The 205,000-nt window shown below is 58.5% G+C and overlaps 1 protein-coding gene across 1 annotated transcript; it reads right to left on the bottom strand.

The window, feature by feature from the left end:
- Positions 1 to 4,429: 4,429 nt before the first annotated feature.
- MCTP2 (multiple C2 and transmembrane domain containing 2) lies at positions 4,430 to 167,590 on the bottom strand. The gene is made up of 21 exons (XM_048482131.1): positions 167,460 to 167,590; positions 131,806 to 132,340; positions 128,890 to 128,952; positions 102,545 to 102,653; positions 87,771 to 87,913; positions 85,869 to 85,945; positions 83,510 to 83,621; positions 82,317 to 82,352; positions 67,574 to 67,738; positions 65,415 to 65,545; positions 53,708 to 53,894; positions 51,823 to 51,916; positions 47,885 to 47,987; positions 45,336 to 45,438; positions 31,049 to 31,150; positions 29,013 to 29,087; positions 27,529 to 27,648; positions 22,478 to 22,587; positions 15,042 to 15,151; positions 12,799 to 12,896; positions 4,430 to 6,233 (listed from the first exon to the last, which is right to left on the bottom strand). Exons 2-21 carry the CDS (start codon positions 132,280 to 132,282, stop codon positions 6,165 to 6,167), a joined length of 2,484 nt encoding a protein of 827 aa, XP_048338088.1. The 5' UTR covers positions 132,283 to 132,340; positions 167,460 to 167,590; the 3' UTR covers positions 4,430 to 6,164.
- Between the last annotated feature and the right edge of the window lie 37,410 nt (positions 167,591 to 205,000).

Here is a 205,000-nt window from a genome sequence, read left to right on the forward strand (position 1 = left end):
TGACTTCCACTGAGCCTCTTTTTCATATCTCTCTGCACCCAGCCGCATTATCTCCCCAGGACTTCCTGCTAGGCTTCAGTCTGCCCCCCAGAGCAATCTCTGCCCCTTCCCAAAGGTATGTATGAGGCAGTGGCGTAGTGTCCAGGGGACAGGGTGGGGCATCTTGTCCCAGGCACGTGCCAGTGTGGGGGCATGGAGGGGGCAACATGGGGGGCGTGGTGTGGCCATTTCGGGGCATTCCAGGCGGGGGTGTGGCAAGAGCACAGTTCCCTTTGCTCAGCCCCTGGTATGACGAGCTCATCTGAGCAGGATGGATTGGGTCTTTCCTAGAACTGGGAAGTGATTCAGGATCCATGAGAATATTCATAAATATTCCATGCCGTTATACCAGCTTAACATCAGAAGCTTCACAGTTACCGCTACAAAACAACAGAGGTAGGTTTTGGAAATCTTTGGTACATCTCAGATGTTTGAGTTATAAAGACCTGCACTCAAATACACACACTGGGATAAAGCTGGTGGTGAAGGAAGAAAAAGAAGAAGAAGAAGAAGAAGAAGAAGAAGAGGAAGAGGAAGAAGAAGAAGAAGAAGAAGAAGAAGAAGAAGAAGAGGAGGAGGAGGAGGAGGAGGAGGAGGAGAGTTTGGATTGATATTCCCCTTTCTCTCCTGCAGGAGACTCAAAGGGGCTTACAATCTCCTTGCCCTTCCCCCCTCACAACAAACACCCTGTGAGGTAGGTGGGGCTGAGAGAGCTCCGAGAAGCTGTGACTAGCCCAAGGTCACCCAGCTGGCATGTGGGGGGAGTGTACAAGCTAATCTGAATTCCCCAGATAAGCCTCCACAGCTCAGGCGGCAGAGCTGGGAATCAAACCCGGTTCCTCCAGATTAGATACACGAGGTCTTAACCTCCTATGCCACTGCTGCTCCAACTGCAAAGACAACTGCAAACAAGATACAGAAGGGTACCTACAAGGACTTTTGGGCAGCCTATCATTTCATCCTTCCCCACTTTCTCCTCCTCCTTTTCCCTTAAAGTACCCGTAGCCTCTCCCCTTACCTGCTTTCTTCCTTCCATCCCACTGAATAGCCGACCTTCCTTTATATGTCCCTTGTCTTCAGCTTTCTTTCCCATCCCTGGTAGTCTCTACTTAGGAGGGCTGCGGCCCAGTTGTGTGGTGCTAGCCACTGGGCCAGAGCCATTTACATGGTAGGGAATCCTCAAGGACTTGAGTGCAGTGCCTCACTTTCCACCGAATCGCCCTCTCCACATTATTTCCTCTTTCCTTCTGGAAACTTCCCTATCCTCTCTCCTGCTTCATTCTCTCCTTCTCAGCCATTCCCCAGTCTATCTTGGATCCGTCTTGCACCGTCTGCTTTGCATTATTGAAGGCAGGCGAAACATTAGGAGCTAAAACTACCAGACCATGGCCACACAACCTGGAAAACCCATAATCTTCTGCAATATTTATAATTTATTTAGTTCGCTGAACCCACTTTTCCTCACAGTTGGGACCAAAGTAGCATGCAGTACTCTCCTCTCCTACTTCTTATCATCACAACAACCCTGTGAAATGCGTTGGGCTAAAAGTGTATGACTGGCACAACATTGCCTGGTGAGCTTCTATGGCCAATGGTGCTTTGAACCGGGGTCTCTCGGGCCCCCTACTTGGAAGCTCTAACCACTACACCACATTAGCTTTCATATGGTGGTTACTGCTTAACAGTAGCAAGAAACCAGGCCTAGGTGAGTCACACACATTGCAAAGTATCAATTCACCTAGTTGTGTATTTATTTACTATTGGATTTGCTGCCCGGCCTGTTCCTCAAAGTCAAAACGGCCCCGGAAAAGGCCCTGCTCACTCCCCCAATGTTACTGACAGGCACCAAACTGCTTGTGGTTGCTTTGTAACAGCCACGAAGGGTCCCAATCCCTGGGTTTAGATATCTGCAGATGGTGGCCACACTTGGCTGTTAGATATATAGATGATTATTTGTCCTAATAGAATTACTCTGCTCAAGTATGTGTGGCCAGCTCCAGGGGTATAACACATGATGATGGTGATGATGATGATGATGTAGAAGAGTTGGATTTATATCCCCACTTTCTCTCCTGTAAGGAGACTCAAAATGACTTACAAACTCCTTTTGCTTCCTTCCCCCGACAACACCCTGTGAGGTAGGTGGGGCTGAGAAAGCTCCGAAGAACTGTGACTAGCCCAAGGTCGCCCCGCTGCCATGTGTTGGAGTGCACAGGCTAATCTAGTTCCCCAGATAAGCCTCCACAGCTCAAGGTGCAGAGCGGGGAATCAAACCCTCCAGATAAGAGAACACCTGCTCTTAACCACTACGCCACTGCTGCATGCCTCTGATCCAGAAGCCTGTGCAAATTGTGTTACTCTACTGGCTGGCTTTTCCATTCACTTCTTTCTAGGGAGAACGCCTGGCGCCTAGAGAGCTAACTGCACACATATACAGTGATATTTTTGTACCCATAAAGAACCACAGGATCACAGACCATATGCATATATAAATCTAGGTAAAGTTTTGGGGGCAGGCAGAAACGAACCGCACACAGTGAACATTGTCAACTTTTCTTTACAATAAAATACATTCCATCTTTATTGAGTCATCAAAACGTTCTCTTTATAAAATTCAGCCTCCCATAAAACCACATCTACGAGTCACGGTTATGGGTAATACATCTGACAGAAAGCACACAGATTTAAAAATGAGGAATTTAGTTAGAGATTCCTGCTGACTTTTCATGGAAATGGATTATGCTCACAGGTAGCCAAAGAAGTCCAGCAAAATATAGAGGACTGAGATACACCTCGGAGGTGGCAAATGTATTCTTAAGGTATTTAAGGGGCTTGTTGGTTAAGGCAGGGGTCCTTTTTGAGCCTATGGGCACTTTTGAGAATTTTGACACAGCGTGGTGTGAGCAGCCACAAAATGGCGGCTATAGACGGCATAGCTGGCCACAAAATGGCGGGTGCAGGTTCCTTTCAGACAGACAGTCAAACTTCTTGTGCTGTTGCGGCAGCCGCTGCCAAAATCTTGTTTTTAAAACTCCACACAACCAAACACATTTTCCAGTGGCCAATCAGAAGCCTTGCCGGGTGAAAGCCCCACCCATTTCCTAGAACCATTTGGTAGCCACCAAGAAAGCTGTCAATGGGTAATGTGAAATGATGTGTACTATTTGAAGGGATGTCATGTTGGTGAGGGAGCAAGCTTCTTTTCTGCTGCTCCGGAGACTAGGACCAGGAGTCATGGGTTCAAGGTGAAGGAAAAGAGATCCCGCCTAAACATCAGGAAAAACTTCCTGACAGTCAGGGCTGTTCGGCGGTGGAATGCACTACCTCGGAGTATGGTGGAGTCTCCTTCTTTGGAAGTTTTTAAGCAGAGTCTGGATGGCCATCTGTCAAGAGTGCTTTGATTGTTTGTTCCTGTATTGCAGGGGGTTGGACTTGATGGCCCTTGGGGGTATCTTCCAACTCTATGATTCTACCACATTGGGAACCCCTGTTTTAAGACATGCTCTTCCTTCAGTGTACCCAACTCCACTGTTGTTTGTGGGGACAGATATATGGAACTGCAGTGACATTCATCCAACAGATTTCCAAGGTCATCTTTCTTTTTATTTTTTTTTAATGAAAAACAACTCCAGGAGGCAGCTTAATGGGAGTTACACACCTTTGTTTTGAAGGATGAGACTTCTGCCACTTTCAAACTTCCCTTATACTCCGTTTCAGCAGATTTTTTTAATCTATTCAGATAAAACCGCCTGTGTCCCACTGGCAAGCCGGAGTTCAGTCAATTTTTTGTGAAAATGTCTCTCTCCAGTTTTCAGTTTTTTCCTTGTGCTTCTGAATTGCCACAGTGTGATCTTTAAAATATCTGGAGTGCTGTTGGAAGGAATGCTTTTTTCCCTCCTGCTCTTTCGTGTGGCATGTTCGTTTTCGGCTTTATTTAAAAAAACGTTCTGAGATTGGTGCTACAGCACTGCAACATCCATGCCGTTTCAGTGCTGGTGATATAGCAATTCAGTGCTATGTGGCCAACATTTGGAAGTGTGGGATTGCAATTTTACTATACTGCTATAGCACAAGTCTCAGGAAGTTTTAAATAAAGTCAAATAACAACGCACCAAGGGGAAAGAGGCACTGTTTGAAACAGCCAGAGTGTTTCAGAATGCTTTAGAGATGGCTCGTAGATGGATTGAAATAAGAAGAAGAAGAAGAAGAGTTTGGATTTATATCCCCCTTTCTCTCCTGCAGGAGACTCAAAGGGGCTGACAATCTCCTTGCCCTTCCCCCCTCACAACAAACACCCTGTGAGGTAGGTGGGGCTGAGAGAGCTCCGAGAAGCTGTGACTAGCCCAAGGTCACCCAGCTGGCGCGTGTGGGAGTGCCCAGGCTAATTTGAATTCCCCAGATAAGCCTCCACAGCTCGGGCGGCAGAGCTGGGAATCAAACCCGGTTCCTCCAGATTAGATACACGAGCTCTTAACCTCCTACGCCACTGCTGCTCATAAGCTGTATGAAACACATCTCTTGGTATCACTTTACTAGAAATGGGCCCACAATGAATGACATCCATTTTAGAACAGTAATCTGAAAGGATTCTGAGATCCAGTCCAGTATGCTGTTTCTGAGAGAGGCTCATCAGAGACATCAGGAAGCTCACAGCTGGTTGGCTCCTCCTGTCCGGATTGTTATAAAATGTATAACCCCCTTGACAATGTGTCTGGGAACTGAATAGGGAGACTGCTTGCGCACGCAGGAACTATGCCTGCAGTCCAAGTAATGGGGTTTCAACAGGATTTAACACTGGGGAGATTTTTACTCGCAACTGTAGAGCCAACCTCCAAACAGTGTTCAGCCAACCACTAGCAGGAATAAATGTTTAAGACACTGCGGGGAAATAGTAGAATGGGACCTGCCCAGGAATTGCACGAATCACATTTTTTTTTTATAAAAAGCTATTCCAACAGATGAATATTAAAAGATAAGCTGTGCTGGTTCAGATCAATAGTCAGTGTAGTCCAGCATCCTGCTTCCTGCAGTGGCCAACCAGACAACCAAAATGGCTCACTAGAAGGGCCAAAGTCTCCCTCCCACACAAACACACAGTTGCCCAACCCATTTCCCTCTGAACAAAGAGGCTCCATTTAACCATTACAGCTCACAGAGGACCTGCCTTCCGTTGGTGGACCCGCCTTCCATGAATTTCTCTAATTCCCTTTGAAAGCTAGCAGCCATCGCTATGTCCTGTGGCAGTGAGTTCCACTGGATAATTTCACACTGCTTGAAGACATATAAAAATCAGCCGTAATTTTTTTTTCTTGACAGTTTTTTAAAAATCATATCCTTTAACCATTGCAGGTCTGGCCCAAAGATTATAAAAAATATTTTGCATATGTTGCGTTAGCGTTTCTTTGGATCATCAGAAAAAGAAAAAGTTTAGTAAGAGTCTGACAAGAAGGAAGCCTAGAAGGCAAATCAGAACTGGAGTGTCCACAGGATCACTAGAAGACATTTTACTCTTGTATCCCATGAAGTGGCACCTTAGAAGATGTCCGTCGCCTGCAACGAACTTCTAATTAAGATTAGAAAAATCAGGATTTGAACCATTAATAGCTGTTTGCCATGGATAACTCAGCAGCGATCGCAGGATGAAAAAGGTGAGAATGTTTGAGCCTGCAAGCGATCCCTTGCAGTTACGATAAAACGACATTTAAAACTTTTAAAGCCTCCAAGTAGGCATCAAAGATTTTAAAAGCCGGACTTTAAAAAAAATCAATCCAGTGACACTCAGTAGCTCGGCTAAGTAAAGACACATTCCTGTCTCTTAATGAGGTTCTCTTGGGCATTTTGTAAAAAGCAGAGAATATCACGGTTCTGTTGGAAAAAACCGCTTTTGCGTCATACAAACCAAAAAAGTCTAGCGTTGCCAAATTCCTCACTGGAAGTCATTGGACCTTGTGCTGTTTCGACTCCATATGTACAAAAGTTTGTTTGGAGGAAGAAGAAAGGCTGGTTCCTTATTAAAAAAAATTTTTTCATGTATACATCTACACCTTGGTCAAAACATTGCTCGGATCCAAAGCGGGTCTGGGGGGAGCCGTGTGTGTGACGGTGTCCAGGCAGAGGGGATGCCCCTACACAGTGCTCCGTTTCTTCCTGAAGGGGCTGGACCCGCTGTATGGTTTCAATTCAGCCTGCTGCACCTGTAAAAACAGACAGACATCACGTTCGCAAGGAGGTAACCCAAGCTCATGCCGGCTGGGCTGTTAATAGCTCCCCAAGGAACAAGACGGGGAAAAAAACCAAGGAAGGTTCAAAAGTAATGAATCATTTTCTAAACACAGTAACATTGGGGGGGGTGGGATTAATTGCAGGAAGGATTTGAGAAGTCATGCATCATTTCTTGAAAACTAAAATATTAAAACCAGACTTTGTCCTAATGAGATATTTGGGAGGGGGGGGGGGAGAGAGAGAGAGAGAGAGAGAGAGAGAGAGAGAGAGAGAGAGAGAGAGAGAGAGAGAGAGAGAGAGAGAGAGAGAAGAGAGGGAACTTCTACCTGATCCAGACATTTGTGAAGAAAGGATTTAATTCACAGCTGCCTCCCGCACCGCACGGGGTGCTTCTCCCATAAAGACTGACACTCTTGTGCAAAAGATGATAAAGGTAGAAGTCTTCCCATTATGAGGTTATGTTTAGTATTTTGCTAGGCCCACATTGGAACGGACCTCCCTGCCTCTCTACAGGCCGGCTCCTGCTGTCCCCAGGGGCTGGGGAGGGCAAAAGCCAGTCTGCATGGAGGCTGGAGGCGGGGCTCAGTGGTGGTGTGTAGCCCAGGCAGGTGCTGTGGCCGCTGCCAAGCCCCACCCCCTCGCCTCCCTGCAGGGAAGTGGGGGTTGGTGGCTTGCGGCTGGGGCACACACCATTTTGTCACGTGGGGGGCACTGGGTGACCTCATGTCTCTATAGGCCCGTGGTGGCGAACCTTTGGCACTCCAGATGTTATGGACTACAATTCTCATCAGCCCCTGCCAGCAGGGCCAATTGGTCATGCTGGCAGGGACTGATGGGGATTGTAGTCCGTAACATCTGGAGTGCCAAAGGTTCGCCACCACGGGCCTATAGGCTGTACATCTCTGGCTGTACATCCCTGGTTAGTGATTGGATGGGAGACCTCCAAGAAACACAAGGGCATATGGTGGGGACACAAGCAATGGCAAACCACCTCCAAATGTTTCTTGCCTTGAAAACCCCACCATTGGGTCTCTAAAAGTCAAATGTAACTTAATGACACACACACACACACACACAGAGAGAGAAAGAGAGAGAGAGAGAGAGAGAGAGACAGACAGACAGACAGACAGACAGACAGACAGACAGACAGACCCTCTAAGACAGCGGTTCTCAACCTTCCTAATGCCGCAACCCTTTAATACAGTTCCTCAAGTTGTGGTGACCCCCAACCCTAACATTTATCCATTTTACAGATGGAGAACACTGATGCAGAGAGTCTTAGGCGACCCCTGTGAAAGGGTCATTCGACCCCCAAAGGGGTCGCGACCACCAGGTTGAGAACCACTGCTCTAAGAGCCAGCATGGTATAGTGCAGGGGTAGGGAACCTGCGGCTCTCCAGATGTACAGGAACTACAATTCCCATCAGCCCCTACCAGCATGGCCAATTGGCCATGCTGACAGAGGCTGATGGGAATTGTAGTTCCTGAACATCTGGAGAGCTGCAGGTTCCCTACCCCTGGTATAGTGGTTAATAGTGGTGGACTCTAATCTGGAAAGGTGGGTTTGATCCCCCGCTCCTCCACATGAGCAGTGACCTGTTATCTGGTGAACTGGATTTGTTTCCCTGCTCCTCCAGATGAAGCCTGCTAGGCGACCTTGGGCCAGTCACAGTTCTCTCTGAACTCTCTCAGCCCCTCCCAAACAAAATCTCTATTGTGGGGAGAGGAAGGGAAGGAGTTTGTAAGCTGCTTTGAGACTCCTTACAGGAGGGAAAGGTGGGGTATAAATCCAAACTCTTCTTCTATTTAAGATTGCTTTTCACAGTCCAGAGTTTCTCCAACTAACACATACAAGCTCACAATCGCCAACACCCATCTCTTGTCCCCCACCACCTTGGAAACCCACAAAGTCACTGGGGATCAGACAATCATTCAGTCACATTTCATAAATGCAAATCTTCAAATACAACATCAACAGACAAGCAGCTTATTTTTGCCAATAAATATTTATGCATGACCATCAAATCCTGGATTCTCCAGAGGTAGGAGAAACGCATCTGATCTTAATGACTTCATAGATTGGGATTAGCTAGACTAAGGACTGCTCTGTAGAACTCCCTAATAACCTCAGGCCCAAGGGCAAAAAGAAAAAAAATGAGTTCATAAACATTTTTAAAACATCACCAAAAGATGAGTAATCTTTGAAATTTTTAAGGGTTACATCTGAAACATTTGAAGTTTGTGTAAGTGACTTCATTCTCTCATTTCACATGTAGGAACCAAGGGCCCTTCCACACGTGCAGAATAATGTCCTTTCAAATCCACTTTCACAATTGTTTGAAAGTGGATTTTGCTATTCCAGTAACAGTAAAAAATCCAGCTGCAAAGTGCATGGAAAGTGGATTGAAAGTGTATTATTTTGCATGTGCGGAAGGGGACGAACTGCCACACCTGGCCTTAAATCACCTGAGTCCACACTAACCCATGATGGTGGCACAGAGCTGCCTCCATGTGTATCAGGAAGAAGAAGAAAAATCTGTGTTGAGGTTAAATTATTTCCATCAGCAATTAATGGGAACACATGAGCGGCTGTTGCATTCCAGAGAAACATACGTACATTAAGACTTTGTGTCTAGGCATCAGCGTTTTCGTTTGTGGTTGAAGGAAGTTCATGCAGCAGGAAGAGGACTTTCTTGGCCAAGCAAGCGTGCTAATCCTTCTTGGGGTTACCACCTAATTTGACATTTTTACTGGCAAATACTGGTGAAACTTATGAAATAGAGGATAACTGGCTTTCTATTTATTTGTCTTTTATTTGTTGGTTATCACCTACATACAGTAGATATAAGGCATACGTGCAGTGGTGTGGTGCCAACAGGGGGTGTGATACCTGGGCGCATGCCGGTGCGGGGGCATGGCAGGGGTGTTAGGGGGGCATCACCGCAGCAGGGGCACAGGGTGCATGCGTGCCCTGGGTGCAATTCCCCCTCGCTCCGCCCCGGCATATAGGTAAGACAAATGTCTGCCAGTTGTTTATATACAGTTCAAGTAGGAATTATACCATATTTTTGCTAATGTTAGCGCCATATAGATTAATTGTTCTGTTTTCTATACTCTTTGAAAGCATATTTTGCTGATATAAAACCACGTAAGCATTCATTACTGATGAAAATAATTTAGCCTCAATACAGATTTTTTTTGGTAATTCTTATATATTGAATCTGGACAGTCATAGCTCGTGTGAAGTAGTTTTAGTCTTATCAGAGTAGCGCTGATGTGTTAATATATTGCTGAACATACTGCCTTAAATGTATTGATTTATTGTAAGGGTATTGACTGTCTGTATATTGATTTTTCACATGCTAATAGATTGTGATTGTGATTGTATTATTGTTTCTATATTGGTTTATCAGTGTATTGCTCTGATAGGGATTCTATATTGATGTATTGTTCTAGTGCTGCTGTTGGTGTTGTTAAGTCGCCATCTGAGTATTTTGATTCTTAATTCTAGTTCTTAATGTATTTATTGTTGCTATTATTGTTTATTCTATTATAATGTTTATTATTTTATTATGTTGTCAGCAGCTCTGAGCCCTTCGGGGATAGGGCGGAGTATGAATTAAAACTGAAATGAAATGGAGTCAGACCCTTAGTCTATCAAGTTCGGAGTTGTCTGCTCTGACTGGCAGTCTCAGCAACAGATATTTCACATCATCCACCAGCTGATCTTTTTAGCTGGAGGTGCCAGTGATTGAATGGGGGGGGGGGGCGCTTCTGAATGCCAATTAGATGCTTGATGAGTAATGGATCTTCCATCAAGGTCAATATTGTCCCCTCAGGCAGGAAGTGGCTCTTCAGGGCACAGGTCTTTCACATGACCTATGCCCTGGTCCTTTCAAGAAGAAGAAAATAAAGAGTTTGGATTTATACCCCGCTTTTCTCAACCGCAAGTAACCTCCAAGCAGTTTACAAATACTTTCCCTTCCTCTCCCCACAACAGGCACCTTGTGAGGCAGGTTGGGCTGAGAGAGTTCGGGGAGATCTTAAGGTCACCCAGCAGGAATAGAGGAGTGGGGAAACAAATCCAGTTCACCAGATAAGTGTAAGGACTGCAACTCCCAGCATGCACTGGTTCCTGCCTTTTTGGGAAAAGAGCGGGAAAACAAACTGAGAAGCTACATCCCACCAGAGCTTCAGAACCAATGGGAGACCAGGAGCTGGGAGGAGGGGAAAAGCTGATTGGTTGCTATCTGTTTTTTTGTAAATAGTTTAAATACTGGAACAGAGGAAACGAATCCTCAGTTCCAGCACCCTGTACCTAGGGCCGTGGTGGCGAACCTTTGGCACTCCAGATGTTATGGACTACAATTCCCATCAGCCCCTGCCAATTGGCCATGCTGGCAGGGGCTGATGGGAATTGTAGTCCATAACATCTGGAGTGCCAAAGGTTCGCCACCACGGCCCTAGGTACAACACGGCCCTAGGTTCGCCACCACTGACCTAGGGCAACCTAAGTCAATAAAGTTCTTCTTTTTTAAGTGTTTGAGCGTGTTCAGCCATGCAATAAGAGTCCACCACTCATGCGGAGGAGTGGGGAATCAAACCCGGTACTCCAGATTAGAGTCCCCTGCTCTTCTCCACCACCCCACGCTGGCTTTCTACCCAACAAAACTGCCATTTATTTCAGAAGAACTGTTCTCTGTAGTCTGGAGATCAGTTGTCATGTCAGGAAATCTGGCAACTATTGGGGGGTACAAGAAAAAAATCAGTAAAATTTTGATTTGGGTCCAATGGACCTGATTTTTTTTAAAAAAAAATAAACCCAGTTATTTCTGAACCCCCATATGAGGGATATCTGGATAAAACAATGGAGTCTACTAGAACCAAATTTTAACACACACACACACACACACCCCTCTTCAACTATTCATCTTGACCCCAGGGCTTAAGTGTCTGGCTCTGAGTTTTGTGCAGAGTCCAGAAGTGGTGGCAGGCACAGAGCTGCCTCCAAACCCCACATGGAGCCTGCCAGTGGTAGCAGCTTGTGTAACCCCCGTGCTCAGAATGGGTTGATCCAGTAAGGGGTGGAGACTCAAAGCAGCAAGAGGCTGCAGACCTCATATAGTTTGGAGGAGACAAGGCTACCAGACTTGGACCTTGGTTTGTATAAGCCCTTAACACCTTGTTAAGGTCACTGCAATGTTGTTGGGAACTACTGGGAAGGTAGTTGTTGATTTTTGCTATGTTGTAAATGTTGGAGTTTATTGTTTCAGGGTTTCTTTTTGTGGTTGTAATGGGTGAGAGTTCTCCTGGAAACCTTCCTCATGTTGAATCCTGTTCACCAAGCCCTTGGAGTCTTCAGGAGCCAACCCACTTGCAAAGAAGAATTGGACTTGGCAGTATCAGTAGACTGTAACTAGAAGGACTTGAAAATGGAACCTGAACAGGACCTTGAAGTCTGATGTTAAATGTTGATGTTATATGTTATATGTTAAGAAAGTAAACCATTTTGTTTTTTAAAAATTTGTCGTTGCAAACTCATTCCAAGTATTGCCCCACAGAACCCACAAGCTGAGGTTACACTTGCATAGAGCTACATATCGGGCTCAGCTTTCTGCTGCCCACTGTCTCCAAGCCTGGAGACAGCAGCGATGGAATTTTGGCTAGCAGGTAAGCATGGGAAAGGTGTTGGAGCCTTTTTAAAATTAAGACAGTGGGGCCGAAGCACACTAACCCCCCCCCCCCCCCCCGTGGTGGGATCCAAAAATTTTAGTAACAGGTTCCCATGGTGGTGGGATTCAAACAGTGGCGTAGCGCCAATGGGGCTGGGGGGGGCACGACGGGGGTGGGGCATTAATAATTTCTCTGTTACTGTAAAAAACTCTTACTGTAAAAAAGAAGTTCCTAATTTCCAGCTGGGATCTTTCTGTCCATAATTTAAACTCATTATAGCAAGTCCTATCGTCTACTGCCAACAGAAACAACTACTTCTCCTCTAATTGACTGCCTATCAAATACTTAATACTTTCAAATACTTAATTTTGTTTCTAGAAATCAAAAGAAGGATACTTTCCTTAAACCAGGAATTTTACCATATTACTAAAACATGTTTTTAAAACAGCCCAACAGGGAGAACTATCCCGTTTTCTACCTTCGCTAACCAGCCACATAGGAAACAACAGGACTTTATGATTTTTGGACGTAATGGGATTTCGAACGGAAAAGCAGACCCAATTAGTAACCCCCTCTCGGCACACGCAAATAATTAGTAACCTACTCTCGGGAACTGGTGAGAACCTGCTGGATCCCACCTCTGCCCCACCCCCCCCCCCCCCCCCCCCGGCATGATTCAGAATCTGCTTTTCGGCTCCTTTTAAATTGCCGCTATTTTTTCAGGACGAAAAAAACCTCTGAAAAATGACTTTTTTGGTGAGGGTTTTTTTTTCGGTTCGGCTTTGCCGAATACAGACTCCCACTGGCAACCCTATTTTCAGGACTGGCCTGTTTCTTTGCAGGAGGTCTCCATTCATTACTTACCCTTTGAACATCCGACGGCACCCTGGAGAGGAAATCCAGTAACTCATTATTCTCAATGGCGTAGGGGTTTCTCAGCTTCTTTGTAAATTTATTTATGCCTGACAGAGGGAACAATAACACACAAGGAATTGTTAACACAGACACACACACACAAGCACAGGACTACGCTTCCTTCGGCAAGAATGGGGCAGAGGGAAGAGAGAGTTGTACAAGACCAAAAAAAAAGTATAACAATAAGGACAAGCCAGACGACGTGTCGGTGTCATGCGGAATCATCCACACACATCTTTCCTCGAAGGGAATAGTGGGAGGTTTGTTGCAAAGCGACTGGGTTTGCCTTAGCAGTGAAAAATCCAATTATTCTAAACCAACACAGAAACCAGAATCGTCACTCGGCAAAACTCAGGGTGGTTTTTCAAGGTCTTATGTTGTTATTGGAAACGGATAAATCCCCCGGCCCCGAAGCATGCATGTCTGAAGGCAGCCACCTCTGCGCATTCTCAAAAGGGGGAAGCTGCCCTTCACAATGGACATGTGAGGCGGGTTCAGTACTTGGCTAGTGGTGGCCAAGCAAAAGAAAGCCAAGAGGGCATTGTGGTTAGAGGGTTGGACTAGGAGCCAGGGCAGTTGGGTGGGAATCCCCACTGGGCCATGGAAACTTGTTGGGCGATTTGTAACGTGTCACAATCTCTCAGCTTAACCTGCCTCACAAGCAGTGGCGTAGCACCAAGGGGACAGGGGGATGCACGATGCACCGGGTACATGCCTGTGTGGGGTGTGGTAGGGGGATGACGTTCCAGGGTGGGTGAGGGCGTGGCAGGGGGCCGGGCATACGCATGCCCTCGGCGCAGTTCCCCCTCTCTCCAGCCCTGCTCACAAGGTTGTTGTTGTGAGGATCAAGTGAATGAGGGTCCCCCCAAATGAGTAAAGTGGAATATAAACAATAGAATGGAGTGAACGAAAGCCACCCCTAGGCTACTTAATTTAGCAAGTTACATTCAATATTTTAGCACATTTCTGTTCTGGCTTTTTGAAATGTTGCTGCTTGCCGTAATCTTACACAGATTTTCTTTCCTAGCCCTGCAATGACCGATATTGAGCTCAGGAAGGGGCATAGTTTAGAGCATAGGTGTCAAACTCGCAGCCCTCCAGATGTTATGGACTACAGGTCCCATCATCCCCTGCCAGCATGATGCTGGCAGGGGATGATGGGAACCACAGTCCATAACATCTGGAGGGCCGCGAGTTTGACACCTGTGGTTTAGAGGAATGCAGAAGGGCCCCGGTTCAATTCCCAGCATCTCAAATTGAAAGATCTCAGGGTAGCAGGAGATGGGAAAAAGACCTTGCTTGAGCTACTGTCTGCCCTAGTAGCTTATACTGCAGTATGGCAACCGATTTTAGGTTTGCTGGCTTTGTTGACCCTGCAGCCCCCCTGAGTGGCAGGAGAAGAAAGATAAAATGAAGAAGAAGAAGAAGAAGAAGAAGAAGAAGAAGAAGAAGAAGAAGAAGAAGAAGAAGAAGAAGAAGAAGAAGAAGAAGAAGAAGAAGAAGAAGAAGAAGAAGAAGAAGAAGAAGAAGAAGAAGAAGAAGAAGAAGAAGAAGAAGAAGAAGAAGAAGAAGAAGAAGAAGAAGAGGAGGAGGAGGAGGAGGAGGAGGAGGAGGAGGAGGAGGAGGAGGAGGAGGAGGAGGAGGAGGAGTTTGGATTGGGGAATCAAACGTGGTTCTCCAGATTAGAGTCCACCTGCTCTTGACCACTATATTACTGACCTGAAAGAGGCATAGGGTGGTTCTCTGAATTGCCAGAAACTCTATGGTTTTATCATAGAGTTTCCAATGTTTCCTAGAGCTACCCTTTGTTACGTCCAGGTTTTTCCCAGAAGTGACATAGCAATGCCATCGATATCACATGTACCCACCACGTCCTTGCCCCTGGGCCTCCCATCAATTGCTGGTCTTTGCTGAGCAACCCTTACCAATGGTCTGAGTATGTCAGCTGCATATGACCCTTCTATTGGCATGCAGTGTTCTCTATCTTTATATATTCATTTATTACATCCATGTCCCACTTCAAAGAATCCCACAAGGCAGCCTATGACAAATACCATTTCTATCCACAACAAGCAGTTAAAAAAACAAAAACAAAAACAGAAAGAAACGAATAGAATGAAAATCTTCAAGGCACTTTTGCAACAGATGAAAATCCACAAACAAATGATGCAGAGGCGACAGCACAAACTTACCCCAGAGTAAAATGATGTACCGAAGCGGTATGTAATACAGCACAATTGTTGCCACTGCAAAGACCACACACGCGAGGACAGACAGGAAAGGGACTGTCCAGTTGAACGTACTGCGGGCCAGTAAGGAAACGGGAGAGAAGAGAGAATTTTTTAGGCATTTGCTCAGATTTCTCATCTTATCCTTCCACCAAGGACCTCAGGGTGGTAAACGCAGCCCCCTTCCACCATTTTATCTTTTAAAAAACACTTCTCATTATACAACACACATTTAGAAAATATACAAAATAAAGATAACAGTGGCACACAATGGTGGGCTGCAGTTGAAGGTCTGCTCACGACCTGAGTTCAATCCCGACGGAAGTCTGTTTCAGGAGGCCGGCTCAAGGTTGACTCAGCCCTACATCCTTCCCAGGTCGATGAAATGAGTGCCCAGGGTGCTTGGAGGAGAGCGTGGAAAACTTGGGGAGGCCATGACAAACCACCTCCTAAACAGAGTCTGCTTCCAAATGTCAGGATGTGATGTCACCGGGGGCATATCTGCCTGGGGACATGGGGTAACCCATGTGCCCCGGCGCAACTAATCAGATCATGTGGGGGTGCAAAATCAGCCCCCCATTTGACCAGATGACTTCCCCTCATCTGACTTGGGTGTCCCTTGGCCCCGCTCACTTTGTTGTGACAATGTCGTCCAGCTGCCTGGTCTGATTTGCACCTCCCTCAACTCCACCCAAGTCGTGATGATGTGGGTGGGTGGCGGGGCGGTACAGGGGTGGGGCTCCACAACCCATGGGGGGGGCGCCCAGAGAAGGTTTTGTCCCCAGGTGCCATTCCCCCCCATATGCCTCTGACATCACCCCATGGGTCAGTAATGACCCTGTGCTTGCATTGAGGATGACCTTCACCTTTTGGTAAGAATGTCTTTGACCTGGATAGCTCCTGATCTCATCAGATCTCAGAAGCTAAGCAAGGTCAGCCCTGGTGAGAATTTGGATGGGTGACCCTTAAGGACTACCAGGGTTATGAAATGAAGGAGGGCAACGGCAAACCGTGTCCACATGCCTCTTGCCTGGAAAATCTTATGGGACAGTCATACTTCAGCTATTACCTGATGGCACACACTCAAGCACAATAAGAGTTAGGAAAATATCAAATACGTGTATACTCAAATTCCAGATCTAAATCCATATGGATGTAAGATTTATATACAATGCTCGCCAGGCGTAATGTTATGCCCTCTGCCTTGTTACATGGTAGATTTAACAATCAAGAACAGTCAAATAGATTGGGGTGCTGTGTGGTTTCCGGGTTGTATGGCCGTGTTCTAGCAGCATTCTCTCCTGACGTTTCACGTGCATCTGTGGCTGGCATCTTCAGAGGATCCTCTGAAGATGCCGGCCACAGATGCAGGCGAAACGTCAGGAGAGAATGCTGCTAGAACATGGCCATACAACCCGGAAAACCCAGAACACCCCAGTGATTCCGGCCGTGAAAGCCTTTGACAATACAGTCAAATAGATTGTTGCCCGTGTAGTGCTGGCTTAGTCAAATCTTTGGCCCGCCAATTATTGTATTGTTCCAGATCCGAGGAAATCAGATCCAAGTAGGTGAGTCTCACTCCTTTATTTTTAACTGATCTCCCTGACTTATTTAGATCACATTACTTGCTGGATAATCCAGATCCTTCCTTTCGTGTGATGGTGGCAGATTTTTTCCCCCGGAAATTATCAAAAGACAGCAGCATTTTTTCACTTAACATTTTATTCTCTGCTTTGTGTATCGATGGTGTTATCTGTCTTTCTCTTGCTGTATGTTTTTTTTACTGTTTATTTTGCCAATAAAGGCTTGATTGATAAGATTTATATACCCAAACAGCCTTCAGCTTGTATCTGGATTACACTGAAGGTACAACCTTAGCCTGAACTTATTCCAATACCTGAGAAACATGGATCATTTCTCTATCTCTATCTGTCAAAGGTATTATTAGCAAAGGCCTTAGATTCCACCTAAACATTAGGAAGAACTAACGGTGGAATTCACTGCCTTGGAGAGTGGTGGAGTCTCCTTTTTTGGAAGTTTTGAAACAGAGGCTAGATGAACATATGTCGGGAGTGCTTTGATTCTGTTCTCCTGCATTGCAGAAGGTTGGACTTGATGGCCCTTGGGGTCTCTTCCAACTCTATGACTTTTCACTACAGGTCAATTTTTATCCTTAAATCAGCTTCCCGTATTTACACGGGGAACCGATCCACCCTCATAATTTTTATGTTATTTATTTAAAATTTGGGTGCTGTGTGGTTTCCGGGCTGTCTGGCCGTGTTCTAGCAGCATTCTCTCCTGACGTTTCGCCTGCATCTGTGGCTGGCATCTTCAGAGGATCTGATGTTGGAAAAGCAAGTGGAGTATATATCTGTCCAGGGTGTGTGGGGAGTGTCCAGGGTGGGTGGGGAAACCTTGTCTATGAGTAACAAAGGCGGCAACCAGGTCAATAGTTGAGGGCATCTGAATAGAAGTATGAGTAACAATGAAGACTATAGCCTGGGAGTAACCCTGTAGATAGCAAGGTCACTGGTGGGAGCATCTGAACATTTATTTAAAATGTTTTTATGTTGCCTTTCCACTTGATCAGGGTTTACATGGCGGCAAACATTTTTTAAAAAACTTTGGAGCAATTAAAAATACAGTTAAAATGGTAGAACAGGAGTCTAATGAAGAATGAGAATTATACTTTACGTAATATGTTGAACCGTCTATTTTACAATATGCAGATGAAGAACACAAAACTAATCAGGTAGGCTTAAAACGTAACTGAGTAATTAAAAAATAAAAGGTAGAAAATAGTAATAGACAATGGTAGATTTAAATTCAATTATATAAATGTTAAATAAATTTGTTGTGGTAAGAATAGATTTGTTTTGGCCTATTGCTAAAATATAAGATTGATGAGAAGATCATTATATATTATGACAAATGAATAATTGTTTGTAAGGCTCTCTTATACTGTAGATTCTTCAGTAACCATTAAGATCCTTTTCTGGTTTGTTTGTTTCTTATTTTGTTATGTGGTATAATTTTTTCCCTAAATTTTGTTCATGTTTCCTTTGCATGTTATAAATGTAGAAATGACAAAAAATATTATTAAAAATGCAATTAAAATGGCAAATAATTCATTTAAAACACATAAACAACACTAGCAGGAATGCCAGTACCTGTTACTGGGGGGGGGGGAATGCCGGAAGAAACCTGCTGGCGAAAGATGACACTAGAGCAGGGGTGGGCAATTATTTTTTCCATGGGGCCGCATAAGAAACAGAAAATATTGTGGAGGGCCGGGCCAAAAGGCAGGGGGCGAGGAGCTTTTGAAAGCCCCGCAGAAGCCGGCAGCCAAGGCAACCGGCTTCTGCGGGGCTTTCAAAGGCGCCTCGCTCCCCAGCACGGCAGGGGGGCCAGTCAGGGTCATCCGGCGGGCCGGATGTGGCCCGCGGGCCGTATAATGCCCAGGTCTGCACTAGAGGGAGGCAGACAGATTTTCCTGCGGAGGGAGTTCCAAAGTTTGGGTACCATGACTGAGAAGGCCTTTTCTAGCATTCCCACCCATCTAGCTTTAGGTAGCAAGAGCATCCAAAGCAGGGCTTCCAAGTCTGACAGGCATGAACAGGTAGGTTCATATAGAAGGAGGAAATATACTGGTCCTGTTCTGTACAGGGCTTGAAAGGTCAATTCCAGCACCTTTACTTGAGCCTGGAAATCAACTAGAAGCCAACACAGATGGAATAAGACTGTAGTGATATGGCCCCCGTGACCCACTCGGTTCAACACCCTGGCCATGGCATGTTGTGCCAACTGTAGCTTCAAGACAGTCAAAAAAAGTAGGTTTGAGTCACAAAATAAAATTACGTTACACATTTTAGCTGGCTAGAGGTTCCCGGGGAAACCACAAAACGAAGAGTTGGGATTTATACCCTGTCTTTCTCTCCTTTAAGGAGCCTCAAAGCGGTTTACAAACTCCTTCCCCTTCCTCTACCAGCAATGGTAGATGGTGCTGAGAGAGTTCGGAGGGAACTGTGACTCTGCCAAAATCACCCAGTAGGAATTAGCCGTGGGAAACAAATCTGGCTCACCAGATAAGAGTCCACCACTCATGTGGGGAATCAAACCTGGTTCTCCAGATTAAAGTCCACCACAACACCACGCTGGCTACACCTCAAGGATTGTGACCATTGGACAACCCGGTCTATGGCAGGTTTAAGCAGGGGCCAACCATGTGTGAACTAGACTACAGAAGTGGAAAGGGGAAGGAAACTCTTAGAGTTTGGTTCCGCACCTGAATCTGGGCACAGAGAAGCATTATACTTTTGAAAGGCATCGGTTATTGGATGTTTACTGGATATACCCAATATACGATGCTGGCGCAAGAGAAAGGCCTCAACCAAAGGGTATCAGACGGAGTTATGAAAAACACTTTGTCTTATTTGATGAATAAAAAGCTGGCCAGGGAAGATAATGCAGCCCTTCAGAGGAAGGCATGACACATTTTAAAATTAAAGCCAGGGTGACAAATTGACCCATAAACAGATGGAAACTATGTTTAACGCCACCCAACCTCCAAGCTGAGCTGGGCGAGTAAAAAAAGAGTCCCTTTGAAATGCAGGGTTATACCCATGGCAGCACTTATCTAAACCATCGTGTCATTTGTTAAAACCACTTCGGTGGACTCTCCCTGCCCTCTCCCCTGTTCATAGCAACGGGGCTGTTGAGTTACAATAGGATTCCTGGGGGATTAGGCAGAGCAGTCGTCCGAGTGTCCTCTCGGGTTCTGAAAGACCTTTGTCGTCCAAGCAAATGCCAGAATCAAGAGTCACCGGTTTCCCGAGCCTTCCTGCCACACAGCTGCACGCAGAACAGTGCTCCGTTCACAGGCTTGCCCATTTTCCGCACAGCTGGGACAGATGTTGCAAAATCGCAACACATGGAGCTTGTTGTATTTTTAGACCCCACACGTCTCTTATTAAAAGAACGGAACTGTCGAAAAGCTTGCAAAAATGGAACGGGGTCACACAGCTACTCCGAGCGGGCGAGAGAGAAAAGCAGATGGCCACCTCTGCTCGTCCGGCTGGGAGGGATCCGCTGAGCCAGAGAATGGTCTGGAAATGTATGACACAGGGCCTACAGATGAAACTGAGCAGTCCTACCTTCACAGAAACTTCTTGGTCGACCAGTGGGGACCCTACATAAGCCTCAGAGAAATTGTGGGGTATAAATAATCATTTAGGTATCTCTTTCTTGCCCTTTCTCCAAGGAGCTTGGAAACAATTTATTTAACTATTGAATCAAAAAAACATTTGTTAGTCATCTGCCTTCTTGTGAAGCTGAGGGCAGTATACGACATAGACAAAAATGTACAAAAAAACATAAAAATTTACAACCACAATTGAGGACTGTTAGTCAACTCATCCAAAGGTGGTCCTAAATAAAATGGTCTTCGTTTGGATTCATATCCCCCCTTTCTCTCCTGCAGGAGACTCAAAGGGGCTGACAATCTCCTTGCCCTTCCCCCCTCACAACAAACACCCTGTGAGGTGGGTGGGGCTGAGAGAGCTCCGAGAAGCTGTGACTAGCCCAAGGTCACCCAGCTGGCGTGTGTGGGAGTGCACAGGCTAATCTGAATTCCCCAGATAAGCCTCCACAGCTCAGGCGGCAGAGCTGGGAATCAAACCCGGTTCCTCCAGATTAGATACACGAGCTCTTAACTTCCTATGCCACTGCGGCTCCCTCCTGCCTCCTAAAGATCGAAAGCGAGGGGGCCAGCCACACTTCCCTAGGGAGGTTACTGCATAATTGCGGGGCTGCCACCGAAAAGACCCTCTCCTCTATACCCACAAAATAAGCTTCTTTGATTGGTGGGGCAGTCAGGAAGGCTGTGATCTGAATTCTTGGGCAAGAACATGAGGGACAGCATGGTCCTTCAGACACCCTGGCTCCAAGCCATGTAGGGTTCCTCCTATCTGAAAGACTTCCTTTCTGTCAAAAGGAGACATCGTATCTTCAACTTAGCGTAACTTTGACAGTTTAAGGAAGTAACAATTCCGCACACGAGGGAAGGCCAAAGAGGAATGACAGTTGCATATGCCAAGAGCCTAGAAAATTTGGCTCACCTGTAAGGTGCTTTTTCAAATGCCCAAAATACCATTTCAGATACCCAACATAACAACTTTTGACTCCGTTTGAAAACCTAGTCAAACACTTAAAGGGACTTAAGGCAACCTCTGAAACAGCTTATCAAAATGTTAGCAGCGAAAGGACCTTCAAAGCTTTCCCAGATAATATCTTCCATGGCTCCTGAGACACACTCTAGACCAGCAGTTCCCAGACTGTCAGGAGGCCTGTTATGTTGGGTTTTGCTTTTGCTGCTTTCAAATGCACAGGGGGGTGGAGGAATGGGTTAAATGCATTTTCTAACTGTCTTTCCACTGTTTCTGTAGGATGTTATGCAATCCCAGGTGGTGCCCAAGGTCACTGCCTGACCATCTCATGTTATCTCTCTTATGGTAACTTTTAGGCGCGCTTTCCCAGGCTGGGAGGTGCAAGTTGTTTTAACTATTGGGTTTCGCGCGGGCAATTCCCAGTTCTGGCTTTGACCAGGGAAGATCCAACACCATTAAAAACTACTGATCTTCAACAAGAGTCTGCGTGTGTTTTTGGGATTCTGACACAGACTTTAGCAAGCTGGGGAGGCCCATCTGAATCTACTGTTTTTCAAGAGCCCACAAGCCTTCTCTTCCTCCCTCACTGGGAGCTGCCACGGGAACTCCCTGGGAGAAGCTACACTGGGCTCCTCTGTCTGGGGACAGAGATCAACAGAGGAATTTCTCCAGTACTCAAAAGTACCCCAGAGAGCAATAAGAGAGCAACCGAGCAATGAGCATTCGCTCATAATTAAAATACAGAAAACGAAAAACAGGATATAGTTAATTTTGTCATCACCACTGAACTGAAGACAGAGACAGAAATTACTTCTAGGCTACTTTCGATCAGTGGTGTACTACTAATGGGGACATGGGGAATCCCGTGTCCCCGGGTGCATGCTGCCAAGCCCTGCCTCTCTGGCCTCCCTGCAGGCCAGCTTTTGCCCTCCCCAAGCCCTGGGGACAGCAGGAGCTAGCCTGCAGGGAGGCTGGGGGGCAGGGCTTGGTGGTGTGTGGCCCAGGAGCCGGCCTACTGCCACTGTGTCAGTCCAAGCCCCGCCCCATGAGCCCTGCCCACCATCTTCTCTGCTAACTCCCTGGCTTCCATAAGTGAGGGGGGGGGCAGGAAGGCAGTCATGCCCCCGTGCGCAGTTTAACCCCAGTACGGCACTGCTTCCAATCAACACTTTAGCCAACTGCTCTCCACATGGTGGTCAGGAAACCCTTCCCCCGGATTCCAAAACCTCCACTTACTTTTTGATCCGTTCTGCAAAAGAGGCGAGATCTTCCAAGAGGTTCTGAACTGTTATAACAATGTCCTGAACCATGTAAATCCTTTCTCTTATGCCCTTTTTTTCAGATTCCTAGAAAGATTGAACAAAAGGTAGGGGAGAAGTGGAGAAATACAAAAAAGAAAGAAAGAACCATATGAGTTCCTTATATCTGAAACCGTCCCGAATCCAAACACAAGGCTCATCAGAGTATGTTAAGAGCATTTGACATTGCAATGTTAAAAATCCAAACACCCGCTACAGGTCTGGATTCAGGCTGGAGGTCTTGAAAGGTTTCTCACACAACTATTCAAGACACATTTTCAAATACAACAGGTGCTAATCTTTTGGCACTGGTATGCCGTGGAATGTTCTTCATGTCATCAAAAGCCAAAGAAATGTAAGTACTGCAGGACAAGGGACAAGGATTTCAATGCCTCTGCCAGATCTTCAAAAAGTTGGGTTACCGAAAAAAAAGGTAGCCTCATTATTCCTCTTACTATAGAAGATGAGGAAAACTACAACCATCTACCCTCCTTGGAAGGCATGAAATCAGTTGCAGAAGAACTAGATTGAAATACAGAAGCGCCTTAGAGACCAACAAGAACAAAAGAACTCGCAAGGCTGCATAGGGACACAGGGCTCTTATCTCAGTAAAGATGCTAATTTTCTGCCACAATTTCTCCCCTGCTTTAACCGAGGCAACTCATTTTGCATTGTCCCTCTGCATCCTGATTCTTCTCTGTGCATGGTAGCTCCCACCTTCAGACTGGGATAGAACATCTTACTACTATCTGTTCCTGCCTGTATCTGACGAAAGGAGCTATGATTCTCAAAATCTATGTTACCCTCCTAGGGAGGAGTCCGGCCGTTCCCCCCTTTTGGGGAGGCTTTTTAATCAATTGGGTTATGGGACGCCTGTTATTATTGTATTGATTGCTGTTTTAATGAATTTGAGTAAATGTAATAATTGTTGATGTGGTCACTTATTGTGATCTCTTGTTATAAATTGTATATGCGTTGACTTTGTTGTGCACCGCCCAGAGCCCCTTGGGGATGGGGCGGTATACAAATCTAAACAATAAATAAATAAATAAATAAATAACTTAATTAATTAATTAATTAATTTTAAACAGCTTATACCCCAAAAAAATCTTGTTGGTCCTTGTCCCACTAAGTCCCCTGAAGAGGATTGTGCTCAGTAAACTAACAATCTGCTGGTGAACTTTGGCCTAAAAGATGGCTGGCTGACCTCAATCTGGTTCAGGGCTTTTTCAGCTCCAACTTGGTGGAATGGCTTCCAGTAGAATTCCGGGTCACTTTCAAGGTGTTGGTATTAACCTTCAAGGCCCTTCGCGGCTTGGGACCCTCATACCTTCGTGACCGTCTCACCCCATATGTCCCAAGTAGGCCTCTGCAGTCGGCAGAGGCCAATTTACTGGTGGTCGCTGGCCCCTCCATCATGCAACTGGCCTCTACCCGGGCCAGGGCTTTCACGGCCCTGGCCCCTGCCTGGTGGAACGCCCTTCCACCAGACGTGCGGGCCCTGCGGGACCTTGGAGAATTCCGCAGGGCCTGTAAAACGGTTTTGTTCCACCGGGCTTTTGGTGAGGCCGGCCGCGGATGCCCCCATGCTACATGCCATTATACCATCAGCACCATCAGCACGTCCAATATAAAATCTGACCGACGCTGCTACCCCCGCCCGGCCTTGGGATCGGGCGCCACACACACTTTTATAATCTTGCTGTTATGTATATTGTATTGATGCTGCTAGTTTTATGAATTTTTGTATATTGTTTTAACTTGTTTTAATTTATTTTATTTGGTGTATGTTGTTTTGGCCATTGTATGTTTGGCCCAGTGTACACCGCCCAGAGCCCTTCAGGGGTGGGCGGTTTATAAATTTGATATATAAAAATAAATAAATAAATAAATAAATAAATAAATAAATAAATAAATAAATAAATAAATAAATAAATAAATAAATAAATAAATGAGACACGGGGCCCTGGGGGACCTGTTACAGATTCACGGGGCCTGTAAGACAGAGCTGTTTCACCAGGCATACACTTGAGGCAGCAACAATTTCCTATCCAAATGGCCTCCCTCCTTTTCCCCAGAGGGATTTTTCCATCCATGAAAACCAGAAGCTCACACATCACATTTTTAATTAATTAATTAATTTCATAAGACCATAGAATCATACAGTTGGAAGAGACCCCCAAGGGCCCCAAGGGCCATCAAGTCCAACCCCCTGCAATGCAGGAACACACAATCAGAGCATTCCTCGCATATGGCCATCAAGCCCCTCTTTAAAAACCTCCAAAGAAGGAGACTCCCCAACACTCCGAGATAGTGCCTTCCACCATTGAACACCCCTTACCATCAGGAAGTTCTTCCTGATGTTTAGGTCACCTTGAACCCATCACTCCTGGTCCTGGTTTCTGGAGCTGCAGAAAACAAACTTGCTCCCTCACCAACATGACATCCCTTCAGATATCTAAACGTGGCTATAGTGTCACTTCTTCAACTTCTCTTCACCAAACTAAACATCCCCAGCTCCCTAAGTCTCTCCTTGTAGGGCATGGATTCCAGACCTTTGACCATTTTGGTTCCCCTCCTCTGGACCCATTTTTTTGCATCTGTTTCCTGCCCTTCACCACAATAAAAAAAACATACAAAATCCAACCATGTTAAAATCACAATAAACCCCCATCTGAAAAGCCCTAAAACAATCTAAAATCCCATCCACCCACCCCAGACCAAAAGGGAGGGGTGTACGGACACCTCAGGGGATCCTCTTCTGAGTGAAGAGGATGGTCTTCACCAGGCGCCGCAACTCCTAGAGAGTAGGCACCTGGTGAGCCTCTGGACAAAGGGCATTTCACAGTTTACTGTACGCAGTTGCATAGCTACCATGGGGCAGGGAGGGGGGGGGGGGGGGTCGATTAAGAAAAGATTGATCAACCAAGGACGTTATATACCATTGCTACTTTTAAATTTCCTTTTCAAATCTCCCCCTGTCCCCCGAAAAAAGTATGGACATGGGAATAGTGAAAACGTTGGCTGGGATCCATAGAGGCACTTTAGACACACTTACTGGGGCTCTTTGACTTTCAAAGATTTGAATACCAGACCCCTAAGCCATATAGCAAGCTTTTTATGGATCTTCCTGATGAGTGGAAACTTTTTTTTACATCAGTGGAATTTGGAAATACCCTCTGACTGCATTTAATTTCTTTCCCTTGGCACAACATTGAAAATAGTACTTCGTCATATCTGCAGCATCATGCAGCATCATTTATTTATTTTATTTTGTTTATACCCCACCTTTTCTCCCTAATGGGAAACCCAAAGCAGTCTCCCTCTCCGTTGTATCCTCTTAGGTTTTAGGCTTGGTCAATACCCTAGAAATTTGGTAAAATTCGCATTTGGATTTATTTGGGCATAAAATTATCTGTATGCCCGAATAAGACAAATAACATATTTGGATATACCCGAATATTCGGATATACCTGAAAAATTCTGGTCCGTCTGATTTTTTTTTTTTGTATTTTTTGGTGGTTTTTTGCATTTGTGCTTTCAGGGGGCACACTTTTAAAGCTAGCTACACCAAAATTTCAGGATATCATCCAAAGGTTCTCCAGATGATACCAACCAGCAGTTTTGAGGGCATACAGAATTGCTGAACACAGATTCCATCCAGTTTTATTTATTTATTGTTTCAATTTCTATACCGCCCGATCCCCGAAGGGCTCCATCTGACCTAATGCTGCCTGTCCATTAATTAAGTTATTCATAACAAAATGTTGCCAACTACAAATGAACGTATAACCATGCCATAGAACCTACGACAAATAAACCATCATGGTTCAAAAGGATTTCAGTATCACTTTGAGGCTAGGGGGCCAAAATGTGAGCCCCAAGATCTCCTAGGAAGTGTAGCTCCCAGCAGGTTGCAGAAGAGAGGAACTAAGGGGCTTTTTCAGCCAGCTGCTCTTTGCCCCCCCCACGTGACCCCAATGGTGCACACCCAGGGTGGAGTGTCCCCCCCATCCCATTGGTGCTATGTGACTTGTTGGAGGTTCTATAAAAATAGAAAGGTTCCAACAACACTCCCTTTCTATCAGTTACATTCTCAACAGTCCAAGATTCTGTCATACTTGGATATCATCCCAAGAATCAGGACACAGAAGATGGATATGCAAATGAAGAGCAATCATTGGGGGGGGGGTTTAATGGGGGGTAATCTTTGCTGCTTTGCATACATGAAGAAGAGAATTGCAGCAAGAACTTTTGAGGCACTGAAGCATCAATTCAACATAGAACTCCAAAAAAAGGAGGGGGGGAATCACATAACGGTGGTCAGGAATTGTTTTGAGGGGGTGAGTTCAGGAATTCATTGTGGTAAAGAGGGGGACTGAAAACATTTTCCAAATGTTTTTGGTGATTTGAGCAGAAAGGACCACTGGGGGCCAATAACAAAATGGCCGCCACAAAATGGCTGCCACGGGAGGCGGAGCCAGCCACAATCTCCTTGCTACAGCTTAGCTTCAGTAACGCAGTGTAGATCCTTGAGCTGTGGTGGCAGCTGCTATCAAAACAATATTTATGTGTTTTAATGGTTTTGTGAATTTTAAACTATTTTTAAAATAAAATTTTAAACAGGTTTTACTGTTCCATGTTATAATTGTTTTTAGATTGCATTGGATTTTGATTCCTATGTTGTAACCCACCCTGAGAACTTCGAGTATAAGACAGGATAAAAATACATACATACAAACAAATAATAAATACATTTCTAAGAATTTGCACAGCCAACCAAATCTCCAACAGTCACTCAGAAGAGCCTTGCTGGCCCTCTAGGATCATACCAACATTTGACAGGAAGCAGAAAAGGTGTTGGTGGGTGGATACCATAGGTAGGGACTGCTGCTCATTACATACACTGCAGACATCAAGTCGTACTTACTCGTTCTTACTCAAACCCTTTAAAAACATATTGAATTATGTGCAAAGGCATTTACTCACCACAAATGCAAACAGGCTTCTGACCGGAGACTCCCACAGAAAGCAATTTCGGAGAAACTGAATCGTGTTCCATAAGGACATAGTGATTCTTTTCACACGTTCCACATTTCTTGCCAAGATCTGGACACAAGACGTAGGTGGGGGGGGGGGAGGAAGGAGTGATAAAATAAAATGAGACCAAAACTCACATCCCTAAGAAACAAGGCCATGGGGAGGGGCGGGGGGTGGTGTGCGTGCGTGCGTGCGTGCGTGCGTGTGTGTCTTTTCCATTTGGAATCTCTCAGCAGTTTGCCCTGATCTACCCACACCATTCCGGAGGACAAGAAGAGGACCAAGTTTAATAGAAGCATCGACTGATAAGGATTTCTATTTGGTCCAATCCTAGGTGGCAACGCAGAACCTCTTCTTGCTTATCTTTTTATGTCATCGCTTTTCTCTTGCACAGTGCATTTGGAAGGTGGTTACCACAGCTGTCAAGTACAGGAAGCTATAGTAAGTCACTAGATCTTTTGCTGTCCCATTTCCCCTCTCCCTATCTTCTGCTTAACAGTGAATTCTGATGTTTACATGGGGACAGGAGGGCGTTGATCCTCGGTAGGAGGAAGAGGAGTTTTTATATGTATCCTGCTTTTCTCAACTGCAAGAAGTCTCAGAAGTGGCTTACAAACTCCTTCCCTTCCTCTTCCAACAAAGGATAAAAGATGACACATAAAAAAGCCCATATATTAATTAGAAGTAATTTACTAATGAATAACCCAGTGCACAAATAACAGAGCAAAACAAAGTTTCCTGCTCTGAAACAAATGACAGTTTGAGGGGTGGGATCAGATAATCATCTAACCTCATTGACCTTTGAAAGACCAGATAAAAACTGTGGCTTGGTTGTGACCAACACAAGCTTGGCTTTCCCTCTCCACCCTTGTGCAGAGCAAAGACTGAAGACTTCCTGGTTTGAAATGAATCACAGATTTTCCAGAAATCCAGATCTCAGCGTTTTAACAAACTGCCACTTGTTTCGGGTCCATGAACCAGGATTCTAGATTCTTTCATAGTTTCCGTTTTTCTTCTATCGGCGAAGGACACGGAGGGGACCCACGAGCCCAAGGAAACACCAGACACATTCTTACCAAGTGCCAACCAGTCTGTTGATAACTGTGGTGTAGAGCCAGTGGGACTGAGGGAGGCGCAACGCCCTGGGCGCATGCCAGTGTGGGGGCATGGCCTGGGCATAGCGGGGGCATTCTGAGGTGTTCCGGGGGTGGGCAACGCTGCAGCAAGGGTGCAGGGCATGCATGTGTCCTGGGCACAGTTCCCCCTCGCTCTGCCCCTGGTCAACAATGTCAGAATGTAAACAAATCATTTCTTTCTCAGCTCGCTTTCCCACCCTTTATCAGCATTCAGGCTGAGCCACTCTACTCTATTTCATGAGAGCCACCCCTTGCATACAGAAAGGCAAGGCGTGCCATTCCTAGAGATCAGCATACCTTCTTTGAAAACTTGCGGTTGTCTTCCAGAAGCCGCCGCTCGCGTGGCAGAAAGGTTCTCAGACAGGCTTTTACCTAAAACAGAAAAGACAACACAGCACCCGATGTTAGCATCCACACTAAGAAAGTCGGCATTCAAAGTCCTAGCAAAGGCAGTTTCTGCATTCTGCGCTGACCAAACCCCCCTGGGACCGTTCGCACGAACGGTCCCAACAACTTCTTTCGAACACTGAGCGGTAGCGTGAACACCGTCGCCCGGCCGACCCCAGCGATGTCCCTGGCCCCTCCGGCTTTGCATCGCCGAGGCCTGGAGACACGCCCCCCCGGCCCTGCATGCCTGCTTTAGCATCCCAGGGCAGGCGTCTCAGACTTCGGCGACGCCGGAGAACTTCCGGAAGAATAAGGTAAGTAAAGGGTGGGAGTGGGGGGGAGGGCGCCTTGGAGCCGCTGCCGTTCGCACGGCAGCGGCTCCAAGCCGGTGTTTCCAGTAAACCTTGCTCCCCGAGCAAGGTTTGGAAACGCCGGCTTCACGCCGGTCGGGCGGCGCGAGGGCGGCGCGGCGGCACAGCAGCTGCACCCCCTGTGCAAATGGCTCCCTGGGGATGGCGTTTTTGCCGTCCCCAGGCCGCCATAAAACGCCCGTGCAGAAAGGGCCTAAGAGAAACAATGGTGTTCCACAACTGGTCACACCATTTGGCCCATGTGGAAGTGTGGCCCAGTAGTGGTGGGGAAGGGCAGCTCTATTCCCCTGCAGGGTTTTAAAAAGCTGAGAGGGGCCTTTCTGGATCAGCAAGACTGTATCAGAAAACTAAGCTTCACCAAACTGAAACCCCATTCTCATGGTCGCTTCTTAAAGCCAAATACTGTGTTAAGATCTGGTCACACAGGACTTCCATTCGGCATTCCCCCAATGACAGCCCCACCTACCTCACAAGGTGTCTGTTGTGGGGAGAGGGAGGGAAAGGAGTTTGTGAGACACCTGAGTCTCCTTACAGGACAGAAAGACGGGGTATAAATCCAGACTCTTATTATTATTATTATAATTGCCAGCTTCTAGGTGCTTGGTGGAGATCTCCCATCGTTACAACTGATCTCCACACAACAGAGATCAGGTCTCCTGGAGAAAATGGCGGTTTTGGAAGGTGGCATGGCTCACCATTGACGCCCCTCCTTTCCAGAGGTGGGATCCAGCAGGTTCTCACAGGTTCCCGAGAGTAGGTTACTAATTATTTGTGTGTGCTGAGAGGGGGTTACTAATGGGTGATTTTGCCATGTGATTTTTGCCTTAGTTACGCCCCTCCTCTCAGCAGTAGCGCGCAGAACTTGAAGCAGTCTAGCAGGAGGTGCACCAGCATGCGTGGCAGCCTGCGCCTGCGTGCATTCGTTTCCCACCCAAGGACCTGCGCAGCGGCTGCATCCTTACCACAGTCCCGCCCAGGAATGCCCCGCCCCCGGAATGCCCGGCCACGCCCCCATCGTGCCCCACCCAGCCCCATTGGCGCTACACCACAGTTTGAATCTCACCACCATGGGAACCTGTTACTTAAATTTTTGGATCCCACCACTGCTCCTTTCCCAAACCCCAGCCTCCTCAGACACCACCCTCAAAGTGTCCAGGTATTTTCCAATCCAGAATTGGAAACCCTGTCTTATTGTACTAAATATATTTTCTGGAATCCACCAGAATCCCAAACAGCCAGACTTTCCTGGAAGGGCACATGCCTTAAGTTAGAACTCAAATTGACTTCTCTGTGAAAGACACACAGCCACATCCAGGGATGGCGGTGTGTGTGTGTGTGTGAATCCACTTCTGGGAGTGGTGCAGGGCCATGCTGGTGGATTTGCCCTTCCCGGGGCACTTTCCCAGTAGGGGGGGGGGGCAAATTCACCAGCGGGTGCCTTCTACAGCAGTGGGATGCGGCGCTGAACGCCTCACAAGGATCCCTGCACATAGCGAGTGAATCACTAAATACTTTTAAAACTTGCAAGGGAAGAGAGATGAGAAAGTACAAGCCCTCAACCCTCTCAAGACTTACGGGATTAAATAAGACATCCAGCTCCAAATGGACCGTTCCTTTCGAAGGAAGCTCCAGGTCTTTATTCTTCAAAACGTAGCAGCTTGGCTGTCCATTTCTTATCTGAAATGGAACACGAAATGAAAACGCAGCTCAGTAAAAGACACCGTTTGCTTCCGTTTACACAGGTCGGATTTCTTAACAAATAGAACAACGCTCCACTAATAGGGATGGGTAACTTCATTTAACAAAGCGATTGTCTGAACTATTTTTTTAAAAAACCTTAAAAATTAAAAAGCGCCTACGGATGCCCAGTTGAAATCAATAGGATTTACTTCTGAGTAAGCATGCTCTTTTTACATTGAGGACACCAACCAGACATGAAGCTAGTCTTGGGTTGTTTGCTAAGCCCTCGCAACCAGTAGAAAACTGGGGAGGAGGAATTGTTATTATTGTTAGTGCAACATTTGAATTTACTATTTTGTTGCTACTATTCCACAGACCAACAGCAGGAGGCACGGGAAATCAAGAAGAAGAAGAAGAAGAGTTTGGATTTATATCCCCCTTTCCTCTCCTGCAGGAGACTCAAAGGGGCTTACAATCTCCTTGCCCTTCCCCCCTCACAACAAACACCCTGTGAGGTAGGTGGGGCTGAGAGAGCTCCGAGAAGCTGTGACTAGCCCAAGGTCACCCAGCTGGCATGTGTGGGAGTGTACAGGGTAATCTGAATTCCCCAGATAAGCCTCCACAGCTCAGGCGGCAGAGCTGGGAATCAAACCCGGTTCCTCCAGATTAGATACACGAGCTCTTAACCTCCTACACCATTGCTTGGTGGAGATCTCCCACCAAGGAGCAGACCTGGAACCCCAGAACAAGTCAGCCCTGAGTATTTAATGCTGTGTAGATCCAGACCTCAGAGACAACGTGGTGTAGTGGTTAAGGTGTTGGATTAGGATTTATGAAAACCAGCTTCAAATCCCCACTCCTGCCATGGTAGCTCGCTGAGTGCCCTCAGGCCAGACACACACTCCAAGCCCTGACCCTGAATAGAATTTGGACGGGAGAGCTCCCAGGAATATCAGGGAGTGTGATACGGAGGCCAGCAATGGATAACCAAGTCTGAACATCTCCTGCCTTGAAAATCCTATGGGGTGACATGATGGGGAAGGAAGGAAGGAAGGAAGGAAGGAAGGAAGGAAGGAAGGAAGGAAGGAAGGAAGGAAGGAAGGAAGGAAGGAAGGAAGGAAGGAAGGAAGGAAGGAAGGAAGGAAGAAGAAGAGGAAAGGAAGGAAGGAAAAGGAGAGGAAGGAAAGGAAGAGAGGAAGAAAGGGAGGAAGGAAGGAAGAAAGGAGAAAAAGGAAAAGGAAAAGGAAAAGGAAAAGGAAAAGGAAAGGAAAGGAAAAGGAAAGGAAAAGGAAAGGAAAGGAAAGGGAAAAGGAAGGAAAGGAAAAAGAAAGGAAGGAAGAGGATAGGAAAGGAAGGAAGGAAGGAAGGAAGGAAGGAAGGAAGGAAGGAAGGAAGGAAGGAAGGAAGGAAAAGAAAGAAAGAGGAAGGAAGGAAGGAAGGAAGGAGGGAGGGAGGGAAGGAAGGGAGAAAAGGAGAGAAAGGAGGAAAAGAGGAGAAAGGAGAGGAGAAAGGAGAAAAGGAGGAGAAGAAGGGAAAAGGAAGGGAAGGAGCAGGGGGAAAAGAAGAAAGGAAAGGATAGGAAAGGAAAGGAAGGAAGGAAGGAAGGAAGGAAGGAAGGAAGGAAGGAAGGAAGGAAGGAAGGAAGGAAGGAAGGAAGGAAGGAAGGAAGGAAGGAAGGAAGGAAGGAAGGAAGAAGCGTTTGGATTTATATCCCCCCTTTCTCTCCTGTAGGAGATTCAAAGGGGCTTACAAACTCCTTCCCCTTCCCTCCCTCACAACAAACACCCTGTGAAGTAGGTGAGGCTGAGAGAGCTCCGAAGAACTGTGACTAGCCTAAGCTCCCCAGATAAGCCGCCACAGCTCCAGAGGCAGAGCGGGGAATCAAACCCAGTTCCTCCAGATTAGAGGGCACCTGCTCTTAACCACTACGCCACTGCTGCTCCTAACTTTAGGTATGTATGACTTCCATCCAGAAAAGCTGCTCAGATGCCACAGAATGTGAAAGGACTGTACCACCTGACAGGTATAGTTTATCCTGCTATGTCTAAGCCTCCCACCAGCAAGTCCACCACCATTCCCAGCCATGGCTGGGGGTGGGGGGAGAGAAGAGGACAACAAATATAGAATAAAGGAATTCCTAGAGTGTCTCATAGCTATTTATCAATTCCTAGAGCGTCTCATAGCTATTTACAAGTTCCACCCAGAAGCGATTTGGCTACATTGCTAACACCAAAACCTCACGTCAATAATGCTCAGCCTTCCCTGCACCCTGGCTTAGTCGAAATATTTCAAATCATCTTGTTCTGTTTGGAAAATTGGCCTCAACCTGCATTGTGTGGAATTTGAGAGATATTAGTTAGCTAGAGCCCGAAATGACACGGTTATTGGCCGGGGGTGGGTAAAAACTTTAATTTCAAAAAGTCGCCAAGACTTATCCTGACACTTTAGTTGCTATTATGCATTGCACAAAACCTGACACACGACCAACAGCCAGCCGGCAAAATCTGCCCTGGAATCTAGACAGTCGACATAAAATCATTAGTGCCTGCTATTTATGGTGGTAAACAGCTCTTCCCTTGCCAAATAGAGAAGGTATTTGAGGGCGGAGGGAACCAAATATCTCATAAAGCAAAATTACAACCCCAAGTCATGTTAGAAATGGGCCAATTTCCCCCCACCCCCGGCCCCACTTTCCCCGATTGACTACATAAATAAAGTCGACATGGGATTTGAATAATCCTAATTTGGAAAATAAAAATATACAGAAGTGGGTTTTTTTTTTTTTTTTGGAAACGAGGACACAACTTCATTCCCTCAAACTGCTTTGAATACAGAATGTCAGATGTGCTTTTTAATTTGTCAGCTCACCCTTGTGCGGTTAAACGTCTATGCAAAAAGAGAGAGAGAGAGAGAGAGAGAGAGAGAGAGAGAGAGTCGTTTCCCAACTAATTTGCAGGCCATTTGGCTGCTGGCTAAGGTGTCCTTCGTTTTTTAAAAAAGTGACAGGGAAAAAAATGCACGTATTATACACGGTAGGCTAAGTATTGATTAAACATTTGGCTTTATCTTTCTTTCTTTAGGCAGAAAACCAGCTAATTCTGAACAGAAGCGACAATAAAAGCCGTCACCAAAAAGCTTCATTTGGGGGATGGAAACGTTCAGAGATTTAAAAGGCAACAGAGGAGATTTGAGGGCAGGAAATTGGAGTCGTATTTTTAAAAGCAGGATGAAATTGAGTACAACCTACAGGTGGGGAGAAATCAAGAGGTGGGGAAGACATTTGCTTCTGATGGTCACCCCATTTCTTCTGTACTAAAATGTTTCTGCACATGCAGAATCAGTGGCGTAGCACCAAGGGGACAGGGGGTGCGCAATTCACTGGGCGTCGGTGTGGGGGCATTCCAGGGGGCGCCGGTGTGGGGGAATTCCAGGGCATTCCGGGGGCGAGCAGGGGTGTAGCAGGGGCACATGGTGCATGCGTGCCCTGGGTGTAGTTCAGTTCCCCTCACTCCAGCCCTGTGCATAATAATGCACTTTCAATCCACTTTCACAATTGTTTGCAAGTGGATTTTGATATTCCGCACAGTAAAATACAGCTGCAAAGTACATTGAAAGTGGATTGAAAGTGCTTTATTCTGCATGTGCAGAAGGGGCCAGTGTGAGGGTTAGAATATTGGACTGAGACCAGCAAGACCCAGGTTCAAATCTCCACTTCCCATAAAACTCACTGGTTGAGGCCAGTCGCACACTCTCAGTCTAACCTACATCACAGGGTTGTTTTGGAAATAAAATGGAAAATGGGAAACAACCATATGTGCCACTAGGAGCCCACTGGGGAACATAGACATGTACTAAATAAGCAACAGCGTGTGTCAGAAATCTTCATTTTAGAGCTCTCTTCAATGGCCTTAAGGAAGAGAATAAATCTCAACTCAACTCTCCAATTTGTGATCATAATAACCAAGTTGTTCTAAAGCTCGCCAACGCGACAAGACTTTTAAACATATGAGACATTAAATCTTATCGGCATGGCAATTTCCAAGCTGGAGAAACCAGCCCGTCTGCATCTCTACGGGATGTCAACTCTTACCTAACCGCATGCCATTTTTCTCCAGGATTAATGGATCTATCAGCTCGGCAGAACAAAACACATCCCAGGAAAAAGGGATGCGCGGGAGTGCAGACGCTCCTTTGTCCAGCCAATGCTAAATGTATTAAGCAGCGACCTTACTGACTGCTTGAGGATTTTAACAAAATGGGAAGAGCTGGAGATTGATACAGTGCAGGATGCCAAAGAGACAGAGGCCGGCTCCCCTTGCTCGCGTCTCAAATGGCCTATGGATTTCTCCCCCACTCCTGCCATTAACTTCACGTCAGAAAGTTCCAGACGCAAGTCAGACTCGACACAAAACAGCGAAGATCCAATGCCGCTGTTTAATCTCCTGGAAACCAGGAGGAGGAGGAGGAGGAGGAGGAGGAGGAGGAGGAGGAGGAGGAGGAGGAGGAGGAAGAAGAAGAAGAAGAAGAAGAAGAAGAAGAAGAAGAAGAAACAGAAGAAGAAACAGAAGAAGAAACAGAAGAAGAAACAGAAGAAGAAACAGAAGCAGAAGAAGCAGAAGAAGAAGCAGAAGAAACAGAAGAAGCAGAAGCAGAAGCAGAAGCAGAAGCAGAAGCAGAAGCAGAAGAAGAAGAAGAAGAAGAAGAAGAAGAAGAAGAGTTGGATTTATATCCCCCTCTTTCTCTCCTGCAAGGAGACTCAAAGGGGCTTACAAACTCCTTTCCCTTCCCCCCTCACAACAAACACCCTGTGAGGTGGGTGGGGCTGAGAGAGCTCCGAAGAACTGTGACTAGCCCAAGGTCACCCTGTGTTGGAGTGCACAGCCTAATCTGAATTCCCCAGATGCCACAGCTCAAGCAGCAGAGCAGGGAATCCAACCCGGTTCCTCCAGATTAGAGTACGCCTGCTCTTAACCACCACACCACTGCTGCAATGGAAGTTGCACTGAATCCTCTTCCATTGTTGGCTATTTGGGGTACAGTGGGATGGACATTAGGGGCACCAACTCCAGGTTAAAAAATGCTTGGAGATTTGAGAGCAGAGGCTGGGGAAGCAGCGTTTCCAGAGGGGATGGACCACACGAAGCAGCCATTTTCTCCAGGGGAATCTGATCTCTGGAGGTTGGGGATCTCTGCAGTCTGGGAGATGCCAGATACCACCTGGAGGCCAGAAACCCCAGTGGAAACTGCTCCAAACCAGCGTAGTATGTGGTTAAAAACGGTACACTCTAATCTGGAAAACTGGGTTTGATCCCTCACTTTTCCTCATGACGCATGCTGGGTGACCCTGGGCCATTCACGGTTCTCTCAGAACTCTCTCAGTCTCTTTCAAAATATCCCGATAATAATAACAAAAAAAAATTTGATTCATGGAAACAAGACTTAAGCAAATTTCTGTGGGCTAATAAAAAGCCACGGATAAGATATACAGCATTAATTGAAACAAAAGAAAAAGGAGGTTGGACGTTGCCAGATATGAAGCTCTACCACGACTCTTGTGCACTTATGTGGATACAAGAATGGGTAAAGCTAGATAATAGACGCTTACTCACACTGGAAGGCCACGACAATTTAAAAGGATGGCATGGCTATCTATGGCCGAGCAATAAAAAACCAACTAAAACCTTTAATGATCATATAATAAGGTGGGCACTTATAACTATTTGGAACAAATATAAATACAAATTATATGAGAAACTCCCGGTGTGGGTATCAAGATTGGAAACCTTGCAAAACCATCAATGCAAAGCGGAAGCTATATGGCCCAAGTATAGAGAACTGATTAACTGGGATGACATCCAACCGAACCTAAAACTAAGGAGTGAAATTAAAATAGGGAAATCGGACTGCCATTGGTTCTCCTTTTTTCAACTGAGAGAGGAATTTGAAAATGACATTAAAGTATGGGGAATAGAAAGAAAAGAAAATGAGTTTGATAAGATAGTAGGAATATCAAAAAAGAAAATGATAAGCCGAATTTACCAGTTCTTATTGACACTAGAACTAGATCAAGAGAATGTGACAGAAACAATGATAAAATGGGCACAAGACCTGGGGAAAAATATTGAATATGATAATTGGGAGAAATCAAGAAAAATTCAATATCAATATACATTAAGCGCAGACTTGAAAGAAAATTATTTAAAGGTATACCATAGATGGTATATAACCCCAGTAATATTGAATAAGATGGACAAAAAACACCCAAAGCATTGCTGGAGATGTAAAAGAGAATTAGGAAGTTACTTTCACATGTGGTGGGCCTGCCCAATGACTAGGAAATATTGGGAAAAAACACACAAAGTAGTACAAAATATATTGGGGCATAAATTTAGACTGTTACCAGAGTCCTACTTATTAGGAATATTCCAGGATAATGTCCCACCAAAAAATATTAATTTATTTCTGTATATCTCTGCGGCGGCAAGGATACAGCTAGCGAAGAGCTGGAAGAACTGTAGAACCCCAAAATGCAAAGACTGGATCAACTCTCTAAGAGACTATAAAAACATTGACAAACTATCGGCTCGTCTGAAGGACATCCCTTTGAAGAAGTACAAATCAACATGGGAAACGTTTGAAGAATTTTGGAAAAAACGTAAAACCATTAAGTTTAAATAATGTGTTCTGATTCACTGTTAGAAATATAATGTACATATATAGATAAGGTTAAGATGAAAGTTGGATACTAAGGCTCTCATCGAGAGTTACATGTACTAGTATTAGGTTTAATGGTACGCTCTGAGAAGTATTACGAAAATGTCTATGACAAATAATAGATATTTCTATAGGGCTCAGAGATGGAGCCATATTAGATTATGATTTATGAAAATTTAAATATGAAATGAGACTTAAAGATACTTTAATCTATGACAATCTGACTAGAGATTAATTAGTAGGAAATACACAATTAAATAAGTTACAATAGAGATAGATTTAAAAACTGAGGACGTTAATGAAGTGTTCTCGCATAAAGTTTGCGGAAGCCAGGCTATTTCTGTTTTGAATTAAGAAACACAAAAGTGTAGAAATATAGTAATAGAACGTTATTCCCTAGGGTTTCGTATATTACACCCATGGTTCTATTACTTTTTTGTTGTTGTTGTCTGTTTGATTGCTTGTTAGGTTTACCTACTTTTAGTAGTAAAATGTGTGTTTTGTGTACTTGAAAGTCAATGACAAAGACATTGGAAACTGTAATGACTTTTATAATTTTTAATAAAATTTTAAAAAAAAAAGAACTCTCCAGTCCCACCTGCCTCACAAGGTGTCTGTTGTGGGGAGAGAAGGGAAAGGAGTTTATAAGCTGCTATGAGACTCCTTACAGGAGAGAAAGGCGGGGCATAAATCCAAACTCATCCTCTTCTTTCTTTGCACAAAGGAAAGCTGGCTTGACCTTGCAGGAGCGATACTGTCGGAAGAGAAGAGTGTTGAGGGACAGGTGACCTTCTTGAAAAACCCCACTCAAGGCAGCCTGGATCTTCAGTATTTACAAAAATGCCTACTAAAATACACAACACCTTCTACCCTAAAATACACAGCCCTAAAATACACAGGTGGCCTATAGCATGAAACATTGGCCCCTAACACACAACAAATGTGAGATCTAAATCCATCTTCGCAGGCACTGAGCACCACATGAGAAATCACAGAATCATAGAGTTGGAAGAGACCCCAAGGGCCATCAAGTCCAACCCCCTGCCATGCAGGAACATACAATCAAAGCACTCCCGACATATGTTCATTCAACCTCTGTTTAAAAACCTCCAAAGTAGGAGACTCCACCACTCTCCGAGGCAGTGAATTCAGAGGTGGGATCCAGCAGGTTCTCACCAGTTCCTGAGAGTGGGTTACTAATTATTTGTGTGTGCCGAGAGGGGTTTACTAATTGGGTCTGCTTTTCCGTTAGAAATTCCATTAGGTCCAAAAATCATAAAGTCCTGCTGTTTCCTATGTGGCTGGTTAGTGAAGGTAGAAAACGGGATCATTCTCCCTGTTGGGCTGTTTTAAAAACATGTTTTAGAAATATGGTAAAGTTCCTTGTTTAAGGAAAGTCTCCTTCTTTTGATTGCTAGAAACAAAATTAAGTATTTGAAAGTATTAAGTATTTGACAGGCAGCCAATTAGAGGAGAAGTAGTTGTTTCTGTTGGCAGTAGACAATAGGACTTGCTGTAATGAGTTTAAATTATGGACAGAAAGATACCAGCTGGAAATTAGGAACTTTTTTTTACAGTAAGAGTTTTTTACAGTAACAGAGAAATTATTAATGCCCTGCCCCCGGAATGCCCGGCCACGCCCCCTCGTGCCCCACCCAGCCCCATTGGCGCTACGCCACTGTTTGAATCCCACCACCATGGGAACCTGTTACTAAAATTTTTGGATCCCACCACTGGGTGAATTCAACTGTCGAACAGCCCTGACAGTCAGGAAGTTCTTCATAATGTTTAGGTGGAATCTCTTTTCCTGCACCTTGAATCCATTACTCCTGGTCCTAGTCTCTGAGGCAGCAGAAAACAAGTTTGCTCCCTCTATGAGATGACATCCCTTCAAATATTTAAACAAGATGGGACATATCGTGTCCCATCTTAACCTTCGCTTCTCGAGACTAAAATATTCCATTGGTGTGTAAAGAAAACACACACATAGTATGTGCATTCACTATAATGTGCAAACAGGGCCAAACCAATATCTGATACCTGTTGAAGTGGTGAAGCCAGATGTTGGGGGGGGGGGCAGGTCCCCCTTGGCCACCAGCAGGAGATGGGAAGAGGGTTGGGTTGCCAGATGCCAGTTAGAAATTCGAGGGGAATTGGGGATGGAACCTCACTGGGATAGGATGGTCAGGTCTGGGTTGGGAAACAGAGGAACACTTTGAGGATGGAGGCCAGATATGATAGGGATTTTAGAGGGGGTCCCACCTGCAATCCGGCACCCCCACTTCGAACATGCAACAATATGCGTTCGACCAAATGTATAGAGAGTTTCAACGGATGCTAGAGGAAGCTAATAGAACCTGTTCCCCGATCTCTCTGGGAATACCTGTGGATAGATTAATTGTAGCCCGGTGCCTTTATCTCCTGGTTGAGGCCCGGTGGCGTAGAGCAATCACCTTAGCTAGGTGTAACGCCCTGCCTTCTTCCTTTAGCCTTGGAATCCCACATAAAGAAAGGCAATGCCCGTGTGGCATGGGTTCTGCGGAAACAGTATCTCCTATGCTGTTGGACTGTCCTTTTTATGAGATAGGTAGGAAGAAGCACATAATCCCCTTCCTGCATGGAAGCGAAGGCATCACAGATAAACAGAAGGTTATATATCTTTTAAACAGCCACAACTACGAGCTGTTGGAAGCGGTGGCTAAATTTTAAAATGGTGCTATTTTAACTCGTCAGGAGTTGTAAAGGCTCTTATTATCTTGCAATGTTAATCTTAAACTATTTATATGCCATTAAAGGTATCCGAAATCGAAAAGAAGTGAGTGTCTTTAGTATTTAACTGTCAACGGTTCAAGACATGAAAGAAAAAAAGTTAGGAGCCTTCTACATGGGAGCATACACATTAAAGGAACAAATGCAAATGTATATGTAACACCGAAAAGGAGCCCAACTATTTTATTGGAGATGAATGAAAAGCTCTGGACCGCTGCGTGCCGGGAGGGGGGGGGGGGCGGGCACTAAACTGGGGGCCGGATCCAGCACTGCAGACCCGAAATTTGCTTTGCCCTGGGATAAGAATCACTCCTGAAGTGCCTTGCCCCAAGATACGAATCAGTGTTCAAGTGCCGAGAAGCCAAACAGAACGGAGCTGAGATTACAGCTCATGGACATACCTCTCTCTCTCCTCTCTCTCATACACATACACACACACCTGCCCCCCCCCCCCCGCTTGCCTCCTCTGCCTGCCTCATTACAGGAATCCTGAGGGACTCTTGACAAATGTCTATAAAATCAAGAGAAAAAGAAATCAAGGACCTAACATCTTCTGACTGTCAGCCCACACAGACGGCTGCCTCTCGCACAGTCCATTTGGCAGGCTCCGGCTCTCCGGGAGACCAGCTGCTCACGCCGCTCCCGTCCAGTAACATCAGGGATACGAGCACTCGGGGAGGAATTAACGGAGTCATCAAAAATTGAATAAAAGATGTTAAGGAGCCGTTCCTCCCCCTGTAAACATCAAATGGTTCGCCGGCACGAAGCGGGCTTGGAGGACTGTTTTTGGAAAAAACGGAACGGCCGTCAAACCACCACAGAATCTAGAAAGGGGACCAAAGTGAATCAAAACGTCTCGGATATCACGGGGAAGCGATCAACAGGCAAGAGAGACGTCCTCAAAAGACCGGACAACTTAAAGTATGCCGTGCTGGTGGCCAGGGGTGGAACAAGAGACTACGGCACCCAGGGCGTGCACGCACCCTGAGCCCCTGCCGCAGCGCCGCCTGCCACTGCCCCACCCCGGAATGCCCCAGCCATGACTCCACACTGGGGTATGCCCAGAGTTTTGCGCACCTCTGCCCCATGGGCACTACGCCACTGCTGGTAGCTAAAACAGGAGCAGGAGCATGGAAAATAAGAGCCTGGAGGGTAGTCTTCCCTTGCGCTTGATCCGGAGACTAAAGCTGGTCCAACATGCGGCGGTACGCTTACTTACAGGCAGCGCCATTTACGATCATATTCAGCCTGTGTTGCGCCAGCTGCATTGGCTCCCGGTTGAGTTCCGGATCATTTTCAAGGTGTTGGTGTTGACCTTTAAGGCCTTACGCGGCCTGGGACCCTCGTATCTTCGAGACCGCATCACCCCATATGTCCCTGCACGGCCTCTCCGCTCGGCGGAGGCCAATTTATTAGTGGTCCCTGGCCCCTCAATGATGCGGCTGGGCTCCACGCGGGCCAGGGCCTTTACGGCTCTGGCCCCAGCCTGGTGGAACACCCTTCCTCCGGTTGTTCGGGCCCTGCGGGACCTTGGCGAGTTCCGCAGGGCCTGTAAAACGGAGTTGTTCCGCCGGGCCTTTGGAGGGACCAGCCGCTGAAACGGTGCCCCCCAGTTGGCCTTTCCACCTAGGCCACCATCTAATATGACTCGCCACTCTCCTCCCCCCCCCTTTCTCTTGGGGAGAATTTTAAAGTAGGGTTGGTCGGACGCCCTATTGTTATTATTATTACTGTTTGTACCGCTGTTTTAAAGGTTTTAGTAACTTATTTTATCTACGCTTTGTTGTACACCGCCCAGAGCCCCTTGGGGATGGGGCGGAATGCGGAAACACATCTGGATCACCAGATAAGCCTCTGCCACTCAAATGGAGTAGTGGGGAATCAAACCCGGTTCTCCAGATTAGAATCCATGCTGGCTCTCAGTGAACAAATGAATAAAAAGGTCAGATCTGGTAGGAAGACCGCAAAGAAAAAGGAATATCTCCCCACCCCCCAAAAAACCCCCTTGTTTTTGCCATCAATTTGACAGGATGGCTTCCAAGAGTGCTTTTCCATGATAGGAACTGAAATGCGTTTAATGCTCATTCCACAAAGTGCTTAAACTGACATCTCCAACAAGAAAGAGAAAGGCTCTAATAAAATGACATTTGAGATTATCATCGGTCTTGCTTCTCTATAAAAATTAAATAACTGCTCAAACCTTCTGTTAGTAAGACAATTAAAAATCGACATAATTGTAAACTGGATGATAAAGCACGAATCCACTGCCAGGGTTAGCGGTTAAATGGTGGCGACCGGCATTTCCTCATTTTCAGTGCTGCCTCTCACTGCTTTCTCTCAAGAAGCAGGAAGAAAATGATGATAGAGGGGAACATCACAATGTCACTTTTGTTGAAAATCTGGAGGTAACACCACAGCAGGGGCAGGGTGAGGGGGAACTGCGACTGGGGCAGGTATGCCCTGCGCCCCTGCCACGCCCCTGCCATGCCTCGGAACGACCCTGCCCATGCATCAGCCTGCACCTGGGGCAAGATGCCCCACTTTACCCCCTGTGCGCTACGCCACTGCACCACAGCCACCCTGTGACACTTTAGACCAGGGGTCGGGAACCTGCGGCTCACGAGCCGCATGCGGCTCTTCCACCGCTATTTTGCGGCTCCATGAGCCGAGCCGCTGGGCCCATCTTCACCCGCCCTGCAAGCAGCAGGGCGGGTGCATCCCTTGCCCGCGGCCGGCCAGGCCGCGCCGCGGGCTTTGCCTCCTGCCTGCCTCGCTGGTTGCGAGGCAGGTGCTTTCCCGGCGGCCAGCCAAGCCGAGCCGCCGGACCCGTCTTTGCCCACCCTGCAAGCAGCAGGGCGGGCGCATCCGTCGCCCGCGGCCAGCTAGGCTGCGCAGCGGGCCCAGCCTCCTGCCCACCTCGCTGGTTGCGAGGCGGGTGCTCTTCCGGCGGCCGGCCAGGCCGAGGCTCCGGGCCCATCTTTGCCTGCCCTGCAGGCGCGGGGGAGGGGGGGCGCGAGCGAGCAAGTGGGCAGGGGAGCGGAGGGGGGGTGTGCGAGTGGGTGGGGGGTGAGCGGGGGAGGGTGAGCCAAATGGCTCTTTGAGGGGAAAAGGTTCCCGACCCCTGCTTTAGACATTCTCCAAATCTCTGTAGCAAAGACTACACAGATTTGGGGGATTCCTAGAAAGTGGAAAGGTGGCTGTGATATCACTTCCAGGTTTCCCCAGAAGTGACATCACAATGCACCTTACATGTTTTTTTTCAAGGGTTCCACGCTCGACAAAGTTAATGCTATTTGCAGGAGCCAGGTTGGCAATCCTAACCTGGGCGCTTGTTCAACCTACCCTTTGTGGTTGAGCAGGTTTTACTTGCAAGGCACTAGAAAAAACTTGCAAAACTCATTTCTGAAAAGCTATCACAGGCGGTGTGAGCACACAGGGGGAATCATGGCCCCATTATCCCACCTTTCCGTATGAGCTTCTGTCAGTCTCCATTCCCTACTTCAGATACCGTGTTTCCCCGAATATAAGACAGTGTCTTATATTAAATTTTGCTCCCAAAGATGCACTATGTCTTATTTTCAGGGGATGTCTTATTTTTCTGTGTTCTGTTCGTCGGGGCAGGCTTCCAAACAAAAACTTTGCTATGTCTTACTTTTGGGGGATGCCTTATATTTTGCACTTCAGCAAAACCTCTACTATGTCTTATTTTTTGGGGATGTCTTATATTCGGGGAAACAGGGTATGTGACGGTGAACTGTGATTTACAAATGCTCATATGGAAATAAATGTTCAATTTTTAAGATGTCTCTGAACTTTTGCTTTATTTTGCCCCAACAAAAACAGGCCACCCCTTTACAATCAAACTAAACTGCTATTTTTAATCCAGAAAGATATGCCAAAGAATGAATGAACCAGGCTGAGAAGAAAGCAAAAGCAGATTATAAAAAATACTAGTTTCCTACAGCAAAAGCAAAGCAGAGGTGAACCAAAAATACATGCAGGGGGGTTTAATGTCTCCATCAGAGTGTTTGACTGAAAGACACCCCTGTGTTAGGTCTTCAACCTTAAGCCAATAAATAGACTCTGTATAGTTGGTTAGAAGCGTTTATTGAGAAGCATCAGAGCACCAATGCTTGGCAAAGCCAATTCTGGCAAACCGGGCTTTTGCCACCCCCTTTATCCCCGGCAAGTACCCCCTCCTGAATTCCCAAGAAATTATGAAAAACAGTCTTTGGAGCAAAGGTATCCCAAGGGCAGCAGCAGATAGTCAGAGAAAGCCACCTGGCTTCCTGCCCCATGAGATAACGGATACAACTGTCATGGGATCAGGGTGTCAGGGGAAAGCCTAGTTATCTACAAAGCATGTGAAGCCATAAAGTAAAGATCAAAGAAAGAATGCTCCAGTTGGCAGTGGTAACATATAGCAGGCTGGTTACATATATCTTTTTGCAGCATTTGGTTGGTAGTGTTTAAGCAGTTACAACGAGGTAGGAATGCAACTCAATCACCTAGATACAATCCCCCTGACGCTCTCCGCCTTGGTAAGGAGAGCTATAAATACTGTCCGAAACACATCTATCACATAGCTCACATAGGATTGTTTTTCTTTCTGCCTGGGTTGCTCAGGACAACCCAAGAAAAGCATCTCCCATTGAAACCATCAAGGCAGGAATGATATACGGAGCAAAGATAAACTTACAGACAGCAGCGGAATGGCAACTTTTCCAAGGAAGTCGGGCGGCTTGTCTCCATCTTCATCAAACACAGTCACTTCGAGAATGTCGTGGATGTCTTTAACAGGGCTGTGGAAAGAGATTTACAGAGAGAAAAGGGTGAGGAATCTGCCCAGTCTATCCTATAAAAAAGAGAGAGAATCAAGAACAGCTTTTAGGGAATTGATCTATTATCTGGCAGGATTAAAACTCACGTTCCATGATATTCCTTCAAGATTGCAAATCAATGTTTGCCGTGCTTCTGTGCTATGCAGCTTCACAATGTGGAAGGAAACATCTTGTGAGGAGAACTGTGCATATGGCGTGAAAGTGTTAAGAATAAGGTAGGCAGGGGAGCCAAACAAAATGTAAAACCTGGGCTTGGGTGTGTATGCCACATTTCAATAAGGGGTTGGGTACATAGATGCAGCATTGGATAAAGTCTCAGCTTTGAAGACTTTAGTGGTTAGTGGGATGGGGCAGAATCTGAGAGCCCCAGATTCAAATCTCCATGCTGCTATAGAAACTTGCCAGGTGACCCTGGGCTATTTATTATTATTAATATTATTATTGTTATTTATTCGACTTCTTAACCGTTCTACCCCCGAAGGGCTCAGAGCGGTGTACATGTAAACAAAAGAATAAAAACAATAAAACCAGTGCACAAAGACAATTGAAAAATCATTAAAATCCATGGAATCAATTAATTAAAATAGCAGCAGTAAAACCCACCTACCACTTGGTAAGTGGCGCCCGTTCCTAACCCTGGGAGGGGACTAGCAGATGGTACATGGGCATCGAGAAGGGGCAGTGAAGAAGAAGAAGAAGAAGAAGAAGAAGAAGAAGAAGAAGAAGAAGAAGAAGAAGAAGAAGAAGAAGAAGAAGAAGAAGAAGAAGAAGAAGAAGAAGAAGAAGAAGAAGAGGAAGAGGAAGAGGAAGAGGAAGAGGAAGAGGAAGAGGAAGAGGAGGAAGAGGAAGAGGAGGAAGAGGAAGAGGAAGAGGAAGAGGAAGAGGAGGAAGAGGAAGAGGAGGAAGAGGAAGAGGAAGAGGAAGAGGACGAGGAGGAGTTTGGATTTATATCCCCCCTTTCTCTCCTGCAGGAGACTCAAAGGGGCTTACAATCTCCTTGCCCTTCCCCCCTCACAACAAACACCCTGTGAGGTAGGTGGGTTTACTCACTCTCCATCTAACCTACCTCACACCGTGGTTGTTAGCACAAAATGGGGAACAGGAGAATGATGTAAGCTGCTATGGGCTCACACGAGGGAGGAAGGCTATTAGCACATTATGTAAATCTTACTATATAATTGAGAAGCATGTTCCTGACAACAAACCAGAAAAAGCGAAGGCTGCTGGGAAGGGTAGTGCTCAGCCATCCAGGAGGGCCCAGATTCCAGCTCCTCCTGGAGGGGCAAGGACTACACTATAGGAAGCCACACTCCCCTCTTCGCCCCCATGGTGTGATTCTCCCTACCAGGACTAGGTCCCTGGGGTGACCTTTGAAGAACTTCCTGCCTGGGAAGACGGGACAAACTCCGTCAAGCTGCAGCTGAGACAGAAGAGTGCATTTGCAAAATTAGGGGAGCCTGTCTGTGTGTTTTTGTTGGGGGGGGGGGGCGAGGGGATCTTTAAGTAAGCTTTTCCCCCCATTGAATAATTAGGCTAGGTTTTCGTTATCTGAGGTAAATTGCAGGGCCAAGCAGGGAGCAATGGCAGGTGGGGTAGGCTTCTTCGGTGGGCACGGTTAACCCACTAGCAATTTTCTAGAGTCTGTTGCATTTGTTCGCACAATGGGCTTTACTGCTAATAAGTAAATAAATTCTAAGGTGAAATCACGGCTGAACATTTCTATCATCCAGATGAGCCGATATCATTTAGGCATGGCTCTTTCTGACCTTGGTTTTAAGGTTTTAAGGTTTTAAGGTTTTAAGGAGCAGCAGTGGCGTAGGAGGTTAAGAGCTCGTGTATCTAATCTGGAGGAACCGGGTTTGATTCCCAGCTCTGCCGCCTGAGCTGTGGAAGCTTATCTGGGGAATTCAGATTAGCCTGTACACTCCCACACATGCCAGCTGGGTGACCTTGGGCTAGTCACAGCTCTTCTGAGCTCTCTCAGCCCCACCCACCTCACAGGGTGTTTGTTGTGAGGGGGGAAGGGCAAGGAGATTGTCAGCCCCTTTGAGTCTCCTGCAGGAGAGAAAGGGGGGATATAAATCCAAACTCTTCTTCTTCTTCTTCTTCTTCTTCTTCTTCTTCTTCTTCTTCTTCTTCTTCTTCTTCTTCTTCTTCTTCTTCTAATGGTGCTTCTTGTGTTAGTATGTCAGATTTCTAATTGACTTTTGTTTTTTATTATAAGCTGCTTTGAGGAAAAAAGAAAAGCGGCATAGGAACAGAAGAAGTAAACAAACGTCTAGTTTCTAAAACAGGCTCAGACCTACCCTTTTCAAAGCCTATTAAGTCTTTGGCCCATTTCCCACAAAAGTGTCTTGATTTCTAAAAACTCAAGAGCAGCCCCATTTCCAATTGCAAATCCACTTACAACGTGAAGACCTGGTTCCACTCGGGATTGAGGTTCTTGTAAACGGTGTAGCTCTGTAGCCGCCCGTTCCCTAGTTCGAGCACACAGAAGGGATCACTTTTTCCTGGAAAAGGAAAGCAGCTCTTTTTAAAGTACATAATCCGGGGGGGGGGGGGGAATAATGCAGCGTTTCAGGAAAATGCCAGATGGCGCTTTCTCGTTTCAACCCTTTTTCCCCCGGTCTCTGGAGAAATGTGTTCTTGCTTGATTTGCGGTGGCTACGTTCCGGGGAAGCTTTCGACTAAGTCCTGCCCAGCTGACGGAGGTTGTGTGTGAGGGCAAGTGGAAAATGGGTTTGCTGCAGGGAAATAAGTGGACTGCTTCAAAACTGGGGATCCTGCAGCATGCAATTTGTGCCGGCGCTTGCTTCTCCGGGAGGCTACGCCTGTTTCTAAAAGGAGCAGCCGAACTGAGGCTCGGAATATTAGCTGCGAGGGGAGACGGTTCAGAAGGTAAACTTGCTGGCGTTCTTCTCCCACCTCCCAAATATTGAGAATCATTGCTAAGCTAACCACATTAATTTTTGCAGTATATACCCTGTTTCCCTGAATATAAGACATCCCCTAAAAATAAGACATAGTAGAGGTTTTGCTGAAGTGCGAAATATAAGGCATCCCCCGAAAGTAAGACATAGCAAAGTTTTTGTTTGGAAGCATGCCCGACGAACAGAACACAGAAAAATAAGACATCCCTTGAAAATAAGACATAGCACATCTTTGGGAGCAAAAATTAATATAAGACACTGTCTTATATTCGGGGAAACACGGTAGTAACAGCAGCCAAAGGGTGTCAAAACTGGCCTTGGGTTTTCTTTGCAAGTCACGGTGATCTTATTTGTCATCCCTCAGACATGGTGATCACTGACGGGTCAGTTTTAAGCCAGAGAGTTCTGAAGGCATCGGCCGCTCATTTCCTTCAGCTAGGATGCCGCCGGAAGCGGGTTAGCTCCCGCTTTCCCACATAATTGTATTTCACACCTACACAAGCCTTTATTGGCACCAAAAGTACAATCCAATAATTAAAAGGAGTCACAGCTGTTTAACATTAAAAAGCAACACAAAACATAGAAGAAACAGTATTATTAAAAATACACAGGTTATGATTTTATAGTACCTAAAATTGATACTTCTTCCTAACAAGGCAAAGGTTTATGGCAGTGATGGCAAACCTTTTCGAGACCAAGTGCCCAAACTACAACCCAAAACCCACTTATTTATCGCAAAGTGCCAACACGGCAATTTAACCTGAATACTGAGGTTTTAGTATAGAAAAAATGGTTGGCGCGGAGGCATGTGTTACTCGGGAGTAAGCTTGGTGGGGGAAGGTGGCTTTGCTTTGAAGCAACCATGCAACTCTTCGAACGGGAGAATCATGACCCTAGGAGGGTTTACTCAGAAGCAAGCCACATTGCCAGCAACCGAGCTTACTCCCAGATAAAGAATCACGCTTTAGTTCTTTGCATGAAAATCAGTGGGGTTTAACAGCGCTTAACAGGGTTACCGACACTGCTTCCCCAAAACTAGGTCTTAGGTTTAATGCTAATAATCGAGCCCAGCAACCCAGGCCAGCCTAGATGTGTGGGGGGGGGGGGGGCACTCTGTTTGCGCGTGCCTGCAGAGAGGCCTCTGAGTGCCACCTCTGGCACCCATGCCATAGGTTCGCCATCACTGGTGAATGTACGAAACTGGCTACCCTCTCACAGAGACCTGCAGAAGCACTATTTAATGAGAAGGACGTCAAAGTAGCAACAGAAGAGTCGGTTCTTGAATAGGGGTAGTGAACTTGGCCCGAATCTCAGCATAGAATGAGCAGAAAAAATAAAATGTGTTGTTCTGTTTCAAGAGTTCCCGAATCACAAGCACAGACTCTTTCTGCATATGGTACTCCCAGAGAGTAGGGCAGAGGGCATAGCGTTAAAGCAAGCGAGAGTGTAAGCTCTGCGCTGCTCAGATTTTGTAAGAGGGAAAGATATTCAGCTATACGGCCTGGTGTGCTTCGGATTCTCAGACCCAATGGGGAGCATGTCTCAGAAACAGCACAAATAAGGTTTTGAGCATCTATTTCCAAAAGACTGTGTGTTATGCTTGTATGAGCATCAGAAGAAGAACAGGAATGGAAGGACTCAATAGATTGGACATAATTGTATTGTTCAATATACTACTCTGGTTTCTATGATCTGCAACCTTTCCCAAACCTGATTTGCTGTGGTGTTTCAAGAAAGACATCAAGAAAGACATTTTACACAACCTTTGTTGTTTAATCTGTATTTATTGTTTTAATTGCTGCTGAATTTCAATGAGTTAGATTTTATGTTATATTGATTTACTGTTCTGGAAACAGTCATGTTGTGAGCCGCCTCAAGCCCTTCGGGGATGAGGCAGCCTATAAATTTAATCAATCAATCAATCAATCAATCAATCAATCAATCAATCAATCAATCAATCAATCAATCAATCAATCAATCAATCAATCAGGACTGCCGGGAAGACTGCTGTGTGGACAGGAAACTCCGGATTTTCTCCATCCTACTGACACTGGTGTTATTTCACCTGTTCTAGCCCCATGACAGCTATTCCCTCTCCCACAACATCACAGGGTGGCTTTTTGGACGGTTTTCTTTTCCTCAGTGTTAACTGGCATATCAATATGCCAATATAATGGTATCAATTATATGGTACAATATTAATAACGGGTAATATTCGAATTACTTTTTTTAAAAAACCCTCTCAGTAATATCCCCCATTAGGGAAAAGCTGGCATGGGTATAGCCTGGTCCCAGAAGCTAAGCAGCAGTGGTGGGGCTGCCATGGGGAGATCCGGGGACAAACACTCCGGGCACCCTCATGGGAGTCACATGGGGGGAATCGCCCCCACAGTTCCGGGAAGGAAAAGGGGCATGACTGAGTCTTGACATGACATGGGCACCGCCCGGGCCAAGGCCTGCCCGGGCGGCATGCACACGTCACACCGAGGCCCAGCCACGCCCCTCCTCCTTCCCAGAAGTAGCTGGGCCTTGCCCCCCCCCCCCGCCCCGCATGGCACAAAGTCTCCTGGGAAGTGTAGTTCCCAACAGGCTACTTTTTCAGCCGGTTGCTTTTTTGCAGCTGCCTGAACTCAGGTAAGTGGGGGGGGGGTGGCAGATGGGGGGGCGGGGTGTCACAGGGGGACTGCAGGGGGCGGGGCCTGGGCACCATTTTGTCCCAGGTACCATTTCCCCCACACACACCATTGCTAAGCAGGGTCTATACTTGGAAGGGAGGCCACTTGGGAAGAGAGGGAGGAAATGGCAAATGAATCCCACCCAGACACATATTCATGCGACTGCAAACCATTTATAGCTGAAGCAGCTACAGTTGGACCATCCAAATGGTCTCACTCTTTTCCTCCCACTAAACGTCAACATTGGAGGGGTTATTTTAATAGAAATTGGTTTCCTTTGCCGCCTGTGTTTTAATTGTTGCCTTCACGGCTATGTCGATTGTATTTTAAATGTTGGGGGAGGGGTGGCCTATAAATACAATAAAAACAAACAAATTAATACGTGCAGAGGCAAGTGACCTTCACCTAGACACACCCTTTGTGGTGGACAAAACGTATACCCCACCATGCAATCACTTTGCAGAGAGGAACTCCGAAGATGTCAGCCGTGGAAGCAGGTGAAACAGTTTGACCAAAGACGATAACCTGCTGGGATAAACGTCTCTCTCTCCAAAAGCTAGCAAGTTATTGCTAGAAAGGAACCCAGAGGCACCAACGGCCTGACTTTCTAGCCACAAGCTTCCTCTCTGCCTCTCACGACTGCGTGGCAAAGCACAAATCTGTTCCCACTGCAACTGGAATCAGCCCACCGGGACTGGAGCTGGACGAAGAGACAAGTTTAGGACATCAATATTTCATACCTGAAAAATCCGCCGCTAACAGATCGACAGCTTTTAAAAGTTTGACTTGCAAGAATCCAACATCCTTTACATTTTGGAAAGAGTTCCAAAGACTCTGGGTGGGAAAAAGTTCAGAGGGAAAAAATGTTTTAAATTCCTGATTGAAGGACCCACTGAAGACCCACTGAAGAAGAAGAAGAAGAAGAAGAAGAAGAAGAAGAAGAAGAAGAAGAAGAAGAAGAAGAAGAAGAAGAAGAAGAAGAAGCAGAAGCAGAAGCAGAAGCAGAAGAAGAGGAGGAGGAGGAGGAGGAGGAGGAGGAGGAGGAGGAGGAGGAGGAGGAGGAGGAGGAGGAGGAGTTTGGATTTATATCCCCCCTTTCTCTCCTGCAGGAGACTCAAAGGGGCCTACAATCTCCTTGCCCTTCCCCCTCGCAACAAACACCCTGTGAGGAGGGTGGGGCTGAGAGAGCCCCGAGAAGCTGTGACTAGCCCAAGGTCACCCAGCTGGCGTGTGTGGGAGTGTACAGGCTAATCTGAATTCCCCAGATAAGCCTCCACAGCTCAGGCGGCAGAGCTGGGAATCAAACCCGGTTCCTCCAGATTAGATACACGAGCTCTTAACCTCCTACGCCACTGCTGCTCCATTCTTTCATAAGCCCTTTCCACATGGGCCAAAGGGCGCTTCCCCACCGGCAGGAATTCTGCCGGTGGAGAAGTGGGGGCCGTTCGCACGAGAGCGTGCGAGTGGCTCCCGCAGAGGCCGGCGCAGGAGAGGCAGCTCCGCACGAAGCCGCCTCTTCCCCATCCCTCTCCCACTCACCTCGTTGCTGTCGTCGCCCTGCTGGCCTCCTAAGACCCGCCCACGCTGCCCTCCGACCTCCAGAGGTCAGAGGACAGCGAGGGAGGGTCTTAGGAGGCCAGCAGGGCGACGACAGCAATGAGGTGAGTGGGAGAGGGATGGGGAAAACAGTGCATTCCCGGCGGTGCCGTTCGCACGGCACCGCCGGGAATGCGCTGTTGTTCCAAAAACCTCCCTCCAGGAGGGAGGTTTTTGGAGGCGGCCTGACACCGCCCTGGGGGAGGGGGAGGGGAGCCAGGTCGGCGCTGCTGCGTTTTGGCAGCGCCGCCTGTGCGAACGGCTCCCTGGGGACGGCGTTTTTGCCGTCCCCAGGGAGCAGTTTATGGCCAGTGCGGAAGGGGCCATAGTCAAGATTCCAATTCCTCTGTCCCCATATTTAGAAGCTCATGACTTATTTATTTTCTGGGGGCAATAGTGCCACCCTAGAGTTTTCAGAATGGCACCCAGAGTGGCGATTACCACTGGTTGTTGTTTGTTGTTATTATTATTGTTATTGCCTTCGTACTCCCTAGTGAAGACTCAAGTGGGGGTTAGGTGAAGGATGCGTGATTGGCCCAAGGTCATCCCCCAAGCTTCCATGGCAGAAAAGGAATTTGAACTTGGGTCTCAAAGATTTTAGTCTGCCCACAGCACCATTCTGGCTCTCTTGTCCTTCTTCCCAGTGCTTGAAAGCCCTTGCAATAACTGCATTGGATAACACACTGACATTCGGGAAGAGCAAAACAAAAGCTGAAACAGATTTGGGGTAAAAGATAAAGAGTGATCTGTCTGCGTCTCCGCGTGTAAGGCAGAGAGGCTCCAGAGGAAATTATTATTTTAAAAACTGTCAAAACGCAAACTGCCCATATGGCCACAGGCTAACTGCACAGACCACTGATTAATCACACTAGCCACAATATTTAGTGGGTGATATATTTTCTTCCCCCATTAGCTGACATGCAATTAAGAGCCGGGCTTTGGAGTCACATTCCGGCCTCTTTTCCCCCATCGCATTTTCAGTGAATAAGAAAAAGAAAGGCAGAAAGAAAACAAGCAACCCAAACTCACATAGCGCTGAGAAATCTGTTTCCTTTCATTGGGGTCTCCCAAGGGGGAAATGCACAGATCTGAGACAGAAACTCCTGAACAGGGTGCCACAGAGACCACCACCAGCAGAGACCCGGGCTGTTTCTCCAGCGCCAATTCCAAACGGTTTGCCCGCTTGCCAGGGAGCGCGCCAACATCCACTTTACACCTAATGCAAAACAAGGCAAAGCGTACAAAGTTAGCATGCCAAATCCAGCGTACCTAATGAACCACTGAGTGGGTGACTTCAATGCTAGGGTAGGTACATAAGAACATAAGAACATAAGAACATAAGAACAAGCCAGCTGGATCAGACCAAAGTCCATCTAGTTTAGCATTCTGCTACTCGCAGTGGCCCACCAGGTGCCTTTGGGAGCTCACATGTAGGATGTGAACGCAATGGCCTTCTGCGGCTGTTGCTCCTGAGCACCTGGTCTGTTAAGGCATTTGCAATCTCAGATCAAGGAGGATCAAGATTGGTAGCCATAAATCGACTTCTCCTCCATAAATCTGTCCAAGCCCCTTTTAAAGCTATCCAGGTTAGTGGCCATCACCGCCTCCTGTGGCAGCATATTCCAAACACCAATCACACGTTGCGTGAAGAAGTGTTTCCTTTTATTAGTCCTAATTCTTCCCCCCAGCATTTTCAATGAATGCCCCCTGGTTCTAGTATTGTGAGAAAGAGAGAAAAATGTCTCTCTGTCAACATTTTCTACCCCATGCATAATTTTGTAGACTTCAATCACATCCCCCCTCAGCCGCCTCCTCTCCAAACTAAAGAGTCCCAAACGCTGCAGCCTCTCCTCATAGGGAAGGTGCTCCAGTCCCTCAATCATCCTTGTTGCCCTTCTCTGCACTTTTTCTATCTCCTCAATATCCTTTTTGAGATGCGGCGACCAGAACTGGACACAGTACTCCAAGTGCGGTCGCACCACTGCTTTATATAAGGGCATGACAATCTTTGCAGTTTTATTATCAATTCCTTTTCTAGGTACTAGCTTGACGAACTTGATGAGAGAAGAGGGTCTGGACGAAGACCCCTTCTATTCCTTATTGACACCAGAAGCCCGTCACTCCAAGGATCAAATATGCAACCAAGCTGGGAAATGCTTGATCAGGATGGAAGCACAGCTTAACCTGTTCTGGCTAAATGGGCTCATTCAGTTTCCAAACTCCGGAGAATACACCTTCGCTTCATCAAGGGGATCCAGCGTAATAGACTACATTTTGATCTCACCCCTCACAGCAAGCTGCACCGATTCATTTGTTGTAGACAATTACTTGCTGAGCGATCATCTACCCCTTCTCCTTACCCTGGATCTGGATAGAAGCAACACGTCCTCACTTGAACAAATTTACCCACAATACATTAGACTGAAGTGGAGTGCAAGGATGGAGGGGGTATGCCTAGATATATTTGGCTCTCAAGAAGCTTCGACTTTGAAAGATAAGATAATTGAGAACTCAGTCTTGGAGGAGGCAATCACTGGGTTTGAATCTCTTGTACAAGCTGAACTTATGATCCAGTGTGAAGTTTTATCTAGTAATTTTAACTGTATTTATATTGTATGTTCTGTATGCCAATAAAGGCTTATTGAAAGGATTGAAAGGATTGAACCACTGAGTCACGGATGCGCCTTCCGTGACCTTCAAAACACTTCACAGTCTGAAAGATCAAGCTGGATAGGAGTGCTTGAGCGTACATGCACTAGCCCCGCCGTGCAACTGCCCATCTTTGGATTATGCAACACGTAAGGTGTACAGGAGAACCTCTTTTTTAAAAGAAGTCAATTTCTATAAAGGTGCACAGGGAAACCTCTTCTATAGAAGAGGTCAATTTCTGAAGGGTATTATTCAATTAAGCCAGGGGTCTTCAAACTATGGCCCTCCAGATGTTCATGGACTACAATTCCCATCAGCCCCTGCCAGTATGGCCAAGTGGTAGGGCTCATGGGAGTTGTAGTCTATGAACATCTGGCGGGCCATAGTTTGAAGACCCCTGAATTAAGCAAATACCAACAATTCCCCATCACAGGAAATGCTCAATATGAGCCAGACAGACGGTTCCTCTTCCTCTCCTGCGGAAGGTTTCCAAAAGGTGATCAACTACTAAAGGTGTCTTTGTTTCAGGGACTACATCCAGAACGGGGGAAACAGTTAGGGGTGGCAACACGCAACTCAGAAATAGTGGGCAGGGTTAAGAAATCACCCAAAAGGAGATCACAAGGAGTATAGTGTCTAGATCAAGTGATGTAATTGTACCTCTCTATTTTGCATTGGTTAGATCTCACCTGGAATACTGTGTACAGTTCTGGGCACCGCAGTTCAAGAAGGATATTGACAAGCTGGAACAGGTCCAGAGGAGGGCAACCAGAATGGTCAAAGGTCTGGAATCCATGCCCTACGAGGAGAGACTTAGGGAGCTGGGGATGTTTAGTCTGGTGAAGAGAAGGTTAAGAGGTGGCATGATAGGCATGTTTAGATATTTGAAGGGATGTCATGTTGGTGAGGGAGCAAGCTTGTTTTCTGCTGCTCCAGAGACTAGGACCAGCAGTAATGGGTCCAAGATGAAGGGAAAAAGATTCCACCTAAACATAGGAGAAACTTCCTGACAGTAAGGGCTGTTCAACAGTGGAATGCACTACCTCAGAGTGTGGTGGAGTCTCCTTCTTTGGAGGTCTTTAAACAGAGGCCCTCTGGCAGGAGTGCTTTGATTGTGTGCTCCTGCATGGTAGGGGTTTGGACTTGATGGCCCTTGGGGTCTCTTCCAACTCTATCATTCCATGATTCTACAATTGCACAGTTCTTGGGATGGAGTTGGCCGAGTGATGCTGTTTGAACAGTCTGCACAGACTACTGGGATGTTTGGTTTAGTGGGACAAAGAATAGCCCTGAAGGGAACTTTCCCCAGGTGTCTGAAAATCCTGCCCACATACATTCTAAGAAGTAGTACAGCAAATGTGGAGGATTCTAACATGTGCTAATTGGATCTAGAGGGTCTATAGGAGCATACACAGAGGTGGGATCCAACCAGTTCTCACCACTTCTCTAGAAGCGGTTACTAATTTTTTCTGAGTGCCAAGAAGGGGTTACTAAAGCAACCTCCCTGCCCAATAGGGACTGGAGGTGCGTGTGTGCGGCGGCGCCACTGTTTGAATCCCACCACCATCAGAACCGGTTATTAAAATGTTTGGATCCCACCACTGAGCGTACGTTTCCATGTGCATCTGTGACATAATGTTGGTATTCATGAATCCCTTTGATTGCACCCGTTCTCCAAGAAAGATGAAGCCTGCTCGGAATGTGAGTTTATGTTCCTCCAAAAAACACTAAAGTTTGCCGTTTCGAGGTACTGTCTAGACTAGAGGGACAGATAGAAGCCGTTGTCAACAGCATATTCATCCATCCATCCATCCGTTCATTCATTCATTCTATGGCTGATGTAGCAACAGTCTGACCATCTAGTAGTGGCCTCTGAAGTCGTTACGGGCGACGCAATGAAGAGACGAGACGCAGCGATATCATCCGGTGGTGAGAAGCCAGTGGCGATGTAGCGTGATCGATGGATCTGGCTAATCTGCCGAGCTGGGGTCCCTGGCACCTTTTATTAAGGGTTTGGGGAAGGCGGGAGAGCGGGAGAAGGTTGCACAATACATGACTCATAGGGGCTGAGTACGTGCAGGAGGAAACGTTCCTGTCTGGGCCTAATCCATACCTGGGGGTATGTATCCTTGTCCCGGGCATCTTGTGACCTGTGAGTCATGGGGGTCTTGTGACAGGTGAGTGTGTGCTGACTCACCCCTACAGGCCTCCCTCTTCCCCCCTCCTTTTCCTCCATTTCTGTTTAAGATGTTGAGAAGAAGGAGAAGGAGAAGGAGGAGGAGGAGGATCAGCAGCAGCAGCTCAGGGAAGCTTCCAACATGAAATAACAATAAAATGGATAACAATACACCAATAAATTTGAAGCAATCTGTAGCAACTCATCCAGATGGCATTAAGACTGTAACAGTATTAAAACAGAAAGATTTCCCATGCTCCTCATTCATACAAGTGTAAAGGAAAGGAATAAATCAAACAAAGGAAAGGGAAAAGTGGGGAGGGGGTGGGAGAGGGAGGCCCACTGGATGGAATACCCATTGCTCCCACAGCCATAGGTCTGGTGAACCAACTCTTTCTTATAGGCCCTGTGAAAAGATCCCATCTTGAGCTGATGCATCAACTGGGCATTTCCTTGTACTGAAGAAATAGAGATTGGTGGCATATGCCCTGATAAACTGGGATTCCCCATGGGTCTGTCCTTGAAAGCAATTTGGGAGCTACAAGGAGTTTGAATACAACAACCAGACAAAGGAGACTGAAGATCCCCCAGAACCACCATACTGAGACCCTCCAAAACCACCTCTGAGAATGCCTCTGCCAACTCATCTGTGTAGCAGGGTGAGCAGTATGTCAGCAGCAGTCCCAACTTGTCTCCAGTCGCATAGCTACCACGGGGTGGGTGGGGGCACCCCGCCCCAGGCATGAGCCATTGATGTCACAAGGGGCAGAAAATCGGCCCACGCCCCTCCTCCTTTCCCCCTTTCCCCACCCTTACCCTCCAGGCCCGTCACAAGCCAGGCAGCTTTTTCAGCCAGCTGTTCTTTGCAGCTGGCTGAACTAAGGTAAATGGGGGATGGGGCAGAGCCCATGGGGGGTCGGGGGTCATTTTGCCCCAGGCACCATTTGCCCCCCATCACCACTGCTGGTCCCACTGGCCAAGCACCAAGAACAAACTCTTCACACCAATCACAGGGTGGGAGGATAAGCTGGTGTAGGTGACAGAATCTCTGAAAACCTCAGGCTCACTGATATATACACCAGACAGTTTATTTGTGATTCTATATTACACTGAGCAGACTCTTCCCCCATTGTAACCAATGGAGAATACAGCCAGTACAGATACTGACTTTTTTTAAAGGCTTTGAGTACTTTTCTGATTATTCAGTCCTCTGATATTTAATCAGAGATGTGAATGTCATGTCTGGCTATTACAGCGTGCAACAGTTGACTTTAAGACATGACTTTTGGAGAGCATGCTCAAAGGAAATAGATTTTTTTCCCTGTGGGGAAAGGTTAAAAGAGAAATGAAGGATTCCCTCTTCGCATCCAGTTGGGTCTTAAAAAATATGTAAAACAAATTCCAGAAGGCAGTGGAATGATTCATCTTCAAAAGATGACAAAATCCAGATGTGTTACAGGCCGCCGACCTTTCTTGCTATTTCAAGGGCTCTTCTCCACCGCCCCAAGGCAAAGCTACAGCCTGGAACTTATAAGGATTTCTTGTTTGGTTTTGGTTTGGTAACAAACCCCCTGAAACCTCTCGTCCGGATCATGATTTCCAAAATACCTTCTGGACCTTTCCCCCCCCCCCCCCTTAAACAGAACAAAAACTTCACTCTCAAGAGTATTTCCAAAACATTTTTCTTCCAAGGATTGGGAGGAGGCGGTGAGAGAGTTAGTAACTCTGAAAAGGGCCCGGGGTATAATCATTAAATGCCTTTTATTTGGGAATAAATGGAGCACAACTTGCAAGCAGCTCTGAGGGACAGAGCCTTTCAGGAGAACTTTGAGCAAACACTTGCATCTAAAGTAAAAAAAAAGATCAGATAGGGAGAATCCCGCTGCCTGATATGAAGGGAATCGGGTTTCTGAAAATAAACAGGAGACAAACACAGTTTGGAATGTATTTGCTGTCAGTAAACTAGTATTTTTTTAAAAAATCAGCTAGTGTCTTTTTTTAAAGAGTTGGATTTATATTCCCCCTTTTTCTTCTGTAAGGAAACTCAAAGGGGCTCACAATCTCCTTTTCCTCCCCCCCCCCCACAAACACCCTGTGAGGTGGGGCTGAGAGAGCTCCGAAGAACTGTGACTAGCCCAAGGTCACCCAACTGGCATGTATTGGAGTGCACAAGCTAATCTAGTTCACCAGATAAGCCTCCACAACTCAAGTGGCAGAGCAGGGAAAGCGACAACAGAGAGGTCTAAAACAGCCTGGCGTACCAGTTCAAGAAATCAGGGGTAGATAACGGTGTTGCATATAGACTTTATAGGGGTTTCTTTATAGGTATTTCAGATGACAACGAAGTGCCTTCTTGCTTCTTTACAAAAATCCCCTATTAACAGCGCCCCAAAATCAAGGATGAGATGACCGAAGGATGAGATGAGCCGTCTCCAGAATGTGCGGAATGGTGAACCGGTGGACTGTGACGTCTCCTGCTTTATAGCCTTCGTAGGTATTGGCATAATAGACAAAAGAGAAAAAAATGCCGCAGGGGTCCCCCAGGTGACTTCCTCCCAGGTAAATGGATCATTCATTCTACTCAGATTGCTCATCCTTCAGTTGGAAGAGGATCAAAGTCTGACGCCCATCTGCCGCACGCTACAAACCTTCAATTTCTGAATCGCTTCTATTGGAAAGGGGGTGTCAGCAAGCGCATTAAACACCTCCCCCCAAATGTTCAAATTAAACTCAATTCAGGGAACAACGGAAAAGTCAGCAGAGAAAGGGGAGGGGAGGAAAGGGAGAAGATTGAGCAATCTATTTGCAATTGGTTTCAAGTGTTTGTTTTCCTAAGAATTAAGGCCAAGGAATTGAAGGGCCGATTTCTCAAATAATATGTGGAATGAACCAGTTAGTTTCTCCTTAATCCTCAAGCCATCTCCTTAATCCTCAAGCTTAAAAAAAAAAATTCACAGGGTATGTCTCCTTCCCAAACCCAATTCCCCATGGATCAGGGGGTAAAAATATCCCACAAAGCGGGTTTTTTTGTTTTGTTTTTTGGAGGGTAGTTATGTTTGTGAGTGTCACAGAGGGCTATATCTAAACAGAACACTAAAAAACTTCTTCCCGGACAAATGTTCTTTTAATAAACTCAAATTATTATTATTTTAATAATAATCAGAGTTAAAAAGCAGCAAGAATGTGTACATTTTCTCCATTTGATTTCTACCTATGGCTTTCTTTTTCTTTTCTTTTGGTACAGAAAGCAAATTGTTCTTGGCAGTACTTTGGGGATATAGTTTACTAATGTACAGGTCATAATATCCTCAGAGGAAAAGATGTAATGGTGTCGCTTCCAGTTTCAACGCGGGAAGTCGCTTCCAATAAGTCTCCAGTCCCAATGCTCCCGGGATAACCAGCAGCATCCCTATTTTCTCTCCTTCCAGTGGGATATCTAAGGTATGGAAGGTACGGCACATACCTGGGCATCACTAGGAGGTGGGTGTCATCCCTGCTTGCCTGCCAGAGCCACACAGTCTGTGCCCCTCGCTTTGCTTCACCCACTGTCTGGCCCCGTGATACCACTCAGCCACTGACAGTGCCACACATCTGCCCCACGCCAAGCTGAGCTTTGTGGACAGATTTCTGCTGCCCTAAGTCAGCAACACGGCACCCAGCTGGCCAGAAGAGGGACTGACCTCCCAGGTGGCCACCAGTGACTATGTTTCATGTATACACCCCTGTCTCTTCCCTGAGGTGCCTCTGTCGGGGCAACTGAAGGTCTTTGTCACCCCCCAAAAGATTCACCCCTCCCTTCCTCAGCCTATACCATTGCTTAATAGGTTCAAGACCTCAGATAAACTGTGGGAGCAGCAGTGGCGTAGTGGCTAAGAGCAGGTGCATTCTGATCTGGAGGAACCGGGTTTGATTCCCAGCTCTGCCGCTTGAGTTGTGGAGGCTTATCTGGGGAATTCAGGTTAGCCTGCGCACTCCCACACACACCAGCTGGGTGACCTTGGGCTAGTCACAGCTTCTCGGAGCTCTCTCAGCCCCACCTACCTCACAGGGTGTTTGTTGTGAGGGGGGAAGGGCAAGGAGATTGTAAGCCCCTTTGAGTCTCCTACAGGAGAGAAAGGGGGGGATATAAATCCAAACTACTCCTCCTCCTCCTCCTCCTTCTTCTTCTTCTACCACAGTTAAGGATTTGACCAGCGTGGGCTATCAAAAGCACAGGCCCGCAAAGGAGAAAGACGGGATATAAATGTTTTAATGAGTTAATGAAATGGGACCCCAAAGAAATCATTTTGATATAGGAATAATTTAAAAATTCTTATCCCATCTTTTTTTCTCATTCCAAAATTCCTATTTCAAGATCATGTCTCCTTTGTTCAAATCCCCTCGGGTTCTTCACAGCTGTTTGATTATCCATGTCTTTGAAACAAATTTTGGCCACAAGATGTACATATTTGCCCCAAAGCATTTTTGTGTTAATACATTATGCGTTATGCTTTTTATTTTGCATGTAAGTCGCCTGCAATTTCTAACCAAATGCCATACAAATTGCAAATGAAGCGCAACAGGTATACAGCACACACAACTCTGTAAAAACAGAACTATGACAGTCGACGAAAAAACCACAATGCATGTTAAATAGTTCCAAACTTTCCTAAAACACAAAAAGAATACTCTAACTTGCTGGTAGAGCAAAGGACAAGGCAATGACAAAACACCCCGTAAACAAAGTCTGCCTCCTATAAGTTGTGATGTGATGTCAGTACCTTAATCTTTACCACCTCAACTATCAGCCTGACAAAAACTGAGCATGCTCATTGCCTGCCCAAGGGCCAACTAATATTGAAGATAGTTAATTATGTTGGAATTTTCAGCCTTGCTTGCATGCAGCAGCAGCACAAGTAGCAGGGAATTCTGGGAAGCTGCACGAACATTTTAAAGGTGACAGTTAAAATCCATTGGTAGTGTTCTGTTGTTCTCTGACTGACTGAGTGAAAAGAGGTTTCTCTGTGTACTGCTAACCAATGCTATGTAAAAGTGCTCTGACTAAAGATACTGTTTAAGCTTACTAGCACAATCAAACTGTAACAAATGATGAGCCGTGAATGTAACCATATATATGTGATGCTTTGTTGATATATATATATATATATATATATATATATATATATATATATATATATATATATATATATATATATATATATATATAGAGAGAGAGAGAGAGAGAGAGAGAGAGAGAGAGAGAGAGAGAGAGAGAGAGAGAGAGAGAGAGATAAAACGGCTGGTCTTTTGAGAGATAACTATTCTAATTTAACGTGCCGCACAATCCACATTTCTGCTCGTTACTACACTTGACAGGATTATACATTGCAAATATACCTGTTGCCTTTCAAATTATAGGGGGGAAAACAAGAAAATTTGCTTGCTGAGGCTTCTGAAAGGATATATTATACTGGAGCTTTAAATTTGAGAAAAATTCCTGGTCTTTCACCATTCTTCTCATTTCCCCCTGCTCATCTTGGAGATCTCCAAGTGCCACATTTTGAGCCTGCCAGTCACTACAGTTTATTTAACTGCAACTTAAAACAAATTGTTAAGAATTAATTGCTCCCAGTACAGGTCATTATCTGACCAAGAAGATATTGTCTATCGGGCATCTCTGTCACTGAACTGGTTCGTTTGGGGAGGCTTCACATTTATTAATTTTTTTAAGCCTGTTAGAGCACTAAATAATTTTGGACAGAAGAGTCAAGCGAGAGAGTAAATATCTAGCCTGCCGGCAGTTGCGAAATGACCACTAATTGAAGCCATCAGGAAAAACAGGGCGAACACCAGCCTTCCCGATCCCAAAGCATCACCGAACAGATCAAGTTCCTACCCAAACTATCTGGAATCATTTAAGCGGCGGATCTAACCTCGATGGTACAGTTTTGCTAAGGAATTACAAGCAGAAACTCCACTTGCAGACTGGCCAGAGACCCACTCAAGTGACACTGGCACATTCACAATGCAAGTAACTGATTTCAACAGTGGCGCAGGGAAAGACAGTAAGGCCCTTTCCGCACATGCAGAATAATGCACTTCCAATCAAGAGAAAGAAGAAGAGAGAAGAGAGAAGAGAGAAGAGAGAAGAAGAAGAAGAAGAAGAAGAAGAAGAAGAAGAAGAAGAAGAGGAAGAAGAAGAAGAAGAAGAAGAAGAAGAAGAAGAAGAAGAAGAAGAAGAAGAAGAAGAAGAAGAAGAAGAAGAAGAAGAAGAAGAAGAAGAAGAAGAGGGCTTACAATCTCCTTGCTCTTCCCTCCTCACAACCACCACCCTGTGAGGTAGGTGGGGCTGAGTGAGCTGCAAAGAACTGTGACTAGTCCAAGGTCACCCTGCTGGCGTGTGTTGGAGGGCACAGGCTAATCTGAATTCCCCAGATAAGCCTCCCCGGCTCAGGCAGCAGAGCTGGGAATCAAACCCGGTTCCCCCAGATTAGAGTACTCCTTAACCACTACGCCACAAATGAAACAAACAAATGCAAGCTGTTTACTTATACGTTCAGGTGTTTTCGCAGTGATTTTTCAGTATGCTCGGCAAAGCTATGCTTTCCCAACTGCTTTCTCACCAAAGAAGCATCAGATGGGATGCAAAGTTACCCTGCTGTCGCTAAAACTATGGAGACCATAATTCAAGCAGACCAAAATCTTGCGACAGAAGCCCCATTCACAAAGTCATGGAAACAACACAAGTGCCATTTGCATAAAGTTTCTTTTTTGCAAAGTAATGTTCATGTTACATTCAATGCATGTTCAGCTTTACCCCACATTTATCCAGGTACTGGGTCCCAGTTTCAATTGTAGAATGAACACACGTAGCCTTACAAACAGGCAAATGCATGCACACACAGAATGCATCGGTATTAATTGTAAGGTGTAAACAGGTGTATTAATGCTTTTGAATAAGCTACCCTTGATGGAAGACACCCCACACCCAAGCTACAGCAATTTGCAACAGTTTGCTGGATGAATTGGTTTCAGAGGGTAGCTGTGTCAATCTGTGGTGGAACAGTGGGGTGCTGTGTGGTTTTCAGGCTGTATGGCCGTGTTCTAGAGGCATTCTCTCCTGATGTTCAGATCCTCTGAAGGTGCCAGCCACAGATGCAGGTGAAATGTCAGGAGAGAATGCTGCTAGAACACGACCATGCAGCCCGGAAACCACACAGCACCTCAGTGATTCCGGCCGTGAAAGCCTTCGACAATACATTGTGGTGGAACAGTTAGATTTAAGTAGCCTTTGAGGGACTGAAAAGATTTTCAGAGCATAAGCTTTCAAGAATCAAAGTTCCCGTCATTAGACAGGAACAGAGAATGTAGGAACTACTGCCATCCAATTCTTTGCCCACTTCTTTGAAGGGATGTCATGTTGGTGAGGGAGCAAGCTTATTTTCTGCTGCTCCAGAGACTAGGACCAGGAGTCATGGGTTCAAGGTGAAGGAAAAGAGATTTCACCTAAACATCAGGAAAAGCTTCCTGACTGTAATGGCTGTTGGATAGTGAAATGCACGAACTCGAAGTGTGGTGGAGTCTCCTTCTTTGGAGGCTGAATAGTCATCTGTCCGGAGTGTTTGTATTGTGAGTTCCTGCATGGCAGGGGGCTGGACTTGATGGTCCTTGGGGTCTCTTCCAGCTCTATGATTCTATGCAAGACCAGGCTGGTCCCCACTCTCCTCCACACATGTGGCGTCAACGTACAGACAGGTCATCCCCACAGGGCAACGGCGAAGGAGACATACAACAGACATAAGAGTTTGCACGGCAGATATCTCTTAAGAGAGATTAATACACATTTGGTTTTTTCCACGTCAACCGGTTATTAAACATGTTGCAAAGGACTTCCTAGTTTTTTTTAAAAAAAAATTAAAAGTGAAAACTTACAATCCCAAAACTTCTTCGTGCTTTTTGTTATCCTTTCCCCAGATTTCAATCTCCAACACATCCTTCCTGTCAGAGAAGTAGTGAAAGTCAAACTGTTCCCTCCACTGGGGGGTTGCACTCTTACACAGTGTCTAGAAAACATGCAGTTATAAATTTTACTTTTCTCGAAAAGGTGGCTTCGTCCAGACAAAAAAATCATCGACAAAGAGAGAGAGAGAGAGAGAGAGAGAGAGAGAGAGAGATCCACACAACAGAGTTTTAGACATGCAGATCAACCCCTTTGTAACCCTGCAACTGACAAGAGAGGACCCCCAAAAGTTCAACGCTCAAAAATTTCAAGTCTTTCCAAAACAAACTGGTGCAAATTTTAAGTGGTAAATTTCAACAGAAAGGAACATGTTCAGGGAATTCTGTTCCCCTACCCTACCCTACCCTACCCACCTACCCATCTATCTATCTACCCATCTACCCATCTACCCATCTATCTACCCATCTATCTACCCATCTATCTACCCATCTATCTATCTATCTATCTATCTATCTATCTCTCTCTCTCTTCTGCTTTTCTCCAATAACTCAATATTGCTGTAAACATTAACCCCACATCCCATTCTGGGCCTTCTAGGACAGTGATGCATGCTTAACCTTTTTGAGACCAAGTGTCCAAAATTGCACCAGAACCCAAACCTCCCTCACTTATTTTTCGCAAGTAGTGCCAACCCGCCAAGTAATACTTAACCTGAATGCTGAGGTTTCCTTTGGTTTAGAAGAACTGCTGGCTCCCCTCCTCAAATTTCCACCCTCGCCAGAGAAGGGGCCAGCCTGTTCTAGCTCTCCAGCAAGTCCTCACAAGACACCGCCTTGCAGCCTCCTCAAGTTACTCCTGCCTCCTCTCTTGCACCACCCTGACCTCCCCTCAAGCAGCAACCACTGAAAGCACAGGCACCAGGCCCTGCCAGCTGTTCCCTTCCCTGCTCACCGCAGTGCACATGGCACGTCGCTGCTCAGTGCCCCAGGCCAGCTCTTGTGAAAAAAAGTGTGTGATTTCTTCCACACCCACAACTAACTCTGTGTAAAGGTTCCCACAGAGAGGGTCTTTTTCCGAAACACCCTCCGGCAACCCAATGCCATGTGGTCTCGCCATCATCATCACTGTTCCCAGGGACTGTGTCTGTGCCTGCAGAATGTGTGTGTGTAGGTGATGTTGTTTTTTCCACTGCCGGCTTCCCTGTTAATCCTCAACACACAACTCTTAACACCAGAGCATGTTAACATGTTCAGTTTTCTTCAGAAAACTCCGCAGCCAAGTCGACTGCTTAAAAATAGGGATGTGGGCAACACAGGTTGCAGAGTCGCTTAACGTATCAATGGTAGAGTGTGGGATTGTCCAACAAAGCGACTGATTAAAACTAAGGCCTCTTTCTGCACATGCAGAATAATGCACTTTCAATCCACTTTCACAACTGTTCGCAAGTGGATTTTGCTATTCCGCACAGTAAAATCCAGCTGCAATGTATTGAAAGTGGATTGAAGGTGCATTATTCTGCATGCGCGGAAGGGTCCTAAATTTGCGTAGTTGTAGGCCAAATACCTCCTCTCACTGTGCATTACAAATCCTTTGCTTTGCACTGCAATTCTCAATGGGATTCATCGGTCTGCCAAGGTAGGGGAAGGGCTGGAGTTCAGTGGCAGAGCATGCGCTCGGGGGTAGGTGATGTCTCAGTGTGAGACCCAGGCAGCCTCTGCCATTCTGAGTAGGCAATACTGATGGACTAAAGATCTAGCAGTGGCGTAGCTATAAGGGGAAAGGGGCACCCCCCTTTCCCCTTATAGCTACGCCACTGCTAGACCTTTAGTCCATCAGATGGGGCTTGCAAGGTCTCCTGAGAAGTGAAGTTCCCACCAGGGGGCTTTTTCAGCCGGCTGCACTATGTAGCTGGCTAAACGAAGGTAAGTGGAGGGGCGCAGGGGGGAGTTGGGGGGAAAGGGGAGGGGGGGCACGGGGCCAGGTGCCATTTTGCCCCGGGTGCAAAATCTCCCCCCCCCAAGCCTCTGGGATCTGGTTTAATATAAGGCACTTTCATGTGTGTCCAAGGCCCACCAACCCAACAATATGTGCCTCAAACACACAACACGTTCCATCAACATCATCCACTCACCTTACTCTTATACTTTTGATCTCCCATTCTCAACCAAACAAACATTTGCGTCATGCCCCCTCCAGGAATATTCTTTCCTTCCAATAAGGCAACGGTGACCGTTCCGTTCCACAGCTGGTTCTTCCGTAAAGAATCTGCCAGTCTCACCGTCCGCATGAAGCTCGCCTAAGTATCGAGAGGAGACATTCCAGATCATTCTTTAGCAGGCACCGGCACTGCTTCGCTCGAGAGACCATGGTCCTTTCCGCACAAACCTTTTAAAACGTTCTGAGGCAGGAAATAAACATATTTCCTCCGTGGAGTTCACCATTGGTTTTACCCCCATCGGTTCCCAAAATATTTTATTTGCAGTCTCAACGTGTTTTAAATGAATGCCCTTTAAAAACGATTCTTGAATTGAAACATTTTCAAAATGGCTCCAGTTGTTTGTGTGATCTCTTTATGACGTTTCTCATGCCTTTCTGCCTTCCCTGAAATTCCTCCTTGGCGCCATTTTGTGAGCTCACTCTCTCTTCCCCCTCACCTATCTTCTTCTGTTTTTGGCAGAGTTTCTTCGGTTTCAGGGGCTTAATTTTCGATGCAGGGAGTATACAAAGTGCAGAGAACTGCAGCGTGAGGCTGTGAAACATAGAAGCATTGATTTGCCAATTAACTAAAAAAGAGGGGATGGAATCACAAAATGCTAGCCAGGAATCTGAAAATGTTTTAGAAATGTTTTGGGAGGCTTGTGTGGAAAAGGCTAATCATCCCACCTGAATCCAGAGGGTCAGCCTTTGTTCCACACCCTGGATGCTGCAAAATTGACCAACCATAATTATAATTGGTCTTCAAACTACAGAGTTCATTTATCCTGGAGAAAAGAGGTTGATGTGGAAGATGTACTCTATAGTATCATACTCTGGCTGAGAGTATGATTCCCAGGACTTGCCATCCAAGGCTCCAGCCTCCAGAAATTTCCCGACTCAGAGCTGGTAATTCTGGTCTGGAGACCAGATTCAGATTATTTATTTTACAGTCACAGACCAATAGCAAACCAGGGAATAAAACATGACAAGTTCCAGAGTAACAAAATGAAGGACGTTCCAAGGAAACCATAAAATTATGAACGATTTATCATTTGCTATTTTTTTTAAAAAAAGTAAATATCATCATCAACCTCAACCTTTATTGGCATTAAGAGACAATAAACAGTTGCAAATAAATAGATAAAAAGGCAGAATAAAATGAACAAATAACTACATAACTTCACAAAGGGAGGATAACTTTCAGGGCACCAAAAAAATTTTAAGCTACATCCACAGTCCCATGGGGATTAAGGGTATGCGCGGCAAGAGATAAGTCTTCAGCTTCATCGAGACAGAATTACAGTCCTTGAATGTATGACTAAGTGAGGGATCTTCTTTTCGGCCCGTGTCATGGAACGAACCTTATACTCTAGGGATGTTATGGACTGGTACAATTCTCTTCATTAGCCCCTGCCAGCATGGCGCCATGCTGGCAGGGGCTGTTGGGAATTGTAGTCCATAACATTTGGAGTGCCAAAGGTTCGCCACCCCACTGTTCTAGGCGAATAATACAATTTGCAGGATAGTAGAATGTGTTCGACTGACTCAGTTGACCACTAAATTAACCACTACAACTTACTGAGATTATTCAAATCCAAGAATGTTTCTCACGTGATAATGTCTTAAAATGCTCCACGGCCAAATTTGCCGTGAGTTTCAATCACACACTTGCCTCAAGATATTGAGTTTTCCTCAGCAAACCATTTTTCTAAACAAGCCTCATCCAAAGCTAGAAGTCTGTCAGGGAGGAGAAGAATCTTTGCCCATAACTCCTGGAATTATATCTTATCTCTAGATCAGTGATGGTGAACCTTTTTGAGACCGAGTGCCCAAATTGCAACCCAAGACCCACTTATTTATCACAAAGTGCCAACACGGCAATTTAACCTGAATACTGAGGTTTTAGTATAGAAAAAACAGTTGGCTCCGAGGCGCACGTTACTTGGGAGTAAGCTTGGTGAAGCAACCGTGCAACGCTTCAATGGGTGAATCACCAATCTCCAGAGGGTTTTACCTTCGTGAAGCTAGCGCTCTATTGCCAGCAACTGAGCTTACCCCAGGTAAAGGATCGCGTCTAGGCTAGCTCTAGATGTGCGTGTGATTTTCCGCCCCCCACATGATGAACTCTGTGCACATGTGCCCACAGAAAGGGCTCTGAGTGCTACCTCTGGCACCTGTGCCATAGGTTCGCCATCACTGCTCTAGATGAAAGATAAAAAACACTTCCCCTGAGAAAATGACTGCTTTTGAGGTGTTATCAATCTGTGGTCTCTTCCAATCTCTATGACTCCCATGGCTCATCCTTCGGCGTAAGTAGGGTCATCGAATCGCAATCTTCAAACTGCTTTCAGTGCTCTTTGAAGCTGTGCGGAATGGCAAAATCCACTTGCAAACAGTTGTGAAAGTGGTTTGAAAACGCATTATTTTGCGTGTGTGGAAGGGGCCTATGATTCTAAAAGTATACTGTGCTGAAATCCCTATTCTCCCAAGCCCTGTCGTGTGTAGGCTTCACCTGCAAAATTTGCAAGAATTTCCCAACCTGGCTACCACCAGTGTGGTCTAGTGGTTAAGAGTAAGTGGACTCTAATCTGGAGAACAGGATTTGATTCCCCACTCCTCCACATGAGTGAAGAACTCCTGTCTGGTGAACCAGGTTTGTTTCCTCGATCCTACACATGTAGCCTGCTGGGTGATCTTGGGATAGTCACAGTTCTTAGAACGCTCTCAGCCCCACCTACCTCACAAGGTGTGGGGAGAGGAAAAGGAGTTTGTAAGCCTCCTTGAGCCTCCACACAGGAGAGAAAGGCAGGCTGTAACGCAATCTCTTGCTCCTCTTCTTTGCTGTGTTTTGATAAGAGGTCAGCATGGCATCCAAAGCGGCTGGCCACAGGCTTGTAGATCCAGCTATTGAGACTACCTTTAACACAAGTCAGTTTCTTGCTTTTTTTCGCAGGCTGCCCTAAAGCACTTGGTTGGGAATTGTAGTAAAATGTACTAACAGTTAAAACACAATGTGATGTTTTTGTTTCTTGAGAACTAGGAACAAAGGGGGGGGGGGGTGTTGTTGCTTGTTGACTTCACTTATCTCTCCAAATAGCAATGGATGCTCTCAATTGTTAGCTGGTGGTGTTAGAGAAAGGAAATATTGAACCATCCTCAAAAATCGCCTAGGAAACATGAAGAGTGGAAGGTTTTGTTTTCAGTCTACTTTATGTTAGCCAGAATCCCACAATTACAGTTAAGGAGACATAACAGAAGCTTGTAAGTGTTGCTGGTGATTTGAAACTTATATTCGTTGTGCGTTTAATGGGGATTGTGCGTGTGTGTGTGTGTTCTACGATCGCAACACTGTGAAGAAACCAGTTTTGATGACAAGATGGGCAGTCTTCACAACAAGGCTGGAGTGAGATCTTACTCTGCCAAGTTTACAGAGGTTCCAGGGTTCCTATGCAGAGGCAGGCAACGGCAAAACCACCTCAGTTTGTCTCTTCCTTTGTGAACTTTGTGGGTTGTCGTAATTTGGCTGTGACTCGACAGAACTTTCCTCTTCTACCACCACCACTTAATGTCCGTTGCCCTTCTTTCTGAGTCTGCTGTGGCCAGACCGCACAGCACAAAACCCCACCACATACCTCTATAACCCAAGGAGGCCTGATTCAAGAGGAAGCATGTATCACCCAGTTTCTCTTTGCTTGGGTACTTAACATTTGGTGCCTTGCAGCTGAATGTAACAAATGGTCCCATTGAAGAAAACTGTGGCTTCTATTAATACGTATTACCTTATGCCTCCATTACTACGAGAGCACACAACTTACTAGAGGCACATGCCACTAAGACCAGAGACAAGAGTTTCAAATTGCTTGAAATCAGTGGTGTAGCACTAAGGAGACAGGGGGGGCGCTGCACTGGGCCCGCACCCCTGCAGGGGCAAGGAAAGGATGTGGTGTGATGGGTTGGCATGGTCGGTGGGGGTGTGGCATGGGCGCAGGGCGCACGCATGCCCTGGGTGCAATTCCCCCTCCCTCCACCCCTGTTCGACATGCAAAGCTTCCCAATGAAATTGGCTTATATATTCACCTGCCCGGCGTCTGTAGATTTACTGAGAAAAAATGAATGCAAGCCATGGAAAATGATCAGTGGCACAGCTCAGAATTGGACCGGTTTCTTCAGCGGATGATTTCTCTCTGTTATAAATTCTCCAGTAGGGAAACGGCTGTCACGTCGTAAAACACTCGCTTTTTACACCCCCCCAAGCCAAATTTCCCCCTTTTGTTAGCAAACGCGGCAAAGGTCTTCGCAATCCTACCCCTCCATATATTTGCAAACAGCGACAAAGTCTCATTTACGGCCGCACAATTTAGAAACGACTTAGAAACAAATCGGCTTAACATTTGATTTTCCCTGACACACAGGCAAAGAACTCCAGCGGAAGAAAAAAAGAAAGAAAAGAGATTCCGATTCATAAATTCAGATGTAGAGGAGGGTGTGTGTGTGTGAAGTGGGGGGTTGGTTTCACAGCCCCCCCCCCCCCGGCCCCCAAGCTAAAACAAGAACATTCCCATGAATGCACTTCAAAGCCCTGACAGCTACATCCCTCCTTAAAAGCAGCAAACTATTTCAAACTCCATTTTCTGTTCTTTTATTTTATTTTAAGGGAGTAATGTCTACTAGGGAGCAAAGGTCAAGACTACAATCTGCCAACTGCCGAAGAAAAACGGCTGTGCTTCTGTGAAATATGCTCTAAAATAATTTTGTGGCCGGGTACGTCCTAATTTTTTCAAATTGGATGTTTGTCTTGGAAACGCTTCTTTCTAACTTGTCCATAAAACGGGCTCGCTTGAGCTCTGTGAGGCCTCCGAAAATGGAATCTGAGGCTGGCCATTAAAAGGGGCCGAGAGATTGCTTCCATATGGCTGAACAGCATGGGAGCGAAGAGGCCAAAACCTACAGCGGGCCGCACTTGGCTGGGAGCTTCTAGTTTATCCGTGGACACTCGTTGCACTACAAGGGAACATCTGGATTATTGCTTGTAATGTCCCTGGGAAATATCCACTTCCCATCAAAGGCCTTTATCTATCTCCACCGTACTTTGAACATTTTAGTGCACGGCGCAGCCGCGTTTGATGTACGGCGCTCGCTGAGTTGAAATCCAAAGCGGATTCCTCTCCCCCTACCCCGGCCTGATCACCCTTACTCTTATTTTCTCCCTTGCTGACGGAGAAGAGGAGAGATAGCTGAGGCTGGTTCTTTAAAAGTCCTCCAATTAAGAAACCATCATTTGTGAACGATTCATATTTCTTTCGCACCAGTCTTGGGGAGCAGGTAGCTTCCTCCTGCCCCCCAAAATTAAAACACAAAATAAAAACTCACTGATTGAGACAGATCTCAGAAGCCTTTAAGTTGGCTTTTAGTTTATTGCCCAGTCTCCCCACACATATTTAGGGTGCCCAACCTTCAGGAGGTGGATCTCTAGTTGTTACAGTTATCTCCAGGTGACAGAGATCAGCTCACCTGGAGAAAATGGCCGCTCTGGAAGGCAGACTTTATGGAATGATACCCCATTGCGGACTCTTGAGACTCTGAATTCCAAAACAAACTCGGCAGCCAATCGCTTTCGCCCCTGACCAGTGAGTCACCTGCCTCCAGGCCGGGGATGCTAGTCTTGTAGTTTCCTGGGCCAAAGCTGCCAGCCTCCAAGCGGTACCCAAGCTCCAAGCCTCGAAGAAGAAGAAGAAGAAGAAGAAGCCAGCTAGCCAGGCCAGCTAGCAGGCCAGCTGAAGAAGAAGGGCTACAGCTGTACAAAGAAGCAAAGAAGCAGCCAGGAAGAAGAAGCAGCAGCACAGCCACAGGCCAGGCCAGCAGCCAGCTAGCTAGCTACAGCTAGCCAGCTAGCAGGAAGAGGAGTGAGGAGGAGGAGGTTTGGAGGCTTGATATCCCCCCTTGGTCTCCTGCAGGAGACTCTGGGGCGGCTGACAATCTCTCTAGCTCCCTTCCACCCTCACAACAAACACCCTGTGAGGTGGGTGGGGCTGAGAGAGCACCGAGAAGCTGTGACTAGCCCAAGGTCACCCAGCTGGTGTGTGTGGGAGTGTACAGGCTAATCTGAATTCCCAGACAAGACTCATTAGCTCAGGGCAGTAGAGCTTGAATCAAACCTCGTGGGTTCCTCCAGATTAGATATTGACGAAGCTCTTTTTAACCTCCTAATGCCACTGCTGCTCCTTGGAGATGTGTAGATGTGTAGAGATGTGTAGATTTCTCTGGACTTAGAGATGTGTAGATACAGATATCTAGATACAGATATTCCCAGTTCTTCTAATTATGAAGGGAAACCGTTCTGCAGAAGGACTAACCCTGTGGGAATGGTGTGAGGAGAATACGGCCAGGCAGCTGGACCAATAAGCAATGGTTCACAACCCCGTGGCAACAGAGCTGCACAGCAGGAGATGTTCACGGAGCACAGCAACTTGACTGCCCAAAGGGCATTACTAGAGACAGCCAGATATGATAACAAGGTTGTGTGGGAGGGGGAGGTTAGGAGGGGGAGCGATGAAGGCATCTGCAGCTGGAAGAGGAAGATGAAAACCTTTGCCTCGCTCGGCAGCAACGGCACCATTCGGCCCATTCGTCTGGGCACTGCGGCGGCGCTCAAACTTATGGCTTTCAAAAAGAAACCGGAATGTGGCAGGGATGGTCCCCCTCTCCCCCTCCCCCTTCCCCCCCCACCCCAAAGAAGCAAAACCATTCACAGATGCTGTGCTCATTTAGCGCACCAAGTTTACTCAGCTGCAGGAGGGCACCCCGTGGTGCAGAGGTCCGAGGCACCTGCAAAAAGTAAACCTCAGATGAAACGTTCTAATGAGGTCATCCCGGTGCCCTCTTGCAAGCCGGGCCTCTGGAGAAAACCAGCGGTCCGGAAAGAAGAGAAACATTCCAGCATGTTCTCTCTCTCTCTCTCTTTCGGTAAAAAAAAAGAAGAAAAGGAACGACTCAACTCCAGCTCAGGCTACCCGATTCTGATACACCGAGGCCCACTGGCTCCCAGCCTGCCTAAAGCTGACTTACAGTCCAAGGTGAACTGAAATGCTGTTCCCACCTCTTGAACAGCATCAAAGCGCAAGAAATTATTCACACCAGTGACTCCCGCTAATAGGAGTCTCTCCTCTCCCAGATGAAGTTGGGAGGGTTTGAGCAGGGGATGAACTAGCTGAAAAGGATTCCATATGCGATGTAGCAGTGGAGCAGCAGTGGCGTAGGAGGTTAAGAGCTCATGTATCTAATCTGGAGGAACCGGGTTTGATTCCCAGCTCTGCCGCCTGAGCTGTGGAGGCTTATCTGGGGAATTCAGATTAGCCTGTACACTCCCACACGTGCCAGCTGGGTGACCTTGGGCTAGTCACAGTTCTTCTGAGCTGTCTCAGCCCCACCTACCTCACAGGGTGTTTGTTGTGAGGGGAGAAGGGCAAGGAGATTGTCAGCCCCTTTGAGTCTCCTGCAGGAGAGAAAGGGGGGATATAAATCCAAACTCCTCCTCCTCCTCCTCCTCCTCCTCCTCCTCCTCCTCCTCCTCCTCCTCCTCCTCTTCTTCTTCTTCTTCTTCTTCTTCTTCTTCTTCTTCTTCTTCTTCTTCTTCTTGCAATGTCTAATGTGAAAAGGAACTGAGGAGAAGACCCAGGAGGGGGCCGACAAGTGGTCCTCTAGAGAGGGCTGCAAGGTTGGGGACCCCTCCGCCCTTTTGGGTCACCTCTTGTCTGTCCTCAGTTTGATACCCTCCGCTCTAATATCCTGCTTCTTCTCAGAAGTTAGTTGCAGAGACTCTTCCTGGCTAGCAAGAGAGCGGAATGCTCTCTTTCCCTCTTTCCCTCTTTCCTATCCTAAATGTAGTTCCTAATATACATTTCCCTTTCCCCCTTTTAATCAGTGTGTCAGCCGCTTCTCTGTGCGGTAAAGTCCAGCATTCTGGGGCCAAAGAAGGTCCAGCAGGACTTGGCTTGGACCTCAGTGGTGAGATCTGCTCAGGATAGTGGTGGAGAAGAGTGGAGAACCCCTTAAAAGTTTTCAGCGGCTCCATCGGGTTGACCAACAGTTGCCAGAACCCACAGCAAAGTTTGTCCGCTACGTACAGTGGAGGAACTCCACAACAATCAACTAAGCTACCTGCGTGATTGGTCAACCCCAGACTTATCCGGGCCATTGCTAATATTAAGGATCAAGTTGTTTTCAACATTATTACATTGGCTCCCAGTTGAGTTCCGGATCATTCATAAGGTATGGGTACTTACCTTTAAGGTCTTACGCGGCCTGGGACCTTCATACCTTCGGGACTGTCTCACCCCATATGTCCCTCTACAGCCTCTGCGTTCGGCAGAGGCCAACTTACTAGTGGTCCCCAGCCCCGCGATGATGCGGCTGGCCTCTACCTGGGGTTGTGAGCCTTTACACTTCTGGCTCCCCGCCTGGTGGAACAATTCTTACCACCAGCTATCCGGCCACCTTGCGGATCTTGGAGAGTTCTGTGGGCCTGCAAAAAAAAGCATCAAATTGTCTTAATCGGGCGCTTACAATGGTCATTGATGTTCGCCTTACATCTCCCCCCTTTTAAATTCTCCTGGGCACCTTAATTTTATGGGCCCCTCAGCTCCTCATGGGTTTGTTTTTTCCAGGCGGTCTTTTAACATATTTCCATGAAGTTTTACTACTGACGCCGCTGTAAATTTGTTCTTCATTCCACCGGTTTTAACTGCCTTTTTAATGTGATTGTTTGGTACTATGATGTTCACCGCCCAGAGCCCTTCGGGGGAGGGGCGGTATATAAAATTGATTATAAATAAATAAATAAATAAATTATTAATCCTGGGAGGAGGGAGAGAGATGACACAACCAGGGTTTGTCTTAAACCAGGTAAGGCTCATAGTTTTATAACAGCAAAAGGGCAGACGCTGAAGAGAAGGACCTGGCACTGCAAGAACGGGGAAAGGAGCAGCTTGCAAGAGACTGTAGGGAGAATACCTCTCAACCATAAAGACAGGGGCATAGGGGGAGAAAATGGTGCCTGGGCCCCAACCACTGTGGCCCCCCACCCCCCAAGGAGCCCCCCCATTTACTTAAGTTCAGCCAGCTGCAGAACAGCCTGCTCCAGGCCACGGGGCCTGGCTGGTGGGGAAGGGGGAAGGGGAAGGGTGAGGGGTGTGGGTGTACCCCCCATGAAATCCTGCCCCCTTCTCCACCCCCCTGTGGATCCCTGCCCCCCCAACCACTCACTTTAGTTCAGCTGGCTGCAAACAGAGGCGTAGCACCAATGGAGCAGGGTGGGGCGCGACGCCCCAGGCGGAGCCGCTGCGGAGGCATAGCAAGGTTGCAGAGGGAGCATGGCAGGAGCATTGCGGGGCCATTGCGGGGCCATTGCGGGGCAGGGGCGGGCAAAGCCGTGGCAGGGGTGCAGGCATCCCGGGTGGAGTTTCCCCTCGCTCCACCTTTGACTGCAAAGGGCAGCCAGCTGAAAAAACAGCCTGCTCCGGGTCGCGGGGCCTGGCTAGTGGGGTGGGGCGGAGAAAGGGGGAGGGATGTGGGGCCGATTTCCACACCCCCATGTGACCCCAATGGCATGCACCTGGGGCGCCCCCCCATTCCTGTTATCGCTACGCCACTGCATACAGATATCACAAAGCAGAAGAAGGAAGGTTACTTGGATGGGCTTACAGGTAGCCCTGGCCTACAGCAGCCAATAAGTAGAAAGAGGGGTGGTGAAATTGAATAGTAGACAGCTAAGAGAGCGGAGCTTCCGGTAGGTCACTTTCTCAGCTAGAGATGCGGAGAAGCAGCAAAGGGAACAGCCCCAACTCAAAGCCCACCGAGAACGAGCATTTTTCCTTAACGGTTCCTACAAAAACATCCATAGGATTGAACACTCAAAGAGGCAAGAAACATTACACCGAAGGCCACGAGCAGGAGCTTAGCATCTGGATTCAAGGCATGCCCCCTCGGTAATGACCCCCACTAAAATGTAAGTGTGGGAAAATCGCCACTGGTCAGATCCACACATCGCTAGAATTCAATAGGGGCTCAGCTTTAGTCAGTTCTTGCATTAAAGTCCACCATTCAACTGCGGGGCTTTATCTACGGGGTTTACTCCTAACGACAAAGGCAAAAGGATTCCCCACCAAATCAGCTAAATACTCAGAACACATAATCGAGTCATTACGGATGAGGCTGAAATTAGGAAATTCGGAGACTCGCGATGAGCTCTCTGCCCACCAGATCTCATGACTGAAGTTCAATTCGGTTTACAAAGGGCTCACTCCGGCACCAGCAGAGCTGCGACTGTAGGAAAACTGGGGGTCACTTTGCAGCCAAATATCGTTAAGATCCCAGAGGTTTGACCTGAGGATCATCGTTATTGAGCTTCCCTGAGGATGCCACAGAAATCCACAACTTTTTCAAGGTGGTTTTCTGTTTTTGTTCTTAATGAATTAAAACAATTCCTGTTCGAAATCGAAATCAAACATCAGTTTGGTGATTACCAAACTTGAACTTTCCAAGACTGTTTCAAAGATTAACTCGAGATTCTCGAGTTTCTCGAGATTCTCGAGTTAATGGTGCTAATGACTGATGTGACCACTCCTGTCCAAATAATATTTTATTCGCTACAAAATTTGGCCTGATTTCAAATTTAATTTCTCGGCTAAAATTAAGAAACACATGTTCAGGTAAATGCTGTTCTCTTGCTGTCTAATATTTTTCCTGTTTTGGTAGTAGAAACTAAGCCATTTATACTTTTAAACATATGACAAAATTGGCATATTTGGAAGTGGCAACTTATGTTTTTTTTTACAGTGTTAAAGTAGTAAAACAAATTTAAGTTTGGTACAACTGTATTGCATTTGTTTCGTTTCAGTTTTGTTCTCCTGAATTTTTAATCCCCCCCCCCTTCCCCTCAGAAACATAGCAAAACATCTTTTTGAAGTGCACGGCTACAAAGTTTCTGGAAGTTTTAAATTTCCCGTTGCCTACCCTCGGCTTAGATATTGGTGGAGGACATCCGTTGCTTCCATGAAGCCTAAAAAATAAAATAGTTTCTAATGACTCTCTACCAGCTCTCTGTACCAGCATTAAACCCCAATTTTTGCTGAAAAGGGGGACAACGGAGGGGTTTGACAGAAGACCCTCCAAGTGATCCCACCCATTTTCCATTCTGAGAACTCTCATCCAAAATAATAATATTCCTGACTAAAACAAAGCCTTTTCCAAGACAAGCAGGGAAAGGGTCAGGGTTTTCTGACGGGAGCAAAAATGCCTGAATTAACCGGATAAAGGACAGAGCTGAGGACGGCGTCACAGAGCCCTGTCATTGAGCTTCTCTCTTCAAGAGCCTGCCAGAGCCGATACGGTGGCAGTGAACATACGAATCCATTAGACAGCTTGTTTTTATTTCTTCCCGGTACCTTCCTCCAGTCCATCCACATATCTTCTGCCCCATCACATGTCTCCTGACCGCTGGTCCGTAACCTCTCTGAGACACCACAATTCCCCACGCTCAGAATTTTTCTTTGTAGCCTTTATGTTCTATCACAAAAAAAGAGAGAGAGAAAGAGCAGGGGGGAGAGAGAAGGAAGCAGCGCCGGCAGTGTTTCCACAGCCCAGCGTTTCCTAACTAAAGATAGTTATTGATGTACAACGCTAGCGGTTTAGTGCGGCAGCCACATCAATAAACTAGGAAATACTGCTATGTCAGGTGTTACCCAAACAGCCTTACTAAGAAACCCTTTACAGTCTCACAGATGCTTTTTTTTCTCAAAACCCTGAACTGTGGCTTCTTTCAGGGAGAGCTGACACTCTCCTACCCTCTAGTGACAGCAACTGAAAAAGACAAAAGGTTAGATATTTCTTTTCTTCCCCTACTCCTTTATCCCATTTTTTTAACGGGATCAGCGTTAGTTCCTTTTCTTTCCACCACTGGCGCCTCTATTTTTTTTAAAAGGAGGAGAAACCTGCCAAAATCCCTAGTCCTACTCAAAAAGTGCTATCATGACTATATTCAAATGGAAACTTTGGGAAGAAAGGCACTGAAGATAAGGTATTGCGGAAGCAACTTGGAAAGGCTGTGGGTTTTCCAGGCTGAGTGTCAGGAATGGTACCTGGTTGATTAAGATGAAGATGAAGATGAAGAAGAAGAAGAAGAAGAAGAAGAAGAAGAAGAAGAAGAAGAAGAAGAAGAAGAAGAAGAAGAAGAAGAAGAAGAAGAGGAGGAGGAGGAGGAGGAGGAGGAGGAGGAGGAGGAGGAGTTTGGATTTATATCCCCCCTTTCTCTCCTGCAGGAGACTCAAAGGGGCTTACAATCTCCTTGCCCTTCCCCCCTCACAACAAACACCCTGTGAGGTGGGTGGGGCTGAGAGAGCTCAGAAGAGCTGTGACTAGGTCACCCAGCTGGCGTGTGTGGGAGTGTACAGGCTAATCTGAATTCCCCAGATAAGCCCTACACAGCTCAGGCGGCAGAGCTGGGAATCAAATCTGGTTCCTCCAGATTAGATACATGAGCTCTTAACCTCCTACGCCACTGCTAACCCTGGGTTAGGGCCATATAAACCGGAGACAGACGAGATTGCATCTGGTGATTGAGGTGCATACCTGTCAATGTAACTGCTTTTAGATATATGCTCTATGCCTGCTAAATGTAAGCACTGTGTTAATGGGACATTCCTTCCTTGATCTGTTTCACACGCTTGGTAGATAATTAGCCTTGTTCCTGGCACCCCGATAGTCTCATGGGAATCAGCATGTTCCCCTTGCTCCGTGGGGACGGGAGGCCAGGTGGCTTTATCTCTTTCTGTCACTGATCTTGGGGAATGCTTGGTCCCACATGTAACATTCTTTGGGAAAATGGGAGGGGGATGCATTTGGGATAAAGAGGGGTGCACTTCCTATAAACTGGGTGCTTCATTACCTTTTCAATAAACACTACTGATCAGTGATCTAGAGTCCATTTATTATTTTAAGGATCAAGGTCTAACACAGTGTAGCCGTGGTCTGGTAGCTTCTGCTCCTAATGCTACACTTTCATCTGCAGCTGGCATCATCAGAGATGGGTTTCTCTCCATGACACAATGGCACACATCTTATTGCGACCCATTTTCTCCAGAGGAACAGATCCTTTGGCGATCAACTGTAATGATGGGAGATGTTCAAGGGCCACCTACAGGTTAACACTAGGCTTGGTCAATGCCCTAGGAATTCGGTAAAATGAGGATTCGGATTTATTCGGGCATAAAATTATCTGTACGCCTGAATAAGACAAATAACATATTCGGATATACCCGAATATTTGGGTATACCCAAAAATTCAGGTCAGTCCGAATTTTGTTGGTATTTTTTTGGGGGGGGTTGTGTTTTGGCCTACAGGAGCGCATTTTTAAAGCTAGCGGCACCAAAATTTCAGGGTGTCATCTGGAAACTCTCCTGATGTTGTCACCCAAGTTTGGTGAGGCTTGGTTCAGCGGGTCTAAGGTTATTGACCCTCATCCCCCAGGGTTTCCAATGGGAGCTAACAGGAGATAGGGGCTACCCCTTTGAGGGTACATAATTTTGGACCCCCCGAACCAAACTTCACCAAACTTTGGTGACACCATCAGGATAGTCTCCGGATGATACCCTGAAAGTTTGGTGCTGCTATCTTTAAAAAATGCACCCCCTGCAGGCCGGAACTCGAAAAAACACCAAAAATACCCCCAAATGCCTTGTATTCGGATTTGTTCATATTCTGTCAGGACATATTAGGCCAATTTTGGCCCGAATATACCTGAATGCATGGATTCAGTGCACGCAAATCTCCAAGTCTAGCTAACATTCTTTGGTACAACATTCATTACAGAGGTAAGGGGGTGGGAGAAGGAACGGAGAGATTTTGACAGTATGCCTTACTGTGGGCAACTATGTCTCATCTTTAAGTATAAGCCAATAATTTGAGTTGGCACCATTCCCGACAAAATACCGGACCATGAGCCCTTTCTGTGTGAATTTCCTAAAACATCTGTAAAATGTTTTCAATCCCAACCCCTTTATCACAAGGTTTGTCCCCACACACACACACACACCCTTGAAATGATTCAGGGTAGTCATGAGTGGGTTCCTCCCCCCCCCCTTTTGAATTATTTATTGAATCAGTGCTTCTTGCTGTGATTCCGTAAAGCTCATATAATGGATGCTTCGAAGATTTTACTCCCCCCAAAATAAAACAAACTCTACACAGAACTGATGCAAATAAACAGGCGAGGGGAAATGGAATGAGCTCAGTGACGTAATAAAATCGTGCCAAGGAGAAAGTTCAGGGACAGCACAGAGGCACAGAAAACGTAATAGATAGATCACACAGCACGTGACAGCATTTTGAAAATGTTTCAGGCTAAAGAACTGTTTTAAAAGGGAATTAATTTACAATGTTTTGAGGCTGCAAATAAAATGTTTTTGGAACACAAGGGAGGAAATGTTTTCTTTCCTGTCTCAAAACGCTTCAAAGGGTTTGTGTGGAAAGGGCCTGCACAGACCACAAATGAGGAGGGTTCCCCTTAGGTGTTTTATCATCGTCTGTTTTCTTGTGGATTTTTGGCTACCTAACACAGTTCTCATGTACAGATTTCAAACTCTTGTGGATTGGAAGGCAATGTCTGAGGCTGAAAGCAGGTTACCTTCGGTGTAGAGAGCTTCCTTCGAGTCGTCCACTTCTGGTGGCAAAATCCCCATCAGCCCAACACGAGTGACCCAAGTAAAGCCACAAGAGAGAGAAAGAAAGAGAGAGAAGGTTGGGAGAATGAGTCACCAGCTTTGAACCTAGCTCGCACAGTTGGAGGTATCAAGGATAGGATCTTAGGCCTGCAAACACCCTCAGGAAGTCCACCCATGCGGTCCCTTCTGCTGTCTTCTGGGTCATAGCTCAGTCAGTGAGCAAAGACCTGCCCATCACCTCAACTGTTCGCTCCATGGGATGGAGCCACCCATAGTAACACTTCTGGGAGGCAAAAGCCACTCCCCTTCCCCAGGAAATGATATGAACCCACGGGACCTCCTTTCCACCATGACAACTGTGGGGCTGCCTCAACGTGTTTCTGGTTCTACACATGAAGCAGGGCACATCCTTGACCCGGTGTCTGCAACAGATCTTCAGAGGTGTATCACAGAGAGCAGTGGCGTAGTGGCTAAGAGCAGTGGCTAAGAGCAGGTGCACTCTGATCTGGAGGAACCGGGTTTGATTCCCAGCTCTGCCGCTTGAGTTGTGGAGGCTTATCTGAGGAATTCAGATTAGCCTGTACACTCCCACACACGCCAGCTGGGTGACCTTGGGCTAGTCACAGCTTCTCGGAGCTCTCTCAGCCCCACCCACCTCACAGGGTGTTTGTTGTGAGGGGGGAAGGGCAAGGAGATTGTAAGCCCCTTTGAGTCTCCTACAGGAGAGAAAGGGGGGATATAAATCCAAACTCCTCCCTCCCTCCCCCTCCTCCTCCTCTGTGATACACCTCTGAAGATGCCAGCCACAGATGCAGGCAAAACATCAGGAACAAGATCTACCAGACCACAGCCAAACAGCCCAGAAAACCCACAACAACCGTATGCAACCAAGATTCTGAGCTTGCCCGACTTTTACAAAGCCAAGAGTCTGCTCTTGCTAATTTCCCACTCTAAAAGGGATAGACTCACACTTTTTTGGGTAGCGATACTGTCTGCAACTTTGTCCTTTTACCTAAAGATGCCAGTGATTGAACTTGCAGCCTTACCATGTCAAGCAGAGGCTCTGCCACTGAGCTACAAACCTTCTCTTCTCTCCACCTCTCCTAATGGCAGCCATTCGGCCACAACACTTAACACCAGATCCCGGGCTACTTACGTTTCTTTTAACGTCTGCCTGCTTCACTGCCAGCTTCAAATCCAACACAATCACGCCCATGTCATCCTCTAGACTGTTTGGATCTTCCAGCTTAAGAATCTTCTCAGTAGTCCTGAAAACAGAAAAAACACATATGTATTTCGACGGCTTTGACAGCTAGAATCAACTGGCAGTTGTGGGTTTTCTGGGCTGTGTAGCCATGATCTGGTAGGTTTTCTCCTAACATGTGGCTCGCATCTACGACTGGCATTTTCAGAGGCATGTCACAGTGTGATGCTCTCCGCGTGGCACCGTGCACATCTCACCATGACACGCCTCTAAAAATGCCAACCACAGGTGCTGGTGAAACGTTAGGAACTAAAACTACCACACCACAACTACAGGGGGTGATTTAGTAAAACCGAATCATCAGAAAACCTTTACTGACAAAACGCAAGTGCAAAAGACACACACACACACACCCCTTCAGGCAAGGTAACCACTTACGCAGCTGTCTTCCTGCCTTTTTCCCTTCAGGGACTGAGGCAGTTCAGAACGTTGGTAGTGTAAGGTAGAAAGCACTTTCCCTCAGCCCTGTAACACACCCCAGAAGGAGAAGGATGCCCGTTGACTTTTCCTTTCCAGGTGCTCCCCCCTCTAAGGCACACTAAAATAAGTATACTGAGGCATATGTAAACTTAAACAGTAACAGATTTATTTAACAGAGGAGATGGGTAATGGAGAAATATTAACTTGGAAGTGGATGGATGAGGCAAATAAGGCAGGAGGCAAGAGAAATATATACACTAATTAACACAAGAGCTTGGCACAGAGGTTTAGGGTGTTGCATTTTTTTCAGCATAGCATTTAAGATTATTCAGCTTAGATTTTGGTTTCATAGACGATACCCAGTTTGTGCAGTTCCTTTATCTTAGATGGCACTGGCTTGTGGTTTCTACACACAGGGTCCTAGCATAGGCTAGGTCAGTGGTGGCGAACCTTTGGCCCTCCAGATGTTATGGACTACAATTCCCATCAGCCCCTGCTCTGACCATGCTTTGCTTGTTGTTTTGGGACTACGTTAGCCTGTTGAATAAGGACCGTGGACGGTTGCTAACCTCAACCTGCCTCCTTGGCTTCCCTGGCCGCCAGCCCGTGACATCCGTGGACCTGAGGCTACAAGGTTTCAAAGCCTCGTGCTGCGATTCTCTAGGGGTCATGCCTTCGCAGCTTCAAAGACCCAACCCCCCAACATTGGGGGGGAAAAACCCTGACAGAAATAACAGAGCGACGGCTGGCACAAGCTCAGAAAACGGTGCCGATTAGGAAGTCCGGAAAGCACGGGAAACATCTCAAAGAGATGGCCTAGCAAGTAGGATTATTTTCAAAACGTTTTCAAAAAAAGAATCGTCATGGAACAGCATGCAAAGAAAACATTTTGAGACTGGAAATTAAATGTTCAGGGGTAACATCATTGCGGAATTCCATGGAGGAAACGTTTTATTTCCTGCCTCGAAATGTATCCACATTGCTTTCACATCCTGCCTGTGAGCTCCCAATGGCACCTGGTGGGCCACTGCAAGTAGCAGAGAGCTGGACTAGATGGACTCTGGTCTGATCCAGCTGGCTTGTTCTTATGTTCTTATGTTTTATTTGGGTTGTGCAGGATGGACCATCAAGTCAGCATTCTCCAGGGTCCCCAGGGTCTCAGATTGAGGTCTCCTACAACCCCTGCCAACTAATCCTTCCAACTGGAGATGCCAGGGATTGAACCTACGGCCTTCTGCATGCCAAGCAGATGCTGTACCACTGAGTGTCAGGCCCGCACCACTCTGGGTCTGGCAGTTCACACGTTCATGCCTGGCTGCAGATGGCCCAGCCATTATCATTGCTCAAGGCCATGTGAGCCTCTCCCTGCTCGCATGAAACTAGTCAATAGAGCTTAGCCATTCATCCTTATCTACCTTCCAGAAGGAGTGAACCGTATGTCCTAAACAATGCTCCTATTCCCCAACAGTCCTTTCACATGCTGATATTTTGGGAATGCAAGGGTGGGGGGATTTTGGGTCGAGCCTTCTGTAACTTACAGGTATATACCAGAGGTCAGAGAGCCAAACTTCAGTTTCAGCTATCTGAGCCTTTGGGCTGACACAGTTCCAATAAAGCTCTTGAAATCTTCTTGAGTCTCGTTTTATGACCAGAGCAACAGACCCTAACACTGAGCCACAATGCCTCCCAAGTACTTATTTTGGCCTTGCTTAGCCGCCAAACCCTGACAAGACAACACTCGTTTGGGAGATGGTCAATGGACAAAGCAGGCTATAAATGAAAATAACAACAGTAATAATAATGTACTTGACTTAATAAGACTTCAGCATACCTGTTGAGCTCCAGTTCATCCAGTTTTACAAAAGCTGAACCCATAAAGTCAGAAGAGGTGAGGTCTCGGTCATATACCTGACACGCAGAGAGTCGGAGGGAAAAACAAACACAGCATTTCAGTATTGGAAAATAGTTTCAGCGCGTGAGATCAAGGCCTTTGCTGATTAGAGCGAGCCAGACTAAGATCTGGGAGACCCTGGTTCAAATTCCCACACTGCCACAAAGCTCAGGAGGCACCTAGAGCCTCATGAAGAAACCCTTGGGGTCTCTTCCAACTCTACAATTCTATAATGGGTTCAAGGTGAAGGAAAAGAGATTCCACCTAAACATCAGGAAAAACTTCCTGACAGTAAGGGCTGTTTGACAGTAGAATTCACTACCTTGGAGTGTGGTGGAGTCTCCTTCTTGGGAGGTTTTTAAAGAGAGGCTGGATGGCCATCTGTCAGGAGTGCTTTGCTTGTGTGTTCCTGCAATGCAGGGGGTTGGACTAGATGGCCCTGGGGGGTCTCTTCCAACTCTATGCTTCTATGATTCTATCCAGTCTGGCCCAGAAACACAGAGATGCAGACTACCACCACCGCCACCACCAAATAGACACAAGTATAAAGTCTTGCAGGAGCGTAGTTTGCTTCTCTCGCTGCACCAATCTGTTGCAGTAAAAATTAAACCCAAATCAGCTTTTGATTCCAGCAACCGATCAGGGTGACTAAAGCTCACTTCACCAAATACAGATAGTGGATTCTAACTAGGCAGATGTTTATATGTTCAAATTCAAATTGATTATGGCACCACTGGACATATATTATGATGGTGGGAACTGACTGTTAAATTTATTGGGATTTTTCATTGTAAATTGAACTAAGCCTGTCATGAGGCCTATAAATAATTCATTCATTCATTCATTCATTCATTCATTCATTCATTCATTCATTCATTATAAACAAACAAATAAATAAATATGAAAAAATAAGGTCAAAGTACAGCAACCAGCACAGTTTTCTCCTTTTGTAACACTTTTTTCTGTATTTCTGACATCTCATGATGAATACTTTTTTTTGCATTTTTCTAAATGTGGTAATCCTAGTCTTATTGCTTTGCTAATTTGATGTCTCAAGATGTTTGGTGGCATTTGCTTGGGTGTGTAAAGTACCACCAAGTCACAGCTGACTTATGGCAGTCCAGTAAGATGTTCAAGAGACTAACAGAGGTGGTTTGCCACTGCCTTCCCCTGCATGGAAACCCCGGACTTCTTTGGTGGTCTTTCATCCAAGCACTAGCCAGGGCCAACCCTGCTTAGCTCCCGAGATCTGATGAGATCAGGCTAACCTGGGCCATCGAGGTGGATGCAAGAGGTGAACAAAGATCGTTTGCCATTGCTTTCCTCTGCATAGCGACCTTAGACTTGTGTGTTCCTGCATGGCAGGGGGTTGGACTTGATGGTGCTGGTGGTCCCTTCCAACTCTATGATTCTACGACTTCCTTGGTGGTCTCCTATTCAGGCACTAACCAGGGCCAACCCTGCTTAGCTTCTGAGATCTGACGAGAACTGGGCAATTCAGATTAACTTAGAACAGGGGTCTGCAACCTGCGGCTCTCCAGATGTTCAATTGGCCATTGATGGGAATTGTAGTCCATGAACATCTGGAGAGCCGCAGGTTGCAGACCCCAGACTTAGAACATGTGGTTTGCCTTAAGTCTCAGTTGACAAAGGTGGACTAAAATAAATAGAAGTAACTGACTATTTCTCAAGCTCTGCTAATTTAAACATCTTTCAGTTGCCACCCTATGTTCCTTCATTCGTGACACTTGCACGATATTTCACTCCATCAGGAACCTCCAAACCAGACCCAGAATTTCACTATGGCTGAAAATTCGACAGTGGCTCTGAGCTCAACGTTACCTTGACACGAAGCTTCCGATCCAGGGACTGTATCGGAAGTACGACCACTTCATCCCAAACAGGGTTCAAATTCTTGTAGATGACTTTGCTTTTGTATAATGTTTTCCCGTTCACCTTAAACTTCACATATGGATCGCTTGTACCTTAATGAGAAATAAAAAGGAGGTAATCGAAAGGGGAAAGCCTTCGTTAACAGCTGCATTTGGTCATTTCTACACTATACACTGTGGCAGAGGGGCCATAAAGGGGTCTGCAACCTGCGGCTCTCCAGGTGTGGGAGTGGTCCAAATTGTAGTCCATGAACATCTGGAGAGCTGCAGGTTGCAGACCCCTGGGCCATAGTAAAGAGCCTTAGAAAGGTCACAAAACAGTTGCAAACAGCTGCTGCTGCTGCTCCTCTGCATTGAGTCAGTGGTCTAGCCTTGGACCACTCCCAAACGTATTTATTTGAGGGCAAATAAATGCTATATTGGGAATGACTGAATGCTCCAATATGCTCCAATAACTGTAGATGAAGAGGCAACCCAATATTGTCAGTCCTCAGGGGAGGAAGACCTGTTGTGTCACTGTATGAGTTACTGCAATGGGCTTCTCTTCTTTCAGGGAGGGAGGGAGGGAGGGAGGGAGGGAGGGAGGGAGGGAGGGAAGGAAGGAAGGAAGGAAGGAAGGAAGGAAGGAAGGAAGGAAGGAAGGAAGGAAGGAAGGAAGGAAGGAAGGAAGGAAGGAAGGAAGGAAGGAAGGAAGGAAGGAAGGAAGGAAGGAAGGAAGGAAGGAAGGAAGGAAGGAAGGAAGGAAGGAAGGAAGGAAGGAAGGAAGGAAGGAAGGAAGGAAGGAAGGAACCATAAAGCATGGAGAAAGGTGACACCCCCCCCCCCCGGGTGCTTTTGAGTTCAACCTGAATGTAAAGACGAAATAAGGGACAGTTATTAATCGGCATTAAGGATGAAATAATTCTTTTGCATGCTGTATGGTATTTACTGCATACTAGGCTTTAAATGAGCTTTTGGAAAGACAGTGGACTGTTCATGTGAAATTGAATTCATTGTATGGCAGCGTTTTGTATAGTTCTCTGCGTCAACGACAGTGCTTTGGGTACATATTTGGGATTTCGGTTGTTGTTATATCTGTGCATCATCCGCTCTACATTTGCATTAGGTTTAGTAGAAGTATTTCTAGCAGATACTGAAAGCTCTAAGCGTTGCCAGTCAGAGGTTTTGCAACAGGCACACAGGAAGGACCCACAAGCAGGCAGGAGGCAAGGGGGTGTGGGAACATAAGAACATAAGAACTAGCCTGCTGGATCAGACCAGAGTCCATCTAGTCCAGCACTCTGCTATTCGCTACCACCAGGCGCCTTTGGGAGCTCACATGCAGGATGTGAAAGCAATGACCTGCTGCTGCTGCTGCTCCCGAGCACCTGGTCTGCTAAGGCATTTGCAATCTGAGATCATGGAGGATCAAGATTGGGAGCCATATATCGACTTCTCCATAAATCTGTCCAAGCCCTTTTTAAAGCTAGCCAGGTTAGTAACTATCACCACCTCCTGTGGCAGCGTATTCCAAACACCAATCACACGTTGCGTGAAGAAGTGTTTCCTTTTATTAGTCCTAATTCTTCCCCCCAGCATTTTCAATGGATGCCCCCTGGTTCTAGTATTGTGAGAAAGAGAGAAAAAATTCTCTCAGTCGACATTTTCTACCCCATGCAAAATTTTATAGACTTCAATCATATCCCCCCTCAGACGTCTCCTCTCCAAACTAAAGAGTTTTAGTTTAGAGGGAAGGAAGGCACAGAGATCGACACAGGGGCTTGGTAGTAACCAGAGAAGGGGGAGGGGTCCTGAGAACTCTTGGCCCAGAAACCCCACCCCAGAAGCCGGGACAGGCACTGACTGGTTGCTCTGGTGGGCCGCTTTCTGAGCTGCCACCGCCGGATCTGTGTGTTGTAGAAAGCCGCTCAGCTTGGATGTGTCCAATGGCCACACAAGGCCAGTCAGCAGGTGGTCCTATGGCACTGCCACTAGTAGCCTCTAACCCTGGCAGTCTGTCGGCTTCCTCCTGGGCCATTACAATAGCCCAGACTTGCCCTGGAACAAACAAGACGTGTCTAATTCTGTGGAATCCTTTGTGGGGAGTGGCTTCCCCTAACTCCGTGGTGGCGAACCTTTGGCACTCCAGATGTTATGGACTACAATTCCCATCAGCCAATTGGCCATGCTGGCAGGGGCTGATGGGAATTGTAGTCCATAACATCTGGAGTGCCAAAGGTTTGCCACCACTGCCCTAACTGAACGTACGGCCTCATCCAAAACACACACAGAGAGAAAATATTGCAATCCACGAGAGAACAGAGATAATACCAAGTCTGAAATAATGCCAATAACCTTCAGAGGGAGTTTGAAAATAAGACGGGGCGAACAATTCATTGTGTGCTCCTTTTGTTAACTTTACTTGCATATTCCAAGCCCATTTGCTCCCTTCTATAAACAAAGGCAACAGACAAGAGATGCACGAGACACCAGAGAGAAAGAGAGACCACCTTTATCATCCCGATAAGCCAAAGCTGCCAGCGTATTAAAAGTGTCCCTCAACTATTAACGACGACGGATGTGAGAAGAGGCAACGGAGAGGCGAGACAAGCAGAGGAACACGCAGACGGAAACTGCGAACCGAGCGACGCAGGCAGGAGATCCAAAATCCGCCACTCAGCAGGATCGGAAACAAAGGAGAGATGTTCAGGAGAGCGGGTCTTCCCAAAAACGATGGCTCAGACAATGGGCCATATTGGACCATTCCGCTCCACTAAGGGGGACGGCCATTCATCCATGACGGATTATGTCCCCGTTAGTTCAGCGGAATGGGACAACGCAGCACAATACGTTTTGGCCTCCTGCAATATTAATCTCGACACCACCCCCTCCCGCTCTTCTTGTAAAGAGAGAACATCTCCGCAGGGATCGCCGGCATTTTCTTGTAACAACATTAAAGTTTCATGGTTGTCGGAATCCGCCGCCCCCCGTCCCTCGCTGTAAAACAACACCAGCCATGCGAAGCAAGCTTTAACAACCATTCCGATACAGATTTCTTTCTTTAAAAAAAAACACAAAGAAGAATACACCGTACAGAGGAAAGGGGGGGTACGGGGAGGAGAGCTGTAATGAAAGAGTCTTTTAATTAAATGAGATTGCCTTCCTGGGATCCGGACTTCATGCTTGTCAGCTTACTCTCAAAATAAACATCTCACCACCGGTCCTCTACGGTGTCACTTACGGAGGCAAAGCACGCCGGGTAATCCCTAGGTATCTTGACAGCTACATAATGTTGAAACTGTTTCACGGGTGAACGGCGGCACTTGCGTGAAAGAAAATATTAATGTCTGGAATTAATAGGAAAGAAAGGGGGGACGGCAATTGACAAAGGCAAAAAGGGGGGGGAGAAGTGTCAAGTTAGTAGAACGTTAATTGGGAGGGGGCACAGATAATTGAGAGGCGGACAGAGGGGGGGAGAGAGAGAAAAGTAAGGAGAGGAACGAGGAGGGGGTCCCTCATTCCCCCCCCCCCCACAACTCCAGCCAAAGAAAAAACTGTCACCCAAGTAACATCTCAACTAGGCAAGCGGGAGGAAAAGGGAGAAGCAAACGGGCGGACGAGTCAGCTGCTCTGAGGAGATACCAATGATAGGCCTCAGTTTCAACCGGCAGACGGGCTTGAACTTTAAAACTGGCAGTTTTGCAGACAATGAGACGTTTACTTAAAGTGGGTTTCCCAGATGCAACCAAAAAGTCCCTCAACATTGATTAAATGAGTTATTAAGAGCAGCAAAGTTGCGGCATGGTGTAGTGGGTAAGAGCAGGTGGACTCCAATCTGGAAAACTGGGTTTGATTCCCCACTCCTCCACCTGAGTGGCGGAGGCTTATCTGGTGAACCAGATGTGTTTCTGCGCTCCTACATTCCTGCTGGGTGACCTTGGGCTAGTCACAGTTCTTCGGAACTCTCTCAGCCCCACCAACCTCACAAGGTGTCTGTTGTGGGGAGAGGAAGGGAAAGGAGCTTGTAGGCCACCTTGAGTCTCCTTATAGGAGAGAAAGGTGGGGTATAAATCCAAACTCCTCTTCTTATTATGGCAAGCCTTCATGGTGATTTTCTAGGCAAGAGAGGAACAGAAGTTGTTTGCCACTGCTTTCCTCTGCATAACAACCCGGGTCTTCTTTGGCCAGTCTGGGCCGCTCAGGTGGCCAAAATAACACATATGATAGCCATCGATGTGAGCGAAACATTAGGAACAAAAACTACCAGGCCGTGGCCACACAGTCCGGAAAACCCACAACGGCCAGTTGCTTCCGACAGCGAACGTCTTGGACAACGCAACACGTTGTTACCTTGATAAATGACACTACCTGGATTTTGTTCATGCATGAACTTAAAAAAAACACTTGTCTTGAATTTATCACAGTCCTTTTCTCCAACCCAACACAACCTCTGCACATCTATGGTTTCCAGCTAAACATGGAACCAGAGAAATAAAGAAACATCAATTGCCTGAAAACAGCAATGCATACCTTTAAGACAGCCAAGACAACGGGCTTAACATTAAATCTGAGCAAACGGCATTTACTTTTTTTAAAAATAGAACTAGTCAAGTGAACCAAGAAGAAGAAGAAGAAGAAGAAGAAGAGGAGGAGGAGGAGGAGGAGGAGGAGGAGTTTGGATTTATATCCCCCCTTTCTCTCCTGCAGGAGACTCAAAGGGGCTTACAATCTCCTTGCCCTTCCCCCCTCACAACAAACACCATGTGAGGTAGGTGGGGCTGAGAGAGCTCTGAGAAGCTGTGACTAGCCCAAGGTCACCCAGCTGGCGTGTGTGGGAGTGCCCAGGCTAATCTGAATTCCCCAGATAAGCCTCCACAGCTCAGACGGCAGAGCTGGGAATCAAACCCGGTTCCTCCAGATTAGATACACGAGCTCTTAACCTCCTACGCCACTGCTGCTCCTGCACCCTGCCATTGTTTATCTGAAAAAAGGGGAGCATGTGTGACCCATACACCAGGACCCCTTCCGCACACGCAAAATAATGCACTGTCAATGCACTTTGCAGCTGGATTTCACTGTGCGGTACAGCAAAATCCACTTTCAAACAGTTGTGAAAGTGGATTGAATCTGCATTATTCTGCATGTGCGGAAGAGACCCAGCTAATATATACCACTTGATGCTAGGGATGCTAAAGGTTTTGGGGGTGGAGCCTCGGGAGGGCGGGGTTTGGGGAGGGGAGGTACCTGAGCAGGGCATACTGCCAGACAAGCCACCCTTCAAAGCAGCCACTGTCTCCAGGGGAAACTGCTCTCTGTCATCGGCAGATCAGTGGTAATCCCAGGAGCTCTCCAGCCACCACCTGGAGGTTGGCGACCCTACCTGAGACCTCCCACCTGAGTCCTACTCTGGAACACTCAAGAAGAAGAAGAAGAAGAAGAGTTTGGATTTATATCCCCCCTTTCTCTCCTGCAGGAGACTCAAAGGGGCTTGCAATCTCCTTGCCCTTCCCCCCTCACAACAAACACCCTGTGAGGTAGGTGGGGCTGAGAGAGCTCCGAGAAGCTGTGACTAGCCCAAGCTCACCCAGCTGGCGTGTGTGGGAGTATGAAGTGACAGAATCCAGAGATGGTGGAGTGTGGACGACCACTTCTGAGCACAGGAGAAAAATGTAATTTCTTAAGGCTTGGCCATGGTGAACAACTCCTCAAATCGGAAGGAAGGAAGGAAGGAAGGAAGGAAGGAAGGAAGGAAGGAAGGAAGGAAGGAAGGAAGGAAGGAAGGAAGGAAGGAAGGAAGGAAGGAAGGACGGACGGACGGACGGACGGACGGACGGACGGAATGATGGAAGGACAGAACCATAAAGCATGGAGAAAGAAGGAAAGAGAGAGTGTGTGTTTTTAGCCCCAAAGAGCCCTTCAATAGGTGAATAGTAATGCACTGGTGGTTCCTGATCCATGGGAAATTAGGCCAATTGGCCATGCTGGCAGGGGCTGATGGGAATTGTAGTCCATAACATCTGGAGTGCCAAAGGTTCGCCACCACGGGACTCTAGTGAGACCAGGCTCTGTGGTATCTTACACAATTCCGCAGGGTCTGAAAAACAGAGCTGTTCCACCAGGCGCATTGTTGAGGCAGCTATGGTACTATCTGGTCTTCCTTTCTCCCCGTTCCCTTTCTTTACCATTTTGTTTCGGGAAAATAATTTCCAACCCTCATAGGACTGGATTTATCGTCATCTTAGCCGAGCTGTGGTAATTTGCTGAACTTTTTAAATGTTTTATGGTGATATATATGATTGTAATTAATATTGATATGGTTGTGAAAAAGAAGAACAAGAAGAAAAAAAGAAGAACAAGAAGAACGAAGAAGAAGAAGAAGAAGAAGAAGAAGAAGAAGAAGAAGAAGAAGAAGAAGAAGAAGAAGAAGAAGAAGAAGAAGAAGAAGAAGAAGAAGAAGAAGAAGTTAATATGCCACCCCTCTCCTTCTGACACTTGATGCTAGGAATTATAAATTATTATGATTACCAATTAAAACTTCATGGACAAGACGTATGTTCACTGTAACTTGTAACTGAATGCATCAAGCGGGGATTCATTCCATGGAAACAGGCAGAAACAAATGCAACATTTGAGTCGCCCATGCTCATACACAGTCTAGCTGCTGTCAGTTTAGAAGGATCCAAAGTTCAGAAAATTAAATCCTGCCATATGCCCCCGACATGCACAAACAATCTCTTTTTGTCACCACAAGTCAGGACTGTGACAAGTGTTTCAAGCGCTTCCATCCAACGACGGTTAAAAAAAAAAACCTGGGAAGAAACTGACCAAGCACTTTTTCAACAAAGGGGAGTTTTGTGTTTTTCCTTAAAAGAGCGCTTGAATCTTTAGTCAGGTGGCAATCGTTTTTTTAAAAAAAACCTTTTCTCCTTCTTGTATGAATTTGGGACGCACTGTTTGATGTGCATCTTCCTAGAACGGTGGTGGCGAACCTATGGCACTCCAGACGTTCAACAACTACAATTCCCATCAGCCCCTGCCAGCAATTGTGGTTCATGAACATCTGGAGTGCCATAGGTTCGCCATCATGGTCCTAGAAGAATTCCAAACATACAAGCAGTTATAGCACATGGATGGAATAAAACAGCGCTCCCCATAGTGATGAAAGCTGTCTGGTGAGGTTTAAATGGCTACTGCTGCCCTCTAGCAGTTAAAATGAGAAGGGCCAGAGAGATTCTGCTCTCTTCCAGAGTTTAGTTTGGGTCCTAAGATATGGTTGGAAGGCACTGGATACAGACAGCTAAGCAGATCAGAAAATGCACCATACATACATTCCCTCAAGTTCCGCAATGCAATAAAATATACAGGTACCCCATACATTTCCAGATCAAATCAAACCTGAATTCTCCCAAGATGTTAAAAAGGCTTAAGCTGAGGCTATCAGAGTCTGGTCCCATCATGAGAAGGAAGACAGGACTCATTGGAAAGGGCAATAATGCTAGGAAAAGTTGCAGGCTCAACATGACATGGGTTGACTCGATAAAGCAAGTCACAGCTCCGTGGTTTGCAAGACCTGAGCACGGTTGTTAATAACAGGAAATTCTGAAGGCCCTTCATTCACAAGGTCACCCTAAATCAGAAGTGATCTCATGGCACAAATGATACACACACCACACATTCATTCTTCCCAAACACGTTTGCTAAGTACAAACAAACGTGTTTACTATATATAATTATCTGGATTCACAGAGGCCCATGCACTATCACTGTCACAGACTAATCTGATCTCTTTCTTGATAGAGAGACAAGTTTGGAAGACAAACTGTGGATGAACAATGCCTTGACTTCAGTAAGGCTTTTGACAAGGTGCTCCATGACATCTTGCAAGCAAGCTGGTAAACTGTGGGCTAGACAATGCTACTGTACTTGTCATTGGTTGACTGACCGAACCCAAAGGGTGCTCACCAATGGCTCATCTTCATCCTGGAGAGAAGTGACTCTTTGCAGATGCCACCAAATTAGGAAGTCTGGCTAATCCCCCCCCCCCCCCACCCCCCCAGAGGACAGGATCAGAATTCAAAATGTCCTGAACAGATTAGAGAGCTGGGCCAAAACTAACAGACTTATTTTCAACGGAGATAAATGTAAGATACTACACTTTGGCAGGAAAAAAAATGAAATGCACAGATATAGGATGAGGAACACCTGGCTTGACAACGCTACATGTGTAAGGGATCTGGGAGTCTTAGTAGACCACAAACTGAACATGAGTCAGCAGTGTGATGCAGCAGCCACAAAAGCCAATGCGATTCTGGGCTGCATCAATGGGAGTATAGTGTCTAGATTGAGGAAGTAATTGTACCACTCTACTCTGCATTGTGTCCAGTTCCAGGTGCTGCAATTCAAGAGGGATACTGACAAGCTGTAATGGGTTTTCAAGGCAAGAGATGTTCAAAGGTGGTTTGCCATTGCCTGCTTCTGCATAGCCACCCTGGACTTCCTTGGTGGTCTCCCATTCAAATACTAACCAAGACCAGCCCTACTTAGCATCTTATGGCATCCCTGAAGGGCTTTCAAGGCAAGGGATGGGCAGAGGTGGTTTGCCATTGCCTCTTTCCTTGTAGAAATCCTGGACTTCCTGGGTGGTCTCCCATCCCAATACTAACCAGGACTGACCCTGCTTAGCTTCTGAGATGTAATGAGCCCGTGCTAGCCTGGGCCACTCAGGTCAGCCCTGACACACATTCACGGTGGTGGAAGGCACTATCAAGTCACAGCCGACGATGGCAACCCTGTAAGGTTTTCAAACTGTCATTTGTCATTGACTGCCTATGCGTAGCAACTCTGCCAGAGGAAAATATTGACAAGTAGATGGGTGACACCTGGCTTGACAACAGTGCACGCAAAAGGGATCTGGGAGTCTCAGTAGACCATAAACTAAACATGAGTCAGCAGTGTGATGCGGCGGCCAAGAATGCCAATGCGATTTTGGCCTGTATCCATAGAAGTATTGCTTTCACGTCCTGCGTGTGATTTCGCACAGGCATCTGGTGGGCCACTGCGAGTAGCAGAGTGCTGGACTAGATGGACTTTGGTCTGATCCAGCCGGCTCTTCCTTATGTTCTTATGAGTATAGTGTCAAGATCAAGGGATGTAATTGTACCTCTCTATTCTGCATTGGTTAGACCTCACCTGGAATATTGTGTACACTTCTGGGCACCACAGTTCAAGAAGGATATGACAAGCTGAAACAGATCCAGAGGAGGGTGACCAAAATGGTAAAAGGTTTGGAACCCATGCCCTACGAGGAGAGACTTAGGGAGCTAGGGATGTTTAATTTGGTGAAGAGAAGGTTAAGAAGTGACATGATAGCCATGTTTAGATATTTGAAGGGATGTCATGTTGAAGAGAGAGAAAGCTTGTTTTCCGCTGCTTCAACGACTAGGACACGGAGTAATGGTTTCAAGGTGAAGGAAAAGAGATTCCACCTAAACATTAGGAAGAATCTCCTGACCATCAGGGCTGTTAGACAGTGGAATTCACTGCCTCGGAGAGTGGTGGAGTCTCCTTCTTTGGAGGTTTTTAACCAGAGGCTGGATTAACATACGTTGGTAGTTCTTTGATTGTGTGTTCCTGCAATGTAGGGGGTTGTGGTCTCTTCCAACTCTATGATCCTATGACATTCATAAACCAAAGATCAGATTCTGCATGAGGCAACTTCACATATGTACCTGAAGCTAAAACTACACAGTTAGTACTGAAACGTTCAAAAGCCCATCACAAAAGAATGGTGGACAGTGCACGACCAACAGGCAGACAGAAGCGAAAGCAGACGCTTATGCAACACTTACGAACAGCCACAAGAGGGCACCCTTGCAAGTGAAATTAATTCTCATCTTTCCATTTTTCTACAGCCTACCAAATAAACCCTCAAGTTACAATTACAGGCATTAGATACAGAACATGTTTGATAAAAGCTTTGGGTTTAAAGAGGAGTGATACAAAAGGCAAAGTATTACAATAGGCCAAGCCAGTAAAAAGGATTAATGCAGAACGGATACAGAAGTACTCTGGATCATACAAAATACCAAAGCGTCCAATTTTTAAAAAAGTTGGATGATTTCACAGACAAAGACATTTGCCTTTTATTGCTTATCATACAATTATGCATGCTTAGTTAGCTTATTTATGCGGTCACTGACCAGAAATAGATGCATATAAATAAAACATGGTTCACCAAAGCTTACAAAAGCACTTGTGCATACAATGTTGGGAACTTGTGGGTCTACTAAGGACCTTTCCCCACTTTTCCCTCGGCCGCCGTCGCTGCGCGCAATTCCCAGCACGCGGCATCCCTGGCGCACGCCCGGGCGTCCCCACGCCCCCTTTGCAAGAGCACCAGGGATGCCGCGTGCTGAGGGGGCGCGACAGCAGCCGCGTTGGGGCGGCTGCGCTGTTGCCGCCCCTCTCGTGGGGAGTGCCGGGGGACCCCACGCTACTCTCCTCAAGTAGTGCAGAGCTTAAAGCCGTGGTGGCGAACCTTTGGCACTCCAGATGTTATGGACTACAATTCCCATCAGCCCCTACCAGCATGGCCAATTGGTCATGCTGGCAGGGGCTGATGGGAATTGTAGTCTATAACATCTGGAGTGCCAAAGGTTCGCCACCACTGGCTTAAGGTAAGTGGGGAAAGGCCCTAAGTTACAAAAGCTTCCCAGGACGACAAATACATTGCTATCATCCCAAAAAGCAATCTGTAATTTCAAAACAGAGGTTTGACCTGGAATGATTTATTACTTACTTCGTTTATACCCCATTTAACTCCCCATGGAGGACTCAAAGTAGCTTACATCATTCTTATTATTATATTATTATTTATTATGTTTGTATACCGCCCTCCCCCGAAGGGCTCTTCTCTCATTCCATTTCATTTTCACACCAACCCTATGAGGTAGGCTAATCTGTGTGCGCATTAATGGTCCAAGGGCACCCAACAAACTTCCATGGTAGAGTGGGGATTCGAACACATGTCTCCTTTAGCCTGGGCCCACCCTCTAATTGCTACACAGAACTGTTAGTGTGGTATTTCTGTAAATATCTTTGGAACCAAAATTAACAATTTAGGAGCAGTAGTGGCATAGGAGGTTAAGAGCTCGTTTATTTAATCTGGAGGAACCGGGCTTGATTCCCAGCTCTGCCGCCTGAGCTGTGGAGGCTTATCTGGGGAATTCAGATTAGCCTGTACACACTCCCACACACGCCAGCTGGGTGACCTTGGGCTAGTCACAGCTTCTCGGAGCTCTCTCAGCCCCACCTACCTCACAGGGTGTTTGTTGCGAGGGGGGAAGGGCAAGGAGATTGTAAGCCCCTTTGAGTCTCCTGCAGGAGAGAAAGGGGGGATAGAAATCCAAACTCTTCTTCTTCTAGATTAGGCAAGCTCTTAAAGCCCAAGGTGATCATTTTTAGAAGAGGGGGTTTCACAAATCCCAAACAAAATTGTTCACAAACTCACTTGGATAAATTATTAGGGACTGGAACCTATATTGTTCTGCTTAGCATATTGTAAGTAGGATCCTGTTATATAATCTCTGTACATGACATAATATGTCATGTGAAACCAGTTTGGTTCTTCACTGGGATCAAAAGAGGGGTTGAAATACCGCAGCACGGAGGTCAGGAAATTCCCCATTCTCCTGGCTTTCTGCAAACTATGCAAAACCGAACTATGCAATAGGGCTTTTGTGTGTGTTGTGCCACGCAAAAGGGTTTTACAAACTTGTCTGGACAAATGATAAGGGGGTGGGATTTAGACTGCTGTGTTTAGCTTATTGTAAGTAGGATCCTATATAGGCAGTTTCTATACCACTTAATGCATCGTATGGATACTTCACAGACATCCTCCTCAAAACAAAAGAAAACAAAATGGAAAAACGACACGTGCACAGTATCACTAGGCAAAACAAACTTTATTCATCTACTTTCTACAGTGAAATAGCAAAGGGTTGAGCGGCAAGCTGAGGAAACCTTTGTAGGGAATCTCCACGGAGAATCTGCTGCAGAACACAAAATGGCAGGTGTGAGCGGTGGAAATGAAAGTAAGGGGGTTGGGCAGGAGAAATAAAGTGTTTCCTGCCTTCTTTCATTTGCTGAACAGGCAGGAATTGTCTTCAACCTGGGTTGAGTGGAGGAAATCACTAGTTTAGCGATTTCTGAAAAGCCCGGGTTGAGAGGAATATAGTGGGCTGAAGTTCTATTGGGGAAGAGAGCTGTGCGAAATTCTTCCTCAAACGCTTTTTATAACATCCTAAAGATGTTATATTTGTGCTGTGCGGAATAGACCATAGTCTGCCTAGTAAATATCATGTTGTGACGTCATCCCCATATAACCCACCCTTCCTTCCTTCCTTCCTTCCTTCCTTCCTTCCTTCCTTCCTTCCTTCCTTCCTTCCTTCCTTCCTTCCTTCCTTCCTTCCTTCCTTCCTTCCTTCCTTCCTTCCTTCCTTCCTTCCTTCCTTCCTTCCTTCCTTCCTTCCTTCCACAAATGCCCATAATACCTATCTATTTTGCACACATACCAGCCAGAGGGCAGATGGGTTGACACCAGAATATTATGAGATTTTTGCTTGGGTATTTGTTCAACCCCTATTGAAAGTCAAAAACTTGGGTAAAATCAGTGATGGTAAAATGGGCTAGAAGCATACAAATGGGGCAATGGGAAAGATTATGGAAAAAAGAAATGTACAGCTTGTTATAATTTGAAAGAATGGTGATGATGTGGAATATATGGCAGGATATCTGGACACGGTCCACCCACCCTAGCAGAGAGAGGGGGAGGGGAGGGGTGCCATGCAAGGGAAGGGGAGGGAGTGAATGGTGGCATGCAAGGGAGGGGAGGGGAGGGGGCCGGCATCTGGACATGACCCACAAACCCTAGTGGAGGGAGGGGGAGGGGTGGCATGCAAGGGAAGGGGAGGGAGGGGGAGGGGACGAGATTGTAGATAGATGCTGATCTGGTGGGGGGGGGAACTGGATCTAGAACAGGTAAATTGTGATCCAGCCCACATCTGAACATACCAAGGATTCTTTAGAACATTAAAACAGAACCACACACACGTCATCAAGCACTGAGGAAAAGTTTACAGCCTTCCAACTTGAAAACTTGCAAATTTAGCATTTTGACGTTTCCACCCAACTCTGGGTTCGGCAGCAAGCTATCCAAGAAGCGGCACTTTTAAAGCATTTTAGACATTCCCAGGAAGTTAAACCGACTCAGACAAATTACCAACCAACATAACCTGTCTGCGTCCTAATTCCTCTGAATTGGCTGGGCAATGCTCATTAGCAACCGGGCTTGATCTGACACGAATGAGTTTCTGCTGAAGCCAGTGAAGGGAGCGATCCAAAAAACTGCACGCACGCTCTCGCTGGTGCACGACGAGCCCACAGACCTAATCCACCACACACTGGCCTTTAGGTCCTGCAGGGAGGAAGTAAATTAACTCTTCCTCTTGCGTGACCAAAAGGGGATTTTTGTCTGCTTTCGTGCAAGAGTTGCGACCACTTCAGTAAGATACTGCCACGAATATGTCTACAATCTCATCCCACCTTCTGTTTTCATAAATGGATGCATGAAGTTGTCTTCTACTGAATTCGGTCCCTAGTCTATCAAGGTCAGTTTTCTTGACTCAGGCTGGCAGCTGTCCTCTGGGGTTTCAAGTTGAGGTCTTTCATGCTGAGGTCTTCATCACCTGCCACCTGAGGTCTTCATCACCTGCCACCTGGTGCTTTCAAGCAGAGATGTCAGGCATTGAACCACTATCTCGAAGAGATAGAAAAAGTGCAGAGAAGGGCAACGAGGATGATTGAGGGACTGGAGCACCTTCCCTATGAGGAGAGGCTGCAGCATTTGGGACTCTTTAGTTTGGAGAGGAGACGTCTGAGGGGGGATATGATTGAAGTCTATAAAATTATGCATGGGGTAGAAAATGTTGACTGAGAGAATTTTTTCTCTCTTTCTCACAATACTAGAACCAGGGGGCATCCATTGAAAATGCTGGGGGGAAGAATTAGGACTAACAAAAGGAAACACTTCTTCACGCAACGTGTGATTGGTGTTTGGAATATGCTGCCACAGGAGGTGGTGATGGCCACTAACCTGGATAGCTTTAAAAGGGGCTTGGACAGATTGATGGAGGAGAAGTCGATCTATGGCTACCAATCTTGATCCTCCTTGATCTCAGATTGCAAATGCCTGAGCAGACCAGGTGCTCAGGAGCGGCAGCAGCAGAAGGCCATTGCTTTCACATCCTGCAGGTGAGCTCCCAAAGGCACCTGGTGGGCCACTATGAGTAGCAGAATGCTGGACTAGATGGACTCTTGGTCTGATCCAGCAGGCTAGTTCTTATGTTCTTATGTTCTTATGAGTTCCCATATAAATAAATTGATTGATTGACATACAGTAGGATAGCCTCAGTTTAAATTTTAGTTTTATGGGACAGTTCAGGGGAGAGATGGGAGGAGGAGGAGGAGGAGGAGGAGGATATACAATAACATAAATAAATTGTCTAAAATAAGTTATATTTAAATATACACAGGAGCTCTCAGATGCCGTCACTTTCACAAATCTGCCCGCAATCTCTCAGCTTTTTGTTCCTTGTTCCTTGCATTCAGCCAATAAACCACCTGTTAGTTATGCTATTGTTTTCTTGTATTAGCTAAGTAGTAAGCAACAACAAGAGGGCGACTTACCACAGCGATCTCTAATGACCAAGTTTCTGCCTTCTTTCAGATGTATTGTTAAGAGATATGCAAATAAGCCAGACAGTTTACTCAGATTACCATTTCCTTCTGGAAGCGCCTGCAAAAGAGTTGTAAAAATACTCTGCATTCATTTCATTTCCCATAAAGAGCAGGCTTTAAGTCCAGTTTGAGGAAATGAGAGTCACATGCTTCACACAGCAGGCAATCGAAAATGTGGTGGGAAAATGGCGCCTCCTGCGCCCTGTCATAGCTATGCCCCCCCTCCTGCCCCCCACTTACCTGAGGCAGCGGCAGTCCAAGGAAGCCTGGGGGGGCAGGGCCGAGGGGTGCTCGACTGCAGCCTCCGCCGGTCCTGGTGGTGGGGGCTGGGCTGAGGGGCACCCTGCGGCAGCTCCGCTAGACCACTCCGTCAGCCTCCACCAGCTGAAGGAGCTGCCTGGCGGGGCCGGCCTGGCTGAGGGGGTGACCTTGGGCTAGTCACAGTTCTTCGGAGCTCTCTCAGCCCAGCCTACCTCACAGGGTGTTTGTTGTGAGGGGGGGAAGGGAAAGGAGTTTGAAAGCCCCTTTGAGTCTCCTTATAGGAGAGAAAGGGGGGGTTATAAATCCAACTCTTCCTCCTCCTCCTCCATTATACCCCGTTGAAGTCCCTCCCAATCCCAATGCAGATTCCATCTGCAAAATCTTCTGGTCTTTCCCAACCTGGTACTGGCAACCCTAGCTCCTTCGTCTGTCTCTCTGTCTGTCTCTGTCTCTCTGTCTCTCTGTCTGTCTCTGTCTGTCTCTATCTCTGTGTCTGTCTGTCTCTGCCTCTCTCTGTGTGTGTCTCTCTCTCTCTGTCTCTCTGTCTCTCTGTCTCTCTGTCTCTCTGTCTCTCTCTCTCTCTCTCTCTGTCTCTCTGTCTCTCTGTCTCTGTCTCTCTGTCTCTCTGTCTGTCTCTGTCTGTCTCTCTCTCTCTCTCTCTCTCTCTCTGTCTCTCTGTCTCTGTCTCTCTGTCTGTCTCTGTCTGTCTCTATCTGGGGGGGGGGGGGGTGGGGGGGGGGGGGGGTGGGGGGGGGGGGGGGTGGGGGGGGGGGGGGGTGGGGGCGGGGGGGGGTGGGGGGGGGGGGGGGTGGGGGGGGGGGGGGGTGGGGGGGGGGGGGGGTGGGGGGGGGGGGGGGTGGGGGGGGGGGGGGGTGGGGGGGGGGGGGGGTGGGGGGGGGGGGGGGTGGGGGGGGGGGGGGGTGGGGGGGGGGGGGGGTGGGGGGGGGGGGGGGTGGGGGGGGGGGGGGGTGGGGGGGGGGGGGGGTGGGGGGGGGGGGGGGTGGGGGGGGGGGGGGGTGGGGGGGGGGGGGGGTGGGGGGGGGGGGGGGTGGGGGGGGGGGGGGGTGGGGGGGGGGGGGGGTGGGGGGGGGGGGGGGTGGGGGGGGGGGGGGGTGGGGGGGGGGGGGGGTGGGGGGGGGGGGGGGTGGGGGGGGGGGGGGGTGGGGGGGGGGGGGGGTGGGGGGGGGGGGGGGTGGGGGGGGGGGGGGGTGGGGGGGGGGGGGGGTGGGGGGGGGGGGGGGTGGGGGGGGGGGGGGGTGGGGGGGGGGGGGGGTGGGGGGGGGGGGGGGTGGGGGGGGGGGGGGGTGGGGGGGGGGGGGGGTGGGGGGGGGGGGGGGTGGGGGGGGGGGGGGGTGGGGGGGGGGGGGGGTGGGGGGGGGGGGGGGTGGGGGGGGGGGGGGGTGGGGGGGGGGGGGGGTGGGGGGGGGGGGGGGTGGGGGGGGGGGGGGGTGGGGGGGGGGGGGGGTGGGGGGGGGGGGGGGTGGGGGGGGGGGGGGGTGGGGGGGGGGGGGGGTGGGGGGGGGGGGGGGTGGGGGGGGGGGGGGGTGGGGGGGGGGGGGGGTGGGGGGGGGGGGGGGTGGGGGGGGGGGGGGGTGGGGGGGGGGGGGGGTGGGGGGGGGGGGGGGTGGGGGGGGGGGGGGGTGGGGGGGGGGGGGGGTGGGGGGGGGGGGGGGTGGGGGGGGGGGGGGGTGGGGGGGGGGGGGGGTGGGGGGGGGGGGGGGTGGGGGGGGGGGGGGGTGGGGGGGGGGGGGGGTGGGGGGGGGGGGGGGTGGGGGGGGGGGGGGGTGGGGGGGGGGGGGGGTGGGGGGGGGGGGGGGTGGGGGGGGGGGGGGGTGGGGGGGGGGGGGGGTGGGGGGGGGGGGGGGTGGGGGGGGGGGGGGGTGGGGGGGGGGGGGGGTGGGGGGGGGGGGGGGTGGGGGGGGGGGGGGGTGGGGGGGGGGGGGGGTGGGGGGGGGGGGGGGTGGGGGGGGGGGGGGGTGGGGGGGGGGGGGGGTGGGGGGGGGGGGGGGTGGGGGGGGGGGGGGGTGGGGGGGGGGGGGGGTGGGGGGGGGGGGGGGTGGGGGGGGGGGGGGGTGGGGGGGGGGGGGGGTGGGGGGGGGGGGGGGTGGGGGGGGGGGGGGGTGGGGGGGGGGGGGGGTGGGGGGGGGGGGGGGTGGGGGGGGGGGGGGGTGGGGGGGGGGGGGGGTGGGGGGGGGGGGGGGTGGGGGGGGGGGGGGGTGGGGGGGGGGGGGGGTGGGGGGGGGGGGGGGTGGGGGGGGGGGGGGGTGGGGGGGGGGGGGGGTGGGGGGGGGGGGGGGTGGGGGGGGGGGGGGGTGGGGGGGGGGGGGGGTGGGGGGGGGGGGGGGTGGGGGGGGGGGGGGGTGGGGGGGGGGGGGGGTGGGGGGGGGGGGGGGTGGGGGGGGGGGGGGGTGGGGGGGGGGGGGGGTGGGGGGGGGGGGGGGTGGGGGGGGGGGGGGGTGGGGGGGGGGGGGGGTGGGGGGGGGGGGGGGTGGGGGGGGGGGGGGGTGGGGGGGGGGGGGGGTGGGGGGGGGGGGGGGTGGGGGGGGGGGGGGGTGGGGGGGGGGGGGGGTGGGGGGGGGGGGGGGTGGGGGGGGGGGGGGGTGGGGGGGGGGGGGGGTGGGGGGGGGGGGGGGTGGGGGGGGGGGGGGGTGGGGGGGGGGGGGGGTGGGGGGGGGGGGGGGTGGGGGGGGGGGGGGGTGGGGGGGGGGGGGGGTGGGGGGGGGGGGGGGTGGGGGGGGGGGGGGGTGGGGGGGGGGGGGGGTGGGGGGGGGGGGGGGTGGGGGGGGGGGGGGGTGGGGGGGGGGGGGGGTGGGGGGGGGGGGGGGTGGGGGGGGGGGGGGGTGGGGGGGGGGGGGGGTGGGGGGGGGGGGGGGTGGGGGGGGGGGGGGGTGGGGGGGGGGGGGGGTGGGGGGGGGGGGGGGTGGGGGGGGGGGGGGGTGGGGGGGGGGGGGGGTGGGGGGGGGGGGGGGTGGGGGGGGGGGGGGGTGGGGGGGGGGGGGGGTGGGGGGGGGGGGGGGTGGGGGGGGGGGGGGGTGGGGGGGGGGGGGGGTGGGGGGGGGGGGGGGTGGGGGGGGGGGGGGGTGGGGGGGGGGGGGGGTGGGGGGGGGGGGGGGTGGGGGGGGGGGGGGGTGGGGGGGGGGGGGGGTGGGGGGGGGGGGGGGTGGGGGGGGGGGGGGGTGGGGGGGGGGGGGGGTGGGGGGGGGGGGGGGTGGGGGGGGGGGGGGGTGGGGGGGGGGGGGGGTGGGGGGGGGGGGGGGTGGGGGGGGGGGGGGGTGGGGGGGGGGGGGGGTGGGGGGGGGGGGGGGTGGGGGGGGGGGGGGGTGGGGGGGGGGGGGGGTGGGGGGGGGGGGGGGTGGGGGGGGGGGGGGGTGGGGGGGGGGGGGGGTGGGGGGGGGGGGGGGTGGGGGGGGGGGGGGGTGGGGGGGGGGGGGGGTGGGGGGGGGGGGGGGTGGGGGGGGGGGGGGGTGGGGGGGGGGGGGGGTGGGGGGGGGGGGGGGTGGGGGGGGGGGGGGGTGGGGGGGGGGGGGGGTGGGGGGGGGGGGGGGTGGGGGGGGGGGGGGGTGGGGGGGGGGGGGGGTGGGGGGGGGGGGGGGTGGGGGGGGGGGGGGGTGGGGGGGGGGGGGGGTGGGGGGGGGGGGGGGTGGGGGGGGGGGGGGGTGGGGGGGGGGGGGGGTGGGGGGGGGGGGGGGTGGGGGGGGGGGGGGGTGGGGGGGGGGGGGGGTGGGGGGGGGGGGGGGTGGGGGGGGGGGGGGGTGGGGGGGGGGGGGGGTGGGGGGGGGGGGGGGTGGGGGGGGGGGGGGGTGGGGGGGGGGGGGGGTGGGGGGGGGGGGGGGTGGGGGGGGGGGGGGGTGGGGGGGGGGGGGGGTGGGGGGGGGGGGGGGTGGGGGGGGGGGGGGGTGGGGGGGGGGGGGGGTGGGGGGGGGGGGGGGTGGGGGGGGGGGGGGGTGGGGGGGGGGGGGGGTGGGGGGGGGGGGGGGTGGGGGGGGGGGGGGGTGGGGGGGGGGGGGGGTGGGGGGGGGGGGGGGTGGGGGGGGGGGGGGGTGGGGGGGGGGGGGGGTGGGGGGGGGGGGGGGTGGGGGGGGGGGGGGGTGGGGGGGGGGGGGGGTGGGGGGGGGGGGGGGTGGGGGGGGGGGGGGGTGGGGGGGGGGGGGGGTGGGGGGGGGGGGGGGTGGGGGGGGGGGGGGGTGGGGGGGGGGGGGGGTGGGGGGGGGGGGGGGTGGGGGGGGGGGGGGGTGGGGGGGGGGGGGGGTGGGGGGGGGGGGGGGTGGGGGGGGGGGGGGGTGGGGGGGGGGGGGGGTGGGGGGGGGGGGGGGTGGGGGGGGGGGGGGGTGGGGGGGGGGGGGGGTGGGGGGGGGGGGGGGTGGGGGGGGGGGGGGGTGGGGGGGGGGGGGGGTGGGGGGGGGGGGGGGTGGGGGGGGGGGGGGGTGGGGGGGGGGGGGGGTGGGGGGGGGGGGGGGTGGGGGGGGGGGGGGGTGGGGGGGGGGGGGGGTGGGGGGGGGGGGGGGTGGGGGGGGGGGGGGGTGGGGGGGGGGGGGGGTGGGGGGGGGGGGGGGTGGGGGGGGGGGGGGGTGGGGGGGGGGGGGGGTGGGGGGGGGGGGGGGTGGGGGGGGGGGGGGGTGGGGGGGGGGGGGGGTGGGGGGGGGGGGGGGTGGGGGGGGGGGGGGGTGGGGGGGGGGGGGGGTGGGGGGGGGGGGGGGTGGGGGGGGGGGGGGGTGGGGGGGGGGGGGGGTGGGGGGGGGGGGGGGTGGGGGGGGGGGGGGGTGGGGGGGGGGGGGGGTGGGGGGGGGGGGGGGTGGGGGGGGGGGGGGGTGGGGGGGGGGGGGGGTGGGGGGGGGGGGGGGTGGGGGGGGGGGGGGGTGGGGGGGGGGGGGGGTGGGGGGGGGGGGGGGTGGGGGGGGGGGGGGGTGGGGGGGGGGGGGGGTGGGGGGGGGGGGGGGTGGGGGGGGGGGGGGGTGGGGGGGGGGGGGGGTGGGGGGGGGGGGGGGTGGGGGGGGGGGGGGGTGGGGGGGGGGGGGGGTGGGGGGGGGGGGGGGTGGGGGGGGGGGGGGGTGGGGGGGGGGGGGGGTGGGGGGGGGGGGGGGTGGGGGGGGGGGGGGGTGGGGGGGGGGGGGGGTGGGGGGGGGGGGGGGTGGGGGGGGGGGGGGGTGGGGGGGGGGGGGGGTGGGGGGGGGGGGGGGTGGGGGGGGGGGGGGGTGGGGGGGGGGGGGGGTGGGGGGGGGGGGGGGTGGGGGGGGGGGGGGGTGGGGGGGGGGGGGGGTGGGGGGGGGGGGGGGTGGGGGGGGGGGGGGGTGGGGGGGGGGGGGGGTGGGGGGGGGGGGGGGTGGGGGGGGGGGGGGGTGGGGGGGGGGGGGGGTGGGGGGGGGGGGGGGTGGGGGGGGGGGGGGGTGGGGGGGGGGGGGGGTGGGGGGGGGGGGGGGTGGGGGGGGGGGGGGGTGGGGGGGGGGGGGGGTGGGGGGGGGGGGGGGTGGGGGGGGGGGGGGGTGGGGGGGGGGGGGGGTGGGGGGGGGGGGGGGTGGGGGGGGGGGGGGGTGGGGGGGGGGGGGGGTGGGGGGGGGGGGGGGTGGGGGGGGGGGGGGGTGGGGGGGGGGGGGGGTGGGGGGGGGGGGGGGTGGGGGGGGGGGGGGGTGGGGGGGGGGGGGGGTGGGGGGGGGGGGGGGTGGGGGGGGGGGGGGGTGGGGGGGGGGGGGGGTGGGGGGGGGGGGGGGTGGGGGGGGGGGGGGGTGGGGGGGGGGGGGGGTGGGGGGGGGGGGGGGTGGGGGGGGGGGGGGGTGGGGGGGGGGGGGGGTGGGGGGGGGGGGGGGTGGGGGGGGGGGGGGGTGGGGGGGGGGGGGGGTGGGGGGGGGGGGGGGTGGGGGGGGGGGGGGGTGGGGGGGGGGGGGGGTGGGGGGGGGGGGGGGTGGGGGGGGGGGGGGGTGGGGGGGGGGGGGGGTGGGGGGGGGGGGGGGTGGGGGGGGGGGGGGGTGGGGGGGGGGGGGGGTGGGGGGGGGGGGGGGTGGGGGGGGGGGGGGGTGGGGGGGGGGGGGGGTGGGGGGGGGGGGGGGTGGGGGGGGGGGGGGGTGGGGGGGGGGGGGGGTGGGGGGGGGGGGGGGTGGGGGGGGGGGGGGGTGGGGGGGGGGGGGGGTGGGGGGGGGGGGGGGTGGGGGGGGGGGGGGGTGGGGGGGGGGGGGGGTGGGGGGGGGGGGGGGTGGGGGGGGGGGGGGGTGGGGGGGGGGGGGGGTGGGGGGGGGGGGGGGTGGGGGGGGGGGGGGGTGGGGGGGGGGGGGGGTGGGGGGGGGGGGGGGTGGGGGGGGGGGGGGGTGGGGGGGGGGGGGGGTGGGGGGGGGGGGGGGTGGGGGGGGGGGGGGGTGGGGGGGGGGGGGGGTGGGGGGGGGGGGGGGTGGGGGGGGGGGGGGGTGGGGGGGGGGGGGGGTGGGGGGGGGGGGGGGTGGGGGGGGGGGGGGGTGGGGGGGGGGGGGGGTGGGGGGGGGGGGGGGTGGGGGGGGGGGGGGGTGGGGGGGGGGGGGGGTGGGGGGGGGGGGGGGTGGGGGGGGGGGGGGGTGGGGGGGGGGGGGGGTGGGGGGGGGGGGGGGTGGGGGGGGGGGGGGGTGGGGGGGGGGGGGGGTGGGGGGGGGGGGGGGTGGGGGGGGGGGGGGGTGGGGGGGGGGGGGGGTGGGGGGGGGGGGGGGTGGGGGGGGGGGGGGGTGGGGGGGGGGGGGGGTGGGGGGGGGGGGGGGTGGGGGGGGGGGGGGGTGGGGGGGGGGGGGGGTGGGGGGGGGGGGGGGTGGGGGGGGGGGGGGGTGGGGGGGGGGGGGGGTGGGGGGGGGGGGGGGTGGGGGGGGGGGGGGGTGGGGGGGGGGGGGGGTGGGGGGGGGGGGGGGTGGGGGGGGGGGGGGGTGGGGGGGGGGGGGGGTGGGGGGGGGGGGGGGTGGGGGGGGGGGGGGGTGGGGGGGGGGGGGGGTGGGGGGGGGGGGGGGTGGGGGGGGGGGGGGGTGGGGGGGGGGGGGGGTGGGGGGGGGGGGGGGTGGGGGGGGGGGGGGGTGGGGGGGGGGGGGGGTGGGGGGGGGGGGGGGTGGGGGGGGGGGGGGGTGGGGGGGGGGGGGGGTGGGGGGGGGGGGGGGTGGGGGGGGGGGGGGGTGGGGGGGGGGGGGGGTGGGGGGGGGGGGGGGTGGGGGGGGGGGGGGGTGGGGGGGGGGGGGGGTGGGGGGGGGGGGGGGTGGGGGGGGGGGGGGGTGGGGGGGGGGGGGGGTGGGGGGGGGGGGGGGTGGGGGGGGGGGGGGGTGGGGGGGGGGGGGGGTGGGGGGGGGGGGGGGTGGGGGGGGGGGGGGGTGGGGGGGGGGGGGGGTGGGGGGGGGGGGGGGTGGGGGGGGGGGGGGGTGGGGGGGGGGGGGGGTGGGGGGGGGGGGGGGTGGGGGGGGGGGGGGGTGGGGGGGGGGGGGGGTGGGGGGGGGGGGGGGTGGGGGGGGGGGGGGGTGGGGGGGGGGGGGGGTGGGGGGGGGGGGGGGTGGGGGGGGGGGGGGGTGGGGGGGGGGGGGGGTGGGGGGGGGGGGGGGTGGGGGGGGGGGGGGGTGGGGGGGGGGGGGGGTGGGGGGGGGGGGGGGTGGGGGGGGGGGGGGGTGGGGGGGGGGGGGGGTGGGGGGGGGGGGGGGTGGGGGGGGGGGGGGGTGGGGGGGGGGGGGGGTGGGGGGGGGGGGGGGTGGGGGGGGGGGGGGGTGGGGGGGGGGGGGGGTGGGGGGGGGGGGGGGTGGGGGGGGGGGGGGGTGGGGGGGGGGGGGGGTGGGGGGGGGGGGGGGTGGGGGGGGGGGGGGGTGGGGGGGGGGGGGGGTGGGGGGGGGGGGGGGTGGGGGGGGGGGGGGGTGGGGGGGGGGGGGGGTGGGGGGGGGGGGGGGTGGGGGGGGGGGGGGGTGGGGGGGGGGGGGGGTGGGGGGGGGGGGGGGTGGGGGGGGGGGGGGGTGGGGGGGGGGGGGGGTGGGGGGGGGGGGGGGTGGGGGGGGGGGGGGGTGGGGGGGGGGGGGGGTGGGGGGGGGGGGGGGTGGGGGGGGGGGGGGGTGGGGGGGGGGGGGGGTGGGGGGGGGGGGGGGTGGGGGGGGGGGGGGGTGGGGGGGGGGGGGGGTGGGGGGGGGGGGGGGTGGGGGGGGGGGGGGGTGGGGGGGGGGGGGGGTGGGGGGGGGGGGGGGTGGGGGGGGGGGGGGGTGGGGGGGGGGGGGGGTGGGGGGGGGGGGGGGTGGGGGGGGGGGGGGGTGGGGGGGGGGGGGGGTGGGGGGGGGGGGGGGTGGGGGGGGGGGGGGGTGGGGGGGGGGGGGGGTGGGGGGGGGGGGGGGTGGGGGGGGGGGGGGGTGGGGGGGGGGGGGGGTGGGGGGGGGGGGGGGTGGGGGGGGGGGGGGGTGGGGGGGGGGGGGGGTGGGGGGGGGGGGGGGTGGGGGGGGGGGGGGGTGGGGGGGGGGGGGGGTGGGGGGGGGGGGGGGTGGGGGGGGGGGGGGGTGGGGGGGGGGGGGGGTGGGGGGGGGGGGGGGTGGGGGGGGGGGGGGGTGGGGGGGGGGGGGGGTGGGGGGGGGGGGGGGTGGGGGGGGGGGGGGGTGGGGGGGGGGGGGGGTGGGGGGGGGGGGGGGTGGGGGGGGGGGGGGGTGGGGGGGGGGGGGGGTGGGGGGGGGGGGGGGTGGGGGGGGGGGGGGGTGGGGGGGGGGGGGGGTGGGGGGGGGGGGGGGTGGGGGGGGGGGGGGGTGGGGGGGGGGGGGGGTGGGGGGGGGGGGGGGTGGGGGGGGGGGGGGGTGGGGGGGGGGGGGGGTGGGGGGGGGGGGGGGTGGGGGGGGGGGGGGGTGGGGGGGGGGGGGGGTGGGGGGGGGGGGGGGTGGGGGGGGGGGGGGGTGGGGGGGGGGGGGGGTGGGGGGGGGGGGGGGTGGGGGGGGGGGGGGGTGGGGGGGGGGGGGGGTGGGGGGGGGGGGGGGTGGGGGGGGGGGGGGGTGGGGGGGGGGGGGGGTGGGGGGGGGGGGGGGTGGGGGGGGGGGGGGGTGGGGGGGGGGGGGGGTGGGGGGGGGGGGGGGTGGGGGGGGGGGGGGGTGGGGGGGGGGGGGGGTGGGGGGGGGGGGGGGTGGGGGGGGGGGGGGGTGGGGGGGGGGGGGGGTGGGGGGGGGGGGGGGTGGGGGGGGGGGGGGGTGGGGGGGGGGGGGGGTGGGGGGGGGGGGGGGTGGGGGGGGGGGGGGGTGGGGGGGGGGGGGGGTGGGGGGGGGGGGGGGTGGGGGGGGGGGGGGGTGGGGGGGGGGGGGGGTGGGGGGGGGGGGGGGTGGGGGGGGGGGGGGGTGGGGGGGGGGGGGGGTGGGGGGGGGGGGGGGTGGGGGGGGGGGGGGGTGGGGGGGGGGGGGGGTGGGGGGGGGGGGGGGTGGGGGGGGGGGGGGGTGGGGGGGGGGGGGGGTGGGGGGGGGGGGGGGTGGGGGGGGGGGGGGGTGGGGGGGGGGGGGGGTGGGGGGGGGGGGGGGTGGGGGGGGGGGGGGGTGGGGGGGGGGGGGGGTGGGGGGGGGGGGGGGTGGGGGGGGGGGGGGGTGGGGGGGGGGGGGGGTGGGGGGGGGGGGGGGTGGGGGGGGGGGGGGGTGGGGGGGGGGGGGGGTGGGGGGGGGGGGGGGTGGGGGGGGGGGGGGGTGGGGGGGGGGGGGGGTGGGGGGGGGGGGGGGTGGGGGGGGGGGGGGGTGGGGGGGGGGGGGGGTGGGGGGGGGGGGGGGTGGGGGGGGGGGGGGGTGGGGGGGGGGGGGGGTGGGGGGGGGGGGGGGTGGGGGGGGGGGGGGGTGGGGGGGGGGGGGGGTGGGGGGGGGGGGGGGTGGGGGGGGGGGGGGGTGGGGGGGGGGGGGGGTGGGGGGGGGGGGGGGTGGGGGGGGGGGGGGGTGGGGGGGGGGGGGGGTGGGGGGGGGGGGGGGTGGGGGGGGGGGGGGGTGGGGGGGGGGGGGGGTGGGGGGGGGGGGGGGTGGGGGGGGGGGGGGGTGGGGGGGGGGGGGGGTGGGGGGGGGGGGGGGTGGGGGGGGGGGGGGGTGGGGGGGGGGGGGGGTGGGGGGGGGGGGGGGTGGGGGGGGGGGGGGGTGGGGGGGGGGGGGGGTGGGGGGGGGGGGGGGTGGGGGGGGGGGGGGGTGGGGGGGGGGGGGGGTGGGGGGGGGGGGGGGTGGGGGGGGGGGGGGGTGGGGGGGGGGGGGGGTGGGGGGGGGGGGGGGTGGGGGGGGGGGGGGGTGGGGGGGGGGGGGGGTGGGGGGGGGGGGGGGTGGGGGGGGGGGGGGGTGGGGGGGGGGGGGGGTGGGGGGGGGGGGGGGTGGGGGGGGGGGGGGGTGGGGGGGGGGGGGGGTGGGGGGGGGGGGGGGTGGGGGGGGGGGGGGGTGGGGGGGGGGGGGGGTGGGGGGGGGGGGGGGTGGGGGGGGGGGGGGGTGGGGGGGGGGGGGGGTGGGGGGGGGGGGGGGTGGGGGGGGGGGGGGGTGGGGGGGGGGGGGGGTGGGGGGGGGGGGGGGTGGGGGGGGGGGGGGGTGGGGGGGGGGGGGGGTGGGGGGGGGGGGGGGTGGGGGGGGGGGGGGGTGGGGGGGGGGGGGGGTGGGGGGGGGGGGGGGTGGGGGGGGGGGGGGGTGGGGGGGGGGGGGGGTGGGGGGGGGGGGGGGTGGGGGGGGGGGGGGGTGGGGGGGGGGGGGGGTGGGGGGGGGGGGGGGTGGGGGGGGGGGGGGGTGGGGGGGGGGGGGGGTGGGGGGGGGGGGGGGTGGGGGGGGGGGGGGGTGGGGGGGGGGGGGGGTGGGGGGGGGGGGGGGTGGGGGGGGGGGGGGGTGGGGGGGGGGGGGGGTGGGGGGGGGGGGGGGTGGGGGGGGGGGGGGGTGGGGGGGGGGGGGGGTGGGGGGGGGGGGGGGTGGGGGGGGGGGGGGGTGGGGGGGGGGGGGGGTGGGGGGGGGGGGGGGTGGGGGGGGGGGGGGGTGGGGGGGGGGGGGGGTGGGGGGGGGGGGGGGTGGGGGGGGGGGGGGGTGGGGGGGGGGGGGGGTGGGGGGGGGGGGGGGTGGGGGGGGGGGGGGGTGGGGGGGGGGGGGGGTGGGGGGGGGGGGGGGTGGGGGGGGGGGGGGGTGGGGGGGGGGGGGGGTGGGGGGGGGGGGGGGTGGGGGGGGGGGGGGGTGGGGGGGGGGGGGGGTGGGGGGGGGGGGGGGTGGGGGGGGGGGGGGGTGGGGGGGGGGGGGGGTGGGGGGGGGGGGGGGTGGGGGGGGGGGGGGGTGGGGGGGGGGGGGGGTGGGGGGGGGGGGGGGTGGGGGGGGGGGGGGGTGGGGGGGGGGGGGGGTGGGGGGGGGGGGGGGTGGGGGGGGGGGGGGGTGGGGGGGGGGGGGGGTGGGGGGGGGGGGGGGTGGGGGGGGGGGGGGGTGGGGGGGGGGGGGGGTGGGGGGGGGGGGGGGTGGGGGGGGGGGGGGGTGGGGGGGGGGGGGGGTGGGGGGGGGGGGGGGTGGGGGGGGGGGGGGGTGGGGGGGGGGGGGGGTGGGGGGGGGGGGGGGTGGGGGGGGGGGGGGGTGGGGGGGGGGGGGGGTGGGGGGGGGGGGGGGTGGGGGGGGGGGGGGGTGGGGGGGGGGGGGGGTGGGGGGGGGGGGGGGTGGGGGGGGGGGGGGGTGGGGGGGGGGGGGGGTGGGGGGGGGGGGGGGTGGGGGGGGGGGGGGGTGGGGGGGGGGGGGGGTGGGGGGGGGGGGGGGTGGGGGGGGGGGGGGGTGGGGGGGGGGGGGGGTGGGGGGGGGGGGGGGTGGGGGGGGGGGGGGGTGGGGGGGGGGGGGGGTGGGGGGGGGGGGGGGTGGGGGGGGGGGGGGGTGGGGGGGGGGGGGGGTGGGGGGGGGGGGGGGTGGGGGGGGGGGGGGGTGGGGGGGGGGGGGGGTGGGGGGGGGGGGGGGTGGGGGGGGGGGGGGGTGGGGGGGGGGGGGGGTGGGGGGGGGGGGGGGTGGGGGGGGGGGGGGGTGGGGGGGGGGGGGGGTGGGGGGGGGGGGGGGTGGGGGGGGGGGGGGGTGGGGGGGGGGGGGGGTGGGGGGGGGGGGGGGTGGGGGGGGGGGGGGGTGGGGGGGGGGGGGGGTGGGGGGGGGGGGGGGTGGGGGGGGGGGGGGGTGGGGGGGGGGGGGGGTGGGGGGGGGGGGGGGTGGGGGGGGGGGGGGGTGGGGGGGGGGGGGGGTGGGGGGGGGGGGGGGTGGGGGGGGGGGGGGGTGGGGGGGGGGGGGGGTGGGGGGGGGGGGGGGTGGGGGGGGGGGGGGGTGGGGGGGGGGGGGGGTGGGGGGGGGGGGGGGTGGGGGGGGGGGGGGGTGGGGGGGGGGGGGGGTGGGGGGGGGGGGGGGTGGGGGGGGGGGGGGGTGGGGGGGGGGGGGGGTGGGGGGGGGGGGGGGTGGGGGGGGGGGGGGGTGGGGGGGGGGGGGGGTGGGGGGGGGGGGGGGTGGGGGGGGGGGGGGGTGGGGGGGGGGGGGGGTGGGGGGGGGGGGGGGTGGGGGGGGGGGGGGGTGGGGGGGGGGGGGGGTGGGGGGGGGGGGGGGTGGGGGGGGGGGGGGGTGGGGGGGGGGGGGGGTGGGGGGGGGGGGGGGTGGGGGGGGGGGGGGGTGGGGGGGGGGGGGGGTGGGGGGGGGGGGGGGTGGGGGGGGGGGGGGGTGGGGGGGGGGGGGGGTGGGGGGGGGGGGGGGTGGGGGGGGGGGGGGGTGGGGGGGGGGGGGGGTGGGGGGGGGGGGGGGTGGGGGGGGGGGGGGGTGGGGGGGGGGGGGGGTGGGGGGGGGGGGGGGTGGGGGGGGGGGGGGGTGGGGGGGGGGGGGGGTGGGGGGGGGGGGGGGTGGGGGGGGGGGGGGGTGGGGGGGGGGGGGGGTGGGGGGGGGGGGGGGTGGGGGGGGGGGGGGGTGGGGGGGGGGGGGGGTGGGGGGGGGGGGGGGTGGGGGGGGGGGGGGGTGGGGGGGGGGGGGGGTGGGGGGGGGGGGGGGTGGGGGGGGGGGGGGGTGGGGGGGGGGGGGGGTGGGGGGGGGGGGGGGTGGGGGGGGGGGGGGGTGGGGGGGGGGGGGGGTGGGGGGGGGGGGGGGTGGGGGGGGGGGGGGGTGGGGGGGGGGGGGGGTGGGGGGGGGGGGGGGTGGGGGGGGGGGGGGGTGGGGGGGGGGGGGGGTGGGGGGGGGGGGGGGTGGGGGGGGGGGGGGGTGGGGGGGGGGGGGGGTGGGGGGGGGGGGGGGTGGGGGGGGGGGGGGGTGGGGGGGGGGGGGGGTGGGGGGGGGGGGGGGTGGGGGGGGGGGGGGGTGGGGGGGGGGGGGGGTGGGGGGGGGGGGGGGTGGGGGGGGGGGGGGGTGGGGGGGGGGGGGGGTGGGGGGGGGGGGGGGTGGGGGGGGGGGGGGGTGGGGGGGGGGGGGGGTGGGGGGGGGGGGGGGTGGGGGGGGGGGGGGGTGGGGGGGGGGGGGGGTGGGGGGGGGGGGGGGTGGGGGGGGGGGGGGGTGGGGGGGGGGGGGGGTGGGGGGGGGGGGGGGTGGGGGGGGGGGGGGGTGGGGGGGGGGGGGGGTGGGGGGGGGGGGGGGTGGGGGGGGGGGGGGGTGGGGGGGGGGGGGGGTGGGGGGGGGGGGGGGTGGGGGGGGGGGGGGGTGGGGGGGGGGGGGGGTGGGGGGGGGGGGGGGTGGGGGGGGGGGGGGGTGGGGGGGGGGGGGGGTGGGGGGGGGGGGGGGTGGGGGGGGGGGGGGGTGGGGGGGGGGGGGGGTGGGGGGGGGGGGGGGTGGGGGGGGGGGGGGGTGGGGGGGGGGGGGGGTGGGGGGGGGGGGGGGTGGGGGGGGGGGGGGGTGGGGGGGGGGGGGGGTGGGGGGGGGGGGGGGTGGGGGGGGGGGGGGGTGGGGGGGGGGGGGGGTGGGGGGGGGGGGGGGTGGGGGGGGGGGGGGGTGGGGGGGGGGGGGGGTGGGGGGGGGGGGGGGTGGGGGGGGGGGGGGGTGGGGGGGGGGGGGGGTGGGGGGGGGGGGGGGTGGGGGGGGGGGGGGGTGGGGGGGGGGGGGGGTGGGGGGGGGGGGGGGTGGGGGGGGGGGGGGGTGGGGGGGGGGGGGGGTGGGGGGGGGGGGGGGTGGGGGGGGGGGGGGGTGGGGGGGGGGGGGGGTGGGGGGGGGGGGGGGTGGGGGGGGGGGGGGGTGGGGGGGGGGGGGGGTGGGGGGGGGGGGGGGTGGGGGGGGGGGGGGGTGGGGGGGGGGGGGGGTGGGGGGGGGGGGGGGTGGGGGGGGGGGGGGGTGGGGGGGGGGGGGGGTGGGGGGGGGGGGGGGTGGGGGGGGGGGGGGGTGGGGGGGGGGGGGGGTGGGGGGGGGGGGGGGTGGGGGGGGGGGGGGGTGGGGGGGGGGGGGGGTGGGGGGGGGGGGGGGTGGGGGGGGGGGGGGGTGGGGGGGGGGGGGGGTGGGGGGGGGGGGGGGTGGGGGGGGGGGGGGGTGGGGGGGGGGGGGGGTGGGGGGGGGGGGGGGTGGGGGGGGGGGGGGGTGGGGGGGGGGGGGGGTGGGGGGGGGGGGGGGTGGGGGGGGGGGGGGGTGGGGGGGGGGGGGGGTGGGGGGGGGGGGGGGTGGGGGGGGGGGGGGGTGGGGGGGGGGGGGGGTGGGGGGGGGGGGGGGTGGGGGGGGGGGGGGGTGGGGGGGGGGGGGGGTGGGGGGGGGGGGGGGTGGGGGGGGGGGGGGGTGGGGGGGGGGGGGGGTGGGGGGGGGGGGGGGTGGGGGGGGGGGGGGGTGGGGGGGGGGGGGGGTGGGGGGGGGGGGGGGTGGGGGGGGGGGGGGGTGGGGGGGGGGGGGGGTGGGGGGGGGGGGGGGTGGGGGGGGGGGGGGGTGGGGGGGGGGGGGGGTGGGGGGGGGGGGGGGTGGGGGGGGGGGGGGGTGGGGGGGGGGGGGGGTGGGGGGGGGGGGGGGTGGGGGGGGGGGGGGGTGGGGGGGGGGGGGGGTGGGGGGGGGGGGGGGTGGGGGGGGGGGGGGGTGGGGGGGGGGGGGGGTGGGGGGGGGGGGGGGTGGGGGGGGGGGGGGGTGGGGGGGGGGGGGGGTGGGGGGGGGGGGGGGTGGGGGGGGGGGGGGGTGGGGGGGGGGGGGGGTGGGGGGGGGGGGGGGTGGGGGGGGGGGGGGGTGGGGGGGGGGGGGGGTGGGGGGGGGGGGGGGTGGGGGGGGGGGGGGGTGGGGGGGGGGGGGGGTGGGGGGGGGGGGGGGTGGGGGGGGGGGGGGGTGGGGGGGGGGGGGGGTGGGGGGGGGGGGGGGTGGGGGGGGGGGGGGGTGGGGGGGGGGGGGGGTGGGGGGGGGGGGGGGTGGGGGGGGGGGGGGGTGGGGGGGGGGGGGGGTGGGGGGGGGGGGGGGTGGGGGGGGGGGGGGGTGGGGGGGGGGGGGGGTGGGGGGGGGGGGGGGTGGGGGGGGGGGGGGGTGGGGGGGGGGGGGGGTGGGGGGGGGGGGGGGTGGGGGGGGGGGGGGGTGGGGGGGGGGGGGGGTGGGGGGGGGGGGGGGTGGGGGGGGGGGGGGGTGGGGGGGGGGGGGGGTGGGGGGGGGGGGGGGTGGGGGGGGGGGGGGGTGGGGGGGGGGGGGGGTGGGGGGGGGGGGGGGTGGGGGGGGGGGGGGGTGGGGGGGGGGGGGGGTGGGGGGGGGGGGGGGTGGGGGGGGGGGGGGGTGGGGGGGGGGGGGGGTGGGGGGGGGGGGGGGTGGGGGGGGGGGGGGGTGGGGGGGGGGGGGGGTGGGGGGGGGGGGGGGTGGGGGGGGGGGGGGGTGGGGGGGGGGGGGGGTGGGGGGGGGGGGGGGTGGGGGGGGGGGGGGGTGGGGGGGGGGGGGGGTGGGGGGGGGGGGGGGTGGGGGGGGGGGGGGGTGGGGGGGGGGGGGGGTGGGGGGGGGGGGGGGTGGGGGGGGGGGGGGGTGGGGGGGGGGGGGGGTGGGGGGGGGGGGGGGTGGGGGGGGGGGGGGGTGGGGGGGGGGGGGGGTGGGGGGGGGGGGGGGTGGGGGGGGGGGGGGGTGGGGGGGGGGGGGGGTGGGGGGGGGGGGGGGTGGGGGGGGGGGGGGGTGGGGGGGGGGGGGGGTGGGGGGGGGGGGGGGTGGGGGGGGGGGGGGGTGGGGGGGGGGGGGGGTGGGGGGGGGGGGGGGTGGGGGGGGGGGGGGGTGGGGGGGGGGGGGGGTGGGGGGGGGGGGGGGTGGGGGGGGGGGGGGGTGGGGGGGGGGGGGGGTGGGGGGGGGGGGGGGTGGGGGGGGGGGGGGGTGGGGGGGGGGGGGGGTGGGGGGGGGGGGGGGTGGGGGGGGGGGGGGGTGGGGGGGGGGGGGGGTGGGGGGGGGGGGGGGTGGGGGGGGGGGGGGGTGGGGGGGGGGGGGGGTGGGGGGGGGGGGGGGTGGGGGGGGGGGGGGGTGGGGGGGGGGGGGGGTGGGGGGGGGGGGGGGTGGGGGGGGGGGGGGGTGGGGGGGGGGGGGGGTGGGGGGGGGGGGGGGTGGGGGGGGGGGGGGGTGGGGGGGGGGGGGGGTGGGGGGGGGGGGGGGTGGGGGGGGGGGGGGGTGGGGGGGGGGGGGGGTGGGGGGGGGGGGGGGTGGGGGGGGGGGGGGGTGGGGGGGGGGGGGGGTGGGGGGGGGGGGGGGTGGGGGGGGGGGGGGGTGGGGGGGGGGGGGGGTGGGGGGGGGGGGGGGTGGGGGGGGGGGGGGGTGGGGGGGGGGGGGGGTGGGGGGGGGGGGGGGTGGGGGGGGGGGGGGGTGGGGGGGGGGGGGGGTGGGGGGGGGGGGGGGTGGGGGGGGGGGGGGGTGGGGGGGGGGGGGGGTGGGGGGGGGGGGGGGTGGGGGGGGGGGGGGGTGGGGGGGGGGGGGGGTGGGGGGGGGGGGGGGTGGGGGGGGGGGGGGGTGGGGGGGGGGGGGGGTGGGGGGGGGGGGGGGTGGGGGGGGGGGGGGGTGGGGGGGGGGGGGGGTGGGGGGGGGGGGGGGTGGGGGGGGGGGGGGGTGGGGGGGGGGGGGGGTGGGGGGGGGGGGGGGTGGGGGGGGGGGGGGGTGGGGGGGGGGGGGGGTGGGGGGGGGGGGGGGTGGGGGGGGGGGGGGGTGGGGGGGGGGGGGGGTGGGGGGGGGGGGGGGTGGGGGGGGGGGGGGGTGGGGGGGGGGGGGGGTGGGGGGGGGGGGGGGTGGGGGGGGGGGGGGGTGGGGGGGGGGGGGGGTGGGGGGGGGGGGGGGTGGGGGGGGGGGGGGGTGGGGGGGGGGGGGGGTGGGGGGGGGGGGGGGTGGGGGGGGGGGGGGGTGGGGGGGGGGGGGGGTGGGGGGGGGGGGGGGTGGGGGGGGGGGGGGGTGGGGGGGGGGGGGGGTGGGGGGGGGGGGGGGTGGGGGGGGGGGGGGGTGGGGGGGGGGGGGGGTGGGGGGGGGGGGGGGTGGGGGGGGGGGGGGGTGGGGGGGGGGGGGGGTGGGGGGGGGGGGGGGTGGGGGGGGGGGGGGGTGGGGGGGGGGGGGGGTGGGGGGGGGGGGGGGTGGGGGGGGGGGGGGGTGGGGGGGGGGGGGGGTGGGGGGGGGGGGGGGTGGGGGGGGGGGGGGGTGGGGGGGGGGGGGGGTGGGGGGGGGGGGGGGTGGGGGGGGGGGGGGGTGGGGGGGGGGGGGGGTGGGGGGGGGGGGGGGTGGGGGGGGGGGGGGGTGGGGGGGGGGGGGGGTGGGGGGGGGGGGGGGTGGGGGGGGGGGGGGGTGGGGGGGGGGGGGGGTGGGGGGGGGGGGGGGTGGGGGGGGGGGGGGGTGGGGGGGGGGGGGGGTGGGGGGGGGGGGGGGTGGGGGGGGGGGGGGGTGGGGGGGGGGGGGGGTGGGGGGGGGGGGGGGTGGGGGGGGGGGGGGGTGGGGGGGGGGGGGGGTGGGGGGGGGGGGGGGTGGGGGGGGGGGGGGGTGGGGGGGGGGGGGGGTGGGGGGGGGGGGGGGTGGGGGGGGGGGGGGGTGGGGGGGGGGGGGGGTGGGGGGGGGGGGGGGTGGGGGGGGGGGGGGGTGGGGGGGGGGGGGGGTGGGGGGGGGGGGGGGTGGGGGGGGGGGGGGGTGGGGGGGGGGGGGGGTGGGGGGGGGGGGGGGTGGGGGGGGGGGGGGGTGGGGGGGGGGGGGGGTGGGGGGGGGGGGGGGTGGGGGGGGGGGGGGGTGGGGGGGGGGGGGGGTGGGGGGGGGGGGGGGTGGGGGGGGGGGGGGGTGGGGGGGGGGGGGGGTGGGGGGGGGGGGGGGTGGGGGGGGGGGGGGGTGGGGGGGGGGGGGGGTGGGGGGGGGGGGGGGTGGGGGGGGGGGGGGGTGGGGGGGGGGGGGGGTGGGGGGGGGGGGGGGTGGGGGGGGGGGGGGGTGGGGGGGGGGGGGGGTGGGGGGGGGGGGGGGTGGGGGGGGGGGGGGGTGGGGGGGGGGGGGGGTGGGGGGGGGGGGGGGTGGGGGGGGGGGGGGGTGGGGGGGGGGGGGGGTGGGGGGGGGGGGGGGTGGGGGGGGGGGGGGGTGGGGGGGGGGGGGGGTGGGGGGGGGGGGGGGTGGGGGGGGGGGGGGGTGGGGGGGGGGGGGGGTGGGGGGGGGGGGGGGTGGGGGGGGGGGGGGGTGGGGGGGGGGGGGGGTGGGGGGGGGGGGGGGTGGGGGGGGGGGGGGGTGGGGGGGGGGGGGGGTGGGGGGGGGGGGGGGTGGGGGGGGGGGGGGGTGGGGGGGGGGGGGGGTGGGGGGGGGGGGGGGTGGGGGGGGGGGGGGGTGGGGGGGGGGGGGGGTGGGGGGGGGGGGGGGTGGGGGGGGGGGGGGGTGGGGGGGGGGGGGGGTGGGGGGGGGGGGGGGTGGGGGGGGGGGGGGGTGGGGGGGGGGGGGGGTGGGGGGGGGGGGGGGTGGGGGGGGGGGGGGGTGGGGGGGGGGGGGGGTGGGGGGGGGGGGGGGTGGGGGGGGGGGGGGGTGGGGGGGGGGGGGGGTGGGGGGGGGGGGGGGTGGGGGGGGGGGGGGGTGGGGGGGGGGGGGGGTGGGGGGGGGGGGGGGTGGGGGGGGGGGGGGGTGGGGGGGGGGGGGGGTGGGGGGGGGGGGGGGTGGGGGGGGGGGGGGGTGGGGGGGGGGGGGGGTGGGGGGGGGGGGGGGTGGGGGGGGGGGGGGGTGGGGGGGGGGGGGGGTGGGGGGGGGGGGGGGTGGGGGGGGGGGGGGGTGGGGGGGGGGGGGGGTGGGGGGGGGGGGGGGTGGGGGGGGGGGGGGGTGGGGGGGGGGGGGGGTGGGGGGGGGGGGGGGTGGGGGGGGGGGGGGGTGGGGGGGGGGGGGGGTGGGGGGGGGGGGGGGTGGGGGGGGGGGGGGGTGGGGGGGGGGGGGGGTGGGGGGGGGGGGGGGTGGGGGGGGGGGGGGGTGGGGGGGGGGGGGGGTGGGGGGGGGGGGGGGTGGGGGGGGGGGGGGGTGGGGGGGGGGGGGGGTGGGGGGGGGGGGGGGTGGGGGGGGGGGGGGGTGGGGGGGGGGGGGGGTGGGGGGGGGGGGGGGTGGGGGGGGGGGGGGGTGGGGGGGGGGGGGGGTGGGGGGGGGGGGGGGTGGGGGGGGGGGGGGGTGGGGGGGGGGGGGGGTGGGGGGGGGGGGGGGTGGGGGGGGGGGGGGGTGGGGGGGGGGGGGGGTGGGGGGGGGGGGGGGTGGGGGGGGGGGGGGGTGGGGGGGGGGGGGGGTGGGGGGGGGGGGGGGTGGGGGGGGGGGGGGGTGGGGGGGGGGGGGGGTGGGGGGGGGGGGGGGTGGGGGGGGGGGGGGGTGGGGGGGGGGGGGGGTGGGGGGGGGGGGGGGTGGGGGGGGGGGGGGGTGGGGGGGGGGGGGGGTGGGGGGGGGGGGGGGTGGGGGGGGGGGGGGGTGGGGGGGGGGGGGGGTGGGGGGGGGGGGGGGTGGGGGGGGGGGGGGGTGGGGGGGGGGGGGGGTGGGGGGGGGGGGGGGTGGGGGGGGGGGGGGGTGGGGGGGGGGGGGGGTGGGGGGGGGGGGGGGTGGGGGGGGGGGGGGGTGGGGGGGGGGGGGGGTGGGGGGGGGGGGGGGTGGGGGGGGGGGGGGGTGGGGGGGGGGGGGGGTGGGGGGGGGGGGGGGTGGGGGGGGGGGGGGGTGGGGGGGGGGGGGGGTGGGGGGGGGGGGGGGTGGGGGGGGGGGGGGGTGGGGGGGGGGGGGGGTGGGGGGGGGGGGGGGTGGGGGGGGGGGGGGGTGGGGGGGGGGGGGGGTGGGGGGGGGGGGGGGTGGGGGGGGGGGGGGGTGGGGGGGGGGGGGGGTGGGGGGGGGGGGGGGTGGGGGGGGGGGGGGGTGGGGGGGGGGGGGGGTGGGGGGGGGGGGGGGTGGGGGGGGGGGGGGGTGGGGGGGGGGGGGGGTGGGGGGGGGGGGGGGTGGGGGGGGGGGGGGGTGGGGGGGGGGGGGGGTGGGGGGGGGGGGGGGTGGGGGGGGGGGGGGGTGGGGGGGGGGGGGGGTGGGGGGGGGGGGGGGTGGGGGGGGGGGGGGGTGGGGGGGGGGGGGGGTGGGGGGGGGGGGGGGTGGGGGGGGGGGGGGGTGGGGGGGGGGGGGGGTGGGGGGGGGGGGGGGTGGGGGGGGGGGGGGGTGGGGGGGGGGGGGGGTGGGGGGGGGGGGGGGTGGGGGGGGGGGGGGGTGGGGGGGGGGGGGGGTGGGGGGGGGGGGGGGTGGGGGGGGGGGGGGGTGGGGGGGGGGGGGGGTGGGGGGGGGGGGGGGTGGGGGGGGGGGGGGGTGGGGGGGGGGGGGGGTGGGGGGGGGGGGGGGTGGGGGGGGGGGGGGGTGGGGGGGGGGGGGGGTGGGGGGGGGGGGGGGTGGGGGGGGGGGGGGGTGGGGGGGGGGGGGGGTGGGGGGGGGGGGGGGTGGGGGGGGGGGGGGGTGGGGGGGGGGGGGGGTGGGGGGGGGGGGGGGTGGGGGGGGGGGGGGGTGGGGGGGGGGGGGGGTGGGGGGGGGGGGGGGTGGGGGGGGGGGGGGGTGGGGGGGGGGGGGGGTGGGGGGGGGGGGGGGTGGGGGGGGGGGGGGGTGGGGGGGGGGGGGGGTGGGGGGGGGGGGGGGTGGGGGGGGGGGGGGGTGGGGGGGGGGGGGGGTGGGGGGGGGGGGGGGTGGGGGGGGGGGGGGGTGGGGGGGGGGGGGGGTGGGGGGGGGGGGGGGTGGGGGGGGGGGGGGGTGGGGGGGGGGGGGGGTGGGGGGGGGGGGGGGTGGGGGGGGGGGGGGGTGGGGGGGGGGGGGGGTGGGGGGGGGGGGGGGTGGGGGGGGGGGGGGGTGGGGGGGGGGGGGGGTGGGGGGGGGGGGGGGTGGGGGGGGGGGGGGGTGGGGGGGGGGGGGGGTGGGGGGGGGGGGGGGTGGGGGGGGGGGGGGGTGGGGGGGGGGGGGGGTGGGGGGGGGGGGGGGTGGGGGGGGGGGGGGGTGGGGGGGGGGGGGGGTGGGGGGGGGGGGGGGTGGGGGGGGGGGGGGGTGGGGGGGGGGGGGGGTGGGGGGGGGGGGGGGTGGGGGGGGGGGGGGGTGGGGGGGGGGGGGGGTGGGGGGGGGGGGGGGTGGGGGGGGGGGGGGGTGGGGGGGGGGGGGGGTGGGGGGGGGGGGGGGTGGGGGGGGGGGGGGGTGGGGGGGGGGGGGGGTGGGGGGGGGGGGGGGTGGGGGGGGGGGGGGGTGGGGGGGGGGGGGGGTGGGGGGGGGGGGGGGTGGGGGGGGGGGGGGGTGGGGGGGGGGGGGGGTGGGGGGGGGGGGGGGTGGGGGGGGGGGGGGGTGGGGGGGGGGGGGGGTGGGGGGGGGGGGGGGTGGGGGGGGGGGGGGGTGGGGGGGGGGGGGGGTGGGGGGGGGGGGGGGTGGGGGGGGGGGGGGGTGGGGGGGGGGGGGGGTGGGGGGGGGGGGGGGTGGGGGGGGGGGGGGGTGGGGGGGGGGGGGGGTGGGGGGGGGGGGGGGTGGGGGGGGGGGGGGGTGGGGGGGGGGGGGGGTGGGGGGGGGGGGGGGTGGGGGGGGGGGGGGGTGGGGGGGGGGGGGGGTGGGGGGGGGGGGGGGTGGGGGGGGGGGGGGGTGGGGGGGGGGGGGGGTGGGGGGGGGGGGGGGTGGGGGGGGGGGGGGGTGGGGGGGGGGGGGGGTGGGGGGGGGGGGGGGTGGGGGGGGGGGGGGGTGGGGGGGGGGGGGGGTGGGGGGGGGGGGGGGTGGGGGGGGGGGGGGGTGGGGGGGGGGGGGGGTGGGGGGGGGGGGGGGTGGGGGGGGGGGGGGGTGGGGGGGGGGGGGGGTGGGGGGGGGGGGGGGTGGGGGGGGGGGGGGGTGGGGGGGGGGGGGGGTGGGGGGGGGGGGGGGTGGGGGGGGGGGGGGGTGGGGGGGGGGGGGGGTGGGGGGGGGGGGGGGTGGGGGGGGGGGGGGGTGGGGGGGGGGGGGGGTGGGGGGGGGGGGGGGTGGGGGGGGGGGGGGGTGGGGGGGGGGGGGGGTGGGGGGGGGGGGGGGTGGGGGGGGGGGGGGGTGGGGGGGGGGGGGGGTGGGGGGGGGGGGGGGTGGGGGGGGGGGGGGGTGGGGGGGGGGGGGGGTGGGGGGGGGGGGGGGTGGGGGGGGGGGGGGGTGGGGGGGGGGGGGGGTGGGGGGGGGGGGGGGTGGGGGGGGGGGGGGGTGGGGGGGGGGGGGGGTGGGGGGGGGGGGGGGTGGGGGGGGGGGGGGGTGGGGGGGGGGGGGGGTGGGGGGGGGGGGGGGTGGGGGGGGGGGGGGGTGGGGGGGGGGGGGGGTGGGGGGGGGGGGGGGTGGGGGGGGGGGGGGGTGGGGGGGGGGGGGGGTGGGGGGGGGGGGGGGTGGGGGGGGGGGGGGGTGGGGGGGGGGGGGGGTGGGGGGGGGGGGGGGTGGGGGGGGGGGGGGGTGGGGGGGGGGGGGGGTGGGGGGGGGGGGGGGTGGGGGGGGGGGGGGGTGGGGGGGGGGGGGGGTGGGGGGGGGGGGGGGTGGGGGGGGGGGGGGGTGGGGGGGGGGGGGGGTGGGGGGGGGGGGGGGTGGGGGGGGGGGGGGGTGGGGGGGGGGGGGGGTGGGGGGGGGGGGGGGTGGGGGGGGGGGGGGGTGGGGGGGGGGGGGGGTGGGGGGGGGGGGGGGTGGGGGGGGGGGGGGGTGGGGGGGGGGGGGGGTGGGGGGGGGGGGGGGTGGGGGGGGGGGGGGGTGGGGGGGGGGGGGGGTGGGGGGGGGGGGGGGTGGGGGGGGGGGGGGGTGGGGGGGGGGGGGGGTGGGGGGGGGGGGGGGTGGGGGGGGGGGGGGGTGGGGGGGGGGGGGGGTGGGGGGGGGGGGGGGTGGGGGGGGGGGGGGGTGGGGGGGGGGGGGGGTGGGGGGGGGGGGGGGTGGGGGGGGGGGGGGGTGGGGGGGGGGGGGGGTGGGGGGGGGGGGGGGTGGGGGGGGGGGGGGGTGGGGGGGGGGGGGGGTGGGGGGGGGGGGGGGTGGGGGGGGGGGGGGGTGGGGGGGGGGGGGGGTGGGGGGGGGGGGGGGTGGGGGGGGGGGGGGGTGGGGGGGGGGGGGGGTGGGGGGGGGGGGGGGTGGGGGGGGGGGGGGGTGGGGGGGGGGGGGGGTGGGGGGGGGGGGGGGTGGGGGGGGGGGGGGGTGGGGGGGGGGGGGGGTGGGGGGGGGGGGGGGTGGGGGGGGGGGGGGGTGGGGGGGGGGGGGGGTGGGGGGGGGGGGGGGTGGGGGGGGGGGGGGGTGGGGGGGGGGGGGGGTGGGGGGGGGGGGGGGTGGGGGGGGGGGGGGGTGGGGGGGGGGGGGGGTGGGGGGGGGGGGGGGTGGGGGGGGGGGGGGGTGGGGGGGGGGGGGGGTGGGGGGGGGGGGGGGTGGGGGGGGGGGGGGGTGGGGGGGGGGGGGGGTGGGGGGGGGGGGGGGTGGGGGGGGGGGGGGGTGGGGGGGGGGGGGGGTGGGGGGGGGGGGGGGTGGGGGGGGGGGGGGGTGGGGGGGGGGGGGGGTGGGGGGGGGGGGGGGTGGGGGGGGGGGGGGGTGGGGGGGGGGGGGGGTGGGGGGGGGGGGGGGTGGGGGGGGGGGGGGGTGGGGGGGGGGGGGGGTGGGGGGGGGGGGGGGTGGGGGGGGGGGGGGGTGGGGGGGGGGGGGGGTGGGGGGGGGGGGGGGTGGGGGGGGGGGGGGGTGGGGGGGGGGGGGGGTGGGGGGGGGGGGGGGTGGGGGGGGGGGGGGGTGGGGGGGGGGGGGGGTGGGGGGGGGGGGGGGTGGGGGGGGGGGGGGGTGGGGGGGGGGGGGGGTGGGGGGGGGGGGGGGTGGGGGGGGGGGGGGGTGGGGGGGGGGGGGGGTGGGGGGGGGGGGGGGTGGGGGGGGGGGGGGGTGGGGGGGGGGGGGGGTGGGGGGGGGGGGGGGTGGGGGGGGGGGGGGGTGGGGGGGGGGGGGGGTGGGGGGGGGGGGGGGTGGGGGGGGGGGGGGGTGGGGGGGGGGGGGGGTGGGGGGGGGGGGGGGTGGGGGGGGGGGGGGGTGGGGGGGGGGGGGGGTGGGGGGGGGGGGGGGTGGGGGGGGGGGGGGGTGGGGGGGGGGGGGGGTGGGGGGGGGGGGGGGTGGGGGGGGGGGGGGGTGGGGGGGGGGGGGGGTGGGGGGGGGGGGGGGTGGGGGGGGGGGGGGGTGGGGGGGGGGGGGGGTGGGGGGGGGGGGGGGTGGGGGGGGGGGGGGGTGGGGGGGGGGGGGGGTGGGGGGGGGGGGGGGTGGGGGGGGGGGGGGGTGGGGGGGGGGGGGGGTGGGGGGGGGGGGGGGTGGGGGGGGGGGGGGGTGGGGGGGGGGGGGGGTGGGGGGGGGGGGGGGTGGGGGGGGGGGGGGGTGGGGGGGGGGGGGGGTGGGGGGGGGGGGGGGTGGGGGGGGGGGGGGGTGGGGGGGGGGGGGGGTGGGGGGGGGGGGGGGTGGGGGGGGGGGGGGGTGGGGGGGGGGGGGGGTGGGGGGGGGGGGGGGTGGGGGGGGGGGGGGGTGGGGGGGGGGGGGGGTGGGGGGGGGGGGGGGTGGGGGGGGGGGGGGGTGGGGGGGGGGGGGGGTGGGGGGGGGGGGGGGTGGGGGGGGGGGGGGGTGGGGGGGGGGGGGGGTGGGGGGGGGGGGGGGTGGGGGGGGGGGGGGGTGGGGGGGGGGGGGGGTGGGGGGGGGGGGGGGTGGGGGGGGGGGGGGGTGGGGGGGGGGGGGGGTGGGGGGGGGGGGGGGTGGGGGGGGGGGGGGGTGGGGGGGGGGGGGGGTGGGGGGGGGGGGGGGTGGGGGGGGGGGGGGGTGGGGGGGGGGGGGGGTGGGGGGGGGGGGGGGTGGGGGGGGGGGGGGGTGGGGGGGGGGGGGGGTGGGGGGGGGGGGGGGTGGGGGGGGGGGGGGGTGGGGGGGGGGGGGGGTGGGGGGGGGGGGGGGTGGGGGGGGGGGGGGGTGGGGGGGGGGGGGGGTGGGGGGGGGGGGGGGTGGGGGGGGGGGGGGGTGGGGGGGGGGGGGGGTGGGGGGGGGGGGGGGTGGGGGGGGGGGGGGGTGGGGGGGGGGGGGGGTGGGGGGGGGGGGGGGTGGGGGGGGGGGGGGGTGGGGGGGGGGGGGGGTGGGGGGGGGGGGGGGTGGGGGGGGGGGGGGGTGGGGGGGGGGGGGGGTGGGGGGGGGGGGGGGTGGGGGGGGGGGGGGGTGGGGGGGGGGGGGGGTGGGGGGGGGGGGGGGTGGGGGGGGGGGGGGGTGGGGGGGGGGGGGGGTGGGGGGGGGGGGGGGTGGGGGGGGGGGGGGGTGGGGGGGGGGGGGGGTGGGGGGGGGGGGGGGTGGGGGGGGGGGGGGGTGGGGGGGGGGGGGGGTGGGGGGGGGGGGGGGTGGGGGGGGGGGGGGGTGGGGGGGGGGGGGGGTGGGGGGGGGGGGGGGTGGGGGGGGGGGGGGGTGGGGGGGGGGGGGGGTGGGGGGGGGGGGGGGTGGGGGGGGGGGGGGGTGGGGGGGGGGGGGGGTGGGGGGGGATACAATTCCCATCAGCCCCTGCCAGCATGGCCAATTGACCATGCTGGCAGGGGCTGATGGGAATTGTAGTCCATAACATCAGGAGTGCCAAAGGTTCGCCACCACTGTGATAGTCCCTCGGTCAGCCTAACTTACTTCACAGAGTTGTTGTCATGACATTAAAAGAGAGAAAGAGAGAACAGCTGTGTAACCAGTCCACGGTTTACACTTTCCAGCAAGTGCTTCATGAGAGAGATCCCCTATTTGCAATACAAATCCAAGCTCAGCCATCGTTGTCTGGGATGCGATTTTTTAAAAAGGGGAAATAAAATCACTTACTGAAGGCTCTTCATATAGCAGCGAGGAACAGGAGGAGTCAAAGTTGGAGCTTCCACAGGAGCGCTGTCAAAAACAACGGAAATGGGGTAAGCGTCAGACCGCACGGCTGCCTGAAACTCAGATGGCTTTTAGCCCCTAAGTGTCAAAAGGGAGCGGTGACCAACGTGATTTCCAGCTGAGGGGCAGGAAACCACTTCCATTTAGAACGTCGGCTGCAGCAAAAAGCAAAAGAGTGCACGATCGAAAATGGCCAGGAGGCAGCTGCCGGCAAGAGTCAGGACCAGGAATGCATTCTTAAGAGGAGAAATGGGCTTCCACCTGCAGCAGGGCTTAGAGGTAATCCCATGACTTTTCGTGAGTCAGACCCCATTGCTCCAGATGCTCTGAAGAAGAAATTTTATTGCACATTCCTCTATTTAAAAAAAGGTCGATGACTTCCTCTTTCTAGGGTCTGAAGAAATGGGTTTTGACGGATGAAAACTCATGCCAGAATAAATGTGAAGTCTTTGAGGTGCCACAGGACGTGGGGTTGTGAAGGACAGGCAGAAGTGGGGTTGCCAATCTCCAGGTCTTGCCTTAAGAACATAAGAACATAAGAACAAGCCAGCTGGATCAGACCAGAGTCCATCTAGTCCAGCTCTCTGCTACTCGCAGTGGCCCACCAGGTGCCTTTGGGAGCTCACGTGCAGGAGGTGAAAGCAATGGCCTTCTGCTGCTGCTGCTCCTGAGCACCTGGTCAGCTAAGGCATTTGCAATCTCAGATCAAGGAGTATCAAGATGGGTAGCCATTAATCGACTTCTCCTCCATAAATCTGTCCAAGCCCTTTTTAAAGCTATCCAGGTTAGTGGCCACCACCACCTCCTGTGGCAGCATATTCCAAACACCAATCACACATTGCGTGAAGAAGTGTTTCCTTTGATTAGTCCTAATTCTTCCCCCCAGCATTTTCAATGGATGCCCCCTGGTTCTAGTATTGTGAGAAAGAGAGAAAAATTTCTCTCTGTCAACATTTTCTACCCCTTTGGGCCTTCACCTGGATGGCCCAAAGCCAGCCTGATCTCAATGGCTGATTACGCACAGCACAAATGAGCAGAGGCGTACGGCCTATAGGGACACGGGGTCACCCATGTTCCTGGGCTCACACCTTTGGGTCACATGGAGGGTGCCGGGCGTACCCCAGCTACATGCCCCCCCCAGCCCCGCCCCCGCCTCCCTGCAGGCCAGCTTTTTGGGCAAAAGCTGGCCTGCATGGGGGCTAGAAGAAGGGCCCCACCCCTGAGCATGCGGAGGGGAACCCAGAGAATGAGTTATCTCCAGTCACCATTCCCCCCCCCCCCCATATGCCATTGCAAATAAGACATCCTGGGGACATCTTTTAAAAAGGCATCCCCTAATTTTTTGTTCCAACAGCATGGACAGAAAAAGTGTCAGAGGAGGAGGCTTTCCCACCCCCCTCGCCTTACCATGAAAGCTCTCTTGTCAATTTCATCTGCTGTGAGCGCCTGCCCTTTTGTGGCCCTGCAGAGAGTCTCCATGGCTGCAGCTTTCCACTTAACACTTTCCTGGGATGTTTGCTCTGCAGGCTCCGATCTTGGGCACCTTTTCAACACAGTTGTATTCTGCTTGTCTTGCCAATTCTGGCAATAGATAGTTTCCCCCTTCTTTTAATTTTCAAGGAGCAATAGTAGAAGACAGGAACATACACATGGGAGTATCAGCCACTTGTTGTGTGTGTTCATGTCTTTGAATGCAGATCCTTGAATTTTTTTTTAAAAAAAGGAAAGCTATTGCTGGAATCAGCAGGAAGAGCAGAGTAAAGCCATGTACTTATTTAATTTATTTAATTTATTTATTTATTATATTTATATACCGCCCTCCCCAAAGGCTCAGGGTGGTGTCCATCAATAGTAAAACAGCTTAAAACATCATATATAATTTATATAAAATACATAAAATAGCAAGACTCCAGATGGCTTCATCCCCTCCCTCCCCCTTTATATACCCACGGGAGGCCAGCTGTTCTTATGGCGGAGTTGACATCATCCCGGCTGGCCAAACGCCTGGTGGAACAGGTCCGTTTTACAGGCCCTGCGGAAACTTTGTAAGTCCCGCAGGGCCCTGATCTCACCTGGAAGCCTGTTCCACCAGGTAGGGGCCAGAGCTGTAAAGGCCCTGGCCCTTGTAGAGGCCAGCCGGATCACCTTGGGGCCAGGGATCACCAGTAGGTCCGCCTCCGATGAGCGGAGGGGCCTAGAAGGGCGATATAGGGAGAGACGGTCCCTCAGGTAAGCAGGGCCAAGGCCGCGAATGGCTTTGAAGGTCAATACCAAGGCATAGTGAACACATGTTCATAAGAAAAATGCAATGAATGTTCACGTTGCAATTGAAACCAGGGACCAGAGCCTGTATAAATGTGTGGGTTGCATCACACGTTCAGTGGCATGTGTATTGAGTGTAGCATGGGACTTAATAACTGAAAAAGAAAACATGTGTATATTGTACACGGATTGTATGCTCATTCATTGTAACTTGTGAACAGGGCTTCAGATGTGTCCAGCACAGTCTACAAGAAATGCCAAAATATTCTGAAGAGGAACATGCACCAGAGGGAATATAGTAACAGCAAAATTAGGTTTGCATAAATTTAAGTCAGATTTTTCTGGCTCCAGCAATGGCCCCTTTCAGACTCCCAGAAGATACCCCTTCTGTGTTGAGTTCGGTTTGGCCCAGAGCCGAACGAGGGGGAACTGCGCCTGGGGCACGTATGTGCCCTTTGCCCCTGCCACACCCCTGCCTGCCCCGCCACATCCTGGAACGCCCCCACCATGCCCCCACCCCGGCATGCACCCGGGGCCAGACGCCCCGCCCCCTGGCAGCTACGCATCTGGTTTGGCCAGCCTCCGTTTCGTGCTTACCTCCATGGCATCTTCTGGAAGGTCACTGCTGAAGCTGCTCCTCTGTAGCAGTTCAAAGAGCTCATCCGAAGCCTTCCTGCTCTCGGAGCCCAGTCCAGAAGGGGCTGGCTTCTCTGCCCCTCTCACCCCTATCTCCATGTGCGCAGTCTCCTGATGGCTCCATTGCCAATCCTCCCGGTCCTGTTTCAAGGAAACGCTGCAGCTGTTCTCAACAAACATCTCCGCTGCAGAAAAGCCGCTTGGGAAAAACGTGGACAAGGCTTTGGAATGAGAGCGGCCGGCCCTTTCTTCGACAACCATCTCAACGTTTAGCATGTCAGGAACCGAGGAGCTCAAACGCCGGTCCAAAGGATGTCTCTTCCTGACCTCCATGGTTCTGGTGGAGCTTTTCTTAGTCCTTCGAATGCTGAGGTTTTGTAAGATGGGTTTTGTTTTCTGCTTCAGAGACTCCCAGACAGAGGACTTCTCCAGATCCATCGTCAAACTGCGCTTCCGGCTCAGGGGTATTGCTGGCTTGGAGTCCGTTCACCGGCTTCTAAGGGCAAGAAAAGAAGAAAGCATAGTGGAGAGAACGCTTATGCTAGCAACCATCACGCACCGTCAGAGTATATATCAGAACGTCTCAAAGATCTTTTGAATGTGTTCTCAAAGGGAAAAAAGTTTCATTGCTAATTCTTTCCAGGTTTGTGAGTTTGTTTGTTTTTTCCTTTAATAACAGACAAATGCTATTTTTTCTCGGAAGGAAACAAAGGGGAGTCTATACTTGTAACACAAGTCACAGGGGTAAAAATAGACAGGGGTGAGGTATTTTGGTAGCCTCCAGGAGGCAATCCAACGGGAATTCTCCAATGTGATGAATAGATTCCACTCAAGAGCAACTAGAAATGGGTCCCCAGAAGCTGTTACCCATCTCTCTCCAGTGAGTTATGCCCAAGGAGGAGGAGGAGGAAGAAGAAGAGTTTGGATTTATATCCCCCCTTTCTCTCCTGTAGGAGACTCAAAGGGGCTCACAATCTCCTTTTGCCCCTTCCTCCTCACAAATAAAACACCCCAGAGGTAGCATGGGCTGAGAGAGCTCTTGGAAGCTGTGTGATTTGTACCTCATGTCACCTAGCTGCCATGTGTGGGAGTGTACAGGCTAATCTGAATTCCCCAGAGAAGCCTCCACAGCTCAGGCGGCAGAGCTGGGAATCAAACCCAGTTCCTCCAGATTAGATACAAGAGCTCTTAACCTCCTACGCCACTGCTGCGGAGGAGGAGGAGGAGGAGGAGGAGGAGGAGGCGGAGGAGTTTGGATTCATATCCCCCCTTTCTCTCTTGTAAGAAGACTCAAAGGGGCTCACAAACGCCTTTCCCTCCCCACACAAAAACATCCTGTGAGGTAGGTGCGGCTGAGAGAGCTCCAAAGAACTGTGACTAGCCCACGGTCACCCAGCTGGCATGTGCTGGAGTGCACAAGCTAATCTAGTTCCCCAGATAAGCCTCCACAGCTCGAGCGGCAGAGCGGGGAATCAAACCCAGTTCTCCAGATTAGAGTGCATGGGAGTGGCTAAATTCCTGGAAAGCATTTTAAACACCCGTATTTAAATGTTTCATATGTTTTCTTCTTTTTAAATGGAAACATACTAATAATTTATATGCCATTAAAGGTTTAAAAAAAAATGAAATTGATTAGAGTGCACCTGCTCTTAACCATTATACCACACTGATACAGAACTGGCACACAAAACTTAATGTGTCTACTACACCAAGGCCCCTTCCGCACACGCAAAATAATGCGTTTTCAAGCCACTTTCACAACTGTTTGCAAGTGGATTTTGCTATTCCGCACAGCTTCAAAGAGCACTGAAAGCAGTTTGAAAGTGCATTATTCTGCATGTGCGGAATGAGCCCAAGAGTTGCCAACTTTGGTGATCAAACAGCCACATGATGCCAATGATGCCATTCAGAGCAATACCGGCACCAGTCCCGATAAACCTATCGGCTCAAATACCAAAACTGTACCCTCCTCGGCTTTAACAATTTTACTGACTGACATGTCGATTTAGGAATCACGGAAGTCTGCAACACAGCCAGTCACTGGCTAGGAATCTTTGGTTCGGAAGTGGCACCCATAAGGTCTCACATTAAGTCATAAACGAACCCAGGAACTCTTTGCCCAGCTGTTTTATTGCATCGGCATAAATCTACACATGGTTTGCATTTGGTTGGCCCGCACCTGCTAACCTCTATCAATTCCTTTTCGGTGGAACATCCCCAAGCTTATAAAAATCTCTGCCTGCTGTTCTGTTCTCATTCTGGTTATTCCAGTGCAGGATTCTCCAATAGGGTGCCCGCCAGGTGTTTTAAGGAAGTGGTGGGGCTCATCTGATTCGCGGTGCAGATTAAGTGCTGGTTTTCATTCTCTGGAGCAGCAGTGGCGTAGGAGGTTAAGAGCTCATGTATCTAATCTGGAGGAACCGGGTTTGATTCCCAGCTCTGCCGCTTGAGCTGTGGAGGCTTATCTGGGGAATTCAGATTAGCCTGTGCACTCCCACACACGCCAGCTGGGTGACCTTGGGCTAGCTCAAGCAGTTTGTCGGAGGTCCTCCTCAGCTCCCACCCCACTTCACTTGGGACAGGGTGTTTGTTGTGAGGGGGGAAGGGCAAGGAGATTGTCAGCCCCTTTGAGTCTCCTGCAGGAGAGAAAGGGGGGATATAAATCCAAACTCTTCTTCTTCTTACATTTTTTCCCAGTGTGTGTGTGTGTGCGTGTGTTTTCAAATTAGGGATTGTTACTAATTAGGGACCACTCTGACAACCACTACGTCCGACTACACAGAGAAGCCATTGAAATTCACAAGCACATGGACAATTTCAACAGGAAGGAAGAAACCATGAAAATGAACAGAATTTGGCTGCCAGTGTTGAAAAACTCTAGAATCAAGACAGTGACTGATCAGCTCCACACAAACACAGGACAACTATAGACTATAGCACACAAAGAGAACAAAGACCAGGATACTTCTATTCAGATCCATTCACCTATTGACCTTGCTATCTTCATTGTTACTCCCATGCTACAGACTTCTCTGTGACTCACATGCCAGGCTACTCTATTCAGATGGCCTCACCTTTTCACCTCACAGTATATATATACTCCACTTGCTTTCCATTCCTACCATCAGATCCTCTGAAGATGCCAGCCACAGATGCAGGCAAAATGTCAGGAGAGAATGCTGCTAGAACACGGCCATACAGCCCGGAAACCACACAGCACCCCAAAAATAAATAAATTGATGACTAGTGGTTTTGAAGGTTAAGGACGGTCAAACTAAGATCCAGTACCCAACTTATGGATGATCTGAAATCCTTGATAGAATATCTAGACAAAACAGAAAAAAATAAATTGATAACTAGTGGTTTTGAATGTTAAGGACTGTTAAAGTCAGTTCCAATAGAGAAAAGTGAGGGTTTTTTAAAAGTAATAATGATGCCACAGATTTTATTTTATTTTGATGTTTAATGGCCAAGTGCTGGAAGTTTAGGATTTAAGAGTTAATATTTGATACAGAAGACACTGGAAGTCACTATGAGTGCAGCATAATGTGGTCGACTTTTTAGAACATAAGAACATAAGGAAGAGCCTGCTGGATCAGACCAGAGTCCATCTAGTCCAGCTCTCTGCTACTCGCAGTGGCCCACCAGGTGCCTTGGGGAGCTCACATGCAGTATGTGAAAGCAATGTCCTTCTGCGGCTGTTGCTCCTGAGCACCTGGTCTGTTAAGGCATTTGCAATCTCAGATCAAGGAGGATCAAGAGGGTAGTCATAGATCAACTTCTCCTTCATAAATCTGACCAAGCCCCCTTTAAAGCTATCCAGGTTAGTGGCCATCACCACCTCCTGTGGCAGCATATTCCAAACACCAATCACACGTTGCGTGAAGAAGTGTTTCCTTTTATTAGTCCTAATTCTTCCCCCCAGCATTTTCAATGAATGCCCCCTGGTTTTAGTATTGTGAGAAAGAGTGAAAAATTTCTCTCTGTCAACATTTTCTACCCCATGCATAATTTTATAGACTTCAATCACATCCCCCCTCAGACGTCTCCTCTCCACACTAAAGAGTCCCAAATGCTGCAGCCTCTCCTCATAAGGAAGGTGCTCCAATCCCTCAATCATCCTCGTTGGCCTTCTCTGCATTTTTTCTATCTCTTTTGTCTTTCTATATGTTATGAATTTTGATTTTAAAGTACAAATTAAAGGAAACCATTTCAAAACAAACAGTCCTCTTGTCCCCTACGCTTGGACTTCCTCTGTGAGTGTTTGTATGGTTGTTCTTTCTTTTGGGGGGGGGACATTTTGTGGTTGTCCCCACCACCTCGTGTCAGACTCCCAAAAGGACCCACAGACTCTCAAAGACTGGGGACTAGTTCTAGTGCAGGGGTCTGCAATCTGCGGCTCTCCAGATGTTCATGGACTACAAATCCCATCAGCCCTGCCAGCATAGCCAATTGGCCGTGCTGGCAGTGGCTGATGGGAATTGTAGTTCATGAACATCTGGAGAGCCGCAGGTTGCAGACCCCTGTTCTAGTGTAACGATTCCCAAACCAAACCTCAGCAGATAAACAGAAAGGTGGGTGGAGCTCTTCTGGAGGTAAAAAAACACTGGTGCCCACAGAGAATAAACCTTTGAAATGGAAGATACTGACACGCACTTCCGAGTTTCGCTTAGGAAAAATACAAAAACGTCCCTCGGCTATTAGAAGATGTTTTTTGGCAGGCTGGTTGGATAATGGCATTGGCTGCCTCCTCTTCCCGCTTCCCACGTTGTGGCAAAGTCTTTGTGAAGTTTGTTCACTCTGTAATATTTCAAACAGGAAAGCCACTTCCTTCCAAGACACGGTCGCTATGGAAAACAACTTATCCTGGCCCTTCTCGACAGCGCCCTCCAACCCGAACCAGGAAAGCGACCGTGGTTACCACATCCTGAGCGGGACTCACAACATCGCTCAGACGTATATAACACCTTTTTCCGCTGCCCACGAAAAGGAACTTGGTATTTGATGCAGTTGGAAAAGGAGATTAATCGAGAGCTGGACAGAGATGTGTTGTCGAAGGTTTTTGCGGCCAAAATCTGGGCTATGCGGCTGTGATCTATGCAGTTTATGATCCTAATATTTCACTCACATCTGTGGCTGGCGTCTTTTGATGCTTGTCACGGTGAGATGTGTTTGCATAACACAGTGTGCAGAACAACACATCTTGCTGTGCCACAGAGAGACACACACATTTGTGACATACCTCTGAAGATGCCAGCCATAGACACAAGCGACACGTCAGGAGCAAAATAGTACCAGACCACAGCCACACAAACCTGCAAAATCTACAACAGCTAGATAGGTTAAATCAGGGCGGAGATGCCACAGGGACATATGGGGACATATGCCCCAGGCGGCCGTTGATCTGGTCACGTGGGGGGAGAAAATTGCCCCCACACCCCTCCTCCTTCCCACCTTGGCCCAGTTCCACCCCGATGGAGGCTGCAGCTGGGCACCCCTTGGCCCCGCCCAGCTCTGTGGAGGCCGCTGCTGGGTGCCCCTGCCCGGCCTCAGGAGTGTCAAATGGGAAAACAAATGAAAGCCATTCGGAAGTGCTTTTTTGGAGCAGCAGTGGCGTAGGAGGTTAAGAGCTTGTGTATCTAATCTGGAGGAACCGGGTTTGATTCCCAGCTCTGCCGCCTGAGCTGTGGAGGCTTATCTGGGGAATTCAGATTAGCCTGTACACTCCCACACACGCCAGCTGGGTGACCTTGGGCTAGTCACAGCTTCTCGGAGCTCTCTCAGCCCTACCTACCTCACAGGGTGTTTGTTGTGAGGGGGGAAGGGCAAGGAGATTGTAAGCCCCTTTGAGTCTCCTGCAGGAGAGAAAGGGGGGATATAAATCCAAACTCCTCCTCCTCCTCCTTTTATTTTATTTTCACATTTTTTCACAGCAGTAATAAAATGTTTTGAAAGCATTTTGAAAACGTCAAAAAAAATTATTTCCGCTCTGTGGCATGGACCACTGCTGCGATCAGATGTGTGAGTTGGGGCATGTTCTGTAATGTGATAGTGACTTTGAAATGACCTGGTTAAAAAATCGTTGTTTTTTGGGGGGGTCATAGTGGGGGAGGGCGGTCACCTACCGGGCCCCCCCCCCCCCCCGCAAAACTCAGATTTTGCCCCAGGCTCCATTTTTCCTAGCTTCGGCTAGGAATACAGAACCATTATTAGATACAGAACAATTATGACCTGTACATGTGATCATAGGTGAAGATTTGTTTCAACACATGCATGGGGTTCAATGGACCGGGCCCTTTCGTTTTGAATGTTCCTTTGCATAACAAAAATCCCAAGCAAATACCAAAACACCTGTAAAAGACTCTAACTGTATTGCTGCCAACTCTGGGTTGGCAAATTCCTGGAGATTTAGGCCCAGTCTAGAGAGGGCAGAGAGGGGAAAGATTGCTCAGAGGAAATGAGATTCAATAAAGCCCACCCTCTGAAGCCACCATTCCCTCCCCCACCAGGGGGGCTAATCTCTGCCTCGTAGAGAGGAACTGTGATTCTTGGAGAACTCCGAGTCTCACCTGGAAGCTGGTAACCATCATCTGAACCTTATTAACAACCACAACAACAACAACCTTTATTAGGCATATAAAATAAGCTCTAGAACGTTACCCAACATTTGTGATGTACAAAGCAAGAATATCATCAAAACACAGACAATCTGTATCTAACATTAGACATTACTTAGAAACTTCTGTCACTTGTAAAAGAAATTTTGCTATTTTTTCCAAGAGAATGACATCTGTATTGTTTAACAGAAACCCCACAACAGAATTGTCAGAGTCTCTTTCTGATTTGTCTGGGGCCAGCCAAGGAGAGCAGCAGTGGCGTAGGAGGTTAAGAGCTCGTGTATCTAATCTGGAGGAACCGGGTTTGATTCCCAGCTCTGCCGCCTGAGCTGTGGAGGCTTATCTGGGGAATTCAGATTAGCCTGTGCACTCCCACACACGCCAGCTGGGTGACCTTGGGCTAGTCACAGCTTCTCGGAGCTCTCTCAGCCCCACCCGCCTCACAGGGTGTTTGTTGAGAGCGGGGAAGGGCAAGGAGATTGTCAGCCCCTTTGAGTCTCCTGCAGGAGAGAAAGGGGGGATATAAATCCAAACTCTTCTTCTTCTTCTAATACCCACGTATCTCGGACAGTCGAGTATAATGTGAGCATGAGTCTCCACCTGGTTTTTACAGAGTGGACAAACCCAATCCTGGAGAGGGATAAATAGCGACCCTTCGTAATGGCAGATGGGAAAGTATTGGATCTGGCCCTTGTAATAATCCATCTCTGTTGGGGTTCAGTTAATAAATTGAGATACTGAGCTATATACCCCTGTTCAGGTACTATTCCGACAGAAAGGGGTGAGCATGATTTATTTGCTTGCCCCAGTAAGATAGGGTATTCCTGCTCTAAAAGTTTGCTTTTTAAGGTTTGGAATATCTGAACCTTATATTGGCGAATACTAGCAGAAAAAATCTCAAAAGGGAGAGCAAAGATTTGCCTGGCTGGTAAACTCCCAGCTCATACTGTCTTAAGGTGATACGAAAATAAGTTCTTGCAGCATGCCATGAAACGTCATCAGTCTAGCCTACCCATGTTTCGATATTTTAGACTGTTGTGATTTTTTATGAAATGAAAATTTATAATTGTCGATGCTGTATATTTAGCTAGGTTAACCTCTTGGGATCTAAGGAGTGTCCAGCTAAGATTATAATTGAAGTTCGATCCCAAATACTTGAAGTTTGTAACTTGTTCCATCGCAGTATCCTCCACATTCCATTTGAAATCTGATATTTTAGAGCATTGTAAATATTTTCACGCTCTGCATTTTTCTCACTTTGTATTTTTAATCACTTGCCAATAAAAGGCTTTTTGTTGTTAACATTAAATGAATTAAATAAAATGAATAAGAAGGGTCAAACTCTATGCCGGGGATAATTAGAAAAGGAATTGATAATAAAACTGCAAAGATTGTCATGCCCTTATATAAAGCAGTGGTGCGACCGCACTTGGAGTACTGTGTCCAGTTCTGGTCGCCACATCTCAAAAAGGATATCGAAGAGATAGAAAAAGTGCAGAGAAGGGCAACGAGGATGATTGAGGGACTGGAGCACCTTCCTTATGAGGAGAGGCTGCAGTGTTTGGGACTCCTTTAGTTTGGGAGGAGGAGACAGCTGAGGGGGGGATGTGATTGAAGTCCTCATGTAAAATTATGCATGGGGTAGAAAATGTTGACAGAGAGACATTTTTCTCTCTTTCTCACAATCTACTTCAGGAAAACCAGGGGCATTCCATTATGAAAATGCTGGGGAAGCGAATTAGGACTAATAAAAGGAAACACTTCTTCATGCAACATGTGAATTTGGTGTTTGGAATATGCTGCCACAGGAGGTGGTGATGGACACTAACCTGGATAGCTTTAAAAGGGGCTTGGACAGATTTATGGAGGAGAAGTCGATCTATGGCTCCCAATCTTGATCCTCTTTGATCTGAGATTGCAAATGCCTTAACAGTCCAGGTGCTCGGGAGCAACAGCAGCAGAAGGCCCTTGCTTTCACATCCTGCAGGTGAGCTCCCAAAGGCACCTGGTGGGCCACTGCAAGTAGCAGAGTGCTGGGCTAGATGGACTCTGGTCTGATCCAGCAGGCTTGTTTTAAAAAAAAGGGTCATTTGCTGTTTTCTCCAACTTCCATGTTTTGTTTTATATCAAAGGGGCGGAAAGAGCCGCTCAAAGCATTGGAGGGAAGAGCTGCCAACGCATTTATGCAAAGATACAAGATTCTGCCCCAAGCTCCTGAAGACTGAACTCGGCAAACAAATCAGCCAGAGCGGCGTTCAAAACGATGCAAAACTCTTTGCAAATGCCAAGCGGGCAACTTCAGAACTCATTTGTTTTTCTCGCCTGGCTCAAATGAGCCCTGGGAAGATCCGAGCCTTTATCTGTTCTCCTCCAATCCCACTCTCCAGCTGCCAAACATTTGTTAAAGTCAACCCAAAGGACCAAACAAGAGCTGCATCCGACAGAATTAGGTGCCATGGGCCAGACTCTGATGTAGAGGCTGGAGACATCATGGGTCCAGAGCCGGATCCTCATGAAGAGATGAAGGCAACAGAGTCAGCTCCAAGTCTTTCCCTGCCAACCAGGCAGAGGCGTATTGGGGGGGGGGGGATGGCACCCGAAGACAAATTGTCTCCAAGCGCCCCCACACTGCGCCTGGGGGTGGGGTGGGGAAGAGCCCCCCCCCCACTCCCGGCTCCGAGCCGGCAGCTGGCAGTCCCTTCTGCCCTCCCTTCTGGGGAGAGCAGAAGCGACTGCCGTCCCTTGTCCTCCAAGAGCTGCTTTTATAAGCACTGAGGCTGGAGGGGCATGGCTCAGGGGAGCATGGCCACGCCCCCCCCCCCCTACACCCCAAGCCCCACTCCTGGTCTCAGCTCTCGGAGGATGGGAGACAACAGAGGGAAAGGCAGAAGGGACCTCGCCGGCCGCCGCACTCGCGTGCCAGGAGAGCGTGGGGAGTGGGAGGGGGGGGGGCAGTAGTCGGGTTTCCTCCCTTGGCCCCTGCCCATGTCAATGCCAACAACATACGGGCGAGGGTTGAGGGTTTCAAAGATCTATCGCCTAGGAGTACTCTCTGTCTGTCCTCGAGTAAAAGCTAAAATCTGGTCACGCATTAGGGGATGCCATGGAATGGCCACCGTGATGCCAGGATTAGAACCTTGCAGCAGCAGGAAATTCCTGCTGCTCTTGCCTGTAGTCTTCTGGTCACGTGCGGCAAATGCATTTTGCATCCCCCACGTGACCAGATTAGTGGTACCCGGGGACAGAGGGCACCTCTCATCCCTAGATAAATGTGCCACTGCAGCCAGGCAGAACCGTGCACCTGGGAAAGCCATCGTAACTTCAGACGAGATGAGTAATGAGCCAGCTGCACGAAGGAGGAAAAGACAAAGGCTGAAGCTACATAATAAAAGGAGAAATGCTCGTCTGGCTGTTCAGTATGGCAAAAGGCTCTGTGACCTACAGGCATCTGATGAAAACTAAGTTGCTGCAGGAGCCTGGCCCATTAGCAGGGCATCTTACTTAAGCCCTGTCCAGAGCTTGGCTCAGCCTAGGCGCAACCAGTGGGATTCCCTGAGAAGTACAGCGTGCCTGGGCTCCTCAGCCATTCATGCCTTGACCCCCAGACTGCCTCACCTTCACCTACAAACGCCACCTGCCTTCATCGTGGACTGCCTGACTTTGGCCTACAGATATTACCTGCCTGATTTCTGCACGGACCTGCACTACCTTGCACCACCTGCCTGGGCCCCTGAGCTGCTTAATTTGTGCAACTACTTCCTGGTTGCCTCAGTCAGGAAGCTATAAATTGGTGACATTCCACAACATCATGCAAGCACTGGGCAGGGATGCAAAGAACTTCAGCTTTCATGCTTCAGATTAAAATTTCTAACCCCTCTGGTGTTTGGATTTCATTAGGTTGCCAACCTCCAGGTGGCATCTGGAGATTTCCTGCTATTACAACTAATTTCCACATGCCCAAGATCAGTTTCCTTGGAGAAAATGAACTCTTTGAGCTCTTGTCAAAAAAAGCCCCCAAACCAAACCCTATACCTGAGATGCTCCACAAACTTCAATCCCCATATAACAGTGCTGGCGAACCTTTTTGAGACCGAGTGCCCAAACTGCAACCCAAAACCCACTTATTTATCGCAAAGGGCCAACACGGCAATTTAACCTGAATACTGAGGTTTTAGTTTAGAAAAAAGGGTTGGCTCCTCGGTATGCGCAAGGCGCTACTCAGGAGTAAGCTTGGTGGTATTTTTGGTGGCTTCGGCCTCTTTGAAGCAAATCGCGGTAATCCTCTTCCAACGGGTAACTGCAGAATCACTTAACCCTAGAGGGCTCTTACTCCAGAAGCAAAGTTTCCCCTATTGCCAGCAAGCGCTTAGCTTACATTCCCAGGTAAAGGATCGTGCTTTAGTTCTTCTCGTGACTGAAAGGCATCGAAGTGGGGTTTAACAGCTTTTTTAACAGGGTTAATACTCTTACACTGCTTCCCCAAAACTTGGTCTTGGGTTTAATAAGCTAATAATCGGTCTTACGCTCCAGGCCTGGTAAAGCCTAGATGTGGGGGCACTCTGTGCTGCGCCCACATGAGAGGGCTCTATAAAGTGCCACCTCTTGGCACCTGTGCCATAGGGTCTTCAGCCTACCTCACCGCCATATAACAAGCCCATATGAGAACCAAGCCAAAATTTAATAAATGCTTATGAATATTCCAGCTTCTACAAAAATGAGTATTGAATATTCATTTGGTTTTCAAATGGGCTTGTTCAATGTGGAATATTCATACGTGGAATATTTATGTGTGGAATATTCATACGCTGAAGAAGTCGACGGGCATTGACAAAAATGAGTACTGACTGGGGAACTTGTTCCCCTTGTGGACTCTCTAGATACCGACGCTTTTTGCATCGTATATAATAAGACCTGCTCACTCTGTTTGGATTCTCCAAGAGACTATCGAGAGTTGCACTGAGTCAAATACAGACGTGTGTTTGCCACCTATTTGCATGCTATGTATTAAAAATTCGCTTGTTCCTCATATGTGCTTGTTATATGTGGATTGAAGTTTGTATAACAACTCAGGTTTATGGGGATTTTGTTGTTGTTAGGGTTTGGTGTGACACTCCAGGCAAATTCTACACTGCAAGATGATAACGTCCAATCGCATGAGACATCCAACAAAATGCGGCAGGACTAGAAACACAAGGGTGAGGACCAGCGCAAAACACTTACCAAACGTGATCCTAAACAACAAAATGCGAAGCCATCTAATGTTGCGACGATAAACCTTCAGCCAATGGGGGAGCAGGACTCATTAGAACTCATTCCTCCTGGTCCCAGCCTCTGGAGCGGCAGAAAACAAGCTTTGCTCCCTCTTCAACATGACATCCCTTCCAATATTTAAAGTCCAGGGTTGCTACACAGAGGCAAACTACCTCTTTTTAGCTTTTGCCTTGACAACCCTATGGGGTCACCCTAAGCTGACCACACTTTCCACAACCACATAATAAAGACAGGACCCCAAACTCTGCATCATCTTAACGGACCTAACCGGGAGAGCACAGCCCAATCATGTTAGATCTCAGAAGATAATCAGAGTTGGCCCAAGTAAAAGCCAGCATGATGTCGTGGCAAATAGCAGCAGATGCTAATCTGGACAAGCAGGTTGAATTTCCTATACATGAAGCCTGCTGGATGACCTTCATCAGATCTCAGACACTAAGTAGGGTCAGCCCTGCTTAGTACTTGGATGGGAGCCCACCTAGGAAGCAGAGGCAAGCAACAGCAAACCAACTCTGTATGTTCCCCCTGATCTGGATAGCCCAGTCTAGCTCTATCTCCTAGATCAGGTGAGACTTGGCACTCCAGATGTTATGGACTACAATTCCCATCAGCCCCTGCCAGCATGGCCAATTGGCCATGCTGGCAGGGGCTGATGGGAATTGTAGTCCATAACATCTGGAGTGCCAAAGGTTCGCCACCACTGTCCTAAGATCATGGAGGCTAAGTAGGGTCAGCCTAGTTAGTATTTAGATGGAAGTTGCCCAAAATGTCCATAGGTGCTACAGAGAGGCAGGCAAAGGTGACCCACTTCTATTCATCTCTTGGCTTGAAAACCCTACGGGGTCTGCGGTGGCGTAGGGCCAAGGGAGCCAGGTGGGGCATCACGCCCCGGGCTTGCGCCGGTGCAGGGGCGTGGTGTGGGAGCTTCGGGGCGTTCCGGGGGCATAGCGGGGGGCTTCCAGGGTATGGCGGGTGTGCAGGGCACAGTTCAACGCTGCGCCGGGCACAGTTCACCCCTGCGGGGTTGCCGTAAGTCAGCTGCAACTTCCCATCACTAATTCACACCCTAATTCACCCCCATCGCATTCGTTTTAGCAAGCGAGTTCCCTACCTTGAAAAGGACGCTAGGAAACATTTGGAATTCTTAATTTTAAGAACAATCCAATAAGATACAAGCAGGGAACATTTACTTTCGAGAAGATTAAACCGGCGTTCCTTGGCGACACACTCGTATCTTGTTTTGGTTGCGGGTGGAGAAATAAAGCCAGGGAGATGGACTCTATTTGTAGCTCAGACCTGGGTCAGTTGGTTAAATCCCCTGAGGTCAGATAAGGGCACCTGACTCGCCTCTTTCCCCAGCAGCCTGCCAAATTTCAGCATTGCCAATGGTTTGACAACTTCATTTGTTTTCTGTTTCCATTCCTTCCCCGCACCCTGGAGTACCCCAAGCACCCATTTGTTAGGAAAGGAGGGGGTCAATCTGTCCTTTTTCTCTCCACCTCATTCGGCACAAGGGGAGAGAGACAACCTTCGCGGAAACAGTGAACAGGTCAGCGGACGAAGTGATCTTAACTTGCCATCCTCATGGAGATACGTGTTTCTGACTTAGAGACAGAGGCGTATTGGGGTAAAATGGCACCCAGAGACAAATTGTTGCTGGGCAACCCCCCCCCCCCACACACACACACACACACTGCACCTGGGCACCTCCACCCTGCAAGCCCGGCTGCCCCACCGGCTCAGGGGGCCATTCCCCCACCACACCCTTGGGAACGTGGCCCCGCCTCTGGCCTCAGTGCTTATAAAAGCAGCTCTCGGAGGATAGGGGATGGCAGTTACTTCTGCTCTCCCCACAGCTGGGAGCTGGGAGGGAGGGTGAGGCTGGGGGGGCGGTGTCCTCAGGCTTCCTTGTCCCCGCCCATGTCAATGACGACATGGGCGGGGCCAAGGGCACCTGAAGACAACAAGGCAGCAGGACTTCCTGGTCACATGGGGGGCCGATTTTGTGCCCCCCCCATGTGACCAGATTAGTGGCACGTTGGGACAGAGGGTACCACTCATCCCTAGGTAAATATCCACTGCTTAGAGAAGAGGGTCGTGTTTCTCACCAAACATCACATGGCAAACAAGCCCAGACTTTGTTTTCGGAAGAAACATTCTTTAAAAGTCTCAAAGAAGTAAACCTTGGCTGATCCTTCAGTTCTGAAGGAGAGCCATCTGCCACCTTTTTAATTCCTGTGAGATATTCCCCTTCTACCAAAGGGCAAGAGGATGGAGGGAGTCTTAATTTCCTCCTACAAATGCCATTGTGTGGGGGCAAGAGGCTTTCAAGTACTCTCAAAACAATCATTCTTACGCAACCAACACTGTGACCTGATCCCAGCACTACCAGTTTCAATTCAATCAATTCAATAAGCCTTTATTGGCATACAGAACATACAATATTCACACTGGATCATAAGTTCAGTTCGCAAACCTCAGCCAGAAACTTTGCCACTGCGAGACAACAGTCAAGGTCATTACAGTTTAAGAGCATATTTACTTTATCAAGCTCTGTCAGGGTTTTCGTAGAGTCAATGATTTGTAATAATAAGCTGGATCTTGGATTCTGGTAAAGTGGGCAGTGGAGAATGGGCGCAATGGAATCCAGCTGCCCTGGACTGCAGGGGCAAAGCCTCTTATCGTTTGGTAGACCCTCGAGTCTTCCTCTATGGAGCGGGGATGGCATAATGTTAAATCTAGCCAGCATGTAGGCTCTCCTATATATAGGGTTGGTAAGCACTGCAATATAGTAGGCTGGGTTTCCCTGCACAAATGGAATTGCCACGTTCATTGGCGAGCAGGATTTGTTGGCCAAGCTCTGCAGTTGTTGATAATCCATTGCTAGTAGCCGCTCTTCACACTTGCACTAGCTGCAGAATAAGAGCCGCAACAAAAGGACCGCTCACAGAAAATATCATCACAACCAGAGGGGTCAAACAAGGCTGTACATTGGCCCCCACTTTGTTCAATATATTCCTTAGTGATCTAGTGCCAACCCTCCAGAAGGCCAATGGGCATGTTCCCAAACTAAGCACTAAACACGTGCCCGCGTTACTGTATGCTGACGACACCGTTCTTCTTCCCACACTAAAGTTGGTCTCACTCGTCTCTTAAATTGCTGTGCTGAATATTGTAAGAGGAACGAACTGGTAATTAACTATGAAAAAACCAAAATAATGGTCTTCGCTAGAAGACCCCCTAGTCATACATGGACCATCAATAACAGACCCATAGAACAAGTTAACCAGTTCAAATATTTGGGCATAACTCTTACTAGCAACCTTAATTGGGCAGTACATAGGAAACTAGCACTCGCTGCAGCTAACAACAGTGCCCTAGCAATTCAGCGTTTCTTTTTCACTGTGGGCCACCAGTATATACCATCCGCATTGAAGGTGTTCAATGCTAAATGCGGCTCTCAGCTCCTCTATGGAGCACCTATTTGGATCGGAGCTATAAACAAAAATATAAACACAGCCCAGTCCCGCTTCTTCCATAAAATTATGGGATTCCCAAATTGTCCTCCATCTGCAGACCTATGATGAGAACTCGTGCACATATCAGATGCCACGATGCGGTCTGGCTGAGAACTGTCAGATACTGGCTACGTATCCACTGTTTGCAGGATCACTCCAGTTTGTTACACCTCATGCTTTCCGACTGTGCAAATTCTAGGTGGCTGAAACTAGTTGAGGGAAAAATCAACACTCTTGGCTTTTCATTAGAGTCGTTAGTCCCTCTTTCCCTATCAGAAGCATATAGCTGCTTTGAAAATGAGCTGTTAGAACAAGAGTATCGGGATATGATAACAGCTGTGGGGGAAACGTGTTCCGGGCTGAGCCTGGTTATTCCAATTGAACAAGGACACATGGCCAATTATTTACAGTGGATCACCAACCCTAAATTAAGAAGAGCTTTAACACTGGCCAGATTCAATCTAATGCCTTCTATGCTGCTCTATGGCAGATATCAACAAATTGATAAACAGAGGAGGCTATGTCCATGCAATATGGGTCAGGTGGAGACACTCGATCATACCCTCTTTCATTGTGTAAGGTTTGCAAAAATCAGAATGTCACAATCTGCACTTATCCCATTTCTGTATAACAATCTAACTGATGCTCTTAAGATACCTATGCTTTTGAACAACATGGATCCCACAGTGTGTGAGAATGTAGCAAAATTTCTGCTAACAATAATAGACGTAAGTCTAGATAAAGAGAAATAAAAGAGAAATAGTAGCCGCTCTTTGATGAGGGCAAATGTCTCAGTAAGGGTTAGCATGTTCAGAGAGTCACTATCATAGCCCAATTCCGCAATCTTTGTTATAACTGTTGTGCACCATTTAGAGTGATGGAGTTCTCTCAAGGTGAGTTGCGTCAGTGAGTTGTCGCAGCTTTGATAATGAATATGCAGCCCAAATTTTATGATGTTTAACCAGATAGTGGCCTCTATAGAGTATTGGCCAGATTCTAGACATAGAACTGCATATGGGACGCAGTTTGGCATGCCAAATAATTTATGCAGAAATTTAGAATGGAATGATCTAATGGCACTGTTGCTGGGTGTTAACCAAATGGGCGCTCCATAAAGCAGTTGTGCTCTCGCCCTTGCTTTGAAAACTTGCAGAGCTGGGGGAATATATTGGTTGCCCCTAGAATGACAGAACCTCCTAGTGGCATTTGCGTTTGACTGGGCCCGAGCCAATATATATTTTTGATGAGTGGACCACGACAAGTTATTGCTAAACCAGAGTCCTAGATATTTGAAATTTTTAACTTGCTCAATGTATTGGCCCTTTATCTTCCAGACTTGTTTTTTTTAGAAGAAGAAGAAGAAGAGTTTGGATTTATATCCCCCCTTTCTCTCCTGCAGGAGACTCAAAGGGGCTGACAATCTCCTTGCCCTTCCCCCCTCACAACAAACACCCTGTGAGGTAGGTGGGGCTGAGAGAGCTCCGAGAAGCTGTGACTAGCCCAAGGTTACCCAGCTGGCGTGTGTGGGAGTGCACAGGCTAATCTGAATTCCCCAGTTAAGCCTCCACAGCTCAAGTGGCAGAGCTGGGAATCAAACCCGGTTCCTCCAGATTAGATACACGAGCTCTTAACCTCCTACGCCACTGCTGCTTTTACTGTTTTTTCCAAAAACCAGGATCTTAGTTTTGTCATAATTCACCTGCAGATCATTTGTCTCACAAAAGTCAATGAATCCATGCAGGAGTCTTGTATCCCAGCACTACCAAAGAAGTTGGGATAAATAAAGGAAGAATGAGAAAATCTTATTCGTTTATTAATCCCATTTTTTGGTCAGCTTTTCCCCTATGAGCTCAGGGTGGCTTCCAACAATATTAATTACAGGGTTAGGGTTAAAAAAAACGAACAAGCTACCCTAACACTAAAAGCCAGATGGCAACTAAAATCTTATATGAAATAACAGGAAGTTATTATTTACAGGCAGAGGAGAAAAGGAGGAAGAAGAGGAGTAAGAGGAGGGGCAGGCATTTGGATTTATACATTGCTTTTCAAGAAGAAGAAGAAGAAGAAGAAGAAGAAGAAGAAGAAGAAGAAGAAGAAGAAGAAGAAGAAGAAGAAGAGGAAGAGGAGGAGGAGGAGGAGGAGTTTGGATTTATATCCCCCCTTTCTCTCCTGCAGGAGACTCAAAGGGGTTTACAATCTCCTTGCCCTTCCCCCCTCACAACAAACACCCTGTGAGGTAGGTGGGGCTGAGAGAGCTCCAAGAAGCTGTGACTAGCCCAAGGTCACCCAGCTGGCGTGTGTGGGAGTATACAGGCTAATCTGAATTCCCCAGATAAGCCTCCACAGCTCAGGAGGCAAAGCTGGGAATCAAACCCGGTTCCTCCAGATTTGATGCACGGAAAAGGCTCTTTAACCCTTCCCACGCCACTCAAGCTGCTCCTACGCCCACTGGAAAGAACTGCTTGAGAGGCTCTCAGCCCAAGGTCACCCAGCAGGCTTCTTGTGGGGGAGCGGGTGAACAAATCCGGTTTACCAGATTAAAGTCCGCCGCTCATATGGAAGAGTGGGGAATCGAACCCAATCTCTACACCCTAACGATACGTCCGGCGTGGTTACAGGTGCCGTCTCCTCCAGACTCCACCTGGCAGTTGGGAACCCAACTGAAACTTATTTAGCTCGGCCCCTGTTTGCAAACTTTGCGAGGGTCAGAACGGTGTGCTGGAGGGACCGAAGGCACACTTCAATGGGGTGGAACTGATGCACGGAAGGAGAAGTCGATGATGCTCTCCGGTGAGCTGAGCCGGCAGCATTTGCGCAGCGCTGATTGTCTGCATTCCTTCTCTTATTTCCGGGAAGGCCGGCGCCTTCGCCGTGTCAACAGAGAATCCACTTGGTAATGTTCTTTGCACTTCTCTTCCCCAACCACCAACCCCACAGCCGTTGTTTCCCTTCCATGGGGCTAAAAAATCTCAATGCAACACTGGAGCTGTGGCTGTTACTATAATGCTGCTGAAAGAGATAGTGTATTTCTAACAACCCAACTGTAAACTGAACTAATTGTGGAGCTAAAAAGGGGTGGGTTTTTTTGGTTCGACGTTCTGCTTACATTTACACCAGCAGTTGTGCTGATTTTGGAGGCCTTTCCCTGATTACACAACATATAATAACAGCAGATTTCACAACTGAGAAGATAAAAAAATATTGATTTCAATATTGGGAAGCTTTATTCGCTTTTGGAAATTGCTGTGGATTTCAACTTGTGATTTACCTTCATTAGGACTCTCAAAGCGCTCACAAATAAAGCCGTTCGTTTTTAAACAGTGAAATCAACTCGTTTGTAATTGTTTCTTGTACATGTTTCTTGTAGAATTATGCTGCAAGAAATCTTCTCCTCATTGGAGAGCCAGCATGGTATAGTGGTTAAGAGCAGGTGCACTCTAATCTGGAGAACTGGGTTTGATTCCCCACTCTGCCACTTGAGCTGTGGAGGCTTATCTGGTGAACCAGATTAGCTTGTGCAGTCCAACACACGCCAGACGGGTGACCTCTGGCTAGTCACAGTTCTTCTGAGTTCTCTCAGCCCCACCTACCTCACAGGGTGTTTGTTGTGAGGGGGGGAATGGGAAAGGAGTTTGTAAGCCCCTTTGAGTCTCCTTACATTGCCACAGCTTTTGTTCAGCTTGTTTATTTGCCATATTGGGTTTGCTGTAGACTTGGTCTATTCTGTCCAATTTCTGTGATTTGTATATTTGTTGAGGACCAGGTGTTACATGGCAAAGTCTATAAAGTCTATTTGATGACTTACAATGATAGCTGGATGTAAGAAGTAATTACATTCTCCTTTATAATAATCTCTGCATGCAGTAAGAATTGTTCAAACTGCTCTTCTGATGAAGGCATCGAAATGGGTTTTATCCAGAAAACTTGTCTGGCTTTGGATACTGTGTTCTGATGAATTTGGAGTGAGACTTCTTACAGTCCAAGTAAGTGGCAAAATGCCTTTGAGGGGCAGAGGGCTCAGACCAGGAAAATGGTCTGAAGGCACTTTGATGGTGAACTTTCCACAAAGTTTTCTCCCCAAGAAGTGTATGGTCGAGTGGGTGAATCTTTTCTCTGCAACCAAACATTGTAAAGTAAGTACACAAAGAACCATGTGACGCACAACAACTCATTTTGTGTTATACATCTGTTTTACAAGGGATGTATGTTTATCAAGATGGTGGTTGTTTTGTAGCCATAAAAACAATGATTTGTCAGACTTTTGAGTCAGTCCAGGGCACGTTATTGCAAAACAAATCCAGGTTGCAGAAAAGCAAACAGCTTTTAGCAAGATGGAACAACGCAGGGGGAAATCTGAGCCCTGGATACAAGTACGGGTGACTTAATCACATATTATGTATCGCCAAAGGCTATTACAAACCATCGCAAAGAACTTAAAACATAAAACAATTAAAATAGCTAGATCTTAAAAGTATTACATGAATGGCCGTATTTTCTGTGAAAATGGTGGAGGCAGTTTGTATACTATCTTTCTATTAGAAATCTACAAGGTGGTTTTACAATGCAGTAAAATTAGTAGAAGGGCAGTAAGAGATATTAAAATTCACTTAAAACAAAACAATCCAGCTCCAAGATGAACAGTGCCATTCTAAACTGACTCAAACGCTAACTACACGTCTATACTATAACCAAAGCTAAACATTTTCCTTTCTGATTGTAACTTTGTTTACGTCTATACTGGAAAACTTCCTTGTGGTCCGTTCACCTTCTTCTCAAGTGTGACCTGCACTTCCTGTTACCCAGTTTATTACTTGACTGTGCATTTTAAAAAAGCCTTTCTCATCTTTGTATTTTTCACGCCGTTTGATATTCTACATGTAACGCAGTTTTATGAACGTGTGCCAAAAATTAAGATTGTTAAAAGTCCTGATTGGAGTCATGCTGGGTACACAAAATTAAATTTCAGGGACTTTGGGAGATCCAAAGACAGTCTTTTGGAGGGGAAACACGTTTGTTTTAAAGCTTTCAAGGGAGGTGTCAGGAGTCCTGGCAGGGTGGTAATGAAACACAGTGCACCTAATGTTGACTTTGATATTGCAATTTGCCAGCAATTTGGGAGATAGATTGAATTTGCTTTTGAGTCCGCTCAAGAGGTTGTTCTCAGTTGCACTGACTGGCTAGTCTGCCCATGTTACCCCTTGCTGACTCAGGAAAATGAGATACTAGGTCTCTTGTAGATGGTCAGCTTTTTTGGTGAAAGGGATTGTTGGTTGCCAAAGGTAAATAGCAGTTTGCAAGCCTGGGACAATGGTGGTGTTTTTTGTTTTTATTAATTTATATTTATTCATTTATACCCTACTCTCCTGCCCAGAGTATGTTCCAATTATGTTCTCTGTGAACATGAGAAGTTGTGTGAGTATGAAGAAGAAGAAGAAGAAGAAGAAGAAGAAGAAGAAGAAGAAGAGGAGGAGGAGGAGGAGGAGGAGGAGGAGGAGTTTGGATTTGTATCTCCCCTTTCTCTCCTGCAGGAGACTCAAAGGGGCTTACAATCTCCTTGCCCTTCCCCCCTCACAACAAACACCCTGTGAGGTAGGTGTAGTAACCACACAGCCTTCATTGTGCCACAGGACTTTAGTTCTAACATCTTTGATTGCTATACAAACTTTTCTGAGTCAGAGCTCTGCGGGTGTGTGGAAATCAAACTAGGAATCCTCCGAATGTTGAAGAGCTAGACTTGAATCCAGTAGAACGTTAGAGACCAAGAAGATTTTGGAAATCTTGTTGATTTCTATGGTGCTTTTGGACTCTAGTTTTCCACCGAGGAGTTCCACATGGTTTTTAGCCCAAAACATTTTATTTCCAGCCTCAAAAAGTTTTATATGTATCCTGGATTTCAGCAATTCTTTTTGTGAAAACATTTTCAAAACATTTTCACTTGCTGTGCATATCTCTTTAAAACATTTTACACATCTTTGCAGTCTTCGACTATCTCCTCAGCATTATGTTCTGAGCTCACTCTGCTGTGGTGCCTGTTTACTTCCATCATTTTTTTTTAAATGGAGGTTGATATCTTCAAAGCTATGAAGACACGACATATGGTGAATTGTAGCACGAGTCTTTGAAGCATTGAAGCCACAAATCCACAAATAAAACAGGAGAATTAGAAAACAGTGGCGAGAAAGCATTTCGAGGGGGCGAGTGTGGACAACAGGGTGGACTGAAAACAATTTGCAAACGTTTCCAGTGACTTGAGCAGAAATGGCCAAAGAGTGCATTTGGTCCAAGGTTCCCCAACAGCTAATGTTCAGGGCAAAGTGGGAATTCAAACCTGGATTTTCTATATCCTACTCCAGTATTCTAACGATTATGCCAATCTGGTTCTATGTACCATAGTATGATGCAAAAAAAGGAATGGGTAGTGGGCTACAGTGGTTGTGCAAAGGAATCCCAGGCCCACCACGGGGAACTATTTCCTCATCCTGACCATCACGGTATTTGAGCATGGCCTTGGAATCGACACAAAGGACAAACATCCCACCCACTGTAACTCCAGACACCTTCATGAGGCGGATTATGAGAACAGCCAAATCAAACAAGCGTTTGTTTGAGGTACCATTTACCTGCTTGTCCTTGAACTCAAACACAGCCCCACTTAACATTTAAAGACTGCTTTAACCCTTTGACAAGGCTTCAAAAATCAGAGAGCCAAGAGAGACAGTATGGTGCAAGGGTGAGAGGGGAAATTTGAGCCCAGGTCTCCCAGAAGCTATTCTGACATTGTGAGGCTAAAAATACAGAGATGGGGGGAAATGGCATTGTAAGTGGATTTGGAGGCCCAGCAGGGATAAAAGCACGGCATAAGTACCTAAACAAATATTAAAAGTGACAAGTTGGCAAGAAGAAGAAGAAGAAGAAGAAGAAGAAGAAGAAGAAGAAGAAGAAGAAGAAGAAGAAGAAGAAGAAGAAGAAGAAATAAAATAATGAAGAAGAAGAAGAAGAAGAAGAAGAAGAAGAAGAAGAAGAAGAAGAAGAAGAAGAAGAAGAAGAAGAAGAAGAAGAAGAAGAAGAACAAAGAATAAAGAAGAAGAAGAAGAAGACCAGAGTATATCCCCCCTTTCTCTCCTGCAGGAGAGACTCCTCAAAGGGGCTTACAATATTCCTTTAGCCCTTCCCCTCACAACAAACAACACCCTGGCAGAGGTAGTGGTTGGGAGAAGGCTGAGAGGAGCTCAAAAAGCTGTGACTAGTCCCAAAGGTCCTTGGCACCCAGCTGGCGTGTGTGGGAGTGCACAGGCTAACCTGAATTCCCCAGATAAGCCTCCACAGCTCAGGCAGCAGAGCTGGGAATCAAACCCGGTTCCTCCAGATTAGATATATGAGCTCTTAACCTGCTACGCCACTGCTGCTCCCACTAATAGCAACCACTAATATGCTGGCCCTTCCACAAACACACACACATATATATACCACTTTCTCTTTTTCCTTTTTCATGTAGGGATTTTATTTTCAAATTCAACAATGGAAAGGAGGACAAAATCTTTCCCCATCCAGCAATTTAAAAAGGACAATTGTACCAAGCGCAGCCTTTTCTTCTTCATAAGCCAAACCAAGCCTACCAAAATCCTTCTCTTATATAAAACTGTGGAATGCTGATCCCCTTTTCCTGCCTCTACATGCAAGCAAAGAAACCCATCCAAAAGTGTACTGCAAACTGACCCAGGAATTAACTGGTACCAGACCCACACGAAGGCTGGGGGAGTTTTCATTCCCCTTGTTTCTTCATTGCAAGAAGCCTGAATTATCTCAAAGAGGATATTGCAAAAAAAAAAAAAAAGGTTGCTCAGAGGAAGCGCGACACAATTTCTCTGGAATGGAAACAGAGGCTTTGAGCTGCCTTCCAACAGAGGATTTGGAGCAAACAATGCCATTTCCCCGCATGCAGGTAATAAATACCCCTTGCAAGAAAAGGAAATCAAATCATGAGAATTCAAGAAGAGGAAAATATGGATCCAGTTATTGCCTCGGCCAAATGTCAACGGAAAGCATGAGGGAACCAATCCGGTTTCAGGGTAGGGTTGCCCCGAATTACAACTGATCCCCGAACTGCCCCGAAATACAACTGATCTCCAGACAACATTGATCATTTCCTCTGGAGAAGGGGGAGAGTGGATTCCTTCTCCACTGTCCACCCTCAAATCTCCCGGGATTTCCTGACCCAGAGTTGTTTCCGCACAAGAGGCACTGCGAGCATTTCGCTTTAAGCCACACAATTCGCTCCCAGAAACTGGGAAACCAGAAAAAGTTAGCTGAGGATGAACAAAGTAAACATTCTCCCTATTAAAGAGCTCGTTCAACACAGGAGTGATGAAAAAGGCAAAGTCCATGCAGGGGTTTATTAGGATAGGATTCAAAATAACACAGCTGGTATTGTTGCGCTGTTGTATAGATCTAAGGTGTGGCCTCATTTGGAACACCGTGCTTGCGCAGTTCTGGTTGCGGCATCTCGAAAAGAATTTATCCAGCTGGGGAAAGTGCACGGGAGGAGCAACTGCAAAGATTAAGGGTTTAGAGCACCTTTCCTGTAAGGAGAGACTGAAATGTTTGGGAACGGATCCAGTTTAGGGAAGAGATGATTGGTTGGCCTGATACAGGTTTGCACAATTATGCATCGAATGGAAAAACTAGATAAAAGATCACCCACCCGCCCCCATAACAATAGAATTCAGGGGCATGTACAGACTGATGATAGGCGATAGGTTCAGGACAAATGAGCAATTTTGGAATTTACTGCTGGAGGGTGCAAAGTTGCCAAAACAGTTTTTAAAAGGGATTAGACAGATTTAAGGAAAGGCTCTGGCCTGGATAGCCCAGACTAGCCTGATCTTGCCAGACCTTGGAAGCTAACCAGGGTTGGTCCTGGTTAATATTTGGATGGGAGACCTCCAAGAAATACCAGGCAATGGCAAACCAAATCTCTGTTAGCCTCTTGCCTTGAAAACCCCAATGGGGTTCCCATAAGTCAGATATGACTTGCCAGCAAAAGAAATGGGGCCATCTATAGCTACAGGCCAAGATAATTACGAAGACCCTTCACATCCATGGGTGCTATATCCTGAATGTCAGTGCTAGAAGACATGATGTGGGGGAGAAATGTTTCTAATGCTAGCCAGCGTGGTGCCAGCGTGCTACAGCAGTTAAGAGCAGGTGGATTCTAATCTGGAGAACCGGGTTTGATTCCCCATTCCTCCACCTGAGTGGCAGAGGCTTATCTGGTGAACCAGGTGTGTTTCCCCACTCCTACATTCTTGCAGGGTGACCTTGGGCTAGTCACAGTTCTCTCAGGACTCTCTCAGCCCCACCTACCTCACAAGGTGTCTGTTGTGGGGAGAGGAAGGGGGAGGAGTTTGTGAGCCACCTTGAGTCTCCTCACTGGAGAGAAAGGTGAGGTATAAATCCAAACTCTTTGTCTTTTCCACAGAAAATCTGCCACCCTAGGAATGTAAACTCAGTCTGTTTATCTACCATTGCCAGGGCTGTATTTCTGCAAGTCAGCCATGTTGGATGATCCATGGGTGGGATATGAAATACAAATAAGCCCCAAAGGTTGCACATACTCTTATCTTGGGAATGGTACACTTGCCATCTTTTGCTGACCTTACTGAATTATTTTAAAAAACGTACTGAAATCACTAAAAATGCTGTTCCAGATATTTTCTGGAAAGGCCAAACCAATGGCTAGGAGGCAGCATCACGTAACGACAGCCAGGAATTGTTTCGAGGGAGCGAGTGCGGAAAAACAACGTTGCAAAGGGGGAGGATTGAAAATGTTTCAGAAAAGTTTCAGGGGATTTGGAAAGGACCAACGTCTTCTGATTCTCACCTCTTGAGCATAAGAACAGGAGGAACACGCACACCTTTGACCAAGACGACAGATGTCAAGAAACGTATGCATTTCCAATTATGGCTGCAGTATGCAATCCAAAAGGAGAAACCGGAGGAGGAATGTGCTCCAAGGGTGTGAATGATACTTTGAACAGCTCCAACACCACATTCCATGCCATGCTCCAATGTTGCACAATGGCATATCCCATTTTCCAAACATGCCATGCTCAGGGTTAAGCCAGCTCCTCCCTGCCACCCTGGCGTTACCTCCAGAATTCCAGAACCAGGTAAACAGGTCTCACCTGACGTCTCCATTTCTTGAGACAAGCAGTGGCTTAAATCAAGCCTGCTGTAACTCCGTCTCATGCACCAGGATTAGTTTGGCAAAATGCATCTGCTAACCCAGCAAGGTGACTCCTGCATCGCCTGTATCTTTAGTAGATGTGAGACAGGCTGAAATTCAACAGTTTTGGGTATCCCCCAGTAAACAGCAGTGGCGTAGCACCCATGGGACGGAGGGGCACGACGCTCTGGGCAGAGCCACAGCGGAGGCATGCCAAGGCCGTGGAGGGGGCATGGCAGGGGTTTTCCGGGGTGGGTGGTGCCGCAGCACGGGAGCAGGGCGCACACACACCCCAGGTGCAGTTTCCCCTTGCTCTACCTCTGGTATACAGAGGCAACTTAGGAAGGAAACGTGCCAGCCAAAATTCTTGAGAGAGCCAGCATGGTGAGTGGTTAAGAGCAGGTGGATTGTAATCTGGAGAACCGGGTTTGATTCCCCACTTCTCCATCTGAGTGTTCTCTCAGAGCTCTCTCAGCCTCACCTACCTACCTGTTGTGGGGAGAGGAAGGGAAAAGAGTTTGTAAATCACCTTCCTTACAGGAGAGAAAGTTGGGGTATAAATCCAAACTCCTCCTCTTACTTTTACTTTATTTGAAATTTCTATCCCGCCCTATCTGGGGGCAAACAACAATAACATCATACAATATTATTATTATTATTATTATTATTATTATTATTATTATTATTATTATTATTATTATTATTATTATTATTATTATTACATTATAATTAAACAATAAGAAGAAGAAGAAGAAGAAGAAGAATAGGAATAAGAAGAAGAATGATAATGATGATAATAATGATGATGATGATGATGATGATAATAATAATAATAATAATAATAATAATAATAATAATAATAATAATATGCTTGGGAAGTGTCTGACGTGTGATGTAATACAAAATCCAGCATATTGATCTTGTTTGCTGTGTATAACTGCTTTTGTATAAATAATAATAATAATACAAATCTAGTCTAATAATCAAACCTATCCTATTTCAATGAAAACATTAATACTAAGGATCTAATATTAAAGCAGTCAACCAGTTTGCACCATAGAACTTCCCACAGATTTGGGATAAAAGAGATGTCCCCACCAGGGGACTCTCTCCTAAAATAATATCCAAAAAACCAACCACCTCCTTAATCATTCAAGTTTTCTCTAATACAGCAAGAAGGGTAAAGGAAAAACAAGGAGGAGGAGTGGGGGGAAGAAGAGTTTGGATTTATACCCCCACCTTTCTCTCCTGTAAGGAGACTCAAGGTGGCTTACAAGCTCCTTTCCCCTCCTCTCCCCACAACAGACACCTTGTGAGGCAGGTGGGACTGAGCGAGTTCTGCTAGAACTGTGACAGGCCCAAGATCACCAAGCAGGAATGTAGGAGTGCGGAAATGCATCTGGTTCACCAGATAAGCCTCCGCCACTCAGGTGGAGAAGTGGGGAATCAAACCCAGTTCTCCAGATTAGAATTCATCTGCTCTTGACCACTACGCCACACTGGAGGAGGGGAAGGGGGAAAGAAAGAAGTGAAAGGAAAAAGAAGGGGAGGCGAGGCAAGGTGGCAGACCTCAAATGACCTAGTCATATGTCCGATGAAACATCTCTGGAGGGACCGTACCACATCCGACAGGTCACTAATGTCAGAATTCCTAATCTCAAATTGAAATTTCATTGATTACCAAAAACTTGGGGGGATACAGATTAAGTGTCAGCCTTGGGGCTCACATCCATATCCCCCCCCCCCACCCCGGAGATATTCTAGCCCCAAAATTCTTCAATCCAGACAGTAGCTTTTGCCCCGGTTTTCCGTCTTCAAGGCGAGCACAGCAAGGCACACGTCCCACCACCCTGCGTTCACACGGCACTCGCCTCTTGAAAACAGTATACATCCTCGGGAAAGAGACAAGAACAAAATCGGGTGGCAAGATTATTCTTGCCCGTTGTTCAAGATGGGTGGGGAAAGACATTTAGTCCATGTCTAGGACAACAAGGTGACCGACAAAATCTTGGCACATTTCTTAATGCGTATGGCACATTCACATTTTTTTACTTGTAATATATCACAATGTTTTAACACACTTTAGGGTAATGCCTTCAATATTACAACCTCCTTCCCTCTTAAGTTTCCAGCCGGGGATGCAACTGGGGCAGTCAGAATACATAGCTCTGTTGGATTTGGAGTCAGTTTGGTCGCTCCTGTGAGAAGTATTGCACGGATTGTATTCTTTGTGTGGATCACTATAACTGAACAACATTTTGCACTTGCAGGGCTTCCATTTAGTTTGGGTCTAGAACTTCCAGGCTTCTCAGGCCTTCATGGACTACAAATCCCATCAGCCCCTGCCAGCATGGCCAGGGGCTGATGGGATTTGTAGTCCATGAACATCTGGAGAGCCGCAGGTTGCAGACCCCTGGCTAGCCAGTCTCTCTTTTCCAGGTAGGTCTGCCATCCTTCCAGATAAGGCCTCCAAGAAAAGGACAGAGAGAAACCCACAGATTATTTCCTCATTTTCATTTATAGAGAGCCATAATGCTCGCCAGGTTTAATGTTATGCCTTCGGCCTTGTTACATGGCAGATTTAATAAGCAAGAAAAGGCGAAAAGATTGTGCCCATGTAACGATGGCTCAGTTGAATCTCTGGCCCACCAATTACTACACTGTCTCAGATTCAAGGAAATCAGATCCAAGTATGTGAATCTTACTCCTCTACATTTACCCCATCTCCCCGATTTAATTAGATTACACTACTTGTTGGACAACCCTGATCCTTCTCTCTGTATGATAGTGGCAGACTTTCTCCTGGAAATCACTAAACGCCAGTAGATTTCCTTCGACCTGTATTATATATGCTTTTTAATCTGTTTTTTATTACTGTTGTACTGTTGTCTATGCCAATAAAGGCTTGCTTCTTAATTTTCACTTATACCCCAGTTTTTTCCCCAATCCAAAAGCAAGGCAGCTTACAAACCATTCTCCCCTGCTCCATATTTTTTATCCTCAATTATTATTTTTACCCTTTCACGACAACCCTGCGAGATAAGCTACGCTGAAAGAGACTGACTGACTGGGCCAAAACCACCCAGCGAGCATTCATAGCAGTGTGGGGAATCGAACCTGGATCTACCAGATCCGAGCCCAACACCACCCACTACACCACACTGCCTGTGAGCACCAGAAGTTCCCAAAGCCCTTTTGCGACATCTGGCATTCATTAGAGATTGTCAGCAATCATGTTAGCCTGCAAAAAAAATCTGACACCGAGAGTCCAAAAACCTTTCTTTGCTGAATAAAAGCAGCTATTTTAAGTTCAGGAAGCATCCACCTTCTTCTAAGCTTCTTAAAGAAGTAACTTACCTCCTAGCGCCTTTTAAGCTCTTTGGCATGCTTCAGGGCCACGGGTACCCAAGAGGGATTTATTTCAGGATCCTTTAAGCATACAGATGGCCGTAAGCTTGAAAAACGCACCTCGCGCCAGACAAGGATTGCAGCCCAGCTAGTCAGAAGGGCGGAGGTGAGAGGAGAACCACTTCTCGGAAGTGCGAATCACCTCTGGGATTGTTGTTTTCTTTAATCAAAAGTGTCCCGGGTCTAAAAATAAAGCCCGCAAGCTTTAAATAAAAGCTGCCAGAGCCCAGACCGGAAAGCTCGCATTTGTACGATCTCGAGTGGGACAATTCAGCCGTCCAGGTGAGATGGGACGCCCAGTTCGGCGTTCAGCCCAGCCCTCTTCTACAGAGCTGAAGAAGAAGAAGAAGAAGAAGAAGAAGAAGAAGAAGAAGAAGAAGAAGAAGAAGAAGAAGAAGAAGAAGAAGAAGAAGAAGAAGAAGAAGAAGAAGAAGAAGAAGCAATGGAAGAGAGAGGAGGAGGAGGAGGAGGAGGAGGAGGAGGAGGGAGGAGGGAGGAGGGAGGAGGAGGAGTTTTGGATTTATATCCCCTTTCTCTCCCGCAGGAGACTCAAAGGAGCCTTACAATCTCCCTTGCCCCTTCCCCCCCTCACAACAAACAACACCCTGTGAGGGCAGGTGGGCTTGAGAGAGCTCCGGAGAAGCTGTGATCAGCCCAGGGTAGGGAACCTTAACACTCAAAAGGAGCTATTTGGACCTGCTTTCCATGGGAAAAGAAACACTTGAGCCGCAGTCAATTCCTTTGACATTTTAAAAAATAAAGATAACACTGTATATATTGGGCTTTTAACCTTTACTCCACTCATTCTGAGAAGTGTATTGATGCATTCCGCCTGCTACCTGCAGGGCGGGCAAGGATGGGGATAGTGGACCTCGCCTGCCGGCCGCTGGAAAGCGCCGCCCGCTGGAACAAGGTGGCCAGAGGGGAAGCTCACGCTGCTGCCCAGCCGGGCCGCTGGCAATTGGTGCGCTCTGCCCTGCTGCCTGCAGGTGGGTGGGCAAGGGATGAAGCCGGCGGCTCAGCTTGTGGAGGCACAGTGCAAGGGCAGAAGAGCGCGATGCGTCTCCGAGTCAGCAGGTTCCCACCCCTGGATTCAGCCTCTGTCACCCAGCTGGGCGGTGTGGGAAGTGTACAGCCCTAATCTGAATTCCCCAGAGAAGGCCTCCACAGTCTGTAGGCGGCAGAAGCTTCAGGGAATCAAACCCGGTTCCTCCAGATTAGATACACAAGCTCTTAACCTCCTACGCCACTGCTGCTCCACAATGCCAATTTCTTAGCATATCAAACATACTGACCTGCTAAAGGATCTATCATCATATAATTAATAATCAAGCGCCATCAAGTCGCAACTGACTTACAGTGACCCCCGCAGGCAAGAGACCAACAGAGATGGTTTGCCGTTGCCTGCCTCCACATAGCAACTGCGGACTTCCTTCGTGGTCTCCTACCAAGAACTAGAGAGAAGAGTTTGGATTTATATCCCCCTTTTCTCAACCAGAGGGAATCTCAAAGTGGCTTACAAACACCTTTCCTTTCCCTCCCCCTTGTGAGGCAGATGGGGCTGAGAGTTCTGAGAGAACTGTGACTACAGCCCAAGGTCATCCAGCAGGCTTCACGTGTAGGAGCAGGGAACAAATCCAGTTCACCAGATACGAGTCTGCTGCCCTTGTAGAGGAGTGGGGAATCAAACCTGGTTCTCCAGATTAGAACCAACCTGCTCTTAACCACTACACCACGCTGACCTTGCTTAGCTTCCAAGTCTGACAAGATGAGTCTAGCCTGGGCTGTTCCAGCTTAGTCTGACCACAGTTGTTCCCTGAAGATGCTCTGGAAGGCCAGGAAATAGTCTTTCCACCGGAACCACAAGAACATAAGAACAAGCCAGCTGGATCAGACCAGAGTCCATCTAGTCCAGCTCTCTGCTACTCGCAGTGGCCCACCAGGTGCCTTTGATAGCTCACATGCAGGAGGTGAAAGCAAGGGCCTTCTGTGGCTGTTGCTCCCGAGCACCTGGTCTGCTAAGGCATTTGCAATCTCAGATCAAAGAGGATCAAGATTGGTAGCCATAAATCGACTTCTCCTCCATAAATCTGTCCAAGCCCCTTTTAAAGTTATCCAGGTTAGTGGCCATCACCACCTCCTGTGGCAGAATATTCCAAACACCAATCACACGTTGCGTGAAGAAGTGTTTCCTTTTATTAGTCCTAATTAACAAGATGCTGATCTGCGCCTGAAACTGGCAAAGCTAGAACATCTAATCAAACCAAAAGGATGCTTACTACCCCCAAGCGACTGGCTAGCTAGTGAAAAAAAGACCAATAATAAGATGCAAAGTGCTTGTTTAATAACAAAGTGTAACAGTCATATATCACAAAAACAACACATGAGCAAGAAGACAGACACAGGTAAGTACATGCATTTGTATCTGCTAACCAGGCAGCAAGCAGTATGAAAGCCCCCATAGGGAAGAAGTCAAGCTGCAAAAAGAAACAGTAGGTCATCAAAACATATACCAGTGGTGGCGAACCTTTGGCACTCCAGATGTTATGATGATGAAGATGATGAAGAAGAAGAAGAAGAAGGAGGAGGAGGAGGAGGAGGAGGAGGAGGAGGAGGAGGAGGAGGAGTTTGGATTTATATCCCCCCTTTCTCTCCTGCAGGAGACAATCTCCTTGCCCTTCCCCCCTCACAACAAACACCCTGTGAGGTAGGTGGGGCTGAGAGAGCTCCGAGAAGCTGTGACTAGCCCAGCTTAGTCTGACCACAGTTGTTCCCTGAAGATGCTCTGGAAGGCCAGGAAATAGTCTTTCCACCGGTACCACAAGAACATAAGAACAAGCCAGCTGGATCAGACCAGAGTCCATCTAGTCCAACTCTCTGCTACTGGTGTGTGTGGGAGTGTACAGGCTAATCTGAATTCCCCCGTTAAGCCTCCACAGCTCAGGTGGCAGAGCTGGGAATCAAACCCGGTTCCTCCAGATTAGATACACGAAGCTCTCTTAACCCCACTGCATGCATTGCTGTTAAAGAGTATACAATTCCCATCAGCCCCTGCCATCATTTTGGCCATGCTGGCAGGGGCTGATGGGAATTGTAGTCCATGACATCTGGAGTGCCAAAGGTTCGCCACCACAGACATATACTGAATCAAACCTCACACAAGTACACTCCAGGTAATCGCCAGGTAAGAGAAAAGGTAACAAAAATCAATGTGAAGTAACATGGGCAAGATTTTCTGGATGACTCCCGTTTCGCTGTGCATGCCTCCTTCAGCAGGGAATAGGTATTCTATAATTTTCCAGATAGGAATCAATAAGTCACGTTTTAAGCAATAAAGTGCAGCTTGTAAAAAAAGGTACCCAAGTACCGGGCCAAGCGCAAACAAAATGCCTTCTCGTAAATTACAGGTTGCTACAATGTGTCTAATCACGATTCTCGTTGTAGGAAATTTATACCTGTAGTAGCTACTTGATAATGATCTTATTATGGGTCGTTTTCTCCGTAGCAAGTAGCTCGGGTGTAGTAGGTATCCGTTTGGTTTGATCAGTTTGTTGCACTACACACACACACACACTTTTCTCTTTTTTCTAAAACTGCAAGAACCACAGCACAAACGTTTATTCTTTGACACTGCAACAAACCCACCAGCCACAGAACACACGTCGGCTGTTCCCCTTAGTTTCGCATGAGCCAGCGCTCTAGGAGTTGACTCTTTTGCACTTCAAACCAAAATCCCACAACCTTAAGATGATATCCAGAGACAATCTGGTGCTGGGGACTGAGGATTTTCTGGACTGTGTGGCCGTGGCCTGGTATTTTTTGCTCCTAACATCTATGGCTGGCATCTTTAGGGGCATGTCATGGGAAGGAGATTGTCAGCCCCTTTGAGTCTCCTGCAGGAGAGAAAGGGGGATATAAATCCAAACTCTTCTTCTTCTTCCTGCCAGGCAGGAATATGCAATCACAGCGCTGCTGACAGATGGCCGTTCAGCATGCCCTTGACAGATTTCCCAACTCTCACAGCAAAGCTTTCAGTCCCTGAGCTGTGGTATTTCTGCTTGCGTGGTCCTCCCAGCATTCAATCCATCACCACAGCCAGCCAGTGGTTTGAAAAAGGAGGGAAGAGCAGGGGGTGGGAATCCTTAGGAGCCTAGATAGTTCCTGAACTGAGTTTGTCAGCCCTACCAGCATGGGCCACCGCCATGCTGACAGAAGGCTGATGGAATTAGTTCCTGAACATCTGGAGAGCCGCAGGTTCCCTACCCCTGGGTTAGAGGAAGCCAGAGCTATGGGGAAGGGCCATGGTTTCGAGGTAGAAGAAGAAGAGTTTGGATTTATATCCCCCCTTTCTCTCCTGCAGGAGACTCAAAGGGGCTGACAATCTCCTTGCCCTTCCCCCCTCACAACAAACACCCTGTGAGGTAGGTTAGGCTGAGAGAGCTCCGAGAAGCTGTGACTAGCCCAAGGTCACCCAGCTGGCGTGTGTGGGAGTGTACAGGCTAATCTGAATTCCCCAGACAATCCTCCACAGCTCAGGCAGCAGAGCTGGGAATCAAACCCGGTCCCTCCAGATTAGATACACGAGCTCTTAACCTCCTACGCCACTGCTGCTCCCTAGAGCATCTGCTTGACATGCAGAAGGTTGCAGGATCAATCTCCGGCATCTTCAACTAAAAGGATCAAGTCACAGATGATGTAACAGACCTGAGACCCCGGAGAGCTGCGGTCAGCCAGAACGGACGATGGACCCCAATGGTCCAATTCGGTATACTGCCACTTCTTCACACAGCTTCCTGGAATCCGCAGCTCTCTCCCCTGGAAGGAACGGCCCAAGTGCCTTAAAGCAGGGGTCTGCAACCTGCGGCTCTCCAGATGTTCATGGACTACAATTCCCATCAGCCCCTGCAAGGGGCTGATGGGAATTGTGGCCCATGAACATCTGGAGAGCCGCAGGTTGCAGACCCGTGCCTTAAAGGGTCTCCCCCACGAAACACATACTTCAATTCACTTCTACTGCTGTACCACCCACCAGGATAATGTTGTGCAGTGGTTAGAGTTGTAGACTAGGATCTCAATTGGAGTCCAGTAGCATCTTAGGGACTAACAAAATTGTCAGGGTGTAAGCTTATCAGAGTCAAAGCTTGACTTGGGCACCCAAAAAATCTGAGTCACAACCATGGTTTGATTGAGAAGTTTGGGCAGCAAAACAAACAAAAATTCTAAAAAACCTAATTGCCTAATTGTGTAAGTAACACTCCCTTTATCCGATACCTTAAAAATCTTGTTAATTTCTAAGGCTCTCAAGAACTCAAACCTAGTTGTTCTACCGCAAACTAATGTTGCTTCCCTTTTGGGACTCGGCTCTGGGTTCAAATTCCCACTCAGTCACAGCCGTTTGTCAGGTTGCCGCAGGTTCACCCACCTCGCAGGGTTGCAATGAGGATAAACCGAGGAGCGGAGAAAGATGCCAGCTACTCTAGGTCCCTCACAGGGAGAGAAAGGTGGGGTGCAAAAGAAATAAACAAAGGAGCCAGAGATTTTAAGGGCCAAAAAAAAGCATACTCCCCTTCTAGTAGGCCTTCTCACCAAAAGAAGAGCAACCGTGGCCAATTTCAAAGAAGAGGAGCTTGGATTTCTCCCCACCCCCCTTTCACTCCTGTAAGGAAACTAAAAGGGACTTACAAACTCCTTTCCCTTCCTTTCACCTCCCCACAACAGACACCTTGTGAAGCAGGTGGGGCTGAGAGAGTCCTGAGAGAACTGTGACTAGCCCAAGGCCACCCAGCAGGCTTCATGTGGAGGAGTGGGAGAAACAAACCCAGTTCCCCGTATTAGAGAACCGAGGCTCACCTGGAGGAGTGGGGAATCAAACCTGGTCCTCCAGATTAGAGCTTGCGGCTCTTAAGCACTGCACCTGTTTGCAACCTTGCACCAGGTAAGATCGCCAGGTCTTTCTGGCCACCTGTGAGGGATGGGGGAGAGGGGGAATGCCACCAGACCTTGTTGGGAAACTCCTGGATATTTGTGGATGGAGGGGGGGGAGGGGCGGAGGGAGCGGGACCTACCTCCTTGGGGTGCAGTGACATACCAGCCATTTGCTCCAGGGGGCTGCCTGAAGACGAGCAATATTTCCAGGGGGTCCCCAAATGCCACCTGCAATGCTGGCACCTCCAGCCCCTCCTCTTAGGAGCAAGCCTCCCATTCAACAGCCCCCGCCCCGCCTGCGAGACGCGCTTCGGGGTCCCAGCCGCAGACACACACACCCCCCCCAACTGACCCCCAAGGAGCCTCGCAAGCCGGCTCTCCTCCCGGGGTCGCCATCGCACTTTCCCCTCTGCTAGCCCAGAGCTGAAAGCCCGGCGTGCAGAGCTTGCAGAGCTGAAAGCCCGGCGTGGTAGGTTTCCTCGCGAGTTACCCCCTGGAGCAAGTTCCTCGGAGGCGCGCAGCCACGGTTACGCACAGAGAAGTTCTCAGCCAGCCCTCGCCCCATGCCCCGGCAGCGCAGTGCGGGGATCCCTCCATGCCCCCCCCCCAAAAAAAAGGGGCGACCTCGCTCCGACAAGGCGGACCACAAACCTTTTAAGCACAGCCGTGCGCCCTGGAGACGGAGCCGAGGAGCGTCTCCTACCTGCCGGGCGCCAGCCAGGCGCGCTGCTCCGCCATGGGAATCTCGCCCTCTTCCCCGGCGCGGCTGCTTCCTCCTCCTCCGGCTGCCTCCGAGTCGGATCCCCCACGGGGGTGGAGCTGAGCCGGCGCTGCCGCTGGGGAGCCAACGAAGGCGGGGCCGGGCCGCCCCCACGCCCCCACGCCCCCCACGCGCTTGGCGCCGCCCCAAGTGGGCCCTGCAGGCAGGAACATCACGCCCAGCGCCAAGGACCCGCCTCGGTAGCTTTTTCTTTAAGCCAGGGGGGGGGGGCCAACGCCAACCTATGGCTCTCCAGATGTTCATGGACTACAATTCCCATCAGCCATGCTGGGAGGGGCTGATGGGAATTGTAGTCCGGGAACATCTGGAGAGCCATAAGGTTGGCCACCCCTGCTTTAAGCCATAGGTGTCAAACTCGTGGCCTTCCAGATGTTATGGACTACAGTTCCCATCAGCCCTTGCCAGCATGATGGGAACTGTAGTCCATAACATCTGAGTTTGACACCTGTGCTTTAAGCCATCAGCCTACATCACCCTGCAGATGACTTCAGCCAGAGGTGGGATCCAGCAGGTTCTCACAGGTTCCCGAGAGTAGGTTACTAATTATTGGTGTGTGCCGAGAGGGGGTTACTAATGGGTGATTTTGTCACGTGATTTTTGCCTTAGTGACGCCCCTCCTCTCAGCAGTAGCGCGCAGAACTTGAAGCAGTCTAGCAGGAGGTGCACCGGGTGCGTGGCAGCCTGCGCCTGCGTGCATTTGTTTCCCACCCAAGGACTGGCGCAGCAGCTGCATCCTTGCCACAGCCCCGCCCAGGAATGCCCCGCCCCCAGAATGCCCAGCCACGCCCTTGTCATGCCCCACCCAGCCCCATTGGCGCTACGCCACAGTTTGAATCCCACCACCATGGGAACCTGTTACTAAAATGTTTGGATCCCACCACTGGACGAAGCCCCTTTCCCTGCCGCCTAAGGACCCCCTGCTCGGTTTTTGTTTTTGAAGGGCAATAGATCTATTTCTATATGATCCTGTTAACAGAGTAACAAGCAAAGAATGTCATTCAAGGGTTCTGTAACATTTATGAAATAAAAGACCGGGGGCCCACATTGCTCAGCAAACGAATGGTTTTCGCTGCTGAGATTCCTGGTTCCCCAACAGGAGGTATTTTGACCTAAGCAAGGCCTGTGAACAATAGGACATTTGGGAGGCCGTGGATTTGCAGAGTTGCCATGAATTGGAAGCAACTTCACAGCGCAACACACACAACATTTGGGCCTGTTTCAAGCAGTGTTTATTATTATTATTATTATTATTACTATCATTATTATTATTAAAACACACTACAGTCTTTTTTTTTACCAATACGGAGATGAAGAAACTGGCAGCGCTGCACCTGTTTAATATCTGTCCTATTTGTCTAATGGGGTTTCCTTCTCAGTGGTGGAAGTAGGCTTGGCCTATCTCAGAACATAAACCACCTCAGCCCTGGTTAGCACCTAGATGAGAGACCCCTGAAGGAGTCCCGTGTTGCTGCCCAGAGGAGGGTTCCTCTGTCTCTTGCCCTGAAAAGCCAATGGGGGGAGGGGGGTCAACATAAGTTGCCTATGACAACAACAGAAACTTTATTAGGCATAAATACCAGAAAACCACCACAGGAAAAAATGAACAAATCAGACGAAAATAGGCTATACGTCTAGGAGCAGCAGTGGCGTAGTGGTTAAGAGCAGGTGTACTCAGTGGTGGGATCCAAAAAATTTAGTAACAGGTTCCCATGGTGATGGGATTCAACCTGTGGCGTAGCACCAATTAGGCTGGGCGGGGCACGACGGGGGCGTGGACGGGCATTCCGGGGACGGGGCTGTGGCAAGGACGCAGCCGCTGTTCCAGTCCTTGGGTGTGAAACGAATGCACACAGGCACAGGCTGCCACGCACGCCGGTGCACCTCCTGCTAGACTGCTTCAAGTTCTGCGCGTTACTACTGAGAGGAGGGGCGTAACTAAAGCAAAAATCACGTGGCAAAATCATCAATTAGTAACCCCCTCTCGGCACACGCAAATAATTAGTAACCTACTCTCGGGAACCTGTGAGAACCTGCTGGATCCCACCTCTGGGTGTACTCTAGTCTGGAGGAACCGGGTTTGATTCCCCGCTCTGCCGCCTGAGCTGTGGAGGCTTATCTGGGGAATTCAGATTAGCCTGTGCACTCCCACACACGCCAGCTGGGTGACCTTGGGCTAGTCACAGTTCTTCTGAGCTCTCTCACCCCCGCCTACCTCACAGGGTGTTTGTTGTGAGGGAGGGAAGGGAAAGGAGTTTGTAAGCCCCTTGGAGTCTCCTTGCAGGAGAAAAGGGGGGGGGGGTATAAATCCAACTCTTCTTCTTACAATCAGGACCTGCAATAAAAACTGAGCTGTTTTCTTTAACACCATAGGATCATTACTATTCAATAGTTTTGCAATACCCACTTCAGGAGAGCAGTTACATGTAATCTCTGATAGTAAAGCATCCCTAAGAAGCTTGTATTTTGGGCAGCAAAACAACGTATGTTCAAGTGTTTCAATAAATGTGGTACAATTTGGACAGACTCTACCTGATGGAAGAACATGACCCAACCGGCCCTGTAAGAGAGCTGGAGAAAACACATTACATCTGGCCCTAGTAAGCGTCCATCGATGCTTAGGATTGGATAACTGCAGTAAGCACCTAGCCGTCTTGAAGTTGGCTATGATTTGGTGGCATTTTCCACAATCACGGGCATGTGAAGTTGCAAACCTGAGAGCCCAGTTTAGTTCAGTTTCTTTATAGTCATTTGACCCGCAGATTAAAAGAAAGGGAGCAAAAAACGAAAAGAGTAATCAATATGCCATCAGCAAGGTTATATTTTTGTTACATCTCCCCAACCTACTGTATATATATCTCCGCAACCTACTGGCTATATAAGAAAACGTAACCACTGCATAAAAGATCATATTAACCGTATCCTCAAGTTTTAAAAAAGGACCCTAAATTCTTCCAAACATTTCAAAACTCTAATCTATACCCCTTTCGGGATAAAGATGACAATACATTTGTGCATCCAGTGGCGGTAGTCAGAGCAATGTGTGCCCACGTTGTAAAGCCTCCCAATTCTCTGGGAGCGTTTTAAAACCTTACTTAAGCACCGCTGATGTCAAAACTATTATTATCTGTACTGGGAAATAGAGCACTTTGATAAAGTATCATTTCTATTGATCTGGACACCTGTTAGGTCCTTTCAGACAACAAAATTATATCTGTGTACCACCGTTTTTTAAAAAAAAACACTGGGTCTATTTTATCCTGGGGTGTCTGTCTGCACAGCTGCCCCCTTTTTGAAGGAATCCATTGCAAACCGGGAGGAAATACTCCAATTTCTTTCACATGAGCCCAGCACTTCTGTATTTACTTCAGAAGTATATTGGAGCATGCCCGGTGTCTCGTGTTCTGATTGGCTGTTGTTTTTTGAGTGGCAGCTTGAATGAATGTCAGGTGGGGAGATTAGGCAGCTGGGTGGTAAAAATAAACCCGTCCTGCTCCCGACTGGTTTTCGCACGGTATCAGGCACAAGCAGGGTCACACCGGGATTTTTGAAAAGAACCTCCAAACTGATGATTTTTGAAAATGCCGGAGTAAGGGAAATATCACGAGGCAACACTGAGGCAGGCCTGCTTTAGCACCAAGGACCGTGTGGAATTCTCGGTTGCACAGAGATTTTTTTTCTTGCTCAGCCCAGGATATTTTGACCATGTAGAAACAGCCTTAGTGAGATTTCTATTTTTGTAAAGTTGTGCCTGCTATTTTCTTTCCCATTCCTGCAACGGGAAAGAAAATGGCAAGCACAACTTTACAAAAAGGTAAGTCTTGATAACAGGCGAGACTTATGGGTCTTCATGCTATTTTATCAAAGTGCTCTGTTTCCTGGTACGTTTTGACCAGGCTGACCAGACGTCCTGCTTTTGGTGGGACAGTCCCGCCTTCAAACAATTTGTCCCATGTCCCGCGGGTTATTTCAATTGTCCCGATTTTTGGGAGGCTGCCGCACTGCCTTCTGGGGCGCAAGGCAGTGTGGCAGCCTCCCGCGCGCGCAGCATCAGGAGCACGGCCTTCTGGGGCTTGCCGTTTCCCGCCCTGTGGCTGCACGTGCATGCGCGCAGCCACCTACCCCCGTCCCGGTTCACAAAGGTGACCATCTGGTCACCTTAGTTTTGACGGAAGTGGTGCTTAAATAAGGTTTTAAAATGCTCCCAGAGAATCAGAAGGGGGAAGATGGGCACTAAGGCAGAGCAACAACAGCACAGGAAGTTGTGGCAGATCATTTCACACATCTGTCAGCTTTATCCTGGAAAGGGTATAGTCCTGAACTGAGTTAAACTGACGGAGCCAATCTCAGGCTAATTCCTTGGGAGGTGAATCCTCTTGAATCCCTAGGACCACTTTCAAATACGCAAGCACCAGAGTATCTCTGAATATCAAGAACAGATTCCAGGGAAATATCATCAGGAAATCTAGACTCCAGCCTCCAGAAAATCCTAAAAATTAACAATCCAGAAGACACCAAGAAAACGGGTAAAAAATATAAGAAAAATTAACACTAAATTAAAATTATTTCGCACTGAAACCTTAAGAATGATCAAAGATTAATCCTCAGGTGGGTCTTACAAATGAAAGTGCTTTGGTACGAGTATGTTGTTAGGTATCCTTTTGTTAAACTTATTCAGACAATAGTAGGAACCAATCTTATATTTACTAGCTGTAGAAAGAGTTTTGTTCCTTGGAAATCTGAAGGAACTCCCATCTAGAAGAACTGTAAAGATAAAATAAAAGAATATTTATATACGGCCACAACTGACTAATGTTATGACTAGAAACCTTGAATATAATCCAACAGCGGAATGGGAATCTTCTATGAATCATTTCCTTGTGCATACTAATAATAAGCGAATGCTTTGCTAACATAATGGGGAAGGATTTGAACACAAATAATGTTCTTTTAATATACCTAGCTTTCTATCATGTCTGGAGTATCTATATTGTACAGAGCTTTTTGTTATATATAGGTGATCATAAATAATTCTAAATGAATGAGTACGAGCTTGAGCATGACAGTATGCAGAAGTTGGTAAATTGAAAGCATTACATTAAGCATTAAATTAAAAGCGTTAAACTTTTCTGTTTTGAACGTAATTGATGGGGTCTTTTTTCAGTTTAACAAGTAATAACCCAGATCCTTGTAATATTTTTTACTGTATCTCCCCTGTTTTTTCTTCTTCAGTATTATTTCTTTCTTTATATATGGAAAAATAAACAAATTTTTTTTTTAAAAAAAGGAGTGCATCCATGCACACCAGCCCTTGGAATTAATGCAGATCAGATAAGAAGAGATTTTCCTTTTCAGCTGGGAGCCCTTGAGAGCTTCATTTCCTCGTCAGCAGCCTACCCGTCCCATCCCGGCTTTTCTTCTCCTACATCCTAGTAATTGCAGACGAGACCACTCGGTAGTCAAACAAACCGCCCAGCTAATCCAAACAACTTGTAAAACCGGAGACCTTTGAGGAACCTTTTGTCCAGTTCTGTCATGTGATACCAGAGAGGAAGCTGTAACAAAGCAGGCCATTTCCCCCCAGTGGCCAATGCATTCCTCTCTGTATCCTCACTTTCCCCAAAGCGGGTGGGAAGTTTAGCTCAAAACGTAGCCTTTTTAGTCCTAGCCCCAACCTGGTGGATTGCTTGCCGAGTGAGACCCAGGCCCTGCGGGATCTGGTGCAATTCCACAGGGCCTATAGCAGTGGTGGCGAACCTATGGCATGTGTGCCAAAGGTGGCACTCAGAGCCCTCTCTCTGGGCACGCATGCACAGAGTTCGTCATGTGGGGGGAGCGGAAAATTCCCCCCCACACACACACACAGATCTAAGCTGGCCTTGCTTCTGAGTAAATCCTCCTAGGGTCGTGATTCACCCGTTCGAAGCGTTGCACGGTTGCTTCACCAAGCTTACTCCCAAATAACGTGCGCCTTAGAGCAAACCGTTTTTTAATAATGCACTTTCAAACTGCTTTCTGTGCTCTTTAAAGCTGTGCGGAATAGCAAAATCCACTTGCAAACAGTTGTGAAAGTGGTTTGAAAATGCATTATTTTGCGTGTGCGGAAGGGGCCTAAACATTAACATTGAATTACCATATAAATATAAGGTTGTGGTGGAGGAGGGCAGTCGCCCATGGTGGGGGGGGGGGAGCTCAGAATTAGCACACGGCTACATTTTCCCTAGATACGCCTCTGATTGGAGGATTGCAGTTGTCTGTCATATTAATCCCTTGTGGGCTGGGGGCTGAATCCTTTTAGGGTTGGAAGTTGGAGTGCTTTTTGATGCTCGGCCTGATTGCTTACTTCCTGGGCCATACCTCGGTTTTTTTACTTCCCGAGATTGCGCCAAGCAGTAAAATGTAAAATGTTTGAGATGCATAAATGCATCGACGGGCTCTAACCAGCTGTTTCCGCGAGCACGGCGCTGCTGGAGGCCGAGCTTGCTGCTGTGATCCCGCTTTAAATCTGAAAAGAACAGCTGGCAACCGTATTGAAATGCCGGGCATGATCATTAAGTGCAAAGACCCATCTGCATGGCCTGCTTGCTTTGGAGGTGATTTATACGCTACTGTGTTGCTTTAAGGAGCCGAGCATTACTATACTAGAGAGGCAATGCGGTGTAGCAATTACAGTTTTGTGCCAGGATCTGGGAAACCCCAAGGTGAATTTCTACTCTGCTGCAGAAACTTGCTGAGTGACTTTGGACCAGACACACATACGTCCTTTATGCAGGCAGTACTTCCCTCCAAGCTGTTTGTGCCACGGTGGGATCTCCCCATATTTCCTAGTTTACATGCAAGGAAGTACCCCACTGATTCCTCCTCCTCCTCCTCCTCCTCCTCCTCCTCCTCCTCCTCCTCTTCTTCTTCTTCTTCTTCTTCTTCTTCTTCTTCTTCTTCTTCTTGGGAAACTGATTCTGGCCACCTGGAGATCAATTGTAATAGCAAGAGATCTCCAGGAGTCACCTGTAAGTTGGCAGCCTTCATCAAGTGCCAAAACCCTTAGAGACAAGCTGGGAATATTTGGCAGCTTCATGTGTTTATGAACCAGGTGGGACAGATAGCTCTTAGTAACTGATGGGAAGGCCCACAATGTGCCTGATGCCTGGTGGGCAGAGATGGTCAGACTTAGGGAACGGAAGAAGTCAAACCAAGTAGAATGTATTTATTCATATCCTGCAGTGTGGCGGAGTGGTTAAGAGCAGCGGACTCTAATCTGGTGAACTGGATTTGTTTCCCCACTTCTTCTCCTCCTCCTCCTCCTCCTCCTCCTCCTCCTCCTCCTCCTTCTTCTTCTTCTTCTTCTTCTTCTTCTAGACCACACTGGCTGTCCCTGGCATTAATAGAAAGCAGTAAAACTTCAGAAGTCCGGGAAGCTGACTACTGCACAGTGCCCTGTATTGATATTCCCCACTGTTACCCCTGTTATAGAGAACAGGATAAGTTACCCAGTTCAGATTTAGAGAATCAAAGAGACAGACAAAGAAAATGATTTCAAGAAGTTAGTAAGTTTATTAGAAAGGAACAGGTTGCAATAGCACCCCGGGAGGAAAGACTCAACTTCGGCTTTGGGGATCGTCCCTTTTATAGAAAAGAATCACGTGCTAAGTCATTAAATTCCTATACATCACAGAATTCTTGACGGAATAACATGCAAAAACTTAATGAAAGACATAACTTTGCCAGGCTAATGATTCTTTTGACACAGAGATGTTTTCTTTTGCCACCTCTGAGAGGTATGTCCCATAGATTGATCGCTTCTTTATTACATGTTCATTCTATTACCTCGTTAAACTCAGGGTTAATTACAGGACAATCCTTAAACAATTTTCCACTTTATTAAAACAACTTTCTCCCGACGCTTCTCGACCCTTGGCATCATCTCAGTGCCCCTTTCTTCACCCTTTAGATGGATGGCAAAACACAGAATCTGACAGGAGGGATGCACTTGACAGAGGCAAGTGCAACTCTAACTCAACTCTCTGTCTCCGACCTTGGTTCAGGCAGGAGGACTTACTGCTGAACGCTTTGGCTGGGGTACCCTTAAAGGCCTTCTTTTGTTATGTGTTAGGGGCTTGTTTTAGGCCATGTTTTACCTATGCCTTTAGAGTCTGCCGAATCAGCAGAAAGTGTAGACATCCTTGTTGCTTAGCTCTCCGCCATCCAGCTCAAGTTGAGAGCTGAAGGCCTTCCCACAATGAGCAACTCAAAATAGCTGGTATAACCTAGGAATAAGCATATCATAATTATTGAATACAAGTGAGTAATAAATGCCACTAAATATGACTAAATGTGATTAAATGTGATTATACTTTCAGTGCTAACACCACCACCATCCCACCCTGCTGGCGCACTGCCCTGTGAATGCCAGTTGGACTATATATATATCTGGGATTAAGCATGTTCCGGATGCTAGCCAATCTGGCCTGTGTCCTCAAAACCCAAGCCCATTCTCTGCGTCCTATGTCATCGGTTACTTCCATCCCATTAACTCCCCCCAAGCGATGCCCTTTGTACAGATCGCTGCTTTGTGCCGCGCCACCGTTCCCGATAGAGTGCGGCATGTGCTTCTGGAATGATTTCCAGTGACACAAAGCACATTTTATGCCTGGCTGGAGGTACAAGCAGAAGGCAAACACGGAACAGATCCACACCTGGGGAAAGGAAAGCAGAACCAAAGGCCACCTTCCCCTCCCCCCCCACCACCACCACCCTCAGAATTATTTGCTTTCCTGTTTGCCAAAGGCAGCTTCTTCAGAAAGGTGATACAGGTGAGAGAAAAGGAAAAACACCTGCTTTTCATCGAACCACCTCGCAGGAGGGGTTTTTCTCAGTGAATCCCTGCTGGAGGTTTGCATTTTAAAAAAGCTTTTTAGACCAATAAATGCATAATTTATTGCAGTGGCGTAGGAGGTTAAGAGCTCGTGTATCTAATCTGGAGGGACCGGGTTTGATTCCCTGCTCTGCCGCCTGAGCTGTGGAGGCTTATCTGGGGAATTCAGATTAGCCTGTACACTCCCACACATGCCAGCTGGGTGACCTTGGGCTAGTCACAGCTTCTCGGAGCTCTCTCAGCGCCACCTACCTCACAGGGTGTTTGTTGTGAGGGGGGAAGGGCAAGGAGATTGTAAGCCCCTTTGAGTCTCCTGCAGGAGAGAAAGGGGGGATATAAATCCAAACTCCTCCTCCTCCTCCTCCTCCTCCTCTTCTTCTTCATCTTCTTCTTCTTCTTCTTCTAATAAATGCATAAACTCCAATCTGGTTGGAACTTTTTTTAAAAAATCGATGAAGCTCTGCAGGAAACCAGTTTTTTTATGAAGCCGTTTACCTGTTTGCCTGAAAGGAAGAGTAAGTTTTTTCCTCGCCTGTACCACCGAGGCAAAGAAGGATCCATCTCAAATTTGCATACAGCTTCATCGCAACTTTATTGTTTGTTTATCTTCCTTTGATTTATGTAGGTTCCTTTATCTTTTTAGATTGTTCATTTAAGATCCTTTATCTTTGTTTGATTGGTTTGTTTCTGCATTGATAATCTGTTATCTTAATTGTAAGCTGCCGGCAGCCATGGAGAAACAGCATAAAAATCTTTTAAATATATTTTGGGTAGGTGGGCTATTTGCTTGTATCAAGCCACATGCAGTACATTCAAAGGCTGGGGAGATGCTGGCAGAGGCATATGGGGCCACACACGTGACACCCCCCCCCCATGGCAGCTGGCTTTCAAAAGCTCCAACTTGCCTGCACGGGGTGGGGGGCAGGGCTTGGGGCCCTGACCCCTGAGTCCCGTCCCCTGGTTTGCAAGGAGCTCCTTCTTTTAGCAGGCCCCGTCCTGCCTTGGATTATCTTTTCCCGTTATGGTGATCATTTCAACAACATATCCGTGAGCCTTTGCTAAATATGCAAATTAGAAGAAGAAGAAGAATTTGGATTTATATCCCCCCTTTCTCTCCTGCAGGAGACTCAAAGGGGCTTACAATCTCCTTGCCCTTCCCCCCTCACAACAAACACCCTGTGAGGTAGGTGGGGCTGAGAGAGCACCGAGAAGCTGTGACTAGCCCAAGGTCACCCAGCAGGCGTGTGTGGGAGTGTACAGGCTAATCTGAATTCCCCAGATAAGCCTCCACAGCTCAGGCGGCAGAGCAGGGAATCAAACCCGGTTCCTCCAGATTAGATACATGAGCTCTTAACCTCCTACGCCACTGCTGCTCCATTTTAATGTTGCAAATTAATAAATGTTGTTGAAATGATCACCATAACTGGAAAAGACAGTCCAAGGCAGGATGAGGCCTGCTAAAGGGTGGGGCTCGGGACAGGGCCATGCCCACATCCCCCTGACCTCCATGCAGACCAGGAGGTGGGTCTCAGGGGTAGGGCTCTCTGGCTTGCCTGCATGGAGGGGGGCGCGGGCGTTGGGGGTCCAACAGGTTTTAACTCTCCTTGACTTGGAGTGGGAGTAGCTATTTAATGGCGACAAAGGAAACCAGCTGAGCAGCTTTGTAAAAATTGGGGGGGGGGTGTTTCTTGTTCTTTCCCCCTCGTCCCCTTTATTTCTGTGCTTTTACTCACAACAAACTGGTACAATTGGTTTTCAACAGCAAGGCACTTGCTACCCGAGGTTATCTGTGTTTGAGGACCTTGTGGCTGTTAACTACTAAAACAAATGTAGAACTCCGGTCACTGAGCATGGCTCAAAGAAATGAAAATAAATAAGAATATCGAAACTTTAATTTTATATATGTTAGTACAAAGTAAGGATACAACTCGCTGGGGTGGGGGGGGGGGGGGGTGGGGGGGGGGGGGGGGGGGGGGGGGGGGGGGGGGGGGGGGGGGGGGGGGGGGGGGGGGGGGGGGGGGGGGGGGGGGGGGGGGGGGGGGGGGGGGGTGGGGGGGGGGAGGGGGCGTGGGGGGGCGGGGGGGTTTGGGGGGGGGGGCTTGGGGGGGCGGGGGGGTGGGGGGGGGGGGGGGGGGGGGGGGGGGGGGGTGGGGGGGGGGGGGGGTGGGGGGGGGGGGGGGTGGGGGGGGGCGGGGGTGTGGGGGGGGGGGGGTGGGGGGGGGGGGGGGTGGGGGGGGGGGGGGGTGGGGGGGGGGGGGGGTGGGGGGGGGGGGGGGTGGGGGGGGGGGGGGGTGGGGGGGGGGGGGGGTGGGGGGGGGGGGGGGTGGGGGGGGGGGGGGGTGGGGGGGGGGGGGGGTGGGGGGGGGGGGGGGTGGGGGGGGGGGGGGGTGGGGGGGGGGGGGGGTGGGGGGGGGGGGGGGTGGGGGGGGGGGGGGGTGGGGGGGGGGGGGGGTGGGGGGGGGGGGGGGTGGGGGGGGGGGGGGGTGGGGGGGGGGGGGGGTGGGGGGGGGGGGGGGTGGGGGGGGGGGGGGGTGGGGGGGGGGGGGGGTGGGGGGGGGGGGGGGTGGGGGGGGGGGGGGGTGGGGGGGGGGGGGGGTGGGGGGGGGGGGGGGTGGGGGGGGGGGGGGGTGGGGGGGGGGGGGGGTGGGGGGGGGGGGGGGTGGGGGGGGGGGGGGGTGGGGGGGGGGGGGGGTGGGGGGGGGGGGGGGTGGGGGGGGGGGGGGGTGGGGGGGGGGGGGGGTGGGGGGGGGGGGGGGTGGGGGGGGGGGGGGGTGGGGGGGGGGGGGGGTGGGGGGGGGGGGGGGTGGGGGGGGGGGGGGGTGGGGGGGGGGGGGGGTGGGGGGGGGGGGGGGTGGGGGGGGGGGGGGGTGGGGGGGGGGGGGGGTGGGGGGGGGGGGGGGTGGGGGGGGGGGGGGGTGGGGGGGGGGGGGGGTGGGGGGGGGGGGGGGTGGGGGGGGGGGGGGGTGGGGGGGGGGGGGGGTGGGGGGGGGGGGGGGTGGGGGGGGGGGGGGGTGGGGGGGGGGGGGGGTGGGGGGGGGGGGGGGTGGGGGGGGGGGGGGGTGGGGGGGGGGGGGGGTGGGGGGGGGGGGGGGTGGGGGGGGGGGGGGGTGGGGGGGGGGGGGGGTGGGGGGGGGGGGGGGTGGGGGGGGGGGGGGGTGGGGGGGGGGGGGGGTGGGGGGGGGGGGGGGTGGGGGGGGGGGGGGGTGGGGGGGGGGGGGGGTGGGGGGGGGGGGGGGTGGGGGGGGGGGGGGGTGGGGGGGGGGGGGGGTGGGGGGGGGGGGGGGTGGGGGGGGGGGGGGGTGGGGGGGGGGGGGGGTGGGGGGGGGGGGGGGTGGGGGGGGGGGGGGGTGGGGGGGGGGGGGGGTGGGGGGGGGGGGGGGTGGGGGGGGGGGGGGGTGGGGGGGGGGGGGGGTGGGGGGGGGGGGGGGTGGGGGGGGGGGGGGGTGGGGGGGGGGGGGGGTGGGGGGGGGGGGGGGTGGGGGGGGGGGGGGGTGGGGGGGGGGGGGGGTGGGGGGGGGGGGGGGTGGGGGGGGGGGGGGGTGGGGGGGGGGGGGGGTGGGGGGGGGGGGGGGTGGGGGGGGGGGGGGGTGGGGGGGGGGGGGGGTGGGGGGGGGGGGGGGTGGGGGGGGGGGGGGGTGGGGGGGGGGGGGGGTGGGGGGGGGGGGGGGTGGGGGGGGGGGGGGGTGGGGGGGGGGGGGGGTGGGGGGGGGGGGGGGTGGGGGGGGGGGGGGGTGGGGGGGGGGGGGGGTGGGGGGGGGGGGGGGTGGGGGGGGGGGGGGGTGGGGGGGGGGGGGGGTGGGGGGGGGGGGGGGTGGGGGGGGGGGGGGGTGGGGGGGGGGGGGGGTGGGGGGGGGGGGGGGTGGGGGGGGGGGGGGGTGGGGGGGGGGGGGGGTGGGGGGGGGGGGGGGTGGGGGGGGGGGGGGGTGGGGGGGGGGGGGGGTGGGGGGGGGGGGGGGTGGGGGGGGGGGGGGGTGGGGGGGGGGGGGGGTGGGGGGGGGGGGGGGTGGGGGGGGGGGGGGGTGGGGGGGGGGGGGGGTGGGGGGGGGGGGGGGTGGGGGGGGGGGGGGGTGGGGGGGGGGGGGGGTGGGGGGGGGGGGGGGTGGGGGGGGGGGGGGGTGGGGGGGGGGGGGGGTGGGGGGGGGGGGGGGTGGGGGGGGGGGGGGGTGGGGGGGGGGGGGGGTGGGGGGGGGGGGGGGTGGGGGGGGGGGGGGGTGGGGGGGGGGGGGGGTGGGGGGGGGGGGGGGTGGGGGGGGGGGGGGGTGGGGGGGGGGGGGGGTGGGGGGGGGGGGGGGTGGGGGGGGGGGGGGGTGGGGGGGGGGGGGGGTGGGGGGGGGGGGGGGTGGGGGGGGGGGGGGGTGGGGGGGGGGGGGGGTGGGGGGGGGGGGGGGTGGGGGGGGGGGGGGGTGGGGGGGGGGGGGGGTGGGGGGGGGGGGGGGTGGGGGGGGGGGGGGGTGGGGGGGGGGGGGGGTGGGGGGGGGGGGGGGTGGGGGGGGGGGGGGGTGGGGGGGGGGGGGGGTGGGGGGGGGGGGGGGTGGGGGGGGGGGGGGGTGGGGGGGGGGGGGGGTGGGGGGGGGGGGGGGTGGGGGGGGGGGGGGGTGGGGGGGGGGGGGGGTGGGGGGGGGGGGGGGTGGGGGGGGGGGGGGGTGGGGGGGGGGGGGGGTGGGGGGGGGGGGGGGTGGGGGGGGGGGGGGGTGGGGGGGGGGGGGGGTGGGGGGGGGGGGGGGTGGGGGGGGGGGGGGGTGGGGGGGGGGGGGGGTGGGGGGGGGGGGGGGTGGGGGGGGGGGGGGGTGGGGGGGGGGGGGGGTGGGGGGGGGGGGGGGTGGGGGGGGGGGGGGGTGGGGGGGGGGGGGGGTGGGGGGGGGGGGGGGTGGGGGGGGGGGGGGGTGGGGGGGGGGGGGGGTGGGGGGGGGGGGGGGTGGGGGGGGGGGGGGGTGGGGGGGGGGGGGGGTGGGGGGGGGGGGGGGTGGGGGGGGGGGGGGGTGGGGGGGGGGGGGGGTGGGGGGGGGGGGGGGTGGGGGGGGGGGGGGGTGGGGGGGGGGGGGGGTGGGGGGGGGGGGGGGTGGGGGGGGGGGGGGGTGGGGGGGGGGGGGGGTGGGGGGGGGGGGGGGTGGGGGGGGGGGGGGGTGGGGGGGGGGGGGGGTGGGGGGGGGGGGGGGTGGGGGGGGGGGGGGGTGGGGGGGGGGGGGGGTGGGGGGGGGGGGGGGTGGGGGGGGGGGGGGGTGGGGGGGGGGGGGGGTGGGGGGGGGGGGGGGTGGGGGGGGGGGGGGGTGGGGGGGGGGGGGGGTGGGGGGGGGGGGGGGTGGGGGGGGGGGGGGGTGGGGGGGGGGGGGGGTGGGGGGGGGGGGGGGTGGGGGGGGGGGGGGGTGGGGGGGGGGGGGGGTGGGGGGGGGGGGGGGTGGGGGGGGGGGGGGGTGGGGGGGGGGGGGGGTGGGGGGGGGGGGGGGTGGGGGGGGGGGGGGGTGGGGGGGGGGGGGGGTGGGGGGGGGGGGGGGTGGGGGGGGGGGGGGGTGGGGGGGGGGGGGGGTGGGGGGGGGGGGGGGTGGGGGGGGGGGGGGGTGGGGGGGGGGGGGGGTGGGGGGGGGGGGGGGTGGGGGGGGGGGGGGGTGGGGGGGGGGGGGGGTGGGGGGGGGGGGGGGTGGGGGGGGGGGGGGGTGGGGGGGGGGGGGGGTGGGGGGGGGGGGGGGTGGGGGGGGGGGGGGGTGGGGGGGGGGGGGGGTGGGGGGGGGGGGGGGTGGGGGGGGGGGGGGGTGGGGGGGGGGGGGGGTGGGGGGGGGGGGGGGTGGGGGGGGGGGGGGGTGGGGGGGGGGGGGGGTGGGGGGGGGGGGGGGTGGGGGGGGGGGGGGGTGGGGGGGGGGGGGGGTGGGGGGGGGGGGGGGTGGGGGGGGGGGGGGGTGGGGGGGGGGGGGGGTGGGGGGGGGGGGGGGTGGGGGGGGGGGGGGGTGGGGGGGGGGGGGGGTGGGGGGGGGGGGGGGTGGGGGGGGGGGGGGGTGGGGGGGGGGGGGGGTGGGGGGGGGGGGGGGTGGGGGGGGGGGGGGGTGGGGGGGGGGGGGGGTGGGGGGGGGGGGGGGTGGGGGGGGGGGGGGGTGGGGGGGGGGGGGGGTGGGGGGGGGGGGGGGTGGGGGGGGGGGGGGGTGGGGGGGGGGGGGGGTGGGGGGGGGGGGGGGTGGGGGGGGGGGGGGGTGGGGGGGGGGGGGGGTGGGGGGGGGGGGGGGTGGGGGGGGGGGGGGGTGGGGGGGGGGGGGGGTGGGGGGGGGGGGGGGTGGGGGGGGGGGGGGGTGGGGGGGGGGGGGGGTGGGGGGGGGGGGGGGTGGGGGGGGGGGGGGGTGGGGGGGGGGGGGGGTGGGGGGGGGGGGGGGTGGGGGGGGGGGGGGGTGGGGGGGGGGGGGGGTGGGGGGGGGGGGGGGTGGGGGGGGGGGGGGGTGGGGGGGGGGGGGGGTGGGGGGGGGGGGGGGTGGGGGGGGGGGGGGGTGGGGGGGGGGGGGGGTGGGGGGGGGGGGGGGTGGGGGGGGGGGGGGGTGGGGGGGGGGGGGGGTGGGGGGGGGGGGGGGTGGGGGGGGGGGGGGGTGGGGGGGGGGGGGGGTGGGGGGGGGGGGGGGTGGGGGGGGGGGGGGGTGGGGGGGGGGGGGGGTGGGGGGGGGGGGGGGTGGGGGGGGGGGGGGGTGGGGGGGGGGGGGGGTGGGGGGGGGGGGGGGTGGGGGGGGGGGGGGGTGGGGGGGGGGGGGGGTGGGGGGGGGGGGGGGTGGGGGGGGGGGGGGGTGGGGGGGGGGGGGGGTGGGGGGGGGGGGGGGTGGGGGGGGGGGGGGGTGGGGGGGGGGGGGGGTGGGGGGGGGGGGGGGTGGGGGGGGGGGGGGGTGGGGGGGGGGGGGGGTGGGGGGGGGGGGGGGTGGGGGGGGGGGGGGGTGGGGGGGGGGGGGGGTGGGGGGGGGGGGGGGTGGGGGGGGGGGGGGGTGGGGGGGGGGGGGGGTGGGGGGGGGGGGGGGTGGGGGGGGGGGGGGGTGGGGGGGGGGGGGGGTGGGGGGGGGGGGGGGTGGGGGGGGGGGGGGGTGGGGGGGGGGGGGGGTGGGGGGGGGGGGGGGTGGGGGGGGGGGGGGGTGGGGGGGGGGGGGGGTGGGGGGGGGGGGGGGTGGGGGGGGGGGGGGGTGGGGGGGGGGGGGGGTGGGGGGGGGGGGGGGTGGGGGGGGGGGGGGGTGGGGGGGGGGGGGGGTGGGGGGGGGGGGGGGTGGGGGGGGGGGGGGGTGGGGGGGGGGGGGGGTGGGGGGGGGGGGGGGTGGGGGGGGGGGGGGGTGGGGGGGGGGGGGGGTGGGGGGGGGGGGGGGTGGGGGGGGGGGGGGGTGGGGGGGGGGGGGGGTGGGGGGGGGGGGGGGTGGGGGGGGGGGGGGGTGGGGGGGGGGGGGGGTGGGGGGGGGGGGGGGTGGGGGGGGGGGGGGGTGGGGGGGGGGGGGGGTGGGGGGGGGGGGGGGTGGGGGGGGGGGGGGGTGGGGGGGGGGGGGGGTGGGGGGGGGGGGGGGTGGGGGGGGGGGGGGGTGGGGGGGGGGGGGGGTGGGGGGGGGGGGGGGTGGGGGGGGGGGGGGGTGGGGGGGGGGGGGGGTGGGGGGGGGGGGGGGTGGGGGGGGGGGGGGGTGGGGGGGGGGGGGGGTGGGGGGGGGGGGGGGTGGGGGGGGGGGGGGGTGGGGGGGGGGGGGGGTGGGGGGGGGGGGGGGTGGGGGGGGGGGGGGGTGGGGGGGGGGGGGGGTGGGGGGGGGGGGGGGTGGGGGGGGGGGGGGGTGGGGGGGGGGGGGGGTGGGGGGGGGGGGGGGTGGGGGGGGGGGGGGGTGGGGGGGGGGGGGGGTGGGGGGGGGGGGGGGTGGGGGGGGGGGGGGGTGGGGGGGGGGGGGGGTGGGGGGGGGGGGGGGTGGGGGGGGGGGGGGGTGGGGGGGGGGGGGGGTGGGGGGGGGGGGGGGTGGGGGGGGGGGGGGGTGGGGGGGGGGGGGGGTGGGGGGGGGGGGGGGTGGGGGGGGGGGGGGGTGGGGGGGGGGGGGGGTGGGGGGGGGGGGGGGTGGGGGGGGGGGGGGGTGGGGGGGGGGGGGGGTGGGGGGGGGGGGGGGTGGGGGGGGGGGGGGGTGGGGGGGGGGGGGGGTGGGGGGGGGGGGGGGTGGGGGGGGGGGGGGGTGGGGGGGGGGGGGGGTGGGGGGGGGGGGGGGTGGGGGGGGGGGGGGGTGGGGGGGGGGGGGGGTGGGGGGGGGGGGGGGTGGGGGGGGGGGGGGGTGGGGGGGGGGGGGGGTGGGGGGGGGGGGGGGTGGGGGGGGGGGGGGGTGGGGGGGGGGGGGGGTGGGGGGGGGGGGGGGTGGGGGGGGGGGGGGGTGGGGGGGGGGGGGGGTGGGGGGGGGGGGGGGTGGGGGGGGGGGGGGGTGGGGGGGGGGGGGGGTGGGGGGGGGGGGGGGTGGGGGGGGGGGGGGGTGGGGGGGGGGGGGGGTGGGGGGGGGGGGGGGTGGGGGGGGGGGGGGGTGGGGGGGGGGGGGGGTGGGGGGGGGGGGGGGTGGGGGGGGGGGGGGGTGGGGGGGGGGGGGGGTGGGGGGGGGGGGGGGTGGGGGGGGGGGGGGGTGGGGGGGGGGGGGGGTGGGGGGGGGGGGGGGTGGGGGGGGGGGGGGGTGGGGGGGGGGGGGGGTGGGGGGGGGGGGGGGTGGGGGGGGGGGGGGGTGGGGGGGGGGGGGGGTGGGGGGGGGGGGGGGTGGGGGGGGGGGGGGGTGGGGGGGGGGGGGGGTGGGGGGGGGGGGGGGTGGGGGGGGGGGGGGGTGGGGGGGGGGGGGGGTGGGGGGGGGGGGGGGTGGGGGGGGGGGGGGGTGGGGGGGGGGGGGGGTGGGGGGGGGGGGGGGTGGGGGGGGGGGGGGGTGGGGGGGGGGGGGGGTGGGGGGGGGGGGGGGTGGGGGGGGGGGGGGGTGGGGGGGGGGGGGGGTGGGGGGGGGGGGGGGTGGGGGGGGGGGGGGGTGGGGGGGGGGGGGGGTGGGGGGGGGGGGGGGTGGGGGGGGGGGGGGGTGGGGGGGGGGGGGGGTGGGGGGGGGGGGGGGTGGGGGGGGGGGGGGGTGGGGGGGGGGGGGGGTGGGGGGGGGGGGGGGTGGGGGGGGGGGGGGGTGGGGGGGGGGGGGGGTGGGGGGGGGGGGGGGTGGGGGGGGGGGGGGGTGGGGGGGGGGGGGGGTGGGGGGGGGGGGGGGTGGGGGGGGGGGGGGGTGGGGGGGGGGGGGGGTGGGGGGGGGGGGGGGTGGGGGGGGGGGGGGGTGGGGGGGGGGGGGGGTGGGGGGGGGGGGGGGTGGGGGGGGGGGGGGGTGGGGGGGGGGGGGGGTGGGGGGGGGGGGGGGTGGGGGGGGGGGGGGGTGGGGGGGGGGGGGGGTGGGGGGGGGGGGGGGTGGGGGGGGGGGGGGGTGGGGGGGGGGGGGGGTGGGGGGGGGGGGGGGTGGGGGGGGGGGGGGGTGGGGGGGGGGGGGGGTGGGGGGGGGGGGGGGTGGGGGGGGGGGGGGGTGGGGGGGGGGGGGGGTGGGGGGGGGGGGGGGTGGGGGGGGGGGGGGGTGGGGGGGGGGGGGGGTGGGGGGGGGGGGGGGTGGGGGGGGGGGGGGGTGGGGGGGGGGGGGGGTGGGGGGGGGGGGGGGTGGGGGGGGGGGGGGGTGGGGGGGGGGGGGGGTGGGGGGGGGGGGGGGTGGGGGGGGGGGGGGGTGGGGGGGGGGGGGGGTGGGGGGGGGGGGGGGTGGGGGGGGGGGGGGGTGGGGGGGGGGGGGGGTGGGGGGGGGGGGGGGTGGGGGGGGGGGGGGGTGGGGGGGGGGGGGGGTGGGGGGGGGGGGGGGTGGGGGGGGGGGGGGGTGGGGGGGGGGGGGGGTGGGGGGGGGGGGGGGTGGGGGGGGGGGGGGGTGGGGGGGGGGGGGGGTGGGGGGGGGGGGGGGTGGGGGGGGGGGGGGGTGGGGGGGGGGGGGGGTGGGGGGGGGGGGGGGTGGGGGGGGGGGGGGGTGGGGGGGGGGGGGGGTGGGGGGGGGGGGGGGTGGGGGGGGGGGGGGGTGGGGGGGGGGGGGGGTGGGGGGGGGGGGGGGTGGGGGGGGGGGGGGGTGGGGGGGGGGGGGGGTGGGGGGGGGGGGGGGTGGGGGGGGGGGGGGGTGGGGGGGGGGGGGGGTGGGGGGGGGGGGGGGTGGGGGGGGGGGGGGGTGGGGGGGGGGGGGGGTGGGGGGGGGGGGGGGTGGGGGGGGGGGGGGGTGGGGGGGGGGGGGGGTGGGGGGGGGGGGGGGTGGGGGGGGGGGGGGGTGGGGGGGGGGGGGGGTGGGGGGGGGGGGGGGTGGGGGGGGGGGGGGGTGGGGGGGGGGGGGGGTGGGGGGGGGGGGGGGTGGGGGGGGGGGGGGGTGGGGGGGGGGGGGGGTGGGGGGGGGGGGGGGTGGGGGGGGGGGGGGGTGGGGGGGGGGGGGGGTGGGGGGGGGGGGGGGTGGGGGGGGGGGGGGGTGGGGGGGGGGGGGGGTGGGGGGGGGGGGGGGTGGGGGGGGGGGGGGGTGGGGGGGGGGGGGGGTGGGGGGGGGGGGGGGTGGGGGGGGGGGGGGGTGGGGGGGGGGGGGGGTGGGGGGGGGGGGGGGTGGGGGGGGGGGGGGGTGGGGGGGGGGGGGGGTGGGGGGGGGGGGGGGTGGGGGGGGGGGGGGGTGGGGGGGGGGGGGGGTGGGGGGGGGGGGGGGTGGGGGGGGGGGGGGGTGGGGGGGGGGGGGGGTGGGGGGGGGGGGGGGTGGGGGGGGGGGGGGGTGGGGGGGGGGGGGGGTGGGGGGGGGGGGGGGTGGGGGGGGGGGGGGGTGGGGGGGGGGGGGGGTGGGGGGGGGGGGGGGTGGGGGGGGGGGGGGGTGGGGGGGGGGGGGGGTGGGGGGGGGGGGGGGTGGGGGGGGGGGGGGGTGGGGGGGGGGGGGGGTGGGGGGGGGGGGGGGTGGGGGGGGGGGGGGGTGGGGGGGGGGGGGGGTGGGGGGGGGGGGGGGTGGGGGGGGGGGGGGGTGGGGGGGGGGGGGGGTGGGGGGGGGGGGGGGTGGGGGGGGGGGGGGGTGGGGGGGGGGGGGGGTGGGGGGGGGGGGGGGTGGGGGGGGGGGGGGGTGGGGGGGGGGGGGGGTGGGGGGGGGGGGGGGTGGGGGGGGGGGGGGGTGGGGGGGGGGGGGGGTGGGGGGGGGGGGGGGTGGGGGGGGGGGGGGGTGGGGGGGGGGGGGGGTGGGGGGGGGGGGGGGTGGGGGGGGGGGGGGGTGGGGGGGGGGGGGGGTGGGGGGGGGGGGGGGTGGGGGGGGGGGGGGGTGGGGGGGGGGGGGGGTGGGGGGGGGGGGGGGTGGGGGGGGGGGGGGGTGGGGGGGGGGGGGGGTGGGGGGGGGGGGGGGTGGGGGGGGGGGGGGGTGGGGGGGGGGGGGGGTGGGGGGGGGGGGGGGTGGGGGGGGGGGGGGGTGGGGGGGGGGGGGGGTGGGGGGGGGGGGGGGTGGGGGGGGGGGGGGGTGGGGGGGGGGGGGGGTGGGGGGGGGGGGGGGTGGGGGGGGGGGGGGGTGGGGGGGGGGGGGGGTGGGGGGGGGGGGGGGTGGGGGGGGGGGGGGGTGGGGGGGGGGGGGGGTGGGGGGGGGGGGGGGTGGGGGGGGGGGGGGGTGGGGGGGGGGGGGGGTGGGGGGGGGGGGGGGTGGGGGGGGGGGGGGGTGGGGGGGGGGGGGGGTGGGGGGGGGGGGGGGTGGGGGGGGGGGGGGGTGGGGGGGGGGGGGGGTGGGGGGGGGGGGGGGTGGGGGGGGGGGGGGGTGGGGGGGGGGGGGGGTGGGGGGGGGGGGGGGTGGGGGGGGGGGGGGGTGGGGGGGGGGGGGGGTGGGGGGGGGGGGGGGTGGGGGGGGGGGGGGGTGGGGGGGGGGGGGGGTGGGGGGGGGGGGGGGTGGGGGGGGGGGGGGGTGGGGGGGGGGGGGGGTGGGGGGGGGGGGGGGTGGGGGGGGGGGGGGGTGGGGGGGGGGGGGGGTGGGGGGGGGGGGGGGTGGGGGGGGGGGGGGGTGGGGGGGGGGGGGGGTGGGGGGGGGGGGGGGTGGGGGGGGGGGGGGGTGGGGGGGGGGGGGGGTGGGGGGGGGGGGGGGTGGGGGGGGGGGGGGGTGGGGGGGGGGGGGGGTGGGGGGGGGGGGGGGTGGGGGGGGGGGGGGGTGGGGGGGGGGGGGGGTGGGGGGGGGGGGGGGTGGGGGGGGGGGGGGGTGGGGGGGGGGGGGGGTGGGGGGGGGGGGGGGTGGGGGGGGGGGGGGGTGGGGGGGGGGGGGGGTGGGGGGGGGGGGGGGTGGGGGGGGGGGGGGGTGGGGGGGGGGGGGGGTGGGGGGGGGGGGGGGTGGGGGGGGGGGGGGGTGGGGGGGGGGGGGGGTGGGGGGGGGGGGGGGTGGGGGGGGGGGGGGGTGGGGGGGGGGGGGGGTGGGGGGGGGGGGGGGTGGGGGGGGGGGGGGGTGGGGGGGGGGGGGGGTGGGGGGGGGGGGGGGTGGGGGGGGGGGGGGGTGGGGGGGGGGGGGGGTGGGGGGGGGGGGGGGTGGGGGGGGGGGGGGGTGGGGGGGGGGGGGGGTGGGGGGGGGGGGGGGTGGGGGGGGGGGGGGGTGGGGGGGGGGGGGGGTGGGGGGGGGGGGGGGTGGGGGGGGGGGGGGGTGGGGGGGGGGGGGGGTGGGGGGGGGGGGGGGTGGGGGGGGGGGGGGGTGGGGGGGGGGGGGGGTGGGGGGGGGGGGGGGTGGGGGGGGGGGGGGGTGGGGGGGGGGGGGGGTGGGGGGGGGGGGGGGTGGGGGGGGGGGGGGGTGGGGGGGGGGGGGGGTGGGGGGGGGGGGGGGTGGGGGGGGGGGGGGGTGGGGGGGGGGGGGGGTGGGGGGGGGGGGGGGTGGGGGGGGGGGGGGGTGGGGGGGGGGGGGGGTGGGGGGGGGGGGGGGTGGGGGGGGGGGGGGGTGGGGGGGGGGGGGGGTGGGGGGGGGGGGGGGTGGGGGGGGGGGGGGGTGGGGGGGGGGGGGGGTGGGGGGGGGGGGGGGTGGGGGGGGGGGGGGGTGGGGGGGGGGGGGGGTGGGGGGGGGGGGGGGTGGGGGGGGGGGGGGGTGGGGGGGGGGGGGGGTGGGGGGGGGGGGGGGTGGGGGGGGGGGGGGGTGGGGGGGGGGGGGGGTGGGGGGGGGGGGGGGTGGGGGGGGGGGGGGGTGGGGGGGGGGGGGGGTGGGGGGGGGGGGGGGTGGGGGGGGGGGGGGGTGGGGGGGGGGGGGGGTGGGGGGGGGGGGGGGTGGGGGGGGGGGGGGGTGGGGGGGGGGGGGGGTGGGGGGGGGGGGGGGTGGGGGGGGGGGGGGGTGGGGGGGGGGGGGGGTGGGGGGGGGGGGGGGTGGGGGGGGGGGGGGGTGGGGGGGGGGGGGGGTGGGGGGGGGGGGGGGTGGGGGGGGGGGGGGGTGGGGGGGGGGGGGGGTGGGGGGGGGGGGGGGTGGGGGGGGGGGGGGGTGGGGGGGGGGGGGGGTGGGGGGGGGGGGGGGTGGGGGGGGGGGGGGGTGGGGGGGGGGGGGGGTGGGGGGGGGGGGGGGTGGGGGGGGGGGGGGGTGGGGGGGGGGGGGGGTGGGGGGGGGGGGGGGTGGGGGGGGGGGGGGGTGGGGGGGGGGGGGGGTGGGGGGGGGGGGGGGTGGGGGGGGGGGGGGGTGGGGGGGGGGGGGGGTGGGGGGGGGGGGGGGTGGGGGGGGGGGGGGGTGGGGGGGGGGGGGGGTGGGGGGGGGGGGGGGTGGGGGGGGGGGGGGGTGGGGGGGGGGGGGGGTGGGGGGGGGGGGGGGTGGGGGGGGGGGGGGGTGGGGGGGGGGGGGGGTGGGGGGGGGGGGGGGTGGGGGGGGGGGGGGGTGGGGGGGGGGGGGGGTGGGGGGGGGGGGGGGTGGGGGGGGGGGGGGGTGGGGGGGGGGGGGGGTGGGGGGGGGGGGGGGTGGGGGGGGGGGGGGGTGGGGGGGGGGGGGGGTGGGGGGGGGGGGGGGTGGGGGGGGGGGGGGGTGGGGGGGGGGGGGGGTGGGGGGGGGGGGGGGTGGGGGGGGGGGGGGGTGGGGGGGGGGGGGGGTGGGGGGGGGGGGGGGTGGGGGGGGGGGGGGGTGGGGGGGGGGGGGGGTGGGGGGGGGGGGGGGTGGGGGGGGGGGGGGGTGGGGGGGGGGGGGGGTGGGGGGGGGGGGGGGTGGGGGGGGGGGGGGGTGGGGGGGGGGGGGGGTGGGGGGGGGGGGGGGTGGGGGGGGGGGGGGGTGGGGGGGGGGGGGGGTGGGGGGGGGGGGGGGTGGGGGGGGGGGGGGGTGGGGGGGGGGGGGGGTGGGGGGGGGGGGGGGTGGGGGGGGGGGGGGGTGGGGGGGGGGGGGGGTGGGGGGGGGGGGGGGTGGGGGGGGGGGGGGGTGGGGGGGGGGGGGGGTGGGGGGGGGGGGGGGTGGGGGGGGGGGGGGGTGGGGGGGGGGGGGGGTGGGGGGGGGGGGGGGTGGGGGGGGGGGGGGGTGGGGGGGGGGGGGGGTGGGGGGGGGGGGGGGTGGGGGGGGGGGGGGGTGGGGGGGGGGGGGGGTGGGGGGGGGGGGGGGTGGGGGGGGGGGGGGGTGGGGGGGGGGGGGGGTGGGGGGGGGGGGGGGTGGGGGGGGGGGGGGGTGGGGGGGGGGGGGGGTGGGGGGGGGGGGGGGTGGGGGGGGGGGGGGGTGGGGGGGGGGGGGGGTGGGGGGGGGGGGGGGTGGGGGGGGGGGGGGGTGGGGGGGGGGGGGGGTGGGGGGGGGGGGGGGTGGGGGGGGGGGGGGGTGGGGGGGGGGGGGGGTGGGGGGGGGGGGGGGTGGGGGGGGGGGGGGGTGGGGGGGGGGGGGGGTGGGGGGGGGGGGGGGTGGGGGGGGGGGGGGGTGGGGGGGGGGGGGGGTGGGGGGGGGGGGGGGTGGGGGGGGGGGGGGGTGGGGGGGGGGGGGGGTGGGGGGGGGGGGGGGTGGGGGGGGGGGGGGGTGGGGGGGGGGGGGGGTGGGGGGGGGGGGGGGTGGGGGGGGGGGGGGGTGGGGGGGGGGGGGGGTGGGGGGGGGGGGGGGTGGGGGGGGGGGGGGGTGGGGGGGGGGGGGGGTGGGGGGGGGGGGGGGTGGGGGGGGGGGGGGGTGGGGGGGGGGGGGGGTGGGGGGGGGGGGGGGTGGGGGGGGGGGGGGGTGGGGGGGGGGGGGGGTGGGGGGGGGGGGGGGTGGGGGGGGGGGGGGGTGGGGGGGGGGGGGGGTGGGGGGGGGGGGGGGTGGGGGGGGGGGGGGGTGGGGGGGGGGGGGGGTGGGGGGGGGGGGGGGTGGGGGGGGGGGGGGGTGGGGGGGGGGGGGGGTGGGGGGGGGGGGGGGTGGGGGGGGGGGGGGGTGGGGGGGGGGGGGGGTGGGGGGGGGGGGGGGTGGGGGGGGGGGGGGGTGGGGGGGGGGGGGGGTGGGGGGGGGGGGGGGTGGGGGGGGGGGGGGGTGGGGGGGGGGGGGGGTGGGGGGGGGGGGGGGTGGGGGGGGGGGGGGGTGGGGGGGGGGGGGGGTGGGGGGGGGGGGGGGTGGGGGGGGGGGGGGGTGGGGGGGGGGGGGGGTGGGGGGGGGGGGGGGTGGGGGGGGGGGGGGGTGGGGGGGGGGGGGGGTGGGGGGGGGGGGGGGTGGGGGGGGGGGGGGGTGGGGGGGGGGGGGGGTGGGGGGGGGGGGGGGTGGGGGGGGGGGGGGGTGGGGGGGGGGGGGGGTGGGGGGGGGGGGGGGTGGGGGGGGGGGGGGGTGGGGGGGGGGGGGGGTGGGGGGGGGGGGGGGTGGGGGGGGGGGGGGGTGGGGGGGGGGGGGGGTGGGGGGGGGGGGGGGTGGGGGGGGGGGGGGGTGGGGGGGGGGGGGGGTGGGGGGGGGGGGGGGTGGGGGGGGGGGGGGGTGGGGGGGGGGGGGGGTGGGGGGGGGGGGGGGTGGGGGGGGGGGGGGGTGGGGGGGGGGGGGGGTGGGGGGGGGGGGGGGTGGGGGGGGGGGGGGGTGGGGGGGGGGGGGGGTGGGGGGGGGGGGGGGTGGGGGGGGGGGGGGGTGGGGGGGGGGGGGGGTGGGGGGGGGGGGGGGTGGGGGGGGGGGGGGGTGGGGGGGGGGGGGGGTGGGGGGGGGGGGGGGTGGGGGGGGGGGGGGGTGGGGGGGGGGGGGGGTGGGGGGGGGGGGGGGTGGGGGGGGGGGGGGGTGGGGGGGGGGGGGGGTGGGGGGGGGGGGGGGTGGGGGGGGGGGGGGGTGGGGGGGGGGGGGGGTGGGGGGGGGGGGGGGTGGGGGGGGGGGGGGGTGGGGGGGGGGGGGGGTGGGGGGGGGGGGGGGTGGGGGGGGGGGGGGGTGGGGGGGGGGGGGGGTGGGGGGGGGGGGGGGTGGGGGGGGGGGGGGGTGGGGGGGGGGGGGGGTGGGGGGGGGGGGGGGTGGGGGGGGGGGGGGGTGGGGGGGGGGGGGGGTGGGGGGGGGGGGGGGTGGGGGGGGGGGGGGGTGGGGGGGGGGGGGGGTGGGGGGGGGGGGGGGTGGGGGGGGGGGGGGGTGGGGGGGGGGGGGGGTGGGGGGGGGGGGGGGTGGGGGGGGGGGGGGGTGGGGGGGGGGGGGGGTGGGGGGGGGGGGGGGTGGGGGGGGGGGGGGGTGGGGGGGGGGGGGGGTGGGGGGGGGGGGGGGTGGGGGGGGGGGGGGGTGGGGGGGGGGGGGGGTGGGGGGGGGGGGGGGTGGGGGGGGGGGGGGGTGGGGGGGGGGGGGGGTGGGGGGGGGGGGGGGTGGGGGGGGGGGGGGGTGGGGGGGGGGGGGGGTGGGGGGGGGGGGGGGTGGGGGGGGGGGGGGGTGGGGGGGGGGGGGGGTGGGGGGGGGGGGGGGTGGGGGGGGGGGGGGGTGGGGGGGGGGGGGGGTGGGGGGGGGGGGGGGTGGGGGGGGGGGGGGGTGGGGGGGGGGGGGGGTGGGGGGGGGGGGGGGTGGGGGGGGGGGGGGGTGGGGGGGGGGGGGGGTGGGGGGGGGGGGGGGTGGGGGGGGGGGGGGGTGGGGGGGGGGGGGGGTGGGGGGGGGGGGGGGTGGGGGGGGGGGGGGGTGGGGGGGGGGGGGGGTGGGGGGGGGGGGGGGTGGGGGGGGGGGGGGGTGGGGGGGGGGGGGGGTGGGGGGGGGGGGGGGTGGGGGGGGGGGGGGGTGGGGGGGGGGGGGGGTGGGGGGGGGGGGGGGTGGGGGGGGGGGGGGGTGGGGGGGGGGGGGGGTGGGGGGGGGGGGGGGTGGGGGGGGGGGGGGGTGGGGGGGGGGGGGGGTGGGGGGGGGGGGGGGTGGGGGGGGGGGGGGGTGGGGGGGGGGGGGGGTGGGGGGGGGGGGGGGTGGGGGGGGGGGGGGGTGGGGGGGGGGGGGGGTGGGGGGGGGGGGGGGTGGGGGGGGGGGGGGGTGGGGGGGGGGGGGGGTGGGGGGGGGGGGGGGTGGGGGGGGGGGGGGGTGGGGGGGGGGGGGGGTGGGGGGGGGGGGGGGTGGGGGGGGGGGGGGGTGGGGGGGGGGGGGGGTGGGGGGGGGGGGGGGTGGGGGGGGGGGGGGGTGGGGGGGGGGGGGGGTGGGGGGGGGGGGGGGTGGGGGGGGGGGGGGGTGGGGGGGGGGGGGGGTGGGGGGGGGGGGGGGTGGGGGGGGGGGGGGGTGGGGGGGGGGGGGGGTGGGGGGGGGGGGGGGTGGGGGGGGGGGGGGGTGGGGGGGGGGGGGGGTGGGGGGGGGGGGGGGTGGGGGGGGGGGGGGGTGGGGGGGGGGGGGGGTGGGGGGGGGGGGGGGTGGGGGGGGGGGGGGGTGGGGGGGGGGGGGGGTGGGGGGGGGGGGGGGTGGGGGGGGGGGGGGGTGGGGGGGGGGGGGGGTGGGGGGGGGGGGGGGTGGGGGGGGGGGGGGGTGGGGGGGGGGGGGGGTGGGGGGGGGGGGGGGTGGGGGGGGGGGGGGGTGGGGGGGGGGGGGGGTGGGGGGGGGGGGGGGTGGGGGGGGGGGGGGGTGGGGGGGGGGGGGGGTGGGGGGGGGGGGGGGTGGGGGGGGGGGGGGGTGGGGGGGGGGGGGGGTGGGGGGGGGGGGGGGTGGGGGGGGGGGGGGGTGGGGGGGGGGGGGGGTGGGGGGGGGGGGGGGTGGGGGGGGGGGGGGGTGGGGGGGGGGGGGGGTGGGGGGGGGGGGGGGTGGGGGGGGGGGGGGGTGGGGGGGGGGGGGGGTGGGGGGGGGGGGGGGTGGGGGGGGGGGGGGGTGGGGGGGGGGGGGGGTGGGGGGGGGGGGGGGTGGGGGGGGGGGGGGGTGGGGGGGGGGGGGGGTGGGGGGGGGGGGGGGTGGGGGGGGGGGGGGGTGGGGGGGGGGGGGGGTGGGGGGGGGGGGGGGTGGGGGGGGGGGGGGGTGGGGGGGGGGGGGGGTGGGGGGGGGGGGGGGTGGGGGGGGGGGGGGGTGGGGGGGGGGGGGGGTGGGGGGGGGGGGGGGTGGGGGGGGGGGGGGGTGGGGGGGGGGGGGGGTGGGGGGGGGGGGGGGTGGGGGGGGGGGGGGGTGGGGGGGGGGGGGGGTGGGGGGGGGGGGGGGTGGGGGGGGGGGGGGGTGGGGGGGGGGGGGGGTGGGGGGGGGGGGGGGTGGGGGGGGGGGGGGGTGGGGGGGGGGGGGGGTGGGGGGGGGGGGGGGTGGGGGGGGGGGGGGGTGGGGGGGGGGGGGGGTGGGGGGGGGGGGGGGTGGGGGGGGGGGGGGGTGGGGGGGGGGGGGGGTGGGGGGGGGGGGGGGTGGGGGGGGGGGGGGGTGGGGGGGGGGGGGGGTGGGGGGGGGGGGGGGTGGGGGGGGGGGGGGGTGGGGGGGGGGGGGGGTGGGGGGGGGGGGGGGTGGGGGGGGGGGGGGGTGGGGGGGGGGGGGGGTGGGGGGGGGGGGGGGTGGGGGGGGGGGGGGGTGGGGGGGGGGGGGGGTGGGGGGGGGGGGGGGTGGGGGGGGGGGGGGGTGGGGGGGGGGGGGGGTGGGGGGGGGGGGGGGTGGGGGGGGGGGGGGGTGGGGGGGGGGGGGGGTGGGGGGGGGGGGGGGTGGGGGGGGGGGGGGGTGGGGGGGGGGGGGGGTGGGGGGGGGGGGGGGTGGGGGGGGGGGGGGGTGGGGGGGGGGGGGGGTGGGGGGGGGGGGGGGTGGGGGGGGGGGGGGGTGGGGGGGGGGGGGGGTGGGGGGGGGGGGGGGTGGGGGGGGGGGGGGGTGGGGGGGGGGGGGGGTGGGGGGGGGGGGGGGTGGGGGGGGGGGGGGGTGGGGGGGGGGGGGGGTGGGGGGGGGGGGGGGTGGGGGGGGGGGGGGGTGGGGGGGGGGGGGGGTGGGGGGGGGGGGGGGTGGGGGGGGGGGGGGGTGGGGGGGGGGGGGGGTGGGGGGGGGGGGGGGTGGGGGGGGGGGGGGGTGGGGGGGGGGGGGGGTGGGGGGGGGGGGGGGTGGGGGGGGGGGGGGGTGGGGGGGGGGGGGGGTGGGGGGGGGGGGGGGTGGGGGGGGGGGGGGGTGGGGGGGGGGGGGGGTGGGGGGGGGGGGGGGTGGGGGGGGGGGGGGGTGGGGGGGGGGGGGGGTGGGGGGGGGGGGGGGTGGGGGGGGGGGGGGGTGGGGGGGGGGGGGGGTGGGGGGGGGGGGGGGTGGGGGGGGGGGGGGGTGGGGGGGGGGGGGGGTGGGGGGGGGGGGGGGTGGGGGGGGGGGGGGGTGGGGGGGGGGGGGGGTGGGGGGGGGGGGGGGTGGGGGGGGGGGGGGGTGGGGGGGGGGGGGGGTGGGGGGGGGGGGGGGTGGGGGGGGGGGGGGGTGGGGGGGGGGGGGGGTGGGGGGGGGGGGGGGTGGGGGGGGGGGGGGGTGGGGGGGGGGGGGGGTGGGGGGGGGGGGGGGTGGGGGGGGGGGGGGGTGGGGGGGGGGGGGGGTGGGGGGGGGGGGGGGTGGGGGGGGGGGGGGGTGGGGGGGGGGGGGGGTGGGGGGGGGGGGGGGTGGGGGGGGGGGGGGGTGGGGGGGGGGGGGGGTGGGGGGGGGGGGGGGTGGGGGGGGGGGGGGGTGGGGGGGGGGGGGGGTGGGGGGGGGGGGGGGTGGGGGGGGGGGGGGGTGGGGGGGGGGGGGGGTGGGGGGGGGGGGGGGTGGGGGGGGGGGGGGGTGGGGGGGGGGGGGGGTGGGGGGGGGGGGGGGTGGGGGGGGGGGGGGGTGGGGGGGGGGGGGGGTGGGGGGGGGGGGGGGTGGGGGGGGGGGGGGGTGGGGGGGGGGGGGGGTGGGGGGGGGGGGGGGTGGGGGGGGGGGGGGGTGGGGGGGGGGGGGGGTGGGGGGGGGGGGGGGTGGGGGGGGGGGGGGGTGGGGGGGGGGGGGGGTGGGGGGGGGGGGGGGTGGGGGGGGGGGGGGGTGGGGGGGGGGGGGGGTGGGGGGGGGGGGGGGTGGGGGGGGGGGGGGGTGGGGGGGGGGGGGGGTGGGGGGGGGGGGGGGTGGGGGGGGGGGGGGGTGGGGGGGGGGGGGGGTGGGGGGGGGGGGGGGTGGGGGGGGGGGGGGGTGGGGGGGGGGGGGGGTGGGGGGGGGGGGGGGTGGGGGGGGGGGGGGGTGGGGGGGGGGGGGGGTGGGGGGGGGGGGGGGTGGGGGGGGGGGGGGGTGGGGGGGGGGGGGGGTGGGGGGGGGGGGGGGTGGGGGGGGGGGGGGGTGGGGGGGGGGGGGGGTGGGGGGGGGGGGGGGTGGGGGGGGGGGGGGGTGGGGGGGGGGGGGGGTGGGGGGGGGGGGGGGTGGGGGGGGGGGGGGGTGGGGGGGGGGGGGGGTGGGGGGGGGGGGGGGTGGGGGGGGGGGGGGGTGGGGGGGGGGGGGGGTGGGGGGGGGGGGGGGTGGGGGGGGGGGGGGGTGGGGGGGGGGGGGGGTGGGGGGGGGGGGGGGTGGGGGGGGGGGGGGGTGGGGGGGGGGGGGGGTGGGGGGGGGGGGGGGTGGGGGGGGGGGGGGGTGGGGGGGGGGGGGGGTGGGGGGGGGGGGGGGTGGGGGGGGGGGGGGGTGGGGGGGGGGGGGGGTGGGGGGGGGGGGGGGTGGGGGGGGGGGGGGGTGGGGGGGGGGGGGGGTGGGGGGGGGGGGGGGTGGGGGGGGGGGGGGGTGGGGGGGGGGGGGGGTGGGGGGGGGGGGGGGTGGGGGGGGGGGGGGGTGGGGGGGGGGGGGGGTGGGGGGGGGGGGGGGTGGGGGGGGGGGGGGGTGGGGGGGGGGGGGGGTGGGGGGGGGGGGGGGTGGGGGGGGGGGGGGGTGGGGGGGGGGGGGGGTGGGGGGGGGGGGGGGTGGGGGGGGGGGGGGGTGGGGGGGGGGGGGGGTGGGGGGGGGGGGGGGTGGGGGGGGGGGGGGGTGGGGGGGGGGGGGGGTGGGGGGGGGGGGGGGTGGGGGGGGGGGGGGGTGGGGGGGGGGGGGGGTGGGGGGGGGGGGGGGTGGGGGGGGGGGGGGGTGGGGGGGGGGGGGGGTGGGGGGGGGGGGGGGTGGGGGGGGGGGGGGGTGGGGGGGGGGGGGGGTGGGGGGGGGGGGGGGTGGGGGGGGGGGGGGGTGGGGGGGGGGGGGGGTGGGGGGGGGGGGGGGTGGGGGGGGGGGGGGGTGGGGGGGGGGGGGGGTGGGGGGGGGGGGGGGTGGGGGGGGGGGGGGGTGGGGGGGGGGGGGGGTGGGGGGGGGGGGGGGTGGGGGGGGGGGGGGGTGGGGGGGGGGGGGGGTGGGGGGGGGGGGGGGTGGGGGGGGGGGGGGGTGGGGGGGGGGGGGGGTGGGGGGGGGGGGGGGTGGGGGGGGGGGGGGGTGGGGGGGGGGGGGGGTGGGGGGGGGGGGGGGTGGGGGGGGGGGGGGGTGGGGGGGGGGGGGGGTGGGGGGGGGGGGGGGTGGGGGGGGGGGGGGGTGGGGGGGGGGGGGGGTGGGGGGGGGGGGGGGTGGGGGGGGGGGGGGGTGGGGGGGGGGGGGGGTGGGGGGGGGGGGGGGTGGGGGGGGGGGGGGGTGGGGGGGGGGGGGGGTGGGGGGGGGGGGGGGTGGGGGGGGGGGGGGGTGGGGGGGGGGGGGGGTGGGGGGGGGGGGGGGTGGGGGGGGGGGGGGGTGGGGGGGGGGGGGGGTGGGGGGGGGGGGGGGTGGGGGGGGGGGGGGGTGGGGGGGGGGGGGGGTGGGGGGGGGGGGGGGTGGGGGGGGGGGGGGGTGGGGGGGGGGGGGGGTGGGGGGGGGGGGGGGTGGGGGGGGGGGGGGGTGGGGGGGGGGGGGGGTGGGGGGGGGGGGGGGTGGGGGGGGGGGGGGGTGGGGGGGGGGGGGGGTGGGGGGGGGGGGGGGTGGGGGGGGGGGGGGGTGGGGGGGGGGGGGGGTGGGGGGGGGGGGGGGTGGGGGGGGGGGGGGGTGGGGGGGGGGGGGGGTGGGGGGGGGGGGGGGTGGGGGGGGGGGGGGGTGGGGGGGGGGGGGGGTGGGGGGGGGGGGGGGTGGGGGGGGGGGGGGGTGGGGGGGGGGGGGGGTGGGGGGGGGGGGGGGTGGGGGGGGGGGGGGGTGGGGGGGGGGGGGGGTGGGGGGGGGGGGGGGTGGGGGGGGGGGGGGGTGGGGGGGGGGGGGGGTGGGGGGGGGGGGGGGTGGGGGGGGGGGGGGGTGGGGGGGGGGGGGGGTGGGGGGGGGGGGGGGTGGGGGGGGGGGGGGGTGGGGGGGGGGGGGGGTGGGGGGGGGGGGGGGTGGGGGGGGGGGGGGGTGGGGGGGGGGGGGGGTGGGGGGGGGGGGGGGTGGGGGGGGGGGGGGGTGGGGGGGGGGGGGGGTGGGGGGGGGGGGGGGTGGGGGGGGGGGGGGGTGGGGGGGGGGGGGGGTGGGGGGGGGGGGGGGTGGGGGGGGGGGGGGGTGGGGGGGGGGGGGGGTGGGGGGGGGGGGGGGTGGGGGGGGGGGGGGGTGGGGGGGGGGGGGGGTGGGGGGGGGGGGGGGTGGGGGGGGGGGGGGGTGGGGGGGGGGGGGGGTGGGGGGGGGGGGGGGTGGGGGGGGGGGGGGGTGGGGGGGGGGGGGGGTGGGGGGGGGGGGGGGTGGGGGGGGGGGGGGGTGGGGGGGGGGGGGGGTGGGGGGGGGGGGGGGTGGGGGGGGGGGGGGGTGGGGGGGGGGGGGGGTGGGGGGGGGGGGGGGTGGGGGGGGGGGGGGGTGGGGGGGGGGGGGGGTGGGGGGGGGGGGGGGTGGGGGGGGGGGGGGGTGGGGGGGGGGGGGGGTGGGGGGGGGGGGGGGTGGGGGGGGGGGGGGGTGGGGGGGGGGGGGGGTGGGGGGGGGGGGGGGTGGGGGGGGGGGGGGGTGGGGGGGGGGGGGGGTGGGGGGGGGGGGGGGTGGGGGGGGGGGGGGGTGGGGGGGGGGGGGGGTGGGGGGGGGGGGGGGTGGGGGGGGGGGGGGGTGGGGGGGGGGGGGGGTGGGGGGGGGGGGGGGTGGGGGGGGGGGGGGGTGGGGGGGGGGGGGGGTGGGGGGGGGGGGGGGTGGGGGGGGGGGGGGGTGGGGGGGGGGGGGGGTGGGGGGGGGGGGGGGTGGGGGGGGGGGGGGGTGGGGGGGGGGGGGGGTGGGGGGGGGGGGGGGTGGGGGGGGGGGGGGGTGGGGGGGGGGGGGGGTGGGGGGGGGGGGGGGTGGGGGGGGGGGGGGGTGGGGGGGGGGGGGGGTGGGGGGGGGGGGGGGTGGGGGGGGGGGGGGGTGGGGGGGGGGGGGGGTGGGGGGGGGGGGGGGTGGGGGGGGGGGGGGGTGGGGGGGGGGGGGGGTGGGGGGGGGGGGGGGTGGGGGGGGGGGGGGGTGGGGGGGGGGGGGGGTGGGGGGGGGGGGGGGTGGGGGGGGGGGGGGGTGGGGGGGGGGGGGGGTGGGGGGGGGGGGGGGTGGGGGGGGGGGGGGGTGGGGGGGGGGGGGGGTGGGGGGGGGGGGGGGTGGGGGGGGGGGGGGGTGGGGGGGGGGGGGGGTGGGGGGGGGGGGGGGTGGGGGGGGGGGGGGGTGGGGGGGGGGGGGGGTGGGGGGGGGGGGGGGTGGGGGGGGGGGGGGGTGGGGGGGGGGGGGGGTGGGGGGGGGGGGGGGTGGGGGGGGGGGGGGGTGGGGGGGGGGGGGGGTGGGGGGGGGGGGGGGTGGGGGGGGGGGGGGGTGGGGGGGGGGGGGGGTGGGGGGGGGGGGGGGTGGGGGGGGGGGGGGGTGGGGGGGGGGGGGGGTGGGGGGGGGGGGGGGTGGGGGGGGGGGGGGGTGGGGGGGGGGGGGGGTGGGGGGGGGGGGGGGTGGGGGGGGGGGGGGGTGGGGGGGGGGGGGGGTGGGGGGGGGGGGGGGTGGGGGGGGGGGGGGGTGGGGGGGGGGGGGGGTGGGGGGGGGGGGGGGTGGGGGGGGGGGGGGGTGGGGGGGGGGGGGGGTGGGGGGGGGGGGGGGTGGGGGGGGGGGGGGGTGGGGGGGGGGGGGGGTGGGGGGGGGGGGGGGTGGGGGGGGGGGGGGGTGGGGGGGGGGGGGGGTGGGGGGGGGGGGGGGTGGGGGGGGGGGGGGGTGGGGGGGGGGGGGGGTGGGGGGGGGGGGGGGTGGGGGGGGGGGGGGGTGGGGGGGGGGGGGGGTGGGGGGGGGGGGGGGTGGGGGGGGGGGGGGGTGGGGGGGGGGGGGGGTGGGGGGGGGGGGGGGTGGGGGGGGGGGGGGGTGGGGGGGGGGGGGGGTGGGGGGGGGGGGGGGTGGGGGGGGGGGGGGGTGGGGGGGGGGGGGGGTGGGGGGGGGGGGGGGTGGGGGGGGGGGGGGGTGGGGGGGGGGGGGGGTGGGGGGGGGGGGGGGTGGGGGGGGGGGGGGGTGGGGGGGGGGGGGGGTGGGGGGGGGGGGGGGTGGGGGGGGGGGGGGGTGGGGGGGGGGGGGGGTGGGGGGGGGGGGGGGTGGGGGGGGGGGGGGGTGGGGGGGGGGGGGGGTGGGGGGGGGGGGGGGTGGGGGGGGGGGGGGGTGGGGGGGGGGGGGGGTGGGGGGGGGGGGGGGTGGGGGGGGGGGGGGGTGGGGGGGGGGGGGGGTGGGGGGGGGGGGGGGTGGGGGGGGGGGGGGGTGGGGGGGGGGGGGGGTGGGGGGGGGGGGGGGTGGGGGGGGGGGGGGGTGGGGGGGGGGGGGGGTGGGGGGGGGGGGGGGTGGGGGGGGGGGGGGGTGGGGGGGGGGGGGGGTGGGGGGGGGGGGGGGTGGGGGGGGGGGGGGGTGGGGGGGGGGGGGGGTGGGGGGGGGGGGGGGTGGGGGGGGGGGGGGGTGGGGGGGGGGGGGGGTGGGGGGGGGGGGGGGTGGGGGGGGGGGGGGGTGGGGGGGGGGGGGGGTGGGGGGGGGGGGGGGTGGGGGGGGGGGGGGGTGGGGGGGGGGGGGGGTGGGGGGGGGGGGGGGTGGGGGGGGGGGGGGGTGGGGGGGGGGGGGGGTGGGGGGGGGGGGGGGTGGGGGGGGGGGGGGGTGGGGGGGGGGGGGGGTGGGGGGGGGGGGGGGTGGGGGGGGGGGGGGGTGGGGGGGGGGGGGGGTGGGGGGGGGGGGGGGTGGGGGGGGGGGGGGGTGGGGGGGGGGGGGGGTGGGGGGGGGGGGGGGTGGGGGGGGGGGGGGGTGGGGGGGGGGGGGGGTGGGGGGGGGGGGGGGTGGGGGGGGGGGGGGGTGGGGGGGGGGGGGGGTGGGGGGGGGGGGGGGTGGGGGGGGGGGGGGGTGGGGGGGGGGGGGGGTGGGGGGGGGGGGGGGTGGGGGGGGGGGGGGGTGGGGGGGGGGGGGGGTGGGGGGGGGGGGGGGTGGGGGGGGGGGGGGGTGGGGGGGGGGGGGGGTGGGGGGGGGGGGGGGTGGGGGGGGGGGGGGGTGGGGGGGGGGGGGGGTGGGGGGGGGGGGGGGTGGGGGGGGGGGGGGGTGGGGGGGGGGGGGGGTGGGGGGGGGGGGGGGTGGGGGGGGGGGGGGGTGGGGGGGGGGGGGGGTGGGGGGGGGGGGGGGTGGGGGGGGGGGGGGGTGGGGGGGGGGGGGGGTGGGGGGGGGGGGGGGTGGGGGGGGGGGGGGGTGGGGGGGGGGGGGGGTGGGGGGGGGGGGGGGTGGGGGGGGGGGGGGGTGGGGGGGGGGGGGGGTGGGGGGGGGGGGGGGTGGGGGGGGGGGGGGGTGGGGGGGGGGGGGGGTGGGGGGGGGGGGGGGTGGGGGGGGGGGGGGGTGGGGGGGGGGGGGGGTGGGGGGGGGGGGGGGTGGGGGGGGGGGGGGGTGGGGGGGGGGGGGGGTGGGGGGGGGGGGGGGTGGGGGGGGGGGGGGGTGGGGGGGGGGGGGGGTGGGGGGGGGGGGGGGTGGGGGGGGGGGGGGGTGGGGGGGGGGGGGGGTGGGGGGGGGGGGGGGTGGGGGGGGGGGGGGGTGGGGGGGGGGGGGGGTGGGGGGGGGGGGGGGTGGGGGGGGGGGGGGGTGGGGGGGGGGGGGGGTGGGGGGGGGGGGGGGTGGGGGGGGGGGGGGGTGGGGGGGGGGGGGGGTGGGGGGGGGGGGGGGTGGGGGGGGGGGGGGGTGGGGGGGGGGGGGGGTGGGGGGGGGGGGGGGTGGGGGGGGGGGGGGGTGGGGGGGGGGGGGGGTGGGGGGGGGGGGGGGTGGGGGGGGGGGGGGGTGGGGGGGGGGGGGGGTGGGGGGGGGGGGGGGTGGGGGGGGGGGGGGGTGGGGGGGGGGGGGGGTGGGGGGGGGGGGGGGTGGGGGGGGGGGGGGGTGGGGGGGGGGGGGGGTGGGGGGGGGGGGGGGTGGGGGGGGGGGGGGGTGGGGGGGGGGGGGGGTGGGGGGGGGGGGGGGTGGGGGGGGGGGGGGGTGGGGGGGGGGGGGGGTGGGGGGGGGGGGGGGTGGGGGGGGGGGGGGGTGGGGGGGGGGGGGGGTGGGGGGGGGGGGGGGTGGGGGGGGGGGGGGGTGGGGGGGGGGGGGGGTGGGGGGGGGGGGGGGTGGGGGGGGGGGGGGGTGGGGGGGGGGGGGGGTGGGGGGGGGGGGGGGTGGGGGGGGGGGGGGGTGGGGGGGGGGGGGGGTGGGGGGGGGGGGGGGTGGGGGGGGGGGGGGGTGGGGGGGGGGGGGGGTGGGGGGGGGGGGGGGTGGGGGGGGGGGGGGGTGGGGGGGGGGGGGGGTGGGGGGGGGGGGGGGTGGGGGGGGGGGGGGGTGGGGGGGGGGGGGGGTGGGGGGGGGGGGGGGTGGGGGGGGGGGGGGGTGGGGGGGGGGGGGGGTGGGGGGGGGGGGGGGTGGGGGGGGGGGGGGGTGGGGGGGGGGGGGGGTGGGGGGGGGGGGGGGTGGGGGGGGGGGGGGGTGGGGGGGGGGGGGGGTGGGGGGGGGGGGGGGTGGGGGGGGGGGGGGGTGGGGGGGGGGGGGGGTGGGGGGGGGGGGGGGTGGGGGGGGGGGGGGGTGGGGGGGGGGGGGGGTGGGGGGGGGGGGGGGTGGGGGGGGGGGGGGGTGGGGGGGGGGGGGGGTGGGGGGGGGGGGGGGTGGGGGGGGGGGGGGGTGGGGGGGGGGGGGGGTGGGGGGGGGGGGGGGTGGGGGGGGGGGGGGGTGGGGGGGGGGGGGGGTGGGGGGGGGGGGGGGTGGGGGGGGGGGGGGGTGGGGGGGGGGGGGGGTGGGGGGGGGGGGGGGTGGGGGGGGGGGGGGGTGGGGGGGGGGGGGGGTGGGGGGGGGGGGGGGTGGGGGGGGGGGGGGGTGGGGGGGGGGGGGGGTGGGGGGGGGGGGGGGTGGGGGGGGGGGGGGGTGGGGGGGGGGGGGGGTGGGGGGGGGGGGGGGTGGGGGGGGGGGGGGGTGGGGGGGGGGGGGGGTGGGGGGGGGGGGGGGTGGGGGGGGGGGGGGGTGGGGGGGGGGGGGGGTGGGGGGGGGGGGGGGTGGGGGGGGGGGGGGGTGGGGGGGGGGGGGGGTGGGGGGGGGGGGGGGTGGGGGGGGGGGGGGGTGGGGGGGGGGGGGGGTGGGGGGGGGGGGGGGTGGGGGGGGGGGGGGGTGGGGGGGGGGGGGGGTGGGGGGGGGGGGGGGTGGGGGGGGGGGGGGGTGGGGGGGGGGGGGGGTGGGGGGGGGGGGGGGTGGGGGGGGGGGGGGGTGGGGGGGGGGGGGGGTGGGGGGGGGGGGGGGTGGGGGGGGGGGGGGGTGGGGGGGGGGGGGGGTGGGGGGGGGGGGGGGTGGGGGGGGGGGGGGGTGGGGGGGGGGGGGGGTGGGGGGGGGGGGGGGTGGGGGGGGGGGGGGGTGGGGGGGGGGGGGGGTGGGGGGGGGGGGGGGTGGGGGGGGGGGGGGGTGGGGGGGGGGGGGGGTGGGGGGGGGGGGGGGTGGGGGGGGGGGGGGGTGGGGGGGGGGGGGGGTGGGGGGGGGGGGGGGTGGGGGGGGGGGGGGGTGGGGGGGGGGGGGGGTGGGGGGGGGGGGGGGTGGGGGGGGGGGGGGGTGGGGGGGGGGGGGGGTGGGGGGGGGGGGGGGTGGGGGGGGGGGGGGGTGGGGGGGGGGGGGGGTGGGGGGGGGGGGGGGTGGGGGGGGGGGGGGGTGGGGGGGGGGGGGGGTGGGGGGGGGGGGGGGTGGGGGGGGGGGGGGGTGGGGGGGGGGGGGGGTGGGGGGGGGGGGGGGTGGGGGGGGGGGGGGGTGGGGGGGGGGGGGGGTGGGGGGGGGGGGGGGTGGGGGGGGGGGGGGGTGGGGGGGGGGGGGGGTGGGGGGGGGGGGGGGTGGGGGGGGGGGGGGGTGGGGGGGGGGGGGGGTGGGGGGGGGGGGGGGTGGGGGGGGGGGGGGGTGGGGGGGGGGGGGGGTGGGGGGGGGGGGGGGTGGGGGGGGG

Source organism: Sphaerodactylus townsendi, linkage group LG17, assembly GCF_021028975.2.
Source record: "Sphaerodactylus townsendi isolate TG3544 linkage group LG17, MPM_Stown_v2.3, whole genome shotgun sequence".
NCBI lineage: Eukaryota > Metazoa > Chordata > Lepidosauria > Squamata > Sphaerodactylidae > Sphaerodactylus > Sphaerodactylus townsendi.

Coding starts and splice junctions, on each gene's coding strand:
- MCTP2 (XM_048482131.1), bottom strand. CDS start 132,282: ATGGATCTGGAGAAGTCCTCTGTCTGGGAGTCTCTGAAGCAGAAAACA. Junction 82,353..83,509: donor AGGCAGACGTTAAAAGAAAC/GTAAGTAGCCCG, acceptor TTTTGCCACCAG/AAGTGGACGACTCGAAGGAA. Junction 12,897..15,041: donor GTACATCATTTTACTCTGGG/GTAAGTTTGTGC, acceptor TCCCTCTGTCAG/GCATAAATAAATTTACAAAG.